The 288,358-nt window shown below is 43.9% G+C and overlaps 2 protein-coding genes, 1 long non-coding RNA gene and 1 pseudogene across 3 annotated transcripts; all 4 read right to left on the bottom strand.

Annotated features, from left to right (window-relative positions):
- Positions 1-79,602: 79,602 nt before the first annotated feature.
- On the bottom strand, positions 79,603-81,558 carry LOC123482412. Its single transcript, XR_006657699.1, has 2 exons — positions 80,399-81,558; positions 79,603-80,257 (listed from the first exon to the last, which is right to left on the bottom strand). It is a non-coding gene; the product is annotated as an uncharacterized LOC123482412 (long non-coding RNA).
- Positions 81,559-84,742: 3,184 nt separating this feature from the next.
- On the bottom strand, positions 84,743-103,248 carry LOC123482404 (annotated as a pseudogene).
- A 1,320-nt stretch (positions 103,249-104,568) lies between these two features.
- On the bottom strand, positions 104,569-212,688 carry chd9 (chromodomain helicase DNA binding protein 9). The gene is given in 41 exon segments (XM_045209977.1): positions 104,569-105,992; positions 107,063-107,167; positions 107,263-107,412; positions 107,703-107,942; positions 108,245-108,393; positions 108,807-108,993; positions 109,906-110,175; positions 110,376-110,545; positions 110,717-111,625; positions 111,929-112,134; positions 112,324-112,582; positions 113,771-113,819; positions 114,002-114,030; positions 114,033-114,058; positions 114,418-114,535; positions 114,966-115,069; positions 116,178-116,267; positions 125,588-125,747; positions 125,925-126,124; positions 126,727-126,923; positions 127,061-127,171; positions 127,431-127,616; positions 129,354-129,527; positions 129,879-130,074; positions 131,490-131,700; positions 133,674-133,830; positions 133,947-134,045; positions 137,184-137,327; positions 137,658-137,834; positions 139,735-139,978; positions 147,339-147,460; positions 147,587-147,721; positions 149,137-149,223; positions 149,478-149,595; positions 150,055-150,110; positions 150,989-151,057; positions 151,530-151,679; positions 153,127-153,238; positions 174,492-174,943; positions 199,913-201,704; positions 212,597-212,688. Coding segments are annotated over 40 exon segments (9,300 nt in total). The 5' UTR covers positions 201,581-201,704; positions 212,597-212,688; the 3' UTR covers positions 104,569-104,978.
- Positions 212,689-214,653: 1,965 nt separating this feature from the next.
- On the bottom strand, positions 214,654-222,044 carry LOC121580528 (akt interacting protein). The gene is made up of 10 exons (XM_041895451.2): positions 221,832-222,044; positions 220,878-221,002; positions 218,980-219,200; positions 218,564-218,628; positions 218,365-218,465; positions 218,043-218,131; positions 217,175-217,273; positions 216,328-216,435; positions 216,078-216,138; positions 214,654-215,862 (listed from the first exon to the last, which is right to left on the bottom strand). Exons 2-10 carry the CDS (start codon positions 220,923-220,925, stop codon positions 215,755-215,757), a joined length of 900 nt encoding a protein of 299 aa, XP_041751385.1. The 5' UTR covers positions 220,926-221,002; positions 221,832-222,044; the 3' UTR covers positions 214,654-215,754.
- Between the last annotated feature and the right edge of the window lie 66,314 nt (positions 222,045-288,358).

Below are 288,358 nucleotides of genomic sequence, written 5' to 3'. Positions count from 1 at the left end.
AGAACATTTTATTATTATTCATCTGTAGACAATCTTAGATCCTATAAAGAAGTCTTAATCCTTTAAGGCTGTTCCTGGATCAAATAGAATTTGCAAGTTGGCGAGAGATGAAAATGAGAGATGATTGGCCATAACTTGAAGATGTATTTTGTTGTTGTAGCTTGTTACTGTCTCAAAGCAGCGTGGGCTGTGCAGTGCTGTGGAGATCAGCTAGCCAACATTTCAACTTTAATTACCTCTCCGGTTGCCTCATCAAGTCAGGGGTTCAATGAAGACAGATTGTTCCATCGGAGGAGCTCTCTCTCTCTATCATCCCAGAAAAACCTTTGGAATTATTCAACCCTGCATGCCTGCCGCTATCATGGACTTTTATCATTGAATACCATTTAATCTAAAAACTCAAATACCTCATTGTAATATACAGCTGAGCCAAGGCCTCGAAACTTCAGATAGAGAGGCAGAACAGAACCACAAGGTTGCAATTTGGATTAAACTGGAGAAATAACTGTGTGTTTACCGATGTACTTTCATGGTAATCTTTCAGTTTTATGTTGTAAATGCCAGTTGCTCTCTTGTTTTATTGGGTATTATTTTTGTTTTATGGAGCAATTTCCTCCATCCTGCCCCGGTGATAGTGGCCTGCCTCTCCGATACGATAGCAGGCAGCGGCGTAGAGAGAGAGAGAGAGAGAGAGAGAGAGAGAGAGAGAGAGAGAGAGAGAGAGAGAGAGAGAGAGAGAGAGAGAGAGAGAGAGAGAGAGAGAGAGAGAGAGAGACTCGAGCTAGCTAGCTGCCTTTAGATTTGCGCTTTACACATTGTGGCAGAATAATAAGCATCAGTACACAAAGAGAGAGAGGGAGAGAGGGAGAGAGGGAGAGAGGGAGAGAGGGAGAGGCAAGCTGATGAACACACAGCATGAAGGGGTGATTATGGAGTGTTAACCTAATGATTGGCGATGAGAAGCTGTTCCCGCCACTAGAGCGGATTCATTTCTCTGTCACTACAGCTTAATGACTCCTTTTAAGGAAGATGAAATCTAGTCACCAGGGAACATCTTCCTGGAGGACTGCAGGTAGCTTTCCTAGCCTACTCCATTTTATCTCTAATCCTTGTTATAACAATATCCCAATGCTTATGGAACTAGACATACATTTATATACATAATTGGGATGGCACAGTACAGAGATGGGCAGAATTGATTTATTTATGTTACATATATTTGCAATACGTATTTCTATTACTTTTGAGTATTTTGTCATTTTTATTTCACTGGCCTGAACTACAATCCAATGTACTCTATTTTGTAACAAAATACTTTTCTATACAATTTTTAATAGCAGTTCACAATGTTTTGGCCCTCTATCACCCTACATTTGCTGCATTGGTATCAGAAGTGTGTGGCACTATGGTGTGATAATAGCATTTACTAAATAACCCAAATGTAATTGTAAATGTAAAAGTGAACGCTTGCAAAGCACACTGGGTATTATTCTAATGAGCTCCACCCCCAAACAAGGCCACATTTGATTAAAATACAAATTGTTTGGGGGCGGAGCTCATCTGAATAATACACAGTGTGCTTTTCAAGTGTTCATTTTTTTTATTTACATTTACATTTTGGTTATTTAGCAGACGCTCTTATCCAGAGCGACTTACAGTCAGTGCATTCAACTAAGGTAGATAAACAACCACATCACAGCCATAGCAAGTCAAATGTTTCTGTAACCTCTACTTTTGTGTAGTTAAGGGGTCTACTTGCAAATGTATACCCCTTATGTATTTTGTATTGTAATGTAATGTCATTTTTTTGTTGTTGTTACATTGGTCTTTAAGGTATTTTGTAATTGCAACAAGATACATGTTGATGTATCTTTACCTATCTCTGCACCATGGCCAATGCAGAATCAAATACGCTTTTTAGTTTATTCAACATTAGTCATTAATTGGTCATTGAGGAACAAATCCTCTACTACAATAACAAACTGGTATTGTAAACAGATAGGGGTAGCTTAGCATATCATATCCATCGTTTGTAACTATATAGGGATCTGTTGAACAGGCCAGCCTAAAGTGAGGGTACTATTAGGCATGTCAACAGTGAGTTATCATTGCATGGTCTCTCCTCACGTTAAAACCAGTCAGGGGACAAGATGTCTGTTGCCAGGAACAAAGGTCACGTGCAGCAGCACTGAGCGTTCTAGAAGACGAGTGTTGGCCAAGACATAGAAGTAGAATCTCTAGAACATTCTAGTCATTCTAAATCTATGGACCAACACAGCATCTCTGTGAGACACTGAACCCAAAAAATACCAACTGCATAGTCATCCCAGTCTAACGGCCTTGCGTCAGTGAGAGTGTGTGTGTCCTATAACAATCTGTTTGTGTCCTTACCTTATTAATGCTATAGTGAACTTTGGGTTCATGTTACGGCAGCCCTCTCATCCACTGCACTGATGTTAGGCTCCTAAACAGCAGTGCTGGGGGTAAACATTTATAAATGATGCAGGAGGGTACGTGAATCAGTAAAACACTGCAGACCACTCTACCACTCTGGACTGTGAAACTCTGACTGCTCCAAGGACTCACCTCTTCACTGTTTCATATGGCAACATCTTTGGGAGTTTGTTTTGTTTTGTTGGGTAAACTTCATGCTTGTGTAATGGAGTGTTAACTGTGGAAGGGTGTGTACAGTCTTTCGACAGTGATGTAAAAGGATCCTTTGTATTGTCCATTTGCACTCCGCCTCTATGCATTTTTGATACCCTGTACTGTATATTAGCTGAAATGTCAACATCAGCTGGTTTGATGGATCAAAGATGGCAAAATTCCAGGATCCGGAATCTATTTTTGCCATTTGTCATGTAGACTCAACGTAATATTTCATAGAGAAAAACTAAACATATCCTTACAGTATATCTCTACATCCCTACATCCCTGTCCACTGCCAAGATTCGTTAGTTTCATAGTTGGAATTACACAGGCCTAAAAACCTTTCAACGCCTATGAAGAACACAGTAGTATGGTGAAAACACCTCTACACTGGTAACTGTTTAATAAATCCATCATACTCTCCTTATATGATGCCTTTATAGTCCTGCTACATTATTAATTGCCTCCATACTGCCCTGTGTAGCTACAAAGTGAGGGAATCTGTCCACACTCATCACACAGAATAGCTGCACTCTTTCAAGTCTCGAAGCGGCAATGACACTCAGATCCCAAAACACAGGCAGCACAAGATATGATACATTATTTACAGTAGTTACAAGTATTGATCGCTCTTATTTAATCAATCATATGACGGAAGGAGGACAATAATAGCTGCTGCTGCTGCTCACATGGAAGCATGAAAACCTTGCCCTGATTCGCTAGCTTGGAGTCCTTCTCTCTCTCTGTTTGAAGTGTTGGGCTTTCAGGAGTACATCAGGTGATTAAAGATGGAGCAAAGCCACTGAGATGGAAGGAGGGGGGAAGGTATCTGTGGATGAATGGAGGAATTCCTATAAAGGGGACTGGCCTAAGTTCCTCCAGTATCACAGGGCCAGAGGGGAAGGTATGGGGGGCTCTCTGTACTCCCATGTTACTGTAGTAGTCACCTCCAAGACTACCAAGACAAGAGCCACCTTGATTCCTACATTATACCTTGGACCAAATGGCAAGTTATGGCTCTGATAAATAGATAGACCCTTGATTACAACATTACATATTCTACTACTGGGGGGGGTCATTCTGTCAAGTGCAGATTAATGGACATTGATGGGTTTTACGCACAAAGTGGTAATTCTGTCATATACACACACACAGGCCTCTCATCCTTTTTTAATCTGTTGCGTTATCAGACCTGATTGAAGCCAATCCCTATACTATAGATCCTAGAGATCCTATGGATCCACACTGAATCTGAGAAGATGTGATGTTTTAACCCTTCACCTGCCACAACATGGCAGCAGGTCATCAGCAGGCGATAGCAGATACTACTGTATGAGATTACAAATGAGCCAGTAGGCTGATTGGGCCAGAGCCATGTAGCTAGAGAGTTGGGCCAACTTTAAGAATTCTACACATTCAGTCAGAGCGAGAGAGAGAGAGAGAGAGAGAGAGAGAGAGAGAGAGAGAGAGAGAGAGAGAGAGAGAGAGAGAGAGAGAGAGAGAGAGAGAGAGAGAGAGAGAGAGAGAGAGAGATGTGCGCTTGTGTGTATGTGTGGAATTAGTAAGTATACTGGTTGACACGTGTCAGTTTATCTGACACTCATGGTAACCCGTTTGACAGCTGGTCGACAGGTTACACTGTTTTAGAGCCGCTACCAGTTTCACAGTGTCCTCATCTATGTGCTGCTACTAATCTGGGTTTCAAAGGTTCGGAGGCCATTTGTACCACACAAATCTCAAGCCATGCTCTGTGGCTCTAGTGAGCGATGAGGAACAACATTGTTTTGAGATGAATGACGAAAGCATTATGTGCAGACTTCACCAATCGATAGCAGTAGAAAGATTGCTGAGTCCTTATTCTGAAGAGTTATAAATATGGATGCAGAATCCTTTTGTAATATACTGTAAGAGTTAGCAAGCAATATGGATGTAAGACTGAACTTAATCGATGGTTGCAGGAATAAAATAACAAGGGAAAAATGTTTCTGTTTGGCCCCATATTACTCCATAATAATTAGACGTCTAAATATGACAGATTTTATGTAGCCTATTTCAACTCCAATGTTAACATTTTCTCTAAACATAATAAATGTTTCAGAGGCCAAAAGTGAGGGCCAATTGCACTTGAAATATTGCATACTGTTATATCTCTAATATAATGAAGCAGTCATTTCTATAAGAAACAGCAATAATTTATTTCAGCCTCTAATAGCCTATACATCACTAGCAGGGTATACCTGTATATTTCACATTTCTGAAGGAGGGAGAAGGAAAAAAAATACATCTTAATGATTTGCCCTAGCTAGCATCATTTTAATTATGGATAACCCCCCCTACATGATCGATTTGAAGAAAGCCATAGTAATACAAGTTGTACATTCTACTGTATTAAATATTTGATATCCATTAAATTTTCATGATTAATGTCCTGGAAAGAATCAGTTTCTCTAAGCCCACTGGTTTTATTGCTGTCTAAATTAAGGGTTTTATTCTCTTATACCAAGAGATATAGCCATATATTGCACTAAAGGTTTGCCTGCTCTTAGAAATTGAGCAATTTTAAATTGATTTTGAGAGAATTTAATATGGAGAGAAAACCTTCCTCAAAAGAAAGCTATAGCAGAATACATTATCATGTGACCAAATGGTACAATAACCTCATAACTGTTTAAAGAATAGCTAATTATTAAACAATATTACTCTTGACTGCCTATGAGATTCTGTAATAATCCATTTACCAGTATTTACTGTAATTGTTTCAGTGTTTTTTATGGAGGTCTAGAACATACGGCAGCAGTGAATATCCCTGATCATGACGCTAGTCATAGACAGTGGAGTCTGCATTGTGGCTCACTCATATCTGTCTCTGTATTGCTGTTGGAGTGTATCACACTGCATGGAGAGATATGGAGTGATACTGTAAGAGGAGGTAGCGTAGCGCTGTGAGAATAATGAGTCTGTCACGACTTCCTCCGAAGCTGCCTCCTCTCCTTGTTTGGGCAGGCTTCGGCGGTCGTCGTCACCGGCCTTCTAGCTACTGCTGCTCCTCATCTCATGACCTGGTTCATATCCCCTCATCAGTACATGTATAAGTATTCCCTCTGCCCCCTTGTCTTTGTGTGTGATTGGTTATTGTGGAGAGTAGTGAAGCTTGGTGGAGCTCCTTGTATTTTGTATCGCCGGGATATTTTCCTGTGTCCCTTGTATTTTCCAGTGTGCCTGTTTTGCGTACTGGAGTGTTTTGACGTGTTCCTGCATAACTCTGTGGTTGCGGAATAAAGCCTGTTATTCTGTGAATTACCCTCCTGCGCCTGACTCTTTCAACATCACCTCATCACAGAATCACACACCCAAACATGGAGTCAGCAGGAGAGGAGCACCTGCCTGGAGTCGTGCCATGGGTCCGGGAGCATTCTGATATGCTAGCCAGCTTGGGAGAAGCGATGGATTGAGTTCTCCAGGTAGTCCAATGCCTGGAGAGGAGAGGACCCGATCCTTCAAGAGCAGCTGAGCGACCGGATCCAGCCACCCACACCCCAGCACCCAGAGGGATTCAACTATCCCGACCAAGGGAGTATGACGGGACAGCTGCCCACTGCCAGGGATTCCTCCTGCAGCTGGACCTCTACTGTCCAACCGTCAGCACAGCTCCATCGGAGCGGGAGAAGGTGTCCGCCCTCGTCTCCTGTCCCTCAGGGAAAGCCCTGGAGTGGGCCAACGCGGTTTGGAGTGAAGGAGGCGCCGCGTTGGAGAACTACGGGGAGATCGCTCGCCTCTTCCGGGCAGTCTTCGACCGCCCGCCCGAAGGTAGAGAGGTGGGCGAGCGGCTGGTCCACCTGAGACAGGGGACCGCGCAGGACTTCGCCCTGGAGTTTTGGACTCTAGTGGCTGGGTCCGGGTGGAACGAGCGGGCCATCATCGACCACTTCCGATGCCAGCTACGAGAGGAAGTCCGAAGGGAGCTAGCCTGCCGGGCCACCACGTTGTCCTTCGATCAACTGGTGGACATGGCCATCCGGTTGGACAACCTGCTGGCTTCTAGAGGACATCCTGGAAGGGACCTGCCTATTCTACCCCCCACCCCCAACCCGGATCACGAGATGATGGAGCCATTACACTCCCCATCAGAGCACTTGACAGTTGACCATTAGGGTCCGGGTTCATTGGGGGTTACAGCACCAGTCACTATGGTTACATACGAGACGCATCGAGAGCAAGTCACTTTTTTTTATTATTGAGTCTCCTGATTACCCTGTTGTGTTAGGTCTTCCATGGTTAGCACTACACAACCCCACCTTTTCATGGCCACAGAGGGTTCTCACGGGGTGGTCGTGAGAGTGTCAGAGTAGGTGTCAAGGTGTTTCTGTTGGTGCGACCACAGTGGAATGTCCAGACACTACCTCCACCGTGCGCATTCCCCCCGAATACCTCGATTTGGCGCACGCGTTTTCCAAAACACAGTCGACCAAATTACCACCGCATCGGGCGGAGGATTGCGTGATAAACCTCTGGGAAGACGCTGTGCCTCCCAGGAGTCACGTGTACCCCCTGTCGCAGGCTGAAACGGAGGCTATGGAAACATATGTGTCCGAGTCCCTGCGCCAGGGGTTCATACGTCCCTTTGCATTGATTACCGAGCACTGAATAAGGAAACTACACGTTATAGTTATCCTCTACCCCTCATTCCATCTGTGATCGAGTAAATGCATGGGGCGCGCTTCTTCATAAAATTAGATCTCCGGAGTGCGTACAACCTGGTGCGTGTCCGAGAGGGGTTGAGTGGAAGACAGAATTCAGCACAACCACAGGGCATTACGAATCCCTAGTGTGCCTTACAGTTTGATGAACGCTCCCTCCGTCTTCCAGTCCTTTGTGAACAAGGTGTTTTGGGACATGCTTGGTCACGGTGTAGTGGTCTACATCGATGACATTCTGGTGTATTCCGCTACGCGTGCCGAGCATGTGTCCCTGGTTCGCAAAGTGCTGGCCCGACTTTTGGAACATGACCTTTATGACAAGGCAGAAAAGTGTCTGTTTTTTCCTACAGTCCGTCTCCTTCCTTGGATACCGCATTACCACCTCAGGTGTGGAGATGGAGGGAGATCGCATTTCAGCCAGGCATAATTGGCTGACTCCAACCACGTTTAAGAAGGTGAAGCACTTTATTGGCTTTGCCAACTACTATGAGAGGTTTATCCGGGGCTTTGGCAAGGTTGCAGCTCCCATCACATCCCTGTTGAAGGGTGGGCTGTACCCGGCTCCGCTGGTCTGCTGAGGCTGACAGGGCCTTCAGTAACCTGAGGGTTCTGTTCACCTCAGCCCCAGTACAGGCCCATCCCGATCCATCACTACCGTTCGTAGTGGAGGTGGATGAGTCCGAGGTAGGGATCGGCGCTGTCCTGTCTCAATGCTCGGGCACACCACCCAAGCTCCGCCCCTGTGCCTTCTTCTCCAAGAAGCTCAGCCCGGCGGAGCAGAACTACAACTTTGGTGATCGGGAGCTGTTGGCTGCTGTCCGAGCCCTGACTGTGTGGAGGCACTGGATCGAGGGGGCAAAACACCCTTTCCTCGTCTGGACGGACCACTGTAACCTGAAGTACATCCGGGCAGCAAGGAGGCTGAACCCTCGCCAGGCCAGGTGGGCCCTATTCTTCACCCGGTTTGATTTCACCCTATCTTACATCCCGGGTACGAAGAACGTGAAGGTAGACGCACTGTCACGGCTGTATGACCCAGAGGAGAGGCCCATAGACAAACACCCCCATAATCCCGGCCTCCTGCATTGTGTGCGCCGGTAGTATGGGCGATGGATGCGGACATAGAGCGGGTGTTACGCACAGAGCCATCTCCACGTCAGTGTCCAGCTGGGCCTGCTCAGCTGCCTGCTCTTTTCCGTGACCGTCTGATCTATTGGGTACACACGTCCCCCTTCTCTGGTCACCCAGGTATCGGTCGTACAGTGCGCTGCCTGACCGGAAAGTACTGGTGGTCTACTTTGGCTAAGGACGAATATGCCCAGAACTCTCTCCGCCACTCCTCCACTAACCTAACGCCATTTCAATGTGTTTTAGGTTATCAGCCGGTTCTGGCACCATGGCATCATAGCCAGACCGAGGCTCCTGCGGTGGATGACTGGTTTCGACGAGCGGAGGAGACGTGGAACGCTGCTCACGTCCACCTCCAATGTGCCGTGCGTTGCCAGAAGGCCAACGCTGACTGCCACCGCAGGGAGGCCCCGGTCTTTGTACCGGGTGATCGGGTCTGGCTCTCGACCCGGAATCTGCCCCTCCGCCTGCCCTGCCGGAAGCTGATCCTGCGGTTTGTTGGGCCGTTCAATGTCCTGAGGAGAATGAACAAGGTTGCCTATAGGTTACTACTCCCTCCAGATCACTGTATTAACCCCTCGTTTCATGTGTCTCTCCTCAAGCCAGTGGTGGCTGGTCCGCTCCAGGAGTCTGAGGTGCGGGAGGTCCCTCCGCCCCTCTGGACATCGAGGGGGTCCCGGCACACTCCGTCCGTTCCATACTGTATTCGAGGTGTCGGGTGGAGGGCCTTCAGTACCTCGTGGATTGTCCCTGTGAGGGATATCCTCGATCCCTCCCTGTTGCGGGATTTCCACCGTCCCATCCGGCTCGCCCTGCTCCGCGGCCTCCTGGCCGTCCCCGAGGCCGGTGTCGGCGTGCTGCTGGAGCTGCGCGTCAAGGGGGGGTACTGTCACGACTTCCTCCGATGCTGCCTCCTATCCTTGTTCGGGCAGGCTTCGGCGGTCGTCGTCACCGGCCTTCTAGCCACTGCCGCTCCTCATCTCATGATTCCATTTGTTTTGTCTTGTTTATTACACACACCTGGTGTGTATCCCCTCATCAGTACCTGTATAAGTGTTCCCTCTGCCCCCTTGTCTTTGTGTGTGGTTATTGTGGAGAGTAGTGAAGCTCGGTAGAGCTCCTTGTATTTTGTATCGCCGGGATATTTTCCTGTGTGCCTGTTTTGCGTACTGGAGTGTTTTGACGCGTTCCTGCGTAACTCTGTGGTTGCGGAATAAAGCCTGTTATTCTGTGATTTACCCTCCTGCGCCTGACACTTTCAACATCACCTCATCACAGAGTCACCAAGCCCTAATACTTAACTTGTGCTAAATCCTACTGATTTGAGCTCCTGTTCAACAGAGGAGGCACTTTTGATGCCAACTTTCATTTCCCACAATGCAGCATGGTGCAAATCTCATCTCCCGGTTATTAGAGCAATTTGAATTCAGTTAGTGCTATTCATCCTTGGAACATCCCTACCTTAAAACCTAACTCTAACCTTAACCTTAACCATAACCCTTACCTAACCCTAACGCCAACCCTTACCTTAACCATTTTAATGTTCAACTTCAGGAACGTCCCAAGGATCCCGGATAGCAAGGACCATTAGAAATCCCTCATCCTCATCGTACTCTACAAGATCTGTGCTGTCCTGTCCAATCATAAAAGCATCATGCTACTGTATAGTAGCTCTATCCACGATGATTCTATGAATGACTCAAGGCTTCCTAAGTTATGACCAGTGAATAAGACATTAATATTTTATGCATAAGACATTAGTATTTTGTGATGTATCTGTTTTAATGCTGTGGCTAAAGGTAAAAACACAGTACGTAATTTTATCTAGTCTGCATAACATATTTTAGTTGCTGGTCAACTTTGTGCAGAGACAAACAGAACACAGTGAAAGAGGTTTATCCAATAAACCCTACAACATAATGTGGGCTTTTTCTCCTGCCTCTTCAGTGATGTTGGATCATGTTCTTGTCTAGCTACAGTAAAGCACTTTCCACCACTTTTGTGGCTGTTCCAGAGCCTAAGAACATGAGTGGGCATTACAACAAAAGCCTATATCAATGTACATCAATGATCATAGCATGATCGATGACAGGTCATAATAATAATAATAAGAAGAAGAAGAAGAAGAAGAAGATGATGAAGAAGAAGAAGAAGAAGAAGAAGAAGAAGAATAAATGTGTCTTAATTGACTTACCTGTATAAATAAAGGTGTTTTTTTGTGTGAAAAATATAGAAGTTATCCTAACCTTCAGGCTTATTTCTACCAACAACACACAACTGCGTAGGATGAGGTTTGTTGAGAGAGAAAATGTTGCTTCATCTTTTGGCCTCGGCATCTCAGGTTCTCTGACAAAATATTTATCTCACAAGCAGCGCTGACAAATAAATTGCATTTTCATGTTGTTTTATTGAAAGGGGTGGCGAGGGACGAAAATGCTATTCCAGAAAATCTTACTCTGCTACATTTACTGCTTGCTAGGGATTTCTCTCTAGAATCCTTTTTTATTATGACTCCCGTGACACGATGCAACATTTCCTGAAAGTTCGTTATTATCAATAAATCAAATACACTGAGTTTACCAAACACTCCTTCCTAATATTGAGTTGCAGCTTGAGTTTTACAGCTAATTTCCTGCAATTCTACACATTTTGCCATTAGGTAGAGGCAAATGTTTGCAGTTCTTAATATGATAGCTGATGATCAATGGGCCCCACCCTGGTCGGTAATTCGATCATGCTTACTACAAGTTTAGACAGCAGGCTGCTAGACTAACTTACCAATCCATTTTTTGTTTGCTGACATGGACTAATAGAGTGACTGCAGATGCACAACCAAATATCGAAATCGCACCTTGTGTATTCTATTACTCTAACTCTCAGTAAGTTGAGACCCCGACTGAGTTCCAAGAAAATGTATACAAATATATATAACTGGGCTTCCAGTTGCCCATCCCTGATCTACACTGATTGAAGTGGATGTAACAAGTGACATCAATAAGGGATCATAGCGTTCACCTGGATTCATCTGGTCAGTCTATGACATGGAAAGAGCAGGTGTTCTTAATGTTTTGTACACTCAGTGTATATTCCATCTCTCGCTTTTGCAGATAGTATTAAACAATGCCCTAAGTGTACAGGGCTGTCTGAAAGGGAATGATTTATTACAAAGAGAGAAGTCTTTGCGTCGGTTTGCAGAGCTCTGCAGTGCAAAATAACCTCATTTATAATCCATATTGCTACGACTGGTTCAATTAATATTCCTGCCAGCAGCTCTAACGCTGTGCCTTCTGTTGAGTTCAGTTGCAATAAAGCCAGTGCCTTTGAGAAGTGTACAAACAATTTGAAACACATTTCATCAGATTACCGTAATGCACCAAGAACACCTCTGATACAAAGAAGCAGGTCAAGTGTTGCCACGGAGACTATTGTATGACAGACAGTAGGGCTTTGCATCCTTGAGATGCATGCAGGCTCAATCAGTGTTGAGTTATTATTACAATAGCAACGTGAGAGAATGTTGCCTGCTATTGTGACACCTGTATAAATCATATGCTGAGAAGATTGTAAAGCGCATGTTAAATGGAGAAGGACTGTTAGTCCTGAATGCATGTCTTTAAATGGAATGACTGTTATAGATGAAAACAGTGTATTTGTTATGTTGAAATGAATATGGTGTTTACACTGTGTATCAATGACAGACTGCTTACCTGAAACTTGTGATTATGGTTGGCCTGCGCTGTTCTTTTTTAAGTCCAGCCCCCTTTCAGCATTGAAAGGCAAACAATAATAGCTCTTATAAAATTATTTTAATGGACAATTGATTAAGGGATTTCCATTGTGCAGAAGCTGTTGGAGATGGTATGTCCACAGTGTTATGTGTTATATTATGTACTATGTGCACAGTGGTGTTGGTGACAATCATCTTCTCTCTATGGCACATCCTTGGTGGTAACAGTTTTCAACAGTACACTTACTGAGATGAGCACTATGTAAAAATTGAGCATGTGACACATGGACAGCATATTATCAAGCACTGTAGTGAACAATCATACTGGCTATTTATTGTATGTTGGTATGCAGGGTTGGGTAGGTTACTTTCTAAATGCAATTTGTTACAGTTACTAGTTACCTGTCCAAAATTGTAATCAGTAACGTTTGGATTAACCAAACTCAGTAACGTAATCTGAATACTTTTCGATTACTTTCCCCTTAAGAGGCATTAGAAGAATACAAAAAGTATCCATCAAAGGCATTTGGTGAGTCGTCATAGTGGTTTCTATCTTGTGGTCAGACTCTATCAGGTGGAACGAACTTAAACTTGAGCCTTTTTTCTATGCTGAATTGAATGTCATTGAGAAAACAGAAAGATGTCATCATGCATTTTTTCGTCATCATGCACTTTCTGAATTAAAAAGTAATCCAAGAAGCAATAATTTAGTTTTTCAAAAGTATCTGTAATCCGATTACAATATTTTTGCTTGTAATGTAACCGATTACAGTAAAATAAAAAATCGGATTACATGATCAGTTACTCCCCAACCATGTTGGTATGTTTGCTTTCTGTTGTAAACACAGTAGCTCCACAATACATTAGCAGTAACAAACTGTCTTCAGGCAGTGATCAAAGCCGGTCTACAGCAGCAGGGCATTAGTGTGGGTGGTAATAGTATTGCGGTCAGGCTTCTTACGGTCGTCCACCTTCCCTTTCACTACCGCCACACTTCTCCCTACATAATCTGCTGTTTCTCTCTCTCATCAATCTTCTTCCTTAATTAGCCAAGTCAGATGGGGCTAATTGCTCTTTATGAACTACAAGGTTGTCATTGAGCACCCCCCCCACACACAAACCAGAACATGCTCTCCCACTTCGATACAAATGAGTAATTATGGTTACAGTTGAATGGCTTACAGGGTTGATTTATCTTGGAGATGAGGTCAGAGAAGAAGTGAAATAGTACAACATCTGGATGTTCTCTCTCCTCTAATTTTCTTAGAATTCCCTATGGATAGTCTGACGATCAATAGTATAGAAATACAATGTTTGGGAAGTTTGCAGTCCTCTCCATTTCCAGCCACTGGGATTTTTGCCCATTCTTCAAGGCAAAACTGCTCCAGCTCCTTCAAGTTGGATGGGTTCTGCTGGTGTACAGCAATCTTTAAGTCATACCACAGATTCTCAATTGGATTGAGGTCTGGGCTTTGACTAGGCCATTCCAAGACATTTAAATGTTTCCCCTTAAACCACTCAAGTGTTGCTTTAGCAGTATGCTTAGGGTCATTGTCCTGCTGGAAGGTGAACCTCCGTCCCAGTCTCAAATCTCTGGAAGACTGAAACCGGTTTCCCTCAAGAATTTCCCTGTATTTAGCGCCATCCATCATTCCTTCAATTCTGACCAGTTTCCCGGTCCCTGCCAATTAAAAACATGATGGTGTTCTCGGGGTGATGAGAGGTGTTGGGTTTGCGCCAGACATTTTCCTTGATGGCCAAAAAGCTCAATTTTAGTCTCATCTGACCAGAGTACATTCTTCCATATGTTTGGAGAGTCTCCCACATGCCTTTTGGTGAACAACAAACGCTTTTGTCTGGCCACTCTTCCGTAAAGCCCAGCTTTGTGGAGTGTACGGCTTAAAGTGGACCTATGGACAGATACACCAATCTCCACTGTGGAGCTTTGCAGCAACTTCAGGGTTATCTTTGGTCTCTTTGTTGCCTCTCTGATTAATGCCCTCCTTGCCTGGTCTGTGAGTTTTGGTGGGCGGTCCTCTCTTGGCAGGTTTGTTGTGGTGCCATATTCTTTCAATTTTTTAATAATGGATTTAATGGTACTCCATGGGATGTTCAAAGATTCAGATATTTTTTTACAACCCAGCCCTGCTCTGTACTTCTCCACAACTTTGTCCCTGACCTGTTTGGAGAGCTCCTTGGTCTTCATGGTGCTGCTTGTTTGGTGGTGCCCCTTGCTTAGTGGTGTTGCAGACTCTGGGGCCTTTCAGACCAGGTGTATACAGTGAGGGAAAAAAGTATTTGATCCCCTGCTGATTTTGTAAGTTTGCCCACTGACAAAGAAATGATCAGTCTATCATTTTAATGGTAGGTTTATTTGAACAGTGAGAGACAGAATAACAACAAAAAAATCCAGAAAAACGCATGTCAAAAGTGTTATAAATTGATTTGCATTTTAATGAGGGAAATAAGTATTTGACCCCCGCTCAATCAGAAAGATTTCTGGCTCCCAGGTGTCTTTTATACAGGTAACGAGCTGAGATTAGGAGCACACACTTAAAGGGAGTGCTCCTAATCTCAGCTTGTTACCTGTATAAAAGACACCTGTCCACAGAAGCAATCAATCAATCAGATTCCAAACTCTTCACCATGGCCAAGACCAAAGAGCTCTCCAAGGATGTCAGGGACAATATTGTAGACCTACACAAGGCTGGAATGGGCTACAAGACCATCGCCAAACAGCTTGGTGAGAAGGTGACAACAGCTGGTGCGATTATTCTCAAATGGAAGAAACACAAAATAACTGTCAATCTCCCTCGGCCTGGGGCTACATGCAAGATCTCAACTCGTGGAGTTGCAATGATCATGAGAACGGTGAGGAATCAGCCCAGAACTACACGGGAGGATCTTGTCAATGATCTCAAGGCAGCTGGGACCATTGTCACCAAGAAAACAATTGGTAACACACTACGCCGTGAAGGACTGAAATCCTGCAGCGCCCGCAAGGTCCCCCTGCTCAAGAAAGCACATATACATGCCCGTCTGAAGTTTGCCAATGAACATCTGAAAGTGTTGTGGTCAGATGAGACCAAAATGGAGCTCTTTGGCATCAACTCAACTCGCCGTGTTTGGAGGAGGAGGAATGCTGCCTATGACCCCAAGAACACCATCCCCACCGTCAAACATGGAGGTGGAAACATTATGCTTTGGGGGTGTTTTTCTGCTATGGGGACAGGACAACTTCACCGCATCAAAGGGACGATGGATGGGGCCATGTACTGTCAAATCTTGGGTGAGAACCTCCTTCCCTTAGCCAGGGCATTGAAAATGGGTCGTGGGATGGGTATTCCAGCATGACAATGACCCAAAACACACGGCCAAGGCAACAAAGGAGTGGCTCAAGAAGAAGCACATTAAGGTCCTGGAGTGGCCTAGCCAGTCTCCAGACCTTAATCCCATAGAAAATCTGTGGAGGGAACTGAAGGTTCGAGTTGCAAAACGTCAGCCTCGAAACCTTAATGACTTGGAGAAGATCTGCAAAGAGGAGTGGGACAAAATCCCTCCTGAGATGTGTGCAAACCTGGTGGCCAACTACAAGAAACGTCTGACCTCTTTGATTGTCAACAAGGGTTTTGCCACCAAGTACTAAGTAATGTTTTGCAGAGGGGTCAAATACTTATTTCCCTCATTAAAATGCAAATCAATTTATAACATTTTTGACATGCGTTTTTCTGGATTTTTTTTGTTGTTATTCTGTCTCTCACTGTTTAAAATTATAGACTGATCATGTCTTTGTCAGTGGGCAAATGTACAAAATTAGCAGGGGATCAAATACTTTTTTCCCTCACTGTATATACTGAGATCATGTGACACTTAGATTGCACACAGGTGGACTTTATTTAACTAATTATGTGACTTCTGAAGGTAATTGGTTGCACCAGATCTTATTTAGGGGCTTCATAGCAAAGGGGGTGAATACATATGCACGCACCACTTTTCCATTATTTATTTTTTAGAATATTTTGAAACAAGTTATTTTTTTCATTTCACTTCACCAATTTGGACTATTTTGTGTTTTTCCATTACATGAAATCCAAATAAAAATAAATGTAAATTACAGGTTGTAATGCAACAAAATAGAATAACTTTTGCAAGGCACTGTATAGCAGAGCTGGAGAACATTGACGACATACACTCTTAGAAAAAAGGGTTCCAAAGGGGTTCTTCGGCTGTCGTAGGATAACCCTTTTTGGTTCCAGGTAGAACTCTTTTTGGTTCCAGGTAGAACTCTTTTGGGTTCCATATAGAACCCTCTGGGGAAAGGGTTCTACATGGAACCCAATAGGGTTCTACATGGAACCAAAAGGGTTCTACCTGGAACCAAAAAGAGTTCTTCAAAAGGTTATCCTATGGGGACAGCTGAAGAACCCTTTTAGGTTTTAGATAGCACCTTTTTTCTAAGAGTGAATAGTAGTATATTAGGGCACTTGTCCTAATAGGCAGTTGATGCACTTCTTCTGTGGTGTAATTGTGATGTTTTACTGCTGGACAGAACCACTTATCTAACCCTCCTGGATACTTAAAGAATTTAGCGATATTGCAGACCATTTCAATAGAACAATGGCATGCTAAACATTTCAGTAGAACAATGGCATGCTAAACATTTCCGTAGAACAATGGCATGCCAGACATTTCAGTAGAACAATGGCATGGCAGACATTTCAGTAGAACAATGTCATGGCATCCTTTTTCACATTTGTAGAAATTAAATATAGATTAGAACAGATTCCGTGGGTTGTCATTTCAGTCCTTGGGCTCTTGATTATGCAGTTGCTCTGTAGACAGCTTAGTAGTGATATGGGTACTGTTTGTATTCTGTTTCATGTGTACACCTGTTGATTGAGTTATGGTTTAGTTAAGTTCTCCTGTGCCTCAGTTAACATATATCTGTGGATGAGAATATGTATTTTCCAATTCTGATTAAGCGACTAATGCATAACCATATCTATGATACCCTGATACTGTACTTTGAGCCGTTTTGATTTAGAAAGCGGAGTGCATTTCAGTGCAATTAAACTGATAACATAAAAAGGGATAATATCAATAATTGACTTATTTTTCATAAAAGATTGAACACTGAGCCAAAACATTAAAAGGGGTTGCTATCTCATTGCACCCGAAGTTTCCAATTACAGATGAAAATAGATTAAGTCATTTAAATAGATGAAAACCTTTCAGTTACAAAACAACTGTTATTTGAATGAAATAGACTTCTTCTGTATGTTACATATTGAGATGTTAGCAGCAAACATTTTTCAAGGTGTCTTTGCTGTAAAGAAAAGGCTCTGGGGACGTTTGACATGCCTTGGAAGGATCAAGTCCAGCCCAGTGTAGAGAGAGCGTCCCCTTTGTTAAGGAAATGGAAGGGTCCAGGGTCTCTCACTAATGGTGTGGTGCGTCACTACTAGAACAGCACACCGTGACCCTGGGTGAATACCAATGGGATGCTGCTGGGTCCTTGAAGGAGGCAGAGCAATCGGCAGACAAACACACACACATAAACAAGCATGTGCATGCACACACACACACACATGCACACTCACACAGACACACACACACACACACACACACACACACACAAACACACACACACACACACACACACACACACACACATACACACACACAAACAGCCAATTAGAGGGGCCCCTCTCTCCCAGTCATGCATTCATATCTGATTAGGAGAACAGTGCTACTGCATCAGGGCCCAGCCAAACACAAAACACACTCCTCTGAGACCGCTGTTTTCTTTCCTGATTTCTTTATTTAGTATGTCAATTAAAAGGCTTTATTGTGATGCTAACCATGAGACCATAAAGGAGTGAGGAAGAAGGGGGGCAGCGTAGAGATACATTTTAATACTGTTTAATTCTGTGGGGGGCAGATTGGTTACCTTTATTGTAGGCTTTGTTCAATTCCCTTCACAAATTCTCCCAAGGTCCATAGGACATTTTTCCCTTTCAATTGAGTGATGGCACTAACACAAAAATCATCTGCTTGGTTTTGGACCCTTGAAGACTTTAACAAATTGAAGAGGGCTGCTGCAAACCAAGGAGTTGGAAAACCAAGGTTGCATAGTTTATTTTCATTTTTGCCTGTCTGGAGTGGCGTGCCTTGGATTGTATACTTATGAATTAATTAAACTTCCTTGAGTTGCCCAAGACTGTACCATTGTACCATTGGTGGCACAGCTGCCTCTGAGTCTACTCAACCACATCACCTGGCGGGCAGGTGGTAGGTCTGAAACACACCACTGAACACCACAACCACGACACTGTACCGCTACACACTACGCACATAACCAAGCCTTGTCCCTTGGACAAACTGATACTCTTACTACAGTGCCTTACAAAAGTATTCATCCCCCTTGGCGTTTTTCCTATTTTGTTGCATTACAACCTTTAATTTAAATGGATTTGCTACCGCACGGCAAGCGGTACCGGAGCGCCAAGTCTAGGTCCAAATGGCCTAGCTTCTACCCCCAAGCCATAAGACTCCTGAACAGCTAATCATGGCTACCCGGACTATTTGCACTGCCCCCCCACCCCCACCCCATCTTTTTACGCTGCTGCTACTCTGTTAATTATTTACGCATAGTCACTTTAACTCTACCCACATGTACATATTACCTCAACTACCTCAACTAGCCGGTGCCCCCGCACATTGACTCTGCACCGGTACCCCCCTGTATTATCTTTTACATTTTAGTCATTTAGCAGACGCTCTTATCCAGAGCGACTTACAGTTAGTGAGTGCATACATTTTCATACTGTATATAGCCTCCCTACTGTTATTTTATTTTACTTCTGCTCTTTTTTTCTTAACACTTTTTTGTTGTTGTTGTTTTATTTTACTTTTTTATAAAAAAATAAATGCATTGTTGGTTAAGGGCTGTAAGTAAGCATTTCACTGTAATGTCTACACCTGATGTATTCGGTGGCAAATAACATTTGATTTTATTTTATTAGATTTTTTGGGGATTTCATGTAATGGACATACACAAAATAGTCCAAATTGGTGAAGTGAAATGAAAAAAATTACTTGTTTAAATTTTTTTTTTTAAATAGATAATGGAAAAGTGGTGCGTGCGTATGTATTCACCCCCTTTGCTATGAAGAACCTAAATAAGATCTGGTGCAACCAATTACCTTCAGAAGTCACATAATTCGTTAAATAAAGTCCACCTGTGTACAATCTAAGTGTCACATGTTCTGTCACATGATCTTAGTATATATACACCTGTTCTGAAAGGCCCCAGACTCTGCAACACCACTAAGCAAGAGGCACCACCAAGCAAGCGGCACCATGAAGACCAAGGAGCTCTCCAAACAGGTCAGGGACAAAGTTGTGGAAAAGTACAGATCAGGGTTGGGTTATAAAAAAATATCAGAAACTTTGAACATCCTGCGGAGCACCATTAAATCCATTATTAAAAAATTGAAAAATATGGCACTACAACAAACCTGCCAAGAGAGGGCCGCCCACCAAAACTCACGGACCAGACAAGGAGGGCATTAATCAGAGAGGCAACAAAGAGACCAAAGATAACCCTGAAGGAGCTGCAAAACTCCACAGCGGTGATTGGAGTATCTGTCCATAGGACCACTTTAAGGCGTACACTCCACAGAGCTGGGCTTTACGGAATAGTGGCCAGAAAAAAGCCATTGCTTAAAGAAAAAAATAAGCAAACACGTTTGGTGTTCGCCAAAAGGCATATGGGAGACTCCCCAAACATATGGAAGAAGGTTCTCTGGTCAGATGAGACTAAAATTGAGCTTTTTGGCCATCAAGGAAAACACTATGTCTGGCGCAAACCCAACACCTCTCATCACCCCGAGAACACCATCCCCACAGTGAAGCATGGTGGTGGCAGCATCATGCTGTGGGGATGTTTTTCATCGGCAAGGACTGGGAAACTGGTCAGAATTGAAGGAATGATGGATGGCGCTAAATACAGGGAAATTCTTGAGTGAAACCTGTTTCAGTCTTCCAGAGATTTGAGACTGGGACGGAGGTTCACCTACCAGCAGGACAATGACCCTAAGCATACTGCTAAAGCAACACTCGAGTGGTTTAAGGGGAAACATTTAAATGTCTTGGAATGGCCTAGTCAAAGCCCAGACCTCAATCCAATTAAGAATCTGTGGTATGACTTAACGATTGCTGTACACCAGCGGAACCCATCCAACTTGAAGGAGCTGGAGCAGTTTTGCCTTGAAGAATGGGCAAAAATCCCAGTGGCTAGATGTGCCAAGCTTATAGAGACATACCACAAGAGACTTGCAGCGGTAATTGCTGCAAAAGGTGGCTCTACAAAGTATTGACTTTGGGGGGGGGTGAATAGTTATTCACGCTCAAGTTTTCTGTTTTTTTGTGTTATTTTTTGTTTGTTTCACAATAAAAAAATGTTTTGCATCTTCAAAGTGGTAGGCATGTTGTGTAAATCAAATGATACAAACCCCCAAGAAATCAATTTTAATTCCAGGTTGTAAGGCAACAAAATAGGAAAAATGCCAAGGGGGGTGAATACTTTCGCAAGCCACTGTAAGAGGAGAACTATACTCTTCATTGGAAATAAGGTCAAAGTACTCGTCTGTTCTGCAGTTCTGTCTGCCAACTTTTAGCTCCAAGGAAAACTTTCCAAAAATATTGCATTCACTGTGCTTACCTGCATTTTGTGATTGCTATTGATACATCACTTATCATGGCAGTTTCATGGAAGGTTTCACCTTCAGCTAGTAGATTCATACACAGAATTCAAGGACAACCCAACCCACAACACAGACCCATTCACTCTCTCCACAATAACATTTTACTGCAGAGTAGCCTTCGCCTAGCCTAAATATACTTAACTTAGCTGCTCAGTACCATGATTTAATGCTTTGCATTTCCATTCAGAACTGACAGGGTTCCATAACCTTTGACTTACCATCGGAAATCATCAAGAGACCTCCAATATCCTGAGAGTTTCATTTAATGTTCAAGAATGGACTTCGCTGAAGGATTATCAATCCTTGACCTTAAGATTGCTATTATTAAAATGTATATTTTAGAATTGGAGCTCAGTGTTTTAGCCTCTGCGATAAAGGTCAGTGTTTTAATGAAAATGAAAAGTACAGTAGCTTCTGCATCCACCCACTGTAGAGTAGGCCTAAACCAAGAATAGGCCTAAACCAAGCTCCCAATCCTTTTTACAATCTACAGGATCAATGTTAGTGATGCTGTTTTGTGCACAGGCTTATCCACCTCATTTTCGAGCGTTGCTATGGGCACAGCCAAACAACAGAAGTGATGGATTCGACTTCCGCTTTACTTCCCTAATGCAGTGCGCCGAGTAAATTAATCAAAGGAGTCAATTTATAGAGTATAAAAGTTAAGTAAACAAGTATAAGTGTAGCGATAAACTATAAGTTACATAGCCAAACTATAAAATGTTTGTGAGTATCCACACTAGAGGGAAGTTTATCATTTATGTACAGTCGTGGTCAAAAGTTTTGAGAATGACACAAATATTAATTTTCACAAAGTCTGCTGCCTCAGTTTTTATGAAGGCAATTTGCATATACTCCAGAATGTTATGAAGAGTGATCAGATGAATTGCAATTAATTGCAAAGTCCCTCTTTGCCATGAAAATGAACTTAATTCCAAAAAAACATTTCCACTGCATTTCAGCCCTGCCACAAAAGGACCAGCTGACATCATGTCAGTGATTCTCTCATTAACACAGGTGAGAGTGTTAACGAGGACAAGGCTGGAGATCACTCTGTCATGCCGATTGAGTTAGAATAACAGACTGGAAGCTTTAAAAGGAGGGTGGTGCTTGAAATCATTGTTCTTCCTCTATTAACCATGGTTACCTGCAAGGAAACACGTGCCGTCATCATTGCTTTTGCACAAAAAGGGCTTCACAGGCAAGGACATTGCTGCTAGTAAGATTGCACCTAAATCAACCATTTATCTGATCATCAAGAACTTCAAGGAGAGAGGTTCAATTGTTGTGAAGAAGGCTTCAGGGCGCCCAAGAAAGTCCAGCAAGCGCCAGGACCGTCTCCTAAAGTTGATTCAGCTGCGGGATCGGGGCACCACCAGTGCAGAGCTTGCTCAGGAATGGCAGCAGGCAGGTGTGAGTGCATCCAGGAAAAACATCAGGGACAGACTGATATTCTGCAAAAGGTACAGGGATTGGACTGCTGAGGACTGGGGTAAAGTCATTTTCTCTGATGAATCCCCTTTCTGATTGTTTGGGGAATCCGGAAAAAAGCTTGTCCGGAGAAGACAAGGTGAGCGCTACCATTAGTCTTGTGTCATGGCAACAGTAAAGCATCCTGAGACCATTCATGTGTGGGGTTGCTTCTCAGCCAAGGGAGTGGGCTCACTCACAATTTTCCCTAAGAACACAGCCATGAATAAAGAATGGTACCAAAACATCCTCCGAGAGCAACTTCTCCCAACCATCCAAGAACAGTTTGGTGACGAACAATGCCTTTTCCAGCATGATGGAGCACCTTGCCATTAGGCAAATGTCACGACTTCCGCCGAGGCTGCCTCCCCTCCTTGTTCGGGCAGGTTTTGACGTTCGTCGTCACCGGCTTACTAGCTACTGCCGCTCCCATTCTCATCACTCCACTTGTCTTGTCTTGTCAATCACACACACCTGGTGCTCATCCCCTAATTAGTCTGTGTATAAGTGTTCCCTCTGCCCCCTTGTATTTGTGAGTGATTGTTCTATGTGTGAGGAGAGTAGCTTGGTTGAGATACTCTCTCATTTATTTTGCCAGGGTTGATTTTCCCCTGTGTCATTACATTTATTGTATTTTCTGAGACTGTGTTTGGTCAGGGAGGATTGTTTCGCCTGTACCTGTTTCGATTGCCATTGTAGGCGCATTGTATGTCTGGAAGGAATAAATCTGCATCCGGTTATTTTACTCCTGCGCCTGACTCCGTCCATCATTCACCACAGCAAAAGTGATAAGTAAGTGGTTCGGGGAACAAAACATCGACATTTTGGGTCCATGGCCAGGAAACTCCCCAGACCTTAATCCCATTGAGAACTTGTGGTCGATCCTCAAGAGGCAGGTGGACAAACAAAAACCCACAAATTCTGACAAACTCCAAGCATTGATTATGCAAGAATGGGCTGCCATCAGTCAGGATGTGGCCCAGAAGTTAATTGACAGCATGCCAGGGCGGATTGCAGAGGTCTTGAAAAAGAAGGGTCAACACTGCAAACATTGACTCTTTGCATAAACTTAATGTAATTGTCAATAAAAGCCTTTGACACTTATGGAATGCTTGTAATTATACTTCAGTATACCATAGTAACATCTGACAAAATTATCTAAAAACACTGAAGCAGTAAACTTTGTGAAGACCAATACTTGTGTCATTCTCAAAACTTTTGACCACGACTGTACAGCCCTACACCTGTCAACGCATCCTAGCCTACTGCACTCTGTTTATTAATAAGGTAGTAATACAAGACCATTCATGAGGTCTCTAATGCACAGATACTGGTTCAGAGGAACCATTCAGTGCTTTCATTGTGTGTTCATTGTCATAGTGACAACTGCAAATAATACTTCAATATACATGAAGGCCTAATGAAAAATAATATAGTAACTCCTATTTAAATGTAGCATTTCAACAATAAACATAATTTAGCCTGTGCATCTTTTACAGCATGTCATTGCCTCATTGCTCAAGTGGTTTGCAAGTGATTTCCATTTTTCCAACGGTTGTCAATTCCTTTGGGTCTTCTTTTTCACAGTGCTCATCTCTCTGTCTGTCCTGTTCAACTATTTGCAAATTCAGTGCAACAATGTTATCTTAACCTGCCAAAAGTGATCACACCAACTCACTTTCTCTCCTCATCTTTCCCAGACAGTTAATTTTTGCATATGCTGATGGCCTGTTTCACATTAAGCAATTAGCAAGTGCAAGCCTATTAGACCTAGTATAAAACATTACTTAAATAAATGTCCTATAGCTTTCGGAGCCTATAGCTTTTCCTGGTATTTCAGGAGAAGAGGAATGGCATATTGCGGAGAGGCTTGCTTATAGCCTATAGCCTGTTGCGCACGGGAACAGCTGGTAGTGAGAGGCTAGTGATGTGTAGCCGAAGTAAGAAGCTAAATATTTGCTAAATATTAGGCCATAGATCAGCTAAATATTAGAGTTATAGGCTAAATATTTACCTGTCAAAAGTTAACAGATTATGAAATGGCAGTTCTGTAGTGCGTTCTTCAGGCTGTGGGCTGTGGTCCCCGGGCACGCAAATCTCCACTATTGATAAGGCCTAGGCCTACGTTTTTAGACAATAACATTATTCTACCTGGGCTACAACAACACAGTGCAATGAGGAATGTATTATTGTTATCAAGTGAGTAAACAATTATTGTCTATAGGCCGTAACTGCAGTAATGTAGGCTAATTTGAATAACCGCTCAAACCTCCTTTTTTGTTTCATGCCAAAATAGCTGCATAGCCTACAGCCTAGGCATGATTATGCAACCATTTTGATAAGTTCATTAGGTACGCTAGCAGGCCACTCACATGGTCTATTTTGTCAGGATGTAGTCTGTTTTTAAGATCGGCTTACTATGAAAATATGGTCTTCTTCTATCCAACCCCCCACCTGTTCTTATTGCTGTAGCCTAGTTTACATTCAGCAAGCAAGAGCATGCGTCCATCTCCCCTCCAATAGACTATTAGTAAATAACCTTTTGTAGTCTGGCTTTTCCTGGGACTCCACAAGATTTAAGAGGAATAGCTGAGACAGCCAATAGTGTGCAACTGCAGCCTGCAATCATTCCATAAGTTCTAGACCTCAGCTGAATCTGGTAATGAATGGTGTGGCTGTTGAACAAGTTGAGGTGGCTAAATTACTTGGCCTTACCTTAGATTGTAAACTGTCAAGGTCAAAACATATAGATTCAATGGTTGTAAAGATGGGTAGAGGTCTGTCCGTAATAAAGAGATGCTCTGCTTTCTTGACATCACACTCCAAAAAGCAAGTTCTGAAGGCTCTAGTTTTGTCTTATCTTGATTATTGTCCTGTCGTGTGGTCGAGTGCTGCAAGGAAAGACCTAGTTAAGCTGCAGCTGGCCCAGAACAGAGCGGCACATCTTGCTCTTCATTGTAATCAGAGGGCTGATATAAATACTATGCATGCCAGTCTCTCTTGGCTAAGAGATGAGGAGAGACTGACTGCATCACTTCTCATTTTTATAAGAAACATGAATGTGTTGAAAATCCCAAATTGTTTGCATAGTCAATTTACACACAGCTCTGACACACACACTTACCCCACCATACATGCCACCAGGGGTCTTTTCACAGTCCCCAAATCCAGAACAAATTCAAGAAAGCGTACAGTATTATATAGAGCCATTATTGCATGGAACTCCGTTCCATCTCATATTGCTCAAATGAACAGCAAACCTGGCTTCAAAAAACAGATAAAGCCACACCTCACGGCACAACACCTCTCCCCTGTTTGACCTAGATAGTTTGTGTGTATGTATTGGTATGTAGGCTACGTGTGCCTTTAAAAAAAAAGTATGTTGTTTTGTCCTTGAGCTGTTCTTGTCTATTAATGTTCTGTATTATGTAATGTTTCATGTTTTGTGTGGGAAATAAAAGTATTATCTTTGTTTTTGCACCCCCGCCTACCGGAGTCCTCCTTGCTAGCTAGCAGGAGCAAAACCGGTAGACAGTGTCCTTCGCTCCCGCCTGCCCTGATCGTCATTAACAGAACTTCGGGAAAACAGTGCTTGACAGACTAAGGCGAAGGACAATGTCTACCGGTCACCCCAACCTCCCGCTAGCACAACAGGCGGGAGGCTGGGGTGACACCGTTGTGTGCTAGTTAGGTTAGCCTATAGTTAGCAACACCATGTGCTAACCTGCTAGTTAGCTAGCTAGCACACGGTGTCACCCCGCCTCCCGCCAGCTGTGTACCGGAGAAAACAGTACCGACCCTTCTTCGGTAGGGTTAATCGGAGGCTGGCATCCAACGTTATTGTGCATTAACGCCACCTACTGTACTGGAGCGCCCCCACCTCCCGCCTGTCCTAGCTTAAAAATTACGCCAGGTGCGTAATTGCGCAACAGAACAATGAAGACAGACAGGTTTGAGATGTAGCCTATAGCCTAAGTTAGAAGCGTATGCATATTAGCCCATAATTCATAAACTCAATGTTATGCTTAATACTGGAGTAAATACATCCAGTCAATTTACACAGCGAAAAAAAAAAAGTTATCAGATAATAAAATCATAGGTAGCCTTCACTATGTGCCCTCCCAGTCCACGGGTATGCAGCTCAAAAAGCTCCCTATTGATTCAGTTTATTAGGGACAATAAATGTATTCTACCTAGGCTACAACAAAACAATGTAACAAAGAATGTTATTCTTGTTTTAAGTGAGTAAACAACTCTAGTCTAGGCTGTAAACTGCAGTGAGTAGCCTATGTCATTTCAATAACCGCTCTAAAGCCTGGCGTTTTGAATGCATATTCATTTCGAAATAACTGCATCTAGCCTGCCTGATTGGGCAACCATTTGGATCAGTTATGGGTCTTTTTTCTCAGTTTACCATACAAGGTCCAAGAACATTAGCAGGCCAGTAATATGGTGTATTTTGTCAGGATGTATTGGCTAACAGAAACATGCAAATACAGGGATTTCTAGTGGCGCGCATATGAATTATGATAATGCACAAGCACGGAGGAAGTTGTATACATAGTTTCCCTGTTTGGCTTCCGTGTTTTAAAAGCGTTCGAAAATGAGGGGGATAGGGCTACTCAAAATCGAATAAAATCAAATACATTGGTCACATACACATGGTTAGCAGATATTATTGCGAGTGTAGCGAAATACTTGTGCTTCTAGTTCCGACAGTGCAGCAATATCTAGCAAGTAATATCTAACAGTTCCACAACAAAAACCTATTACACACAAATCTAAGTAATAGATAGTATAGAATACAGTATATACAGTTGAAGTCGGAAGTTTACATACACCTTAGCCAAATACATTTAAACTCAGTTTTTCACAATTCCTGACATTTAATCCTAGTAAAAAATCCCTGTTTTAGGTCAGTTAGGATCACCACTTTATTTTAAGAATGTGAAATTTCAGAATAATAGTAGAGAGAATTATTTCTTTCATCTTTTATTTCTTTCATCACATTCCCAGTGGGTCAGAAGTTTACATACACTCAATTAGTATTTGGTAGCATTGCCTATAAATTGTTTAACTTGGGTCAAACATTTCGGGTAGCCTACCACAAGCTTCCCACAATAAGTTGGGTGAATTTTCCTCCTGACAGAGCTGGTGTAACTGAGTCAGGTTTGTAGGCCTCCTTGCTCGCACACGCTTTTTCAGTTCTGCCCACACAATTTCTATAGGATTGAGGTCAGGGCTTTGTGATGGCCACTCCAATACCTTGACTTTGTTGTCCTTAAGCCATTTTGCCACAACTTTGGAAGTATGCTTGGGGTCATTGTCCATCTGGAAGACCCATTTACGACCAAGCTTTAACTCCCTGACTGATGTGTTGAGATGTTGCTTCAATATATCCACATAATTTTCCTTCCTCATGATGCCATCTATTTTGTGAAGTGCACCAGTCCCTCCTGCAGCAAAGCACCTCCACAGCATGATGCTGCCACCCCCGTGCTTCACGGTTGGGATGGTGTTCTTCGGCTTGCAAGCAACCCCCTTTTTTCCTCCAAACATAACGAAGGTCATTATGGCCAAACAGTTCTATTTTTGTTTCATCAGACCAGAGGACATTTCTCCAAAAGGTACGATCTTTGTCCCCATGTGCAGTTGCAAACAATAGTCTGGCTTTTTTATGGAGGTTTTGGAGCAGTGGCTTCTTCCTTGCTGAGCGGCCTTTCAGGTTTGTCGATATAGGACTCGTTTTACTGTGGATATAGATACTTTTGTACCTGTTTCCTCCAGCATCTTCACAAGGTCCTTTGCTGTTGTTCTGGGATTGATTTGCACTTTTCGCACCAAAGTACGTTCATCTCTAGGAGACAGAACGCGTCTCCTTCCTGAGCGGTATGACGGCTGTGTGGTCCCATGGTGTTTATACTTGCGTACTATTGTTTGTACAGATGAACGTGGTACCTTCAGGCGCTTGGAATTTGCTCCCAAGGATGAACCAGACTTGTTGAGGTCTACAATTTTTTTTCTGAGGTCTTGGCTGATTTCTTTTGATTTTCCCATGATGTCAAGCAAAGAGGCAAAGAGGCACTTGAAGGTAGGCCTTGAAATACATCCACAGGTACACCTCCAATTGACTCAAATGATGTTTATTAGCCTATCAGAAGCTTCTAAAGCCATGACATCATTTTCTGGAATTTTCCAAGCTGTTTAAAGGCACAGTCAATTTAGTGTATGAAATCTTCTGACCCACTGGATTTGTGAAACAGTGAATTATAAGTGAAATAATCTGTCTGTAAACAATTGTTGGAAAAATTACTTGTGTCATGCACAAAGTAGATGTCCTAACCGACTTGCCAAAACTATAGTTTGTTAACAAGACATTTGTGTAGTGGTTGAAAAATGAGTTTTAATGACTCCAACTTCAACTGTACATATGAGATTGGTAATGCAAGATATGTAAACATTATTAAAGTGGCATTATTAAAGTCACTAGTGTTCCATTTATTAAAGTGGCCAGTGATTTTCAAGTCTGTATGTAGGCAGCAGCCTCTCTGCGCTAGTGATAGCTGTTTAACAGTCTGATGGCCTTGAGATAGAAGCTGTTACTCAAATGTCATAGGATGTTTTCACCACATAGGTTATGTTAAGACCAAGCTCTTTGTGTTCCAGACCCTTACCCACCCCTGTATCACTGTGAAACCTTGTTCTATCATACAGTATCTCAACTGTCAACACTGATACTCCTAGCCTGCTTCCAGATCTGTATGTGCTTTAGCCTAGCGGTTAGAGCGTTGGGCCATGCAAAAAACACATTTCAATTTTTCACCATACACTGTACAGGTTACACACTTGTACATGTGTGAAACAGGACAAATATAAGCACCCCCTCTTTGACTTGTATTGCCAACACCATAGGAGTTGGCAAGACGGCACAAACCGATCTGGGACCAGGCTACAGTATGACACCCATACTTGGCTATCAAAGAGGGCTGGTGTATAGGGCATTAGACCATCTTTAAACAGCCCATACTTTCCGTGTTGAATTAATGGGACATCATCTGCCACACCATACCACAGCACCACAAGAGGTATAGGTCCCCCCTGCTTTGGCACGAGATATAGGGGGGTAGTACCCCGTGGACCCTCACCGGCCTATCACAAGCCCTGATCAATCATCTCCCAACACACCACCTGCAGTATGGTGCCCATTGATTGGCCGGCCAGATCTCCTTCTGAAGGTTTGGAAAAGGGACTTGATGTGGGCTTGTGAATGGCGCTGTTATTGACCTGGTCCTGCAGTTCTGAGGTCTCTGAAGAAAATTCTGTTTGTAAATCCATTTAAGGAGGCATGTTAGGTTAATAAAAAACAACGGAGACAGAACAAGGGAAAAGAGCTTTGCTGTGAGAAAATGCCCTCTCTTGTTTCTGCTTCCTCTGGCTTGAAGGCAGACAGAGTTGTTTTGATATACACAGTGTATAAAGAGAGAGAGATAGAGGATAATTATGATCTCTGTGTCAAATAGTTTTTACACCCTGGGATGGGAGCAGTAATGTATGCAGACGGACTCTCTCATCAGCTGCAATCCCACTCAGAGATACGTACATCAGAGACAGAAGAAAGGTGTATAATGAGCGTGCATCACTGTATTTACAGTTAGATCTCAATTCAATGTCTTCTGATAGCACGCTTAATTTTTTCTCTCTCTCTCTCTCTCTCTCTCTCTCTCTCTCTCTCTCTCTCTCTCTCTCTCTCTCTCGATATTTTAATTCCAAACCCAGATGAGATAACCTGGTCCATACAGTTCACTCTCTGTCTCAAAGGAAAAGAAGAGATCTTATATTTAAAACATTATTATACATTATGCACTCAGGTCATACATTATTAAACCTGTGCTGCTGATATACACAGCAATGGTGAGATGCAGCGTTATGTTTTCCATACAGAGAGAGAGAGAGAGAGAGAGAGAGAGAGAGAGAGAGAGAGAGAGAGAGAGAGAGAGAGAGAGAGAGAGACTCGAGCTAGCTAGCTGCCTTTAGATTTGCGCTTTACACATTGTGGCAGAATAATAAGCATCAGTACACAAAGAGAGAGAGAGAGATAAAGGAAAGACAATAAACAATTTGACATCTATGGGGTGCAACCAGGAGCACTTGCCTTGTTGTGTTTGGCTTGCATTGCCTGTTCTATGATGATTGGGCTCAGAGAAGAGCTAGAGCTCGGCTAGCGGTAGGGGGGAGAAAAAAAGTGAAGAAACTCACAGATCCTGGGGGTAGATGTTGATTTGAAGGAAGAAAATAAAGAATAATAGGCTTTGATGTGAAGAAATATAAGCAACTGCTTCTCGGCTTTGATGGTTGAATGTCAGGAAACAGCCGACTAATTGGTGTTGTAATCTCCAAGGAAACGGAGAGGCTGAGGCTTTGTACCCCACATATAGGGGTGATGGGACTGTATATACCCAACACTTTGTACCTCAAATCTACTGGTTAAAGGGATGATGGTGATGTATACTCTGTGGCTGAAGTATGCCCAATACTTAGTACCCCACATTCACTGGTTTTAAGAGGGAATGGGGCTGTATAATCTGCATAAACTCTGTGGCTGAAGATATACCCAATACTTTGAACCCCACATCCACTGGCTATAAGGGATGAGTGTAGATATAGCTGGCATTTATTGACATTGACATGTAAGTCTAATGTTGATACCAGATGATGTTAGGATAGAAACTTGGGAAGGTACAGTATTTAGCTAGAGTTGCGAGTTGCAGCTAATAAAGACTTTAGTATACAAGAGTCATAACATTGTCAAAACAAGCTGAATTTGTCAGGTCAATGCTTTCGACTTGAATAGATTGATTTAAAACACAGGCATTCCACAACAGGCTGCTTGTATTTATTTACTTTTCCCTAGCCGTACCTTTATGATAAAATTAATTATTTACTATTCAGATCGTATTAAAAATGCAACTCGGCAACAACACACTCTCTCTCACTGCATGTTCAAATATTGATTTCAGCTTTTATAAACTTAAATTTAAACGACAGCATCACCTCAACAGACTCAGCACTGAACCTCAACAAGCAAGCAGGGCCAGCGAGAGTTCGTTTTATTTCCTTTCAATGAGAGACAGGAGAGAAGAAAAACCTTATAACATTTTTTCAGCAATGGAGATATTCCTAGTAATTAAGTGTCTCTGTACTATAAAAACATTGATAGTACAATAATGAAATAAACCATGTTACCACTGAGGCCTTGGACTCCAGGACAGGAGCTAGGAGAGTAATTGTAAATGAGGAGCCAGTTGTGTTATCCCAAGCTCCATTAAAATTTCATTTCCCATGAATGGCATTATTCAAATTACGTTAAATCACATCAGTTAGCCTGCTTGGCAATGCAACGTTTCAAGTGACTATGACTGAGGTGAGATTTCCCAAAGTCTAGAATGTGTCGTATGTCATTTATGAGGGTACTTCATATTCAGAGCATAAAATATACTGGTGATTCTTGGCCTTGGGCCTTCATGTATTTGTAACAGCATAGAGAAAATGAATCATAGAAATTCACTAGAAGACCTAAAACCTTTTTTTATATTCTCTCTAAGACAAACCTTTCTTAGTGCTTTAGAAAATTACTAGAAATATGATATAGCGATTCTAGAATTCAATTGACAAGCTAGGTAATGCTGGGTCACAATGCCAGATCAAGTTGATTGTATTTACATACATTTTGCGTCCCTGTTACCTGCACACTGAAAGATTATGGATATTTCTGCTCTCTAGTTCACCCTTTGAGTAACATTATAAATCACCAATACAAGACACCTCAAATCTGATGTTACTGGCCACCGGTATGGTCCTTCAGAATTGTATGAAAATATCAATGTCAGAGAGGTACAAAGACAAAGCCATATTGGATGTAGGGCCAGCCTCAGCATTTGATCCAGCCCTCCTGCCTTGCCCATGCACTGTATACCTTTAAGTCACCCTAGTAACACAGTGTTGCATGTCTTAACCCTGGCCACAGGAACATCATTAGGATTATAGTGAGTGTGATTTCATGATACTTGGTGGTTAATAATCTATGATAAATACCAGTGAGAAGGGAACAAAGCAGTGTGTAATATTAGGTGACACCGTGTTATTAGTGCTGAGAGAAACCATTAGTGAGTTGCCTTAACCTGTTTTAATGAGGTCTCTCTGCTCATGGAGAAAAAAGGGCTGATTCGTGCATATGTTATAAAGGAGCCAGCAAACGCAGCGCGGACAGGCATAATGTAGGTCTAACCACGTACAGAGGTGTTAACAATATGGCCTCTGTCACTGCTGCTTTACTGCCATTTCTACCTCCATCGAGGACATACTTTATCACTCTTTGCCAATGGGCATCTCAGGGTTAATATACAGCAAACCAAACATTGTCTCTAGGCCCTAAATGAATGTGCTAACAACACTACAATACCACAGTATCATCTATTCACACACACACACACACACACACACACACACACACACACACACACACACACACACACACACACACAGTATGTTATGTTCTTCTATCCTCGTGGGGACCTAAAATGTATTTCCATTCAAAATCCTATTTTCCCTAACCCCTAACCCCTAACCCCTAACCTAACCCTTACCATAACCATAGCCCTAACCCTAACCCTAACCTTAACCCATAATCCGTAACCCGTAACCCTAACTCAAACACTAAACCTAACCCTAACCATAACCCCTTACCCTAACCCTAATTCTAACCCTAATTGTAACATCGGAACGTGGGAAATGTCCCCACAAGGGTGAATTATTCTTGTTGTACTATCCTTATGGGGACTTTTGGGGGATTTTAGGTCCCCACAAGGACAGAAGAACAAACACACACACACACACACACACACACACACACACACACACACACACACACACACACACACACACACACACACACTACTACTACTACTACTACTACTACTACTACCTCCACACCACTCTCTATTGGTTTGGACAGAGTTGAATAGATTATGTTTGCTGGTTTAACAGAGCAGTTCATGTCAGCTAAATGATACAGCGCTTTAAATATACAGACTGAAGCCATAAAGCTAATTAAGTGAGCCGAGTTAATTAACAGTGTGGCCCTCCTTCTGGTCCTGTCTAAATGACTGGCAGGAAGGACGGGACTGGGAAGAAATGAATGAGGTAGCAGAGCAATTTGACTGATGGACTAACAGAACCTCCAGAAGTGGGCCAGGTGGCAGGAGTGACAGCAGACAGGAGAGATGTCTCACAGAGTGTGTACTGGATGTATGTGCAGAATGTGCATGTGTGTGCATATGTTTTGTGTGAGTGTGACATGTGACTGTGGATCTCCGTCGGTACATGCACACGTCAGTATTTATGTGCATGTGTGCACATGTATGTGTGTTTAATAACGGACATAGGGGGAGGGGGTTGGAGGTACAGGGTATGAACATAGGTCCTACTTGGAGACACCAGGGCATTGGTCTACAGATGCGTGACGGGGCCTCATTACATACATACATACAGTGAGGGAAAAAAGTATTTGATTCCCTGCTGATTTTGTACGTTTGCCCACTGACAAAGACATGATCAGTCTATAATTTTAAACAGTGAGAGACAGAATAACAACAAAAAAATCCAGAAAAACGCATGTCAAAAATGATATAAATTGATTTGCATTTTAATGAGGGAAATAAGTATTTGACCCCTCTGCACTTCGTGGCAAAACCCTTGTTGGCAATCACAGAGGTCAGACGTTTCTTGTAGTTGGCCACCAGGTTTGCACACATCTCAGGAGGGATTTTGTCCCACTCCTCTTTGCAGATCTTCTCCAAGTCATTAAGGTTTCGAGGCTGACATTTGGCAACTCGAACCTTCAGCTCCCTCCACAGATTTTCTATGGGATTAAGGTCTGGAGACTGGCTAGGCCACTCCAGGACCTTAATGTGCCTCTTCTTGAGCCACTCCTTTGTTGCCTTGGCCATGTGTTTTGGGCCATTACATTTACATTTTAGTCATTTAGCAGACGCTGTTATCCAGAGCGACTTACAGTTAGTGAGTGCATACATTATACACTGCTCAAAAAAATAAAGGGAACACTAAAATAACACGTCCTAGATCTGGATGAATGAAATAATCTTATTAAATACCTTTTTCTTTACATAGTTGAATGTGCTGACAACAAAATCACACAAAAATTATCAATGGAAATCAAATTTATCAACCCATGGAGGTCTGGATTTGGAGTCACCCTCAAAATTAAAGTGGAAAACCACACTACAGGCTGATCCAACTCTGATGTAATGTCCTTAAAACAATTCAAAATGAGGCTCAGTAGTGTGTGTGGCCTCCACGTGCCTGTATGACCTCCCTACAACGCCTGGGCATGCTCCTGATGAGGTGGCGGATGGTCTCCTGAGGGATCTCCTCCCAGACCTGGACTAAAGCATCCGCCAACTCCTGGACAGTCTGTGGTGCAACGTGGCATTGGTGGATGGAGCTAGACATGATGTCCCAGATGTGCTCAATTGGATTCAGGTCTGGGGAACGGGCGGGCCAGTCCATAGCATCAATGCCTTCCTCTTGCAGGAACTGCTGACACACTCCAGCCACATGAGGTCTAGCATGGTCTTGCATTAGGAGGAACCCAGGGCCAACCGCACCAGCATATGGTCTCACAAGGGGTCTGAGGATCTCATCTCGGTACCTAATGGCAGTCAGGCTACCTCTGGCGAGCACATGGACGGCTGTGCGGCCCCCCAAAGAAATGCCACCCCACACCATGACTGACCCACCGCCAAACCGGTCATGCTGGAGGATGTTGCAGGCAGCAGAATGTTCTCCACGGTGTCTCCAGACTCTGTCACGTCTGTCACGTGCTCAGTGTGAACCTGCTTTCATCTGTGAAGAGCACAGGGCGCCAGTGGCGATTTGCCAATCTTGGTGTTCTCTGGCAAATGCCAAACGTCCTGCACGGTGTTGGGCTGTAAGCACAACCCCCACCTGTGGACGTCGGGCCCTCATACCACCCTCATGGAGTCTGTTTCTGACCGTTTGAGCAGACACATGCACATTTGTGGCCTGCTGGAGGTCATTTTGCAGGGCTCTGGCAGTGCTCCTCCTGCTCCTCCTTGCACAAAGGCGGAGGTAGCGGTCCTGCTGCTGGGTTGTTGCCCTCCTACGGCCTCCTCCATGTCTACTGATGTACTGGCCTGTCTCCTGGTAGCACCTCCATGCTCTGGACACTACGCTGACAGACACAGCAAACCTACTTGCCACAGCTCGCATTGATGTTCCATCCTGGATGAGCTGCACTACCTGAGCCACTTGTGTGGGTTGTAGACTCCGTCTCATGCTACCACTAGAGTGAAAGCACCGCCAGCATTCAAAAGTGACCAAAACATCAACCAGGAAGCATAGGAACTGAGAAGTGGTCTGTGGTCACCACATGCAAAACCAGTCCTTTATTGGGGGTGTCTTGCTAATTGCCTATAATTTCCACCTGTTGTCTATTCCATTTGCACAACAGCATGTGAAATTTATTGTCAATCAGTGTTGCTTCCTAAGTGGACAGTTTGATTTCACAGAAGTGTGATTGACTTGGAGTTACATTGTGTTGTTTAAGTGTTCCCTTTATTTTTTTGAGCAGTGTATATATTTTTTATACTGGCCCCCCGTGGGAATCGAACCCACAACCCAGGCGTTGCAAACGCCATGCTCTACCAATATCCCTGCCGGCCATTCCCTCCCTCTACCCTGGACGACGCTGGGCCAATTGTGCGCCACCCCAATGGGTCATTGTCATGCTGGAATACCCATCCACGACCCATTTTCAATGCCCTGGCTGAGGGAAGGAGGTTCTCACCCAAGATTTGACGGTACATGGCCCCATCCATCGTCCCTTTGATGCGGTGAAGTTGTCCTGTCCCCTTAGCAGAAAAACACCACCCCCAAAGCATAATGTTTCCACCTCCATGTTTGACGGTGGGGATGGTGTTCTTGGGGTCATAGGCAGAATTCCTCCTCCTCCAAACACGGCGAGTTGAGTTGATGCCAAAGAGCTCCATTTTGGTCTCATCTGACCACAACACTTTCACCCAGTTCTCCGCTGAATCATTCAGATGTTCATTGGCAAACTTCAGACGGCCCTGTATATGTGCTTTCTTGAGCAGGGGGACCTTGCGGGCGCTGCAGGATTTCAGTCCTTCACGGCGTAGTGTGTTACCAATTGTTTTCTTGGTGACTATGGTCCCAGCTGCCTTGAGATCATTGACAAGATCCTCCCGTGTAGTTCTGGGCTGATTCCTCACCGTTCTCATGATCATTACAACTCCATGAGGTGAGATCTTGCATGGAGCCCCAGGCCGAGGGAGATTGACAGTTCTTTTGTGTTTCTTCCATTTGAGAATAATCGCACCAGCTGTTGTCACCTTCTCACCAAGCTGCTTGGCGATGGTCTTGTAGCCCTTTCCAGCCTTGTGTAGGTCTACAATATTGTCCCTGACATCCTTGGAGAGCTCTTTGGTCTTGGCCATGGTGGAGTGTTTGGAATCTGATTGATTGATTGCTTCTGTGGACGGGTGTCTTTTATACAGGTAACAAACTGAGATTAGGAGCACTCCCTTTAAGAAATCTTTCTGATTGAGAGGGGGTCAAATACTTATTTCCCTCATTAAAATGCAAATCAATTTATAACATTTTTGACATGCGTTTTTTTTTTTTGTTGTTATTCTGTCTCGCACTGTTCAAATAAACCTACCATTAAAATTATAGACTGATCATTTCTTTGTCAGTGGGCAAACGTACAAAATCAGCAGGGGATCAAATACTTTTTTCCCTCACTGTACACACACACACACACACACACACACACACCATCAATAAAACAGAGACTTTCTCAAGAGTGTTTATTACATTGGGCTGAGGGGGAAATCGATATGAAATGACAGCTGCTTAGTCCATTCGTGAAAAGTGAGAGTTGACCTGTACACAGTAGGACTCTAGTCACCCAAATGACAGTCTACATGAAGCCTCCGCAGTGGTCTTATAAAGTCATGGACAGCTAGGGAATGGGCCATCAACACTATTATTATATTCATTCTAAAGTGAGTGGGACACATCCAGTGATATGACAAGCATATGCTCTTTTAATAGTCTGGTGTGACTGTGGTTTTATGACATTGCTTTGTGACCCATCCATCCCTCTATCCCCACACATCACCTATAAAATGAGAACTGTGAAGCTACAGCACTCTCTTCTCTGGGCTATTATGGCTGCTTCTGGTTGTTCTCATCTATCTTTAAGAAGAGAGAGAGGGGGGAGGGAGAGAGAGAAAATGACAGAAAGAGAGAGAGAGAGAGAGAGAGATGATTTCCCTAGTTCATAAGCTGACAGCCAACTACACTCAGGCCTCACTGAAGAGTAGAGGGTATCAAATGGTACCTGATAGCTCTAGTACTGTATATTATCCACTATAGTATTCAAAACATCCATACTGCACATCTATACTGCTATCACTATCAATGATGTCAGTCTCTGGTGAGTGCAGGGCATGGTAGGCTCCAGTTGTTTGCTAGTTTCAGTGCAGCCATTGTCCAGAGCACTCCTATGGCAGCCAAATGTTTATCATTGTTTTGACCCCACATAGTATAAGACAGCATGCTGTATGTAGATACTGTGAGAGGGAGGGATAGAAGACCTCTGTAGCAGAATAACTCACTACTAAAGGACCGTTGTATGTGCTACGGTCTTGTGGATTTAACAAGAACACATGTTTTCACTCTTACATGTAGCTTAGCGATCTCTGATTGCCATTACCACCGCCCTAAAGCCTTTAGCATTGAGTCAGTCTTGAGTCAAACTGGCTGAACATTATCGCCATCATAGGGCAGAAATGAGAGGTGCTATCTATGCTGCAGTAAGCTGATGATAACCTTGATATTGTGTTTCTACCTCTCTATCCCTGCTCTCTCTTTCGCTCTCTCTCTCTTTCTGTCTGTCTTTCTCTAGAGTCTCTCTCTCTCTCTCTCTCTCTCACCCTCTCTCTCTCTCCCCATATATCTCTCTCTGTCTTTCTCTAGAGTCTCTCTCCCTCTCTCCCCTCCCCCTCTCTCTCTCTCTCTCTCTCTCCCCTCTCTCTCTGTCTCTTTTCCCCGTTTAGTCTTTCCTCTCTGGCAGTGTATGCAGCCAGGACAGTTCTGCTTTATTCTAATTGCATCCTTTCGATTAAAGAAGCTTGTTTTCCTTGATTACTTTGATGTTGAAATGGGAGCAGGGGAGCAATTCACATTCATTCGTCAGTATGTTTTCCCCCCTCCGCTCTTTTGTGCTAACAGCAGAATTCCTATTTATATATTGGCACTGGAACTAAATTACTGCAAACATCTCTGTGTGCCAGCCAGGCAGAACGGATCTGGATTGGACTGTAACATGTCAGTGCCCCCTGCTGGTCATCACCAGAACAGCACCATGCCCGGTCATTCCAAACACGTATGGCACGAGGGCCAAAAGGAACACATTGGAATGGGTACCATGAATCTTTGCCGAATGAATTCCTAATGGCTAGATTCTTGACTGTGATCTCAAGACATCACACATTTGTGCTCCCATATTCACAGAGCAGTGGAGTGGTGTGAATGTCAAAGCTCCTACAGAAGAACATACTGACAGGGTATATAGGATTCAACCAATTTAAAGATGAGAAAGCTTTATTCTTCTCCATATGTTTTAAATGCCATGACCACATACAGAAGTCTACATTGAGACCCTCTTGTCTTGTGGTATTGAGAGGACACTTTTTGAGGCCTCTTCTAGAGATGATCTGAAGCACAACGCATCAGATGTCCTTCTTTAATGAGACTTTATCACAGTGGAGAAGAGAAGAGAAGCCGGCTCCATACTGCAGTCTTGTAGCCTCCCGCTGTGCTCCCTACTGGGATCCTCTCCCCAGCCTCTCCCCAGCCTCTCCCCAGAGTCCTATCACAAACGGATAACAACACTGGAACACATCAAGGGGATTTTTTATCTTTACCAGGGTTCACATTCCCCCCCATTCTGATTCTGAGAGCCTGTGTCTGTGTTTTACACAGCCCTATATCAACTGTGTGGAGAGTTATATAAGTGTACACAAAATGCAACAAACACTTTGGCTAATTAGGATTTTAGCAGTCAGATATGGGTCAATTAAGGGTTTGATTCAGCTGCTGAGAGCGCAGCTGGAGCCGAAAGCCCAGAGATAAAAGCAACGATAAAAAGGTTCCTTTTTCCCCTGTATCTAGGGCTTTGGAGGAAAAGAGAGAGTGAAAAAAAACACGATGGGGGAAAATAGAAAATACAGCCCATTGAACTCCACCATCAGTCGCAATAAAGATAAACACGGTGCAATTCAACCCTTGAAACCAACCAGTTATTTTCTTTCGTTCCTCAGAATCAAGCCCTTCTTCTGAGAAAGCTACCTACAGATCCATTGTAATGCTTAGGATATATCATGAGAGCAGATATCACACCCTATATTAACACCTCTTCTATTACACATTAGTAAAGCTGTGGTAGCCTGTTAAAGCATGTGTTGCAATTTACAGTATCTATTCTATATAATAATTGATAGTGCAGAATGCCATTGCATGCCTTAATTGCTTAAGCCAATAATACCATAATGTGTGTCCCAGCACCTGGGGAGAATGAGAATGATTGTCTTCATTAGTGTCCTGTGTTTTCTCTCTCCAGTGTTGTGGTGTTTCTCACAGATGAGATCCCCCACTGTTCTGTTCTGTTCAGCCTAGTGAAAGGCCAGAGACATAACAGTATGTAGGTCATGGTTTAATCGTTTTCGTGGTATCTCTGCCACTCTACGAGGTGTTTGTTTTCTATTAGCCCGGATGAATTTCCCACACTGGGGTGATGGAGGGATGGAGCAGCTGGTACGGCACAAAACCCTGCTGCCAGCCTCGAGGAGGACAGCAGGTTTCCCAGGGGCTCCGTACCCACCTGGATATACGCCTACATAAACAACTGTGACGCTTGTTGTACTGTTCACAAGATAAAGTGAATTCATCAGATACTGTAGATGAAGACCTCCTGGGCTGACAGGGACATCTTCCCTTTAATCTGCTTTCATTGTACATCTAAAGGTCACTCTGCCAACACTATACATGTCAGACCAGATGTTGTTGTTGATACCGCGCCTGCCTCAAACATTGGAGTTCAGGTATATAAACATACATGCACCTCCACACACACACACAAATGTAGACACACACGCAAACACACACGCTCAAATATAGGCCTACACACACACACACACACAAACACACACACACTACACACATACACACACTAACAGATACGCCTGGAGTAATATCAGATGTGGATTAACCTATAATGGCTTCATCCATAAAGCCGATGCAGATATGAGATCTGCATAATCACGTACATGTAGCACAGCCCATCCACCGTATTCAGCCTGCTGCTGAATGGTACTAATGATGTGAAAACGTATACATAACCATTATACAATGTGAACTTTAATTAAACCAAGAAGCAACTTAGAGGAGATGGAATTGTTTAATATAGACTTCATTTACACGTATTACAACTCAGTCATAAAATGGAAAACATCAGGTACTGTCAGCAGTTTTATGAACCTCTCAAACTATTGTTTCAACCAACAACTGTTCTATGGGGCTATCTGTTCTCCCCCCTCCCTCTCATCAAAACGGACTGTAGATGGATAGCTACTGTCCTGCTCTTCACATGGCAGTCAGCGTGATTAGCATTTGGGATTTAAGCTCATTCTTAATTAGCCTTGTTCTTGATTCTCTCTCCCGCTAATTTCCACTGGAGACATTTACATTTACGTCATTTAGCAGACGCTCTTATCCAGAGCGACTTACAGTTAGTGAATACATATTTTTTTTATACTGGCCCCCCGTGGGAATCAAACCCACAACCCTGGCGTTGCAAACGCCATGCTCTATCAACTGAGCTACATCCCTGCCGGCCATTCCCTCCCCTACCCTGGACGACGCTGGGCCAATTGTGCGCCGCCCATGAGTCTCCCAGTCGCAGCCGGCGGCGACAGAGCCTGGATTCGAACCAGGATCTCTAGTGGCACAGTTAGCACTGCGATGCAGTGCCTTAGACCACTGCGCCACTCAGGAGTACAATAGGGATACTGCACTGAAAGCTCATGGGATTGCCCATCCTTACCACTCTCTGGCTGATAGAGAGACAGAGTGTCTTTATTCGCCATATGTCAGTGTAGCACATAGTGGCATCTCTTACTGTCCTGAACAAACTGCCAGCAATCAAGACAAAATCACACTGACGATTCTGTAGCTGTAGGCCTGGGAAAATAAGTTGTCATATTCTAATGCCAACACGTTTACATAATATATCATAATATAATATATGCCATTTAGCAGACACTTTCATCCAGACTTACACGTTTATCCACACTTACATATATTTTAGGTATGGGTGGTCCCGGGAATCGAACCCATGACCCAGGCGGTGCAAGCAGTATGTGCTACCAACTGAGCTGTACAGGACCACCAACTCTACCAACTGAGCCATACAGGACCACCAACTCTACCAACTGAGCCATACAGGACCACCAACTCTACCAACTGAGCCATACAGGACCACCAACTCTACCAACTGAGCCGTACAGGACCACCAACTCTACCAACTGAGCCATACAGGACCACCAACTCTACCAACTGAGCTGTACAGGACCACCAACTCTACCAACTGAGCCATACAGGACCACCAACTCTACCAACTGAGCTGTTCAGGACCACCAACTCTACCAACTGAGCCATACAGGACCACCAACTCTACCAACTGAGCTGTACAGGACCACCAACTCTACCAACTGAGCCATACAGGACCACCAACTCTACCAACTGAGCCATACAGGACCACCAACTCTACCAACTGAGCCATACAGGACCACCAACTCTACCAACTGAGCCATACAGGACCACCAACTCTACCAACTGAGCCATACAGGACCACCAACTCTACCAACTGAGCCGTACAGGACCACCAACTCTACCAACTGAGCCGTACAGGACCACCAACTCTACCAACTGAGCCATACAGGACCACCAACTAGACCAACTGAGCCATACAGGACCACCAACTCTACCAACTGAGCCATTCAGGACCACCAACTCTACCAACTGAGCCATACATCTCTTGAAGATCTGAAAATAAGCTTTCTCCTTACTTCTTACTGTTGACTGATTGTACTAAACATCACTAAATGAATTTGTCAAAACAAAACAAGCTTTATCTTTTACAATTTGAGAAGCCAATAAAACTCTTCCTGCAAAATTGTGTTACTAATTCCATGCTCCCATTTTAGATTTGCAGTGTGTTCATCATTTTACATTACACACTATATAAATATGTCCAATGTAAATTTTTCCTAAGAGTAGTTAACCAATCTCTATTGATTTCCACTGAACCCTGGTTTGTGATCTGTTCTCACATAATTTACATAAACCGCCAGGCTTTTCACTGGACAAACAGTTCTGTTTACCCAGGCAGTTGGTAAGACAGAAGAAAGATGGAGGGAGGCGGGTCCAGATAAATGCCCGGCATGTAATGAGTGGCTACGTCTCAAATGGCACCTATTCCCTATATAGTGCACTGCTTTTAAACAGAACCCTATGGGCCCTGTTCAAAAGTAGTGCTCTATGTGGGAATAGGGTATCATTTGTGACATAGTCATTGAGTGTTAGTTCAGCAGGCTGGCTGGCTGTAGAGCAGAGGCAGAGGCCAAATAATTAGGTCACCCTGTTTACTGAGCTGCAGTGTAGTCATCCATGCCCCCAGAGATCCACTGAGCTAATATTGTTGTTCAGGGAGGGAAACAGACTGAGAGGACCATAGAGAGACCACGGCAACATGTATCAGCTACCACGCAGGAGACCACTACATAGGGCTTCACAATGGATATTGTGACACAATATGGAGAGTCAGTACTGTATGGTTCAGGAAATTCTGCTATGATTATGCAAGAGCTCAAGAATCTAGCTTTTTGCATACATGAATGAGTGTATGCAATTTGTACAGAACTACATTATACAGTATGTGTATATTACTTTGGTAGGAGTGAGAATCAATTCAAAAATGTTGGTATGTTCTTGTTTCTTAGTCTAATCAGGTGAAGATGAACGTACAAATTGTCTGGTGGAAATGAAAGCATACACATGACATATAAAACAATGAAAATAATCAACATCCTAATCACTCACACAATGAAAATAATCACTCATTTCAACAGTAATGAGTTTAAATCATATACACTGAGTGTACAAAATCTTAAGAACACCTTCCTAATATTGAGTTGCACCTTTTTGACCTCAGAACAGCCTCAATTCGTTGGGGCATGGACTCTACAAGGTGTCAAAAGCGTTCCACAGGGATGCTGGCCCATGTTGACTCCAATGCTTCCCACAGTTGTGTAAAGTTGTCTGGATGTCCTTTGGGTGGTAGACCATTCTTGATACACACAGGGAAACTGTTGAGTGTGAAAAACCCAGCAGCGTTGCAGTTCTTGACATAAACCAGTGCGCCCGGCACCTACTACCATACCCTGTTCAAAGGCACTTACATTTTTCACACTCTGAATGGCACATGCACAATGTCTCAATTGTCTCAAGGCTTAAAACCTGTCTCCTCCCCTTCATCTACACTGGATTTAACAAGTGACATCAATAAGGGATCATAGCTTTCACCTGGTCATTCTGTCATAGAAAGAGAACAGGTGTTCATAATGTTTTGTACACTCAGCGTCTTTCCTTCTGTGTGCTCCATTTAAATAAAATAAAATTGTATTTGTCACATGCGCCAAATACAACAGGTGTAGACAGTGAAATGTTTACTTACAAGCCCTTAACCATCAATGCAGTTTTAAGAAAAATAAGTGTTAAGTAAAAAATAGGGTCTAGGGTTTCTGGGATAATGGTGTTGATGTGAGGCTACAGACGTGAGTGCTACGGGTCGGTAGACATTTAGGCAGGTTACCTTAGTGTTCTTGGGCACAGGGACTATGGTGGTCTGCTTGAAACATGTTGGTATTACAGACTCAGTCAGGGACATATTGAAAATGTCAGTGAAGACACTTGCCAGTTGGTCAGCGCATGCTCGGAGTACACGTCCTGGTAATCCGTCAGGTAAATTTACAAATCAATTCATAACAGACACACAATGCTTGACAGACAGTTTGCCTGTAATGATTGCTTAGAAGTAGTGTGTGTGTGTGTGTGTGTGTGTGTGTGTGTGTGGTGTGTGTGTGTGTATGTACGCATGAGCGTGCCTGTCCATGTGTGTGTGCGCATGCATGTTTCTCACTGTAAAGGTGCTGATTATTCATATTAGAAATGTGTTGTGTTTCAGGCACTGTAACAGCACAACAGGCAATGTTATCTGCCAATGTCATTTCACGCTCGGTCGGCTGTGAATCAATTTCATTTCATGGAGCAATTACTCAAAATTGCAATAATTATTTTCAGCCCAATCATAATACTTGAATCAGATCACTGTGCACAGCTTCAACATACAGTATCAGGATGGGAACAGACAGGCCAGGCTCAGTGCTTTGAGAGTGTGACATTGCAGACCATGACAGGTCATTTCCACAGAGCCAGCTAAAGAAATCATCAATCTTCTTATTTTTTGTATTTTAATCTACAACTGAAGTGAAATAGTTCTCTTTTTTTTCCTCTGGCTAAATAAATAAATACCACTCGTGACCCCTGTGAACTCTGATAATCCTACAGTTTACATAGTGGAGGCAGGCTAGTCAAACAGTACACTGGATGGCTGGAAGATAAAGGCTCTCAAACTCTCCCATTACTCACAAGAAGAATGTTATAGGCTGAGAAGAGAAGCAAAAAGCCTGGGGTTGCGTCCCAAATTGCACCCTATTCCCTCTATAGCGCACTACTTTTGACCAGGGCACCAGAAACTCTTATAAGAAATCCCACTACGCCCTCGGACGAACCATCAAACAGGCATAGCGTCAATACAGGACCAAGATCGAATCCTACTACACCGGCTCTGACGCTCGTCGGATGTGGCAGGGCTTGCAAACTATCACAGATTACAAAGGGAAACTCAGCTGTGAGCTTCCCAGTGACTCAAGCCTACCAGACAAGCTATATGCCTTAAAATATCGCTTCGAGGCAAGCAACACTGAACCATGCATGAGAGCACCAGCTGTTCCGGACGACTGTGTGATTATGCTCTCCGTAGACGATGTGAGTGAGACCTTTAAACCGGTTAACATTCACAAGACGGATTACCAGGACACTCAGAGCATGCGCTGACCAGCTAGCAAGTGTCTTCACTGATATTTTCAACCTCTCCCTGACCCAGTCTGTAATACCTACATGTTTCAGGCAGACCACCATAGTCCCTGTGCCCAAGAACGCCAAGGTAACCTGTCTAAATGACTATTGCCCTGTAGCACTCACATCTGTAGCCATGAAATGCTTTGAAAGGCTGGTCATAGCTCACATCAACACCATCATCCCAGACATACTGGACCCACTCCAATTCGCATACCGCCCCAACAGATTCACAGATGATGCAATCTCTATTGCTCTCCACACTGCCCTTTCCCACCTGGACAAAAGGAACACCTATGTGAGAATGCTGTTCATTGACTATAGCTCAGCGTTCAACACCATAGTGCCCATCAGCCTCATCACTAAGCAAAGGACCCTGGGATTAAACACCTCCCTCTGCAACTGCATCCTGGACTTCCTGACGGGCCGCCCACAGGTGGTGAGGGTAGGCAACAACACATCCGCCACGCTGACCCTCAACACGTGGGCCCCTCAGGAGTGCATGCTTACTCCCCTCCTGTACTCCCTGTTCACCCACAACTGCATGGCCACGCACGACTCCAATACCATCATTAAGTTTGCCGATGACACGACGGTGGTAGGCCTGATCACCGACAACGATCAGACAGCCTACAGGGAGGAGGTCAGAGACCTGGCAGTGTGGTGACAGGACAACAACCTCTCCTTCAACGTGATCAAGACAAAGGAGCTGATCGTGGACTACAGGAATCGGCGGGCCGAGCACTCCCCCATTCACATCGACGGGTCTGTAGTGGAGCGGGTCGACAGCTTGAAGTTCCTCGGTGTCCACATCACTAAGGACCTATAATGGTCCAAACACACTAGCACAGTTGAGAAGAGGGCACGACAACACCTCTTCCCCCTCAGGAGGCTGAAAAGATTTGTCATGGGCCCTCAGATCCGCAAAAAGTTCTACAGATTGCTGAACAGTTAATCAAATGGCTACCCGGACTATTTGCACACACACCCACACATACACACTGACACTCCAACACACACACACTCACTCACTCACACATAGACACACTTTCACACTTCTTCACACTCTTCACATACAGTATGCTGCTGCTACTCCGTTTATTGTCTAATCTGACTGCCTAGTCACTTTTATCCATACCTAAATGTACTGTACACATTACCTCCATTACCTCAACTGCCTCTGCCTTGTACCCCTGCACATTGACTCGGTACCGGTACTCCTTGTATATAGCCTCGTTATTATTTTATTGTGTTATTATTTCCATTTTCTTTGTGCAAAATGGTCTTACTTTTTAACTCTGCATTGTTGGGAAAGGGCTCGTAAGTAAGCATTTCACGGCAAAGTCTACACCTGTTGTATTCCACGCATGTGACAAATACATTTTATTTGTTTTTGACCCACCATTTACTGGACCGACTGACAGTTATTTCTGGCCTCAGAATGGGAATGATTTCAAATGATGTTCAAGAACGACGGCAAGAGGAGAACACCATAGTTGAGCAGCTAAAGAGGTTGATTTGTTAGAGGATGAGGATCTATGGTGGTTAGCTGCTAACCTAAAGATGTCAGTCAACAGGAGTACCTTAGAGTGAAGGTCCATCCACGGATCACTCAACACCACCGCCAGGCAGGCTCTCCAATTAGGGCTGTGGTCAATACAGATCTCACACATTTGCTGTCCTGGACATGGACAGAGTAGAGAGATGGTCAGGGGCTACTGTAAATTAAAAGATGGTGAATGAAATCTTGTATTATTTGAATCTGGGCAGTACGTGAAATCCAATGGTCATAGAGCAAGGTTAATGATCATATGGATTGAATCTCGCAATGATTGGCATAGGGATAGCTCACCCAAATAACACAATTACATATTGGTTTCTTTACCCTGTAAGCAGTCTATGGACAAGGTATGACAGCAATACATGCTTTGGTTTAGTTTCCATGGCACTGTTTCCACATGCTAACATTTTAGCATTTGTGGCACAAATCCCATTCAAGTCATAGTACCGATATTAGCATTTTTCATGCATCATGTTCAAATAATTTATTAGTGACTTTGTTGAGCTTCACAATACATTTGAGACACTTTTGGATGATTTGGACATGATGCACGGAAAATGCTAATATCGGTACCATGACTTGAATGGGATTTGTGTTTTAAAAAAAGCTGACATTTAATATCCCTTTGAGCATGGTGAAGTTATTAATTACACTTTGGATGGTGTATCAACACACCCAGTCACTACAAAGATACAGGTGTCCTTCTTAATTCAGTTGCCGGAGAGGAAGGAAACCGCTCAGGGATTTCACCATGAGGCCAATGGTGACTTTAAAACAGTTACAGAGTTTAATGGCTGTGATAGGAGAAAACTAAGGATGGATCAACAACATTGTAATTATTCTACAATACTAACCTAATTGACAGAGTTAAATATTCCAAAACATGCATCCTGTTTGCAGTAATACTGTAAAACATGTGGCAAAGCAATGTGAATACGTCTGTAAATTAGATAATGTAAATGTGCTAATATTTTTCAATAAGTTTGCTAACATTCCTAAAACCATGTTTTCACTTTGTCATTATGGGGTATTGTGTAGATGGGTGATATAGAAACATATATTTAATCAATTTTGAATCCAGGCTGTAACACAACTAAATATGGAAGAAGTCAAGGGGTATGAATACTTTCTGAAGTCACTGTAGGTCACAAGCAGTGGAGACTCCTCAGAGGAGGAAGCGGAGGACCATCCTCCTCAGTGAATTTCATAAAAATAAATGTTTTAAAACATTAAAAAAGTTATCCTTTTTAGATAAAACTACACTAAATATAATCACTTCACCCCCAAAAAAAATTTAACACACTATTTTGCAAAGAAGGTCTACAGTAGCCTCAACAGCTGCCTTCCGTCCTCCTCTGGGTACATTGACTTCAATACAAAACCTAGGAGGCCCACGGTTCTCACCCCCTTCCATAGACTTTCACAGTAATTATGACAACTTCCGGAGGACGTCCTCCAACCTATCAGAGCTCTTGCACCCAATCAAAGGATCAGATAATGAATCTAGTACTGAAAGCATAAGCTACAGCTAGCTAGCACTGCAGTGCATAACATGTGGTGAGTAGTTGACTCAAAGAGAGAGAAAGACAGTAGTTTAACAGTTTTTAACAACAACAAAAATATTCCAAAATGAAGGAGAAGCAAGAGAGAAATAAAGAGAGAGAGATTATCATTTTTTTTCACTTTCTGTTTCACTTACTTAGCTAACAAATGCAGCTAGTTTAGCCTACTGAAACACCCTGCTCAAACAGAGGGATGCTATGTTAGATAGCTGGCTATGACTTTCCAACACAACACTGGAACTCTTCCAAGTCAAGGTAAGCTTTTGGTTTTACAAATGTATTGCCACCGGCGCCCGCCGGTGTAACTGCTTACAGACTGTACAATGTAACGTTACCGCATGATTGTAGCGGGTTTACTAACGCGTTAGTTCTATTAGCTATGCTAATATGGTGACAACAATGTAGGCTATGTCTAGCAGTTTGGCTTGGAAAGGTTTTTTCGCCTGGTCACATAAAGCTGATGTGTTGTGCATTGAAGTCCACAAGCGAAGGGACAAGGTGAGAGGAGGAGAGCGCATAGATGTGAGAAGGAATACAACGTGGCTGCTATGAAAGTGAATTGTTTTTACGTGTGATCAGGGGTGTATTCATTCCGCCGATTCTGTTGAAAAACTGAACAAAATGGGGATAAACATACATGAATTTGTCCAAACTCTCATTTGCAACTGTTGGACTAATGAATATACCCTATATCAGCTAGATGCCATGTGTCACTGTCTGTCACCTCAAATGTGTCTCTCGACCTGTGTGCACCTACGTTGTAAACTGTCTTTCATAGGCTAGGTTGTAGCAACCTCATGATGGGTATAGGGAAAATTTTAACATCATGTAGTAGCCTAAACCTATCGTTGTTACATTGAACTGGGTGAATGAAATATGAATGAGAGTCATCCAACATGCTGTAATAGAAATAAGGCCATGCTCATGAAAAAAAAATCGTCCTCCCTCATCTTAAACGGCACTGACCGCCACTGGTTACTTGCTGAGTGAAAAAAATAATTCCCTTACGTTGATGACTTATTGCAAATCCAAACAGTTTTCCACATAATCAAAGTCATCATATATTATTGAATTTGGTTGAAATGAAGTGGAAATGTTGATTCAACCAGTTTTTGCCCAGTGGGTAGGATTTTAGACCAGAATCAGTTTTGTCATTTCTAACATGAACACAGGAAAGAGGATCACAAATGGGAGTGTGAACATGAATTCAGAATGCTGCTTTATGTGTGCAGCATGGGGGACGGGTGGTGTTTCATTCTCCTTATACCCACACTTTGCAGAGCACAGCTTTGGCAGAGTCTGAAGAAAATACACCCTACTTGTTGCGTGTTGTGTTGCCACAGCAATATTTATATTTATCCTGGAAGACAGCTACACAAATAGATGAAGTACAACAACATGACATTTTCTGTACTTCAATTACTTTGCAGGGCTGGGCCATGTGTGTTAAAAGCCAACAAACCATAACTTTCCCTGACACTTCCTCCCCCCACGGTGACCGTTGATGGATTCTCCCTGACAAAGCATTCATTATCGCACAGAACAGAGGGCACTAAAATCTCTTCTCCTCCTTTCTTCTCTTCCCTCTATCCTCTAGCTCTCTCTCTCTCTGTCCAACTAAAGATGAACACTGTCTGGTTGCAAAATGCAATCTGACGCTATAGTGAAAAACCGCTCTGACGCTATAGTGAAAGTAGTGACTATTCCATGACAATCAGAGAATAATATATTTTATAGCAGTAGCTGGTACCATTATTGTGTTCTGCTGCATGGCCAGAAGTGCAGATCAAATGGAAACAACTGCTGAGTGCCAGTTAGGAATTGATCCTGGTACAATGGGAGCGACTGCTATAGAAATGAGAATGTGGAGGCATGATCCCCTGCTATTGCAGATTAGACTCTTTTATCATTTATCTGGGAGTTCAATGCACTGGGCCTCAATGGTATCCTGACACACACAGTAGATCCAGACCCAGCGGGCTACACCCCATCAAAAGATCAGACACTGACTGAGCCAGTTGGAGGACATTATGAACATTAAGAAATATACAGTACATATTGCTTTTTTGAAATCTTAATCAATTATGTTGGAATCGTTCACATTACTGAAGCACTAGTTTAATTTAATAATTGGTTGAGTGTTTTTTTGACAGAATCTTTTTTTGTCAACATTATAACTATTTGTTAATAGAAACATATATCCACATTAAGAACAATGTCAACATGTGTACAGTATGAGCCAATGAAACACCACAAATATGCTTTTTAATGCATATACAGTACATACACCCAGTATTGTAGGCTTCTCAGAACTGATTGTAGCAGTTGCAGTAGGATTATAATTATTTCCTAGGCCTGACAGAACCAGTGTAGAAATCAAGATTTCTTCAAGAGCTTCACATCGCAGAGAGAAACCTCCTATCCATTCACTCACTGCAGGACAGCAAATAAATAAAAGAGTAACCCTGTGGCAGTAACAAGCCAGTAAAGTTTTACTATGTTTTACAGGTGAGTGAGACAATGGAGCAAAAAGGATGGTTACCTTGCAAAATGTCACTCTGTACTTTACAATGCAGAGAGTGGACGGAGTCTGTCCAGCAGAGCACTCTATGTTATTAAGGGTTAGGATCTGACAGAGAACTGTGGTTCCATCAATAATCCTGTGATGGAGATTATGTGTGATGTTGTGAATGGTTGTGATGATGATGATGATAATGATGATGATGATGATGATGATAATGATGATGATGATGGTGGTGGTGGTGGTGTTGATGATGGTGGTGGTGGTGGTGGTGGTGGTGTTGATGGTGGTGGTGGTGGTGGTGGTGGTGTTGATGGTGGTGATGGTGATGATAATGATGATGGTGGTGGTGGTGGTGGTGGTGGTGGTGGTGGGTATTTCTTAGGTTTAGGTATAATATATAATATACCCTTTGCAAATCAAATATATTATGTGTGCTAAGTAAGAACTAGAAAGCCAAAAATTCAAACATGGATTGAAATATGAATTAATCTAAGCCAACAACAGAAAGCCAAAACAGGGATGATACTGTACGTAGCTACAGATGTAGGATCTTAATTAAAACCAGTTTGCTACAGCAGGAAAATAACCCTGCAGCAACAGGAAATGTGAATTACTATGTGGATTATAATTAATGGGCATTTTTGTAGGGGTTGAAACATTTCTTGTAAAGGAAAATCAAGTCTGAAATTTCAAAGTGAAAATTACAAACTTCAGAAGCCTTTTTAATCCTCAAATACACTACATGTTTTAAATGTCCTGCATTGCAGGAAAGTTCTCCTGCAACAGGGTGTTCAAATTAAGATCCTACATCTGCACCGCTTGTCAAACAGCACTTACTCTACCTCTGCCTACTGTGTCTACAAGGCTTGTTTTACCGAAAGCACAAAACCAGCAATGCAATCATGGTGAACAAACTCATAGCCCTCAATTACCAGGAGCCGCTGAGCAGCCAAAACACTGGCCTCATCATGTCAGCGTTAGCCTTCTCCAGTCCACCGAGACTGCAATCACCAGCGCACAACACAAATATAAACACATTAGACTTAATTAGATCACGGCCAGGGCTTTGACTCAATCAAATCTAATACATATTATGTTGGATTTAATCCAGTTGGTTTCTATGGTGTTGTTGTTCCAGTGTGTGGGGAATGAGGCAATGAGGGAATGCAGTGCTGCTGTGGAGCTGCTGTGGGCTGGAGCTTTGTTTACGTGTCTCTCTGGTCCTGATGCAGCCATTGTTAGGTGGGTGTGTGCGTACGCGCGTGCATGTATGTGTGTGTGTGTGTTCCTGCATACACATGCATGTAGGTCACTGTGAACATATGCTCCTCTCCAGCTATCCTCCTAACTATGTTGAACACTGACCTCTACCACATGGCAGGCCTCTGGGTGTGAGTTGATCCAGGGGGACACCACTGGGGTGGGTCCTGGGGCCATGGGTGATGGGTGGGGGATTCTCGGGGGGCTGGAGGGGGGCTGTCACAGGTTTGTCCATCTCCCTGCTCACACAGCCAGACGGTACTGCTTTACTCAGCCGACACCTCCACACAGAGAAGAGAGAAAAAAGGGGGAGGAGAGAGGAGGAAAGGAGGGGCAGAGGGGGAGGGGGGAAGAGGAGGGGTCAGAGCGGTGGAGGCAAAGCAGGTTAGAGACGATCAGAGTGAAGTGGACAGGGGCACCATCACCATCACTAGTGAAGTCATTGTAGACTGATCGTAGCCCCCCATTCACACCCATCGCTGTCCCTCCTTGTGTCTGCCAATGCCATGCCAGTGTTAACTCTACATGACACCATGGATCACAGAGATCAGTGCTAGTGCTCCTGACAGAGACCAGCGGCCTCCCTCATCTGGTACCATTAGAACAGCAGGCAGCACCAGGCGCCCCACAGACATCTCTGTGTCCACACCCTGGAATCAATTAGACACCTCTGTCTGCCTTGGCACTGGGCAGGTCCATAACACTAACATCAGAATAAATGGCGCCGGAGGAGATGGCTGCAGTTTTACGGCCCCCTGACCAATTGTGCTATTATGTGTGTTTTTTCGCGTTATTTGTAATTTATTCTGTACATAATGTTTCTGCCACCATCTCTTATGACCAAAAAGAGCTTCTGGATATCAGGACAGCGATTACTCACCTCGTATTGGAAAAAGATTTTTTCTTCAACGAGTCGGACGTGAAGGATATTCTACAGACACCCGACAAGGTCCAAATCCCAGTCATTCGCATGAGAAAGAGACAGGGTGCCTTGTAAGGATCGGACGGCGAGTGAGTAATCTGCCTCTATCATCAGTCCTATTAGCCAACGTACAGTCATTGGAAAACAAAATACATGACCTACGATCATGGATATCCTACCAACGGGACATTAAAAACTGTAACATCTTATGTTTCACAGAGTCGTGGCTGAACGACGACATGGATAACATACAGCTGGCGGGATATACGCTACATCAGCAGGATAGAACGGCTGACTCTGGTAAGACAAGGGGTGGCGATCTGTGTATATTTGTAAACAACAGCTGGTGCACAAAATCTAATATTAAGGAAGTCTCGAGGTTTTGCTCGCCTGAGGTAGAGTATCTCATGATAAGCTGTAGACCACACTATTTACCAACAGAGTTTTCATCTATATTTTACATAGCTGTCTATTTACCATCACAAACCGATGCTGGCACTAAGACTGCACTCAATGAGCTGTATAAGGCCATAAGCAAACAGGAAAACGCTAATCCAGAGGCAGCACTCCTAGTGGCCGGGAACTTTAATGCAGGGAAACTTAAATCCATTCTACCTAATTTCTACCAGCATGTTAAATGTGCAACCAGAGGGAAAAAAACTCTAGACCACATTTACTCCACACACAGAGACGCGTACAAAGCTCTCCCTCGCCCTCCATTTGGCAAATCTGACCATAATTATATCCTCCTGATTCCTGCTTATGAGCAAAAAGCTATAGCAGGAAGCACCAGTGACTCGGTTAATAAGGAAGTGGTCAGATGACGCAGATGATAAGCTACAGGACTGTATTGCTAGCACAGACTGGAATATGTTCCGGGATTCTTCTGATGGTATTGAGGAGTACACCACATCAGTCACTGGCTTCATGAATAAGTGCATCGATGACGTCGTCCCCACAGTGACCGTACGTACATACCCCAACCAGAAGCCATGGATTACAGGCAACATCCGCACCGAGCTAAAGGGTAGAGCTGTCGCTTTCAAGGAGCGGGACTCTAACCCGGACGCTTATAAGAAATCCCGCTATGCCCTCCGACGAACCATCAAACAGGCAAAGAGTCAATACAGGACTAAGAGTGAATCGTACTACACCGGCTCCGACACTCATCGGATGTGGCAGGGCTTGCAAACTATTACAGACTACAAAGGGAAGCACAGCCCAGTGACACAAGCCTACCAGACAAGCTAAATCACTTTTATGTTCACTTCGAGGCAAGCAACACTGAAGCATGCATGAGAGCATCAGCTGTTCCGGATGACTATGTGATCACGCTCTCCGTAGCCAATGTGAGTAAGACTTTTAAGCAGGTCAACATTCATAAGGCCGCAGGGCCAGACGGATTACCCGGACACGTACTCCGAGCATGCGCTGACTGACTGGCAAGTGTCTTCACTGACATTTTCAACATGTCCCTGACTGAGTCTGTAATACCAACATGTTTCAAGCAGACTACCATAGTCCCTGTGCCCAAGGACACTAAGATAACCTGCCTAAATGACTACCGACCCGTAGCACTTATGTCTGTAGCCATGAAGTGCTTTGAAAAGCTGGTCATGGCTCACATCAACACCATTATCCCAGAAACCCTAGACCAACTCAATTTGCATACCGCCCCAACAGATCCACAGATGATGCAATCTCTATTGCACTCCACACTGCCCTTTCCCACCTGGACGAGAGGAACACCTACGTGAAAATGCTATTCATTGACTACAGCTCAGCGTTCAACACCATAGTGCCCTCAAAGCTCATCACTAAGCTAAGGACCCTGGGACTAATCACCTCCCTCTGCAACTGGATCCTGGACTTCCTGACGGGCCGCCCCCAGGTGGTAAGGGTAAGTAACAACACATATGCCACGCTGATCCTCAACACGGGGGCCCCTCAGGGGTGCGTGCTCAGTCCCCTCCTGTACTCCCTGTTCACCCATGACTGCATGGCCAAACACGACTCCAACACCATCATTAAGTTTGCCAACGACACAACAGTGGTAGGCCTGATCACCGACAACGATGAGACAGCCTATAGAGAGACCTGGCCGTGTGGTGCCAGGACAACAACCTCGCCCTCAACGTGATCAAGACAAAGGCGATGATTGTGGACTACAGGGGAAAAAAGAGGACTGAGCACGAAACCCATTCTCATCGACGGGCTGTAGTGGAACAGGTTGAGAGCTTCAAGTTCCTTGGTGTCCACATCACCAACAAACTATCATGGTCCAAACACACCAAGACAGTCGTGAAGAGGGCACGACAAAGCCTATTCCCCCTCAGGAGACTGAAAAGGTTTGGCACGGGTCCTCAGATCCTCAAAAAGTTCTACAGCTGCACCATCGAGAGCATCCTGACTGGTTTTATCACTGCCTGATATGGCAACTGCTCAGCTTCCAACCGCAAGGCACTACAGAGGGTAGTGCGTACCGCCCAGTATATCACTGGGGCCAAGCTTCCTGCCATCCAAGACCTCTATATCAGGTGGTGTCAGAGGAAGGCCCTAAAAATTGTCAGACTCCAGCCACCCTAGTCATAGACTGTTCTCTCTGCTACTGCACGGCAAGCAGTACCGGAGCGCCAAGTCTAGGTCCAAAAGGCTTCTTAACAGCTTCTACCCCCAAGCCATAAGACTCCTGAACAGCTATTCATGGCTATCCGGAAAATTTGATTTGATCCTCACCATCAAGTCATTATTAACATCTGGAGCTGGTGCTGGAGGAGAGAGGAGAGAGAGGAGAGGGACTTGCCCTTCACAGTAAAAAGTGGGATGGCGCTATCGTTCATCTGAAGTACTTTTACTCAACCTATTCTATTAAATATGTCTGAAATCAAATAACAAATTTAAGCCATGCCTCCAATTATTCTAAATTGCTTTCAACACATCATGCGCATATGTATTGCATAATGGTGGGGGCTCTGTAGTGGTGACAGCCTATCAGAATAATTGGAGGTGTGGCTTAATGGGGTTGTGGCTTTCAGTTTGTTGTTTTTGGCCACCCGTGAGAGTGAATGTCATTCCAATGAATGTTTTCTGTTCTATTCGTTAGACAAGGCTAATGTTGTACATTGCCAGCACTGAATCCATAATGATACTTGTATAACTGCATGCGATATTAAAGAGTCTGGTAAGGTTTCCATTGTTAAGATAGTCACCATTTGGCTAGAATATAGTGGTCAATAAATTAGAAAGTCTTATGTAAAAATGTGTTTGGAGTCATTATTTCATGTTTTTTAACCAGGGAATTTATTGCATTGCTTGTAACCCAGTTGAAGAAATTAGAATAGGTCATTCCAAAGTAAAATATCTATTTGGAACAGGATTAAAAAATGGGTTGTATTTACATTAAATATTAGTCATCCATCCGGCGTTATCATGGTGGTTTCTCACCTCTCTCACAGTGACCAACAGAGAGAGAGAGAAGTAGGTGTATCTGCTGCTAGTAACCTGACCAGAGCCTGCTGCCTGCCATCCTCCTGCCGGCCTCTTTCCCACACCGTGAAACCACTCAAATGTCACAGCCGCTGCCTCAGCAGCTTCCTGGCCAACGGATACAATGAGTGACGTTAAGAGGCCCATTGCAGTAATGTGCAAACATCACTGTTTGGGCTGTTTGGCTGGCCCCAGCCATTCTTTCCTCCCAGAAGGACTCCCAGAGCAGAGCAGAACCCAAAGCTGTGTGCAGTTAGACATCTCTAATCCTGTAATTACTTGCCCATCACTGCCTAGTAAAACCATAATTGGAAACAGCTGTCTGTTTGTTTTTCCTTTTCCTCTCTCCCCAAGCTGCAGCCATGACCAATCTGACATTTTGCTAACGCATCTCTGGACCTCCAATAGAGGGGTTTGGGTTGGGGTTGAGAGATCCGGTCCAAATTACACTTGGCTGAGTCCCCATGCCAAGGAGGGGTAGAGTGAGCAACCTCAAGTATGGCAGCAGCTCTTACTCAAACATCCCATGGTTCCAAAGGCCAGTGTTGGCTGGAGTGTGATCTCTGAGAGAAATGGATACAGAAACTAAGCTGAAAGAAAGACAGAGAAACAAAAGAGGGACAGACAGACAGACAGTGAGATATCCCAGGGGCACTCATTGCTCAAGACTGAGATCATCAATAGAGACATGTCTAACTTCATTCTGTTCTGTTTTCTCTGTGAAGGTCATTGTTTGCTTTTCTCTCTTTGTACATGTTACATTTCACAGTCTGTTGCTTCATTATCATATAATGACTTGAAGGCTCCTCCATCTCATTTGCAAGAAATGAGAGCAGACATGACAGACCAAATGACTTCAATTCAGCTCCACAGTAAGAAATACATGATGCTCCGCGCAAAGTAGCCTAGAGCAGATAAATATCAAATGGAAAAACAGAGACGAAAACTGTCAAGAAATACAATCAAAAAGCAATAAAGCCAAACAACACAATCAGACTACAGAGAAATGACATGATTAAAGTTGTTTATGATACCAGAATGGAAATTATTTTTCTAAATTGTCTTTCTGCAATATTGCTTCTTCTGTGGTTAGGGAGACAGTGCAGCCTCATATACTGAGTAATTCTGCATACCGGTATACGCACAACATGTTATTAAAATAAAAGAGGTGCAGAAAATACACACCTGATATTATGCATGAAAAAAGTAATACGGCATACGTTAATAAGATCATGACATATAATCTGTATACTTCATAAACTACTGTACACTGTTTTGTGAGATAGGCTACCTTATCCCACATTGCCTCTGAGTTCTGGCAACACAGGATAATTTAATGGGTTTCATTCCTGCCAATCCCCAGGAGTCAGCATCAGACAGAGACAGGAGACAGGCAGGCATTCTAATGTGCTGCCTGGCACTCGGTCTTCACTCTGCTGTAGCAACGCTGATAGAAATGATGGTTTTTATATGTATCTCTCTGAGTGGCAGCAGATGTTTCCCCATTCTACCGGCTCTATTCCAGAGGGAAATCAGGGAAAACTACACACTATAAAATTAAACCACTGACACTTCACCAGCCCTGAAAGCAAATGGGCCTGCAGCATCGGCAGCTAGCAAGCTGGAGCAAATCCATCATTTCTCATTCTAGAGTTGCTGGTCTTCTCTCATCTGCAGCTAATGTTCATCAACAGTGTCGGGATCAACAGTGGACTTTTTAATGGATAAATACAGCCTTTTTTTATACAATGGGTCAATTGTATATGATATCACCTAATAACATACTGTACTGTATATAGGATTAAAAGAATCCCAGATGGGAATCCTGGCAGCCGCAGTACACTGTACACACAAACACTGACTATTTACATTAGCTGGTGCCACAGTTGATTTTCTGCTTCTACGCCTAAATGCAATTGTGTTTAACATCAGCGTGTTCCAGTTCAAATCCGGTCTGTGGGTTTTATAAAACAATTGCTGGGTGAAACTGAAACCAAATGCTGGTGTCTTCTGTCATGTTCTTCTGTCATGTTCTTCTGGTCATGTTCTTCTTCTGGCTGTTTTTCAAGCTCAACAGTTTCCCATGTGTATCAAGCATGGTCCACCACCCAAAGGACATCCAGCCAACTTGACACAACTGTGGGAAGCATTGGAGTCAACATGGGTTATCATCCCTGTGGAACGCTTTCGACACCTTGTAGAGTCCATGCCCCGACAAATTGAGGTTGTTCAGGGCAAACAAGGGTGCAACTCAATATTAATGTTTTGCACACTCAGCGTATATCTTAAGAGAATGAACGCAAAAAACTACTTCTCAGATTGAAAACGACATCGATATTAGTCAGAAACATTTATTCCAGTGACAAAATTGACAAAGAAGTGTTTGGTAGGACAATTTTGGTGATAAAGTCAGTATATTCCAAAACTGACTTTTGTGAGATTTGTGTAACTGAGGTTATCACGATTTACATGATGTTTGGATTACAATCATGCCCACTTGCCCACTAACACGAGATGAACAGCTGCGCTGATTGTGCTCTATCCAATTGTAGCCTCCAGACAGTGAGACAGACCAGTCTATTATGCAGTGCCTTGGACTCTGACTTGTTTACATAAGACAACACCTCGCCAATGTTATGTTGAAAGAACACTCGGCCCTAAGCCTTCTTTTTCTTATTTTTTGTCAACCCACCTCCACATTGGGGGATTAAACCATTTTTATTATTAAAATGTTGATGTATTTTATATATATATATTTTTAAAACATGTATTTATTCCATATTTTCTTAATCGTAGGCATGTACCATTGACAGCCGTTACAAATAACCATCATACAATAGGGAAAGACCCTTATGGAGTGGCCACTTGCTGATGTGTTTGATAGAGATCACTTGAGTCGGCCACTGTTTTGGGCAAAATGAGAATTGAGACGATTCACACTTGCATCCCAACTGCCACTTGTCAATATTACAAAATTCTAAACCCATTCACAAGCATCTTGTGTCCAGCCGCAACCTTTGTAACATGATTCTCTATGAAACACTGCCAGACAGTGCCACTCTGGTAATAGATAGTTAGGAAGTTGTAAAAAACTCAACGGCACCGAAGCACACATAACACCACTTGATAAGCTGATTTATCTAATGTGGCCTGCCTGCTCAAATGTGTCTGCTAGCTACTACTAGCTAGCTTCATTGACAAACACAGAGATGGAACTTATCTAGCTAGCTAGTGATTTTGGGCACTGATAAAGTGTAGTGTGTAGCAGCTTGTGCTTTATTTACCATAGTTGTAGACATGTTTTCAGAAATCAGTCCTGAGCGCAGCCAGCAACAGCTGACTCGCTCTATACTGTCTGCAGTGCACTGACTTTTTAATGTACATTTTTTTTTGAGAAATACTGCACTAAACACCTTAACTAGACGTAAAATTGCACGACCTAGTCAAAGTATCTTAGATTAATTTAGACTATTTTGAGGAAGTGGTAGTCAAGTGGCTATGTTGTTGCTACCGTGCCTCAATAGGGACAAACAACAGTAACTGCCAGGGAACGATATGCAAACATAACACAGCCACATCGAACCACACCCTCAAGACCTAAATCTAATTTTTCTTAATGAGCAGCAGAAAAACACAAGCGGAAATCGGTGCATTCAGTCGCCCTTTAAATTGCTGCATAGAACATCAGATCATATCCCCTTTCATGTTAGTGTCATAATAAGGACACTCGCTTATGTTCTGACAAGAGCACTACAGTAAATAGTACACTATGTACATATATTCTATCTATAGCTCTGGATCCAACAGCATCATACAGCTGAGATGACATCAGATCCTGTTCTATCACCTCTCTGATTATAATGATTCCCCTCCACACTACCACTACCCTGGCTCTGGCTCTCAGTTGAACCTTGAAAAAGGGATTAGTCTGTAGGCACAATGTAAATACTCCAGATCAGAATGAGCACAGTAATGGCCCCGCTGTTCACACAGGTAGAGGAGTGGAACAAAGCATTTTTAATTACCCTTTTAATTGCCCCTTTAACACTATGAATTAGCATTTTAATTATGGTTATGCAATTAGGGGTGGAAATGGCTGTGAGAGCTAGCTTCAGGCTGCTATTACTGCCTCTCGCTCTCTTTCAGCTTCAGACTGCTATTGCTGCCTCTCTCTCTCTCTCTCTCTCTCTCTCTCTCTCTCTCTCTCTCTCTCTCTCTCTCTCTCTCTCTCTCTCTCTCTCTCTCTCTCTCTCTCTCTCTCTCTCTCTCTCTCTCTCTCTCTCTCTCTCTCTATTTCTTTCCCTCTCTCTCATTCTCTCTCTCTGGGAAACGTATGTCTCTCTCTCTCTTTCTGCCCAGAGATCACAGTTAGCACTCAGCAACAGGAGCCTACAGAGAGAGTCTCACAACACACACACACACACACACACACCTACACACTGCCCACTGGGCACAAGCTGGTTGAATCAACGTTGTTTCAACTGAATTTATCAACATATTGTGACGTGGAATTTCTGTGTAAAATACATTGGATTTGAGAAAAGTCATCAACATAAACAATTGTTTTGAGGGTGAAATTTCAACCACAGGACTTTGTCATCATGGTTACCAATTTTCAACATAGACAAAAGTTGTATAAAATATTTTGAATTTGTACCTTTGAAACAACATCAGATCTTCAAAGTTATATCCACTATCAGAAAAAAATAAAATAATCTACAGCTATCCCTTTGGTCTCCCATCCAGAATTTCAACCAAGCCCAGCCCTGCTTAGCTCTGATATTTGTCACTGACTATTACCCTGTCCTATCGTGATCCTCTGTAGCCCAATTGGTAGAGCATGGCGCTTGTAACGCCAGGGTAGTGGGTTCGATCCCCAGGACCACCCATACGTAAAAATGTATGCACACATGACTGTATGTTGCTTTGGATAAAAGTGTCTGCTAAATGGCATATTATAATGTTTGCTGAGAGATCTCCACTTAAAACTAAATAGATTCACTGTTGCTGTCAAGTCATTCTGAAAGGGTAGGTTTACGGAGCAAATGAAATGTACCCATACTTTACCACTCATATATCATCAATGATGCTTTTAGGCCTATATAGCATTTGCGAAGTCATCAACAGCTATTGTTTCAATTCAACCCAGGATTCAACAAAAAATAGACAATTAACAAAATACACAAGGCCTAGATCAAATTTTATCTAGAAGTTAATAATGTACATGTTAGATTCACGTCTCCATCTCAATAAAAAATCTAAGTTAAAGAATAGGACTAAATCAAATAAATGTTATTTAAAGTGGATTTACATTTTATTTTATTTTATTTAGTCCTATTCTTTAACTTAGATTTTTGGTTGAGATGGAGACGTGAATCCAACATATCAATTATGAATTATTATAGACAAACTGGAATTAAAGCCTGACAAAGTCATGGTACAGATGGAACTATCCAAGCAGAAGATACATCTCCTTCAAATGTTGATATTTGGTTGCGTTGGCAACCTACTGTCACGGTTTCGGCCGAGGCTGCTCCTCCTCCTTGTTCGGGCAGGCTTCGGCGGTCGTCGTCGCCGGAGTACTAGCTGCCACCGTTCGATGTTTCATGTTTGTTTGGTTTTGTCTGTTTGTACACCTGTCCCTTGTTAGTGTTTGATTTGGTTGCCTATTTAGTTTTCGTGTGTGGGGGCAGGTGTTATGTGGTATTGTTGATTGTCAAGCTGTTGCTCTTGTTGTATTTACTCTCGTGTGTTGTTTTTCCGAGAGTCCGCACTGTGTGCGCGTTCTTCATTTTACGCACTGTGTGTGTTGTGCGTATTTTGTATTTTGCCTCCCGGTTGGGTTGGCTGTTCGCCTGTTTGGTGCTGCCTTTTGTTCACTAAAGTCTGTTGATGTACGCCCGTGTTTCCTGCGCTTGATTTCCTCACCACATCTACACTCAGCTACTGACAGAATACCACATCCATCATGGAGTCAGCAGGAGCACCCGCGCCGACAGAGGTCATGGAGGACCGTCTTCGTGGACAGGAGGACCGGATTAACCAGATCGGTCACGCCTTGGATCGGGTGATGAACACTCTCCACCGATGGGAAAGCAGCGGGGTACCCACGCCCCCACCTACCGGACCATCCCCATCGGTCAGTCCTCCTGTCCACATTCCGGAACCCAGTGGGATCCGGCTCTCGCTCCCGAGGGCGTACGACGGCTCCGCTGCCGGGTGTCAAGGGTTCCTGCTACAGGTGGAGCTCTACCTCGCCACCGTACACCCGGCGCCCTCGGGACACGAGAGCGTCTCCGCCCTCATCTCCTATCTCACCGGCAAGGCGTTGGAGTGGGCCAACGCCGAATGGAGGAGAATGGACGCCGCTACCATCACTTATGCGGAGTTCTCCCGCCGTTTCCGGGCCGTGTTCGACCATCCACCAGAAGGGAAGGCGGCGGGGGAGCGTCTGTTCTTCCTCCGACAGGGGATGAGGAGCGCACAGGATTTTGCCCTGGAGTTCCGGACTCTAGCGGCAGATGCAGGGGTGGAATGAGCGGGCCCTCATAGACCACTTCCGTTGTAGCCTCCGGGAGGACGTCCAAAGAGAGTTGGCGTGCAGGGATACCATGTTGACGTTTGACCAACTAGTCGACATGGCCATTCGGTTGGACACCCTGCTCGCCACCCATGGACGTCCCCGGATGGGGGTCGCCCATTTCACCCTCCAGCACCTCCGAGCCGAGCCCTATGGAGCTCGGAGGTGCTGGCGCTAGAGAAAGGAGGAGTAGGAACCCGAGGGGGGCCGTCCCCTGCACCAACTGTGGCCGTGGAGGGCACACCGCGGCTAGGTGTTGGGGAAGGTCCCCCGGTGGAGGTGAAGGCAGGCCACGCATTGGGGAGTCCTCCCAGGTGAGTAGGCGCCCTACTTACCCAGAGCTTTCTGTCGTTCACATAACCTTGCCTGTTTGTTTTCCACAGGTAGCACCTCGTTCCCAGCATAAGGCGCTAGTCGATTCAGGCGCAGCTGGGAACTTTGTAGATCGCCAGTTCTGTGCAGAATTAGGGATTCCTCTCCTTCCCGTTGATAAGCCTTTCCCTGTACATGCCCTAGATAGCCGTCCGTTAGGATCTGGGTTGATTAGGGAGGTCACAGCGCCCCTTAAGATGGAGGCGCAGGGGGGTCATGAGGAGACGATTCAGCTCTATCTGATTGACTCTCCTGCGTATCCGGTGGTGCTGGGGGCTTCCCTGGTTGATTACCCATGACCCTACTATTTCGTGGCGAGAGAAAGCTCTTAAAGGGTGGTCTGCTCAGTGTGAGGGGCTGTGTCTGGGTGTTTCCATAGGGGCGACCTCGGTGGAAAGTCCGAATCTAATGCCTGCACTGCACATTCCCCAGTATGAGGATTTGACACTGGTGTTTAGTAAGACTAGGGCGGCGCAGCTGCCGCCTCATAGACAGGGGGGATTGTGCGATAGATCTCCAGTTAGGAGCAGCCCTCCCGCAGAGCCATGTGTATCCCTTGTCTCAAGAGGAGAGGAAGGCGATGGAAACTTACATCGCCGAGTCTCTGAGACAGGGATACATACGGGCCTCCACTTCACCCGCTTCCTCGAGCTTCTTTTTTGTGAAGAAAAAGGATGGAGGTCTGCGCCCGTGTATTGATTACCGCGGTCTCAATCAGATTACGGTGAAGTACAGCTATCCACTTCCTCTGATTGCAACTATGACGGAGTCATTACACGGTGCTCAGTTCTTCACAAAATTGGATCTCAGGAGCGCATATAACTTGGTGCGCATTAGAGAGGGCGATGAATGGAAGACAGCGTTTAGCACGACCTCCGGTCATTACGAGTATCTCGTCATGCCATATGGGTTAATGAATGCTCCCTCAGTCTTCCAATCCTTCGTCGATGAGATTTTCCGGGACATGCAGGGGCAGGGAGTAGTCGTGTACATCGACGATATTCTGGTGTACAGTTCTACCCAAGCAGAGCATGTAGCCCTGGTGTGCCGAGTGTTGAGGAGGCTGTTGGAGCATGACCTATATGTCAAGGCAGAGAAATGTCTGTTCTTTCAGAAGTCGGTCTCCTTTTTGGGTTATCAGTTGTCTGCGTCAGGGGTGAAGATGGAGGGTGACCGGGTGTCAGCTGTGCGTAATTGGCAAACCCCAACCACTGTGAAAGAGGTGCAACAGTTCTTGGGTTTTGCGAATTACTACCGGAGGTTTATCCGGGGTTTTGGACAGGTGGCAGCTCCCATAACGTCTCTGTGGGGCGTGCGCTTGCGGTGGTCAGCTGAGGCGGACAGGGCTTTGGGAGACTGAAGGACCTGTTTACCTCGGCGCCGGTGTTGGCGCATCCGGATCCCGCTTTACCATTCCAGGTAGAGGTAGACGCGTCCCGAGGCCGGTATTGGGGCCGTTCTCTCACAACGGTCTGGCACACCACCTAAACTCTGCCCCTGTGCTTTTATTCTAAGAAACTCAGTCCGGCGGAGCGGAATTATGACGTAGGGGACAGGGAGCTGTTAGCCGTGGTACAGGCCCTAAAGGTGTGGAGGCATTGGCTTGAGGGGGCTCAACACCCTTTCCTCATTTTGACTGACCACCGTAACCTGGAATACATCCGGGCAGCTAGGAGACTGAATCCTCGCCAGGCCCGCTGGACTATGTTTCTAGCCCGGTTTGTGTTTAAAATCACTTACATCCCTGGGTCCCAGAACGGGAAGGCAGATGCCCTGTCTCGGCGGTATGACACGGAGGAGAGGTCCGTTGAGCCCACTCCCATACTACCAAAGTCTTGTCTGGTTGCACCGGTGGTATGGGAGGTCGATGCAGAGATCGAGCGGGCGTTACGCACCGACCCAAGTCCTCCACAGTGTCCAGTGGGTCGGACGTACGTTCCGCTCGAGGTGCGCGATCGCCTCATTTATTGGGCTCATACGTCCCCCCTCCTCTGGACATCCAGGTATCGGCCGGACAGTTCACTGCCTTAGCACTAAGTACTGGTGGCCAACGTTAGCCAGGGATGTGAGGGTTTATGTCTCCTCCTGTTCGGTGTGTGCCCAGTGTAAGGCGCCCAGACATTTGCCCAGGGGTAAGCTACAACCCCTGCCCGTTCCACAACGACCCTGGTCCCACCTCTCGGTGGATTTTGTTACAGACCTTCCCCCCTCACAGGGGAATACTACCATCCTGGTCGTTGTGGATCGGTTCTCGAAGGCCTGTCGTCTCCTTCCCATGCCGGGTCTCCCTACTGCCCTACAGACCGCTGAGGCTCTGTTTACTCACGTCTTCCGGCATTACGGGGTACCCGAGGATATAGTGTCTGATCGAGGCTCCCAGTTCACCTCCAGAGTGTGGAGAGCGTTTATGGAACGGTTGGGGGTTTCGGTGAGCCTTACCTCGGGTTACCACCCGGAGAGTAATTGGCAGGTTGAACGTGTCAACCAGGATGTGGGTAGGTTTCTGAGGTCTTATTGCCAGGGCCGGCCGGAGGAGTGGGCGAGATACGTTCCGTGGGCCGAGATGGCACAGAACTCTCTCCGCCACTCCTCCACCCAACTAACCCCTTTCCAGTGTGTGTTAGGGTACCAGCCGGTTCTGGCACCTTGGCACGAGAGCCAGATCGAGGCCCCTGCGGTGGATGAGTGGGTGCGGCGCTCGGAGGAGACATGGAACGCTGCCCACGTTCATCTGCAGCGGGCCATCCGTCGGCATAAGACGAGCGCCCGATCTCCACCGCAGTGAGGGGCCTGTGTACGCACCTGGAGATCGAGTCTGGCTCTCGACCAGAAACCTGCCCCTCCGCCTGCCCTGCCGGAAGCTGGGTCGGCGGTTTGTGGGGGCCATTCAAAGTCCTGAGGAGGTTGAACGAGGTGTGTTACAGGTTAGAACTGCCTATTGATTACAGGAATATTAACCCCTCGTTCCATGTGTCTCTCCTCAGGCCGGTGGTAGCTGGTCCACTCCAGGACTATGAGATAGAAGAGACTCCTCCGCCCCGTTGGACATCGAGGGGGCTCCGGCGTACACTGTGAGGTCCATCCTTGATTCGAGATGCCGGATGGGGGTCTCCAATATCTCGTGGAGTGGGAGGGGTGCGGCCCGGAGGAGCGGTGCTGGGTGCCGAGGAGGGACATATTAGACCTGTCCCTGCTGACCGAGTTCCATCGGGGTCATCCTACGCGCCCTGCTCCGCGTCGTCCTGGTCGTCCCCGAGGCCGGGATCGGCGCACGGCTGGAGCCGCGCGTCAAGGGGGGGGTACTGTCACGGTTTCGGCCGAGGCTGCTCCTCCTCCTTGTTCGGGCAGGCTTCGGCGGTCGTCGTCCCCGGAGTACTAGCTGCCACCGTTCGATGTTTCATGTTTGTTTGGTTTTGTCTGTTTGTACACCTGTCCCTTGTTAGTGTTTGATTTGGTTGCCTATTTAGTTTTCGTGTGTGGGGGCAGGTGTTATGTGGTATTGTTGATTGTCAAGCTGTTGCTCTTGTTGTATTTACTCTCGTGTGTTGTTTTTCCGAGAGTCCGCACTGTGTGCGCGTTCTTCATTTTACACACTGTGTGTGTTGTGCGTATTTTGTATTTTGCCTCCCGGTTGGGTTGGCTGTTCGCCTGTTTGGTGCTGCCTTTTGTTCACTAAAGTCTGTTGACGTACGCCCGTGTTTCCTGCGCTTGATTTCCTCACCACATCTACACTCAGCTACTGAAACCTACCACAATTCAATATCACTTTTACAATATAGTAAATAGCCTATTAACAAATTATATGTCGGATTCACGTCTCCAACTCAATAATATCATGAATTAAATCAAATGTTATGTGTCACATGCTTTGTAAACAACAGGTGTAGACTAACAGTAAAATGTTTACTTTTCCAACAATGCAGAGGTAAAGATAAAGATTTTAAAAAATTAAAAAAATAGAAATAGTGACACGAGGAATAAATACACAGTGAATAACGAATAACAATAACGAGCAAAAATAACATGGCTACAGTGCCTTCAGAGTATTCACACCCCTTGACTTCTTTCCCCCCAAAATTGTTACAAATGGGGATTTATCTACACAAAAAACTCTGTAATGTTTTTTTTCTTCCATCTACCAATAGGTGCTCTTCTTTGCAAGGCATTGGAAAACCTCCCTGTTCTTTGTGGTTGAAACTGTGCTTGAAATTCACTACTCAACTGTGGGACCTTAAAGATAATTGTATGTGTGGGGTACAGAGATGGGGTAATCATGAGCATGTTATGTGTGTGTGGGCATATGTAGTGTGCCTGTGTGTGTATGTGTGTGTTGGGTTGTCAGTGTAAGTACAGTGGGGAAAAAAAGTATTTAGTCAGCCACCAATTGTGCAAGTTCTCCCACTTAAAAAGATGAGAGAGGCCTGTCATTTTCATCATAGATACACGTCAACTATGACAGACAAAATGAGGGAAAAAAATCCAGAAAATCACATTGTAGGATTTTTTTATGCATTTATTTGAAAATTATGGTGGAAAATAAGTATTTGGTCAATAACAAAAGTTTCTCAATACTTTGTTATATACCCTTTGTTGGCAATGACACAGGTCAAACGTTTTCTGTAAGTCTTCACAAGGTTTTCACACACTGTTGCTGGTATTTTGGCCCATTCCACCATGCAGATCTCCTCTAGAGCAGTGATGTTTTGGGGCTGTCGTTGGGCAACACGGACTTTCAACTCCCTCCAAAGATTTTCTATGGGGTTGAGATCTGGAGACTGGCTAGGCCACTCCAGGACCTTGAAATGCTTCTTACGAAGCCACTCCTTCGTTGCCCGGGCGGTGTGTTTGGGATCATTGTCATGCTGAAAGACCCAGCCACGTTTCATCTTCAATGCCCTTGCTGATGGAAGGAGGTTTTCACTCAAAATCTCACGATACATGGCCCCATTCATTCTTTCCTTTACACGGATCAGTCGTCCTGGTCCCTTTGCAGAAAAACAGCCCCAAAGCATGATGTTTCCACCCCCATGCTTCACAGTAGGTATGGTGTTCTTTGGATGCAACTCAGCATTCTTTGTCCTCCAAACACGACGAGTTGAGTTTTTACCAAAAAGTTCTATTTTGGTTTCATCTGACCATATGACATTCTCCCAATCCTCTTCTGGATCATCCAAATGCACTCTAGCAAACTTCAGACGGGCCTGGACATGTACTGGCTTAAGCAGGGGGACACGTCTGGCACTGCAGGATTTGAGTCCCTGGCGGCGTAGTGTGTTACTGATGGTAGGCTTTGTTACTTTGGTCCCAGCTCTCTGCAGGTCATTCACTAGGTCCCCCCGTGTGGTTCTGGGATTTTTGCTCACCGTTCTTGTGATCATTTTGACCCCACGGGGTGAGATCTTGCGTGGAGCCCCAGATCGAGGGAGATTATCAGTGGTCTTGTATGTCTTACATTTCCTAATAATTGCTCCCACAATTGATTTCTTCAAACCAAGCTGATTAACTATTGCAGATTCAGTCTTCCCAGCCTGGTGCAGGTCTACAATTTTGTTTTTGGTGTCCTTTGACAGCTCTTTGGTCTTGGCCATAGTGGAGTTTGGAGTGTGACTGTTTGAGGTTGTGGACAGGTGTCTTTTATACTGATAACAAGTTCAAACAGGTGCCATTAATACAGGTAACTAGTGGAGGACAGAGGAGCCTCTTAAAGAATAAGTTACAGGTCTGTGAGAGCCAGAAATCTTGCTTGTTTGTAGGTGACCAAATACTTATTTTCCACCATAATTTGCAAATAAATTCATAAAAAATCCTACAATGTGATTTTCTGGATTTTTTTCTTCTCAATTTGTCTGTCATAGTTGACGTGTACCTATGATGAAAATTACAGGCCTCTCTCATCTTTTTAAGTGGGAGAACTTGCACAATTGGTGGCTGACTAAATACTATTTTCCCCCACTGTATGTGTGAGTGTGTGGGTGAGTGTGTGAGTGAGTCCAGTGTTTGTGCATAGAGTCAGTGCAAGAGAGTTAGTGCAAAAAAAGGTCAATGCACATGCCCACAAGAGCGGAAACTGAAAGACAATGCCTATAGCTAATTTTAGGACCTTGCTTCTTAGATCATAGAAATGTTATTTTCATATATGTAGACACTGGTTTGGTCCTGGAGATTATGAATAGGAGGTTGAAAAGTAGTGATTGAAAAGTGGATAATTTGTCAAGTTTCACTTATTTCAGAGCTAGTCTGTATTGAAAAAATATATATACAGTGGGGAAAAAAAGTATTTAGTCAGCCACCAATTGTGCAAGTTCTCCGACTAAAAAGATGAGAGATGCCTGTAATATTCATCATAGGTACACGTCAACTATGACAGACAAAATGAGAAAAAGAAATCCAGAAAATCACGTAGGATTTTTAATGAATTTATTTGCAAATTATGGTGGAAAATAAGTATTTGGTCAATAACAAAAGTTTCTCAATACTTTGTTATATACCCTTTGTTGGCAATGACACAGGTCAAACGTTTTCTGTAAGTCTTCACAAGGTTTTCACACACTGTTGCTGGTATTTTGGCCCATTCCTCCATGCACATCTCCTCTAGAGCAGTGATGTTTTGGGGCTGTCGCTGGGCAACACAGACTTTCAACTCCCTCCAAAGATGTTCTATGGGGTTGAGATCTGGAGACTGGCTAGGCCACTCCAGGACCTTGAAATGCTTCTTACGAAGCCACTCCTTCGTTGCCCGGGCGGTGTGTTTGGGATCTTTGTCATGCTGAAAGACCCAGCTACGTTTCATCTTCAATGCCCTTGCTGATGGAAGGAGGTTTTCACTCAAAATCTCACGATACATGGCCCCATTCATTCTTTCCTTTACACGGATCAGTCGTCCTGGTCCCTTTGCAGAAAAACAGCCCCAAAGCATGATGTTTCCACCCCCATGCTTCACAGTAGGTATGGTGTTCTTTGGATGCAACTCAGCATTCTTTGTCCTCCAAACATGACGAGTTGAGTTTTTACCAAAAAGTTATATTTTGGTTTCATCTGAACATATGACATTCTCTCAATCCTCTTCTGGATCATCCAAATGCACTCTAGCAAACTTCAGACGGGCCTGGACATGTACTGGCTTAAGCAGGGGGACACGTCTGGCACTGCAGGATTTGAGTCCCTGGCGGCGTAGTGTGTTACTGATGGTAGGCTTTGTTACTTTGGTCCCAGCTCTCTGCAGGTCATTCACGAGGTCCCCCTGTGTGGTTCTGGGATTTTTGCTCACCGTTCTTGTGATCATTTTGACCCCACGGGTGAGATCTTGCGTGGAGCCCTAGATCGAGGGAGATTATCAGTGGTCTTGTATGTCTTCCATTTCCTAATAATTGCTCCCACAGTTGATTTCTTCAAACCCAGCTGCTTACCTATTGCAGATTCAGTCTTCCCAGCCTGGTGCAGGTCTACAATTTTGTTTCTGGTGTCCTTTGACAGCTCTTTGGTCTTGGCCATAGTGGAGTTTGGAGTGTGACTGTTTGAGGTTGTGGACAGGTGTCTTTTATACTGATAACAAATTCAAACAGGTGCCATTAATACAGGTAACGAGTGGAGGACAGAGGAGCCTCTTAAAGAAGAAGTTACAGGTCTGTGAGAGCCAGAAATCTTGCTTGTTTGTAGGTGACCAAATACTTATTTTCCACCATAAATTGCAAATAAATTCATTAAAAATCCTACAATGTGATTTTCAGGATTTTTTTTTCTCAATTTGTCTGTCATAGTTGACGTGTACCTATGATGAAAATTACAGGCCTCTCTCATCTTTTTAAGTGGGAGAACTTGCACAATTGGTGGCTGACTAAATACTTTTTTCCCCCACTGTATATACAGTACCAGTCAAAAGTTTGGACACACCTACTCATTCCAGGGTTTTTATTTATTTTTACTATTTTCTACATTGTAGAATAATAATGAATACATCAAAACTATGAAATAACACATATGGAATCATGTAGTAACCAAAAAAGTGTTAAACAAATCAAAATATATCTTATATTTGAGATTCTTCAAATAGCCACCCTTTGCCTTGATGACAGCTTTGCACTCTCTTGGCATTCTCTCAACCAGCTTCATGAGGTAGTCACCTAGAATGCATTTCAATTAACAGGTGTGCCTTGTTAAAAGTTAATGTGTGGAATTTCTTTCCTTCTTAATGCGTTTGAGCCAATCAGTTGTGTTGTGACAAGGTAGGGTAAAGAAGATAGCCCTATATGGTAAAAGACCAAGTCCATATTATGGCAAGAACAGCTCAAATAAGCAAAGAGAAACAACCGTCCATCATTACTTTAAGACATGAAGGTCAGTCAATCCAGAACATTTCAAGAACTTTGAAAGTTTCTTCAAGTGCAGTCGCAAAAACCATCAAGCGCTATGATGAAACTGCCTCATGAGGACCGCCACAGGAAAGGAAGACCCAGAGTTACCTCTGCTGCAGAGGATTAGTTCATTAGAGTTACCAGCCTAATAAATTGCAGCCCAAATAAATGCTTCACAGAGTTCAAGTAACAGACACATCTCAACATCAACTGTTCAGAGGAGACTGCGTGATTCAGGCCTTCATTGTCGAATTGCTGCAAAGAAACCACTACTAAAGGACAACAATAATAAGAAGAGACTTGCTTGGGCCAAGAAACACAAGCAATGGACATTAGACCAGTGGAAATCTGTCCTTTGGTCTGTTGAGACCAAATCTGAAATGTTTGGTTCCAACTGCCGTGTCTTTGTGAGATGCAGAGTAGGTGAACGGATGATCTCTGCATGTGTAGTTCCCACAGTGAAGCATGGAGGAGGAGGTGTGATGGTGTGGGGGTGCTTTGCTGGTGACACTGTCTGTGATTTATTTAGAATTCAAAGCACACTTAACCAGCATGGCTACCACAGCATTCTGCAGTAATAATCCATCCCATCTGGTTTGCACTTAGTGGGACTATAATTTGTTTTTCAACAGGACAATGACCCAGCACACCTCCAGGCTGTGTAAGGGCTATTTGACCAAGAAGGAGAGTGATGGAGTGCTGCATCAGATGACCTGGCCTCCACAATCACCCGAACTCCACCCAATTGAGATGGTTTGGGATGAGTTGGACCTCAGAGTGAAGGAAAAGCAGCCAACATGTGCTCAGCATATGTGGGAACTAATTCAAGACTGTTGGAAAAGCATTCCAGGTGAAGCTGGTTGAGAGAATGCCAAGAGTGTGCAAAGTTGTCATCAAGGCAAAGGATGGCTATTTGAAGAATCTCAAATATAGAATATATTTTGATTTGTTTAACACTTTTTGGGTTACTACATGATTCCATATGTGTTATTTCATAGTTTTGATGTCTTCACTATTATTCTACAATGTAGAAAATAGTAAAAATAAATAAAAACCCTTGAATGAGTAGGTGTGTCCAAACTATTGACTGGTACTGTATATGTATACAGTTGAAGTCGGAAGTTTACATACACTTAGGTTGGAGTCATTAAAACTCGTTTTTCAACAACTCCACAAATTTCTTGTTAACAAACTATAGTTTTGGCAAGTCGGTTAGGACATCTACTTTGTGCATGACACAAGTAATTTTTCCAACTATTGTTTACAGACAGATTATTTCACTTATAATTAACTGTTTCACAATTCCAGTGGGTCAGAAGTTTACATACACTAAGTTGACTGTGCCTTTAAACAGCTTGGAAAATTCCAGAAAATGATGTCATGGCTTTAGAAGCTTCTGATAGGCTAATTGACATCATATGAGTCAATTGGAGGTGTACCTGTGGATGTATTTCAAAGCCCAACTCCCAGCTCCAACCCAAAACACAGAGAAGCCACTGTTCTACAAAACAATAATAATAATAAAAAATGTCAGATGTACATGAATCTATCAGCGCTCACACAGTGACAGTCCCTTTCCCCAGTCTCTGGTTCAGATCCTGTGTGGGGTGATTACCATGAGACACGTTGTGGTATTATTTATGATTGGACACTAATAGCATTCTTCTGCACCGGTTCAGACTTTTATGAGCTGAAAAGAGCTCAAACCCGACATGTACTCTGCTCTACTGTATCAGTGCGTCCCAAATGTCACCCTATTCCCTATATAGTGCATTACTTTTGACAAGAGCCCTTGGGCCCTGGTCAAAAGTAGTGCACTATAAAGGGAATAGGGTGCCAATTGGGACGCAAATCACACGCCCTATGTAACCTACAGCTTGTACAAAATCTATCAGGCCCTTCACATGCGATCAGACCCATGCCCCTCTTATGAATAATCTCACTGTATTTGTAGTTACCGGTTGACGGGCCACGGGCTTGGTTTATATTTAGCGCTCCCATTAATATTATTTTCCTGAAGCGGAGACATAAATATTGAGGGGGACTAATAGTTGTAGAACAGTGGCTTCTCTGTGTTTTGGGTTGGAGCTGGGAGTAGGGCTTTCAGAACACTGCTACACACACACACACACACACACTGACTGGAGCGGCTCTAATTATTTTCACTGAGATGAGGTCAGACCCAGCAGCCAGCGCCCAATCATGAAGAGAGGACCAGGCTTGTTATCTTGAATCTGCAGACAAACAAACAAACATGCACTCTAATATACAGCCAACTCCATTCAGCCTTCCAGCTCTAGTCATAATCCTATCAAACTAAACACAAATCTAAACAAATAAATATACAAGCACAAAGACCTAACCATGAATATGAGTTATACAAACACGATGATGACTTCAATCCTTTGCAGTATTAAGGCATCTTAGTTTATTTTTCTTTCACAGACCATGCTGTGCTGTTTCTATGGCGTGATGACACATGAAGCAGTAAAACTGTTATTAGGTTGTTTCCCTCCTCTTGGATGTCTACAAGGAAACCATTATCTAAATATCTCAATAATGTTCGCTGATGGTTGGCCTTGGCCAGTTGTCATGGTGAAAGCTATGAATGTTAAATCTGTGATATGAATGGTTACATATGAGTAGTTTGTTTTTCAGTGAATATACATTAAAATACATGGAATATTCTAATACAAATAAATGCATGTTGATGTAGATCCTTCAAGGACTGGGCTTCGTAATGTGGTAAAAGGCAATCCAAATCATCATATCACATAATCAAACTCCATCATAAAAAATATTGCCTGGCATACAGTGGGATGACAGCACTCTCTCAAGGCACATCGAACACATCAACACTTTGACATACATAGTAATTTATGATGTAAGGTGATATGCAGTATTCTCCTGTAACAGTAATGTATGCCCTAACACTTTCCTGGACTTTCCAAATGTGTCCGCCTATGAGTTCATAGATACTCACCTTCCATTTCTACATTCTTGTTTATTTGTCCACACTGCTGAATCTGTGTGATTTATGACCACTGGGGGGAGGGGGGGTCATTCGACAAGCCCTTTTCTGCTTTTTTCCGACTCCTGCAAATGTTTTTAACTGTGTACAAACTGTCTTTCTATTTGTTCAAATAAATAAACTAAAACATTCACATGGTCATGACCAGAGAACAGAACAAACTGTACAACCATTGAGAGGCTCCAGAACCAGTACACCATATCAGCCATACACTGCTCACCATCACAATGACTCCTTTCTTATCAAATTTGATATTTTGCAGAATCCACTTGTCCACATTTACAAAAGGGAGAGATTATTCTCTTTAAGGTCACCTCGACACTGGTACTGAATGAATGACATTTAGACTTCATTTTCCTATTTTTCTCCATTTGCTTTGAAAGGACTTTCTCTCTCTCTACCCACACTGCACTGCACCAATCAAAACAAATATGGAAAGATGAATAGCTGCACCTGCCACTGCTTTTATATTGTACTTCACCGGGTCTCCCATAATTACACAGCAGCTGCCTGCCTGCCTCAGCCTCAGCCCCTCACTGACAATCCAACCCTTACCTTAAAAGAACATCAGGCTCAACAACATGCTTCTTAGAAATAGAAACAGCTAGAACACAACACAACGTGATTCACAATGTCCACTCTGTTCTCATAATAGAGTAAACAACTGTGTAAAGGGTGTAAGAAAAGGCCTAGTAAACGTAAACCTCAAATCAACCCACAGACGCCTTGCTATAATCATGCCAATAGTAAAAAAAAATGGATTAGAATTAGTGAGCACAATACTTATTTTCACGTCATGTGCTCATAGAGATGTATGTGTTGTGCTAAAATGGATAGGTAGAATTTCTCCAGCACATACTAGTCTTTACAACAGACAACACTGATTTGATAACAGCGTACCTAGAGTGAACCATCTCAACATGGTACCTTGAAATACTGATTTGCCCTGTAATGAAAACAACATGTCTTCTTGTGTTTCCTATACAGAATAATCAAGTTATCTTAGTCCATATGTCTAAACCTTCCTCCAGCAACCTGACCTTTTTCTAAGGCTAAATCTTATTCGTCTTCAGAATTTTATAAGGATTTCTACTCATTCGTAATCTATTTGCGATGTCCTACAGACGTTTCATTGGCATGACATTTAACGAAAACGTAATGGTAAGATCAGCAATATGATTCATTTTGAGGTTGACTTTGACTGGATACTGTAAGATACAGTAGGTTATACCTCTGAGAATGTACATGTGTCGTGAATAAGTTTACTCACTCAGGGTCTCAGGCCCCATTTCTCTGAAGTCTAAAGAAATGACCTTCTGGACACTAGCTCCATTAAACAGCACTGACTGACTTCTTCTCAAAAAAACATAATATGTTCTGTGCAAATAAACTAAGTCTAGTTCCCATTGTTCATTGTCCACTAAAAGCAGTGTCTAATGGACTGCATTAAAGCTGATGAATCACCAGCTAGCTCTAAGTGTTTTCTCTAACAGGGATTTTCTTTGTCATCTCCATGGTGACCTTTCCTTTTCTACCATTACTTTAGAGCGAGAGAGAGAGAGAGAGAGAGAGAGAGAGAGAGAGAGAGAGAGAGAGAGAGAGAGAGAGAGAGAGAGAGAGTATGACACTACCACTGAGAACATAGCCATTAGCTTCTGTTGACAGTTGTTTACTTATTCGTAGGTAGAGATGCCACGTAAAATGAGTCAGAGTTTGTTCTGAATACCATCCATCCACCATGCAGACCAAATAAAGATCAGACTCAGAAAAACAACAATTTTCTAAAACGTCCCCATTCTGCAAGGCAGAAACCCAAATGCTTGCATCTCAGTTTCCAACTCCTAGATAACACATGACAGCATTTGGGGTGTATACATACACTTCCAGGATCACAATAAAGGGGGAAAACGCTGTATCTGACTTGTCTTCAAATGAAAGTTGACCTCTCTTGGCACACATCATTTTTTATTGCGCTCAATCAACTCGCGATGTGAACAGGCCACTCCAAAGGAACCGCTGTGACACTTCAGAACAGATGGCTTTGACAAGCAATTATGAATATCTGGGTGATTTCATAGTGAAATAAAGTCCCTATAAACATTCAGTAGACATGATCCAAACACACACACACATACACACACACACGTACACGCACACACAAGCTCGCACACACACAATGTGGATGAGATCAGCCCTGCTCCTTGCAGTTACAGGGAGATCAGTGACATTCTTCAAGGCCAGAGAAAGATTAAAGATGCTCTCTGTCTGTCAGGGTTCTGATCATGTATTCACAAACGAGGCCTGTGAAGAACACATCTTTAAAGAGCGGCTTGCAGGAAATAACATGAATACTTATTCTAATGACAGACCATTATACTAATCATATAAATGGCCCATTACTAGAGGAGCAGATTACACCTCAGAGTAGTGTTCAGATGCCCCTTTTCATTTTATACTGCCAGGCTAGCCTTATCTCTGTTTGTAAATGATGTTTGTAAACCTAATATTCACAATATTCCCTTATCAACACCTAGACTTCTGAACCACTATGGTTTAGTGACATTATTATCCTCTCTAATGTTTGTTTTTAGTCATGAAGTATGTATCTCTTTCTAATGTACAACCATAAGTTCAAACATAACAACATCCCCTGCTATCTGAAATGTGGCTCAAAACATAAGGATAAAAAGCTAATGACATTGTGCAATGTGCATAATACAGAACATATGCTGAGGGCCATTTACGCACAAATGCAAAGATATCCAGTCAGACTAGTTTCTATAGGACTTAATATTTCACTGATAATACAATATGCACTTATGGCAGTGGAACATTGAAGATCAGGACATAAATTAAATTTACTTTCACCCAGGTTTTGCTTCAGCGGGTGAGGCCTTGGATTCTCTAATAGCCAATCCCTGGCAGAGTGAGGAATTGAATATCTTATTTCCTTATGTATTTCCATATCGCTCTTCAATACATCTCTTTCTTAGGTATATACAGGGCACCAAATGACTTGATTTGTAAAGCTACAGTACCATAGAATAGCTGCTAACTGAAATACATCACAACAAATAAGAGTCACTATGTTTATAGATAGACCTCCCAGATGGGAATGGTGATGTCATATTGAATATGATGTAAAAAAAAATAGTTTATCCTTTCTCTTTTCTTTTAATTCAATTGTCTCTTACAACAATTAAAGACAATGTCAATCATGTGTCTTATTTCTCCTTAAAGCAACAGAGAGAGAAGTCATCCATTCCAAGGCCAATACAACATCAATGTCTCATTTCTGCCAAATGGCAGAGGAAAGATAAGACATGTGTGCATGCATATTAATTAACTGATAATGAGAAGACAAGAGCCCTTCTCTCTGCAGGTGTGGAACCACTAATCAATTGCCAGTGAAAATGGGGAAGAAATGTGTTTTCTTTTATCCCACATCTGAAATTAAAAAGCTATTTAGCACCACAAGTGCTTTTCATTTATCTTCTCAAACACATTATTCAATCACACTTTCCATTTGTATAATGGTAATATTTTCATGTAATTTCCCTGTTTCCTCTGTAATGGGTATTTGTGATATGGGCTTTGTGAAATGGCTATTCCCTTCCAGCTCTATTCACTCGCTGGTAATAAACTTACAACATATATTTCTGATTAAATGTCTTGAGTAAATGGACCAGGGCTTTGGATAGTCCACCAAATACTGATGGATCACTTCTGCAGCCTGGTGGTGACAGACAGATCTGCAGGTATGTTTACATGTCACCTGGTGGCAAACAAAGGCATTACAGTATATTGTATTTGTATCTATGGGAACCATTTCCTTTATGGGTAATAACAAGTATGCTGCTGTTTATCCAAACACAGAGCTGTAACAGCTTCCTGATGCAGTGTTATGTAGAGTTGGAGCCTAGGCCTGCTGGAGTGATCAGTAATATGCGGTACAGCTGCAACAAAAACTGCCTACAAAGCCGATTGTATTGGCTGCTGTTTGGTTTAGCCTGCGGCAGGGTTGGAAGCGTTTGAAAGAACGGATTGTAACTGTCACCTTGGAACAGAGGTGTGTGTTAGACAGAGATAGAAATGGAGGTAAGAGCAATAAAGGACATTAAAAACAATAAAGGACATTAGTCAGATTTAATCTGTACATTTACTATCATGTCTCATTGTTGTTACAATGACCACACTGGCACATTAACAGGATATAAACATAGCACTGTGGACACTGAAGGTCCAGTTGAGAGGTGGAGAGAGAGAATGTTCTGGTCCAGCAACAGTAGACAGAGTAAGGAGTGGGTGTGGCTGGTAGGCTACATCACAGAGCGGAGCGGGGGGTGTGGCTGGTAGGCTACATCACAGAGTGGAGCAGGGGGTGTGGCTGGTAGGCTACATCACAGAGCGGAGCGGGGGGTGTGGCTGGTAGGCTACATCACAGAGTGGAGCAGGGGGTGTGGCTGGTAGGCTACATCACAGAGTGGAGCAGGGGGTGTGGCTGGTAGGCTACATCACAGAGTGGAGCAGGGGGTGTGGCTGGTAGGCTACATCACAGAGCGGAGCGGGGGGTGTGGCTGGTAGGCTACATCACAGAGCGGAGCGGGGGGTGTGGCTGGTAGGCTACATCACAGAGCGGAGCGGGGGGTGTGGCTGGTAGGCTACATCACAGAGTGGAGTGGGGGGTGTGGCTGGTCTGGTCCCAGATGACACAGGGGTTGATGGACAGTTGAGCAGCATTGCCTATTCCGGCAGACAGGTATTCCTTCACCCGCAGACAGGCTAATCTGTACACACACACGCACGCACACACGCAGCCACGCACACACAGAGAAAGAGAGAGACACCATCTCACTAGCAATACATCACATTTGGTAATGTCAAATAATAGCACAAAAGTGTAACTGGCAAAATGACAGATATCTTACTTTGAGGAGTTTGGGTTGAGAAGAAAGATGGATGTCAGTCGCAGGTTGATATGCCTTCTGTTTCATCTTTGTCTTTCTCTGTAGTTTCTTTAGCCTCCTCAGCAGTGGCCTCACTGGTCGAGCTGGCCGACGCTGGTCTGGTCTCTGGCTTTTTAGAAGGGTTCACCACTAAAGCATCCCTGCTGGTGTTGCACCCCATGGTTCGGCCCAGTGGGAGACTGATTAAAACAAACGTCCTGTTGAGGTTGTTGGTTGTTGATGAAGTCTGAAAAGCGTCTGAAGTTATTACCAGGCTGACCTTAACCTTAAAACCTCCAGGACTGTTGTGGAAGCAGGTCCCCCTGGTTTCCATGACGACCAGGAGACTTCCTGTAGGGCTGAGCCTGCATGGGCACCTGTGTAACCATAGAAATAGAATCCCTAGTACGGACATTCCGATTCAAGTTAATGGGTCTGAGCGCCTTCCCCATTCTATGGATTCTATTTTCTATACTGGCCTCTTAGGGTTTTAGTTTACAGGCCTTTGCTGATTGGTTCTTAGAGGATTATTGTCATTTGCTTGCCAAGCAACATTGGTTGAGAATGAACTTCCCATAGCGAGTCAGGACATGGTTACTGATAAACAGTATGGGTATTGTTACTCAATCACTAGGCTGTCATGGAAACCAATTTTCCCCACTATGAAAAGTGAATCGCCATTTGTTCTGATGTTTTTGAAAATATGCCATTTTGAAACTAACAAAATAACCATTTTACTATATCAACATGAGACTAATAGACCAAGACTGATATGTCACATGGCGTTTATGACCTTGTTGTCTCTGAGTGCCAAAATATCCAACATGGCGCTATGTTTCTTTTCCACAGTGGCTCTCACTATGTTGTGGTAATGTTGACAGAAGGGATGTAAAAACTGAGTTATGTTTATCCAACATCACATTACAAAGAAGTAATGGATTTCTACCATAGATCAGTACAAATTAAATACTGCTAGAGAAAAGCAACATGTGAAACTGAAAGTGTCACTTGAACAGAATATTATCTAACAACTGGTATTAACAGATACATTACGCTGTATAATAATTTAAGTCCCCTGTAGCTCAGTTGGTAGAGCATGGCGCTTGCAACGCCAGGGTTGTTGGTTCGTTTCCCACGGGGGGCCAGTATGAAAATGTATGCACTCACTAACTGTAAGTCGCTCTGGATAAGAGCGTCTGCTAAATGACGTAAATGTAAGAAGGCTCACCTATATGTCATATAAATATATGTGTGTTTAATTTGTTTTTAAATTAGTTCAACTTTTTTGATTTTGAATACTGCTGTGGCGAGTGATTTAGAAGGAGTCAGGCGCAGGAGGGTAAATCTGAGAATAAAAGGTTAATTCTGAAAACACATCGGTACGCAGCAATGCGTCAAACACTCCAGTGTGGAAATCAGGCATACTGGAAAACAACAAGGCACACGGGTGAAATATCCCGGCGATACAAAATACAAAGAGCTCCACCGAGCTAATCTAACCTCCACAATAAACAATCACACACAAAGACATGGGGGGCAGAGGGAACACTTATACAGGTACTGATGAGGGGATATGAACCAGGTGTGTATAATAAACAAGACAAAACAAATGGAATGATGAGATGAGGAGCAGCAGTGGCTAGAAGGCCGGTGACGACGAACGCCGAAGCCTGCCCGAACAAAAAAGGAGGGGAGGCAGCTTCGGAGGAAGTCGTGACAACTGCACTGTTGGATAGGGCTTGCAAGTTAAGCATGTCACTGTACTTGTGCATTTGACAACTTAAACTTGAAAATTGAAATTAATTACAGTGGGGAGAACAAGTATTTGATACACTGCTGATTTTGCAGGTTTTCCTACTTACAAAGCATGTAGAGGTCTGTCATTTTTATCATAGTTACACTTCAACTGTGAGAGACGGAATCTAAAACAAAAATGCAGAAAATCACATTGTATGATTTTTAAGTAATTCATTTGCATTTTATTGCATGACATAAGTATTTGATACATCAGAAAAGCAGAACTTAATATTTGGTACAGAAACCTTTGTTTGCAATTACCGAGATCATACGTTTCCTGTAGGTCTTGACCAGGTTTGCACACACTGCAGCAGGGATTTTGGCCCACTCCTCCATACAGACCTTCTCCAGATCCTTCAGGTTTCGGGGCTGTCGCTGGGCAATACGGACTTTCAGCTCCCTCCAAATATTTTCTATTGGGTTCAGGTCTGGAGACTGGCTAGGCCACTCCAGGACCTTGAGATGCTTCTTACGGAGCCACTCCTTAGTTGCCCTGGCTGTATGTTTCGGGTCGTTGTCAAGCTGGAAGACCCAGCCACGATCCATCTTCAATGCTCTTACTGAGGGAAGGGGGTTGTTGGCCAATATCTCGCGATACATGGCCCCATCCATCCTCCCCTCAATATGGTGCAGTCGTCCTGTCCCCTTTGCAGAAAAGCATCCCCAAAGAATGATGTTTCCACCTCCATGCTTCACGGTTGGGATGGTGTTCTTGGGGTTGTACTCATCCTTCTTCTTCCTCCAAACACGGCGAGTGGAGTTTAGACCAAAAAGCTCTATTTTTGTCTCATCAGACCACATGACCTTCTCCTATTCCTCCTCTGGATCATCCAGATGGTCATTGGCAAACTTCAGACGGGCCTGGACATGCGCTGGCTTGAGCAGGGGGACCTTGCGTGCACTGCAGGATTTTAATCCATGACAGCGTAGTGTGTTACTAATGGTTTTCTTTGAGACTGTGGTCCCAGCTCTCTTCAGGTCATTGACCAGGTCCTGCCGTGTAGTTCTGGGCTGATCCCTCACCTTCCTCATGATCATTGATGCCCCACGAGGTGAGATCTTGCATGGAGCCCCAGACCGAGGGTGATTGACCGTCATCTTGAACTTCTTCCATTTTCTAATAATTGTGCCAACAGTTGTCACCAAGCTGCTTGCCTATTGTCCTGTAGCCCATCCCAGCCTTGTGCAGGTCAACAATTTTTTCCCTGATGTCCTTACACAGCTCTCTGGTCTTGGCCATTGTGGAGAGGTTGGAGTCTGTTTGATTGAGTGTGTGGACAGGTGTCTTTTAACAGGTAACGAGTTCAAACAGGTGCAGTTAATACAGGTAATGAGTGGAGAACAGGAGGGCTTCTTAAAGAAAAACTAACAGGTCTGTGAGAGTCGGAATTCTTACTGGTTGGTAGGTGATCAAATAATTATGTCATGCAATAAAATGCAAATTAATTACTTACAAATAATACAATGTGATTTTCTGGATTTTTGTTTTAGATTCCGTCTCTCACAGTTGAAGTGTACCTATGATAAAAATTACAGACCTCTACATGCTTTGTAAGTAGGAAAACCTGCAAAATCAGCAGTGTATCAAATACTTGTTCTCCCCACTGTACGTACTGTATGTTCCAGAGAGAGACATCTCGTCTCCTCCCTCTCACCAATCACAAACAGTACACAGTGCTCAGTACCCAACACAAATCATTTTCTGCTTCCTTAGGTAAATAGGACATGGTTCACAGAGGACCAAATTGTTGAAATATATACTGTATATGATGTATGATATTGATATTTGATACAGAGCCCTAGTTACCCTCAGATTATTACATTAGCCTCATAATTATTACAAATCAGGTTTTCTAATCATAAACATTGCTTGCTCAGTGAACTTCGCCGAGTGCTAATGATGCCAATTCTTTCTAACATTTTAGATCCATTGCATCTATTCTCCTTGCAGGTCTACACTCATAGGAAGAATATGGACACTGATGATGGAAGTATGAAGCATGACGGTAAGTCAAAGAAAGTGAGATGTAATCAATGTGTCCCATTGTGTGCCGTTGCCTGGTGCTGTGCCTTGGCCATGGTCACTGCCTGGCCGAGGTCCCTGAGCTTTCTCTGCCAGTCGGATGGGCTATCCTGACAGGGTCTCTTCACAAGCGGCCCACCCTCCTCCTCACCATCCTCCTGCAGCTGGGCTGCACAGCGCTTCCTGGTGCGTGACTGAAATGTCCTCATCATGTCATTGATCTCTCTCAGACGCTGTGGGATACAGTTGAGATACAACGATTAGCAACACACATGACTAGATGTATACTGTGTATTTACGATGACCAAGCCTTTTGCTTTTCAAAGTTATTGAAGTTAAAATATGTGTAATGTTGTTTAGGCTTCAGATAGGAAGTATAGAAGAGGGTCAGTTAGAGAACCGTTAGCAGGGTTAGAGAGGTATGTCCGACCTCTGACCTTTGAGAGGCTTCTGCTGACGTAATATACGACCCCCAGTGTGGGGAGAGGGGGATGTGCTGTGCTTGTGGGGGAGATGTAGAGGGAATGGTGGTTGGAGGGGCGGAGTCTGCGCAAGGATCCAATACGCTGGCAGGGGTATGGCGAAAGGGGAGGGGTTTCAACCTGTGCATGGAAAAATAATCAGAATGTCGTCAAAATCTCTGTTGGACAATGATGATAGCACTGGGCCTAGGAACAATGCACTGTATCTGTACAAGGACTGCTCTGACTTCTATTACAGGATCAGATGACCTGTAAGTACCAATGATTTTATACCCCAGTTTAGACATATCTGAGAACACTGGTAAAGTATTTCCTATGTATTGTGTATGACGACTACTGTCACCATTAGGTAGTATGTGAAAATGTCCCCTCACCCCGGCTATGGTCAGAGAGCCGGAGGAGTATCGCAGGGCAAAGTCTTTCATCTGTTTGACGTAGACGGTGTTGTAGAAATAGATGAGGTGTCCTCTCTCCTCCTTGTCCTGTCTATAGGGAGATCTGGGTCCTGTAGGATGGGTTGGAGGGGTCTGGTAGGTAAGCACGCTACTGCTGGGGTCTGCAACTGGGAAACAGTGCAACATCACCATCAAAAATTAGCTGTTTTAATACTTCATACTTTCATTCATTTATGCGTTCATTCATGCATATTATGATGCGAATATATCGATGGGAATGTTTGTGTTTTTCTATTTATCTTACTGTTTTCTCTGTTGGATCCTCCAGGAGAGTTTTGTGAGGGCTTGGTGTTTATCCCTGAGATCAGAACACTTCTGCATACCTGACAGGAGGACAATACAGACTTCATCAACTACACAATTACAAACAAGCTGGATTTAACTCACTTACACACACAAAATCAAACAAAACATTGATCTCCTTACAGAGTTGCTTGCTTGAGGCTGAGTCTTGTAGCACTGCATGATGAGCTTGAAAGACATGTCCTCTTTGGTTACCTGCATGAGAAACACACACCATACACATGGAAATTAAGCTATTATATTACATTATTATCATCAATACACAGCTGAAGAAGTATAGAAGGCTGAATGCCTTGCTGTCGATCCCCAAAGTCATAAAACCATCTGCATTAAGGAAGTATAGCAAAAAGTCTAGAGGCAAAGCAAATGGTGCTACCTTGGCCATGACATAGATGGCACACATGAGTATTTGGTCCAGGTGTCGGTCTAGCATGAGGTCAGTGCAGTGGACCAAGGAGTGTTCAACGCAGGTCCAGATCTTCAGCCGCAGCGCCTCACAGATGTCCAGTTTAACACAGATGTTCCTCAGACGCACGCTCACCAGGTGGTAGACCTGAGACAGAGGGAAGAAGTATGGCCTTTGTCTTGTGGATATTGGAACTAAATATCTAGGCTCATAGCATTCAGGCCAGCTTAGGTATGTAGAAATCTGTGAGTAAAGCCTACCTTGCGGAGGAACAGTGAGATGGAGCCCTCTCTCTGAGGTCTGTGTGTAACTGGGTTCTGGGGCTGCTGGGTAGAGGTGCTGGAGACCTGCTGTGGAGGAATGGGCTGACCCACAACACTGAGACGCACTGGGATAAATGTGATGCCTCCCGGTCATTGGCAATGCCTGGGTGTGGAAGAGGTTTAATTGAACAAATAGCACTGGTTGTTGTGATATGTAAACAAGGTATATAACATGTTTATTACATGTTGTATTACATCATTTCAGTATTCTATTAGGTTTGTAATTTCTATGGCCATATTGGGTTTCATCTGAGGGAAAATCTTTACCTCGAACCGGTATGGTGACTGACTGACCGTTGTTGGTGGTGACAGTGGCTGACGCCATGGTGACTACAGTCTGTCCAGTAACAATGACAGAGGAGGACTGTGATGGCCTGACTGGTGTGGTAGGCTCAGCGTCCATCTTTGAGCCAGCAGGGGGTGAGCTGTAGCGATCATGGTGTGTAATCGGGGAGTTCAGGTGGATTTCATGGATCCCATTCACAAGGCTTGGGGTCAAGTGTGGAGCGGTGGGAGGGATCTTAGTCATCTTGTCTGTGTCCTCTAGGTATTGGGGGGGCATCACCTGGAACACACATATAACCATCTGTTACCTCAAGGTTGGGATCCTTTTGTTTCCTCTTTTTAATGGAACAACAGCAGTCATGCTGCCATATTAGACCAACTTGTTTCGAGTGCGCCAGCTGTGTCGCTCTATATATTTTGAGATGGTGCACTGTATATTAAACAAGCATTTCGCTACATCCGCAATAACATCTGCTAAACATGTGTATGTGACCAATATGATTGTATTTTATTTGATTAGATATTTTGCTCAGTTCACAAACAGGTGAATTTGAACCTTTGCCCGCTGACCTGATGGCATGCAGGCAGCTGTCCCTGTCCCTTGGCAGCTCTGATGTTGTCCCAGAGTGGTGAGTCTCTCCTCCAGGCCAGACTCTCCAGGATCTGCTCCTCTATACGGGTCAGATGTCTGACCACACCCGGCAGCAAGCCCTCCTCAGCCCGCAGCACCAGCTCTATCACCTGGCACACACCACACACAGTAGAGGGTTAAACAGTACCTAAATAGATCACCAAGCTTACAGTATAAGTGTTTGAACCCAGGTTTGAACAAGGTCTGAACCCAGGACCTCTGTATGCCCCAAGACTGTGTAAGCCTTCTAAGCCCAAGCCTAGGCATTAGCTTGGGGAGCTAACACAATGCTTCAGTTTTCAGGTGAAACCACCTCCTTTACACAAAACCTACAATATTACAGTACAGTATTACACGTATTGCAGGTTTTTGTGTAGGTGTTACCTTGTAGAAGTGGTATGGAGCCAGGCTAAAGATGTCAATGACCAGGGGGAAGCTGCCTGGTAGCTGATGGGAGAAGATGACCATCTCCAGACAACAGGCCACTAGAGAGCGCTGGAACAGATCATGCTCCAGAATGCCCTGACAAAGAAACAAGTCATCAAGGACAACCTCTATACTATACAGTTGAAGTCGGAAGTTTACATACACCTTAGCCAAATACGTTTAAACTCTGTTTTTCACAATTCCTGACATTTAATCCTAGTAAAATTTCCCTGTCTTCAGTCAGTTAGGATCACCACTTTATTTTAAGAATGTGAAATGTCAGAATAATAGTAGAGAGAATGATTTATTTCAGCTTTTATTTCTTTCATCACATTCCCAGTGGGTCAGAAGTTTACATACACTCAATTAGCATTTGGTAGCATTGCCTTTAAATTGTTTAACTTGGGTCAAACGTTTCTGGTAGCCTTCCACAAGCTTCCCACAATAAGTTGGGTGAATTTTGGCCCATTCCTCCTGACAGAGCTGGTGTAACTGAGTCAGATTTGTAGGCCTCCTTGCTCGCACACGCTTTTTCAATTCTGCCCACAAATTTTCTATAGGATTGAGGTCAGGGCTTTGTGATGGCAATTCCAATACCTTGACTTTGTTGTCCTTAAGCCATGTTGCCACAACTTTGGAAGTATGCTTGGGGTCATTGTCCATTTGGAAGACCCATTTGCGACCAATCTTTAACTTCCTGACTAATGTCTTGAGATGTTGCTTCAATATATCCACATAATTTTCTTTCCTCATGATGCCATCTATTTTGTGAAGTGCACCAGTCCCTTCTGCAGCAAAGCACCCCCACAGCATGATGCTGCCACCCCCGTGCTTCATGGTTGGGATGGTGTTCTTCGGCTTGCAAGCCACCACCTTTTTCCTCCAAACATAACGATGGTCATTATGGCCAAACAGTTATATTTTTGTTTCATCAGACCAGAGGACATTTCTCAAAAAAGTATGATCTTTGTCCCCATGTGCAGTTGCAAACCGTAGTCTGGCTTTTTTATGGCGGTTTTGGAGCATTGGCTTCTTCCTTGCTGAGCGGCCTTTCAGGTTATGTCGATATAGGACTCGTTTTACTGTGGATATAGATACTTTTGTACCTGTTTCCTCCAGCATCTTCACAAGGTCCTTTGCTGTTGTTCTGGGATTTATTTGCACTTTTCGCACCAAAGTACGTTCATCTCTAGGAGACAGAACGCATCTCTTTCCTGAGCAGTATGACGGCTGCGTGGTTCCATGGTGTTTATACTTGCGTACTATTGTTTGTACAGATGAACGTGGTACCTTCTGGTGTTGGAAATTGCTCCCAAGGATGAACCAGACTTGTGGAGGTTTACAAATTTTTTTCTGAGGTCTTGGCTGATTTCTTTTGATTTTCCCATGATGTCAAGCAAAGAGGCACTGAGTTTGAAGGTAGGCCTTGAAATACATCCACAGGTACACCTCCAATTGACTCAAATTATGTCAATTAGCCTATCAGAAGCTTCTAAAGCCATGACATCATATTCTGGAATTTTCCAAGCTGTTTAAAGGCACAGTCAACTTAGTGTATGTAAAGTTCTGACCCACTGGAATTGTGATACAGTGAATTATAAGTGAAATAATCTGTCTGTAAACAATTGGAAAAATTACTTGTGTCATGCACAAAGCAGATGTCTTAACCGACTTGCCAAAACTATAGTTTGTTAACAAGAAATTTGTGGAGTGGTTGAAAAACAAGTTTTAATGACTCCAACCTAAGTGTATGTAAACTTCCGACTTCAACTGTACATGCCTGGACATGTCTGTACAACAGTGCCCCCAGAGGCACTAAACAGTGCAGTTCCAGTCGTACACAGCAGAGGGCAGAGAACTCACTGAAAGGTCTTTGGCTCCCAGCCTCTTCCTCTCTTGATTGATAACGGCCTCTAGAACCCTGTAGTACATATCCTCTGTCTGGCTGGAGAACTTCACTCTTCTCTCTACAAACAACAGGAAGTTACTGAAAAGTGCACATTAATGTCAATATATTAACACAGACACACACACACACACACACACCTCTGTCTAGGCTGCGGTTCTCTTCCCATGGTTCCTGGTAGTGCTGGATGAAGGTGTGGAGCATATCTCTCAGTCTAGTGGAGATGACCTCACTAGGGTTTCTGGCACAGGACCTAAATAAAATACACCTTAAAGAACCATATAGCCACTTTTCTACCCCCATAGACTACTGATAGATATTGCCCACCCATAGGTACAGATCTAGGATAATCTTCCCCCAAATCATAACCTTCTCCATAATGGGAAGAATGTGTAACATAGTAAAACAACATGTATTTTCTTACTCTTCTACAAACTCAACACTGACCATAGATCACAGTGTGCTCTATCATAGGCTACAGGCTCAAATGCATTCCCCCTGCGGCACATTACAGTCTACTACAGTTACGTATGAGGCCCACAGCAGACACATGCCCACCATAGCTGACCTGAATGTTCTGGCCAGACTGTCACTGGGTACACGTCTCCGCCCACTCAGCAGGCCCTTCAGCTGGGTTGCCATGACGACCTCCACCCGCTCACAGCACCTCCGCTGGTAGAGTACGGCTCAGTGTCAGTCAGTGGAGTAGCAGTGGACACCTGTACATAAAGCACACACCAGGCAGAGGTTTGAACACCCCTTTGGAGCGGTACGTATAAATAGGATCATCATTATATTTCTTTGCATGAGAAACATGTGAAACAATGGTTTAAATTTACAACACGAACCACACAGTAATGATACTAAGTCATCTCAGAGATAATTGGGCCTAAAAGGCTTGTGTACTGTATTTAGAGCTCAATTGTGTGCGTGTGTGTGGGGAGGGGGCTAGCCTTCAGCTATGAGATGACAACAATGATGAACTGCCAAAATACGGATATTTCCTGTTGAAGAATATTCAGATTTAGTGTGTGAATGAATCTGTTTCTCTGTTTGTCTTGCAGTTCTACAGTTCTGCTGTGGAAGGATTCAAAGAGAGAGAGAGAGAGAGAGAGAGAGAGAGAGGGGGAGAGACCCTATCTTATCCTGGAATAGACAAGTTCTGAGGACATTTTACATTTGGTTAGAAATAAATAAGGAATGTCGTCCTGTGTGCTACCTACATTCTTAGAAAAAAAGGTGCTATCTAGAACCTTAAAGGGTTCTTCGGCTGTCCCCATAGGAGAACCCTTTGAGGAACCATTTTTGGTTCCATGTAGGACCCTTTCCACAGAGGGTTCTATGTGGAACCAAAAAGGGTTCTCCTATGGGGACAGCCGAAGAACAGTTTTGGAACCCTTTTTTCTAAGAGTGTACAGTATATCCCCCCACTTGAATCCCCATACTTTAATAAAGACAGCTTCTCCATCCTAGAGGGGGAGATCAATCATTTCCAGACCCAGGGACATGTACTAGTCTGTGGAGACCTAAACGCCAGAACTGGACAAGAACGTGACACACTCAGAACACAGGGGGAGAAAAACCTACCTGGAGTTGGCAGCATTCCCTCCCCAATATCAATAAATCAATCACATGTATTTATAAAGCCCTTTTTACATCAGCAGATGTCACAAAGTGCTATACAGAAACCCAGCCTAAAACCCCAAAGAGCAAGCAATGCAGATGTAGAAGCATGGTGGCTAGGAAAAACTCCCTAGAAAGGCAGAAACCTAGGAAGAAACCTAGAGAGGAACCAGGCTCTGAGGGCTGTGCTGGGTGGAGATTATAACAAGATGTTATCCAAGATGTTCAAAAGTTCATAGATGACCAGCAGGGTCAAATAATAATCACAGTGGTTGTAGAGGTTGCAACAGGTCAGTACATCAGGAGTAAATGTCATTTGGCTTTTCATAGCCGGGCATTTAGAGGTTGAAATAACAGGTGCGGTAGAGAGAGAGAGTTGAAAACAGCAGGTCTGGGACAAGGTAGCACGTCCGGTGAACAGGTCAGGGTTCCATAGCCGCAGGCAGAAGAGTTGAAACTGGAGCAGCAGCACAACCAGGTGGACTGGGGACAGCAAGGAGTCATCAGGCAAGGTAGTCCTGAGGCATGGTCCTAGGGCTCAGGTCCTCCGGGAGGGGAGGGAGAGAGAGAGAATTAGAGGGAGCATACTTAAATTCACACAGGACACCGGATAAGACAGGAGAATAACACCAGATATAACAGACTGTAATAGCCACAGTAATAGGGTCAGAGGCAGAGAATCCCAATGGAGAGACGGGAACCGGCCAGGCAGAGACAACAAGGGCGGTTTGTCGCTCCAGTACCTTTCTATTCACCTTTTCACCCCTGGGCCAGACTACACTCAATCTTACTGAAGAGATGAGTCTTCAGTAAAGACTTAAAGGTGTCTGACCGAGTCTGCGTCTCTCACATGGATAGGCAGATCAATCCATAAAAATGGAGCTCTATAGGAGAAAGCCCTGCCTCCAGCTGTTTGCTTAGAAATTCTAGGGACAATAAGGAGGCCTTGAAATCAGCCCTAGCCTTAACAGGAAGCCAGTGTAGAGAGGCTAGCACTGGAGTAATATGATCAATTTTTTTTAGTTCTAGTCAAGATTCTAGCAGCCGTGCTTAGCACTAATTGAAGTTTATTTAGTGCTTTATCTGGGTAGCCGGAGAGTAGAGCATTGCAGTAATCTAATCCAGAAGTGACAAAAGCATGGATTAGTTTTTCTGCATCATTTTTGGACAAAACATTTCTGATGTTTGCAATGTTACGAAGATGGAAAAAAGCTGTCCTGAAAGATCAGGGTCCAGAGTAACGCCGAGGTCCTTCACAATTTTTTTTTCAGACGACTGTACAAACATCAAGATTAATTGTCAGATCCAACAGAAGATCTCTTTGTTTCTTGAGACCTAGAACTAGCATCTCTGTTTTGTCCTAGTTTAAAGTAAACCATTTGCCACCATCCACTTCCTTATGTCTGAAACACAGGCTTCCAGGGTAGGCAAGTTTGGGGCTTCACCATGTTTCATCGAAATGTACAGCTGTGTGTCGTCCGCATAACAATGAAAGTTAACATTGTGTTTCCAAATGACATCACCAAGAGGTAAAATATATAGTGAAAACAATAGTGGTCCTAAAACGGAACATTGAGGAACACCAAAACGTACAATTGATTTGTCAGAGGACAAACCATCCACAGAGACAAACTGATATCTTTCCGACAGATAAGATCTAAACCAGGCAAGAACTTGTCCATGTAGACCAATTAAGGTTTTCAATCTCTCCAAAAGAATGTGGTGATCGATGGTGTCAAAAGCAGCACTAAGGTCTAGGAGCACGAGGACAGACGCAGAGCCTTGGTCTGACGCCATTAAAAGGTAATTTACCACCTTCACGAGTGCAGTCTCAGTGCTATGATGGGGTCTAAAACCAGACTGAAACGTTTCGTATACATTAGTTGTCACAATAGCTTTTTCAATTTTTTTTTGAGAGGAATGGGAGATTCGATATAGGCCGATAGTTATTTACATTTTCTGGGTCAAGGTTTGGCTTTTACAAGAGAGGCTTTATTACTGCCACTTTTAGTGAGTTTGGTACACATCCAGTGGATAGGGAGACATTTATTATGTCCAACATAGGAAGGCCAAGCACAGGAAGTAGCTCTTTCAGTAGTTTAGTTGGAATAGGGTCCAGTATGCAGCTTGAAGGTTTAGAGGCCATGACTATTTTCATGAATGTGTCAAGAGATATAGGATTAAAAATCTTGAGTGTCTCCATTGATCCTAGGTCCTGGCAGTTTTGTGCAGACTCACAGATTCAAAGAGGAGTCAGTAATTTGCTTTCTAATGATCATGAGTTCATGAATTCATCACTGCTGAATTGAAAGGTATTTTCTCTTGGGGAATGCTGCTTTTTAGTTAGCTTTGCGACAGTATCAAATATACATTTTGGATTGTTCTTATTCTCCTCAATTGGGTTGGAAAAATAGGATGATCGAGCAGCAGTGAGGGCTCTTCGATATTGCACTGTACTTTCTTTCCAAGCTAGTAGGAAGACTTCCAGTTTGGTGGAGCGCCATTTCCGTTCCAATTTTCTGGAAGCTTGCTTCAGGGCTTGGGTATTTTCTGTATACCAGGGAGCTAGTTTCTTGTGACAAATGTTTTTTGTTTTTAGGGTTGCGACTGCATCTACGGTATTACGCAAGGTTAAATTTAGATCCTCAATTAGGTCGTTAACTGATTTTTGTACTCCGACGTCCTTGAGTAGGCGGAGGGAGTCTGGAAGGGCCTCTAGGAATCTTTGGGTTGTCCGAGAATTTATAGCACAGCTTTTGATGGTCCTTGGTTGGGGTCTGAGCAGATTATTTGTTGCGATTGCAAACGTAATAAGATGGTGGTCCTATAGTCCAGGGTTATGAGGAAAAACATTTAGATCCACAATATTTATTCCAAGGGACAAAACTAGATCCAGGGTATGACTGTGGCAATGAGTAGGTCCGGAGACATGTTGGACAAAACCCACTGAGTCGATGATGGCGCCGAAAGCCTTTTGGAGTGGGTCTGTGGATGTTTCCATGTGAATATTAAAGTCACCAAAATGTAGAATATTATCCGATAGGAATTCAGGGAACTCAGTGAGGAACTCTGTATATGGCCCAGGAGGCCTGTAAACAGCAGCTATAAAAAGTGACTGAGTAGGTGTCATGTGAATTTCTATCTCTAATTCGACCTAAGCTTGAATCATTACCAGAGGTTGTAAAGCTCTGGTTTTAATCATCAATGATTCAAGGTCCACAATCCACAAGTAATTATCGGTAAATTTTATTCAAGGAGAGCTCTGCTCAAAAACACAAATATCCTGTTTTTTATACCCCTTGACAAACAAAGACACTATGCTCCTCCCACCTTTAGGTGGCTTTCTTAAACAGTTCCCGCCTTCCCCCTTGAATGGTTAGTAACGCCCCCTCTGTTAGTGGGTTGACACTACATGATAATTCTAACATTTATACTGTGTTTGGGGTGAAATTCTTTAGTCATTATTCTTAAAATCCAAATTAATCTAACAGTAGGCTGCATAGATTTTATGACTAGAAGCTCAAAAGACAAAAATGCAGTCTTTTTTGGGAGGGTAAATTGACATTTGCTATCGAAAATGTTAGCAACACCTCTGCCTTTGCGGGATGTGCGGGGGATATGGTCACTAGTGTAACCAGGAGGAGAGGCCTCATTTAACACAGTAAATTCATCAGGCTTAAGCCATGTTTCAGTCAGGCCAATCACATCAAGATTATGATCAGTGATTAGTTCATTGACCATAACTGCCTTGGAAGTGAGGGATCTAACATTAAGTAGCCCTATTTTGAGATAATAATGACAGGAATGGAGGAGGTCTTTATTCCAGTGAGATTGCTAAGGTGAACACCGCCATGTTTAGTTTTGCTCAACCTAGATCGAGGCACAGACACGGTCTCAATGGGGATAGCTGAGCTGACTACACTGACTGTGCTAGTGGCAGACTCCACTAAGCTGGCATGCTGGCTAACAGCCTGCTGCCTGGCCTGCACCCTATCTCATTGTGGAGCTAGATATGCCCCACAACTACGACAAAACATGCCCCACAACTACGACTATCGCACGCTGGGGCTCTACATAGTCAATGGTAGGCTTCGAGGGGACTCCTACGGTACGTACAACTACAGCTCATGTCTTGGCAGCAGTACTGTAAACGGCTTTATCACTGACCTCAACCCAGAGTCACAGAGCGTTCACAGTCAGCCCACTGACACCTCTATCAGATCACAGCAAAATCACAGCCTACTTGAACAGAGCAATACTCAATCATGAGGCATCAAAGCCAAACAAACTGCATACTATTAAGAAATGCTATAGATGAAAGGAAAGTAGTGTAGAAACCTACCAGAAAACAATTAGCCAAGAACAGATTCAAGTCCAATTTCCTGGACAAAACGTTTCACTGCAATAGTGAAGTTGTAAACTTGGCAGTAGAAAGCATAAACAGTTATTTGACCTCAGCTTCCCTATCAAATCTAAACATTTCAACCAGACAACCAAAGAAAATTAACAACAACGACAAATGGTTTGATGAAGAATGCAAAAAACCTAAGAAAGAAATTGAGGAACCTATCCAACCAAAAACACAAAGACCCAGAAAACCTGAGCCTACGGTTTCACTATGGTGAAATAATAAAACAGTACAGAAATACACTAAGGAAAAAGAAAGAACAGCAAGTCAGAAACCAGCTCAATGTAACTGAATAATCCATAGAATCTAACCACATCTGGGAAAATTGGAACACACTAAACAAACAACAACATGAAGAGCTATCTATCCAACATGGAGATGCTTGGATAAACCACTTCTCCAATCTTTTCTGGCACTATAACAAACAGCACAAATATATACATTATCAATAAAAAATCTTAGAGTCAGCTATTAAAGACTACCAGAACCCACTGGATTCTCCAATTACACTGAATGAACTACAGTACAAAATACAAACCCCTCAACCTGAAAAGGCTTGTGGTGTTGATGGTATCTTAAATGAAATTATAAAATATACAGACCACAAATTCCAATTGGCTATACTTAATCTCCTTTAACATCTGGCATCTTCCCCAATATTTGTAACCAAGGACTGATCACCCCAATCCACAGAAGTGGAGACAAATTCGACCCCAATAACTACATTTCCTCAGTGAAAACAATGTCCTGAGCAAATGTCAAATTGGCTTTTTACCAAATTGCCGTACGACAGACCACATATTCACCCTGCACACCCATTTTGACAAACAAACAAACAAAACAAAACAAAAGCAAAGTCTTCTCATGCTTTGTTGATTTCAAAAATGATTTTGACTCAATTTGGCATGAGGGTCTGCTATACAGATTGATGGAAAGCGGTGTTGGGGGAAAACATAAAATCCACGTACACAAACAATGTGTACAAGTATGCGGTTAAAATTAGCAAAAAAACTTGAGCCCCACCATCTTCAACATGTATACCAACAAATTGGTGAGGGCTCTAGAACAGTCTGAAGCACCCAGCCTACTAGTCTCTGAAGTCAAATGTTTACTGTTTGCAGATGATCTGGTGCTTCTCCCCAACCAAGCAGCACCTAGATCTTCTGCACATTCTGTCAGACCTGGGCCCTGACAGTTAATCTCAGTAAGACAAAAATATTGCTGTTCCAAAAAAGGTCCAGTTTCCAGCACCACAAATACAAATTCCATCTAGACACTGTTGCCCTAGATCACACAAAACAATATAACTACCTCGGCCTAAACATCAGCACCACATGTAACTTCCACAAAGCCCTCTATGGTTGTGAGGTCTGGGGTCCACTCACAAACCAAGAATTCACAAAATGGGACAAACACCAAATTGAGACTGCATGCCAAATTATGCAAAAAACATCCTCTGTGTACAACATAAAACAGCAAATAATGCATGCAGAGCAGAATTAGGACGATTCCCGCTAATTATCAAAATCCAGAAAATACCACCTAAAAGGAAGCGGTTCTCAAACCTTCCATAACAAAGCCCTCACCTACAGAGAGATAAACCTGGAGAAGAGTCCCCTCAGCCAGCTGGTACTGGGACTGTGTTCACAAACACAAACAGACCCCACAGAGCCCCAGGACAGCAACACAATTAGACACAACCAAATCATGAGAAAACAAAAAGATAATTACTTGACACATTAGAAATAATTTTAAAAAACAGAGCCAACTGGAATGTTATTTGGCCCTAAACAGAGAATACACAGTAGCAGAATACCTGACCACTGTGAAGCTTTGAATACCTGACCACTACAAGCTTTGACTATGTACAGACTCAGTGAGCATGGCCTTGCTATCAAGAGAGGTCACCATCAGCAGACTTGGCTCTCAAGAGAAAATAGGCTATGTGCCCACTACCCACAAAATGAGGTGGAAACCGAGCTGACCATATTAGAGATGCATACAGTGCCTTCAGAAAATATTTATACCCCTCGACTTATTCACCATTTTGTTGTGTTACAGCCTGAATTAAAAATGGATTAAATATATTTTTTTCTCACCCATCTACACACAAAACCCCATAATGACAATGTTTGCTAACTTTACAGAAATATCTAATTCACATAAGTATTCAGACCCCTGAGTCAATACATGTTAGCATCACCTTTGGCAGTGATTACAGCTGTGAGTCTTTCTGGGTAAGTCTCTAAGAGCTTTGCACACCTGGATTGTACAATATTTGCACATTATTATTTAAAACATTCTTCAAGCTCTGTCAAGTTGGTTGATCATTGCTAGACAGCCATCTTAAAGTCTTGCCATAGATTTCCAAACCAATTTAAGTCAAAATTGTAACTAGGTCAACCAGGAACATTTAATGTCGTCTTGGTAAGCAACTCCAGTGGATATTTGGCCTTGTGTTTTAGGTTATTTTCCTCCTGAGAGTTGAATTTGTCTCCCAGTGTCTGGTGGAAAGCAGACTGAAACAGCTTTTCCTTTAGGATTTTGCCTGTGCTTAACTCTATTCCGTTTCTTTACCATGTTCAAAGGGATATTCAATATCTGCTTTTTTTATTTTCACCCATCTACCAATAGGTGCCCTTCTTTGCATTGGAAAACCTCCCTGGTCTTTGTAGTTGAATCTGTGTTTGAAATTCACTGCTTGACTGAGGGACCTTACAGATAATTTTATGTGTGGGTTACAGAGATGAGGTAGTCATTCAAAAATCATGTTAAACATTATTATTGCAGACAGACTGAGTTTATAAGTCCTGAACTTATTTAGGCTTGTCATAACAAAGGGGTTGAATACTTATTGACTCAAGACATTTCAGCTTTTCATATTTTAATTAATTTGTAAACATTTCTAAAAACATAATTCCACTTTGACATTATGGGCTATTGTGTGTAGGCCAGTTACACAAAATCTCAATTTAATCCAAATAAAAATTCAGGCTGTAATGCAACAAAATGTGGAAAAAGTCTAGGGGTGTGAATACTTTCTGAAGGCACTGTATTTCCCTCAGATTACAGACCCACAAAGAATTTGAAAACAAATCAAATCTCCCATATCTATTAGGTGAAATACAACAGTGTGCCACCACAGCAGCAAGATTTGTGAAATATTGCCACAAGAAAAGGGCAACCTGTGGAGCACAAACACCATTGTAAATACAACCTATATTTATCTGCTTATTTATTTCCCCTTTCGTACTTCAACTATTTGCATATTGTTACAACACTGTTCATAGCCAATAATATAACATTTGAAATGTCTATATTCTTTTAAAACTTTTGTGAGCGTAATGTTTACTGTTAATTTCTGATTGTTTATTTCCCTTGTTTATTTCCTTTTTGTTAGTTTATTTCGCTTGCTTAGGCAATGTAAACATAAGTTTCCCATGCCAATAATCGCCTTTGAATTGATTTGAAATTGAGAGAGAGAGGAAAAGCGAGGTGACTCAATGGTAACTCAGTTTCCTCTCCACAGCGATAATCATTTGCACGTGTTCTCCATTTCTCTACCATGCCAAGTTAGTGTCACAGACTGCGAGGCACAGACACTGCCCTGGGGTAGAGGATCTCTCTCTCTATGAGTGTGTGAAAAATAAGAAGTTAAACTGTGGTTTTGAATATAAACCCAATACGTTAGTGAGTGGGGAGGTGGATGCTGATTCCGAACATGTTGTGTACTATATCTGAGGACTAATTCAAGTGATAGTAAGTCAGTGAGATAAGCTGGATGTGGTTATTGGGGAGGTATTTGAGGATGATGCTAGCAATGACTGTGTCCTTATGAGTTGCAGGTGATAATCAGTTTTACTTTGTCCACCCTAAGGAGTACCACTTTGGGTAGAGAGACCAACACAGAGAGAGACAGAGAGGGAGTGAGTGAGAGCAATAGAGAGAGGTAGAGAGAGAGAGAAAGAGCAACAGAGAGAGAGAAACAGAGGGCTACAAGCTAAGATGTAAGGTTATACTAGGTGAAGTTCTCGATATTCTGGTGTGACTCATAACTGTACATCTGTAATTTACAGCCAGAGCCAGGCTGAGGCTGGACAGGCCACTGTTGAACCAAATCAATTCCTGTGTTCTGTCAGAGTCAAACCTGTACACTATGTTCCTGGACACTGTCACACAGTAAACCACTGTCATGGAATCAAATAATACCTTCCATTCATTCACTACAAGCTGTTCCAACCACAGACCCTGGCCAACAGGCCTGGGTTCAAATACTATTTGAAATCTTTCAAACACTTTAGCTGGGCTTGATTGAGCTTGCTTGGCGCAACTGAACCCAGGCCTGTTGGGTTCAAGTGAAAACCCTACTCATATGGCATTACAGGCTTGTGCTAAAAGTATTTGAAATATTTCAGATAGCATTTTAATCCAGGTCTGCTGGCGAACCTATCCCTCTCTCACTCTGCAGTATTGGGACGAAGCCTTGGTTGGCTTGGCTCTACTCCATCCACTCCCAGGAAAACTGATTTAGCTCACCTCCAACTGAGTCAGTTCAACCTTCCTATCTGTTCTGTGGAAGTTGATGGTTATAGTAAGGCTTTATCTCTCTGTCACTGTAACATCCCCCCTGAGAGAGCAAGCCACAGTCGTAAGGGAGTGGTAGCTACTATGCGTTATGTACTAACATTACTATGCATATGCTCTCACCCACGTGGGCTACACACCGGATGTGGGCTAGTGGCCCATTAACTGACAACATGTGCATCACCAGCTACCAACTCCTTCAGAATCCGGTTATATCACCTTACCTACCACCACCATGCGTCTCTCTGTTCCCATGTTGGCTCTCTGTGACTCTGCAATCTCTTTAGAACTGACTGACTGCAGTGTCAGTGACACCTCCAGAATACGTTTACTTTCTACAGTCATTTTGGGGCACACACATCGTCCAAAATACATATAAAACTGAAGTGTTTTGCCTCCATTTCAGAGAAATGGAACAGAACAATGTTGCATTTTATCTTGGTAATCTAACAACTCCCACCAGCCACAAATCATACATTATCATCACCCATAATAACGTTCTCTTCACTCAATTAGACACACATCAACCCAGGACAAATAACATCCTGTGACATGTTATTTCCTGCAGTGTTACTAAAAACAGTTCCTTTTACAGAGACAGAGCGAGTCAAAAGAGCTGCAGTGATGCAACAAGCTACTTACAGAGAGGCTCCTGAGAAGGATCTGATTCTGTTTAGTAGAGGCTTGGAGACCTAGCTATACTGGCAACACACTGCCTCTCTGCTTCTCTCTCTCTGCGGGACTAGCCAGGCTGAACAGCTGTGGGTGTGTGGGTGAGCATCGGAGCAGCACAGAGCAGTGAGCACCACTATATGTCTACAGGCAGGCAGTAGACTGCAGTGCTCTGAGACAGAGAGGAAGCTGAAGCTCAGGGTCAGCCCATTGGCTCACAACAGACAAGCCCCAACTTGTCATCTGCAATGGGTTGCTCTGATAAGAGGCCTGAGGGCTGAGACTCACAGAGCAACAAGCGCCCCCTGGGGTAGAGCATGAACATAACAGGGCATAAAGGAAGCAGACGAATAACAGTACATTAATCAGTAATGCTTTACAACAATATATACTATATCAGCTTTGAAAATGACATTTTAACCAGACTATTAACTGAGGCATTATCATCCTATATTTATATTGCCAGTGAACAATAAGATAAACAACATTGTAATTCTGGATACCTTGAAGTGCCTGTAAATGGGTCAATGTGAAATAATAGATAAAGACAGGCTTCATGGATAGTCAGAATATGTTTAATAAAAATAATTAAACTTCAATTTCCTCTATATAACTTCATAGAAAGTAATCCAATAAATTACAAATGACTTTTTAAGACGCTTGTCCTCTCCACTACATAACGCATTATTCGACTACACAGACCACAACTTGCAAATATTGCAACTGTCCAAAAAACAACCAAACAAAAACAAGAACAGACTTGATGACTTTTAGGATATTATCAAGCTTGAAACAAAAAATACAATGCCAATAATCTATTTTCGTCATTTCAGCAACTACTTTACCCAAAATGAAAATTCAAATTCACTTGTAGTACTGTGTGCTTTATTAGTCTCTGTCTGTTGCATATTGGTCATTTCATTGTGCCAGTGAGGTGAGTCTATGACTGCTTCTAATCAGTCAGTCCAGCACTGTAGATGTATGTGACATAGGGAGACCTATAACAAACTACCAGAAATATCTAATCAAAATACATAATAAAAACAAATAAATTGTTCAATCTTTAGTCAAATACAGCTCTCCCCTCAGTACTAACATTTCAACTTAAACAGAGCTATCGGTCTGCCTATAGCAAATTAAGTAGGCTCCTTGTCACACTAGTAGGAATGAATCCATGTCTGCCTGTTGGGTCTGAAAATAAAGCCTGCTAAAACAATCATATTTGGGTGAATATTGTAACCTGGAAGCAGCAAAGAATGGGCTTCTGCCTAAGGGCACTGGTAGTTCTATGGATAGTGTAGGTACGTAGAAGTTGAACAAAATGACAGTTTAAGTTTTTTCTGTTGAATTCACTAGGCTTGTGAGGCCTAGTGGCGGAACCAGCCCAAACTAAAGTGGCAAACTAAATCTATTTAGGTTGACTTTCAGGAAGAGTAACAACCTGGCTGTCTCTGCGTTTACACACAGAAACCACGGTAAAGGACATCATAGGTGAATGGGGAAAACAAAACACCTTTAAAGTAAATGGAGTGTCTTCATCAGTCTTGGTTTAGACAACAGGGCAGGGCTGTCTGTCTGGTGGGCTTGTATACGTTGATAAATGGGTTCAATATAGGCTCAGTGAACAGCTAAATGAAGGCTGAAAGAGACTAAATGAATGTCTCTACCACAGATGTAACCTGTTGTGACGTTTCATTGTCACCACGTAAAATAAAATGTCCCATTCCTCTTCAAGATCATTTCCAAATGTGTGCCTGCCTAGCAGTCCAATGTGTACCGACAGTTCTCCTAAACGGTGCTGTATCTATCAGGAAATCACTGTTCCACTAAACATAATTACAAAAGGTACTTAGGATATAATGAATTCCAGTGTCAGTGTCTCCCTTGATTACCACGAGGATGAGCACAGATGAGCCATGTCATCCGGTCATTAATAAATACTCCGCCATAGAGCCATTGAAAATAAGGAACATAAAACATCTATCTGTTAAATAAGATCAGATACTGACTGGGAAGTTGAGTGAGAAAGTGAGTGTGTGAAATACAAAGAGGTACAGCGAGCGTAAGGACACTTCTACATCTATTGGTCTGTCTGCAGCTCCAGTCATCAGTGAGACATGGAGAAATTAACTAGCCTGGTGAAACCAGACTGAACCATGTGTTTAGTGCTGAAACAGCATATCAGTTTGGATTCCATGCTAGAAATTAACACTTTAAAAGCCTCCAATTCCCATGAAACAAAGATCATAGCCAGCAAAGCAGCTCAGCTGTAAAGGAAGGTCTGGATATTCAGCCTTGCTCAAACCTATCGAAGTATAAACTATGCTTTTAAACAATCAATTATGAAATTAATTTAGATTACTCAGTAATCTACAATTATATCAGAGACAATACAAACCCTTGTGGTCCGCCAATACACATACGGTGTAGCTACTTACATTTTAGTCATTTAGCAGACGCTCTTATCCAGAGCGACTTACAGTTAGTGAGTGCATACATTTTTCATACTGGCCCCCCGTGGGAAACGAACTCACAACCTTGGCGTTGCAAACACCATGCTCTACCAACTGAGCTACAGGGGTCCATTACTAGTTCATGATAGAAAGGTAATTCAACACAACAGGGACACACAGTGTTCAGAATGGAAGACTACAGACATCACCCACAGTCAGAGCTCATCTGAGATTCTTCAGCTCACTCGATAGCAGAAGGCAGCACTCCACACGAACACACACTGGTGGTGTTATGAATGGAACACAGATACTGATGGGCTGAGTATTAAAGATGGCTCAGGGGGTGTTGATTATACCATGTCGACTAGACCAGCAGTTGCTGTTTATGTGACTTCACTATTGGTTGTAGAACACAATGCTCAAGCCTCCCCAATACACACCACCATACACAATGGACCGATTGATGTTGACCGCATGGGACACAATCAGTACAGGGCCTGAAGGACACACTGACTCAGCCAAAACGGAAAGAAACGCCCACGCAAACAAACACACAGCCAGAACACAGTGAGTGGTAGTCCCTCTTGCAGACGCAAGGCGCTGGAAGAGACTAAGCGAGTGGAAGCTCTCAAGAGTATGCCATGAAGAACACACATTCCAGTGGGGACGAGTGAGCCAGCCTTGCTAACACACACACACAACAGGATGTATTTGCAGTGAACTCAATCCCTTCTATACCCCGCTGAGGTAACGATGCAGTCAAAAACCCCAGGGTGGAATTTTCTTCAAAAGTGTACCATGTCCTGAACACCACTTCCTGAAGCTGAACTACAACAGAGAAGTAGTGTATTTTCTGTCCTGGCGAGAGCAGTATTTGGCACAGCGTGCTGTCAGTTTGCTGTCCTTTCAGTCCTTAGGGGAATAGACCCAACTGGTTATGTGCTAGCGAGTGTAATATGGGAAACTAAAGTGCACCTGTGTCAGAAGAACCATCTATGTGTCATTGTGTGAGTGTGTAGGTTGTGCGAGACAGACAGGGGAGAATACATTCCAAAATGAACACTAGCATACTACTTAGAATGAATGTCCAATACATTGCTTCATTCTAATAACTATGTTAGTGTGGACATTGGAACAGAGACTGAACACCCCTCCCTTGTGTGAGAAACATGGCTGATGAAGGATCTACAGCTTCAGTGACATTCATTAGCTGCCCGAGTTATTGCTGACTTTTCCAAACTTATGATCCGCAAAGTATACTGTAAGTGTCAAGAAGAAAACCTATAAAAGTATTTACAAAGGAAAGCTAAATATTCATCAAGTTCTTTCCCCCCCCACTCCAAAATATATTACCAGTACAGCTCAGCAAAGAGCCTGTATTTATTTCCTCTTTTTTAATGAAATTAAATCCCAACATGATAATTACAATAATGCCATTTTGACTTATTTTCTCAGTTTGTTGCAATTGTACATCACCGTGTGTTGGCCTAATACAATTTCACAGAGTTCAGAAATCTACTAAAGTTTGACATGCAAAATGTCTCTCAAAACAAGATTGTACCTTTTTGAACAAACACTGAAATTTAATTTCAGTTTCTCCTAGGTCATGGTTCTTCTTGTTTCAGTTTTGTAGTCTTTATTACACAACATTTTTGTTAGTTTTCGTATTTACATGAAAAGAAATCACAATGTAAGTGCAGGGAAATCCATATATATGTGTAATATATATATATATGTGTGTACATTTCTAACAGATACATAAATATATTTATATATTCATAAGGCTCAGTCTTCATCGCTGGAGTCTGATGACCCATCAGATGATGAAGAAGAGCTCCCAGACTCTGATGAAGATGACTCCGCCTTCCCCGAGCCTTCTGGACCACTGTTCTCCTCCTTCTGTTCCCCTGATTCCTCCTCCTTGTCACCAAGACCCTCCTCTTCCTGACGCTCTGGTGTTCTCCTGGGCGACAGAGGTTTTGAGGGGGAAGTCTTGAGGGACTTAGAGGTCTTAGTGGGCTTGTGGGGTTTGTGGTCACTGTTTGAGTCACTGTGTGGCTGCTGTGTGGTGGACACAGGAAGGTTAAGGCCTGGAGTGAGATGCATCCCTGGGTAAAGCATACTGGAGAGTAACAAGGGGTTAAGAGACAGAGGGTGACTGGAGGCTGCCTGGGCAGCAGAAGCACTTAGTGGGGTGGTGGTGGTGGAGGTGGTGGCAGAGGAACTGGAGGAGGAAGGGACACTGGGGACACGGCCATCCCCGGTCCCGCTTTGACCTTCTGTCCTTTCACCTTTTGTGTCCGAGGTGTGGGAGGGGCCGTGGGAGTGGGAGGAGGAGGTGGCTTTGGAGGAGGCAGACGAGGGCTCCCCTCCTCCTCCTTCTCTGCTTCCCTTCTTCCTCTTCCTCTGCTCCGCTCCCCCCGTGGCATCTTGTGGGGGATTCCCCAGCAGACCCCCCATGCTCAGGAGGTTGGGAAGCCCGGCCATGCCAGAGAGCATCATGGGAAACATGGCGGCCAGGTTGTTAGCATCGGTGGGCAGGCCCATGAGGCCGGCAGTGAGCTGCAGTGACTGGAGACTTTGGAGGTTCTGCTGGAAGGCCTGTAGACTAGACAGATCCATGCCAGAGAGGAGGCCGTTGGCCAGCAGGGGGTTGAGGCCCAGGGATGAGGCCCCCTGGTTGGCTGCAGCTGCAGCCTTGGCCAGGGCGCTCTTTGGCCTCCGTCCACGCCGACTCACCTCCTCTGGTACGATGGGTCCTGTCAGGATCCGGTCAAACATGCTCTCTGGGAGGTAGCCCTAAAGGACAGACAGAGAAACACAGGGTTAGCACTCTAATCAACAACTTCATTAGATAACTACAGTTATAAACTGGGTAGTTCGAGCCCTGAATGCTGATTGGCTGACAGCCTGTGGTATATGAGACAGTATTTGTAATAAAAATAAAAATAAATGATTTAACCTTTATTTAACCAGGTAAGCCAGTTGAGAACAAGTTCTCATTTACAACTGCGACCTGGCCAAGATAAAGCAAAGCAGTGCGGAAAAAACAACAACAACACAGAGTTACATATGGAATAAACAAAACGTACAGTCAATAACACAATAGAAAATCTATATACAGTGTGTGCAAATGTAGTAAGTTATGGAGGTAAGGCAATAAATAAGCCATAGTGCAAAATAATTACAATTATAATTTAGTATTAACACTGGAGTGATAGATGTGCAGAAGATGATGTGCAAATAGAGATACTGGGGTGCAAATGAGCAAAATAAATAATGTAAATAACAATATGGGGATGAGGTAGCTGGGTGGGCTAATTACAGATGGGCTGTGTACAGGTGCAGTGATCGGTAAGCTGCTCTGACAACTGATGCTTAAAGTTAGTGAGGGAGATAAGTGTCTCCAGCTTCAGAGATTTTTGCAGTTCGTTCCAGTCATTTGCAGCAGAGAACTGGAAGGAATGGCGACCAAAGGAGGTGTTGGCTTTGGGGATGACCAGTGAGATATACCTGCTGGAACGCATATACGTATACCACGGGTATGACAAAACATGTAACCAGCTTATAATAGCAATGAGGCTGCTCAGGGTTTGTGGTATATGGCCAATATATCACGGCTAAGGGCTGTATCCAGGCACTCCTCATTGCATCGTGCTTAAGAACAGCCCTTAGCCATGGTATATTGGCTATATACCACACCCCCTCAGGCCTTATTGCTTAACTATACCACAGTTACTGCACTGACAACTAGCCAAGCTAGATACATGTAGTTCTATTATTGGTCTTTCATAGCATACACATAAAGTAGGCTTGTGGGGTGTTCCACAGCATATGAAGGGCTGTGAGGGAGAGGCTATCAGACTCACCGACTGCTTGACCACGTCGGCCCACTCTGGTGGAACCCCGTACTCTGGGTTCTCCTGAAGGAACCGACACAGGTCCTTTAGAGGGGGGGCGAAGGCACCACCAACCTGGGGAGAGGAGAGGAGGACAACATGAGACAAAGTAGAAGTTGTACAACCCACACACACCCACACCCACACACAGTAGACTACTGCTGCCTCACCTTCCGTGCATTTCTCCTGTTGATGATCTGGACCCTCTCCTCTCCTGTCAGACTGTTGACATCAATCTTGTTGGGGTTTCTGCAGCGATGCCTCTTCTGCTTGGGTCTACCGTCCTGCTGGAACTGCTGCAGCTGCATCTTATTCACTCCCTGAGGAGGAGAAGAGAGGGTCAGGGATACAGAGGTTCAACTACAGGACTACATCCAAAACAATATCTACTGTCAATGGAAATCAAGGTTGGGGTCAATTGCATTTCGATTCAAATTGCAAATTGAATTTTTGTTTGCGTCATGAATTGACTGAATTGAAATGGAATTGACCGTAACCCTGACGGATATCTATTGTCGTTGTACAGTATATTCACAGCCGTTAATAAACCTTGGTTAGGGAAAGAGGAATGGTGAATCAGAGGGTGAGGAAGAGGAAGGGAGGGACTCACAGGGATGAAGGCCCCTGTGTCGGCCACAAAGCCTGGGTGTTCTTTCAGCCACAGCTCCAGCTCCCTCCTCCTGGGGGCATCGTCTCCGGCCAGACGGGTCCCATCTTTCAGGTTGATGACAGAGACCCTGCTCTCTGTGTCCATGGGGCCCTGGGGCTGGCCCCCTAGGGGGTTACCCTGACCTGAGGGAATAGACAGCCCAGTGCCAGCCTGACCCATACCACCCCACGCTGGGGGCACCTGGAGAGGCAGGGGCATACGTCAGCCCATCAGTGAATAACAAGTGGCTAGTGTTTGTATATGCATGCTAGCACACCCCACATACGGTCTCCTATACTTCAGCACACACAGTAAATCCCATATATTTTTTTAATTGCTAGGTAAACACATTTAGGCATACTCTTTGAACTTTAAATATCTCTTAAAACCATGTAATATAATGTGGCTTTCCAGTACCCAGTGTTTAAGGACTAAATGTTGAAGGACCTAAGATGGCAATATAGGAGAGAGAGGATTGACAGGGAAGTAAAGTAAGATCTTACGCTTTCGGGCACGGCTGGTATTCTGTTCCTGTTCATAAAGAGCAGGTCCATCCCCTCCACATTCTTCCTCCTTCCTCTCCTCCTCTTCACCACCGGCTGGCCATCCATACCGCCGTTCAGCTTCATCTGACCCGCCAGACCTGTAGAGGCTGGAAAAACACAAACAACGTGTCGCAGATTATAACAGAAGACTAAAGCAGTACACACAATCACAATCATGAATGTACAACATATGGGAAAATGTATCTTTGCTGCCATCTAGTGGTAGCAAATACAAAGCACCCAGTTTAGCTTTGATATTTCTCATGAAGGGTTTTCTTTAATTAATATTAATATGCCATTTAACAGACACTTTTATCCAAAGTGACTTACAGTCATGTGGGCATACATTTTTACGTATGGGTGGTCCCGGGGATCGAACCCACTACCCTGGCATTACAAGCGCCATGCTCTACCAATTGAGCTACAGAGGACCACCAGACGGGTATGAACTATCAATTGTATAAACAAACAATACATTGTTGTAAGAACAACCTTGTGGTCAGCCCTACTTTGTACGTACCGTGTGGGAAGCTGGCAGCCTGGGGCTTGGTGAAGTCAGCCAGACTGGTGTCTGAGGCACTCTGGAGCTCATGGAGCCTTGTAAGGTACTGCTGCTGGCTCAGGGGCCCCTCCTCAGGTTCTAGGGGCCTCTTCAGGGGCTGGCCGGGCCCCTGCTTCTGGAAGGTCAGCTTCAGACCACCCTCCTGCTGCAGAGAGAGAGAGGCTGTCAGTCAATCACACAGAAACACAAGGTCACACTGTCTGATGGCATTGGAGCCCCTTCTACAGAAAGAAAACGAACCAAAACATAACAGAAAAGGTGGAGGGGGTCTAAGTGCTTGTTTTGATTTTCACTGCATTGGCACAATACTTTGTTGGCTTGTCAGGCTTCGCTCTAAGAGCATTCTGTATGCTAGTTTCATTCTGTATGCTAGTTTCTAAGTTGGAAGTTGGGATAGCTATGGGTAGGGACACAGCATAAACTGTAGCAGCTAGAAGCATACAGTGGAGGTTGTCTATGCAATGCAGGGAAGGCAGCAGCTTTCAGCATATTCCTTATTAAGGTCAAGATTCCAGCCAAACTCGTCAGAAAAGCCCCAGCAACCCTGTAGCAGCAGTCAGTGGCCATTTTATAGAATATTTGACAAAAATGCTCCTCCCTCTGTTGCTATGGCAATGTAGGCTCATAGCTAGCTACTGTAGTATTAAAGCAAGCAGGAAGCAGGCCTGCATGGTTAATAGCCCAGCTGCTATCAGCCCCATTAGAGACAGAACACCCACAGTACTACAGCCTCATCACAATCACCCAGAGTAGAAAGCCAGCCCCATCTCAATCATATTAACCCTCTCAAACCCCAGTGTCTCTCCACACTAAGCTTCTTATTAGCTTCCCATCCATGAATGACTGATTTATGTCAAAATGTAATTACAGCCCCGGAGCCCAATCCACATGGAGTGGGTAGAAATTAAAGAGGGTATTACTATTAAACAAATCAGTGCTGTAGGCAGCAGCCAAAACAACAAAATCAAAATCCCCAACAAAACATGCTGAAACACCGCAATTAGGCTTTGGAGTGGTGTGGGGTCCTACGAGAGGGGAGTAACGGAAATCAACATACTTCATTCATTTTCACTGAGAACTCCTTTTCTCCTGCAACATGCTTCTTCACCTTTGAACCCTGAGGGGAGGCAGAGGGGTCCTCTGAGGCCGAGGCGGAAGCTGAGCAGAGGTTGCTGCTGTTGTTGGCCGCGGCTGCATTGTCCAGCAGCTTGGTGGTATAGAAGGAGGCTACGGCCCCTCCTGCCTCGTATGCCCGCCGGGCCCCCGGCCACTTCCCCTTCAGCACTGCCTGGCAGATACTGTCCAGACGGTTGATCATCACACGGTCCTACAGGGGGACAGGGGACATTATAAAATGGGTTGTTTGGATTCCTGGATGCTGATTGGCTTTTGCCCGGACTATATCGTCTGCTGGAAGGATGAAATAAAACTGGATTATCGTGAACAACACCCTCCTAAACTGCTGTTTCAACATGGTTGGGATTCTCAGGACACCCAAACACAAAGAGGTTTGGTGTGTGTGTTTACCTTGGGCCAGTAGGATGCAGCCAGCATGTATCCTCCCTGGAAGGGGTGGTGGTGTGAGTTGTTGCTGACACCGTTCTCTGTCACGTGACTGTCCTGCATCTCATCCTGAGTGGTGCTGAGAGACGCCACGCTGTCTTCGTCAAATCCCTTCACACTGGCCACTGTCGGGACTGGAAGAACATGCAATATAACTGTCATTTAGAAAACCTCAAACTACTTCAGACAGCCTAACAACTTTGGCAAAATCACAACCTTAATTGCCTCAATGGTACTGTAAAAGTATTTCACTGCAAGAGCCAAAAGACACCAGAGAACACCAGAATAATAACAGCAGCACTCACCCTTGGTTTTTCCTTCCTCTCCCTCACTCTCACTGTCATCAGAGGAAGATGAAGATGAGGAAGAGGAAGATGAGGAGCCTGATGAGCAGGATGAAGACGAAGAGGAGCTGGATCCGGAGCGTGAGGAGGAAGAGGACGACGATGACGATGATGAAGAAGATCGTGATGAAGAGCTGGAGGAGGAGCCGTCCGAGTCGGAGTCTGACGCTGCGGAGGCCGCTCGTCTGGCCTCCCTTCGACTTCTTTTATTGGCTCTCTTCTCTTTCCTGGCGGCTGAGTTGGGCGTGAGAGGCTTGGTCCGTGCTGCCACCATGTGGCTCTCATTCTCTCCTTTCACCACCCCCAGGTCAGGCTTCTCCTCTATCCCTGTAGGGGTGAGAGGGGCGGGCTGGGGACTCCACCCTTCCCCCTCCACCTGACCCCCTCTCTCCATGCTTTCCTCCCCCTCTGAGAGAGGTTCTTCTTTGGGCACTGCCCCCGGGATGTCCTCCCTCTCCCTCTGGGCTGGGGCAGGCACTGGGGACCCTGCCAAGGCTGGGTCTCTATTAGCCTGGTACTGGGGGTTCAGGAGCGGAGTAGAGTTCTGGGATGGCTGTTGGACTCCTTTATTCTGGCTGTAGTTGCGCTGGGCAGCCATGAAGCAGAGCTCTGGGTCTCGGAGGATGTGGTAGTCTGTGCGGCTGACGCCGTGCTTAGCGGCCCCGATTAGGAGGTCTCGGTCGTGGGTACCGGTCTCCCACCACACGGGCAGGTCCGAGCCCAGCTGGCACAGGGGCAGGCGCTCGTAGAGCAAGGGGTGGTGCAGGACCTGTTCCCTGACCTGGCGTAGCAGCTCTACTCTGTAGAGCGTACGAGATGCACGCTCCTCTGTGATGGGCTGAATGGACAGAGAGGGGTCCACCGCTGTGTCTAGAGAGGGGGAGAGAGGGAATAAGGCTGTCCTGCATAATTCATACATCTGTGTTTGCATTTTGTGTGAACTTATTCCACTCGCTGTTTAACTTTCCATAGATCGTTAACTTTATCACTTGCTTGTTTCCCCAGCATTTCCTTAAATCATTAATCTTGACATACTGTAGTACATTATCAGCAGGTACTGTATTAGTAAGCACACAACTCCTCTAATAAACGACAGTATACAGCTTATAAGTATATTGACTTCCACGCCTTTTCTACAGGTGGCACAGCATGGATGAACAGTATCTCTCTCACCTCCTTCTCTGGGTGGCAGGCGACACACTCTCCTGCACATGGCGGTGAAGGCCCACAGGTACTTCTGCAGACTCTCGTCTGTCTTCTTGTGCAGCCGAGCCATGGCTCTGAACTTGGTCCAGTCGAAACGGCCCAGGTCTGGGTCAAACACCACACCAAATGTTGACACCACACGGTAGAAATCAGCTTCCTCTCGCCTTGTCCATCTGGGGAGAGCGGGAGGGAGAGAGAAACAGAGAGAAAGAGAAATAGGGGGAGAGATAGAGATATAGACAGAGAGAGGGAGGAGAGAAAGAGAACAGGAGACAGTGATAAGCACTTCACCCATCTAAGTGGTATAAGGTATAGACCGTGGTTAGGGTACGTTTCTGTCCAGGCCTTGCAGCTTCACTCACCTCTGCTGGCGTTCTATCTTGGCGGCCATCTTGGGGTTGATCGTGTCGTTGAGGGTGGGTGGCAGGGGGCACAGTGAGGGCGTGACCTGAGTGGTGTGCTGTGTCTGGGCCTGGTGGATGTGGAGGATCTGTCTGGACTTGGTGTAGCGCTGAGAGGCCGTGATCAGACGTCTCAGTCTGGCTGTTAGTACTGAGGACGAGGGCCAGTAGGCTGTATCTCCTCCTCCACCTAACCCCTCCATCATCACTGGAACACCCTCTGGAGAGCACACACACACAATGTTAAACCAGGGAGAACGCTTTTTAAGTTGTTTTATAGTAGTGGAAGAAGTTGTGGTAGTTTCAGCAGTAGTAGCACTAGTCGTAGTGACTGTTTGTAGTAGTAGTGACTGGTAGTAGTAGTAGTAGTGACTGGTAGTAGTAGTAGTAGTAGTGACTGTTTGTAGTAGCAGTGACTGGTAGTAGTAGTAGTAGTAGTAGTAGTAGTAGTAGCAGCAGCAGCAGCAGTAGTAGTGACTGGTAGTAGTAGTAGTAGTAGTAACTGGTAGTAGTAGTAGTAGTAGTAGTAGTAGTAGTAGTAGTAGTAGTAGTAACTGGTAGTAGTAGTAGTAGTAGTAGCAGTAGTAGTAGTAGTAGTAGTAGTAGTAGTAGTAGTAGTAGTAGTAGTGACAGGTAGTAGTAGTAGTGACTGGTAGTAGTAGAGACTGGTAGTAGTAGTAGTAGAAGTAGTAGTAGTAGTAGTAGTTAGTGGTGGCATTAGTAGTAGTGACTAGTAGTAGTAGTAGTAGTAGTAGTAGTAGTAGTAGTAGTAGTAGTAGTTAGTGGTGGCATTAGTAGTAGTGACTAGAAATAGTAGTAGTAGTAGTAGTAGTAGTAGTAGTAGTAGTAGTAGTAGTAGTAGTAGTGGTGACTGGTAGTAGTAGTAGTAGTAGTAGTAGTAGTAGTGACTGTTGTAGTAGTGACTGGTAGTAATAGTAGTAGTGACTGGTAGTAGTAGTAGTAGTGACTGGTAGTAGTAGTAGTAGTAGTAGTAGTAGTAGTAGTAGTAGTAGTAGTAGTGACTGGTAGTGACTTGTAGTAGTGACTGGTAGTAGTAGTAGTAGTAGTGACTGGTAGTAGTAGTAGTAGTAGTAGTAGTAGTAGTAGTAGTAGTGACTGGTAGTAGTAGTAGTAGTATAGTAGTAGTGACTTGTAGTAGTGACTGGTAGTAGTAGCAGTGACTGGTAGTAGTAGCAGTAGTAGTAGTAGTAGTAGTAGTAGTAGTAGTAGTAGTAGTAGTAGTAGTAGTAGTAGTAGTAGTAGTAGTGACTTGTAGTAGTGACTGGTAGTAGTAGCAGTGACTGGTAGTAGTAGTAGTGACTGCAGTAGATATACTAATATGATGTGTATTGGTTTTGATAGTACAAAAGCTGAGTAGAAAGAGACAGGATAGAAAGATATAACTGACCTCCAGGATTATCTGTGACAACCAGGTCTCCAGGAGAGGAGGCGTCATCCTATGGAGGAGAGAAGTGTATGTTCAAACACTGGACACAGAACTGGACACAATAACATTCAAAACAACTTGTATTCTCTAGTCTCTAAAAGGGCAGAGAATACACATGCCAGTCAGTGTGTACAGCAGCCTTATCTGTTGGCTGTGCTGGCTCTGCTCTGCCCCCCTGCGCTGTGGCCTCACCTCCATATCGTCCTTCAGCAAGGCTGGGGCGGCTTGTATTCTGGGTCATCCACGTCCCTGCAAACACAGATAACAACAGTCAGCCAGCCAGTAAGTCAGCCAGCCAGTTAGTCAGTCAGTCAGCAAGGGCCACACAAGGTGAGACAGGGGAACTTGCAGGCAGCTCCTAACAACTCTGAACTAAACACAGACTCAGATTCATGTCAGAAAATGTTTTTTATTTGTCAAAACGTTTCTGGTTTCTTCCTTTTCTAGCATAGCTTTATGACTGGTTATAAAAAGTGTTACAACAACTCAAACTTTTTAATTGTGTCATTGTGTGTCTAGACCCTGTCTGACTCAGTGGAGGAGACCAACAAGCTAGCTAGCTGACTTAGTCAGTCAGACTGTCTGCCATGATGTGTAATGTTACCTACCCATCCATGAAGTCATTGGCTCTCTGTTCAGCAGCGATGGCCTTCTCGTCTGGTCGGCCCACCCGCTCTAGGAAGCAGAGGGCAGGGTCTGCACGCACCGTGTTGTACTTCTCATAACCTGTATGAGTGGACGACAGCGGAGAGATAAGCAAACAGAGGTTAGCTAAATACGCTCATGGACACAAAGATATATATATATATTTAAACATACAGCTGGCCACTTTCCCCCAAAGGCGAGTGTGACAGCTGTCATCCAACGTAAACTAGATCCCAACGGAAAAACATGAAAACACCTATAGTACATTTTCCACATGACACTACTATCTCAGAATTGTACATACTATACTGTATCTGACCCTTTTTGCCTGTCTTCATTTGTCTAGGCTCTGTTCTAATATCCATTCTAGTAAACCCACTTAGAATACATGCCCAAAACATGACTTTATGCTAAGTGTTATGCTAGTATAGTAGCCCTAGTATCACACATTCCTAGTTGTCTCAGGCCTGTGCGTCAGTTAGCACATCCCTGGTCCCTGTTGTCGACTCACCGTGCTTGTAGACCCCCAACAGCAGACACTTGTCAGAGATGTTGTCCCACCACAGGGCTGGTAGCTCAGAGCTGTCGGGCTCAGGAACCCAGATCTTGATCTCACTGAGGAGGAGGGGGGTGTGAACAGAACACACACAATATGAGAGGAGGAACATGCCGATACATGTATAGCATGGGGAACTCATGGGTACTATGACAGCTGGGTTTCCATTCCAACATAGATTCTCAGATAAGCAACGGTGTGGAACAACCAAAACCCTGAGCTCCGATAAGACTTTAAGGTCAGCATCAAGGCTGAAAATGTGTTTGGGTACTAAAAATACTAAACGATTTTCCTCACCCACTTCTGTATATCCTCATCAATATTATTGGTTCTGAGAAGCTGCTGATCCATCTTTGAACAGCAGGTGGTGACTACTGACTTTCCTTCCCTGAGTCTGACTAGCTGTGCCCTCCTTCAGACATGGACTTTCCTTCCCTGAGTCTGACTAGCTGTGCCCTCCTTCAGACATGGACTTTCCTTCCCTGAGTCTGACTAGCTGTGCCCTCCTTCAGACATGGACTTTCCTTCCCTGAGTCTGACTAGCTGTGCCCTCCTTCAGACATGGACTTTCCTTCCCTGAGTCTGACTAGCTGTGCCCTCCTTCAGACATGGACTTTCCTTCCCTGAGTCTGACTAGCTGTGCCCTCCTTCAGACATGGACTTTCCTTCCCTGAGTCTGACTAGCTGTGCCCTCCTTCAGACATGGACTTTCCTTCCCTGAGTCTGACTAGCTGTGCCCCCTCATGGTGATAGATAGAGACAGCAACAGTATGTATGGGAACAACCTGTCATGTTTGGTCTATTCCTTACCATGGAAAACATGAACAACATAGGCCTATGAATTAACAGGTTTTTATTTGAAAAGTGAATGTAAACTGAACCTTTTAAAACGATGTGTCTGCTGAATTTGTGTGCCAGCAGCTTACCAGAAATCCCAAACTTAAACAAATACTGGCATAGTGCTGGCAGCCTGGCTGAACTGGTTGGCATAACATTCAATCTAGCCTGAATAGCCACCGATCAATCCGACCATCTCAAAATAATGGAGTAAATAGTGTAATCCTCTTCAAATAATCTAATAACTGAAATTAACAAAAGTAGAGGACAGACAGAGAGAGCAGCTGTTTAGAGGTGTTTGGTTGTAAAAGAGGTGAAAGTTCAGCTCACCTGGAGTCCACGCCGTCTAGTATCTTCTGGGACTGGCTTCCCATCACCTCTTGTTTCAGGTAGTAGAGCATTCTAACCCGCAGCAACACCCTGCACACAGACACAGCCCCGCCCGCGGTCACAACAAAGCCTCAGCACGCACAAACGCTGAGAGAGCAGAACGGCATTCACTTTCACACGCACTCACGTCCGTAAATACATACACACACACACACACACACACACACACACCCTCACACATTCACGGACGGACAAACTCACGCATACACACACACACAATCGAAATCTCACACAATCACACTCTCTCTCACACACATTCTCACTTTTCTCCTGGATGACTGAAATACTGTGCCTAGCTCATCACGGTAGATCAACTGTCCATGCAAAGGGAAAACATTTTGTATTGCTGTATATACTGTATAAATGTTGTCTTCAATGATGCACTCATGCTCAAAATGGAGTGGAATAGAAAATATGCAGTCATTGCATTGTCACTGTGTAGTCAGTCACTGATGCAGTTTCTGTGTCATAGAGTGAGACAGTCTGTGCCATAGAGAGTGGGACAGTGTCTGTGCCATAGAGAGTGGGACAGTGTCTGTGCCATAGAGAGTGGGACAGTGTCTGTGCCATAGAGAGTGGGACAGTGTCTGTGCCATAGAGCGGAGTGGTGTGATATGATGTGATCTCTGGGCTGGCAGGGAGAGGAGAGAAGAGAGAGGCAGGCTGAGTCAGAGGAGAGATGCTGTTTCCATGACGCACCTGCCAGGCCTCAGTCAGAGATGTAGGTGGAGGGTGGGGTATGGTATGCCTGATCTGTGATGGACTGGCATACATTCTAGTCTCCGTTCCTCTCTTAAACTAGGGTCTGAGAAAATCTAGCCTTTTGATCTGTCTAGCAGTGTGGCAGGTTAAAAAGTGCAGTGTAGATTTCTTCAGATCGTGTGTGTGGCCCTAGCTTTACACATCCAGTATGCCACTAGCGGAGAGGGAGCGACATGAGCACACCCCCTCTGCAGGCAGAGCTGTGAGCTCCAGTGCTTGCCTCTCTCTCTCCCTCCCTCCCTCCCACCCTGGAGTGTGGGAGGTATCTTATGGAGAAGGGAACCTCACAGCACCAGACATAGAGCTCATACACGCACATGACCGCGAGCACTCACACACACACAACTGTACACACACTTGTAAAATACCCACACACTTATGTACATACTGTACTTACTATACAAGCACAGGATACAAACAGTCAGATACATGAAGGTAAACACACACCCACAATCACATGCAGATCATATACAAGTCATACCGAGAATGTTACACATATCCCAACAGAACACAGGCCTCGTAAATCTAGGCCAGTACTAGTAGCTACACACACTATTGAACACATATCTTCTAAATGTCATTATCATAGGATAGGGTTATGGATCTCTGTGTGGGACAGGGACAGTAGGGTGCCATTCCTGTGCATGCCCCAACCCAACGTCAGTCCACATTCCACCCTGAGGGGAAAACGCGGAGGTCAGCAAAGCCACAGAGTGTGTCCCCGTTTGGCCAGCGTGCCACCCATCGGACGATCCATGGCTTAAGCACTACTGCTCTGGGAACAATGGAGAACTTTCTATGGAAGCCCTGCATGGCTCTGTGTCTAAAGCCGGACGGCAGAAGACAAACCCTCCAACCAACCCCATTTAGAAAGACAGCACAGCAGCCTAAATCTATTTACTGTAGCTTTATATCAATAGAGAGGTATACTTTCTGGGTGATTTACATATTGACTGGCTTTCATCAGGCCGCCCACTCAAGAGAAAGATTCAAACTGTAACCAGTGCCTGCAACCTGGTTCAGGTTATCAGTCAACCTACCAGGGTAGTTACAAACAGTACAGGAGTTAAATCATCAACATGTATTGATCATATCTTTACTAATGCCGCAGAGATTTGTTTGAAAGCAGTATCCAAATCCATTGGATGTAGTGATCACAATATAGTAGCCATAGCTAGGAAAACCAAAGTTCCAAAGGCTGGGCATAATAGACACTGCACTTGACACATTTATGAAATTGCTTATTCCAGTTACTAATAAGCATGCACCCATTAAGAAAATGACTGTAAAAACGGTTCAATCCCCGTGGATTGATGAGGAATTGAAAAATGGTATTGTTGAGAGGGATGAGGCAAAAGAAATGGCAAATAAGTCTGGCCGATTGGCAAACATATTGCAAACTGAGAAATCATGTGACTAAACTGAATAAAAAGAAGAAGAAACTACACTATGAAACAAAGATAAATGACATAAAGAATGATAGTAAAAAGCTTTGGAGCACCTTAAATTAATTTTTGGGAAAAAAGGCAAACTCAGCTCCATCATTCATTGAATCAGATGGCTCATACATCACAAAACCAACTGATATTGCCAACTACTTTAATGATTTTTTAATTGGCAAGATTTGCAAACTTAGGCATGACATGCCAGCAACAATTGCTGACACTACACATCCAAGTATATCTGACCAAATTATGAAAGACAAGCATTGTAATTTTGAATTCCGTAAAGTGAGTGTGGAAGAGGTGAAAACATTATTGTTGTCTATCAACAATGACAAGCCACCGGGGTCTGACAACTTGGATAGAAAATTACTGAGGATAATAGCGGACGATATTGCCACTCCTATTTGCCATATTTTCAATTTAAGCCTACTAGAATGTGTGTGCCCCCAGGCTTGGAGAGAAGCAACATTCATTCCGATACCTAAAAACAGCAAAGCCCCCTTTACTGGCTCAAACAGCCGACCAATTAGCCTGTTACCAACCCTTAGTAAACTATTGGAAAAAATTGTGTTTGACCAGATACAATGCTATTTTACAGTAAACAAATTGAAAACAAACTTTCAGCGTGCTTATAGAGAAGGACACTCAACAAAAACAGCACTTACACAAATGACTGATGATTGGCTGAGAGAAATTGATGATAAAAAGATTGTGCGGGCTGTTTTGTTAGACTTCAGTGTGGCTTTTGACATTATCGATCATAGTCTAATGATGGAAAAACGTATGTGTTAGGGCTTTACTCCACCTGCTATATTGTGGATACAGAGTTACCTGTCTAACAGAACACAGAGGGTGTTCTTTAATGGAAGCTTCTCCAACATAATCCAGGTAGAATCAGGAATTCCCCAGGGCAGCTCTCTAGGCCCATTACTTTTTTCAATCTTTACTAATGACATGCCACTGGCTTTGAGTAAAGCCAGAGTGTCTATGTATGCGGATGACTCAACACTATACATGTCAGCTACTACAGCGACTGAAATTACTGCAACACTTAACAAAGAGTTGCAGTTAGTTTCAGAATGGGTGGCAAGGAATAAGTTAGTCCTAAATATTTCTAAAACTAAAAGCATTGTATTTGGGACAAATCATTCACTAACCCAACTCAAGTAAATCTTTTAATAAATCATGTGGAAATTGAGCAAGTTGAGGTGACTAAACTGCTTGGAGTAACCATGTCATGGTCAAAACATATCGATACAACAGTAGCTAAGATGGGGAGAAGTATGTCCATAATAAAGATCTGCTCTACCTTCTTAACAGCACTATCAACAAGGAAGGTCCTACAGGCCCTAGTTTTGTCACACCTGGACTACTGTTCAGTCATGTGGTCAGGTGCCACAAAAAGGACTTAGGAAAATTGCAGTTGGCTCAGAACAGGGCAGCACCTTGGATGTACATAGAGAGCTAATATTAATAACATGCATGTCGATCTCTCCTGGCTCAAAGTGGAGGAGAGATTGACTTCATCACTACTTGTGTTTATGAGAGGTGTTGACATGTTGGGTGCACTGAGCTGTCTGATCTACTGGTGCACAGCTCAGACACCCATGCATGCCCCACAAGACATGCCACCAGAGGTCTCTTCACCGTCCCCAAGTCCAGAACAGACTGTGGGAGGCGCACAGTACTATATAGAGCCATGACTACATGGAACTCTATTCCACATCAAGTAACTGATGCAAGTAGTAAAATTAGATTTAAAAAACAGATAAAAAAATACCTTATGGAACAGCGGGGACTGTGAAGCAACAAACATAGGTGCAGACACATGCTTATTATAGGTTAGTATTGTTGTTATTGTAGGTTTCCGTAGGTAATTGTAGGTTAGTATCGAAGCACGAGGCTAGCTAGCTAGCGGGTAGCTACTGGTAACGATTAGCTGTTTCCAATGTTAAATGTGCTGCTAGCCAACGTTTAATTTTTGCTGCGTTATGCGTTATGAAAGGAACTAGACACGGACATGAATTATCTGTTTAGTGTGCTAACACACTCTTGGCAGTTTGTTGTAACCAAGCATTGGTGCTAAATTGTGTGTTAATGGATGCTAGCTTGCTAGTTAGCTACGGCGTCATAGCTAGGTATCGTGGGTAGTTACTGTGTCTTGGCAGTGTCTTCCGCCGTGCGGCTGTAGCACGAAGCTTGAGCTAACTAGCCGCTTTTTTTCGAACAGAGTCAGAGTCAACACAGTAGCCATTGTGTGCCGGGTGTAGCACGAAGCTAGCTACCTAGCCGTTCTTCAAACAAAGTCAACACAGTGGCCATTGCTAGCTACCCAACACGACCAGCGAACTGTACGGTAGTAGCTAATTACAATATACTTGTCCTAGCTAGCCAACGTTGAATCATTGCTGCGTCATGAAAGGAACTTGACACAGACACGAATGATCTGTTTAGTGTGTTATCACACTATTGGTGGTTTGCTGTGACCAAGTGTTTGTGCTAAACTGTGTGTTACTGGATGCTAGCATGCTAGTTAGCTAGTTAACACACTATTGGTGGTTTGTTGTGACCATGTATTTGTGCTTAACTGTGTGTTAAACTGTGTGTTATTGGATGCTAGCATGCTAGTCAGCTATGGTGTCATAGTTAGCTAGCTGAATAAAGTGGGTTGAGTCTATTCCTTTAAACATTGAACAACTGTGGTTCACAACAATTTCTGATTTCTAAAGGTGGAAGTTGGGAGAGTTTTTGTTCGGGTGGTTCAGTGAAACAATTTTAGTTTCTGAGGTAGAAGTTTTTGGTGAGGAGGCCCCCCTCTCTCCTCTCCCAGATGCTTAGCTCATTTCATTCCGATCTCCTCTGCATTTTTGTAGCCATTTGCTACAGCCTGTCAACTATGCCTCTGCCTATCCCTGTTCTCTCCTCTCTGCACAGGCTACACAAACAACGCACCACACCGCGCGGCTGCTGCCTCTCTAACCTGGTGGTCCCTGCACGCACCCCTCACCTGGAGTTCCAGGTCGCAGGCAGCCTCTGGAACTGCCGTTCTGCTGCCAACAAAGCTGACTTCATCCCAGCCTATGCCAACCTCCAGTCCCTCGACTTCCTGGCGCTGACGGAAACATGGATCACCACTGAAAACACGGCTACTCCTACTGCTCTCTCCTCGTCTGACCATGTGTTCTCGCATACCCCGAGAGCATCTGGTCAGAGGGGTGGTGGTACAGGAATCCTCATCTCTCCCAAGTGGACATTCTCAATTTTTCCCCTAACCCATCTGTCTATCTCCTCATTTGAATTCCATGCTGTCACAGTCACTAGCCCATTTAAGCTTAATATCCTTGTCATCTATCGCCCTCCAGGTTCCCTTGGAGAGTTCATCAACGAGCTTGACGCCTTGATAAGTTCCTTTCCTGAGGATGGCTCACCCCTCACAGTTTTGGGGGATTTCAACCTCCCTATGTCCACATATGACTCATTTCTCTCTGCCTCCTTCTTTCCACTCCTCTCCTCTTTTGACCTCACCCTCTCACCGTCCCCCCCTACTCACAAGGCAGGCAATACGCTTGACCTCATCTTCACTAGATGCTGCTCCTCTACTAATCTCACTGCAACTCCCCTCCAAGTATCCGACCACTACTTTGTTTCCTTTTCTCTCTCGCTCTCCTCCCACACTACTCACTCTGCCCCTACACAGATGGTAATGCGCCGCCGCAACCTTCGCTCTCTCTCTCCCACTACTCTCTCCTCTTCCATCCTATCATCTCTTCCCTCTGCTCAATCCTTCTCCCTCCAATCTCCTGATTCTGCCTCCTCAACCCTCCTCTCCTCCCTTTCTGCATCCTTTGACTCTCTGTGTCCCCTATCCTCCCGGCCGGCTCGGTCCTCCCCTCCAGCTCCGTGGCTTGATGACTCACTGCGAGCTCACAGAACAGAGCTCCGGGCAGCGGAGCGGAAATGGAAGAAAACTAAACTCCCTACCGACCTGGCATCTTTTCACTCCCTCCTCTCTACATTTTCTTCATCTGTTTCTGCTGCTAAGGCCACCTTCTACCACTCTAAATTCCAAGCATCTGCCTCTAACCCTAGGAAGCTCTTTGCCACATTTTCCTCCCTCCTGAATCCCCCCTCCTCTCTCTCTGTGGATGACTTCGTCAACCACTTTGAAAAAGAAGGTTGACGACATCCGATCCTCGTTTGTTAAGTCTAATGACACTGCTGGTCCTGCTCACACTGCCCTACCCTATGCTTTGACTTCTTTCTCCCCTCTCTCTCCAGATAAAATCCTGCGACTTGTGACTGCAGGCCGCCCAACAACCTGCCCGCTTGACCCCATCCCCTCCTCCCTTCTCCAGACCATCTCCGGTGACCTTCTCCCCTACCTCACCTCGCTGATCAACTCATCCTTGACCGCCGGCCATGTCCCTTCCGTCTTCAAGAGAGCGAGAGTTGCTCCCCTTCTCAAAAAACCAACACTCGACCCCACTGATGTCAACAACTACAGACCAGTATCCCTTCTCTCTTTTCTTTCCAAAACTATTGAGCGTGCCGTCTTTAGCCAACTCTCTTGCTATCTCTCTCAGAATGACCTTCTTGATCCAAACCAATCAGGTTTCAGGACTGGTCATTCAACTGGAGACTGCTCTCCTCTGTGTCACGGAGACTCTCCGCACTGCTAAAGCTAACTCTCTCTCCTCTGCTCTTGTCCTTCTAGACCTGTCTGCTGCCTTTGATACTGTGAACCATCAGATCCTCCTCTCCACCCTCTCCGAGCTGGGCATCTCCGGCGCGGCTCACTCCTGGATTGCGTCCTACCTGACCGGTCGCTCCTACCAAGTGGCGTGGCGAGAAGCTGTCTCCGCACCACGTGCTCTCACCACTGGTGTCCCCCAAGGCTCAGTTCTAGGCCCTCTCCTTTTCTCCCTATACACCAAGTCACTTGGCTCTGTCATATCCTCACATGGTCTCTCCTATCATTGCTACGCTGACGATACACAACTAATCTTCTCCTTTCCCCCTTCTGATAACCAGGTGGCGAATCGCATCTCTGCATGTCTGGCAGACATATCAGTATGGATGACGGATCACCACCTCAAGCTGAACCCTGGCAAGACGGAGCTGCTCTTCCTCCCGGGGAAGGACTGCCCGTTCCATGATCTCGCCATCACGGTTGACAACTCCGCTGTGTCCTCCTCCCAGAGTGCGAAGAGCCTAGGCGTGACCCTGGACAACACCCTGTCGTTCTCCGCCAACATCAAGGCGGTGACCCGCTCCTGCAGGTTCATGCTCTACAACATTCGGAGAGTACGACCCTGCCTTACACAGGAAGCGGCACAGGTCCTAATCCAGGCACTTGTCATCTCCCGTCTGGACTACTGCAACTCGCTGTTGGCTGGCCTCCCTGCCTGTGCCATTAAACCCCTACAACTCATCCAGAATGCCGCAGCCCGTCTGGTGTTCAACCTTCCCAAGTTCTCTCACGTCACCCCCTCCTCCGCACACTCCACTGGCTTCCAGTTGAAGCTCGCATCCGCTACAAGACCATGGTGCTTGCCTATGGAGCAGTGAGGGGAACGGCACCTCTGTACCTTCAGGCTCTGATCAGTCCCTACACCCAAACGAGGGCATTGCGCTCATCCACCTCTGGCCTGCTGGCTCCCCTTCCTCTGCGGAAGCATAGTTCCCGCTCAGCCCAGTCAAAACTGTTCGCTGCTCTGGCACCCCAATGGTGGAACAAGCTCCCTCACGACGCCAGGACAGCGGAGTCACTCACCACCTTCCGGAGACATTTGAAACCCCACCTCTTTAAGGAATACCTGGGATAGGATAAAGGAATCCTTCTACCCCCCCCAATTGTAAAGTGGTTATCCCACTGGCTATAGGGTGAACGCACCAATTTGTGAGTCGCTCTGGCTAAGAGCGTCTGCTAAATGACGTTAATGTGCCCTTGAGCAAGGCACTTAACCCTAATTGCTCCTGTAAGTCGCTCTGGATAAGAGCGTCTGCTAAATGACTAAAATGTAAAATGTAAATGTACACACACACGATAACATACACACTATACACACACAACACATGGATTTTTGTACTGTAGATATGTGGTAGTGGTGGAGTAGGGGCCTGAGGGCACACAGTGTGTTATGAAATCTGGAAATGTATTGTAATGTTTTAAAAATTGTATGAACTGCCTTAATTTTGCTGGACCCCAGGAAGAGTAGCTGCTGCCTTGGCAGCAGCTAATGGGGATCCATAATAAATACAAATACAAATCTCAACAACCATCATCTACATGGCTATGTTTTATATCTCAACAACCATTATCTACATGGCTATGTTTTATATCTCAACAACCATCATCTACATGGCTATGTTTTATATCTTAACAACCATTATCTTTATGGCTATGTTTTATATCTCAACAACCATTATCTATATGGCTATGTTTTATATCTCAACAACCATTATCTATTTGGCTATGTTTTATATCTTAACAACCATTATCTTTTATGGCTATGTTTTATATCTCAACAACCATTATCTACTAACTTATAGGTTCATGTCAAACCATTTCATAGGATGTAAGATTCGTTTTCTTCTTCTTCTCATCATCGATGTAGCTTTATATAAAAAATACAAAATCGCTGTCTGTAGTGTAGTGTAATCAGTTTTTTTCTATCTGTCAATAAAATATCAATGACAGCTATTCGTTTTGGTTAAAATCCCATTAAGATGATTATCATTCAGCAGTGTAATGTGTAATCTGATTCATGGTCATTAATAGAAGAAAGCAACAAATGGAGAAGATGGCTGCTTCAATTTGTCTTAATTACAGACAGTGGTGTTGATGTGCAGGAGTCAAATCTCTGCTACAGACAAAAACATACAATTATGTTTTCACACAGGCTAGTGTCAATACACTGAAACAAACAGAGGAAAACTCAAAATATGAGACGTTTCATAAATTCTACCTCAACTCTATATAAGACAGAGACAAGAACCTATGTTTATTTCCAACATCAATAAAAACCAAGCTAAGACACATTTACAAAGACAAGTTGTTTGTTCCAATGTAACTATTAGACATCAATACCATCAATATATTTAATACTATAGGCCTATATAGTACCAACACTATCTTCTTACTTGTTGCAGTGGTGTTTGAGGTGCTTCTTGTATCCCTCGTCCTGCAGCATGTGTTCTGGGTTGTGTTTCCTGATCCACTCAGCCTTCTGGATGTCAAACGTGCTGGACTGAATCTTCATCTTCTTGCCCTTCCTGCCTCTGGGGACCGGGGTTGACAGACCTGAGGGAGGGACACAGATACCATTTTTGGTTACGGACACATTAAAAACATTAACAGTAAACCAATAGCACAGTGGTAAGGGGAAATGCCCTTTAAAGGAAGAATTCCTTGAGAGGAACCAGATTCTAATCTGTAGTTGGACCACTGAGGTTTGGTCATTGTGAGGTTGTAACGTACCCAGGTGGTTCTGTAGTTCCTTGGTCTGTCCGTCCTCGGCGGGGGCGATCAGGTCCCACATGAAGCTCTTGATCTTGTCGTCACCGCGGTAGTGAACCAGACAGTAGGCCAGAAGGGCTCTGCAGATAGACTCTACATCACGCTCCGTCAGCTGCTTCTTAAAACGACCATGGAGCAGGATGTCCTTCCAACGACCCCACCTGGACCACACAGGAGAGGAGAGGGTCAATCCTGGAGACAAATACTGTACAATATAGATGGACAACACAGGAGAGCCTCAGTACAGACACAACACTGTACAATATAGATGGACAACACAGGAGCGCCTCAGTACAGACACAACACTGTACAATATAGATGGACAACACAGGAGCGCCTCAGTACAGACACAACACTGTACAATATAGATGGACAACACAGGAGCGCCTCAGTACAGACACAACACTGTACAATATAGTTGGACAACACAGGAGAGCCTCAGTACAGACACAACACTGTACAATATAGATGGACAACACAGGAGTGCCTCAGTACAGACACAATACTATACAGCAGTTACACTAAGAACAAGATGTGTTTGGTCTGGGCTGAAACTCAAGTCTGCACATCCTGTGGGTCCCCAAGACATTTGCATTTACATTTTAGTCATTTAGCAGACGCTCTTATCCAGAGCGACTTACAGTTAGTGAGTGCATACATGTTCATGCCACTGGCTAAGACCAGTATTAAATAACATTGTTATTTAGTATCAATGTTGGTTTGTATATTATCTAGCAGAAGTGGTCCAGTCACTGACACTGACCCGTATACTAGTAGGTTCTTCTCCACTCTGAAGCACTCTGTCCTGCCGTAGCTGTTGAGGCGGTCGTGGGGCCGGCGGAGCTTGGGCTTGTCCTCGTTGTCACTCTCCCCCTCTGACAGCTCTGCCAGCTCGTCCTTGGTGGCACTGAAGGGTCGGGTCTGCTTCCTCACCCTCGGAGTGTCAATTACCAGGCTGTTCTGTTGTGGAATAGGAGAGGAACACACACAGATAGTCAGATACTATTGTAGCAAATTCACTCATCGCATTGATCTCATATATAACATACCATGGCCAAAAAGAGCAGATTTAGTGTTTAAACTAAAGCATTACTTACTCTGTCATTGGCAGTGTCCATGTCAATCTCAGCTTTTTTGGCCCACTTGTCCCAGAAGTTGGGGTCGTCCAGAGAGATGTCTGTGCGGTTTCCGGACGCCACAAAACTGGCCTGAGAGAGAGAGAGAGAGGAAGTCAGTATATCACATTAAACCTTGATAATCTGATTCACTGTTCTTCCTGAGTCTCCTTCAATGAATAGTCCAAGTCTCCTAACAGAGCTGAGAGTATGTGATGAAGAGTGACATGAGAGTAGACAGGAGACACTGGTTACTACTGCTAGTCATGCAGAAAGGATAGCAACATCTAAACAATGACCACAACTAGGCATATCATGTTCAATGTGCTGTGCTCCTTCAGTCACTGGATACCTTAGCAAAGGTAGATCCCCGTCCCTCAGACTCAATGGTGATGGTCTTGGTCCTACGTTGGAGGATCTGGTCAATGTCCTCCTCACAGAACTTGGCCCCCTCATCCTCATCGTCCATCAGAGCTCCATACGCCCCTTTCCTCAGCAGGTCCTCGATCTCTTTCTTAGACAGCTGCTGCTGGGTCGGCTGGAGAGAGGGGAGGGGAGGGGGAAACAGAGAGAGGGGAGGGGAGAAGGAGAAGGAGAGGGGGAAAGAGGAAAGGGAGGAAAGGGAGGGGAAGAAGGAGAGGGGGAAACAGAGAGAGGGGAGGGGATAAGGAGAGGGGGAAAAGAGAGAGGGGAGGGGAGAGGGGGAAACAGAGAGAGGGGAGGGGGATAAGGAGAAAGAGAGAGGGGAGGGGGGGAAGAGAGAGGGGAGGGGAGAGGGGCAAAGAGAGAGAGGGGAGGGGGATAAGGAGAGGGGGAAACAGAGAGAGGTGAGGGGGAGAAGGAGAAAGAGAGAGGGGAGGGGAGAGGGGGAACAGAGAGAGGGGAGGGGGATAAGGAGAAAGAGAGAGGGGAGGGGAGAGGGAGAAGGAGAGGGGGAAACAGAGAGAGGGGGAGGGGGATAAGGAGAGGGGGGAAACAGAGAGAGGGGAGGGGGATAAGGAGAGGGGGAAACAGAGAGAGGGGAGCGGGATAAGGAGAGGGAGAAACAGAGAGAGGGGAGGGGGATAAGGAGAGGGGGAAACAGAGAGAGGGGAGGGGGATAAGGAGAGGGAGAAACAGAGAGAGGGGAGGGGGATAAGGAGAGGGAGAAACAGAGAGAGGGGAGGGGGATAAGGAGAGGGGGGAAACAGAGAGAGGGGAGCGGGATAAGGAGAGGGGGAAACAGAGAGAGGGAGGGGGGATAAGGAGAGGGGGAAACAGAGAGAGATGAGGGGGATAAGGAGAGGGGGAAACAGAGAGAGGGGGAGGGGGATAAGGAGAGGGGGAAACAGAGAGAGGGGAGGGGATAAGGAGAGGGGGAAACAGAGAGAGGGGAGGGGGATAAGAGAGGGGGAAACAGAGAGAGGGGACGGGGAGCGGGATAAGGAGAGGGGGAAACAGAGAGAGGGGAGGGGGATAAGGAGAGGGGGAAACAGAGAGAGGGGAGGGGGATAAGGAGAGGGGGAAACAGAGAGAGGGGAGGGGGATAAGGAGAGGGGGAAACAGAGAGAGGGGAGGGGAATAAGGAGAGGGGGAAACAGAGAGAGTGGAGGGGGATAAGGAGAGGGGGAAACAGAGAGAGTGTTAGGGGAACTGATGATGGACTACAGTAGATCACAGACTGGACTATTTACACATTACATCATTGTACACACATACATGTATATAACACATGCACACACATTAATACCACTCAACAACAGACAGACGGACAGACGTACAGATAGACACTCTAGTGTGAGAAATGCAGAGGAGAGAGACAGTTAGTTGAACTGAAGCTGAACTGGATCACGTGCTAGATCTTTTTAAATGTTAAAGATAGCAGCAACCCCCAGCTGACCCACGGTGTGTTAGTATGCAGCTGGTGGCGCTAACGTCTGCTCAGAGACTCTTCTGTTCACAGGCAACACTTTCTTCCTGATAGTTCAGCTAATCCAGAGAGAGGAACAGCTAAGCTCCTCCTACACACTGATGATGCACTAAGAGGATATCTCAAAGCTGTGTTTATTATACTGACTAGTCCCTTTCCTACACTCTCATTTGGTAGAATGGACTTACCGTAATATAGAAGACACAGCCATGGCATGGTCATACTTCTGGACTTCATCATATTGTCCCCTTGGGAGCATAGAGCATCCACCGGGCTGATACAGGTGCTACAGAGTGTGTGTGTGTGTGTGTGTGTGTGTGTGTGTGTGTGTGTGTGTGTTGTGTATGACGGACACGGCAGACTCACCCCTCCTCCCGGCACGCTGTTCTCCCTGCCACTCATGCTCTGCAGCACAGCCTTGTCCAGGCCCAGTTTGAGGCTGGCCCGGTCAAACATCTCCCGCTCGTAAGAGTTCCTGGTGATCAGACGGTACACCTTCACCGCCTTGTTCTGACCAATCCTATGGCAGCGAGCCTGGGCCTGAGAATAACAGAAAAAAACTTGGTTATGATCAGCCCAATACATTTAATATCTAAATTGTCCAACAAAAATCACTCCAGGATCAAGATCATTGCTGCTATAATAATATAATATATGCCATTTAGCAGACGCTTTTATCCAAAGCGACTTACAGTCATGCATGCATACATTTTACTATCCAAGCTGTGTGTAAATTAAAAAGTGAAACAATTATAATAGGATATAAAGACACTTCTCAATTCAAGGTCTTCCTGAATTGACTAAATTAAAATAGGAAGTGACCACACCTTTTTTGCTCATTCTATTTCAGTGGAGGCTGGTGTCACTTTAAATGTCTGTGTGTGTCTTTACCTGCAGGTCGTTCTGTGGGTTCCAGTCCGAGTCAAAGATAATACAGGTGTCAGCAGCAGTCAAGTTGATGCCCAGACCTCCAGCCCGGGTACACAGCAGGAACACAAAGCGGTCCGAGTCTGGTTTGCTGAAGCGGTCTATAGCTGCCTGACGCAGGTTACCTCTCACTCTGCCATCGATCCGCTCATACAGGTACCTGAGGAACACAGGACCATGCAGGGTTGGAGAAGGATCTTCTAGTACACATCCAAGTATCACGTATGTCAACATTTACATACAGCACGACACAGAGAGTTAGAGTAGCTGATACAACATCAACCATCACACATTAAGGGGCCTCCAATTGCTACACAATATTTCCAGGAATTTGTTTTTGTCATCCACTTTCAAACAACATTCACTAGTTCTCTTCCTCTTTCCTCCATTCCTGTCTCTCTTTTCCCCTCTCGCTCTATTCTTCTCTCTCTTCCTCCTTTCATCCTTCCTCCCCCTCTCTCTGGCAGAGAACAAGGTAGTTTAGCTCGTTGATCACAGGCAGCCTCTTTCCCAGGAGACCTGGCCTCGCCCCTGCCTTACCCCACCTCCTACGCCTACCCCTCATCTTCTTCCCCTCACACACCTCACCTCTCAGTGATCCACCTCCCTCCACCCGCCCAGACTCCTCTCTCCCTCTGTCTGATGTGGGAGCGCCCCAAGGGGGTCTGTGACCTGCCGCTGAACCCCGGCTAAGCCTTGCCTAGCCACAGAGACGAGCGGAGCACCTCGCCTTGTGTGTTTACACTGTTTGAGTGCCAGAGAGAAGCAGAGAGGGGAGAAGAACACAGGGCCAGGCCCGGGGTAGTGAGACAGAGACAAGAGGAGAGGATAGAGAGGGAGAAGAAGAGAGATGACAGAGATATCAAGAGGGAGAGGGAGAAAGAGATAGAGAGACCACACAGACCAGGCCAGTCGCCTTCTTTCCACAGCTCAGACGGGCTGCTGGGATAATATCCTTTTCATTTAGCGCCGCAAACAGGAAGCTCATTAAGCCAGGAGATTAAGACCTTGAATGAGAGGGTCTTGGTACATTCTTCTGCTTCTGTTACACAGTCTTTATCATCTCCCTGCTCTGGGTAGCATTATGGAGCAATGAGCACGGGGGGGCTTTAAAAGGCTCTTTCTCAGACAGTCACTGGAGAGAGAGAAGCTAATGCTTAGAGATTCAGCATTTCTCTTAAACTAAATTCAATTTAATAAGGGAAGTACTGGAGTGATTCAGCTTTTGCTGCACTGCAGACTGCTAGCGAGCTAACACCAGATAATAAGACATAAATATGTCACTTTGAAAATGGAGATGAAAAATGGAAATTACACAACGTCTACTACCCTCTCAAGCATGATTCCTGTCTTCTTCCTCATCAGCCTAGCTATACCCTGCAGATGAAACTGCAGAGGGCGTTTCAAATTCTACATGCACTAACACAAAGTAATAAACGTTATATATCTCACAAGCCTTTATCTCACCTCAAACTACCTCATCTTACAATATGAAATATCTGAGGAGAGAGAACCTCTATTCGTGTGGAGTACTTGGGAGCATAGTAACGCAAGAAGAGGCGCAGGCAGCAGTACCTTCTCTGGATGAGGTAGTCCTCCAGGATATCCAGACAGCGGACCATCTGGGAGAAGATGAGGACCTTGTGTCCCCCGGCTTTCATCTTGGGCAGCAGCTTGTCTATGAGGACCAGTTTACCAGCCGACTGCACCATGGCCTGCAGGTGGAAATCAAAGGCAACAGGGCTGTACACCTCCCGGAAGTCCTCCAAGATCTTCTCTTCAGCACCTGGGAAGATGGACAGACAAATTAAGTCAGTGATGGCCTCAGTGTTTCCGCTTCAATTGTACAAGCAGGACGAGCCCCCTGTCTAACCCTGTTGCCACCAGAGTTTGGCTTCTATTGGGAAAAGACTGGATGACACTTAATCTAGTACCATGCTACCATTTTGACCTAATCTGTATGCAGTTCATATACAGTACCTACTTTAAGACAGACAGGAATAGCAACTCAGTCATGGAATAGATTTTGTACAATATGGTACTGGAAAAGAGAGCCATCCACTGATGGGTGGACCTGAGAGAGGTGACGGTAAAAGGAACTCTCTCTCTGGTCACTGGCTAGAGGGATAATGACCAAGGAGACAGCTCACACACGCAGCTCACTGCCTCCAACTCACAAACCAGCATTGATGAAGAAAGTGTGACAGGTACCATAATTACACGAATCTGTATGCAGGTCAAAGACAATATGAGAGTTGGGACTTCTATAATGTTTACCAAGTCTAACAACCCCCTGCCATTTTTTTTTTAAATACTAAAAACTACTGGATATTAGAAAACCTTAATATTTCAGTTTGGCAGTTTATCAACTCTAGAGCTGATCCTTTAGTTGTCCTAGCCCTCATTAAAACGGATACACAGTCACACACACACACACGCACACGCACACACTCAAGTACACACACAGAAACAGCTGTCAAACCACAGGCCAAAGGTCCACTAGGCTGGCCTTGTACGAGAGCAATGTGCCAAACCAGATGAACCAGAGCAGAAGTACAGCGGTGACATAAAGATATTACAGCTATGGTAAGGAGGGCAGGGAGGAAGGAGAGGAAGAGCAATGGGCCAACACAGCAGCTTTTGGCAGGGGGGGATGTGAAAATAGATAGAGGGATGAACAGAGGGATGGAGGGAAAGGGACATGGAGAGGTGAAGTTAGTCCGGCATCTGTTTCAGAGCCTCAACCTCCTGGCCTGCTTTCTCTGTTCTAGGAGTTCTGACACAGCTAGGAGAAACAGGGGAGTATGATGAAGAGATGGAGGGAGGAGGAGAGCAGGTGGGTGGGTGAGACAAACAGACAGAGTGTCACGGATTCTGCCGAGGCTGCTCCTCCTCCTTGCTCGGGCAGGCTTCGGCGTTCGTCGTCCCCGGAGTACTAGCTGCTGCCGTTCGATGTTATCGGTGTCTGTCTAGTTTTGTCTGTATTGTTTACACCTGTTCGTCATTATGTTTGATTGTTGCCCTATAATTACCCCTGTCTCTCATCGGGATCTTGTGTGTGATTGTTTCCCTTCACGTATGTCATTTGTGAGCGGGTTATTTCCTCCCTGCGTGGAGTTATTCTGTGTTCATCTTTTCAGTATCGGATTAAAGTACGTGTCCGAGAGTTCTGTGTCCTGCGCCTGACTTCTTCAACCGCATCTCACTGACAGCCGTGACACAGAGACAGAGGGAAAGATAGTGAGGAATGAGGATATCTCTGACTCAGTGGTTTTCATTCTGCCCCGAGGCTGTTATAAAGCTCTTTACTACCTGTATGGGTGGGAATTACCCAAATCAGCCTTCCCCATATGGCATACACTGTCCATCCATATAACATGAGGCTACATTCAGCGTTCCACAACCTGGATTGTAGCAATATTACTGTTAATACATCTGATGAGGTAAGGCTGGTTACAGCACCTTCTCAGCTCCATCATGGTGTTGACCAGGTTGAGTTACAGTCAGGCTTGGGGCAATTCCATAAAAATTCCAGTCAATTAAGGAAGTACACTGACATTCCAATTCCAATTCTCTTCAATGCTTTTCAATGGGGAAAATGGGGAATTTGGTTTACTTTCTGAATTGATTGGAATTTAAATGGTATTGACCCCAACCCTGGGTACAGTAAGGGTTAGGTAGGGGTCAGGGTCAGGTAGTGGTCAGGGTTAGGGTTAGGTAGGGGTCAGAGTCAGGGTCAGGTAGTGGTGTGTTCAGTACCTTTGATGAGGTAGGGGTGGTTGCAACACTTCCTCAGCTCCATCATGGTGTTGACCAGGTTGGGGACGTTGGCCTGGCCGACTCCTTTAGACAGGAAGGAGAAGTTCTTCTCTAGGATGGCTCTGTAGTACTTCTTCTGGATGTTGGTCAGCTCCACCTGACCACATTATATAGAAACATTCAAACAACAGTCAGCAAAACTAAGACAAAAAAAACCGCAAACACACTCATCAATCTAATGCATACACATACACACACAACACACATACACACCTCAATGATGGTTTCCTCCTTAGGAGCCAGCTTCTTCTCCACGTCCTCCTTAAGACGACGCAGCATCATGGGCTTCAGGATGGCCTGCAACTTCTGGACCTGAGAGAGACAGAGATATACAGGTTCATATATGGAGACATGCATACGCACGCACACACACATACATACAGATACAGTAATATGTTAAGCTTTTTGACCTGACACACAGAGAGACCGATACAGAGAGATGGAAGATACAGATTAACATGGAGAGTCGAACTGAACGCACACTTTCATGCACACACACGATTTTAAACAGAGGTGCTGAAGGATTAGCATGATTAAGAGGGGTTGACAATGGGGCGTTCAGTGGTACTATGATTGTCAAACCAGTACAACACACTGAGTGTACCAAACATTAGGAACACCTGCTTTTTCCATGACATAGACTGACCAGGTGAATCCAGGTGAAACCTACGATCCCTTATTGATGTCACCTTTTAAATCCAATTCAATCAATAAGCGCCTTCATAAAGTATTCAGACCCCTGGACTTTTTCCACATTTTGTTACGTTACAGCCTTATTCTAAAATTGATTAAATACTTATTTCCTTCAGCAATCTACACACAATACCCCATAATGAAAAAGCGAAAACAGGTTTTCTGAATTTTTTGCAAATGTATAAAGACAACGAAAAAACAAATACCTTATTTACATAAGTATTCAGACCCTTTGCTATGAGACTCGAAATTGAGCTCAGGTACATCCTGTTTCCATTGATCATCCTTGAGATGTTTCTACAACTTGATTGGAGTCAACCTGTGGTAAATTAATTGATTGGACATGATTTGGAAAGGCATACACCTGTCTATATAAGGTCCCACAGTTGACAGTGCATGTTAGAGCAAAACCCAAGCCATGAGGTCGAAGGAATTGTCTGTAGAGCGCCGAGACATGATTCTGTCGAGGCACAGATCTGGGGAAGGGTACCAAACAATGTCTTCAGCATTGAAGGTCCCAAAGAACACAGTGGCCTCCATCATTCTTAAATGGAAGAAGTTTGAAACCACCAAGACTCTTCCTAGAGCTGGCCGCTCGGCCAAACTGAGCAATCAGAGGAGAAGGGCCTTGGTCAGGGAGGTGACCAAGAACCCGATGGTCACTGACAGAGCTCTATAGTTCCTCTGTGAAGATGGGAGAACCTTCCAGAAGGACAATCATCTCTGCAGCACTCCACCAATCAGGCCTTTATGGTAGAGTGGCCAGACAGAAGCCACTCCTCAGTAAAAGGCACATGACAGCCCGCTTGGAGTTTGCCAAAAGGCACCTAAAGACTCTCAGATTATGAGAAACAAGATTCTCTGGTCTGATGAAACCAAGATTGAACTATTTGGCCTGAATGCCAAGCGTCACGTCTGGAGGAAACCAGGCACCATCCCTACGATGAAGCATGGTGGTGGCAGCATCATGCTGTGGGGATGTTTTTCAGCGGCAGGGACTGGGAGACTAGTCAGGATTGACGCAAACATGAACGGAGCAAAGTACAGAGAGATCCTTGATGAAAACCTGCTCCAGAGCGCTCAGGACCTCAGATTGGGGCGAAGCAACAAGACAACGACCCTAAGCACACAGCCAAGACAACGCAGGAGTGGCTTCGGGACAAGTCAGCCAGAGCCCGAACATCTCTGGAGAGACCTGAAAATAGCTGTGCAGCAACGCTCCTCATCCAACCTGACAGAGCTTGAGAGGATCTGCAGAGAGGAATGGGAGAAACTCCCCAAATACAGGTGTGCCAAGCTTGTAGCGTCATACCCAAGAAGACTCGAGGCTGTAATCGCTGCCAAATGTGCTACAACAAAGTACTGAGTAAAGGGTCTGAATACTTATGTAAATGTGTTATTTCAGTTTTTCTTTTTTTATACATTTGCTAAAATATCTAAAAACCTGTTTTTGCTTTGTCATTATGGGGTATTGTGTGTAGATTGATGAGGGGAAAAAACAATTTAATCAATTTTAGAATAAGGCTGTAACGTAACAAAATGTGGAAAAAGTCAAGGGGTCTGAATACTTTCCGAATGCACTGTAGATGAAGGGGAGACAGGTTTAAGGATTTTTAAGCTAGAGACAATTGAGGCATGGATTATGTGCCATTCATAGGGCAAGACAAAAGATTGAAGTGCCTTTAAACCGGGGTATGGTAGTAGGTGCCAGGTGCACCGGTTTGAGTGTGTCAAGAACTGCAACGCTGCTGGGTTTTTCACGCTTAACAGTTTCCTGTGTGTATCAAAGATTGTCCACCACCCAAAGGACATCCAGCCAACTTGACACAACTGTGGGAAGCATTGGAGTCAACATGGGCCAGCATACCGGTGGAATGCTTTCGACACCTTGTAGTCCATGCCTAGACAAATTGAGGCTGTTCTGAGGGGAAAGGGGGGGTGCAACTCAATATTAGGAAGGTGTTCTTAATGTTTTGTACACTCAGTGTATAGCTCCATAGGAAGATATGATGACTGATTAAAATAATAGGCTAATGAAGTCCATGGGGTTGATAATAGGGGTACTCAAATAACTGTAATTACAGAAGAATAATGCTACAGGGTATTTGACATAATATCAACCATATGTAGGTCTTTCAAAAATCAAAATCAAATCAAATTTTATTTGTCACATCCGCCAAATACAACAGGTGTGAAATGCTTACTTACAAGCCCTTAACCAACAATGTAGTTTTAAGAAAATAGAGTTAAGAAAATATTTACTAAATAAACTAAAAGTAAAAAAAGTAACACAATAAAATAACAATAACGAGGCTATATACAGGGGGTCCATGTAGGTAGGGGTAAAGTGACTATGCGTAGATAATAAACAGTGAGTAGCAGAAGTGTGTGTGTGTGTGTGTGTAGTTGGAGAGCTCTATTCTCCTTCAGAGTTCTATCTGTACCAACGGGACCTTTAGCTCCACACACACTGACACACTGTTCAAACACCAGGAGGGGTGATGGGGAAACACACTTATCCCCTGATACCATATGAAAACACATTAGCTTCTGTATTAATAATCATATTCATTATGATCAGTGAGGGTAAAGGACACACTCACACACAGGCAAACAGGCAGAGACAAAAATATAACACACTGTATTTCTCACATACACACTTTGTTGATAGGAACCCAACAACATAACACTCACACACTGACACCGACACACTTGATAGGAACCAAACAACCACATGATAGAATCACACAGCCTCACCTGCTCCTCAGTCTTGAGGTCTCCAAACTCCAGCATGAAGGTGTTCTCTGAGGGGAAGTGTTGAGGCTCCAGGAAGTGCAGCAGACTGAACAGCTCCTCTACCGTGTTCTGGAGGGGGGTCCCTGTCAGAAGGACTTTGTGTTCCTGGAGATAGAGGAGAGGGAAGAGAGAGATGTGAGTTAGAAACAATACAAGACACACAGCATAGGAACTCCAACATACAAGCTGTGCCTCAACTGAACACAACTACAGAGAGAGGGGAGACCTCAATCACAAACAATCTTAAGAGACAACCAGATTGGTGTACAGTATTAGTTACCAAATGGGCACTTTTCACAGCTTCTCTCCACACACAAACAAGATACTGATTTGAGACACACTAGGTCTAGGATCTCAAACATTCAAGCTGTAATGGCTGCATTTCTGCCCTTTGTTCAGTTCTGCCCTACAGTATGCTCAGTGACTTGGACATACCAGATTCATGAGCTTGAAGCCCTCTAGCAGCTTGCAGTTCTTGTTCTTGAGGCGATGGGCCTCGTCGATGATGACGCAGCGCCACTCGATGGCGTTGAGCTCGGGACAGCCACCCAGGATCATCTCAAAGGTGGTGATGAGGGCGTGGAACTTGTAGGCTCCCCGCACCACACGACCCTGGAGGGAAACCAGGAAGAAACACACAGGAAGTCAATACAACTCTTCTATTCATTCAGCTTTTCTCATTCTCAATGGTTGACTGTATAATGACTTCTAAAGAAATATCAGTGATTTAAATAATTTGAGAAGACAGAATATAAAGATGGTCCTTGAAAATATTCCATTCTCATATCTAGTGAGACATCCTGTGCAGTGTGTGTGATTCCCTGTGTGTTAAGGTGATTCCCTGTGTTTTTAAAGGGGTGAGCCGTGCTGTCAGTATGAACCCAGTGACATCACAGTGTTCCAGTGAGACATCCTGGTGGCAGCTCCTCTTCCCCCTCCTCCTTCATCTTTCTTTCCACTCCTCCCTCAACTGTTCTTTCCACTCCTCCTTCATCTGTTCTTTCCACTCCTCCTTCATCTGTTCTTTCCACTCCTCCCTCAACTGTTCTTTCCACTCCTCCTTCATCTGTTCTTTCCCCTCCTCCTTCATCTGTTCTTTCCACTCCTCCCTCAACTGTTCTTTCCACTCCTCCTTCATCTGTTCTTTCAACTCCTCCTTCATCTGTTCTTTCCACTCCTCCTTCATCTGTTCTTTCCCCTCCTCCTTCATCTGTTCTTTCAACTCCTCCTTCATCTGTTCTTTCCACTCCTCCTTCATCTGTTCTTTCCCCTCCTCCTTCATCTGTTCTTTCCACTCCTCCCTCATCTGTTCTTTCCACTCCTCCTTCATCTGTTCTTTCCACTCCACCTTCATCAGTTCTTTCCCCTCCTCCCTCATCTGTTCTTTCCACTCCTCCTTCATCTGTTCTTTCCACTCCTCCCTCATCTGTTCTTTCCACTCCTCCCTCATCTGTTCTTTCCCGTCCTCCTTGTTACATTTGCATACTAAGATCTCCTAACTGCTGTCTGTCATTCCACATTACTCTGCCAACCACCGCAGCAAAAACCTTTGCCCAGGGCTACCACCTGACATGTGCCACTCTTCAAAACCTTCTCATGTGCTGTTAAATTGAGTCCTGCTTTCAAGTTTTAATGTCACATGCACAAGTACAGTGACATGTCTTTCTTGCAAGCTCTAACCCCAACAATGCAGTAATCAATAACAATGTATTACTTAAAATAACAAGGTAGAACAAAGACACACAAGATATAAAAATAAGAAATTAGAAGAACATGACTAAGTAAGCATGTTCCTGGAGAGCTATCCTCCTGTAGGTTTTCGCTCCAACCCCAGGTGTTACTAACCTGATTCATCTTATCAACCTGCTAATAATTAGAATCAGTTGTGCTAGATTAGGGTTGGAGCAAAAACCTACAGGACGGTAGCTCTCCAGGAACAATCTTGGGCAGTCCTGATATACAGGGTCAGTTCCAGTAGCATATTTACAATGTGAAGGGATACTGGATCATTATAGGTACATATGTATAGGGGTAAGGTGACTAGGCACGCTGGAACATCACAGTCATGCTACTCAATCTCAGTATCTCTCTCTCATTATGTGGTCTGCAAGCTCTTCCTTGGACAAATCTCATTGTCCTACTGAGTATCTCTGATATCATGTCACTATTCCCTGATACACAATAGAACAAATACTGTCATTACTTTAATGGACAAGAGAGACACCTGAGTTTCACTTCACCATTCACAGCTAATGATAAGTGCATCACATTATCTCCTGTTCTCCCGTTTCTATTGTGTTAGTAAGCATTATGCGATGCTGGCTGCCAGCGGGTTTCAAGGCCCTTTTGCTGTTGTTTTTGACAACCACCACCTCCCCTCCCCTCATCAGAAGACAACTTTTTTAAACTTCAAGGACCCGTCTGTTGTTGTTGTTGTTGTTTATCTGTGGGTCCCTGACTGTACATCTCATACGGCTAGCCTGTGTTGTTTATTTATGTTGTTGTTGTTTACCTGTGTGTCCCTGGAGTACATCTCGTACTGCTGCAGCATCTGCCTGCTGACCATGGAGCCGTGGTAGACAATGACGTTGAGGTGGGTCCACGTTCTGAACTCCCTCTCCCAGTTGGCGATGGTGGAGAGGGGGGCGATGATGAGGAAGGGGCCCCTGATGCCCACACGCCAGATCTCCTCCAGAAACGTGATGGACTGGATGGTCTTCCCCAGACCCATCTCATCTGCCAGGATACAGTTCCGTCTACCAGGGAGGAAGAGAGGGAGGGAGGAAGAAAGGAGTGAGAGGAAGCAAGAGGTGGTTGGAGGAAGAAAGAGAGAGAGAGTTGTGGTCCTGTCTGATATTGATTCTAAGTGATGAGACTGGGCTGAACAGAATCCTTACTCTAGTATTCAGGCAGAACATTAATCTGGTTGTCCAGAAGGTGGGGTGTTACAGTAAATCTGGACATTAATTGCAAAGAGCAGATACTCCCACTTGCCTCCTAGACTTGAATCCTTAATCTTAAAGGCCCAGTGCAGTCAAAAGCAGGATTTTCCTGTGTTTGATATACATTTCCACAAAATGAGGATGGAATAATAATCTGAAATTGTGATAATGCCCTTTTAGTGTAAGAGCTGAAAATACCGGCTGAAATTTCAGCCTGTTTTGGTGGGATGTTGTTTTGGTTGTAAATTAGTTGATAGACCAATAACAAAGAGAGTTTCAAACCTCTCTGCCAATGACAGCTAGTTTTCCCCTCCCCACTCAGACCACTGCCAGGCAGTCCTAGCAAAATTGTTGCTTGAGAAATTGCTCTTTGCTAAGAAGCAATTTTTTGTTTCTTTTTGACAATTTTAACCTCTTAAATGTAATGGCAAAATGTAGATTTCCGCCTAAATAGACATACCCAAAAGTAACTGCTATTCATGTGTGATTACATGTTTCTGGCATGCAAAGCTTGGTATATTTGGAAAGAAGACATCTGGGAGATGATGAGGAAATGATCAGACGATAGATAGGAGTTACATAGTTCAAAATACACAAGATCAAGCATATACATAATAACCGTTGTTTTTTATTATTTTTTGAAAGTATCTTTCATTGACAAGCTATAAGTGAATTATTGATGACTAGAGCTGGAAACACATCAAATGGCTTCCACAACATGTGAACAATATTATTAAAAAAATGGGATTGATAGACCTAACAACTAGAAATGGGCAGATGTTTTAGTAAGTGGTGTCAGGTGTGGTCACGGGACGTTTCCAAGTGTCCCGAAACCTCTCCAAAGTGGCATATGTCTGTAAATTAGATAATTCCAGCGCTATTACATATTTGCAATCCCTAAATGCTATTTATTCAGTATAAAAACACAATTTCTACCATATCAACCTCACTCAAACATTGTGGTTGTGTTATGGGGTATCCAGGGTACATTCAAGTGTCTTTTCAACCTCTCCAAAGTGTCCGAATGTGGTAATTTGCACACTGGATGTGCCTAAAAGTTATTGTTCACTATAAAAACTAAATTTCTACAACACCAACCCCGCTCAAACATTGTGGTGGTGTCGGGGGACATACAGGGGATATGGATGCCTACAGCGCATAAGCAGGCGACATCATATTTTTGATGTGCAAAGATATAGTCACTCGGTGGACATTCGATGTTGCCATTAAGTCATACATCATCAGATAACACTGGCAATATGCTAGATTGGTTCCTACCAACCTAAGGATTCATTTGATACCCTCCATGTAGCTATAGCTCAAACACAGACCAAGCTTACCTTTTAAGATGTTTTTAAATGTAAATGTAATGTTTGCTGTTTGGTGAACATGTTGTGTAAAATAAACATTTTCACTCTCGGGGCTGGTGATCAATAACGGTAGGTCACAGGCAGACAAATAAGATATCCTCATGATCTGTGGAGTCCCGGCTTTCAATGTGTATCAATGTATTCCGTGTTAATTTCATTTATACTTTACAACGCTAACCGGAATGTAGGTAGCAGCCATCATGAAATGAGGTCATCGGCTCGGCCTGCCCTTATATAAATTAGTATGCCAATACAGTTGAAGTCGGACGCTTACATAATAATAATAATAATAATATGCCATTTAGCAGACGCTTTTATCCAAAGCGACTTACAGTCATGCGTGCATACATACACCTTAGCCAGATACATTTAAACTCAGTTTTTCACAATTCCTGAAATTTTATCCTAGTAAAAATTCCCTGTCTTAGGTCAGTTAGGATCACCACTTTATTTTAAGAATGTGAAATGTCAGAATAATAGTAGAGAGAATGATTTATTTCAGCTTTTATTTCTTTCATCACATTCCCAGTGGGTCAGAAGTTTACATACACTCAATTAGTATTTGGTGGCATTGCCTTTAAATTGTTTAACTTGGGTCAAACGTTTCGGGTAGACTTCCACAAGCTTCCCACAATAAGTTGGGTGAATTTTGGCCCATTCCTCCTGACAGAGCTGGAGTAACTGAGTCAGGTTTGTAGGCCTCCTTGCTCGCACACGCCTTTTCAGTTCTGCCCACACATTTTCTATAGGCTTGAGGTCAGGGCTTTGTGATGGCCACTCCAATACCTTTACTATGTTGTCCTTCAGCCATTTTGCAACAACTTTGGAAGTATGCTTGGGGTCATTGTCCATTTGGAAGACCCATTTGCGACCAAGCTTTAACTTACTGACTGATGTCTTGAGATGTTGCTTCAATATATCCACATAACTTTCCTTCCTCATGATGCCATCTATTTTGTGAAGTGCACCAGTCCCTCCTGCAGCAAAGCACCCCAACAACATGATGCTGCCACCCCTGTGCTTCACGGTTGGGATGGTGTTCTTCGGCTTGCAAGCATCCCCCTTTTTCCTCCAAACATAACGATGGTCATTATGGCCAAACAGTTCTATTTTTGTTTCATCAGACCAGAGGACATTTCTCCAAAAAGTACAATCTTTGTCCCAATGTGCAGTTGCAAACCGTAGTCTGGCTTTTTTATGGCGGTTTTGGAGCAGTGGCTTCTTCCATGCTGAGCGGCCTTTCAGGTTATATCGATATAGGACTCGTTTTCCTGTGGATATAGATACTTTTGTACCTGTTTCCTCCAGCATCTTCACAAGGTCCTTTGCTGTTGTTCTGGGATTGATTTGCACTTTTTGCACCAAAGTATGTTTATCTCTAGGAGACAGAACACATCTCCTTCCTGAGTGGTATGACGGCTGCGTGGTCCCATGGTGTTTATACTTGCGTACTATTGTTTGTACAGATGAACGTGGTACCTTCCGGCGTTTGGAAATTGCTCCCAAGGATGAACCAGACTGGCGGAGGTCTACAATCTATTTTTCGGAGGTCTTGGCCGATTTCTTTTGATTTTCCCATGATGTCAAGCAAAGAGGCACTGAGTTTGAAGGTAGGCATTGAAATACATCCACAGGTACACCTCCAATTGACTCAAATGATGTCAATTAGCCTATCAGAAGCTTCTAAAGCCAACTTAGTGTATGTAAACTTCTGACCCACTGGAATTGTGATACAGTGAATTATAAGTGAAATAATCTGTCTGTAAACAATTGTTAGAAAGATTACTTGTGTCATGCACAAAGTAGATGTCCTAACCGACTTGCCAAAACTATAGTTTGTTAACAAGAAATTTGTGGAGTGGTTGAAAAACGAGCTTTAATGACTCCAACCTAAGTGTATGTAAACTTCCGACTTCAACTGTATATGGTAGTAAGTCATACCAAAGATTTGAAGGTAGCCTGACTGCCATTAGGTACCGAGATGAGATCCTCAGACCCCTTGTGAGACCATATGCTGGTGCGGTTGGCCCTGGGTTCCTCCTAATGCAAGACAATGCTAGATCTCATGTGACTGGAGTGTGTCAGCAGTTCCTGCAAGAGGAAGGCATTGATGCTATGGACTGGCCCGCCCGTTCCCCAGACCTGAATCCAATTGAGCACATCTGGGACATCATGTCTCGCTCCATCTACCAACGCCACGTTGCACCACAGACTGTCCAGGAGTTGGCGGATGCTTTAGTCCAGGTCTGGGAGGAGATCCCTCAGGAGACCATCCGCCACCTCATCAGGAGCATGCCCAGGCGTTGTAGGGAGGTCATACAGGCACGTGGAGGCCACACACACTACTGAGCCTCATTTTGACTTGTTTTAAGGACATTACATCAAAGTTGGATCAGCCTGTAGTGTGGTTTTCCACTTTAATTTTGAGTGTGACTCCAAATCCAGACCTCCATGGGTTGATAAATGTAATTTCCATTGATAATTTTTGTGTGATTTTGTTGTCAGCACATTCAACTATGTAAAGAAAAAAGTATTTAATAAGATTATTTCATTCATTCAGATCTAGGATGTGTTATTTTAGTGTTCCCTTAATTTTTTTGAGCAGTGTAGAACAGTGAACAGCTCTGTGGGCCAATCCACAAGCCTCAGAGGCACACAGGCTAATAATGTTAACTCAGCAAAATCACTGCACGCTCTAAACACAACACAGGAAAACCTCAACACTACCTCTGTGCAGTGACAATGTCTCTAAACCAAACAAGCTATACTGAAAGATAAGTCAATGAAAACGTTCTCAGTAAAACCGTTTTTAAGACTAAGACACAAATCAAGACAGACAACCAAGAAAACCTTCAGTCAATGAAAGCATCCTCTCTGAGAACCGTTTTCAAAGATACTGTACAAAGCAAGACAGACAACCTTGCAATCTTTTCATATAGCCTATGTGGCGTAGTGCAGTGTTTTTGTCACGCCCTGGCTCTGGGGACTATGTTAGGTTGAGCCAGGGTGTGTAAGTCTATGTTTTGTATATCTATGTTGGCCTGAGTGACTCCCAATCAGAGGCAACGAGTGTCAGCTGGTTGTCTCTGATTGGGAGCCATATTTAACTATGGGTCTTTTCACTTTGTGTTGTGGTTTCTTGTTCCGTGTTTGTTGGTTTATGTAACCAGGGACGTCACGTTTAGTTTTTTGTTGTTTTGATCGTGTGATCATCTTGATAAAATAAAATGTTCGCATTCAACACTGCGCCTTGGTCCTCCTCATTGGTAGACGATCGTGACAGAAGAAACCACCAAGACAGGACCAAGCAGCGTGAAGAGGAGAGTGGATGGACCTGGGATCAGTGGAGTAGGAGTCTCAACTGGGCCCAGCCAAGCGAGGAGCAGAAAGGTTGGACTTTGAAGCAGTGGAGTGAGAGTCTGGCGAGAACTAGGGAGGCCTGGTCCACGGGGAGGAGAGAACCCCAGAAAATTTTTAGGGGGGGGCTCACGACGTGGACGACGGGGCAGCCGGAGGCCGCGATGGAGCGGTCCAGCGGGTGTGCAGAGGAGGCCGCCAGGTTAAGGGGGCCACTGGTCACAGAGGAGAGAGAAAGTGTGGAGGCACGGCGAGAGGTACTGGGGTGTATTACCAGTCCGGTCCGGCCCGTTCCTGATCCCTGCATAGGGCCAGTGGCGTGTGTCCCCAGTACGGTTCGGCCTGTTCCTGCCTCTCGCACCGAGCCTGTGGTGCGCGTCGTCAGCCCTGTCCGGCCCGTTCCTGCTCTCCGTACCAAGTCGGTGGTGCGCGTCGCCAGCCCGGTCCGGCCCATTCCTGCTCTCCGCACCAAGTCTGTGGTGCGCGTCGCCAGCCCAGTCCGGCCCATCCAAGCTTCCCGCACCGAGCCTGTGGTGCGCGTCGTCAGCCCTGTCCGGCCCGTTCCTGCTCTCCGTACCAAGTCGGTGGTGCGCGTCGCCAGCCCGGTCCGGCCCATTCCTGCTCTCCGCACCAAGTCTGTGGTGCGCGTCGCCAGCCCAGTCCGGCCCATCCAAGCTTCCCGCACCAAGCCAGTGGTGTGCGTCGTCAGTCCGGCACGGCCCGTGCCTGCTCTCCGCACCAAGTCTATGGTGCGTTTCGTCAGCCCTGTCCGGCCCGTTCCTGCTCTCCGCACCAAGTCTGTGGTGCGCGTCGCCAGCCCAGTCCGGCCCATCCAAGCTCCCCGCACCAGGTCAGTGGTGCGCGTCGTCAGCCCGGTCCGGCTCATTCCTGCTCCCCGCACCAAGTCAGGGGTGCGCTTCGTCAGCCCGGTCCGGCCCGTTCCTCCTCCACGCATCAAGCCAGGGGTGTGCGTCGTCAGTCCAGCACAACCCGTGCCTGGGTCATGTCCGGGCCGGATCCGCCGCCGAGGCGGAGTGCCCACCCGGTCCCTCCCCTGTTGTGGTTGTTTGCGCGGCCGGAGTCCGCGCCTTTGGGGAGTACTGTCACGCCCTGGCTCTGGGGACTATGTTATGTTGAGCCAGGGTGTGTAAGTCTATGTTTTGTATATCTATGTTGGCCTGAGTGACTCCCAATCAGAGGCAACGAGTGTCAGCTGGTTGTCTCTGATTGGGAGCCATATTTAACTATCGGTCTTTTCACTTTGTGTTGTGGTTTCTTGTTCCGTGTTTGTTGGTTTATGTAACCAGGGACGTCACGTTTCGTTTTTTGTTGTTTTGATCGTGTGATCATCTTGATAAAATAAAATGTTCGCATTCAACGCTGCGCCTTGGTCCTCCTCATTGGTAGACGATCGTGACAGTTTTTCCAGTACTGTTTTGCATGTTTATGCTGTTATTAACCACTAGGGTTGGGCAGTATTTTCATACCTTCATACCGTTCCTGTACCATACCAAGGTATATGGTATTACTGGCAGTGCACAAAAGGGGCACTATTTATTTCCAAACGTAGAATATATACATACACACACACATACATACACACACGGTGCCACGTTGACGGTGCCACATTGAAAGTCACTGAGCTCTTCAGTACGGGCCATTTTACTGCCAATGTTTGTCTCTGGAGATTGCATGGCGGTGTGCTACATTTTATACACCTGTCAGCAACGGCAAAAAATTAAGCAGTAGGGATCTTGATTGTCTCTGCTGTAACCAAGAAGTGTGATCTTGCAAGCTAGCCACTTAGCTAGCAAGTTAGCAAACCAAATGCATAGCTGGCGCCCTGAGCAGGAGATAATTTATTTGGTACATCTTAGATCGTTAACTTATAGTTATAAGTAGTGGCGTAGCACTCACCCCTCTGAGCTTTAGGGCGCCCCAAACCCCCCCAAAAACAAAACAAAACAAAAATCATACCGTTGGTATTTCTAAATACCCCGGTATACAGTATATACCATATATACGGCATACCGTCCAAACCTATTAACCACATTCTCCACAGGTTTTGAATACTAAACCAAGCTAGAAATCAGCAGGCTCTGAGCAAGCGTCTCCCTGTCTCTGTGCTCCGGTACAGACATGCTGTCAGCTCGCTGCTTCACTAGCTTCTCTTCTGCACTACTTAGCAATCTGACAGTCCAGCCCTTGTCTCTCTGGCTGGGATACAGTATGCTACAACCAGAGGATCTGAAGTCTGGAATAACCCTGTGTTTCTGACTCGTCAGAATCTGCTCAGGGCAGTAGAACACTGTGTGTGTCTGTGTTTGTGTTTGCACATGCATACAGCTACAGTGTGTGTGTGTGTGTATGTGTGTGTGTATCTGTGCACGTGCGTAGAAACGTGTGTGTGTGTGTGTGTGCGCGCAGCCTTGGGGGGCCCTACTGACCTGTTGTACCAGTTGAAGAGGAGCCAGTTGACTCCCTCCAGCTGGTAGTCCCTGAGGACGTTACTGTTCATGTACTCCCTCGACTGATCCCTCTTCTTCCACAGGCTGGCTGGGGGACGCTCCTGGGGGGGTAGAGAATGTTAGAGGAGGAGAAGGAAAGAGAGATGAGAAAAGAGAACAGAAAAGGAGAGAAAAGAAGAGAAGAGAGAGGAAGAGAAGAGAAAGGAGGTTGAATAAAGGTGGCTTACCGTCCTCCGGGAGTCTGGCCTTGCTGCCTGCAGCTGCTCAAACTCCTCTATTTTACTCTGGTCCACATCCCCCTTCAGTTCCCACGTACTGTCTTCATAGGGCAGAGAGCACCACTTAACCAGGTAGTACACCACCTGTTGGGGGAAGAGGGATGGAGAGAGGGGGTAGGAGGAAGGGGGAGGGAGGGAGAAAGAAAGAGAGAGAGAGATATGATGTGAGTTAAAACAACACACACTTCTACTCAATACAACACATATCACATTTAACTTCACACTGTTCACTGTATGTATGTCATTGTGTCAGTAAGGGGAAAACACTGCATGAAACCTTCTTTAATCGTCAGTTAACACAGACACACACACACTCTATCTCCCTCCCTCTCATAAACACACACCACTCTCTCTCTCCCACAAACACACATACTGCTCCTAACTTTTAAAACGTTAGGCACCAAACTGAATTTAAGGAGCACCAGAAATAAATAGATTTTTTAACCGTTTAGGCTAGGGACAAGCCATTTTCTTTGCCGTAAAGCTGCAAGCATGCCTGTCGCGAAGCGGTGCTCCATTATCCCTCTCTGACACTCAGAGGCTGCATGACAGTGAACTTGCAAAGTCTGATCAGACTGGCCTGTGCTCTTGGTTATAACAGGAGATTAAATTACACAATGTACCAAATTTGCTCGCTCTGCGCGCTGCTCCAATGTAACAAATGTACAAATCTAAAACAGAAGTCTCATCACAGTCTCCATCCCCGCTCGCCATCACGGCTAAATTCTATTCCAAAACCTGATGGAGGAATAGATGCGTATGGCCAGGCTCTGTCGTAGCCGGCCGCGACCGGGAGACCCATGGGGCGGCGCACAATTGGCCCAGCGTCGTCCAGGGTAGGGGAGGGAATGACCGGCAGTGATGTAGTTCAGTTGGTAGAGCATGGCGTTTGCAACGCCAGGGTTGTGGGTTTCGATTCCCACGGGGGGCCAGTATGAAAAAAATTAAATAAAAAATATAATGTAAGTCGCTCTGGATAAGAGCGTCTGCTAAATGACTAAAAATGTAAAATGTAAATGTATGAAGATGGGACGGAGAGAAGCAGGTGAGTGGGGGCTGGTAGGGGATGAGGCTGATTACAGCTGCCACATGATCTGTGCATGAAAGTGAAGCGGATATTATTGGACCTGCGCATACAAGAGACTAGTGGCAGATGCTTAAATTCAACTGGCGCCAGCAGGTTCTTTAGATCGGTAGGGCTGAACAATTTGGTAGTATCATATGAAACGGTACTACGGTATTCTAAAATGTTGGTATTACCGTGGTACCGGTACACCAAGCAACACTAGTAGCTACACCATCAGCTAAAGTAAGAGAGACAACAACCATAATATACATGTATGGAACGACCCCATGCTTTACAATAGTATCTTCTACAAATGGGGAGATGAGACACACTCAAGGACATACACACACACACAATCTCTCTCTCTCTTTCCAACAAAAGGCAGGCTAATCATCTCTCATTTGTTGTGAATGAGAGCCCCCCCCCCTCTTACCTCTCCTGTGTCCTTGTCTTCACAATAGGACACCTCCAGTACTCTGTCTACCTCCACATAGTCAGGGTTAAAGGGATCCTCCTCCATCTGAAAACACACAGGAAGTCATAGTCAGACAAACTAAACCACCTTCATGCCATCTGGAGTCTGGGGGGAAAGAAACACACTGTATGACTGTATGGGTGGGTAGCATGAACATATCAAGGCCTAAAGCACACTACATAGATGCATGCAAACACGCCTGCGCAAAACAGGCAAACACACACACACACACACACACCGGCATGCGTGCACACACACAAACGCACACGAACACACAAACTGCTGTGAAAGGGTCTTACATCTGCAAAGAAGTGGGCCCTCTGTGCCTGTTTAATCTTGAAACGTTTGATCTTCTGCTGAATCCTCTTGTCTTTCTCCAGCTGCTGCTCTGTGGCCCACTCACAGTGGAGGTAGGAGCTGAGAGAGACAGAGAGGGGGACAACACACAGAGTCAGGAACGCACAAGAACACACACACACACACACTAATACAAACTTCAAATAAACCTTGGATGTCTTTTATGACATTCTTAGAGCATGTCGTACATCTTTCAAATGGATATATGTTTGCTTTATGTTTACATGTTCCATGTGTGCCATTTTGTACATTTTACATTTGTATAGGATTTACAATCTACTGCACATCAAATGAGTCTTCACTTCAGACTGACCTGGATTTGGTTCTACTGAAACTACAATGAGGTCACATGTGAGCTCAGTCAAAGGCATCTCAAAGTGGTAGTACAAGGACTAGTAATGACAAGCTGCGTCTTACATCGCTCTGTTTAACATGCTGTATTTGGCTTTTTCGGTTGAATACAAACATTTTAAAATGTGCATGCAATTATCTTAATTGGAATGAAAAATAATGCCTTACTAGTTTTTGTATTTTACAAAGAACTCCTCCACTTCTACGATAACTCCTGGAGCGACCTAGAAGAGGAACCAATATTATAGACTGAAAGCGCTTCATACACTGAGTGTACAAAACATTAAGAACAGAATATCAGGTGCCACCAACCTTTGTTTGAGACTGGTTATGATTTCAGTTCAAATCACCAAAACATGCTTGTCCAATCATTATGTATCTGTACTGTACTGTATGTGTTAGAGAATGCATACTGTACTGTATCTATACTGAGTGTACAAAACATTAGGAACATCTGCTCTTTCCAGGACATAGACTGACCAGGTGAATCCAGGTGAAAGCTACGATCCCTTATTGATGTTACTTGTTAAATCCACTTCAATCAGTATAGATGAAGGGGAGGAGACAGGTTAAAGGAGGATTTTTAAGCCTTGAGACACTTGAGACATGGATTGTGTATGTGTGCCATTCAGAGGGAGAAAGGGAAAGACAAAATATTGAAGTGCCTTTGAACGGGGTATGGTAGTAGGTGCCAGGCGCTCCAGTTTGTGTCAAGAACTGCAACGCTGCTGGGTTTTTCACGCTCAACAGTTTCCCGTGTGTCAAGAATGGTCCACCACCCAAAGGACATCCAGCCAACTTGACACAACTGTGGGAAGCATTGGAGTCAACATGGGCCAGCATCCCTGTGGAACGCTTTCGACACCTTGTAGAGTCCATGCCTCTACGAATTGAGACTGTTCTGAGGGCAAAAAAGGGGGGGTGCAATATAAAGAAGGTGTTCTTAATGTTTTGTACACTCAGAGTATAGTAGGAATTGAATTCAATCCAACCCGCATTGCAGAAGGTAAGTAGATGTACTACTGCAAACTAAGATACTATAGTACTACAAAGAGAGGTTCGACTGAATGTGCCATTAAAGATGATATGATTGTAATCCTACCTCGTTCTTGATTATTCGAGATGACATGATCTTGTCAACAACAGCAGCATCCTCCTCACTGGGGTTTTCCTGCAGCAATGACAAGGTGCAAACAAAACACTTTAACAGCTCCATGTACAACCTTCACACACCACACACCAGTTTCATGTATTTTCAATGTAAAACCAGAATACAGTATGGCCTTTAGATGCATTGTCCTGCTATAACACACACATTAGACTAGATAGAGCAATGATAGAGCAATGAAGAATGTAGCCTTGAGATGTATTGATACTGTAGAACCTATCAGTCTTACAGTGTTTCCCAACTCCAGTCCTCCAGTACCCCAAACAGTACACATTGCTGTTGTAGCCCAAGACACCTGATTCTACTCATTGAGGGATTGACGATTAGCTGACAAGTTGAATCAGGTGTGTTTGTCCGGGGCTACAACAAAAATGTGTACTGTTGGGGGGTACTGGAGGACTGGAGTTGGGGACCTCTGGTCTAGAACATCTGAATGTTATTGATTGATGCCTAGGCCAGGCCAGTATCTCCTCACCACAAACAGCTGCTGTGCGCGCTCTTTGCGTGCTGCAGCAGTGCTGGTCTTCTTGGCTTTAGCCATGACCTTCACCTCCTCATCAGACACCCTGGCCTCTCCCTCCTCTGCATACTTCTTCCTCTTCACCTGGCGGTTCGACCGACGAGTCTACAGGGGGGTGAGGGAAAGAGGTTTAGCATTACGGAGGTTCTGTATTATACAAATCAGAACAGCCAAAATATCAGTTCAACTCATTTCCTATGTTTTATTGGGTTAATATGCAGGCAGCCATCGAAGGCATTCCTGTCTATTCTCAATAGTGTGTGTGCATGTGTCTCTGTGTTGTATGCACTCCGCAGCAATATGTATGACATTCAAGCGTGCTTAGTGTTTATTATTAGGCAAACACATCAGAGAAACCCTGTTAATGACAGCCACAGTTTAATGAGATACTAAATACCATTCAGTTGAAACTAATAACGTGTCTGTGGATGAGAATTACCCAGGCTGACCATAAAAGACTTGGGCCTGCCAGGCTGTGGTCCCTCCTTCCCTGCCTGTCAGGCTGCCTCCCAGGCTGAGTGGTCCCTCCTTCCCTGCCTGTCAGGCTACCTCCCAGGCTGAGTGGTCCCTCCTTCCCTGCCTGTCAGGCTACCTCCCAGGCTGAGTGGTCCCTCCTTCCCTGCCTGTCAGGCTACCTCCCAGGCTGAGTGGTCCCTCCTTCCCTGCCTGTCAGGCTACCTCCCAGGCTGAGGGGTCCCCTGTGGTGATGATGCTGTAGCTGATCTCAGAGCTGTCTGTCTACTAACGCCACCACTTATAGTGCCACAGACAGGACAGGGCCATCATTCTAAATGACATCTTCAGACAGCTCTAATTAAGACTGGGGGGGGGGAGGGGTAATGAGGATAATTATACCCACACATGGGCAGGGAAGGGGGGGGATAATCCCTTATGACACAGGCAGGGGGAGAGAGGGGAGTTAGGGGAGAGAGTCTTTCATCCCCACTCACAGAATACTCTGTCAACTGGAACAGAGCAGATCATCCACCTCAACACCAGTGTCTATGGATAAGGACTGTCCTCATGGTATAGAATAGGCCTACCCCTAGATAATCCTCAACTCTACCAATGACACCAGTAAAATGACACTGGAGCTATTAGTTCTTGAGTTGGTCAGGCCCTGAACTCACTCTGAACCATCCGGTGTACTTTGACCCCATATCACAGCTGTGACACCTGCATTCCACTCAGCAATAGCAGCAGCAGCATGGCCAACGAGAGAGCCCAAGGACTCTCCATGGCTTTAACTATCACAACAACACTGTCATAAGAACCAGTCTATATGACATGAGTCTCTCAACATAAGGGCCTGCGTTCTGCAGACGGAGGAAATGGCCTCTCCAAAACAATAATAAAATAAATAAATAAATATAGTTACCTACCCCTGCCTTAAACCTCACAAAAACACTATCATAAGAGTTCTGCAGCCTTAAAGAGCCTGCATACTGTAGCCTTGGAGACAGGGGGAAGGACTCCACGCCTTTAACAATCACAATACCACAGTCATAAGGCTTTTGCGTGCTGCAGCTTGGAGCCTGGGGGAGGGACTCACCGAGTCATCGTCTTTCGAGGATCTTCGAGGCGGAGGTTCTTCATCAGACCCCTCCTCTGATGACTCTGTCTTCCTCTTCTTCTTTATCCCTCCAAATTTAATGACGATTTTCCTGAAATAAAGGATAATAGGACAAACATTAAGTATCAACGTCCGTTAAACGAGAGGAAAAATAGGAAAACCAGGACTTCATTTTCTCCTCTTTCCTTCTGCTTTGTCTCATTGAAACTGTCTCTGAATAATTAATTAACGATAATATAAAGATTGTCCTTGTTGTGCTAAATAAATGACCTCAGGAGTGTGTGTGATGCCGTGCGGTGCAGTCCAGTACAGTACATGCTGTGTTATTCACTGCATCTTTTAAAGGCAAAAAATAATGATTACCTCACAATATTGTGAGTGGTCCTCTGTAGCTCAGCTGGTAGAGCACGGCGCTTGTAACGCCAAGGTAGTGGGTTCGATCCCCGGGACCACCCATACACAAAAAATGTATGCACGCATGACTGTAAGTCGCTTTGGATAAAATCGTCTGCTAAATGGCATAAATAAATAAATAAATAAAATAATACCCAAAGAATTATAATTAAGTAGGCCTAGTTACTCTATTTCACTGTTATTACCAGTCCAGCTCTGTTTATTTTGTCTCACTTAAAATGAATGATTTAGTTGTTTCCATGGTTGCTTAATGCCTTATTAAATGCACTTTCATAACCTTGAAACAAATAGTGACCGATTCTAGTAGGCTGCTCTACATTTAAATGATAGCACATCAAAACACACATTTTCATGGGAAGCAACCATGCAGTTAGCTGTTAGCACATATAGGCCATTAGCACAATATTCTAAATAAATACCTTAGCATATTGAATGACCTAATGACCTCAGTAAGGGATTATTACATTACAAATATCCAATAATATAATCATGTCCCTCTTGGTTATTGTGTGAGAATAAGCTTCTAATATGTCCATGACTGTGGTGAGTCAATATCTCATCATGTGCAGAATGCAGAGACATTTTTCAGGGAGAAAAATATGTAGTGTGTGTGTAGTCTGTGTGTTTGTGTGTGTGTGTCCGTGTGTCTGCAGACAGGGAAGATATGAACCAGTAAACTGATACAATAGATCTCTGCTATGTACAGTTTGAGAGAAAGACACAAATACTCTCTCTCTCTCTCCCCCTCTCCCTCCTGTGTGCGTCTGCCTGCCTGCTTGTCTGTCTGTCTGTCTGTCCGCCCCAGCCTGATGTCTTCTTATCAACATATAAGACTGGACTTCCACTGCTCCATTTGCCAAGCTCTTTATTGGATCAAAACAGAGATATAGATAGTGACTGAGCCTCCTCCCTTCTCCGTCTCTAGCTCTCTGTCTTGCCACAGATTATCCATTATACTGACCAGATCCTCAAGTGGCCACTCTAACACTGAAAATAAATGTCTTCAAAAATGGAAGGCAGTCAGGAGGAGGCAAGATCAGGTGGGACCATTCTAGCCAATGAGAGGGCAGATACGCGTGTGAACAACAGGCAAAACTCTGATAGTGTTTTTTCTCAAAGATGCCGCGATGTCCTTCTAATATCATTAGACTCGTAAAAACCTAAGCATTAATAAACTTCTATTAGATCAAATAAGCCACATGTAGCAAATAAGCCATTACATTTTTTGTGAACTAAATTCGACACTCTCATTGACCTCCATACAAAAATTCCTCTCTTGTTGATCGTTTTATTTGTTTTATGCCACCTGCTGGAAAATACCGATTTTAGGCTCAGTTATCCCTCTCGCTTCTTCCGTTCTGGTCTCACTCTCTTTCTCTCTCTCTCACCCCCTCTCTCAGTCTCCGCCTCTTCCCGCCTACCTCTCTCTTGCTCTTGTCCCTCCTCCCTCGCTCTCTCTTCCAATCCCTCCCTCCATCCCTCTCCACTTTTATGATTCAACTAGCTACACAAAGAGCCAGTCCAGATTCCAAATCCCCATGCAGACAGACAGAGACTAGCATGGCTGGATCGAACAGGCTAATACTGTAGATGCGGTAAAGAGGTCAATTGAACTCAATTGCCATGGAAACGAGTGGGGGAAAGGGCCGTGGGGGAAAGATCCCGAGTCTCCTCATTAAATGTATGAAAAATTAGCATAGATTTAGGCTATTGTTTATAAGTGTATTGCACACTATATTGAGGTAAAAATCAGAGTACAACGCTTATATGGATGTCAACCCCAACACATGTTCATGTCATCGTCACCAATCAACTGCATTACAGTTAAAACATTACTTTGACTACCACCACTGATTTCTGTATGCCAGCTATGCTAACCAGCTTATACGAGCGGGAGTTAGCATTTAACAGTCACTTCTTTTAAACCTGAAAAGGGACAATTTATAAATGTTGTGCAGCAGAAACAGCGAAATATATCAAAATCGGACTTAAGTAACCACATTGTGGGCCTGTTACAATACATAACTCATGACGGATTTGAGAAATATCCACTTTGTTAGATAGGATTTGTTGAATGTGCGCCAATCTGGTCAATGGAATGGAGCTAATGAAGCGTGAGGGAGAGGAGGTAAAGAGAGGTGACGCTCTAGCAGGGGCTGTGCTGTGTGTGTAGGCTACTGAGAGTGTGAGCGAGTGACACGGGAACAGGGAGGTAGGAGGAAGAGACGAGAGACAGCAACCAACCAAGCAGACTCACACTATAGTAGACTAATAGCTGCCATAGCTAGGTTATTTATCATCCAATATGATTATGTAGTACCTGTCTTGACTGCATAAACTAGTTAAGCTAGCTAGCTAGGCTAATTGAGAATGCATGCGCTTTCTCGTCCTGCACAGTTAAACAACAACAACTCCATTCAGAATATAAAGTAGCAGCTTACCTGTTGGCTCTTGGTCATTGTAGCCTATCCTTCTCCTTCTCCTTTTAATTCCATCATTTTAATTACATCTTCCATTGATTAAATATCTCCTAACACGGAGGCTCTATGGCTGTAGCCTATTGCAGCTTTGATGACTTATGATTGGCCAACAACAACAGCAAGCTACACATGCCACTCTCGTGAAAAGCAAAGAGCAGCAGCATAAATTATACAATTGCTCTCTCCCTACTGCAGCAGTTGCGTTCGGATATGTATGGGTCCTTCCGTATAAGTCAGTTAAAATTATACATATACGAGACCCGTGACAATCATATCAGAATTCTGGTTCCCGACCCTTTTAGGTCCCGGATCGGGTCTCAGGTATTCGGGTACAAGTGGATCCGTGAAGACCTCTACTGTGAAATCCTCAGCCTAGACATGTACTGTATACGTCTGTATATGTCAGTATTGTACAGGCCTATGTCTGTTCTCTTGTATCTGAAGATGGAGAGAGAGGAGACAGAGGAATCCTCCATTCAGATCAGGTTCAGAGAGGTTTGGTGTAAAGTGCTCTAAACGCCCTACATAGCCTGAGATCAGACACACAGAGATATTACAACAGCTCCCTCCCTCCCTCCCTCCCGGGGCCGTACTCCTGTCTTCTCTCTGTGTGTGCTCCTGATCATTCCTCCCTCATTCCCTCTGTCATGCACATTATCTCTCACCTTGTCTTCCTCCTCCCTTCTCCCCTCTCTGTTCTCTCTCACACAGCAACCGGAACAGAAGCTCTCTAGCTCTGTCTGATATGCTCCAAAACACGGCAACGCTCACACGAGCAGACACGGAGTAAGTAGATTCCTTCTCACACAACACCAACCACTCTGAAACAGGCACTCACGCATACACACGTACACAGAGCTAACTACAGTGACCTCCGTAATTATTGGGACAGTGAAGCATTTTTTCTTATTTTGGTTCTATACACCAACAGCTTGGATTTGTAATCAAACAATGACTATGAGGTTAAAGTGCAGACTGTCAGCTTTAATTTGAGGGTATTTTCATCCATATCGGGCGAACCGTTTAGAAATTACAGCATTTTTGTACGTAGTCCCCCCATTTTAGGGGACCAAAAGTATTGGGACAAATTCACTTATGTGTATTAAAGTAGTAAAAAGTTAAGTATTTGGTCCCATATTCATAGCAGGCAATGACTACATCAAGCTTATCACTCTAGAAACTTGTTGGATGCATTTGCTGTTTGTTTTGGTTGTGTTTCAGATTATTTTGTGCCCAATAGATATGAATAGTAAATAATGTATTGTGTCATTTTGGAGTCACTTTTATTCTAAATAAGAATATAATATGTTTCTAAACACTTCTACATTAATGTAGATGCTACCATGATTACGGATAATCCTAATGAATCCTGAATAATGATGAGTGGGAAAGTTACAGATGCACAAATATCACCCCCCCCCAAAACAACGCTAACCTCCCCTGGTATTGTAATGGTGAGAGGTTCACATGTCTTGGGGATATGATATTTGTACGTCTAACTTTCTCACTTTCTACTACTTTAATACACAAAGTGAATTTGTCCCAGTACCTTTGGTCCCCTAAAATGGGGGGACTATGTACAAAAAGTGCTGTAATTTCTAAAACGGTTCACCCGATATGGATGAAAATACCCTCAAATTAAAGCTGACAGTCTACACTTCAACCTCGCTGTCATTGTTCGATATCAAATCCAAACTTTGAGTATAGAGCCAAAAGAAGAAGAAATGCTTCACTGTCCCAATAATTACGCAGGGCGATGTATGTGCTGTGACAGTGCTAGCCTGTCTCTAGTTAAGTACAGTGGAGCTGAAGCTGTGATTCTCACACAGACACAGAAACACTGAAGGGGCGAATGAAGGTGCCACACCAACAGCCAGCCAGGAAAACCAGCCAGCCAGTCAGCCAGCCAAACACAGCCAGCCAGTCATTCAACCAGCCAGTCATTCATCCTCCCTAGTGCTTACAGCCATTACCACAGCCAGAGTCTAGCCTGTCTCAGTCACACTAAGCTGGCCTCGGCCTCACACACTGGTCCTCGACCACACGCTAGGCTAGGTCTAGGATACACTATCCCCTCTGAACATTTTCCACTAAATCAGGACTGATATTGGCTCTGGTGGTTTAGATGGAGCCAAAGCGAGAGAGAGCGTGCTAGAGAGAAGGCACAAAACATACACACAGTTATTATACAAATAACCAGGCATTTATGTGCACACACACACACTGTGGTCTGTAGGAGGCTGAGCGTTTCTCCCACAGTCTGTCAATACTGGAGCTCTCACGGTCTCCTTGAACATGTTGTGTTGTTGTTGGGACTTAGGCTATCTTTCTCACATTACTCCTCCTCCTCCAGATTATATTACACTTCCATAATCCTATCCACAATGACACTTTGGGGTTGCCTGGCAACAAGCCCCAGGGAGTATAGTTGGCAACGTGGGCGGTGGATGTGACATCACTTCCTGTGAGTGGCAAAGGAGCGAATGCTCTACTCTGCTACGCAATGAGCAGCTGCGGAGAATGTCATACGACAACAAGACTGCTCTAATATCAACCAGCAGCTAGAGTCCAGTCCAGGAAATATGGACAGAACAGAATGTTCTCCCACACACAGGCAGGACTGAAATACTGAAATAGAGAAATATAGCAGTTTCACATCTTATCATTAGACAGTAGGCCATACTATATTCTCTCCTATAGACGTGTTGGTTGTTTAGCAACAAAACCGACGCATGCACAACTATGGGGCAAAACAGACAGGGTTGGCTTAGATTGCTGACAAAATGTAAACTAAATTTAATTTCCAATGTTTATTGAAAACATAAATACATTGGTACGAAGAGCACTCGGGCTCCCGAGTGGAGCAGCGTTCTAAGGCACTGCATCTCAGTGCTAGAGGCATCACTACAGACCCTGGTTCGATCCCGGGCTGTATCACATCCGGCCATGATTGGGAGTCCGGGTTTGGCCGGTGTAGGCCGTCATTGTAAATAAGAATTTGTTCTTAACTGACTTGCCTAGTTAAATACAAATTATTTAACTTGTTGTCTCTCAAATACATCGTTACAGATGTTGGTTAGCTAGCTAGGTAATTTTAGACATGTTTCCATTGTAATGAAATCAGTCAAAACGCCTCAAAACAAGACATGGTATCAAGAACAAGATTAAACTAGCTGAAACGAGTCACCTCCGATTCCCCACATGGCAGTTTCTTGTCATTGTTGCTAGCTATCTGGCCATCCAGAATCCCAACAGCTCACAGACGTCTGTCCCATTGAAGCGTGCACATGGTTTTGGTGACGTTGTGAGCTAACCCATCTATAGCAAGACACACTTGCTTTATCTATACCTAACGAGGCCATTACAAGGCTATCAAACCATGCTGCTGACTGTCAATGGTGTAATGGACTATAGTAAAACATCCCCCTTCAAACCACCATATCTGACATGTAAGCCAACAGGATTACTAAACTGTGAAATTAGTGACACTTCTTCAGTTTATTTTACTGTGAAATCATACTTGAGAGAGAGGGAGGAAGCATCCTATGTGTTGGCAGCTGTGATGTGTGTCAGTGTTGTTGGAATGTGTACGGAGGTTCAGCAAGCCCTCAGAGAGCAAGACAGAGAGCATGATGGGATGGGAGGATGAGGAGGAAAGGAGGAGGAGGGAAGAGGAGGCGTGACGCAGACACACACGTAGAACTCATCCCACATCACACAGGCTTTACAGCCTCAGAACCCAACTGAGACCACAGACTGGCTTTATACAGGCCCACCCACAGTTTACTACTAATACCACCACTACTGATGTTTCATAGGTATTATAGTTGATACATACACAGAGACGCACCAACACACGCACATAGAGCAAATAACAGACCAATAGCACTATCCCTGTAAACCGCACAGATCAGGCACAACATACTTAAGTTAACTACAGGGGTGGTGCAAGCTCTCTTGTCTTTCATCTCTACATGTCCTTCTCCTCTCAAGTCCACATGTCCCCCGTGTGGTAGGTGAGTTAGGCCTACACTCCTGCAGACAGGCTAGATAGTCTGATGGAGTGTTACAGTGATTCACAGAGAGAGCTGTAATTCTAGTTCTGGCAGTGGCCCCGTTTGGCTCCCATGAGCAGATCCTCATCCTGCCTGGTGCCTAACAACCCAGCATTCTCCTCTCCTCTCCATGCTCAGCCCCCCAGCACTGCCCTGCCCTAGTTGGCACACCACCCACCATTCTCTGTGTGTGTGGAGGGAGAACAGAGTGTGGCAGCATTTTGTAGGCCGAGGGCACACTGACATGTTCCAGGGTCCCGTGAGGAGTGGGGATTGAGAACTTGGGACAGACCAGCCTACACAAGGTGCCAGTGATACCCCCAAGTTCACTGTAGCCAGGGCCGTAACTACATATGAGGACACCGAGGTCCTCAACATGTAAAGTGTTGGTCCCATGTTTCATGAGCTGAAATAAAAGATCCCAGAAATATTCCATAAGCACAAAAAGGGTTTAATTCCCTGTTAGTGAGCATTTCTCCTATGCCAAGATAATCCATCCACCAGACAGGTGTGGCATATCAAGAAGCTGATTAAACAGCATGATCATTACACAGGTGCACCTTGTGCTTGGGACAATAAAATGCCACAGATGTCTGAAGTTGAGTGAGTGTGCAATTGGCATGCTGACTGCAGGAATGTCCACCAGAGCTGTTGCCAGAGAACTTAATGTTAATTTCTCCACCATAAGACGCCACCAACGTTGTTTTAGAGAATTTGGCAGTACGTCCAACCAGCCTCACAACAGCAGAACACGTGTAACCACACCACCCCAGGACCTCCACATCCTGCTTCTTCACCTGCGGGATCGTCTGAGACCAGCCACCTGGACAGCTGATGAAACTATGGGTTTGCACAACCAAATCATTTCTGCACAAACTGTTATTAACCGTCTCAGGGAAGCTCATCTGCGTGCTCGTCGTCATCATCAGGGTCTTGACCTGACTGCAGTTTGGCGTTGTAACCGACTTCAGTGGGCAAATGCTCACCTTCAATGGCCACTGGCACGCTGGAGAAGTGTGCTCTTCATGGATGAATCCCGGTTTCAACTGTACCAGGCAGATGACAGACACCGTGTTGGCGACGTGTGGGCGATGTCAATGTTGTGGGCGATGTCAACGTTGTGAACAGAGTGCCCATTGTGGTGGTAGGGTTATGGTTTGGGCAGGCATAAGCTACGACAACCCAATTGCTTATGGCATTTGATCACAAATAAGATCCTGAGTCCCATTGTTGTGCCATTCATCTGCTGCCTCCCTCTTTTCAGCATTATTGCACGGCCCCATGTCATCTGTACACAATTCCTGGTAGCTTCCCATTCTCATCCTTCACCATTGAGCATGTTTGGGATGCTCTGGATCGTCGACAGCGTTTCTGTTCCCAATATCCACCACCACATTTCACACCCTCACATCAATTCCCCAGAACTACTGGTTTTCTGATCCACGCCCCTACGTTTTTTTTATGGTATCTGTGATCTCCACATGGCCTATCTTCCCTATAGGCCTACATTAAAACACAATCATAATGCAAACAATACAGTTCTAAAAATGTCATATGTTTTCGTTTATAAAGATGGTTGATCGTCTTATCTCGATCGCCCACTGGAGTTTATAGTTTAACCATTACCCAGCTTTATTTTTACCACTACATCACTGATATTAATACAGAATCGTAAGTAATATTCTAATAATTCATCTGAACGTGATAATACGATAATCTGTGCGCTCCATTGATGTCTGTTTGTACTGCGCTTGATTAGTAATGCCTAGGAATAGAAATGTCAACGCTACGTCATTTGAGAAAAGAGATGTATGTAAAGGGTTGATGATTTTATGCAATTCATCATTACAACTGACTGAACAGTCGCTGATGCTACATGTCAGTGTGAATCATTTCTCATATTTCCCCCCTTTCAGGGGTATAATATTACAATTGTATAGCTAAAAGGCTACATGTTTGTAGATCGACTGAGGTAAATGAACCTACAGCAGCGGCTGGAGCGTGTAGAACGTGTGTTGTGTGTGTGTTGCGTGTGTGTGTGTAACACAGTGGAACCTATCCTGAGGGGATTACACTGACAGTGGTGTGGTGCTGCTGGCCCTGAGCGGCCTGGGCTCCGTGAGAAAATCCCCCTCCTTATGAATGGGTCTGTAAACTGCACCCCCCCCCCCCAGGGATCTGCACAAGGGATTTATGCTTCAGTCTGCAGGCTGTCGACTTATGAGCTCACACACACACTAACATATTGACAAAACACACACACGCACAAACAAAAGCAATCACACACCAATATTCGCACACACAGACAGAAAGAAGCAAAAACACTGGCACGGTATCTGCGCTCACACACCCGCAAACACAAACACAACCCCCCCCACACACACACACACACACACACACACAAAGGATTACAAAAATACTTAATTAAGAAAACAGCTTTGGGATTTTCTAATCAGAGTGTGAGTGAATAGGATTAGATAGGAAGACTATGCTGTGTGGCAGGCAGGCATGGAGATATGAACCCAAACCTCTTTACACTGACTCTACTGTAGTCTATAGGCCTACCCTAAACCCCCATTTTATATTGTGTAATTGATCTCGCTTGCACCATTTTGTTAGATCTTTCACAGTAGACAACAGTGTAGTATCAGCACATTCAGATCACGCCTGCTGCTCTGCACACACACACAGGGAGGAAGCTTTCTGCTAACAGCCCCCAGCATGTTAGGAAGAAACCAAAATATTTAGGAGAATGTCCTAGTGAGAGAGGGAGGAGGAGGAGGATAGGAATAAAGAGGCAGGGTGCTTTACTGTAATGTTTTCATCTCCTGATGAGGTTGTTTTTCAGCAGGTAGGTAGCTATAAAAACACTATGCAATTTCAGAAAGCAGTGTGTGATCAGCCAACCCTGACTTCTAGCTGTAACCCCCTCGGGAGCATTTGATTTGAGGCTTTCCCCTCCATATCCTCCATCCCCCTATCCTCCATCCCCTCCCTCCCCTCCATCCCTCCATCCCCTCCCTACCCTCCCTCTCCTCCCTCCCCTCCCTCCCCTCCATCCCCTCCCTACCCTCCCTCCCTTCTCCCCTCCCTACCCTCCATCCCCTCCCTACCCTCCATCCCCTCCCTACCCTCCATCCCCTCCCTACCCTCCATCCCCTCCATCCCCTCCCTACCCTCCCTCCCCTCCCTCCCTCCCTCCATCCCCTCCTCCCCTCCCTCCCTCCCTCCCCTCCCTCCTCCATCCCCTCCCTACCCTCCCTCCCCTCCATCCCTCCTCCCCTACCTCCCTCCCCCTCCCTCCCCCTCCCTCCCCTCCCTACCCTCCATCCCCTCCCTCCCCTCCATCCCCCTCCCTACCCTCCATCCCCCTCCCTCCCCTCCCCTCCCTACCCTCCCCTCCCTCCCCTCCATCCCCCTCCCTACCCTCCCTCCTCCCTCCCTACCCTCCATCCCCCTCCCTCCCCTCCCTACCCTCCATCCCTCCCTCCCTCCACCCTCCATCCCCCCTCCCTCCCCTCCCTACCCTCCATCCCCTCCCTACCCTCCATCCCCTCCATCCCCCCTCCCATCCATCCCCTCCCTCCCCTCCCTACCCTCCATCCCCCCTCCCTCCATCCCCTCCCTACCCTCCATCCCCCTCCCTACCCTCCCTCCCCTCCCTACCCTCCATCCCCCCCTCCCATCCATCCCCCCCTACCCTCCATCCCCTCCCTCCCCTCCCTCCCTCCATCCCCTCCCTCCCATCCCTCCCCTCCCTACCCTCCATCCCCCCTCCCCTCCATCCCCTCCCTCCCTCCCTACCCTCCATCCCCCCTCCCATCCATCCCCTCCCTCCCTCCCTCCCCCTCCCTACCCTCCATCCCCCCTCCCATCCATCCCCTCCCTACTATCCATCTCCTCATTTACATGCAAAAAATATATACTTGAGAAATACTGCACCAAACATCTTAGTTAGATGTCAAATTATGCCACTAAGATCTCCTCTGCAAAAACGTCTAAATTAATGACCGATTTTTTGAGTTATCTTAGATTCATTCTAACTATTTGAGGAAGTGTATACGGCGTCTCAAAATGGACAAACATTACTATTGCAGTTTTTTCTTGTTTTTCAAGCAAAGGTCTTTTAAGGGAGTATGTGAGCACACTCGTTCATTTCGCCTAGTTTGCCGAGTTCAGCTAGACGCCAGCCGAACCGAAGCATGCTGACACCTTAACAATCATTGTGCTGGGGTGGTCTTACAGACACAGGCTGCTCCCCCCACTGTAGGCTCCTACAGCCAGCCTGATAATACTATTAGCTCAGTCCCAACCCCCCACTCAGACAGGCATGCTGGTCACGTGGCAGAGAAACATGCAGGCACATATGCATGCACACACACACACACACACACACACACACACACACACACACACACACACACACACGGTCCCACACAATCACGTACATACACCCTTATATTATCCTGTATAACTACCATAGCAGAGGCAGGGGTAATGACTGCTGCGGAAGGTTAGCGCCTCTGCAGCGGTGCGGGTGCTGACAGGGAGAAGGCTGAGCGTTAATATTATATGAGAAGACCCTGGGAGGGCGGCACACACACACACGCACACACTTTGGTTCCTCCGCCTGCATGAAACCTCCCCAGAGCACCATGTACTCCTGCTGTCTTCAATACCCTACACAACCATTATCCCTCACATTGTACTGCACCGCACCTCACACACAGACTGCACTGGCACACACATGTACACTGGCCACATTGGCACACAGCGACAACAGAAAGCACAAACACAAACTCAACACATTAAATATAGGCATACAGGTACGTAGCCACGACGACAGAACAGAGGACACAAACATACAAACACATGCTATGCTACTGTACCAGCCCACTCAAAGCAAGGAAAACATCCTTCCATATAGACACACTGTAGAACAACAGTCTCCAACACACACACATAAACAAAAGGTGTAGGTCTTTGCGAGAGGGCTAGGTCATAGGAAAACATCCTCTTCTCCCTCTGCATTGAGACAATATCCCTACAGTGACCATCCCTCCCTATAGCGGACAGAGTCCATGCCTGGTTTTCTAGTGTATGGCCTGGCCCTGGGGTGCCAGACCCTCTCTGCACTTCCTGCTCTGGACAGATCTCCACAGGCACCACTGTAAATCAGACACCAGGAGAGGAAGGCTTTGTGACTGGCTCATAGGATCACTAGCACAATCCTACAAGTCAGAGTGGAGACTGAGGAACTCTGGGATGGATAAACCTGTACTGAAGGAACCTCAACCTGAGTTCATTCTTTAGATGCAGACATGTCTAAACGTGTTTTCTATTTAGCAACATTATGTACAGGCCAAAGCACTTAACTATAATGAATTTAGGCTAAGGTATGTAAGAGAAGACCCTGGATGTTAAAAGAAAGAGTAAGGAGCCGTTCATTCCATTCGTTCTCAGATTCCATTAGTTCATTGGTCCGTTTGGTTCAGTGAATTGTACTGTGAAAGGTAAAACAGTTTTCCTCAACATGAATTAGGCCTACTTTGATCTTTCAAAATGGCTGGAATGTATGAAGCAATCTTCATGAAAGAAGCATTGAAACAATAGTGGAAAGACTAGGTTTAATTTTGTGTTTAGCCTAGTTTCAGAAATCAGACCTTTGCTTTACAAATTCTACATCGTGTAAAAATAGGTTAGGTTCCATACAATAGCACATCATATAAAGTAAGGCTAGGGCATACTACTAACTTAGTGATGTTAGTAATAATCTCAGACATGACATAGAAATAACACCTTTCATAATGAGAATGGGGAAAAGTACAAATAAATAGGCCTAAGTCAACTTCCAGAGGTACAACAAAGACTGTGGGTTTAAATGCTAATACTGTAGCTTGACTGCTTTGGTACATTTTGGAGAAAATGTACAGTGACTTGCAAAAGTATTCATCCCCTTGGCGTTTTTCCTATTTTGTTGCATTACAACCTGTAATTTAAATTGATTTTTATTTGGATTTCATGTAATGGACAAATTGGTGAAGTGAAATAAAAAGAATAACTTTCTAAAAAAAACAGCACGGAAAAGTGGTGCGTGCATTGGTATTCACCCCCTTTGCTATGAAGCCCTTAAATAAGATCTGGTGCAATCAATTACCTTCAGAAGTCACACAATTAGTTAAATAAAGTCCACCTGTGTGCAATCTAAGTGTCACATGATCTCAGTATATATATACACTTGTTCTGAAAGGCCCCAGAGTCTGCAACATCACTAAGCAAGGGGCACCACCAAGCAAGCGGCACCAGGAAGACCAAGAAGCTCTCCAAACAGGTCAGGGACAAAGTTGTGGAGAAGTACAGATCAGGGTTATAAAAAAATATCCAAAACTTTGAACATCCCACGGAGCACCATTAAATCCATTATAAAAAAATTGATAGAATATGGCACCACAACAAACCTGCCAAGAGAGGGCCGCCCACCAAAACTCACGGACCAGGCAAGGAGAGTATTAATCAGAGAGGCAACAAAGACACCAAAGATAACCCTGAAGGAGCTGCAAAGCTCCACAGCTTTACAAATTCTATCAAGTGGCCTACCTTATTTCTCAGAATGAGAAAGAGTTGACAATTCCTTATATAATTGTATTTTATGCTTATTGCACATTTGATAAAACACAGACTAGACAGCTAGTATACAGTGGGGGAAAAAAGTATTTAGTCAGCCACCAATTGTGCAAGTTCTCCCACTTAAAAAGATGAGAGAGGCCTGTAATTTTCATCATAGGTACACGTCAACTATGACAGACAAAATGAGAATTTTTTTCTCCAGAAAATCACATTGTAGGATTTTTTATGAATTTATTTGCAAATTATGGTGGAAAATAAGTATTTGGTCAATAACAAAAGTTTCTCAATACTTTGTTATATACCCTTTGTTGGCAAAGACACAGGTCAAACGTTTTCTGTAAGTCTTCACAAGGTTTTCACTCACTGTTGCTGGTATTTTGGCCCATTCCTCCATGCAGATCTCCTCTAGAGCAGTGATGTTTTGGGGCTGTCGCTGGGCAACACGGACTTTCAACTCCCTCCAAAGATTTTCTATGGGGTTGAGATCTGGAGACTGGCTAGGCCACTCCAGGACCTTGAAATGCTTCTTACGAAGCCACTCCTTCGTTGCCCGGGCAGTGTGTTTGGGATCATTGTCATGCTGAAAGACCCAGCCACGTTTCATCTTCAATGCCCTTGCTGATGGAAGGAGGTTTTCACTCAAAATCTCACGATACATGGCCCCATTCATTCTTTCCTTTACACGGATCAGTCGTCCTGGTCCCTTTGCAGAAAAACAGCCCCAAAGCATGATGTTTCCACCCCCATGCTTCACAGTAGGTATGGTGTTCTTTGGATGCAACTCAGCATTCTTTGTCCTCCAAACACAACGAGTTGAGTTTTTACCAAAAAGTTCTATTTTGGTTTCATCTGACCATATGACATTCTCCCAATCCTCTTCTGGATCATCCAAATGCACTCTAGCAATCTTCAGACGGGCCTGGACATGTACTGGCTTAAGCAGGGGGGACACGTCTGGCACTGCAGGATTTGAGTCCCTGGCGGCGTAGTGTGTTACTGATGGTAGGCTTTGTTACTTTGGTCCCAGCTCTCTGCAGGTCATTCACTAGGTCCCCCCGTGTGGTTCTGGGATTTTTGCTCACCGTTCTTGTGATCATTTTGACCCCACGGGGTGAGATCTTGCGTGGAGCCCCAGATCGAGGGAGATTATCAGTGGTCTTGTATGTCTTCCATTTCCTAATAATTGCTCCCACAGTAGATTTCTTCAAACCATGCTGCTTACCTATTGCAGATTCAGTCTTCCCAGCCTGGTGCAGGTCTACAATTTTGTTTCTGGTGTCCTTTGACAGCTCTTTGGTCTTGGCCATAGTGGAGTTTGGAGTGTGACTGTTTGAGGTTGTGTACAGGTGTCTTTTATACTGATAACAAGTTCAAACAGGTGCCATTAATACAGGTAACGAGTGGAGGACAGAGGAGCCTCTTAAAGAAGAAGTTACAGGTCTGTGAGAGCCAGAAATCTTGCTTGTTTGTAGGTGACCAAATACTTATTTTCCACCATAATTTGCAAATAAATTCATTAAAAATCCTACAATGTGATTTTCTGGAGAAAGAAAATCTCAATTTGTCTGTCATAGTTGACGTGTACCTATGATGAAAATTACAGGCCTCTCTCATCTTTTTAAGTGGGAGAACTTGCACAATTGGTGGCTGACTAAATACTTTTTTTCCCCACTGTATACTAGCTGTCTAGTCTGTGTTTTATCAAATGTGCAATAAGCATAAAATACAATTATATAAGGAATTGTCAACTCGTTCTCATTCTGAGAAATAAGGTAGGCCACTTGATTTCAACATCTGAAAAAAGTGGACAGGCTAACATGCTTTTCAAAAAGTTGGAGACAGACAGAAGGGTGTGTTCATAACAATTCATAACAATTCACTAACACGTGGACTTGAGAGATTGTTGATGAGACTCGTGAAACGCCCATAAGCTTGAATAGAAATGGAGATATGATTTTTAGGCCATATCGCCCAGCCCTAAACTAAGGTCCCTGGGACTGAACACCTCCCTCTGCACCTGGATCCTGGACTTCCTGACGGGCTGCCCCCATGTGATGAGGGTAGGCAACAACACATCCGCCATGCTGACCCTCAACACGGGTCCCCTCAGGGAGTGCGTGCTTTGTCCCCTCCTGTACTCCCTGTTCACCCACAACTGCATGACCGCGCACGACTCCAACAACATCATTAAGTTTGCAGATGACACGACTACTGGCCTGATCACCGATGACGATGAGACAGCTTATAAGGAGGAGATCAGAGACCTGGCAGTGTGGTACCAGGACAACAACCTCTTCCCCAACGTGGGCAAGACAAAGGAGCTTATCGTGGACTACAGGAAACTTAGGGCCGAACACGCCCCCATTCACATCGACAGGGCTGTAGTGGAGTGGGTCGAGAGCTTCAAGTTCCTCTATGTCCACATCTCTAAGGACCTATCATGGTCCAAACACACCAACACTGTTGTGAAGAGGGCACGACAATGCCTCTTCCCCCTCAGGAGGCTGAAAAAAGTTGGCATGGGACCTCAGATCCTCAAAAAGTTCTACAGCTGCACCACTGAGAGTATCTTGACTGGCTGCATCACCTCTAGGTATGGCAACTGCTTGGCATCAGACCGCAAGGCGCTACAGAGGGTAGTGCGTACAGCCTAGTACATCACTGGGGCCGTACGTGTCAGAGGAAGAACCTAAAAATTGTCAAAGACCCAGCCACCGAAGTTCTGTTCTCTCTGCTACAGCACGGCAAACGGTAGTGGAGCGCTAAGTCTGGGACCAAAACGTTCTTGAACAGCTTCTACCCCCAAGCCATAAGACTGCTAAATAGTTCACCTAATAGCTACCCGGACTATCTGCATTAACCCTTTTTGCACTAACTCTTTTTGACTCTATGCACACACACTGGAATCTACCCACACACTCACACTGACACTCCAACACATACAGTACACATGAACAGCACATTGTCGCCACACAAACAATTACACACTCATCACAGTCGCTGCTGCTACTGTCTATTATCTATGCTGTTGCCTAGTCCCTTTACCCCTACCTATATGTACCCTTGCACAGACTCTGTACTGGTACCCCATGTATATAGCCAAGCTATAATTGCTCATAGTGTATTTATTCATTATTATATATGTATTTTTATTCTGCATTGTTGGGAAGGGCCAGTATGTAAGCATTTCACTGTTAGTCTACACCTCTTGTTTAAAATTTGATTACATTTTGATTTGATTTGTTGTTTATGTTGATCAATCAAAGCCGCAAATAGGCTCAATGTGTAGCAAGTGGAGTGAGTTCACTAATGCAATGCAAGATGGAATAAAAATGACAGAATTAAAAGTTAGCAAAATGGGAAGTAGTAGGCTACAACGAGCAACCAACAGGTATGTAGGCTGTTGTTTTATCTGAATGGGGTTGAGGAGAAAGCGCAGCATGTGGCCTCAACTAGCCCAGCTAGCTAGTTTCTCTAGACTACTCCAGTCAAGACAGGCACTGTTATTGGGATGATAAATGACATTGTGCCTGCTACAAGTTAGCTAGTCTTGGCTGTAACCAAGTTGGCGCCTTGACGTCTCTTTTTTTCCCTCCGTCTGCTAACTCCCATCTCACACACACCGCCCCCTCCGCAGCTGCAGCAATAGAGCGCCAGCCTCTCTCCCTCGCGCAGCAGTGCTCAGGTTAAAAACTTAAGTAAAATAAAATACAGTACCAGTCAAAAGTTTGGACACACCTACTCATTCAAGGGTTTTCTTTATTTTTACTCTTGGCATTCTCTCAACCAGCTTCATGAGGTAGTCACCTGGAATGCATTTCAATTAACAGGTGTGCCTTGTTAAAAGTTAACTTGTGGAATTTATTTCCTTCTTAATGCGTTTGAGCCAATCACTTGTGTTGTGACAAGGTAGGGGTGGTATACAGAAGATAGCCCTATTTGGTAAAAGACCAAGTCCATATATATTACAGCTAAAATAAGCAAAGAGAAATGACATTACTTTAAGACATGAAGGTCAATCCATCTGGAAAATGTCTAGAACTTTTAAAGTTTCTTCAAGTGCAGTCACAAAAACCATCAAGCGCTATGATGAAACTGGCTCTCATCAGGACCGCCACAGGAAAGGAAGACCCAGAGTTACCTCTGCTGCAGAGGATAAGTTCATTAGAGTAAACTGCACCTCAGATAGCAGCCCAAATAAATGCTTCACAGAGTTCAAGTAGCAGACACATCTCAACATCAACTGTTCAGAGGAGACTGCGTGAATCAGGCCTTCATGGTCGAATTGCTGCAAAGAAAGCACTACTAAAGGACACCAATAAGTGACTTGCTTGGGCCAAGAAACACGAGCAATGGACATTAGACCGGTGGAAATCTGTCCTTTGGTCTGATGAATCCAAATTGGAGATTTTGGGTTCCAACCGCTGTGTCTTTGTAAGACGCAGAGTAGGATGATCTCTGCATGTGTGGTTCCTACCGTGAAGCATGGAGGAGGAGGTGTGATGGTGTGGGGGTGCTTTGCTGGTGACACTGTCAGTGATTTATTTAGAATTCAAGGCACACTTAACCAGCATGGCTACCACAGCATTCTGCAGCGATACGCCATCCCATCTGGTTTGCGCTTAGTGGGACTATCATTTTTTTTTCAACAGGACAATGACCCAACACACCTCCAGGCTGTGTAAGGGCTATTTGACCAAGAAGGAGAGTGATGATGCTGCATCAGATGACCTGGCCTCCACAATCACCAGACCTCAACCCAATTGAGATGGTTTGGGATGAGTTGGATGGCAGAGTGAAGGAAAAGGAGCCAACAAGTGCTCTGCATATGTGGGAACTCCTTCAAGACTGTTGGAAAAGCATTCCAGGTGAAGCTGGTTGAGAGAATGCCAAGAGTGTACAAAGCTGTCATTAAGGCAAAGGGTCGCTACTTTGAAGAATCTAAAATATATTTTGATTTATTTAACAGTTTTTTGTTTACTACATGATTCCATATGTGTTATTTAATAGTTTTGATGTCTTCACTATTTTTCTACAATGTAGAAAATAGTAAAAATAAAGAAAAACCCTTGAATGAATAGGTGTTTCCAAGCTTTTGACTAGTACTGTATATAATTTCAATATCCGACAAAAATTCATGATACTATTCGAGTAGTGAAATTAATTCAAAACCCCATCTCTAGTGTTCAACATCAGGCCCATTGGGTTTCCTGAGTATGAACCATACAGACCCGGTTCAGCCCAACCCTTCTCTAACCTGACAGATGTATATTCTCCCTCATTAACATCTGCACCACTGCAACACACACTCTCTCTCTCTTACTATCTCTCACAGAGCAAAATCCATTATCTGTTACAGCCATTTCCACATGCAGCCGCCGAGCTCATATAATCTTTAATCATGAAGCAGGGAAGCAGGCAGGGAGACAATATAGTCAGCCATTGTGCTGTTCTCAGCCCTGCTCGCTTAATGAGAATATGAAAAAAGAGCGTCTCTCTCTATCCCTGATTGGTTCATTTCACAGCTTCCATAACCACCCTGGTGATGACCTGAGTGACAATATACACATTCCTCCTCCCTGCCTCCCAGCTTGCCTGCATGTCTTCCTGCCTCCCAGCTTGCATGCCTGTCTTTCTGCCTGCCTGCCAGTCTTTCTGCCTCCCAGCCAGTCAGCATGTCTGCCTGCCGGTCTTCCTGCCTTCCAGCCTGCCTGCCTTCTTCCTGCCTCCAAGCCTGGCTGCCTGTCTTTCCCCGCCTCAGGCCAGATATTACATGAGCTCACACTGGGTGTGGCTTACAGTTCAACAACACAGTTTCACTGTACAGGGGGAAGGGAACCGGATAGAGTATACACTAAATCCCTATATCCACTAGTCCCTGTCATAACCTAGTTGTCCTACCTGCAGCAAGCTAGCCTAAATGCTAACAGCAGCCGTTGTTGCTCCATCCTGTCTGTCTGTGTCATGAATGTGGCTGTTGGTTTACAGTTCTAGCATGCCGTAAATTAAAATGAACTTTGAGCTGCCATCTTGGCAGCTACTATTTTACGAGCAGCTACACTACCGTTCAAAAGTTTGGGGTCACTTAGAAATGTCCTTGTTTTCGAAAGAAAAGCAATTTTTTTGTCCATTAAAATAACATCAAATTGATCAGAAATACAGTGTAGACATTGTTAATGTTGTAAATGGCTATTGTAGCTGGAAAGAGCTGATTTTTTATGGAATATCTACATAGGCGTACAGAGGCCCATTATCAGCCACCATCAGTCCTGTGTTCCAATGGCAGGTTGTGTTTGCTAATCCAAGTTGATCATTTTAAAAGGCTAATTGATCATTAGAAAACCCCTTTGCAATTATGTTAGCACAGCTGAAACTGTTGTGCTGATTAAAGAAGCAATAAAACTGGCCTTCTTGAGACTAGTTGAGTATCTGGAGCATCAGCAATTGTGGGTTTGATTACAGGCTCAAAATGGCCAGAAACAAATAACTTTCTTCTGAAACTCGTCAGTCTATTCTTGTTCTGAGAAATGAAGGCTATTCCCGGTGTACAACTGAGCAAGAGGACAAATACTTTAGAGTGTATAGTTTGAGAAACAGATGCCTCACAGGTCCTCAACTGGCAGCTTCATTAAATAGTACCCGCAAAACACCAGTCATAACGTAAACAGTGAAGAGGCGACTCCGGGATCTTGACCTTCTAGGCAGAGTTGCAAAGAAAAAGCCTTATCTCAGACTGGCCAATAAAAAAAAAAGATTAAGATGGGCAGTCTGAGATATGGCTTTTTCTTTGCAACTCTGCCTAGAAGGTCAGCATCCCGGAGTCGCCTCTTCACTGTTGACGTTGAGACTGGTGTTTTGCGGGTACTATTTAATGAAGCTGCACCGGGGCCTCCCACTCCTCTTTCTATTCTGGTTAGAGCCAGTTTGCGCTGTTCTGTGAAGGGAGTAGTACACAGCGTTGTACGAGATCTTCAGTTTCTTGGCAATTTCTCGCATGGGATAGCCTTCATTTCTCAGAACAAGAATAGACTGACGAGTTTCAGAAGAAAGTTATTTGTTTCTGGCCATTTTGAGCCTGTAATCGAACCCACAATTGCTGATGCTCCAGATACTCAACTAGTCTCAAGAAAGCCAGTGTTATTGCTTCTTTAATCAGCACAACAGTTTTCAGCTGTGCTAACATAATTGCAAAAGGGTTTTCTAATGATCAATTAGCCTTTTAAAATGATAAACTTGGATTAGCAAACACAACGTGCCATTGGAACACAGGATTGATGGTTCCTGATAATGGGCCTCTGTACACCTATGTAGATATTCCATTAAAAATCAGCTGTTTCCAGCTACAATAGCCATTTACAATATTAACAATGTCTACACTGTATTTCTGATCAATTTGATGTTATTTTAATGGACATTCAAATTGATTTTCTTTTGAAAACAAGGACATTTCTAAGTGACCCCAAACTTTTGAACGGTAGTGTATGTCTGTCAAGCTAGCAGCTGCTAGCAGCTAGTCAACCAGCTATTTTATTGTGCCCAGAAATGAATGGGTACAAAGGAAGCCAAGCCATTAAAGGAGAATTGACAGTGTGACACAACTTGCTTTAGACAGAGTGCAGAGCAAAAATGAAATGGTAGATTTAAAGTGGAAGGCCACTGAAATTACTTTTCAAAACAAATAGACACCGTGGTCCTGTATCAGCCATACAGCTGTGGTGTTCTAAGGGCATAGTGAGGCGTATGAGAACAAGGTCAGTTAGACACCTACCCGATCTTGGCCTTCTGTTTGGGCTTGGACGAGGGCACAATGCGGGCCTTCTTGGAGGTCTTGGGCCTGGTCTTGTTGCCTCGGTCCCTCTCCCTGTCTCTGTTTCTGTCCCTCTCCCTCTCTCTCCTGTGGGCCGAGGAGCTGCCAGAGGGGAAGCTCTCTGGACTCATGACCCTGGGGATGTTCTTCTCTCCTCTCTCCCGGGCCTTAGCGATGGCCTCATGGATGATCCTGTTAGCCTTCTGTTGCTTGTCCTCCCCAGCCTCCTCCATCAGCTGCTGCTGCTGTTCCCTCTGCTCCTTCACAAGCCTCCGCTGGGCCCGCTTCTCCAACGACGAGCTGTAGGAGGACGAAGACGAGGAAGAGGAGGATGAGCTGCTCTTCATCGGGGGGCTGAGGACCCGCGCTGCTGCGTGGCTGTTGGGACCATTAGCATTCTTGTTCTTGGGAGGCTGGAGAGAAGAGGAGGGAGAGGAGGTGGGGGATATTAATCAGACTGAGGGAACACAGGATACCAACAGGATGATGTCATTGTAACATATACAGTGGGGAGAACAAGTATTTGATACACTGCTGATTTTGCAGGTTTTCCTACTTACAAAGCATGTAGAGGTCTGTAATTTTTATCATAGGTACACTTCAACTGTGAGAGACGGAATCTAAAACAAAAATCCAGAAAATCACATTGTATGATTTTTAAGTAATTAATTTGCATTTTATTGCATGACATAAGTATTTGATCACCTACCAACCAGTAAGAATTCCGGCTCTCACAGACCTGTTAGTTTTTCTTTAAGAAGCCCTCCTGTTCTCCACTCATTACCTGTATTAACTGCACCTGTTTGAACTCGTTACCTGTATAAAAGACACCTGTCCACACACTCAATCAAACAGACTCCAACCTCTCCACAATGGCCAAGACCAGAGAGCTGTGTAAGGACATCAGGGATAAAATTGTAGACCTGCACAAGGCTGGGATGGGCTACAGGACAATAGGCAAGCAGCTTGGTGAGAAGGCAACAACTGTTGGCGCAATTATTAGAAAATGGAAGAAGTTCAAGATGACGGTCAATCATCCTCGGTCTGGGGCTCCATGCAAGATCTTACCTCGTGGGGCATCAATGATCATGAGGAAGGTGAGGGATCAGCCCAGAACTACACGGCAGGACCTGGTCAATGACCTGAAGAGAGCTGGGACCACAGTCTCAAAGAAAACCATTAGTAACACACTACGCCGTCATGGATTAAAATCCTGCAGCGCACGCAAGGTCTCCCTGCTCAAGCCAGCGCATGTCCAGGCCCATCTGAAGTTTGCCAATGACCATCTGGATGATCCAGAGGAGGAATGGGGAGAAGGTCATGTGGTCTGATGAGACAAAAATAGAGCTTTTTGGTCTAAACTCCACTCGCCGTGTTTGGAGGAAGAAGAAGGATGAGTACAACCCCAAGAACACCATCCCAACCGTGAAGCATGGAGGTGGAAACATCATTCTTTGGGGATGCTTTTCTGTAAAGGGGACAGGACGACTGCACCGTATTGAAGGGAGGAAGGATGGGGCCATGTATCGTGAGATCTTGGCCAACAACCTCCTTCCCTCAGTAAGAGCATTGAAGATGGGTCGTGGCTGGGTCTTCCAGCATGACAACGACCCGAAACACACAGCCAGGGCAACTAAGGAGTGGCTCTGTAAGAAGCATCTCAAGGTCCTGGAGTGGCCTAGACAGTCTCCAGACCTGAACCCAATAGAACATCTTTGGAGGGAGCTGAAAGTCTGTATTGCCCAGCGACAGCCCCGAAACCTGAAGGATCTGGAGAAGGTCTGTATGGAGGAGTGGGCTAAAATCCCTGCTGCAGTGTGTGCAAACCTGGTCAAGACCTACAGGAAACATATGATCTCTGTAATTGCAAACAAAGGTTTCTGTACCAAATATTAAGTTCTGCTTTTCTGATGTATCAAATACTTATGTCATGCAATAAAATGTAAATTAATTACTTAAAAATCATACAATGTGATTTTCTGGATTTTTGTTCTAGATTCCGTCTCTCACAGTTGAAGTGTACCTATGATAAAAAATTACAGACCTCTACATGCTTTGTAAGTAGGAAAACCTGCAAAATCGGCAGTGTATCAAATACTTGTTCTCCCCACTGTATACATCTGCATTAATAGCAAGACTGGAAAGAGCTGTGCATTACAAAGGTCTCTTGGCCTGATCTTAATGTAATTTCCTGCGAAGTGGATGATCTTGTGGTCGTTAACACACACACACCCTAATCCCCCCCCACTATGCTCATGTTCTCATGTAGCCAAACCAAAGCTACATTCCTGAATCCCAGACTGAATAGTTAAATAATTAACTCCTAGTTCTCACATTCCCCTTCAGTTAACCCTCCACAGCCTCTCTCACACATCATCTTCCTCCTCAGGAACAGAAGTGTGAAATGTACCATATCAGCTTTGCTGCCTGGAATGAGAGTCAAGTCACTCAGGCAGGCTCAATAAGGAAATGTTGTAAACCCAAAAGAATGGGATTACACAGTGAATAAGTGAAGCTCTGAAAAACCCCATGTGCATAACAATCAAGTTGTATAACTTACACTGCTGCTTAGTGACGTGGGGAGAGAGAGAGAGAGAGAGACAGACAAGAAATGACGAAGCAACATGCTATGAGCTATGAGTAGTTTGTAGTCATAGCCTTTAGCAGTAGCTAACAGAGGAGAGACATACTCAGAAATCAGCCTTCTCAGGAAGCTTAACTCATCATTTCCAAGAAATGGCAGATGAGGAAAATTACTAGTTTTTATTGCACTCTAAGGCCGTATGATATGAATGTGATTGTCAAAAGGGAAGTTACACTGATCGATCTAGAAAACAGAACACTGAAAACAACAGCCAGCTTGTCTAGAAAACACACACAGCAGAAGTCACAACAACACGGTTGGCTAGTTGGCTGTACCTCTCCTATTAGGCCCTCGAAGCCTTGATAATGATATAGCCTTGACATAGCCTTGACATAGCCTTGACATAGCCTTGACATAGCCTTGACATAGCCTTGGCATTGCCTTGACATAGCCTTGGCATTGCCTTGACATAGCCTTGGCATTGCCTTGACATAGCCTTGGCATTGCCTTGACATAGCCTTGGCATTGCCTTGACATAGCCTTGGCATAGCCTTGACATAGCCTTGGCATTGCCTTGACATAGCCTTGGCATTGCCTTGACAGCCTTTTAAAGACCTAAACAGTCAGTCAGCAGAATATCCCATGTTGCTGCTGTGTCTCTACCCCACTACCTCACAGACATGCTGAAAGTGTTGCTCTCTCAACTTTCTGCTGGCCACTCACTTTTCCCCCCTAGTCATATAGATTGCAGCAGCACAAACTTTCATTAAGACAGGCAGAAAGAAACACAGACAGGCAGGACCGGCACACTGACATTCAGCCAAACTAGCATAAATAATATAGACAAGGCCGATACATGATAAAATGTGAATAATACATGGGCTGAGATTTATTCCCAAACAAGTCCCTTCGGGTGGGCCCAGAGCCTATACATGGGTGAGCTAATCTAAAGGTGTTGCAGTCAGAGTGGATGGCTACATGACCCGAGGCCGAGCCACAGCACAGCACAGCCGGTTGCTTTCCTGACTGCTAAATAAAGAGAATTATCTCGAACTGCCACAAACAAAGCGGGGGGAGGGGAGAAATAAATAGCAGTTCATTTGGAAGATAAACAAGAGCTGTAGCTACAGAATTATAGGTTTAAGGTGTGCTGTGATGCCCAGGCTATTAGTGGAAATCATTGCTCATAACTGAAATAGGAAAGAGAAAGAGAAAGTCATGGTAAAGAACTGGGAAGAGAGGGAAGGAGCAAAGTGGAGAGAGCGGGAATGAGAGCAGGAATGAGAGTTTGTATGAAAAGTGAGTGAGAAAGCGAGGGAGAGAAGAAAAATGCACCAAAACCAAGTGCTCTGCAGCTGTGTAATATGTCTATAAATAACTGAAATTACAGGCTGCCAGCACTGCAGTGATTTCAATCTCTCTCTCTGCCACCACACGCTCCCATGAAAACGCTTTGCACTATTACAGTAAGGAAAGGTACAGAGAGATCGAGAGATAGCCAGGACATTTGGGCCAGTTAGTCTGCTCACTCACTCACTTCCTCCCTCAGTCCCTCATGCAGTGAACGCTGTGTGACTGATGTACTCAGCTTATGTGACACACACACACACACACACACACACACACATCGCCTTCTGCATCGAACCAGAGGTGGGGAGAGGAATCCATGGAGGGAGGGAGTGAGCGAAAACGAGGGATAAACTGAAAGGAGGGGGGTAGTGAAGGGAAAGCATGTGAGAGAGCATAGCTAGCACAGCTAAGCAAATTAGTATGGGAAAAAGCAGCAACAACGAGTTCAAGATGGCGACAGTGGAGCTGCATCAGGCAGGCAGCATGAGCCAGTAGCAGAGGAGGTTGTTCAGTTCCTGTCGTCCGGCCCCTCCTCCCTCCCTCCCCTCTCTCTCCGTGCAGCTTACTTACCCTTCCTCTTGGCCTCTTCACTGTAGACATGTTTTTTTCTATCTTTTTTTCTTCCTCCCCCTCTCTCTCCAACCACCTAACAAAAGCCTTGCCCTTTCGCCGGGTTTTTTCTCTCTCTCTCGCGCTCGCTCACTCCCTCTCTCTCACTATCTCGCTCTCGTTCGACGATCTGTCTTGCTTGAGCTGCGTGTCCACCCCCTCCCCCCTCCACAAGCAGTGTACAGGCGGGCGGTGGAGCCTCCTCTCCCAGCGGGCAGGGCTCAGGCTCAGTAGGAGTGCATGGGGCTGGGCTGTTAGATCAGTGGGAGAGCTGGGAGCAGGGCTGGTTGAGCCAGAAGAGGTGCGAGGCAGTGGCAGTCCAGGAAGCTCGTCTCATTCTGCTGCTACTGCGTGCTTCAGCTCCGTCCGGCTCAGGCAGGCGGTTCGTGGTGTGGTTGTCAGCGTCGCTCTCTCGCTCTACCCTCCTCTCTTCCCTCCCTTCTCATTGATTCCCCTCCGGCAGCAATCGCATGCTCACTCCGTCCGCTCGCTCTACTTGTTCCTTTTTCTTTCTCTCTTCGTTCGTGCCTCTTTCTCTTACATCCCAGGGTAAGGTAGGCTACTCCTTTGTACACAAAAGGGTTTTGTGCTAGCTTGCTTGGTTGTTTTCCTTTTTCCACTAGTTTTTTCTCTCCCCTGCCCTCTCCCGTGCTGGGGTGTGTATGGTGAGGAGCTGGAGTCTCCAGCAGCAGAGCGGTGGAAAATGAAAGCAGCACAAAGCAGCAAAATGCATCAGCATGAATATTAGAGATGTCGTTAAAATCCGGACTCGTTTTCTCTCTCTCTCTCTCGCTCTCTCACTCACTCCCTCTCTCTTTGTGAGGAAGTAGGCCAGCAGATGGTGCTAGCAGTTATTACATTAACTTTCACAACTTAACCCCAAAAGTACTGGATTTCTACACAAGCACAGAGATGAACATGAATGGAATGCAGGCTCGCCTGTGTTGCACATTGCTCTATACATAAAACAGTATACATAAGAAACTGAATGACACAATTTTATGTTGTATAGAATCATAACATGAAAATCCACTATGAGAAAAAACAAAACAATTCACTATTAAACAACCAAACAGCAAACTTGAGCAAACCCATGAAACCATGAGGCTAAAAAGCCATAGCACTGTCCCTAATACAGCACACTAACACACTGAGAGCTGACTCGCAGAGACTATCAGCAAAGCAGTGATCTCAGACACACTCTGGTGGGGAAAGAGAGACACAGACAGATGCTGGCCACCCAGCCACACAGCCGTGTTCACTTCCACCAGGAAGAGGTGACAGGATAGCCCCCCTACACACACAAGCGCGTGCGAGATGTGAAAGGACAGGCCATGACGAGCCTTCTCTCCCTTCCCTGACTGACAGTCTGACTGGAGGGGTGAGGGAAGAGAGGGAGGGGGCTCCTCTGAACGTGACACAGGGGCCATGTGCTCCAGCGGGCACATGGTGCTGGGAGGGGAACACACAGACATGCCTGGCTGGCCTGGAGCCTGCCTGGCACAGGGTTAGGTTCCAGAGTGGAGACACACACCTCACCAGACACGCACGCATTGCACGCGCTCACACACACACACAAACTTAAAGAGCCATACATCCTGCTCTAAAGCACATGAGTGTGTTTTCAGTGACCTCTCGTTTGAAACCTTGTGCACAACATATAAGCCCCTTCAAGTCTTCTCAGGTTCCACAAAGGGCTATATAGCCTGGGGGTTGACCGTTAGCTCCCTGCTAGTCAGAAGTAACCGGGAACAGGTTGGTAAGCTACAGGCTATGGCTAGCCTAGATGGCTATGTGGCTAAGGGGAGTCCAAGTACCTGGAGATGGATAGTTAGCTCCCTGCTAGTTAGAAATAACAGTAACAGGTCTGAAGCTACAGACTAGTAAGCTACAGGCTAAAGGCTACATGGCTATGTGGCTAAGAGAAGGACATGTGCAGCAGAGCAGCAGTTCTCTCCCTGTCTGAAATGTAACACTGGTTAATGATATCAGAGCATAACTATCTCACATGGATTTAGCTGAAAGGGGTACTGAGCTCTTAAAGACATAGGCCTAGTTCACTTAGCTGATCTGCGTTGCTTTATCGGTTTAATAAGTAGGCTAGTATGATTAGTAGGCTATAAGTAAGTCATAATCTCTGTCAATATTCATCGTTTTCCATTAGGCATTGGGGAAACTAGAGAGAAAGAGAAGGGGAGAGAGAGGTAGGAAATAAAGAGAGACTGACTGATTGATGTATTTAACTGGCCCTCTCATCATTTCAGTAGTGGCAAACAAAGGTGAAAGCTAAAAGGAAAGCCCTCCTTCCTGACTGGCTAAATAAACAACAGCTTAGCTGCAATATAATGTGGCTATGCTATCTCCAGCCTACAGTACCAGTCAAAAGTTTGGACACACCTACTCACTCAAGAGTTTTCTTTATTTTTACTATTTTCTACAATGTATAATAATGAAATAACACATATGGAATCATGTAGTAACCAAAAAAGTGTTAAACAAATCAACATATATTTTATATTTGAGATTCTTCAAAGTAGCCACCCTTTGCCTTGATGACAGCTTTGCACACTCTTGGCATTCTCTCAACCAGCTTCATGAGGTAGTCACCTGGAATGCATTTCAATTAGGTGTACATTGTTAAAAGTTAATTTGTGGAATTTCTTTCCTTCTTAATGCGTTTGAGCCAATCACTTGTGTTGTGACAAGGTAGGGGTGGTATACAGAAGATAGCCCTATTTGGTAAAATACCAAGTCCATATTATGGCAAGAACAGTCCATCATTACTTTAAGAGATGAAGGTCAGTCGATACAGAACATTTCAAGAACTTTTAAAGTTTCTTCAAGTGCAGTCGCAAAAACCATCATGCGCTATGATGAAACTGGCTCTCATGAGGACCGCCACATGAAAGGAAGACCCAGAGTTACCTCTGCTGCAGAGGATAAGTTCATTAGAGTTACCAGCTTCAGAAATTGCAGCCCAAAAATAAATGCTTCACAGAGTTCAAGTAACAGACACATCTCAACATCAACTGTTCAGAGGAAACTGCGTGAATCAGGCCTTCATTGTCGAATTGCTGCAAAGAAACCACTACTAAAGGACACCAATAAGAAGAAGAGACTTGCTTGGGCAAGAAACACGAGCAATGGACATTAGACCGGTGGAAATCTGTCCTTTGGCATGATGAGTCCAAATTTGAGATTTTTGGTTCCAACCACCGTGTCTTTGTGAGACGCAGAGTAGGTGAACGGATGATCTCCGCATATGCTCAGCAAATGTGGGAACTCCTTCAAGACTGTTGGAAAAGCATTCCAGGTGAAGCTGGTTGAGAGAATGCCAAGAGTGTGCAAAGTGTAGCTACTTTGAAGAATCTCAAATATAAAATATATTTTGATTTGTTTAACACTTTTTTGGTTAATAAATTATTCCATATGTGTTATTTCATAGTTTTGATGTCTTCACTATTATTCTACAATGTAGAAAATAGTAAAAAATAAATTAAACCCTTGAATGAGTAGGTGTGTCCAAACTTTTGACTGGTACTGTATGTCTGAGCACAATTCTCTTAAAAACCTGCCAGACATCTAACTCTGTGGAAGAACATTGGAACTACAAACATGACAAAACATTGAACTGTACAACTGTAGGAATAACATGACTGGTTAAAGTCCAACGTAGAGTACGTGTGGGAGGTCACAATGTTCACAGTAGCTTGTGTTAACTCCAATCTAGTGCTCATGTGTTTCCCCCATAGCCATCTTTAGATAAATAAGCCTGTGCTGTGCTGTGCTGTGCTGTGTGTGTGTGTGTGTGTGTGTGTGTGTGTGTGTGTGTGTTTGTGTGTATACAAAATACTGTATGTAGTATAGTGCACTGTGGTATTGTGCAGTGAGGGGCAAAATACCTTGGGACGGACAGACAGCAATGCAATGTCCATCCTTTTAGTCTTGGACCGACGTCATAATGCAAAAAAGGCTACATAACAGGCTGTTCAATGAGAGAGAGAGAAAGAGAGAGAGAGAGAGAGAGAGAGAGAGAGAGAGAGAGAGAGAGAGAGAGAGAGAGAGAGAGAGAGAGAGAGAGAGAGAGAGAGAGAGAGAGAGAGAGAGAGAGAGAGAGAGAGAGAGAGAGAGAGAGAGAGAGAGAGAGAGAGAGAGAGAGAGAGAGAGAGAGAGAGAGAGAGAGAGAGAGAGAGAGAGAGAGAGAGAGAGAGAGAGAGACTGATAGACTAGGTAAGAGCAACAGACCGAGGTAGACAGAGAAAGCTAGGGAGAGATTTAATAACACCCATGTATACGTAGATTCATACACAGGAAGGCTTTTAGCTGCGACTGGCTCTGCACAGGGTGTATTGTCTCTCTAGGCTGAGGATGTGTTGGTGAAAACAATGGAGAAACAGGAACAGTGAACGCAGGCAGGCAGCCAGTCGCACATGCTTAACTGGTCACATGGCTTGGTGGATCTGCGGTGCCTTGGCAACCCAACGGTTAACATGCAAATAGGCCTGAGAAATGAGTGTGCTGGGGGGGCTAAAGTGAGTGAGAAAGAGAGAGAGAAAGAGAAAGAGAGAGGAGGAATAAAGGGAGGGAAAGAAGAAAACAAGAGAGAGAGAGAGATAAAGAGGGAGCCAGAGGCACAGGTGTGAGTCTCTAAACAGTCCATAATAACCTCATCACAGACTCAGAGCTTGTATTAGTGTGCCTGCCACTCTTACTTCTGCCTCCCTCTGCGGGCCTTTGAGTAGGCCTCCACTAACTCACCATTAGGGAAATTGACATTTATCATCCTAGGACAGGATGGAACTCGACACTATAGCCAATCATAGAGCCCACAAGACCCACCATCTCAAACTGGCAGCCTATATTTTCACCCACTAGGTAGTGCTGTAATGCTGGTTGTATAGGCTAGTAGGAGAGTGCATCTGTTATAACAGAGAGAGCTGAACAAGTGAATATAGTGTACCTTCAGAGCAAATATAGGAGACAGTGTGGGGTACTGGTCCCTAAAACTTTAATGAATGACAGCCTACTTTTCTTTTGACGACTAATATAGGGCATAATATAGGAATAATAGGGATGATCCACTGCTTCTCTCTCACTTCAGCCTCTGCCTAAACGTTTCCCTTTTTTAAATATCTGAAGTGTACCTAGAAGTCGACCTTTGACGTCGACTCTTCCTTAAAAATACTCCTCACAGCAAAGTGTGGCGTGTCTTTGTGCGTAAGGTCCCTAAGAATAGTTATTGGCCTTGTGCTGTGAGAGGGATAATACCAGCAGTATACAACACTACTCACCTTCCCAGTTCCCAACCTTAGCCTAACCAGAGACCAAACCTACTGCCTGGTTAATGGAATATAGATTACTCTGTCAGGAGGTGGGGAAGAGATTAGGCCTGCTAATTAGACCCATGGCTGTGGGCCAATTTCAAGTAATGCATGGAGAGTGAGGAAAGAGGGAGAGAGAGAGAGAGAGAGAGAGAGCGAGGGAGAGGAGAGAGAGAGGGAGTGAGAGCGAGAGGGAGAGAGAGAGGGAGTGAGAGCGAGAGAGAGAGAGGAGAGAGATGGAGTGTGTGTGAGAGAGAGAGAGAGAGAGAGAGGGGGGGGGAGGTAGAGAGGTGTAGTTGATAAATGAAAGTGGGCACACTGCACGGCGATGCTTCCTGAACCAATTAAAAAGAGCATCAGGCCTTAATGATCCTTCACAGGGTAAGAGAGTGAAGGTAAGGTGTGCTGGTGCCAACCTCCTCTTGTCCCGGGAAGAGGCTAATAACAGAAGTGACACTCAGTGGGCTAACAGGGCTTACAGGTCCTCCGTCCTCACTCTCTGACCTGGTCCACTTTGACCTGTGCTGTCACAGCCTGGCTGGCACACAGCTCTAGGAGGCCAAATGACAGTAGGGCCTTATCATAGGCAGAGCTGCAGTAGTACAATATATGGCATTTAACTGGGCTGTACATAGGGTTGACCCAAACCATACTGTCTGGCTCTGATACCACTATTTTCTTCTATAATGGTGGATGTGTAACCAGGCAAATGGCCAGCCCAGTACAGCTCGGATTAGTTTGGCTCAGAGTGAAAAGGGTACTAGTTGCCTGTATCTGGATGGAGGAGAGGATGTTGAGAAATGTGGGTGGCAGAAGGACGGACATGTTACAGAGTTAAGTCTAATACCGTAGCCTAATTAGGCTAATGTTCTGCAGACCATGTATAGTAGGCCTAGGCCTACAGATTAGGAAGGGGGAGACTACAGGGAATTATCCATTCTGTATAGAAACAGTATCAATAAAGTTGTACTGAATTGAAAAATCTAGTGTTCTCATTCCTTATGTGAGGGATAATCAACGAGGGGCTACGCGTTCTACGGAAAAAAATGAACAACATGGAAGGTGTGTTCCACGATGCGCTAGCGGAGTGGAACTGACCTTCAACAGAGTTGCATTATCTTCCTGAGAACGCATAGAGCCCCGAGTTCATTATCCCTTTTATACCATGGCTATAATTTAACACATTTGCCGCTAGAAATGTGTTCATTTTCTGGTAGAAATGTGTTCAACATCTATTGAAGTAGCTAGCAAGTTTATTAGATATATATAGTAGTTGCCGTGGTAACCAAACAAACACATTTGCTAGTTTAGCTAACCAAACCATCAGTCCTATCTTGCCATTATGAAAATCTGACTCAACAATGCCAATAATATTTCCAATTCAACTTTTGCTTTAAAAAGCAGCTCAAAAATAGAATATGTAAGAATGAACTATAGCCATTGAGTTCTACCGTGCTAATATAGGGAATTACACAATGGGTCGGTCTAATCCTGAATGCTGATTGGTTAAAACCGCATTCCAGCCAGTGTCTATTCCACAAGTTACCACCGGCTAAATCTATGACGTTAAAATGCCTATTTAGTCTGTTCCATCTGACTGCGCAATCCACTGTCTCATCAACCCTGCCAGGCAATTTATAAACTTAGTCTCCACTATAAAAAGCATCTAGACATTATCTCACATTTCTTTTAGACTAACATTTAGTTTTCAACAGTGGAGATTTGTATAAACCTTGCTGTCCGTCTCTCCGACATTTGCAACATTGTTTCGATATTCAAATTCGATCTCCAGCTGTCCCATAGTAATGAACGTGTCGGGAGTCGGGACCAGACAGACAGACAGGCAGCGTTTCACAGCCAGTCGAAATAATGAATCAGCTGGCATTTTTATGGATATATACAAAGACATGTCAATTGAAAAAGGTCAAACGAAACGAAGTGAAGCTAGTTTGCAGTCTTTCCAGCTTCAGTTTGAAGTGATTGTGTTAGCTGTGTTGTTGGCTTGCTCCTCTGAACAACAGTTTCCTGACGAGTGAGCACATTTTCTATGCCAGGCGAAATCGCTCCTCATTAGCTAATTGTTATGGATGTGTCCAAATAAATGTCACTAGAAAACAGCTTAAACAAATGCAAATGCAGCTACTTTGCTGTTATTCTGGCTGCACTTTTTGACGTGACCGTAAGTTAGCCGTAATTGGCTAGCTAGCAAGCAAGGGATAAGAACGTTGCCAGCCAGTATGGCAATGAAACATTTAGAACGAACGACTGGGTCGCGTCAATAGATACAGAACAAAAAGACTGAACGACTGGGTCGCGTCTCTGGCAACCGAACCGATAGAACGAACGACCAGCCGGCTTGGATAGCAACGCTAGATTTGTGTTGGGACTATATCTTGTGGAAGGATGAAATAGTATGAAAATGTAATACAAATAAAGTTGTTTATGAAAATGTGCCAATCATTATTTGTCTCTTACGGGGGGCCAGTATGAAAAAAATAAAATAATAATAATAATAATGTATGCACTCACTAACTGTAAGTCGCTCTGGATAAGAGCGTCTGCTAAATGACTAAAATGTAAATGTAAATGTAAATTTGAATATGTTGTTAACCTGTTGTATAAAAGTGATAATGCCCTCGAAGCCGGTGTTTGGAGGATATATTGGCTTCGTCTTGGGCCTAACAACACCGGTGCCAATATATCCTCCAAACACCGACTTCTCGGGCATGATCACTCTAGAATGCCCTTCAAGCCAATCAGAAACAAGTATTCAACAATGCCATGGTATAAACATGGTTCCCAGTCCAATGTGACATAATATACTGTATAAGCCAAGGCCTAATTTCCTAAGCAATGCAGTTCCACTACTAGGTGGTATAATGGTATTAAACCCTGTAGATCTATACACAGGAGAGCTATAGCTTCTACAAAGTACACACTTCTAGTACGCTAGGCTGTGTGTGGGTCTGTTGGAGATATTTATAGTTATCACCCAGAAAGCTCTAAGGCCCGGGCCAAGACACACACACACACACACACACACACACACTCGTAGGCACACACACACACACACAGCTTGGTATGTTAATTCCTTGCAAATGCAGCCATTAGCAATTCATGTAGGTTATGATATCATTAGCCGTACCTGCCATGGCAGAGAGAGAGGGCTACAGCATCACACCCATAACGCATCCTCAAATAGCTCCCAATGAAGAAGCTTTACTAAAAGCGGCCTATTAGCTTGCCATCAGTAATTCAGTTAACTGACTCCTTCATTTCATTAAGAGAGGCATGGCCATTTGCATCTGTGAGAGGGATGGTGATAGGAGTGGTTTATGGATGGACTGGGACTGGGGAGGGTAAGGTAGTTTGGGCCTGGTCGTTAGGGATTCTATAGGATAGCAGAGGGGTGAGTGAGAGGGGAGACGGCAGTCTGGGTCATTGAAGAGAATGCTGTATCTGTCATTAGCACAGTATGGGGAAGGTCTGAGAGAACCTCTATGATACACCAGAAGTCAGGAGCTAAGCACCCAATGATACAGGCACACTAATGTTCCTCTTTTTGTGCAGTGACCCACCCAAAACCTTTCAAGGTTTTTAGGCCTCTCCAGAGAAATAAGCTGGATGCTCATTACACTATCCTAACAAGCATTACAATGAGCAGACATTCAAGGTCATTGCAGAATAACAGTGTAACCACAGCCCCATCATTTGTCAGCCTGACCGGCAGGTTCATTTCAGCACGGCTCCCAGCAGACTGCATGGCCCTCTATGATGGACTGAGCTGATTCAGGAGAACATAAGAATGAAAACGGTATCAAATCTACAGTATCAATGGGTGTTCCCCCAAAATTGTCAAATATATCATAATCGGCACCCCCAGGAGACGTTGGGCACCCCAAAGAGTCAATGTATAATTGGAACTATGAGCATCAGAGTGCAGAGCCAGGGTGGAGGTCCCTATAGGTCTGCAGAGTTATAAACAGGTGGTTGGTGCCACCATAATTGGGGACTACGGGCTCATGGTTCCATAGGGAGACATTATTATGAGCCGTCCTCCCCTCAGCAGCCTCCACTGGCGTTAGGCTATGATGGAGTAGAGTGGAGGTGTAGGTGGGGAAACAGCAGGGGGCTCACATCACTGACAGACCTTTACAGCTCCTTCATTACTGACACTCTGGAAAGAGAGCGTATAGCTGCTGGCTGGGACACACACACACGCACGCACACACACAAGTGCATATTGAGACAGTTGTGCATGCATACACATGAGCGTTGTGCACACACACACACAAAACATAAGCAAATTTACACACGAAAGCCCTAACACAGACGTCACAAACAGTGAGAGAGAGAAAGTGCAGCGCAGGCTGGGTTTCACTTCCTCCTCTAGAGCAGGACAGAGCAGAGAGGGAGACAGGTGCCTGTGTGAAGGGATGGCTGTGGGGGGCGAGGAGGAGAGAGAGGGAGGATGAAAACCATTACAGACACACAGGCAGGTGCACGAGAGGGAAAGGATTTTCATATTGCCTCCATCACATAATTTAGACAAAAAGGATTTTCACTGATTTCTAAACCTAGGCCTATTTCTTGCTTGAGAACTGAGAAATGAACCAGCATTACCTTGAGGCAACACACAAAATAGTATATGATTTATGCATTCAAATGAGCAATTGGTTAAAAGTGGGTGGGTTCATCGCCAGGCTTCTCCACGCTATAGATCTCAATAATAAGATGTTAAATCAGGAGAAGCCAGGTTGTTAGCAGCAACAAAGCAGACCTCAGTGCTGCAACTGGGCGATTGCACGCCAGCGTAGGCAGAAAATATTTTTGCTATCTCAGATTGTTCTGGCAATTCTCACGTAGAAACTTCATTGGGAGGAAAGATGTTTGATATGCTTTTTACATTTGTATCACAAACTATTTTTGAGAAAATCATGATGCAAGTGGCCATTTTAAGAGCCCTTTTTATACCTATCCATGCGTTCTGTAAGACCTTATGATCCGTGAACCGTACATGATACAGACAACATATTGGTTCATTATACTCCTTATTGTGGGCTCTAACAAATGGAGAATGTCTAGATTCTGAAATACACATTTTCACATTAATTTATTCAACATAAACAATATGAATATCTCAAAAGTACCTTTACAAGTACATCACATTTCCACAGTGGGCTCTCTGCTAGTTATGAAGTTATGATCAATTTCATGAGCTCCACCAACACAGTGAATGGGAAAATGGATTGCAAGGGAATGTGAATGTGCAATCCTAGAGGGCTGTGATTGGTTAATGACCTATAATGTACATTTCTGTCACACCCTGATCGGTTTCACCTGTCTTTGTTATCCCCTGTGTATTTATACCTGTGTTCTCTGTCTGTTGCCAGTTCTTCTTGTCAAGCCTACCAGCGTTTTTTCCCGTACTCCTGGTTTGCTCTAGCCGGTTTTCTAGTTTTTCCCGGTTTTGACCATTCCGCCTGTCCTGAGCCTGCCTGCTGGCCATTCTGTACCTTGTGACACTGTTCTGGATTACCGACCTCTGCCTGCCCCGACCCTGAGCCTGCCTGCCGTTTCTGTACCTTTTGGACTCCGCTTTGGATTACTGACCTCTGCCTGCCCTTGACCTGTCATTTGCCTGCTTCCTGTTTTTGTAAATAAACTTTTGCTATTTTGAACTGTCTGCATCTGGGTCTTATCCTGAGTACCAGAGAGCCCACTCTGGAAATTTGACGTATTTGACGAGTATATTGTTCTAAACAATCTGTTTTTAAAAAAGACAAAAAAGGGTACTTTTGAGATGTTTATATTAATATTTTTATGTTGAATAAATGAATGTAAACATTTTTATTTCAGAATCTAGACTTACTCCATATTTGAGATAACACTATAAGGAGTATAATGACACCAAGAGGTTGTCTGTATCATGTACAGTTCAAGGATCATAGGGTCTTACAGGACACATGGATAGGTCTAAAAAGGGCCTAAAATGGTTCCGCCTATGCTGGTGTGGAATCGCCCAACTATGGACTAATCCAGAACTATGATGGTGGTGAGACCAAATGATAGGATCACAAGAGGGCAGGGCCAAGGGGACAGCCACACACATTCAACTGAGGACAACAGACAGACTTCTGAGCAGGAATGTCAACAAAGTATTTATAAATCAAATGAATGATCCACACCACAATACTAAGCATTTCATACTGACAACTCAGCAGACAGGACAGTCTTGAGGTGATGGCAGACAGAATAACAGCAGCTTTGTGGCAGTATAGTGAAAGCAACCATGTGATTCAACATTCCACAGAGATTGATTTAATTTATATGAAGGCCAAATGCCACAGACCAATAGGCCAGTGAAAACATTGAAACCTGTAGCCTAGTAGTTGCACTGAGCAGCAGAGGATTGAGTTATATAGGAAGGAATTCACCTGATTCTTCCAACATATTCACCTCAGTCATCCAAGCAGGACGTATGCCTACAACATTCTGAGAGTAAAGAGCAACCCTCCATTTTGTACTTTGACATGTTAAAACATTAACTTAATGGCAGCAGTAGTCTCTGTAAACATGAGTCATAGTGTGCATGGTTAGTGACAGTAGGCCAACTGCATGTGTTGTAGACTAGAGGTATAAAACTGAGCTTTATCCAAGGCAGACAGAAGACAATGTTAGCCTACATTTTGTCCCTTTCCACAGAGTCAGTGTAATGTTGTGAAATAAAGTGTTTCTCTGTGTAAACAAACCCTTGACTCAGCGCCATGGAAACCAGTGAACCTTCCCGGCTAGGAACCTGCAGCTACCTGCCAAACCTGTCTGATCGCTTTGGGACTCCTCTGTGAAAAATCACTAACTGACTATTTTTATTTATTTAACTTATTTACAATGACAGCCTACCCGGACGACGCTGAGCCAATTGTGCGCCGCCCTATGGGACTCCCAATCACGGCCGGATTGTGACACAGCCTGGAATCAAACCAGGGTCTGTAGTGACGCCTCTAGCACTGACATGCAGTGCCTTAGACCGCTGTGCCTCACACACACACACACAGTAACAAACACACCAACCAACTGTCATCTTTTCCGGAAAGCTGCCCTTTTCGTCCTCATGCTAGGTAGCAGAAGCGACGTGCGTTGAACAACAAGGGATAGTCAGCCTACGTCGTCGCGCTGTGGAAATGTCAAAATAAAAGTCACATGTGGGGCTGTTAGTCTGAAGTACAATAATTAATTAGTAATCCATTGTAATAATTAATTGGTAATAATTAATTGATAATTGGTAATGTCAATGTTCATTAACAAAGGTACAAAAAAATTGTAACAAATAAATAAACTATTGAAAGACAAAAACAACAACCTTCTAGTGCGTGGCTGTTTATTGCCTTTGTTAATGCACCGTTGACAACAATGACAATGGATTACCAATTAATTATTGTACTTCAGACAAGCATCCATAGTTTTGGTAGAGTTTGATCTATGGTCCTTTCAAGACAACTTGGAATTCTGAAAAAAACTAGGTCAAATCACGATGTCAGTGATCTTCAGGCCGGAGCTCTAGAACGATGCCTGATTTCTGACTTGGAATTCCGAGTTGGATGACCATTCAAAACGATTTTTCATATTCAGTTCCCATTTTTTTCAGAGTTCCCAGTTGTCTTGAACGCACTGAAGTCGAACATTTCAGAGTTTCCAGTGTTTTTGAATGCAGCAAAATATACGAAGCCATTTCCACAGCGTGACGACATAGTCCGCACGGAGCCTGATTGGCTGACTATCCTTTGATGTTCAACTTACATTCTAGTGCCATTTCAAAATGGCTGATGTGGCTTCTGCTACCTAGCATGGGGACGAAAAGGGTAGCTTTCCAGAAAAACTAGCAGTCGTTCAATCTTCCCGGTGTAACAGTTGGGATAATGGGTCAATTTGGAGTGCAATGCATTTCTCATCCCTATATTGAGGTAGGTTTTCCGAGCCATATCGCACTAGCTCCATGGTGTCTTGATCTACACAGTCATGCTGTCCGACCCTAGTGCAGCTATAAGCAAGTGGGTCGGATCTGCTGGCTAAAAGTCCAAATGCCTTTCCCCGATTCCCCTATTTAGTGCTAGGTTCCCTATTTAGTGCTAAGCTAAGTCTAACTGAATGAGAGCCACTGAAAGTGTCATTAGATTCCCTGTTCTCCGCTCTCTCCCCAGAGACAGACTAGGCTTAGCAGGCTAGCGTTCAGCAGGCTGCCTGGTGGTTGAGCCGAGTTCAGTCCTGTCAGCCAGTGAAAGGTTAACCTGACAGCTGCTCAAGGAGGAGGTCACGTTGGGTTGTGTCACCACCGACCAAAGCCCTCACATTCCTCTCACACAAAACCCCATGTTAGCACTGAACCCGCTGGCTATCGCACGCTCCTCTCCAAACCCCTAGCCAGCCAACAAAGTCAAAGCTATTTAATCCCCAGTGAACGGAGGGAGAGAGAAAAAAAGCAGAATAAAAGAGAATGGGTTTTTATTCAGACCTACTGTGCAGTTTGGGTCTGGCAGGGTTCCCACATGCTCCTCACATTCTAGGCTAAATCCAAGTACAACTCTCTCAACCCTCCCTCTACTAACTATCCACCCATTTCCTCCTCTAGTGTCCCCCCACAGCCCGCCCCTTCCGTCCACAGCCAAGACCGCCCCTGCTTTATATAGAGCTGACTTCCTGTTCACCTTTGACCCCCACTAGATCCCGCCCACTCCTGGCAGGCCTCCACTACCAGCAGGCAGATAAGGCCGGATGACTGGTAGAACAGAGAGAGGCAGTCATAAAGAGAGAGAGAGAGAGAGAGAGAGAGAGAGAGAGAGAGAGAGAGATGAAAGAGAGACTGATAGACCTACAGACCAGAGAGAGAGAGAGCCAACCGCAGCCAGAGAAACAGCCAATCCTCTCTCAGACCCATGGAGGGCAGGTTTCCCAGCGGCAGGGGCCCCTCCCCCTCCAGAGAGCAGAGCAGTGACATGGTGTCAGGTTTCAGGGCTGGCTGGCTGCAGCACTTGCTGCCTGGCTGGGAGTTACATAAACCTCACCCAGGAAGGTCAGGAAGCAACAAAGACAGCAATTCAGTGGGGGCCCACAGCCACAGACACCCTCGGCCGTGGGCCTCACATACATGGTCCCCCTGACCCCCCTCACTTTAGTCTCAACGCCCCCAGAGGCCAGAGGAGGGGGTGAGGGGAGAGAGAGGAGGGGGTGTCAAAGAATAAACCTAAACCACTGATGCACTGAGTCAGACAGGAGGCACCTGCTGTACAGCACAGCAGCACATCATAAGCTATTCAACCACCAGGGTGTGCCTACTGCCTAGACCACCACACCATAAGGCTATTTGTTTGTAATGGGGCTGTCATGCAGTAAGTTAGAGTCGTGGACTGAATCATGTGTGAGGACAGATAAGGGAATGCACAACCCATGGTGAGATGGTTCTCTGCCAACTACATCTAGTAGCCTAGTTGTTGTCTATAAAAGGGTTTCCCAAACTCGGTCCTGGGGCCCCCCCTGGGTGCACGGTTTAGTTTTTGCCCTAGCACTACACAGCTGATTCAAATAGTCAAAGCTTGATGAGGAGTTGGTTATTTGAATCAGCTGTGTAGTGCTAGGGCAAAAACCAAAACCCTGGTCTATAAAATGGAAGATTAGTTTTTCACGATTGTCTCTATTTAGAAAAATAAAACATCACCTGTTTTCATTTATTTGACTGAATCAGGTTATTACTACCCTAAATGGTACTGTGCCTGTCCCATTGATAACCATAAAAAAAATCAGAAATACCTTATTTACATAAGTATTCAGACCCTTTGCTATGAGACTCGAAATTGAGCTTAGGTGCATCCTGTTTCGATTGATCATCCTTGAGATGTTTCTACAACTTGATTGGAGTCCACTTGTGGTAAATTAAATTGATTGGACATGATTTGGAAAGGCACACACCTGTCTATATAAGGTCCCACAGTTGACAGTGCATGTCAGAGCAAAAACCAAGCCATGAGGTCGATGGAATTGTCCGTAGACCTCCGACACAGGATTGTGTCGAGGCACAGATCTGGGGAAGGGTACCAAAAAATGTCTGCTGCATTGAAGGTCCACAAGAACACAGTGGCCTCCATCATTCTTAAATGGAAGAAGTTTGGAACCACCAAGACTCTTCCTAGAGCTGGTCGCCCGGCCAAACTGAGCAATCGGGGGAGAAGGGCCAGGTCAGGGAGGTGACCAAGAACCCGATGGTCACTCTGACAGAGCTCCAGAAACAAGATTCTCTGGTCTGATGAAACCCAGATTGAATTCTTGGCCTGAATGCCTGGAGGAAACCAGGCATGGTGGTGGCAGCATCATGCTGTGGGGATGTTTTTCAGCAGCAGGGACTGGGAGACTAGTCAGGATCGAGGGAAAGATGAACGGAGCAAAGTACAGAGAGATCCTTAATGAAAACCTGATCCAAAGCGCTCAGGACCTCAGACTGGGGCGAAGGTTCACCTTCCAACTGGACAACGATCCTAAGCACACAGCCAAGAAAACGCAAGAGTGGCTTCGGGACAAGTCTCTGAATGTCCTTGAGTGGCCCAGCCAGAGCCTGGACTTGCATCTCTGGAGAGACCTGAAAATAGCTGTGCAGCGACGCTCCCTATCCAACCTGACAGAGCTTGGGAGGATCTGCAGAGAAGAATGGGAGAAATTCCCCAAATACAGGTGCGCCAAGCTTGTAACGTCATACCCAAGAAGGCTCAAGGCTGTAATCGCTGCCAAAGGTGCTTCAACAAAGTACTGAGTAAATAGTCTAAATACTTATGTAAATGTGATATTTCCGGGGTTTTTTTTTATACATTTGAAAAAATCTCGACCTGTTTTTGCTTTGTCATTATGGGGTATTGTGTGTAGATTGACGAGGGGGAAAACTATTTAATCCGTTTTAGAATAAGGCTGTAACGTAACAAAATGTGGAAAAAGTCAAGGGGTCTGAGTACTTTCCGATTGCACTTAGGCCCACTGAGGACTTCTTCGAACAGACCAAGTGAAGTCTAATTCAAATTGCCTTGGTATGACCCTATCCAACCAGGCCCTTTCATAATCTGCTCCTTCACCCTTTATCATACTGCTGTCTTCACAATGACTGGGAACAAAGGCCCTCTGTCTAGAAGTCAGTCTGTGTGACACTAACAGTGAACAGAACCAGCACATGTCACAGCCAAGCACTAGCTCCTGAGGACTAGGCCTACAACTGGCTGGAGACTAGGGCTGGGTGGTATAGCATATTTTACTATATACCGGTATTGCTGCACGGACCGGTTTGGGTTTTTACTTTACCTTGTAAAGCGATATTTTCAATGTTTGGTTTGTTAAATGTGTTACGCCACTCCGCCGCGTGTAATGTCATTTTTTATAGTTTACTTCGTTTGCTACTTGAGTCGTCTCTCTCCCTCTCTCCTTCCACACACACCAAGCCCCGCCCACTGTCACTCAAGGAGAACAGTTTTTGCGCTACCACGAGTCACAACAACCACTCGCAAAAACAGTCTGCATCTATCTTACTGTCTGCAAACAGCTAGTTTGTCTTTTCTTAGCAAGTTGTGGTTAAAATAATTTGTGTTAGCCACTAATGCTAATTGCTAGATAGTTGGCTAGCTAGCCAGCTAAATGTACTTAGTCAGAGCAAAGGTAGCTAGCTAGCTAGCTAATACAGCCTGATACCAGTGCTGGTGTAGGCCTATATCAGCAGGTTGTTTGTGCAACGGTATATTCTAAATCATAGAGAAATTGGTGAAGCATGAATATTTTAGCTACATCAAAGCTACAGTTAGAGAAAACATTTTATGTAACATTAATTAGGGTCCACTAGGAAACATTTGACCAACACTTTGGTTCCTACCCTGTCACAATAACCCCTCCCTGGCTTTTTCATTTGTTGTCATGTCAAACAACACTGTATTCAAAGTGCCCACTATATGCCAACTTTTGGTTGAAATTTCATTGAACAGTATAAAACAATCAGGACAATGGACAAAGCCCCATTAAAAACACTTAGAATGTATGTTTTTCCACCCTAGGGTCATGCACTACTCATAAAGCATATTTAGAACTTTTAATATTATTCAAAAACCTCAAATACCGTCAAAAATGAGAAAAATATTGGGATATGATATTTTTGCCATATCGCCCAGCCCTACTTTATAGTACTGGGGTCAAAAAAATATGATCCATTAGTAGTGATAATGTGCATGGCAAAACATTTGCTTGCTATCTCGGCAAGAGGACCAACCGAACAGGACAGAATCCATCCTACTCTCCATTGTTAAAGACAGACGGAAATCCTAATCAGCCACATGCAGTGCAGACTAGGGACAGACACAGTGCTTCATTTGTAAATCGGGAGGTGCCGGAGCAAAATGTGACCTAGGGAGCTAAAAAAACAAACAAAAAAAACATATGTATAGTGAAGCATTGCATGCATTTGCGTAGTGGCATAGAGAAGTAGAGTAGAGGCACTTACAGAAGATGTTGCATACATGGAGAACATTCTTAGGGGCCTAGGGTCTGGGAAGAATGTGGCCTTTTATAAACACATTTCATGCAATTCTACATCATTTTACATGACTGGAGACTTTAGCATAATCTTTTTTAATGCCGTGGTCAAAACATGGGAACTCGGAACTGGGAAATCTCCAACTTCCGACTTCAGTGCGATCAAGACAACTGGGAACTCGGGGAAAAAACTAGCTCAGACTGGGAACATTTGTTCTGAACGGTCAACCAACTCTGAATTCCAAGTCGGGAACTCAGGCCTCTTTTTAGAGCTCCGACTTTCCGAACTGAAGATCACTGACGTCATGATTCGACCTCGTTTTTTTCCTGAGTTCCCAGTTGTCACGAAAGCACCAAAATACAGCACAAATGATTGAAATGACAGGCTACTTTGACACTGACAAACTGAGATCAATAAAAACGACCTTGTCTCGAATCCATCAATAGCCTAGGCCTAGGTGTGTGGAGACACATATTGTAGGGGGGGTTAGGATAACTAACGAAGAGACAACTCAAATTAACTTTGATCGCTTATATTCAAATGTTTACATTGCAAAAAGTGAACATTATTTTTCATGCCATGAGAGGTACCGGATCCGGCCAAATAGCACAAATGAAGCACTGGACAGACACAGGGCCATGGGGTGAGACAGGGCCAGACACTGGACCAGGGAGTGAGACAGGGCCAGAGACAGGGAGTGAGACTAGGACAGTGGGGTGGGCACCGCTCTATCCCCTGATGCCCTGCCTGTTCAGCAAACACACTATCTGTTGGCTCTTCACACACCAGTGGACATGAATAGAGCAGTCTGCCCATAAGCATCAACATAAGGGTGGATGTTGACACAGACTGAAGAGAGGCTGGGCCCGTTCGCTGAGGTTCCATGTCCCATTTCAATTAGGAACGTCTGCGGAGGGACAAATTGGCTACTGGGTCAAAACACCCGTCTGTGCTTGAGTATTTCAGCCTACCTGTTAGTCTAAGTGGTAGAGTTGAGAGAGACATAGCTATCATGTCACCACTCACCAGAGAGTACCTGTGTGTGTGTGTGTGTGTGTGTGTGTGTGTGTGTGTGTGTTCTACAGAGCCAGTCAGAGATAGTACTGATGAATGCTGAGCTGCATGTGCCAGCACTAGAGCCATGGATGGGAACAGACACACTGTGCTGCTGCTGATCAGATGTGGGTTCAAACACTATTTGAAATCTTTCAAATACTTTGAGCCTTCGCTCTAGCCTGCCTGGAGTTCCAGATGTGTGGGGTTAATAGTTTTGGGACAATTCTATTGGTTCCATTAATCAAGCACAGCTTAAGTATTTTATATAATATCAAATAGTATTTGAACCCAGGTCTGACAGTACAGGCTGCTGCTGATGCTCCTCTTTGCATGGCTGTCTGCGTCACTGAGGGGCCAGGCTCAGAGAGACGTGTGGATGAATGCCGCTATGCTACTGGCCAGCTCTGCTCCAGGATCCGCCTTGTGCCTGTCAGAGCCAGAGCAGCACACTAATGCACTCTCTACCTCTCTCTCTCAGTGTCTGTCTCTAGCCTCCCTCCCTCCTTCTCTCCCTCTCTCCCTCCTTCACAAGCTCTCCCTCACTCACTCACTCCCTCTGTCCGTCTCTATCCTCTCTCGCTCTCACCCTCCCCCTCCACTCTCTCTCTCTCAAAGACAAACACACACAGAGAAAACCACAACAGCAACCACCCCCACACTCTACACTCTATCTAGCCATGTAGTGAGTGCAGTGTGCAGCAGCAAGACAGACAGTCAGGCAGTGTCTCTAGCCTCCCTCCTGCCCTGACCCACATCTATAGCCTTGAGTACGCTTAGTTACTGTAAGTCCTGGCGACACTGCTGCCACTCTTAATGAGGCCCTGGGATACAGCTAGGCTACTGTAGTTACCTGCTGTCTGTATGTGTCCCAAATTGCACCCTATTCTCTATTTAGTGCACTACTTTTGACCAGGGCTCTGGTCAAATATAGGGAAAAGGGTGCCATTTGGGACACAATATTGGGAGGATAGCTACACTAGGCTGTATTATTATCATTTAAAGGAGGGCTGAGCCTCCTTCCCCTCCCTCACTCCCTCCCTCCCTCCCTTCCTCCACCTCCCCCTGATTGCAGGTGCACCAAATATGCTCATGCGCTTCCAGGGCTAGTTAAATATTACATGGGTGGGTGGCTGGCTGGCGTCTGGCTGCTGAGAGGAGTGAAAGCATGGCAAGTCTCTATGTCAGTGCAAGAGATTTATCCATTAACGTAGCTGACACAAATACATGTCTCACTGTCAATTCCTTCAATTAATTTCCAACAAATCAACCAAACTGAATAGATAAAACAACCTGGATAAGATGCAGATATAGATTTAAATGGGAATGAAATTCGCTTCACCAATCCCAGTGGAAGGGCAACTATTAGAGCCAACAACCACGACAATTCTATACATACGCAATGTGTATTTCTTCCCCTGTAGTAATACATTAAAGCTGCAATATATAACTTTTTGAACGACCCGACCAAATGCACATAGAAATGTGACATAGATCTGTCATTCTCATTGAAAGCAAGTCTAAGAAGTGGTAAATCTGTTCTATGTGGGCTATTTCTATGCTTCCTGTTCTAAAATTTAATTTTTGCGTCTTTTACTTTCGGTTTTGTACACCAGCTTCCAACAGGTGAAAATACAATATTTTGGGTGGTTTAGATGGTACAATGACTCTCTACACTATACTTGCTTGTTTTGTCACATAAACTGAAATTAGGCGAACTATTAGAATTGTAGCAACCAGGAAATGGCAGAGCTATTTCTGCATACTGCATCTTTAAATAGATGAATGAAGGGGAACTCTGCGGAATCTGGATAACTAGGTACTTCATCCAAATCATCCTTTCTGAGTCTGTCAGCATATGTCAGCCTAGCCAGACTCCGACTGAAAGCAAGTGTTAATGGCCCAGTGGGCTTACCTTTATCTCGTAGTCCATGGATATGTAGTTCCTGTCTTCCTCCTTCATCTCTTCTTCTTCCTCTCCTTTTCCATTCCTCTCTCCATCCCCACCATTGGTCCAGGAACAGTTGGAGTCATGGTGGTTGTGCTGACTGAGGGCAGCCTCCAGCTGGGGAAGCAGCTCATCAGCCAGCAGGTCCGGAGCCTCCAGGCCCTCAAAGCCCCCTCCTTGGGCCTCCACCTCCCCTTGCAACCCTGCCAGGCTATCCTCTAGAGACGCGTAGCCGTTAGTGGTAGTGGTGCTGGCCGGAGGTCTAGTAACTTCCAGGTTAGACCCACAGTTCTGGGGCTGGTGCTGGTCTGGGACAAGCTGGCTGGCTGCACTGGGGTAGCAGCTCATGGCCTGCCCAAACATCTCAGACGAGTCGTAGTTCCCCTGGGTCTGCCTGGAGCAGCGCAGAGCCCGGAAGGGACATTCGTCCTCAGCCTGGCTGACTGGGACCTGCTCGGGCTGCTGGTTATGCTGAGTCATCCCTGGAGCAGACGTAAATGCACATCCAGCTCCTGAGAGAGAGAGTTCAGGCACTGAGGAGGGCAGGGGAGTGGTGGTGGGGGTCATGGACAATGGGGCTGAAGAGAGAGGCTGGCTCAGGCTGGAGATGTCAGGCTGTCCCTGGCCAGGGAAGGAGTACTGGGAGGGAGGGTAGGTGGTGGTGGAGTTCACTGAGCAGGAGGACAGGGTGTGAGCTATGGGGGAGGAGGTCTGCATGGAGAAGGACATGCTAGAGTTCTCTGGCCCTACCCCAGGGAATGCCCCCTGAGCCCCCTGCACCAGCTGGTAGCCACCCTGCTGTGGTGGAGCTCCAGCCAGCGAGGCATTGGGGGTTTCCACATAAGATTTGGCCAGAACCCCTGAGTTAGGCACAGCCCTGGAGTGGAATTGGGTCCCCCCGATGGTAAGCTGCTGGATGTGGGGAGCTGGCTGTTGGTTGGCCTGGTGGAAGGGGAAGCTGTGGTGCTGCTGGGGCAGAGACTGAGGGTTCACTACCTGTTGATGAGGGTGCTGCTGCTGCCGCTGGTTCAATAGCTGGTGTTGCTGCTGTAACTGCTGCACTTGTTGTTGCTGAAGTTGTTGTTGACAGGGGTGGAGCTGCTGCTGCTGTGGCTGTTGCTGTCGGAGGTGATGCTGTTGGTTGTGGAGTTGCTGCTGTTGTTGATGTAGTTGTTGTTGTTGCTGGGGCACTGAGTGGTAGAGGTTCCCGTTCTGGTCCTGGTTGCCCCACATGGGGCTGCTGATGGAAAACAACCCATTGGTTTGGGGTGCCTGACCCATTGAGCATCCATGGAACTGGGCATGCTGTGCTGCTACTATCCCTCCACCTCCTCCACCCACGCCCTCAGACCCAGCGAAGGGCTGTCCCATGGAGTTCTGAGCCTTCATGCCCGGAAAGTGCCCCATCTGCTGCCCATAACCCATGCTCTGTTGGGTGGAGGAGGGCATGGAGGTGGGTATCATCCCGGGGTGTTTCCCTGCCACCATCGGCTCCACCTGTAGGGGCTCGAAGCCTGCGCTGAGGTTGAGCTCATCCACCAGCGAGGGTCCAGGAGGGAAGCCCTCAGCCAGCCCGTCCAGCCCTTCCACAAACAGGTTGGGGTCGTCAAAGAAGTCCATGATGGGATCTGTCATGGCCCAGGGGCCAGGGTCAATCTTCTGGAGACCAGTCCCACACGTTGGACCTCTGCTGGGTTCAAGCTGGTGCTGAGGAGCGTCACGTGTTACTGAGCTACAGTATGTCCATCACAGACAGGCTCTGTAGAGAAAAACCAAGACAAAACCTCAAGTCAGATTTAACAGAGAGAAGAAAAACATGCATCTTTAAAACATGTCTCGTTTATACTGAGCTGTGTGTGGGCTGCACAATAAAGAGATTTTCAGTTGTCAAATAGATTTTAAGCAATTTAGCCTGCCTCTTTTTGAAGTTCATCCTGTGTTTTTCAAATCAATACACTTCTAGTTGTTTTCAAGATCTCCATACACCTCTACCTCATATACACTACAATAAGCAATTTATTACCATAATAGATGCTCTCAGCCACGTAAACAACATCAGTGAAAACAGCGGCTGCCAAATAGCCAGGTAATGGCTAGGTCAGACAGGCCTGGGATAAATTTGGCACCGTCAATTCTCTCTGGTTGGCAGGGGGTAGTTGTGTGGTAACACATCTGATCTGATCTAAACTGAACCAACTGCCAGACAGACCAGCAGCCAGGTGCCTCTAGTCTTCCTCGGTTCAAAGCCCTCTGATCTGCTCAGCCTCAGCCCTGTGGCTGTGCTGTGCCTGCTATCTACTGAGCCGTCTGTCTGCTAGTAGCTCCTGAATGTGTGGGAGGAAGGTGCAGACAGACAGATAGACATCTGATGCTGTTTGTGTCAACAGCCAGGGAGGTTGGCTCAGGATGCATCTAACCACAGACCAATGACCAATAGAAGATGACGGAACACTCGTGTCAGTCAAGACCTGCTGACTCATACTCACTACACACACTCACCTCACAACAAACACTTTGACATGCCTTCCTGGATGTACAGTCATGGCTCTCACAAGTCTTCTGATACAGAGGGGGGGCATACAACTGAGATCCACTGCTTCAACCACAACTCGTGAACCTCTGCTAAGGTGAAGTGGGGTAATGGGTAGGCTTGGGCGGTATACCGTATATACTGTATACCGGGGTATTTGGAAATAGCCACAGGATGGTATTTCAATACCGTCAATACCGTTAACTATTTCTTTGAAGTTTTTCTATATATTCTAATATTTGTAGCTACTTGCGTTCTTTATTTTACATTATGAAGCTTACCGTAGTTCCCCAGAACAGTTGAGCCAGTCGCGTGTTGGTTTGTAAATGGCACAAAGCGGGAGCAGGTGAGTCCAGCTGTGTATTGACAGGGGTCGTGTTTTATATTGAAAGTCATGTGTTTTTCTGCTTCAATAGAGTGATCAGGGGCGTGCAACTATAGTTTACCTTCACAGAAAATACATTACTGCAACACGTTCCGCAGAAAATAGCGTAATTTTCATCAGATGACAACAGAAGTGCAACGCAATTTGGCTGCCAGCCACACAAGTAGGCTAAATGAGCTTACGATGAAAAAGCAAGGTATCTTTTGCAAAAACAATGCATGGCCATCATATTTCTGTTTATCATAGAAAGAATGTAGCCAGCTACATTTCCTAATGTTTTTCTCATAGTTCATCTGGAGAAAAGTAGGCTGGCTACATCGAGAAAAGTACCTACATCAGAACACTGTCTGCTGATAGAACGCCCTTAGTGAATTCTCATCCGAGTGGAGAAGTGCACCTGAAGCACAAAATTTGTCTGATGCCGAGCAGAAATTACGGAGCATTTTAGATTTGCGTTTACAAAATGCAGCAATATATTTCTTATGCGTTTTACCTTATTTTCCTGCTTGGAAAGGTGACAAATTCTGCGTTAACGTGACCCCTTAAGTTAAACTTGCTAGTTTTCTAAGTTAGTGGCTGAATTAATAAGGTGACGGGGCATCCATCATATTGTGTTGGCTTTCTGCCGTGTTTGAGAAGTAAAAGCCCTTTCGATGCGTTATCTGTACAGCTGCCACTGATTTCCTTGTGTTTTTTTCTCCTCTCCATTCTTGGCCTGTCTTCTTCTCTAAGCAGAGCAGGCAGGTCTGTTGCCCCGGAGACTCCAGACTCCACACAGACACAGCGTGTACACATGCTGCTCCAGAGCCAGTACTGTTTATTGCACAATGTCTCTCGTTCAAATCCGCTTGTAAATGTCCAAACTCCCATGGCGTTTTTCTATTTTGTTGCATTACAACCTGTAATTTCAATGGGTTTTTATTTGGATTTCATGTAATGGACATACACAAAATAGTCCAAATTGGTGAAGTGAAATAAAAAAAATAACTTGTTTCAAGAAATTCAAAAAATTAAATAACGGAAAAGTGGTGCGTACATATGTATTCACCCCCTTTGCTATGAAGCCCCTAAATAAGATCTGGTGCAACCAATTACCTTCAGAAGTCACATAATTAGTTAAATAAAGTCCACCTGTGTGCAATCTAAGTGTCACATGATCTGTCACATGATCTCAGTATATATACACCTGTTCTGAAAGGCCCCAGAGTCTGCAACACCACTAAGCAAGGGGCACCACCAAGCAAGCGGCACCACGAAGACCAAGGAGCTCTCCAAACAGGTCAGGGACAAAGTTGTGGAGAAGTACAGATCAAGGTTGGGTTGTAAAAAAAGATCTGACACTTTGAACATCCCACGGAGCACCATTCAATCCATTATTTAAAAATTGAAAGAATATGGCACCACACCACAACAAACCTGCCAAGAGAGGGCCGCCCACCAAAACTTACGGACCAGGCAAGGAGGGCATTAATCAGAGAGGAAACAAAGAGACCAAAGTTAAGCCTGAAGGAGCTGCAAAGCTCCACAGCAGAGATTGGAGAATCTGTCCATAGGACCACTTTAAGCCGTACACTCCACAGAGCTGGGCTTTACGGAAGAGTGGCCAGAAAAAAGCCATTGCTTAAAGAAAAAAATAAGCAAACATGTTTGGTGTTCGCCAAAAGGCATGTGGGAGACTCCCCAAACATATGTAAGAAGGTACTTTGGTCAGATGAGACTAAAATTTAGCTTTTTGGCCATCAAAGAAAACGCTATGTCTGGCACAAACCTCATCACCACAACAACAACATCCCCACAGTGAAGCATGGTGGTGGCAGCATCATGCTGTGGGGATGTTTTTCATCGGCAGGGACTGAGAAACTGGTCAGAATTGAAGGAATGATGGATGGCGCTAAATACAGGGAAATTCTTGAGGGAAACCTGTTTCAGTCTTCCAGAGATTTGAGACTGGGACGGAGGTTCACCTTCCAGCAGGACAATGACCCTAAGCATACTGCTAAAGCAACACTCGAGTGGTTTAAGGGGAAACATTTAAATGTCTTGGAATGCCCACAAGCCAATTGAGAATCTGTGGTATGACTTAAAGATTGCTATATACCAGCAGAACCCATCCAACTTGAAGGAGCTGGAGCAGTTTTGCCTTGAATAATGGGCAAAAATCCCAGTGGCTAGATGTGCCAAGCTTATAGAGACATACCTCAAGAGACTTGCAGCTGTAATTGCTGCAAAAGGTGGCTCTACAAAGTATTGACTTTGGGGGGGTGAATAGTTTTGCACGCTCAAATTTTATGTTTTTTTGTCTTATTTCTTGTTTGTTTCACAAGAAAAAATATTTTGCATCTTCAAAGTGGTAGGCATGTTGTGTAAATCTAATGATACAACCCCCCCAAAAATACATTTTAATTCCAGGTTGTAAGGCAACAAAATAGGAAAAATGCCAAGGGGGGTGAATACTTTCGCAAGCCACTGTATAACTTTATAGCTGGACTGCCTGTCTTTTCAAATATTTTTTTTCCATGTGTGCTTGTTAGCATATTTAGCTAGCAGCCTCCATGGTAAAACCGTAAATCCCGGGATGAGAGAAGGACGGTATGATGATATGAAAATCTGGATACCACCCAACCCGAGTAGTGGGGCTGTCCCTGGCTATGATGAAACCTCCATTTTTACTCATTGTTACAAAGGCCCAGTATGCAATATGACACAATCACACAACCAAGACAATACACAAGATTCATACAGGAAGCATCGAGACTTAACCCTAACCTGGTTACTGTGAATCATTCATGTAGCCTTACTCATCTTCATAAATGATAGATGTGCTGGACCTCCATTCCATAACAACAGTTGGAACTATGTTTAACAGGAGCACCAGATAGCAGGGGCCAGATCATATCCCATGCCCAGCTCCTGGCTATACTAGAGCTCTGTTCTCGTGTGACTAGCAGCCAGCCCAGGAGTAGGAGAGTATTATCTTCTCTTGCAACACTGACCTACAGCTGAGGGCAGGCTAGGCGTGATAAGAGAGCTCCCATTGCTCTCAGCCACTTAGCAGGGCTCCATGGTAACTGACAATGAGCAGAATGGCCAGGCCTAATTCTCCCAAACAGACAGGAAAATCTGATCACTCAATTAGAGGTAACATCTGACCAGAATCCTACCCGGGCCGCTGAACGGTCTGAATGAGTAATAAGAGGTAGGCTAGGTAGCTTATCTGAGCCGCATAGAGTTTTTCCTCCTGCTGTTTCTTCGTCTTGTATTAGTTGGGACCAATGATGAACTGTAGAACCTAAGCTATATGATGTACAATACAACCGGTTACAAGTTGTCTATGGTTGAGACTAGGGCTGTCCCCGACTAAATAATAGCTTGGTCGATCGAAAGTCTTCTGTTCTTTCGACCAATCGATTGGTTGAAATTTTAAAATGTGTATGTTTCCACATCTAGCCAATGTGTTTTAATAAAATCAACTATATATGCATTGAGCTTGTCTGATGCGTTAAGCGCAATTTTGATTAAATAAGACACAAATGACTCAAGAGGGAGTCAGATATCAATATAATCAGAAGAAGAAAAACTTAACCTGACCATCCTCCTCCCGCTCCTACTGGCTTTCGCAGATTCTGCCGTTACTCTCCTGAAGTTGTCGGTAATAGGTTACACGTGGAGTCGGTAACCTTTCTGATGTGAAATGCCATTTTATCTTACAATTTCTACCAATATGCATGCCAGTTATGGTTTTCATATGAACATTTTCATGTAACAGTTAAATTTCATTTATAATAACGTCTTCGTATGTCAAAATCATTGTCATGTGGTTAATCAAAATTCTATCCAGATCTTAATGAAAATGATACAAACCTAAAAAGTAACTTCTATTGCCATTGCCAACTATGTAAAAATAGCTTATAAACATTTTTACATTTAAGTCATTTAGCAGACGCTCTTATCCAGAGCGACTTACAGTTAGTGAGTGCATACATATTTTTATTATATTTTTCATACTGGCCCCCCGCGGGAATCGAACCCACAACCCTGGCGTTGCAAACGCTCTACCAACATGCTCTACCAACATCCCTGCCGGCCATTCCCTCCCCTACCCTGGACGACGCTGGGCCAATTGTGCGCCGCCCCATGGGTCTCCCGGTCACGGCCGGCTACGACAGAGCCTGGATTCGAACCAGGATCTCTAGTGGCACAGCTAGCACTGCGATGCAGTGCCTTAGACCACTGCGCCACTCGGGAGGGTTGTGGGTTCGATTCCCGCGGGGGGCCAGTATGAAAAATAAAATAAAAATATGTATGCACTCACTAACTGTAAGTCGCTCTGGATAAGAGCGTCTGCTAAATGACTAAAATGTAAATGTAAAAATGTTTATAAGCTATTTTTACATAGTTGGCAATGGCAATAGAAGTTACTTTTTAGGTTTGTATCATTTTCATTAAGATCTGGATAGAATTTTGATTAACCACATGACAATGTTTTTGACATACGAAGACGTTATTATAAATGAAATGTAACTGTTACATGAAAATGTTCATATGAAAACCATAACTGGCATGCATATCGGTAGAAATTGTAAGATAAAATGGCATTTCACATCAGAAAGGTTACCGACTCCACGTGTAACCTATAAACCAACAAATAAAAACATTGCAGCCTGCAGGTAGAAAATATCCTGATCAAAATAAATATCCTATAAATCACATTGGCTATCCATGTCTGCAACAAACCTGAAACATTGTATCAACTATTAACTTGGGTCCAGCCAGAAGCTCACGCTAGCAAACTTGCAATATTGTATGAAATATTCTGGGCCCTCAGAGTTTCCTGCCAGTGAGCTCCTAAAAGACACAGCTTTAGGCTATTTGTGCAAGGGATAAGAAGTAATCAGGTAGGCCTATTTTATGACATTTCCATTGGATCAGATCATGACATTTTTCTCTTTCACGCTGAGTGGTTTTCGAAAGGGAGAGAGCTGGAAAGATTTTTCAAATACATTGAGGAACTATTGTCAATCTCAATGGATTGCGAAAGTATTCATCCCCCTTGGCATTTTTCCTATTTTGTTGCGTTACAACCTATAATTAAATTTGATTTTTAGGTGGGGTTTGTATCATTTGATTTACACAACATGCCTACCACTTTGAAGATGCAAAATAACTTTTTGGGTGAAACAAATAACAAATAAGACAAAAAAAAAAAAGAAAACGAGCGTGCATAACTATTCACCCCCCCCCAAAGTCAATACTTTGTAGAGCCACCTTTTGCAGCAATTACAGTTGCAAGTCTCTTGGGGTATGTCTCTATAAGATTGGCACATCTAGCCACAGGGATTTTTGCCCATTCTTCAAGGCAAAACTGCTCCAGCTCCTTCAAGTTGGATGGGTTCCGCTGGTATACAGCAATCTTTAAGTCATACAATAATAACAATAATATAATAATATGCCATTTAGCAGACGCTTTTATCCAAAGCGACTTACAGTCATGTGTGCATACATTTTTACGTATGTGTGGTCCCGGGGATCGAACCCACTACCCTGGCGTTACAAGCGCCATGCTCTACCAATTGAGCTACAGAGGACCTCAGATTCTCAACTGGATTGAGGTCTGGGCTTTGACAAGGCCATTCCAAGACATTTAAATGTTTCCCCTTAAACCACTCAAGTGTTGCTTTAGCAGTATGCTTAGGGTCATTGTCCTGCTGGAAGGTGAACCTCTGTCCCAGTCTTAAATCTCTGGAAGACTGAAACAGGTTTCCTTCAAGAATTTCCCTGTATTTAGCGCCATCCATCATTCCTTCAATTCTGACCAGTTTCCCAGTCCCTGCCGATGAAAAACATCCCCAAAGCATGATGCTGCCACCACCATGCTTCACTGTGGGGGTGGTGTTCTTGGGGTGATGAGAGGTGTTGGGTTTGCGCCAGACATATGGTTTTCCTTAATGGCCAAAAAATTCAATTTTAGTCTCATCTGACCAGAGTACCTTCTTCCATATGTTTGGGGAGTCTCCCACATGCCTTTTGGTGAACACCAAACATGTTTGCTTATTTTTTTCTTTAAGCAATGGCTTTTTTCTGGCCACTCTTCCGTAAAGCCCAGCTCTGTGGAGTGTACGGCTTTAAGTGGTCCTATGGACAGATACTCCAATCTCTGCTGTGGAGCTTTGCAGCTCCTTCAGGGTTATCTTTGGTCTCTTTGTTGCCTCTCTGATTAATGCCCTCCTTGCCTGGTCCGTAAGTTTTGGTGGGCGGCCCTCTCTTGGCAGGTTTGTTGTGGTGCCATATTCTTTCAATTTTTTAATAATGGATTTAATGGTGCTCCGTGGGATGTTCAAAGTTTCTGATATTTTTTTATAACCCAACCCTGATCTGTACTTCTCCAAAACTTTGTCCCTTACCTGTTTGGAGAGCTCCTTGGTCTTCGTGGTGCCGCTTGCTTGGTGGTGCCCCTTGCTTAGTGGTGTTGCAGACTCTTTGGCCTTTCAGAACAGGTGTATATATACTGAGATCATGTGACAGATCATGTGACACTTAGATTGCACACAGGTGGACTTTATTTAACTAATTGTGTGACTTCTGAAGGTAATTGGTTGCACCAGATCTTATTTTGGGGCTTCATAGCAAAGGGGGTGAATACATATGCACGCACCACTTTTCTTTTTTTTTGGGGGGGGGAATTTTTTTTACAAGTAATTTTTTTCATTTCACTTCACAAATTTGGACTATTTTGTGTATGTCCATTACATGAAATCCAAATAAAAATCCATTGAAATGACAGATTGTTATGCAACAAAATAGAAAAAACGCCAAGGGGGATGAATACTTTTGCGAGGCACTGTAAAAACATACTTTGTTTGCTTGCTGTTTGAGGTGCTCTATAGCTTATTAGTGGTGGTGTGTTAAGCCAATCACAAATACTATCAGATCTCTAAATGGACACATTAATATGCCTACATTTGCGCGCAGGACAGGTAGCCTATAGGCCTACTTATTTGAGTAATCAGGTACGCGTCCTTACTCAACAATGACAGGAGCGCTCCAAACAAAAGACAATGTCAAAACATTGTATTTTGAGAGAAAGCCAAGAGTGTGCAAAGCTGTCATCAAGGCAAAGGGTGGCTATTTGAAGAATCTCAAATATAAAATATATTTTGATTTGTTTAACACTTTTTGGTTACTACATGATTCCATTTGTGTTATTTCATAGTTTTGATGTCTTCACTATTATTCTACAATGTTGTCCCATGATGGTAGTGACTGCCCATTACTGCTTATCACTTATTAACCATCATTTATTCACATTGCTTTACAAATTTCAGTTGTTGTGTATATTACATTTGTTTTATTTGATGACTTCATTATTTTATTCCAAGTCATCATCTCATCTCTATAGAGCTGCTGCCTATGCTGTCTGACAAAATCACTATTTTGTAGTTCTTCAAAGTAAATAAGACATATTTTCAGGTAGAGATAACGCACGAAGCAACAGCTTCTCTCTATATCACCTCATGATCGCGCATTCTTCTGTCTCTTCTGTAGCAGGCGTGAAAGAAACACAGACTGGACTAGTAGATGTGCAATGGATTATGGACATTGTAGTTAATTACCACATTTGATGTGCTAAACTATGTAGAATATTGGCCTGTTGGAAACTACAACTCCCTACTACATTGCACAGTTCAGGCTGGATCGGATTTATCTCTATATACGAAATGTTATTCAAATAATTTAACCAACGTCTATCAATCAGTTGTTTGGTTAATGTTCAGCATTACCCTTGGAGACTTGATGCATTCTAGAACGTCTTTATAAGTTGATGTTGCACCCAGATCTGCAGTGAAACAAGCTCTAGTTAGACTCTGGAGTTCATTTTTTAGCTACAGTGAAACCCACCTTAAAATGTAAACCATAATTCACAGCCAAATCGAATGTAGACTATTTGTTTGGCTGGTTTATATGTAGGCTCTACCCTTAAAAGTATTGTGTAATAACAGGCCCACCAATAACGAAAGACACCCACCTGAATCAACTCTTTCTTTGTTAAAAAAGCATTATTTGAGAATGGAGATGAATTTCACTCCAAGAAAACGGATCAAGGGCAATTCCAGAGCACATTCAACAGGTCCCATCATAGTCAGTGCAATATAAATGCATTCGTGTTTGTGCTGCGCTTCCTGCTTACATTTAGATTCCCACTGGTCACACACTGGTTGAATCAACGTTGTTTACACGTCATTGCAATGAAATTACGTTGAACCAACGTGGAATAGACGTTGAATTTAAGTATGTGCCCAGTGGGCTAGCTACCTCTGCAAAACGCTTGCTTCTTTCTTTGTTTATCAGGAGTCTATGCCTTTTTGCCTCAAGTAGCATGATATCGCCAACCCACACCTGCTACTTCAACCCCCTATACACAACAAATAAATAGGCGTCGTCAATTTCAGAGTCCCGGTGACTTATCTAATCACCCTCAACAACAAAAATACTGATAACAAGTGCTGCCACAGAGAAATAGAGACAGAAACAATGTAGCATTAAACTGTCCAAACTCACAACCCCATCGTCTGTCGAAGATCCAACTCCATCATGGATTCAGGTATCAAAATATAATTTGCGCAAACTATCTACATCTACGTGCAACGGACATCCATGATAATCATCAATCGGCTTTAATCAGCTGGGTGCTGATTATACTAGTTTGTAGAGTCGCTAAATAGGAATAATCCCAGGAATAGCGGTATTATTACGAAGTAAGAAAGGTTAACAAGTATCGTTTTGCATTGTGGAATTTTACTTCAGAATAGCTTCTAGAATCCCTCAATTATCCACACCCGGTTTATGTGGCACAGCGATAATCTAACAACAATGAACCCATGATAGAAAGAAGCCTGTCTGTAATGGCCACTAACCTCAGCATCCTCTGAGTGCAGCTATGGCTCGTGGCTATCTGAGCATCGAATCTTCACAATGGCCTTGCTGCACCTCTTAGTAAAAGGCTGCTTGACACTCGATGTGTTCCCCTGTGCCAACAGGTAGCTAGCTACCTAGTTAGAGAAATTAGCTGAATCTTAACTTTCTGAATCTGAAAGACAGGTGCAAAGCCTTAGGGATTTTTTACATCATTTGTTCTTCTCGAGACTCGAATCGCACACGTGTCCCCACTTGTCTTTCCTTCCAAGCACCTCTCCTCTCGACTTCAGTGGTGTCGTGACGCCTCTGCTGAGTAGGAGAGGAGGGAGGAGGTGGATGGGGGTCGACAGTCATTCATTAAGAACAATGCAATAGATTGACCACAGACAGTTAAACCAGTTGTTGATGGACCCGACCGAGTTTAGTTTTCGTTGAGACTCCCGACTGATATCACTTTATCCTCTGCATTCACATTCATGGTAACGATTCTGAGCTGGCTCGAGGCTCTTACCATCACAGCGGGTCGCTGTCAGTTCAGGACCTCCATAACGAAACGCCGTCAAGAACTTTAGCAACAAGAGTGTAATATTTCGAACTCTGAAAAACGATTATGGAAATGGGATAACTCACAATGTTCCGCGAGCCATTTCATTGATATTGTAGCTAGTTGGGTGATTTTCAGACCGGGATTCCCACTGCTAGTGACCACAGCTGAGTTTCACTGTCTCTCAGTCATTAGAATGACAGTTTGCTACCAGAGTTCAAAGCTCTGTGTGGAGCAAATACTTTCTATTTATGACGATACAATTATTGCATTACTTACCGAAGTGAAGCAAAATCCGTTGACTGAAAATTATAAGAGCGAAGTTATTAACTAGTTGACCATTGCGGTTCTACTGCTGCTGACGTGACGAATCGATGATGACACCAATTTGCATATCAGTTACTTGCTCTCTGATTGGACAGTTGAGGATTCGTTCAATTTTTATAATCTCAGATTACATTTGGAGCCGATTCCACATGGACAAAATGTAATATTCAATTTTGTGCCATAACTCCTCAAATGTAAAATAAAATGACAAATATTAGACAAAAATTGTTATAAAGGCATGACACACAAGATGGCCGCGGTAGGGCTGAAGCCAATCCGCGGAGGTTTTACTTTTACTACTCAAACCTGTAGTCTCCCGGATAATAATGTTGACTCTGACAGGCGAGATAGTGGGAAAATAACTTGGCAACCTGTCGTCAGTGTGTGGCGACCCCCGGTGGCTCGTGACGGTACTGCTAAACCAAGTCACTATGGTCTTGATGTGGAACCATAGAAGTCTATGCATGACAGCATGAGCCCAGAAATAGTGAAATGGTTTTCTAAACTCTGTGATCCAACCAGATTTTTCACACATACACCCAACTTCAAAGCGCTCCTTTTGATTAATCTGAAAGTTAAATCAAAGCACATGCCTTCATTTCTGAAAGTATTACTGGGGAAAGTTAATCATCAACCTTTTTGGCCTCTGCATGCCTCTGGAGGGCCCTCAATTGCTTCACACCCTACATTCGGACCTTCCGACCACATTTACATTTACGTCATTTAGCAGAGGCTCTCATCCAGAGAGATTTACAAGTTGGTGCATTCAATTTATGATAGCCAGTGGGACAACCACTTTTTTTTTATGGGGGGGTGGGGGAGGGGGGTAGAAGGATTACTTTCCAGGTATTCCTTAAAGTGGTAGGGTTTCAAGTGTCTCCGGGAGGTGGTCAGTGACTCCGCTGTCCTGGCGTCGTGGGGGAGCTTGTTCCACCATTGGGGTGCCAGAGCAGCGAATAGTTTTGACTGGGCTGAGCGGGAACCGTGCTTCCGTAGATTTACAGATCAAGCATAAATTGTCTGTCTTTGCGAACGTGTTAATTCATTTTTCAACACTAACGTCATTAGTGTTCAACTTGTTGGTCCTTGTTCTGTTCACCCCTGGTTATCAACTAATCTAGCTAGATAATTTACTAAGAGCAAAGATATGATCTGAAATTATGGTTGGAGGCACGGTATGGATGGTGTGAGGCATTTGCGGAGCCACGTAGAGGCAGGTGTTGCCAACTCCTCAGTAAGGAAAGTAGCTATTGGCTGTCCTAAAAGCCGCTAAATGACGTCATCACCTAATTTGTGTATTTGGCCATGTGCACGTAATTGTGATGGACGCTGTAGGAGAGGAATAGCGTCGTGGGAGAGACAAAAAGTGAGTAAAAAGCTGCGCGAGGACTGGGCCGCCTGTGAGTGCTTTGGGACAGGGGTGGGACGGCAGCACCCGCTGCTCGTTGAGAAGAGTAAGAACGATACGTGCTTTCACGTCAGTCTCCAATAACACCAGAAAAAGCCGCTAGATTTGTCGCTAGTCGCTTTTTTGAAAACGTGTCGCTAGAGGGGTCTGAATACTCGCTAAATATAGCGGCAAAGTTGGCAACACCAAATTGATCTCTGTAACAATGTGGAGGCCTCAATACTGCTCCACATTGGCTTGATTGGTTGACGGTAGGTGGGGGCGGGAGGTCCTGTATAAACAAAACTCACTTCCTTGACTACAGCTCTGCCCCACGAAGCACAAGAATGAATGAATGCCCTCCCTGACTTCTGCAGAGGCGTATCACTATAAATGCTACATGACCAATGCAGATGACGGATTGACCATGTAGCATCTTTAAGAGTTGAATACCCCTGGTATATACAGCCAACATAAGTAACCCATCCACCATTTAAAGCACATGACCCACACACCCTTATGTGATGAATAAAGGCTAATTATATCTCCACAGCTAGTCCATGGCAAACAGTGCTAACTAAATCACAACATGCATGTAAATTACATCACAAATATACAGTCATTGGTATGCATGGTTTAGTTTACTTCCTTTCAAAGAAAAGCTTTCAAAACTCATTGCCTATACAGCACAAACTGATGACTGAGGTTTTGGTTCCACATAGGAAAGGTAAAATGAGAAACACACACACATTGTTTCGCCAAATTCGACAGTCCAGACCGCAGCATGTGTTTACTTCATTTCACAGCAATATAAATAGTGCCAAGTACCCAACAATGTCTGTTGAGGGCAGCCATTCCCACAGCAGCCATTTTTTATATTTACACATCAAACCTTTAATCAGCTCATTAAGAGTAAATAGAACATTCAAAAGGAATTAAAAGCAATGTAAAGATACAGAAGTGATTATTGAACTTACCATATTCATTAAAACCATACTTGCCTGCTGTGCAGTCTGCAATATATATTACCCATCTGACCTCTATAGTTTACACAGTAAAGAGAAATAATAAAGATACTAAACTGCAATCCAAAATATTGTAAATTGCCCCCACCCCACCCCACCCAACCCCACCCAACCCAAAGTGTAGTGTTGCTCTAATTTGACAGTAAAATAGGTTTAGAAAAAAATCACATAAAAGAATACTCAAGGTTCGAGTCCATCCTCAGTCTGAAGTCATTCAAAACATTCCAAGTCCCAATAATTAACAATAACTGTCCTGAGCCCACCTTAACAAGCAGTCATGAATCCATAGCCCACCCATACAGTATACCTATAATTAATGCAGATTTTTATTCTCGCCTTTCAACCAGCTTTGAGTGGTTATCTGTCTAGACCAAACCCAAGCATGTGCAAAGAGCAGAGAAAATAAAGGGAAAAAGCTCTGATTGCATTGAAGCCTGTGTTACTAAGACAACCAGTTGTCATTGTTGATTTACTTACATAAGATACACATTTTTAGTTCTATAGCTGTTTGAGCACAAGATGCCTATAATGCGTTTAAAGCTGAGCGCAAGTGTTGCAACGTAAAATGAAGTCCATTCAACTGGGTCAGTTCCTATTCACACGACTGAACGGCTGCTGAAGCTAGTCTGTGGCGTGGCATTCTGCTCTGCATCTTTCTCTAGTGGCTGCTGACCAGGACTGCAGGCTACAGGTTCAGCTCAGCTCAGTGGGGGATTGTCGTCTTTGCTGAAGGGCTGTGTGGATCCGGGCTTCACCCAAGACAGTCCTGACACCTGCAGGCCCTTGTGGTGATCCTCAGGCCGTCTCTAGAATAAAAGAGACACATTACCACACTGGTCAGCTAGCACCATGGAAACAAATGCCAGCTCAGACAGCTTGACCAATCATAGCCCTGCTGGCTCTCATTCAGGTAAAACAAGCCCCTTTTGGGAGAGTGAGCTCAGCAGGAACCCAACTCAGAGCTTTGTGTCCTTTTACATAACTCTGAAAAGCACACTTCTGGGGTTTAGGAAAAACTAACTTTATGTGTGAACATCCGTTCCTTCGCCTCGTCGTGGACCGCTGGGTTCCATGAAGAGAAACTGGAAAAAGCAGCAAAAAAAACACAAGAGAAACCAAGTTCACAACAACCATTTATTGCATCTCCTTTCATATGCTGCATAAGGTTTCTTATTGACATCAATTTTTAAAAAGACAATGTACAGACTGTTCGTGAGCTATGAGAATGATAAATGGAATTCCAGGAATGAGGAGCATTTCCTACTACCAACCTTATTGCATAAGGATCGTCCATCTTGGGCTGGTCGAAGAGGTGACTGTTGCATAGTTTGACGCTTTCTACCACCTTGCTTTTGAACAACTGAACATCCTTGTCGTACCTTAAACAGTGTGATTATACAAGCAATTTGCCAGTCACTACAGTGTGGAGTGATAATTACCCCCACCTGGCCACAATCTAAGTCATAAACTCAGGGAATTAAAATAAACTGACTTATAACAGAATACCGTAACACTTCAATTAAACAGAGAGTCTCAAATAGCCGCCTGTCCCTTTTAATAGCCGGGCATCGCCACACATTTCAGCAAATTAACATGGGTCTAAATGAATTCTTTACGAGGTTACCATGGACACAACTGATATTCCCACAGTTGTGCATTAAAAACATTGCTCGCCATGGCACCACCAAACATAAAACGTCAAATTCAAGCGCTCCATGGTGCCGAAGCGCAAAATCAGTGGTGTATGATCGACAGCCTGGTCTTTGCAAGTCTGATCTGCGATGGATTTGTTGTGTTTATACTGGTCACAATTAACAGTGTGGTAGTCTTTTCAACATTTTATTGAGCATAAGCTGTGTGCATTAAGGAAATACACACCTGGCTCAAATAGAAGCCCGTCTCGAATAAGCACCAGTTATGTTCAGTGATTGAAGCAAATAAACATCTGCGCTATTAATTGAAGTTTTACGGTACACAATAGGAGCACGCTTGTTCACCTATATAAACTGACCCAGACCACATGCGTACGCGTGACCCTGTACAGGAGGGTGCCCCAGTGACCCTGGAGGAAGAGAAGGAAGAAGGGTGTGAGGAGAAAGGGAACTAGTTGAGACTTACAGAACAGCAGCTTCTGGGTTGAGTGGTTCCATGGTGTTGATCTTGTAGAACACTGTGCGTGCGTACATCAAGACCTGCCATATGTGGTTGTGATTACGCCTTCATGTCCACAGGGAGAGGGGAGACATTATGATTCTCTCAACATAATGGCAAACCAAATACAACTACAGTTACAGTAAATCCAGAAATATCACAAAGGCAATCCATGGGGCATAGGTTCATCTCAGACTAGTGAAATGCCCAACAGTAACACTGTTCAAACACCAGTAATGCACAACCAGTGAGCCATGTACACCATAATGACAGACAGGTTTCCAGTGAGAATGTCATGGACAACTATCCCCATTCATTAAAAGGTACAGTGCTGAGCGGAGGCCCTATAAATCCACCTCCAGCTGATAGAGACTGAGGTTTAAGAGAAGAGTAAACCGCTCAAGGCTGTGTCACTGTCCAGCTGAACAAACAGGCCATGAGGAACGGAGCTGGAACAGCAGTCACAGTAAACACTGGGCCTTCATGTGACGCATGCCAGTTATAACTAAGGCACACTACAGAGAGCCCCACACAGTACACCTCTCAGGGACAGCACTGAATCACTATTTACCACCAGGACATCACACTACAACATCCTGAGTGAACAGATATGAATCACAACATGATACAGTAACATTATCATAGATCAAAAGGTAGTAACTGCATTTAGCCCATCATGGGGATGTGTAGGTTGTATGGTAGTGGCTAGTACATGGTGGAGCAGACATTACACTAATGGAAAAATATCAAGCCACATGTACCTGACAAACACCACTTCCAAATCTTCCTCATTCATTTGGATTGAATGATCTAGGCATAGAAGCCATGTACTGACCTCCACTTGGTGAAGGCTCGCCTGACATCAAGCTCTCCTGAAACAGGGTCCACTAGCGGGTGGAAGACTGGGATATCAAACACCACTCTCTAAATGGTGGTACAGGAGAGAACATAGTACTGGTTAGAATACTGCATAAATACCTAAACACATCATTTCAATGTACCACCATATGATAGTCACTAAACCAATCAGTCTCAGCCTTTGGCACAAAAGCAGGAGATGCTGAACAAATTAAGTTTTGTAATGTACCAAATAAATGGCTTTATTTTGTGTAAACAGCTGTGTCGTAGTGTTACAGCAGGTCCACTAAAGTACTCACAGGACATTCGCCATCAGGATAGTTATCTGGAATATACACAGTGAACTTGAAGACTCCATCCTGGTACAAGCCATGTCTTATGAAAATGACCCCGAACCACACTGGAAAAAATATTGAATCTCAGGATCCCTTTGTTTTCATTTTGTATAGGTTATGTATAGATTATGTAGACAAACAGGAGAACAGATTAGGCTCTTACTCAATGCTGATTTGTAGGATGGCTGCACATAGATTCCAGGCAGTTTTTGCTTGATCACTAGCGTGCTGTGGGTCAAAGAGTAACATGGAATTAAATCAATGCAGCAGAAAATTGATATGGAAATTAACAGTGTGTTTTAGTCAACAGCTTCTCTAAATGCACTACATAACATAATGGCCTCTGTTCAAATACATTGAAGATGCAGCCTTCTTGCTTCCTTCCAGGTAGGCTGATCAATGATCTGACATGTTTGGATTGATGAAAACAAATCTTACCTTTACTTATCCAGTCGCATACAGATAAGTGATTACCTCTATAAAAGGAGGGAGGGTGCATTTTAAAGGTATTCAAACAGAGCCAGTGTATGTAATACATCCACTACCCAAAATAAAGTCTGATCTGTGGCCAGTACTTACAACTCAGCCAGCAGCGAGTACTCCAGGTAGAATGGACCGTAGGAGGCGTGTGTGCCATTGGCCAACTGGGCCGTGGCGGCAGGAGAGGCAGGCTTGGTGATGGGGACTGCATTCTTAGGGATGGAGGGAAGCTGCTTCTTCCCAAAGCTAGGCCGGGCTGGACTGGCTCTTTGCTGCTGCTCTCCACTCTGCTGTCCAGTCTGTTCCTCACCGTCAGATCTCTGCTCACCAGAAGAGAGTGAAACAAAGGAATTTAACAACTCATGTCTAGGAAGTACAAACTGGTAGCATTGATTATTCCGAGGGGGGGAGTATGCCTAGATTAAAAACACTGAGTCAAACATCTATTCACCATATGTTGTGGAATCACAAGACACAGGTAGACAATGCAGACAATGCAATTTCAAACAAGTCTATGTTAGTTACATCTATGTGCCTAGACAGAGGCTAGCTCTGTTGTCGAACTACAAGGCAACACAGACAGCAGTGGGAGCACGTAGAGCCCTGGGCGATAGGCATAAGGTGACGACCTCAGGTTTCAGAGATCGTCTCGTCTGGCATCAGTTTCCTCATTCCACGGGAGGTGAGAGAGCACCCAGAGAGCATCCCTAAATACAGGCCTCATCATATCCTGCCAATGCCAGATTTGTGGGAAGCACAGGGGAGGAGGATGGGCTAGTTCACAGCAGGAGGGATGCCAGTAAGTTAAGGAACGCATCAGCAACAAACCCTCAAGGCCTGTCCCTCTGCGACTAACGCAACTATGGAATGAATTCAGGTAGCGCACAGCGAGTGCCATGAAGCAAAACACATTGTAGAATTATTATTGTTTTTAGGAGGCACAGAGCAATGAGTGAACCGGTCATCTGACAAGGCAGAGAGTATTCACACCTATTTACTATGGGCAGAGCTACTTTTCCAATGTGACGCCTGAATGCTAAACTGGAAGTCGGTGCCTCCCTTTCTCGCAGTAGTCGTTGAGGTAGGTAACAGACAATGGCAATAACAAACAGCAGATGCACGGCACAAGAGCTTTTCAACCAACCAGATCCTAGCAATTAGCAAATCTAAAACAAATGCACTGCACATTTGAGAAGTTCACCATTGCTCTCATCAAACTACAGTTTAACACCTACATTCAAGTGGATTTCCCAGGAGCAACAGGCTCCTCCTGCAACAACCATGCATGTGTTGTGACAAGTCACATGTCTGACTATAGCTGCAACTTCCAGAGCACTAGGTGTGGAACGATACCAGTATCGCGATACTCATTAGTATAGTGGCAAGGAAACAAAACACGAAGCGGATTTAACTTCTTTAGGAAAACAGCCATAATGTTGGAAACAATCATTATGTTGTCATCTAGTCAAATAATTTTCCCCAAGCTATAGCACACAATATTTTACATACAGCAGGTTATTTAAGGACCAAAGTGTTAGCTTCGTGTTTTCATTTTGCAATGCTGGTATCGTCACAGCCCTACAGAGCACCAGGCAGTAAAAGGCGACACTGAAACAGCCCTCTTTCAGGAATTGATTGAAAAGACGTGTCACCGGCAAATAGTTATCGAAAAGACATGAGTAGACCTAATGTGTTAGAGGACACCACACACCTCAAGTTAGACATTCCAATGCCACAATTCCAGTCCTCCAAGATTTCTCTCAAACTAAAGACAGGTGGTAACAGGAGTAAAATGACAAAGCTTCAAGGAAGTCATGCCATCTTCGCAGGAAAATGTTAGGGAGACATTTAGACCACACTAGGCTTACTTTCAGTGTGTGGGGGTCTCTTTGGGAACTTTTGAAGATCCTGTTTTTTTGTCTCCCTTCTCGGTTGTGTGTTGGGTGAACTTGAGAGAACTTGGCTTTCGGTGCAGAAGAGGAAGAGCGCTCCCTTACCTTACGACCAGTATTGGTAGACATGCTCCAGAATGGGTTCAGGTTCATTACTCATGGAGGTTCAACTTGTTGTCCGTCTATATCGGTCCCACGACAAGTGTTGCCTGTGCCATCCGCTGGCGTCACTGGGGATAGAATTGACAACAAATGGCTGATGAGGCCCTCTGTTCAGCGTGCGCACACACACACACACACACACAATGGGGCAACCTGACCTCAATGACAGCTGCTGGCTCTCTGATCTGCTGACCATGCTGCTGCTGCTGCTCAGAGAGATGTGCCTCATTCATGTCATGGTGATGTCAAACAGGCCTAATTTACAGTCTGCCAGGCCAAGCACTTTAAACCCACCAGGAAATAATCCTGACATTACAAACTTGAACTGGTGATAATGGTTGTTATACATGGAGGTTGAGTGTTACCCTAGCTAGATTCATTATTTTATTCGTATATTACCAAAGGGCATTTGGCTACAGCAGTTGTTGACAGCTTAATTAACTAACGTTTGCTGGCTAAGATCTCTACATAGCAAACTACTATGCCAACTAGCTTGAAAACTAGCAAGGTTGACATTGCATTCGTGTTGGTTCACGTGTTTCTATACTAACAACAACCAATTCTGCTAAATGACTTTCAACTCATAGTTAGCTATATATAGCTAGCTAGTTACTGTAGACTGTTACCAAGATACGTTCAGACAGTCAGGAGTTTGTTAGCTATAACTAATGCATCTGGACGCCAGGTTTGCAATAACAAATCCAGCACACATAGTGATAGGCGATGTAATCTAGCATTGCATATTACCCATAATGAAATAGTTACACTTTACGACTCGATAAACTAATGACAATATTACTGACAACACAAATGTATCAAACCAACCAGTTCTGCTAACTTGTAAGCTAACTAGCTAGCTAACATTAGCTGCAAGATACTATCCAGTTGCCAGCTTACCTTCCCTGGAGGGGAATTCCGAAAATTCAGACAAGTACCAGTTCAAAAATCGCCCATTTATGTGAACAATTTCAAACTGTGCGTTTTAACGACGTTGTTACAATCACACTTGGTCAAAACAAAAAAGGTCCACCGCAATTGTTTGGGTAGCTGGCTAGCTAAGTAATCTCTCAGACACCGGAAATCAATCAAAATGCTATTGATGGGCGTTTCCTATTCACCGCGGGATATTTCTATTGGCTTTTAACAAAGCGTGGTAAAGTATCTGAAATTTGATTCGCTGACGTTCTTTCACTTTGTAGGTCATAATGTTATGTCGCGTTCAAGTGCAGGTAGAAACTAGGAAACTCGGAGATGTCCGATTGCTGTCTGGTTGAATGCGGCTGGTGTAGATGGGTTGGTTAGTTTAGCAACAAAACCGACGCGTGCGCAACTATGGGGCAAAACAGACGGGGTTGGCTTTGTTTGTTGACAACATGTAAACTCGATCTTGTCCCCAATGCTTATTTAAAACATAAATAAAGCTGCACAATGAGCACTTGTTGTCTCTCAAATACATTGTTACAGTTGTTGGTTAACATTAGTTAGCTAGCGAATTTTTGCCATATTAGCATAGACGTGACATCAGTCAAAACACTCAAAACAAGACATGGTATCAAGAACCAGATCAAACTAGCTGAAATATATTCCCAGTGAAACCCTTTGGCTATCATCACAAAGAAAAACCCAGGTAAAGGTATCCAGAAACACTTTAATTCTGAGGTATAATGCTTGTTCAAAACAACTGGGAACTTGGAAATCTTCGACTTCTGACTTAAGTTCGTTCAAAACAACTGGGAACTCGGAAAAAAACGAGCTCCAGATTGGAAAAAATCGTTTTGAATGGTCATCTGACTAGGAATTCCAACTCGGGAACTCGGCCCTGATTCTAGAGCTCCGACATTCCACCTGAAGATCACTGACTTCATGATTTGACCTCGTATTATTCCGAGTTCACAGTTGTTTTGAACGCGGCACAACCATAGACATTAAAACCAGTAGATAGTGATAGTGCTGACGTCATCCACAATTCCTATGGAAAACTCCCGATTGCGCCATATTGCTGAATGGCACCAAAGATGATGGATAAACATATACATGTACGATACATGTCTCTCCGCCCTAACCACAAAGCAGAACGGCGGGCTGTCTCGCTCCCGCCTATCCTTTCTTTGGATTGGTGGATGCATCTCATTATTGTAATCTATTTTTAAATATTTGATGAGGGTTGTTGACCTCAACCGCCTGTATTCAATGCAGAGAGAGATGATGTGCTACTAGCCTCATTCTTGAATATGCATAGCCATCTCAAGACAACTCCGATATAAAGTGTTTTTCTAAAAGTAGCCTGGATATAACGTGTCTTACTTATATCAGTACACTGTAGCTCAGTTGGTGCTTGCAATGCCTGGGTTGTGTGTTCGATTACCAAGGGGGAGCAGTATGAAAATATATGGACTCAATACTATAAATCGCTCTGGATAAGAGCGTCTGCTAAATTTAAAAATCTACACTAGTAACAACTTAAGCATTACGAAACTTATATTAGATCAAATAAAGCTCACATAGCAAATAAGCCATTCGTTTTTTGTTGTTGACCAAATTCAATACTCTCTCATTGACCTCCATACAAAAAGTCCTTGCTTGGTGGCAAAAAAAACGCCACCTGCTGGAGGGAGACATATTTTCCGCCGAGTTGGGCCTCTCTCTTCCTCTTCCTCTCAGACCGCACCAAAACAACGCCACGGATCATAGTGAAAGTGGCCGTAACTAGCAAAGGTTCATGGTCAATGTAGTCGTTTTCATCCTGCCCGAGCGAGTCAACAGGGAGCCTGCTTGTAGCCTGCCGACCCGTGATTGGTCTGTGTCAGCACGTGGTCCTGTGTGACGAGAAATGCTGTAGTCAGAATGGATCATTATTTAATTCAATATCTGGATTTGTAGAATTAACTTTAAAATAATGGGGATCGAACTTGATCATAATAAACGCATTTTAGAGCCCAAAATGGCCGTATTTTTTACCTTTCAGGCGATCTTACTTTACATAAGCTCTCTATGACAGACCAGGGCTTTTGGAACTGCTAGGTTGCTACCAGTGACATATAAACTCAACAAAAAAATAAACATCCTCTCACTGTCAACTGCATTTATTTTCAGCAAACTTAACATGTGTAAATATGTGTATGAACATAACAAGATTGAACAACTGAGACATAAACTGAACAAGTTCCACAGACATGTGACTAACAGAAATTGAATAATGTGTCCCTGAACAAAGAGTAACAGTCATTATCTGGTGTGGCCACCAGCTGCATTAAGTACTGCAGTGCATCTCCTCCTCATGGACTGCACCAGATTTGCCAGATTATTTTGGTGTTTTTCAGAGTCAGTAGAAAGGCCTCTTTAGTGTCCTAAGTTTTCATATCTGTGACCATAATTACCTACCGTCTGTAAGCTGTTACGTTCCACAGGTGCATGTTCATTAATTATTTATGGTTCATTGAACAAGCATGGGAAACAGTGTTTAAACCCTTTACAATGAAGATCTGTGAAGTTATTTGGATTTTTACAAATTGTTTTTGAAAGACAGGGTCCTGAAAAAGGGATGTTTCATTTTTTGCTGAGTTTATAAACCCTGGATTGCAGATGCTATGTTTTGGCCATGGAGAGGCTTTGAAGCCACCGGTCGGCCATAAATTGTATGTATTAAAAAATATATGTTGTAGTGGGGACAGTAACATTAGTACTTTCTAAAAATTGTACTTTAAGGAGAACAATTTAATGTTGTTTTTTCATTTATTTTATTTATGTTTAGCTCACATAATACAATTTAAAAGTATGCATTAAGGTGTCTGTAATAGAATAAATGTGGCTAAAACATTATAGATAGTACATGCATTTCTATAGCTTCCAAAATAAGTTTTACAACAGTGGGGGAGTGGCGGCGCGGTGGCTTTAAAATAGCACCCCCATCAATTTGAATAATGACTTCATTGTGATATTTGTTATGAATAAAGTATGCTTTTTTGGACCAAATTTACTTGCATCTCTCTTGACCTTTTGAATAAACATATTGTATGTTTGATTTTTTCCAAAGTGTCCACCAGAAGGAAGATTATAAGATATTTGTCTTTTACATTATAAGGTATTTTGGTATAACAATTTATGCGTCCTATGACACAGTGCTATATTTGAACCGTATAGTGTCCAGACATTGATTTTGTTAGTCACTCTCACTCAGATATTTACATTTTACATTTACGTCATTTAGCAGACACTCTTTTCCAGAGCGACTTACAAATTGGTGCATTCACCTTATAGATACAGTGGGGGGACCAATTGTGCAAGTTCTCCCACTTAAAAAGATGAGAGAGGCCTGTAATTTTCATCATAGGTACACGACAACTATGACAGACAAAATGAGATTTTTTTCTCTCCAGAAAATCACATTGTAGGATTTTTAATGAATTTATTTGCAAATTATGGTGGAAAATAAGTATTTGGTCAAAAACAAACGTTTCTCAATACTTTGTTATATACCCTTTGTTGGCAATGACACAGGTCAAACGTTTTCTGTAAGTCTTCACAAGGTTTTCACACACTGTTGCTGGTATTTTGGCCCATTCCTCCATGCAGATCTCCTCTAGAGCAGTGATGTTTTGGGGCTGTCGCTGGGCAACATGGACTTTCAACTCCCTCCAAAGATTTTCTATGGGGTTGAGATCTGGAGACTGGCTAGGCCACTCCAGGACCTTGAAATGCTTCTTACGAAGACACTCCTTTGTTGTGTTTGGGATCATTGTCATGCTGAAAGACCCAGCCACGTTTCATCTTCAATGCCCTTGCTGATGGAAGGAGGTTTTCACTCAAAATCTCACGATACATGGCCCCATTCATTCTTTCCTTTACACGGATCAGTCGTCCTGGTCCCTTTGCAGAAAAACAGCCCCAAAGCATGATGTTTCCACCCCCATGCTTCACAGTAGGTATGGTGTTCTTTGGATGCAACTCAGCATTCTTTGTCCTCCAAACATGACGAGTTGAGTTTTTACCAAAAAGTTCTATTTTGGTTTCATCTGACCATATGACATTCTCCCAATCCTCTTCTGGATCATCCAAATGCACTCTAGCAAACTTCAGATGGGCCTGGACATGTACTGGCTTAAGCAGGGGGACACGTCTGCACTGCAGGATTTGAGTCCCTGGCGGCGTAGTGTGTTACTGATGGTAGGCTTTGTTACTTTGGTCCCAGCTCTCTGCAGGTCATTCACTAGGTCCCCCCGTGTGGTTCTGGGATTTTTGCTCACCGTTCTTGTGATCATTTTGACCCCATGGGGTGAGATCTTGCATGGCGCCCCAGATCGAGGGAGATTATCAGTGGTCTTGTATGTCTTCCATTTCCTAATAATTGCTCCCACAGTTGATTTCTTCAAACCAAGCTGCTTACCTATTGCAGATTCAGTCTTCCCAGCCTGGTGCAGGTCTACAATTTTGTTTCTGGTGTCCTTTGACAGCTCTTTGGTCTTGGCCATAGTGGAGTTTGGAGTGTGACTGTTTGAGGTTGTGGACAGGTGTCTTTTATACTGATAACAAGTTCAAACAGGTGCCATTAATACAGGTAACGAGTGGAGGACAGAGGAGCCTCTTAAAGAAGAAGTTACAGGTCTGTGAGAGCCAGAAATCTTGCTTGTAGGGAGGTGACCAAATACTTAGTTTCCACCATGATTTGCAAATCAATTCATTAAAAATCCTACAATGTGAATATCTGGAGAAAAAAAATCTCAATTTGTCTGTCATAGTTGACGTGTACCTATGATGAAAATTACAGGCCTCTCTCATCTTTTTAAGTGGGAGAACTTGCACAATTGGTGGCTGACTAAATACTTTTTCCCCCCACTGTATCATATGAACATGGCATAAATCATGGCAAAATGTGTTGAATTGCAGGAAATGTGTTTTAAAACTGCAATCTTTTCTAGATCTAGGAGAGATCTAGGATGGGCGTCCCCCCAATCCTTACCTTTACCATCATTGGGGAAAATGCAAAAATGACCTCAGGTCAGCGTCTAGGAGCATCTTCACCATGCCTGCACTGATGGTGATCCCCAGGGTCCAGTTTTTCAAAACTTCTGATCCAGATTCTGTAATCCTCTTTTTTGCAATCCAGGATCAGATCCATCTGGCTGTTTTTGAGACGATTTTTCATAAAATAATCTGATAGAATCATTCTGATATAGATACCACAATATGAAGGTCACAGAATCCAGATTTTCAGTGCTTTGAACAGGCCTACACCTTGCCATCTATTGGACAGGTTATGGTACTACTTCTACACTGTCAGGGAAACAGAGATGAGTAAACTACATGAATAAAGGTAACTATATTACAAATAATAGCGTGCATATCATGTATAAGTAAGCATGTGCATTTATTTGACACTTCTCAATATAACATTTTGAAAAACTGGTTCCTGAGGATCACGTGATCCAACTTTCCAAAATAATGGCGGACAACAGCGTGGCGGCAGTTAGGAAGTGTAAGCAAAGTATTATTGTAGTACTTCACTAGCTCAATAAAAAACAGATTTTTAGAAACAACAAAGGAATTGAACATGTATTGATGTCAACCAGTTTGTTTAGCCAAAGAGTATAGATAATATATGGTTTAGCTGAGTGTGAGAAGCTAGCTAACTAGCTAGCTAACGTTAGTTAGCGAACATTTTGGCGAGGCATAGCTAGCTAAATTATAAACAATGTCATCCAAAAAAGATAAATGTGGCCAGTGTAATCTCAAATTAATCTGTTGATAAGTGAGAGTACTCTGCACAGATAACATGAGAATAGCTAATTTTGCATTTTGATTTGTTTGACAAAGCAAAGGAGCAGACATTGTTCTTTAGCTAGCTAGCTAGTTTATGTTCATAAGGCAAAGTCTCCTGTGATGAGGAAACTAGACTGTAGGCCTACTATCTTTGCCTGCATGACCAATAGTCCATTGCCCCTCAGAATGGATCTTAGTGTATCATTGACCTTTTGATGGACTACAGGATAATTTAATGTGTTGTTTTACAGGTCAGCCATAGTAGTATGGCAGCCCTGGAGCAAATTAGGGTTAAGTGCCTTGCTCAAGAGCCCATCGACAGATTTTTCACCTTGTCGGCTCAGGTATTCGAACCCAAGACCTTTCAGTTACTGTCCCAACATTCTAACCACTAGGCTATCTGCTGCCCACATTTCACTTAATTTCATTTCACATTTAACATTTCGAGCACATTTCACCACATTTCACTGCACCTATTTATGTGACTTCTTATCCTGTTAAATCCTTTAATGGAGTCACAGTGATTGCCAACTAACATTGAGTGCGGAGTCGGACAGGTACAAATGTATGTTTTCAGAAATGAAACAAAAAAATGAAATGAAAGTCCATAGGAGAAAGTATTTTGTCCTGGTGTGATGCACAGACTTGGTCCAGAGAGGTTGACACATCCAAGCCTCTTGTTTGTAATCACATTGTTTAATTTTTGGTCCACGCTTCAGTAGCCATTGCTGCATGATGATGATTGATTGATTTCCTGACAATTAAGCTTAATTATGATTCAGAAGAAAAAAACTAATTTAATGCATCACCGATTGAATTAATTAGAATAAATTACATTGTCCAAGTTTGAAACTAAAAACGAATTATTGACTTCATTATTGTTATATTATCTGATTCTATTTTGTCCTCAAGTTCACTTCAGTGCCGAAGGCAATTAGCGTCCAGTTTCTTTGTTGGGGCAGTCAACAACACAAGGTCACTGACTCCTTTGACATACAAATCAAAGACCAGAGCAAGTACACAAATAACTTGATGTCTGTTTTGCCTTCCCCCAACACTGAGATAATCTCTCAGACATTGAGAATGTCACACAACATCTACCCCATTGATTTCCTAATGACTTTTTTGTCTTTGGCATTGATTCTTTTTTTATAATCAACTATTGTGACCTTTGCATGGTTAGACAAACACATTAATACAATCAGAGAAGAAAGATTGAGCTTAATCATTTCCTGAAATTTCCCTTAAAAGTATGATGACATCTCCCCGACTGATAATAGTGTGTATCATAATAATCATTGGGTAATTATCTCAAACCGACCCTCACTACCAGGTCGATGGTTATTCGCTAGAACTGTTGCCCTTCATTAGTAAAGACATGAAAGACTGGAGAGTGCTGCTATGGTCAGTGTTATTGAGATGACATTTGATAGGTTGAAAATGGTAACACCATGATTACTCCTTTGACCTATGTCTACTACTTTGATATCAAATGAATCTTGACTACAGATACAGATTTCAACATCACTTTAACACATTATTTGCCTTTCAGTCTTATATAAGACAATTAGAGCAACAAAACAATTAATCTGAACTTAGTCTGTAGAGCTAATGTTACCCTTTCACATTAGTGAATCATTAATCAAGTACCATGAAATCCTCCTGTCTATTGTGGCAACCATGAGTAGTCTATTCTGATCCTCTTTTCACAGTGGGTTAAAGTGCAGCTGTGAGTTAGGCTACAGACACACACTGAGAAGACATGCATCTGATCTGACGACCCAACATCACAGAACCAGTTAAATCGGACCATTCGATACAGCTGTTTGAGACAGGTCCATTGGCAAGTGTCAGTAACTATTTGTCAAATTTTACAAACATATTTGTTTCTATTTAGGAACCTATTAATTGTGTTTTTATATAACATTTAGTGTTAACATGGTGGTCAGTCTATATACATAAACTTCCAACAAGAGGAGGAACAGTATAAATAGGCCCCTGAATTTGAACTGAGGTGAAATATGTCCTGTAGTTATGCCTCCTGTCAGTCCATTCCTTCAGAGTTTGAGGCCCACCGATTCAGATCTTCAATTTGGTTTAAATGACAGTTAAAAATTGCAATTGGCAGCCCCTGGTGAAATTTGCCTTGACAGCACAGACATAAAAAAGTGAGAACGGATGACTCCACGTCCAGATAATAAGTAATAACAATGTTAGTTTAAATAAGAAAAGCCAGAGCTGGATTCAAATGCAATATTCATTTTAGGAAGATGAGCAGAAAAGGCACACACACACAAAAAAATCGACCAAATCCTTCATATAGCAATAGTCTTGTCTTATCCCTCAGGCTAGGGCCAGGCTAACATCTCAATGCAGCAATTATTTGCTGTAATGACTGCAGTTCAAATAAGCCTGGAGATTTTATTAAACCAAATGAGAGAATCATCTGTGTATTATCACCTTGTGATTGACAGTGACAAGTGTTGGGCAGACACGGATGTGAGCATGATGAAGAAGCTCCCGGCAAAGCTCTCGATAATGTTACCCCTGATAAAGTTGCCCAGGCGGCGAGAGCCTCAGCCAGCAAATGAAGGAGAAGGATCTCCATGCATATTAATTCCAATTGTCAGATCCTGCCGTGGCAGTGGGGGAGAGCAGGGGGGAGACGGGGGAAGGGGGTTAGGGTAATCTGCTGGGCCAATCCCTGATACCTAACACTCACTGACTGGCATTTTACACAACTAATGAAAAAGAAATCCATTGTGCTGATCATGTGCATAGATTTCACTATATAATAATGAAATAGAAATATTAATAATAAAGGTAAAGGTCACTTTGTGAAACGGCTAAGCTTCCTAAGCTGCAACCTTTACATGAGCAGTTGTCTGATTCCTCCAGTAAAATGGGAGCGGGAGAGGCATGTCAATGCTTTAACCCTGAAGGGGCAAAGAGGGGAAGCAACATTCTACAGTCCTGCTTTCTTTGCTCCGAGGGGGGTAGATGTCTCACTTTGGCAAGCAGTAGGTCTACTAATGTTCAGTTGATGTCACTCAGTACAGAGCAGAGGCACATAGTGCCATTTGTATTGTCCTGAAATGAATTACCCCACTCAGTGTTGTTTTTCCAAATGCCAATACAAAAGGTCTCAAAGGTCAATAGACATATATTGAAAAGGAGAGGGTCAAAGCCACTGTCCTCTCTCTGGGTGTAAAAACCATGACCAGAGCCATATCCAGCCAAATCAATATGGGAAATAGACTCTACTTCTGTGTAGACACCTGCTTTTCCTGTTCAGGTCACCTGGGCTTCCTCAGACGTATAGGAGAGGGGGACGGAGGGGTAGAGGGGTGGAGGGAGACATCAGCCCAGTACGATCACTCTGAAGGACACCCTGAGTATTATTGCCTGCTGTGACTCAAGAGAGTGAGACCCTTCTGCATATGCATCACAGCTAGGCTGGCATTTATTAGTGCCATGCACTAAGTACAGGCCGTGTTATTGGATTTGAATATCAGCTCCCAGCCACATTCCTCAGCCCTGGAAATGTATTAAGATGAAGCAATCTCATTTAATAACACCCAAACTAATAAAAGGAGAGCGGATTGGAAATTAAATTTATGAATATTGCTCGGCAGCAGGAGTCATCCAAAAAGCCTGGCTTCGGTGGTCTGTCATCTCCAATGCAGACAGTTCTTGTGCTGTCATAAGCCCAGGCACTAAAAATATTTGAACATTTCACTATAGGTCAAGTCACAAGAATATGCATCCAAAGAAAATGTGCAATACTGGCATGTTCTAATACAGTTGTCAATGTAGAATAATGGTCTATAGGCCTACATCACTGCTGTTTTTACTGTCGTTAGGCTATGGTCTTTCCATATCCAATCCTGGAAGACAGCTGGGTGTACAGGAGATGAACATGACCTTTCCATAATACTATTTATCAATTAGATCACACCTTTGACCTGTAATTATCAGTCTATTCCAGTGGCACGAACCCTCGCTGTGTTGTCGATGGACATACTGTCAATGTATTTCCTTGCTTGTGTGTCATGGGGAAATTGAGTGACATGTTTGTGATGTTACGCACGCTATGCGTTCGACTGCCAAGAAGTCTGCTAGTCTGTGTGCATATCTGTTGGGTCCCGGTGGAGCCGTGACTGTCACTCATTATACGGGCAGTCACACTGCCAGGCATCGATATACACGTATATCTTACTCTGCACTTCCACAAACTTTCATCAACAGATGCAGCCACTACGATTGATTAGTTAGCAGCAGCAGGCAAGTCGTTGAGCAAGTCTCTTTGGAAACATTTATTTATGTATGTATGTCAATAACTTAGAAGTCCATTACTGTGATTACCTTTGAGGGTTGGCTGAACAACAGATGTTCAAGGACAACTCATTCAATTTTACTCAGTTAAGAGTGAGTAGTGACTGGTGGAGAGAGAGAGAGAGAGAGAGAGAGAGAGAGAGAGAGAGAGAGAGAGAGAGAGAGAGAGAGAGAGAGAGAGAGAGAGAGAGAGAGAGAGAGAGGATACAATAAAATATGTTAAAATAACACACAGATTATCAAGATACAATTTGGTAAATCAACCTGTGCCTAGTGGTGGACAGTTTCTATTTTGATAATCAAGCCGTTTTATGAAATGCAGCAATATCCAATATCACTGGAGGGCGCCCTAAGACAAGAATATGCAAAGCTGCAGTTATGATGGGATCTTCGTTTCCATAAATACCCCATTGTACAATCAGCTATAGTGAACAGAGGATAGTAGAGGGTGGACCGATGGCCTCTAAATGAGTCAGAAATAAATTAAGTAGGCCTGTATTCTTGCATCTCTGTTTATAGGCCTAATTTACAAATTGCCATGTTTTACAATGTAATTTACTAAAATGAAAATACTACAAACTGGCCTTTTTAATTGGGCTATTTAATTCGAAATTAAATGTGTTTCTTTCATAGTTGTTTTGCCATTGTTATATGCATGCACTTGTCTAAATCGATGTTAAGAGAATGATGAGTGTGGGCAATACATTTTATGTGAGAGAAAATTCATGTGTATAGAAAATATATTATTGAATTCTACAAGCATCCATGTTTAATTCAAATGAATGTTTGATAAGGCTATTTCTATTGTTGAAATAATATAAATTCAGCAAAAACTGTATTATTATTTTACTGAGGAGATCATAACACTTTTCTTTCTTTTTTAATTACCTAATTTTCTCTCTTGAATCAATATATATCACAAGTAAATGTCTGTTGCAGATACAGACAGTCTGCCCATTAACTTCACGCCTTATGCTTCTTATCTAAAAATGCTTTTATTCAAATTAAGTCAGAACACAAAATGGTATTTAAAAAGTTTAAGTGAAACAATTTGCATTGGGAGTGGGTGAAATGCTAATTCATTCTCTCACTAAGCCCCACAATCATTCTCATCCATTTTGGTGGCTGATTGTTTTCCACATGGTTGCCTTCATTCATTAAAGCAAAATTATAAACATAAAGAATATCTCAGCATTAATATTTCAGCTTTTTGTAAAAGCTCAATCAACCATAATGTCCTAATTTTTTCTATGTGAACCTCATTTCACATGATCTCACTACTCAAGAAATGAGTGTCCCATAAGGGATTTATTTCATTTAGGCCTATCGGGATTATTGAATTAAATTAAACCAGACACTTACCGCAGGCGGAACAGGACTACACTATCCACTTAAAGGTAGGCCTACTCTTGAGTATGATTTAGGCAAACACATTAGGCAGCAAATGCTTTTCATTTGTAGAGCCAACTCCATAATTCATGCATTAAGAAAGAGCATCAAAGTGCCTATAGGTAAACAGAAAGGTCACGTGTTGAAGGAATCTTTAGTAATGACCTTACAACCATGTTTACATGGCAGACGACATGGCCAATGTGTTGTTTGTGTATGAGGCTACATAGCATTGATAAATAGAAAATGAGGCAAATGCCGTATAAAGAAAAATAACATAACAATGTAATTACACTGCCCCAGAGAGGTAACAGTGGTTGACTGAATTAAACAACATAACATAGAAATTGGGATTTTAGAATACAATACTGTCAGAGCAAAGTCATTTCTTTCAAAAAGAATAGGAAATAACATTTACTTTCAGTGGGTACATCAACATTATCCTATAGCATACAATAACTGTTTTACATAGGTCTACACTAGACTAGTAGACAATACTTGTCTTTGCCATGCAACAGATACACAATATTATAATAACTATAATGAACTATAATTTAACATTGAACTGAAATGTGCTGATGGTGATAATTATTAAGTCAACAAATCCCTCTCCTGATAATCCTCTCGATCACCAGTAGGTGGAAGGCTTTCTCCACGGTTGGAGGCTCCTTCAGTCTGAGCTGAACTCCTGTGCCCCAGTGGTGCTGTGATGTTGGTTTCCTGAAACCTTGCTGCTCTCGCCTGTGAAATGCATTCCCATTAAAAGGCCTTTTAAAAGCCAACACCAGTGCTATAACGATCATCTCCCTGTTGCCAGGCCCTGGCCCCCACGCCTGGGAATGCAGGCAGGCAGTACAGTGCCACACAGGCAGACATGTGGTGACTGCCACAAACAAAGGCATGGCACTCTCCTCCTCCCCTATCCCCACGTTACGGGCCTGCCAGAGGCAATTACACCCACAGCCCAGTGTGAGGTCTGAGCGACCCCAATCACCACTAACAAGATCAAGGGTAACACCTCCTTTTCTCTCCAACTCTTCTCTCTCTCTCTCTCTCTCTCTCTCTCTCTCTCTCTCTCTCTCTCTCTCTCTCTCTCTCTCTCTCTCTCTCTCTCTCTCTCTCATGGGCACACTCTGAAATGATGACACCTTTTGAGTGGCTGTGAAAAATATACCGCTTGGTTCAAGTCACTGTGTGCTGCAGAAATAACGTCACAGGCAGGTTGACAATTATGCTTCTCTAAAAATGGCATCTGATCTCACCATTTTGTCACTCGATTAAGTTATGAGCAATAATTGCTACAACGACACCAGAAATTGACTAAAAGGATGTGTTATAAATGTCCCTATTATTACTAGTCAACAACACCCAAGGTATTGGTCTGTCTTACTCCACCTGATTAGAAACACCAGTTCACCCAGTAGTGACCTAATGAACCTAATGGAAAACACCTACATGCAGCTTTTCCACCTCTTAAAAGTAACGGGTAACCAGTAAAAGTCACACGACTATCTGAACTCAGTGGCAAAGGCTATAAGGTCAGCATCCCTCACAGAGCAGGTCTTTCAAGGTCTCAGCTTCAGTTGCATCTGGATTTTGGTTTCTAAAAACACTCATTTAGCCACTGTTGCTAACAAACAAGAAGTTCAATTATACCCTCCTCATCTCATCTAATTTGGTGTGTGTGTCTGCGTGTGTGTTTGGACATCGGCCAGGGAGGGAAACCGTACCCTTGTACCCTGATCTGATCCTGTCCATGAATACACACAAGGTCCTCTCTTTGTCATGCAGCAGCTCACTGTGTGTGTGTATGTGTCTGCGTGCCTGTGTGTGTCTGCCTTAAGCAGGGCTCACATGCCTCCTCTGATACCTCAGTCAGTGGGAACGGATGCTTCATGCCCTCACACCAAACGCCGATCTGGCAGCTCGCTAAATAATTTGTGCTTCTTTACTGGGGTCATTGGATAGAAAAGCCAAGGCCGTGAATAATTAATCCACAGACACAATCTGAGCAGCCTACTCCTGTTTCCTTTCCTCCAGGTTTTAGCAGGATTGTCTGGCTGCACTGTTCTGTTCTGTTCCCTTCATTCATACGCCTTGTGTCTAATTCATTTGGATGGGAATAATCCCAATAAAAAGACAAGGAAGGCTGCTGGTGGTGGTGGTGGTGGTGGTGGTGGTGCTGGTGGTGGTGGTGGTGGTGGTGGTGGTGCTGGTGGTGGTGGTGGTGGTGGTGGTGGTGGTGGTGGTGGTGGTGGTGCTGGTGGTGATGCTGATGGTGGTGGTGCTGGTGGTGGTGGTGGTGGTGGTGGTGGTATGCTGGTGGTGGTGGTGGTGGTGGTGGTGGTGGTGCTGGTGGTGATGCTGGTGGTGGTGGTGGTGGTGGTGGTGGTGGTGCTGGTGGTGGTGGTGGTGGTGGTGGTGGTGGTGTGTCCTGAGCATGACCCACAGAGGATCCAGAAAAAGAACACAGACAGACACGCTGCTCAGCCACAAAATGTATTTTAATTTCAAGTTACAAAAATAAAACAAAGGCCCATTACCGTGGGGCTTTGTATAGCTACATAATTGCCTTTCATTATTCAGTGCACAGTTGATACCCACCACAGTGTAGGTTGAAAGAAGTACAGTTGTTCGTGTTAAGTTTGAAATTTGATATTTTATTGATATTGCTGTGTCGTCTCAGATCTGATGTTTACAAACACTGAGTGCTGGAACCGAACCTGATGGTCTGTCTGTCTCAAAGAATACTAATGTCATTTTGTATGCTGCTGGAGAGGGAGTTGTAAACAGTCTTACACAGAGCAGGGTAAATGGTTAGATGGCTGGGACACAAGTAGAACCATGCCCTGCAGGGTTAACTACATTGTTTTGGCAGCCCAGAGCTAAGACTCTGATTCTTATGTGTGCATTCTTATAATGCTTTCCCATCATCATAAAACCCCAACTCACATTTGGCTGTCCACTAGCTCACGGATATGATTCCACATGTACTTAATGTGTCACATTGACTTATATTCTTATTTTGTCATTCCACAGTTGTGACTAGGAGCAGTGGTATTTAACAGGGGTCAGGACCTGATAAGCCCCTAGCATGGCTGTCACAACATCCAGGAAATAAGTGGAGAAAACCACACAACCCTGAGCCCACTGGAGGAAGTTTGTGGACGACCTATGCGCCCCAAAGAGCAAGTGTAGTAAGCCATGGCTGTCAGAGTGTATGACCCTTTAGGATAGAGAGCAGTAGGGGCTGGGTATAAAGGATAGTAAGATAATATTGAGACATGTATAGCAATAGGCCTATGACTGCAAAGCACGAGGGATGCCATTTAGCCCTTAATTATCTTCATGTCAACTGGGAGTTCTGACACTTTTGTATACTGCAGATAATGGTATTTTCCCCATGGTATATCTATGAAGTAAAGCTCTGTAGCGAATGTATCATTATGTGACATTATGTTGCTAGATCGTGGTGTCACGGCGCATCATATACTGACAGCTATCATGGCTTCTACTTGATATGGATAGTGAACTTTATGTTCAAATGCTCTCACTGATAGTTGGGGTATAGGACATCTTGGGCATTATCACCATGCAATACAGTCTACTAAGTAAGACAGTCTGAGAGGAGACGTAGGCGTTTGTGGACATCATGGACCATATGGAAATGGATCTTGAACCATAGTCTGTATGACATTTGTTAATAAGCTTTGATGGCCTCAAGATTATGAGCACCTCATTCATTGCCTCCATAACACTCCATCTACACATGGCAGCAGTAATATACCAAATGTTAGTTTGCTCACTGCTATTAAACCAGCAAAAACAAGTCCATGATTCATGTTTCAGAAGAGGAACCAGAGGCAAAGAACTACAGGTATCAAAATGTTTCTGTGGGATATGTCTTTGACTGGTTAGGATCTCTGGCAGGCTGTCCAAGGCAGTTGCATAGTACAATCAGAGAGAGAGAGAAACAGAGTGAGAGAGAGAGAGAGAAAATATCTCTCCCGACCGTCAGATAACCACACCAGCTTGGATCTGTCCAATCCCATCAGCCGTTACCCATTATCCTCCCTGAGGAGACCTGGCCCTCGTCATGTCCTCCACTGGTTTAGGGGACTTCCTGTTTGCTGGAAAACAGCACAGACAAATTACATAATTACAAATGGCGGCCCCAGAACAACGTGAGAGTGTGCTGTCCCTGCAGCTCCCCGGACCTCAAAACTCTGATGCTGCTAATTTTGTTTCAACCCAAAACAAGCTGAACAACATGACAATGACCAGGCTTTGTCTGTCTCAACACGAAATGGTCTCAGGGGTTTGGCTCACTCTGAGAGACTGCAGATTTATACTTATCCACTTTATGTTCCGTTATTGTCGAGCAGATATGAGAATAAACTCAATGCAATATAAGAATGCAGTTACAAGAATAAACTCAATGCAATATAAGAATGCAGTTACAAGAATAAACTCAATGCAATATAAGAATGCAGTTATGAGAATAAACTCAATGCAATATAAGAATGCAGTTATGAGAATAAACTCAATGCAATATAAGAATGCAGTTATGAGAATAAACTCAATGCAATATAAGAATGCAGTTACGAGAATAAACTCAATGCAATATTAGAATGCAGTTACGAGAATAAACTCAATGCAAAATAAAAATGCAGTTACGAGAATAAACTCAATGCAATATAAGAATGCAGTTACGAGAATAAACTCAATGCAATATAAGAATGCAGTTACGAGAATAAACTCAATGCAATATAAGAATGCAGTTACGAGAATAAACTCAATCATGTAAGAATGCAGTTATGAGAATAAACTCAATGCAATATAAGAATGCAGTTATGAGAATAAACTCAATGCAATATAAGAATGCAGTTACGAGAATAAACTCAATGCAATATAAGAATGCAGTTACGAGAATAAACTCAATGCAATATAAGAATGCAGTTATGAGAATAAACTCAATGCAATATAAAAATGCAGTTACGAGAATAAACTCAATGCAATATAAGAATGCAGTTACGAGAATAAACTCAATGCAATATAAGAATGCAGTTACGAGAATAAACTCAATGCAATATAAGAATGCAGTTACGAGAATAAACTCAATGCAATGTAAGAATGCAGTTATGAGAATAAACTCAATGCAATATAAGAATGCAGTTATGAGAATAAACTCAATGCAATATAAGAATGCAGTTACGAGAATAAACTCAATGCAATATAAGAATGCAGTTACGAGAATAAACTCAATGCAATATAAGAATGCAGTTATGAGAATAAACTCAATGCAATATAAGAATGCAGTTACGAGAATAAACTCAATGCAATAGAAGAATGCAGTTATGAGAATAAACTCAATGCAATATAAGAATGCAGTTATGAGAATAAACTCAATGCAATATAAGAATGCAGTTACGAGAATAAACTCAATGCAATATAAGAATGCAGTTACGAGAATAAACTCAATGCAATGTAAGAATGCAGTTATGAGAATAAACTCAATGCAATATAAGAATGCAGTTATGAGAATAAACTCAATGCAATATAAGAATGCAGTTACGAGAATAAACTCAATGCAATATAAGAATGCAGTTACGAGAATAAACTCAATGCAATATAAGAATGCAGTTACGAGAATAAACTCAATGCAATATAAGAATGCAGTTATGAGAATAAACTCAATGCAATATAAGAATGCAGTTATGAGAATAAACTCAATGCAATATAAGAATGCAGTTACGAGAATAAACTCAATGCAATATAAGAATGCAGTTATGAGAATAAACTCAATGCAATATAAGAATGCAGTTACGAGAATAAACTCAATGCAATATAAGAATGCAGTTACGAGAATAAACTCAATGCAATATAAGAATGCAGTTACGAGAATAAACTCAATGCAATATAAGAATGCAGTTACGAGAATAAACTCAATGCAATATAAGAATGCAGTTACGAGAATAATCTCAATGCAATATAAGAATGCAATATAAGAAAGCAGTTACAAGAATAAACTCAATGCAATATAAGAATGCAGTTATGAGAATAAACTCAATGCAATATAAGAATACAGTTATGAGAATAAACTCAATGCAATATAAGAATGCAGTTACGAGAATAATCTCAATGCAATATAAGAATGCAGTTATGAGAATAAACTCAATGCAATATAAGAATACAGTTATGAGAATAAACTCAATGCAATATAAGAATGCAGTTACAAGAATAAACTCAATGCAATATAAGAATGCAGTTATGAGAATAAACTCAATGCAATATAAGAATACAGTTATGAGAATAAACTCAATGCAATATAAGAATGCAGTTACAAGAATAAACTCAATGCAATATAAGAATGCAGTTACGAGAATAATCTCAATGCAATATAAGAATGCAGTTATGAGAATGAACTCAATGCAATATAAGAATGCAGTTACAAGAATAAACTCAATGCAATATAAGAATGCAGTTATGAGAATAAACTCAATGCAATATAAGAATACAGTTATGAGAATAAACTCAATGCAATATAAGAATGCAGTTACGAGAATAAACTCAATGCAATATAAGAATGCAGTTATGAGAATAAACTCAGTGCAATATAAGAATACAGTTATGAGAATAAACTCAATGCAATATAAAAATGCAGTTACGAGAATAAACTCAATGCAATATAAGAATGCAGTTACGAGAATAAACTCAATGCAATATAAGAATGCGGTTACGAGAATAAACTCAATGCAATATAAGAATGCAGTTACGAGAATAAACTCAATGCAATATAAGAATGCAGTTACGAGAATAAACTCAATGCAATATAAGAATGCAGTTACGAGAATAAACTCAATGCAATATAAGAATGCAGTTACGAGAATAATCTCAATGCAATATAAGAATGCAAAATAAGAAGGCAGTTACAAGAATAAACTCAATGCAATATAAGAATGCAGTTACGAGAATAAACTCAATGCAATATAAGAATGCAGTTATGAGAATAAACTCAATGCAATGTAAGAATACAGTTATGAGAATAAACTCAATGCAATATAAGAATGCAGTTACGAGAATAATCTCAATGCAAAATAAGAATGCAAAATAAGAAGGCAGTTACAAGAATAAACTCAATGCAATATAAGAATGCAGTTATGAGAATAAACTCAATGCAATATAAGAATGCAGTTACGAGAATAAACTCAATGCAATATAAGAATGCAGTTATGAGAATAAACTCAATGCAATATAAGAATGCAGTTACGAGAATAAACTCAATGCAATATAAGAATGCAGTTACGAGAATAAACTCAATGCAATATAAGAATGCAGTTACGAGAATAAACTCAACGCAATATAAGAATGCAGTTACGAGAATAAACTCAATGCAATATAAGAATGCAAAATAAGAATGCAGTTATGAGAATAAACTCAATGCAATATAAGAATGCAGTTATGAGAATAAACTCAATGCAATATAAGAATGCAGTTACGAGAATAAACTCAATGCAATATAAGAATGCAGTTACGAGAATAAACTCAATGCAATATAAGAATGCAATTTAAGAATACAGTTATGAGAATAAACTCAATGCAATATAAGAATGCAGTTATGAGAATAAACTCAATGCAATATAAGAATACAGTTATGAGAATAAACTCAATGCAATATAAGAATGCAGTTACGAGAATAAACTCAATGCAATATAAGAATGCAGTTATGAGAATAAACTCAATGCAATATAAGAATGCAGTTATGAGAATAAATTCAATGCAATATAAGAATGCAGTTACGAGAATAATCTCAATGCAATATAAGAATGCAAAATAAGAATGCAGTTACAAGAGTAAACTCTATGCAATATAAGAATCCAGTTACAAGAATAAACTCGATGCAATATGTCCATGAATGTGCATTTATTTGGAGCAACTTTGTCCTTTTTTGTGACCTTACATGGTGGGGTGCAGGCAGCAGGACAGCACTAGGTTAGGTTTTAGACAGCCTTCTTCCTGACTGGATTTCAATGGCACCTTGGCCTCCTCAGTCCAGGGACAGCTTAAGGACATCTAATGAAGAGAAAGTGAGTCAGCTAGAGAAAGCTGGGCTTGGCCACACTATAGAGGGCTGGGATGGGATATGCCAGTTCTATCCAACTGTATCAAACAATATATTGTTCACTGGATTTACCATGGACAAGGTCGCCAGTGTACTGATGCAACATTTGGGTTGCCATTGTCTTGGGCTGCTGTGGTAGTAGGATTGTCATATCATTTACCATGGACAAGGTTGCCAGTGTACTGATGCTGCAACAGGGTTGTTGGTGTGAATCTAGAGCTTCAGTGGTAGTAGGATTGTCATAGCACTACATTGATGTGATTCTGTAGGTACACCTAGTGCATACCTAGTTTAAAACAGCCCCTCATATGTGTGGAGGCTGTTACACAGATGACTCTGACCATGCACACATATTTGAGTGCTCAGTTTTGCCAGTGAACTGTAATGAATTGTCTGGTGATCTATTCCATCTCCCGACCATTAGCAGCCTGTGACCACTCACTAATACGAGGCGCAGGCCTCATTTTCCAGGCCTCTGATCTCACAAAGCAGTGGCCGCCTAATTCGTTACAATGAAATGGGCCATGATTACTGAGGCAAAGATTTAATATATCATGGAAAATTAGGTCGATTTTAATAAATTACCCATCCCGTTGAATAGCCCACATATGCTTACCATTGAGGAGGGGATGTTGTGCCAATGGGGAGGACAGGCTATTTTAACATGCGTGTTAGAAGATGGGGTTGAGGAGGGGATAGGGGGACAACAGTCAGCAAACCCCCCAATAAACAACCTGATAGAAGTCAGCACTTCCTGATGTGCTTCTGTTTGGTGCCGGGTGTGTCTTCATAAGCAATGGAGGGACAATTTAAGCAATGGGGTTTGCTTCAGTCGTCTCAGTGGCTTGTATGGACTATTACTTTTAAGAGTTTATCTGGTTGAAATTCCATATATATCCTCCTGCCCTCCCAAACCCACCATACCCACCCACCCCCCTCTAAATTGGCACAGAGTGGAACACTCATGTCAAAATAGCACACAGTAAATAAAAAATGGTTTGGTGCGGTTTCAACATGTAATGCAAAGTATATTTTACTTTTATGGCAATGTATTTTGCTTATGATGGAGGGCGATGTAGAGAGAAGTAGAAATGCCTTCGTAAATCATTCTTCATGTTCCAACTCAAAATAGTGCTCACATGATAAATGCTCCCAGTTTACTGGAACCTAGTTGAACTGTGAACAATGAGCCTGTGTGTGTGTGTGTGTGTGCATGTGTTTGTGTGTGTGTGTACTGTGTGTGTGTGTGTGTACTGTGTGTGTGTGTGTGTGTACTGTGTGTGTGTGTGTGCATGTGTTTGTGTGTGTGTGTACTGTGTGTGTGTGTGTGTACTGTGTGTGTGTGTGTACTGTGTGTGTGTGTGTGTGTGTGTACTGTGTGTGTGTGTGTGCATGTGTGTGTGTGTGTGTTTACTGTGTGTGTGTGTGTGTACTGTGTGTGTGTGTGTGTACTGTGTGTGTGTGTGTGTACTGTGTTTGTGTGTGTGTGTGTACTGTGTGTGTGTGACAAATCTGGAAGCAGTTTATGGCTAGCCACACCGCACTCTGTGATTTGACAAACCGTGTCAACCCTGGTCTTTAAAGGGTTGCACAACATGGAGGGCATCCGAGAGTCATGGTTCCGACGTTCTATTGTTCCATCTGTGAGTTCCATTGTTCCATCTGTGGGACGGTAACATTCCACAGCATCCACCACACCATTCATTTCTCTCCAAATACTTATTCTTTCTCTCCCTGCTGCCTGCTACAGAGTCAGACACATGAAAGGTTAATTTGTGACTGTGGCGGTATACATGATCAATATCTGTGACTTACTGTACTGGCGCTAACCACAGACAAACACAATCATCTGGAAATTGATTATTTAAATGATAGAAATATATCTCTAAATCACATATTCCTCTTTAATGTGTGTCTGGCAATGTAACTCTGTGGTGCATTATAACATGTGAACTATGTCAAGAATTGTTATTTTCTTGAGAAATTTCTTTGAGAAATAGAATCAAAGAATAAAGTGAATTTGATATTGTGATGTTGATATTATATACAGTATATTTATTTTCTTCATAACAGCTCTGCTGCAGAACTTTAGTCAAATGTGTTAGCTGTGATATTGTGTAGCACTGTGCATAAATGAAAGACAAATCCAGTGTTTGTAAAACCATAAAACTGAATTGAAATCCATTTGTCAAATACATGACATTTAAAATGAAACCTGGTGGTATACCGCTGTAGTCAAGATCAAAATTAATTTACAAACATACAGTACAGTTCTCACATACAAAGAGGAAGTTGATCAATCATATAAAACAGTCTTCTGTACATTTTGTATTATATTTACTGATTATTTTCAGTGTTTGTCTTTCAACTGAGCAAAGCATAAATCCGAAAACAGAGTCTGTAATAAAATCACAGCATTACTCAGTCATATTCCACAAGACCCATTCTAAACCCCCCCTTCCCTATACTTCCATTCCAGATAAATATGAAACCATCCAAACTGAGAAATTCATGCTTGAAGCAAGGGAACTAATCTCCCTTCTGCCTGTTTCACTCCTCTGTATTTAATTGATAGAAATTGCACGCATCAAAGAAAACGCACACTGAGATTTAATGGGCATAAAATGGACATTAGCATTTTAAAGAGTTGGATTAACACATTAATCCAGGCAATTTTCATCCAGCTCCTTCCAATGAGATCGTCACAGCCACACAGGCCCCTAATGGGGTTTAACTGGCGTTCTCATTTAGCTCCGCTTACAGGGATAACGCCAAACTTTTAGTTTTTAGGAAGGGGAACGAAGGGCTTAATTCCTCCTCTGACTCTTTGAAAAGCAAGGTTTTATTAGAAATTAACAGACGTTCACATGACACATTACACAATCGGTACAGGAGTGGAGTGATGTGGGACATGCTGAAGTTTAGTAGCTGTAGCTTAGACATGTGAAGGCACAAGATTCAGATGGTCTGTCTGCTGCTTTTAAAGGGAAACTGAGATGTGTGGTCGGTGTCCCAGAAGAACACCATGGAGTAGGTTTGCCATACTGTACATGCTGATAACATCTGTGGTTGGTGTGTTGTGCTTGTGGAAAGACTCAGTGCATTGTTGAGTACAGAAGTGAGTACATGAAGACTGGTAGGCCTACATGAATTACAGTAGGGCTGTCCAAGAGCATCAATGTATTCTTACTCTGCTCACCACGAGACACACAGATGAGTCTCATTTTCAGCGATTTGCTGTGGATGTCGTTGTAAAGATCCTCAATGAATGGAACTGCATCAGTAGATCAATGCTCTTCAATGCTGTACCAGTGAGACGTTCATGTGTTTGTGGTGTTGTGGAGAGAAGCGAGCAGAAAGTGACTGCCGGGAGGTCCCGGAGGAGTGCGGGATGTGTTTCATGTGCGAGGGACAGAGCCGTCACTATCATGCATGCAGCGGCAGCACACCACCCACGCTACGATCCAACATCAACGACATGAACTCGCTCCATGGTGGTGTTTAGACTACACACAGCGTCTCGTGATGCAACATGTACCCCACAATGGTACACGCTTTCATTTCCCTCCCCAACGCAGTTGCTCTTCCCCTTTGTTCTAGTCATTTACACCACATTTTATGCACACATATCATGTAAGCCTGGTGTACCTCCATGCTAAGAGAATGTAATATATAGGTCATCAAACAGAGAGAGTCGACTGGGAAGAGGAGGGAGATGTTGTTTGTGAGAAGGGAGGAAGGGAGGAAGCCTCAGGAGAGAAGGACTGACTTGGGGGGGGGGGACAAGAGAACGAACAAACAAAAGCTCCTTCCTTCGACAAACTGTTAAAACGTACTTAGAGTGGGTCTGTTTGGGCTGTTGTCACCAGGTAGAAGTACAGAAATACAGAAATACCTCCCATCTCCCTCTCTGGTGAATACATTATATTATACTTCCCATTCACCTCCTCCATCCTCCCTGTGCCATTATCGCTCCTACATGAGATTGCACTCAAGACAATGTCAGGAATTTTTTATTACATGGATTGTGAAAATTAAACACGGTTACTGAATTAATAAACAACACAGTCTGGAGCTTTTTAGAGTGAATCTCCCCTTTTTGGGGCTCACATTATTAGCACAGTATTATTACTATTTAATCTTGAGGCGTCGTCACTGACATCCCTGATCACACAAAGAATATAGACCAGCACTAGGGACAGAGAGCTCTCAACTCCTCCTGACTGGTCCTGGGCTGAGTGGTTCTACAAACACGTTCTAGAAGGATGTTGTGACTTAAGTGACCTTTGGAAGTGCAACACGAATGACATGTGAACAGACAGGGAACACGTCCTGAGTGATTTTAAACATTACCTCTGCATAACTCTGTCTGAAAGTGTCCAATTCAGCACTTTTCCCTCGAGGGATGGGATCACGACAGCACGCCATTGAGGTGTATTCATATCTTACATATCTTCAAGTATTTTATTAGGATGGTCATGAAAATAGACCCAGTGGCTGGACATTTATTTCTCATTTGTGCTAGGACCAGTTTTGACTTTTAAACCATAATGAATAAGAGACGCTTTGTGAATACAGGCCCTGATCAACATGGTGGCCGTCATGTCCCTATATGCTCCCACTCTACTGACAGTGACAAACATCTCTGTCGTCTATCTACAGTACATACCATTCACACACATGTTAAACAGACAATGGGCTTGAGAGGAACAGGAACAGGAACAGGAGAGACCCTAGACCTCCACCATGAGGGATGAGTGTTCACATTCCAATGGTAATCTCTCTGTCACGGTCAGCACTTTGACTGCAGCAAGAAAAAAACCTTAGCTTGGCTCGAACCCCCATCCAAAACGTCAAAAACAAATCGACAACACCACCCACCCCTGCCATTCCATGCTCAATGGATAAATCACAAACGCTTCACCATGATCCAATCTTGATTTTTTTCATCCCCTCTCTCCCTTGTTAAAACCTACAACTTAAATAAAAAATCTGTTACAAATTTACTAAAAGAAGAAAAATACTGATAAAGGAAAATGATCACCCAGGGGGCAAACAATGGGCTGGATATTTGAAACAATATCCAAGCTCTGTTTTCCTTTCCACCGTTTTGTGTATAATTACAGCTATCTACTCTGTCTGATGTGCATTAGCGGCTTGAGCAATAGCCAAGGCACTTGGACAGACTAAAGGACCAAAAATGTATTTGAGAAGTACTCTTCTTTTGACATGCCTTGGCCGGGGTTCCGACAGCATTGAAACGCGGGTAAGCTCCGACGCTTTGAACCTCCAGATAAGGATCAACTTAAGTATGTCAGACGGTAGGCTAAGTGGAATCGAATTTTACATAACAGCCCTCAAAGAACTCACTCTACCAGTAATTGAATATAGAGTACTACAATACAAATATTAAAGCCCTGTGCTTGTAAAATTAATGGAAATAAATCAAACGAAAATCATATTTGTTATTAGTACTGACAAAAAACATCTCAAGTGATGCTGTTACACTGTTATATAGCATTGAGATGTGTCTTTTTAATCAGGATCATATTTAAGATAGATAGAGTAGAAATCACAAGGCTGTGATTGGTGGAAACATATTAGTAATAGCCTGTTTAATATAGCTAAACATGGTGAGTGTGTGTGTGTGTGTGTGTGTGTGTGTGTGTGTGTGTGTGTGTGTGTGTGTGTGTGTGTGTGTGTGTGTGTGTGTGTGTGTGTGTGTGTGTGTGTGTGTGTGTGTGTGTGTGTGTGTGTGTGTGTGTGTGCGTGTGCGTGCGTGGAATAGATCCATCCAGCCAGCCCAGTCCTGATGTGGCTCGCCGGCAGCAGTTGACTCGACAGCCCTGCCAACCGTTGTCATTTCCTGGCAGCTAGATTACTCTTGGGGTGGCATTTTCACAGTTGTCAAGTGAGGATTTAATGGCCAATTATCCTCAGATAAATATATCTCTGCAGAGATGAGGGAACCATCAGACGATTGGGAGAATGTGGGTTCTTCTAATTGTTGGGCTAAATAAAGAGGAGAAAAGAAGGACAACATGTCTGGTCAGAGCCCCAGGAGACTGGCTCCCCTTCCTACTACCCATCAACCACCACTTCATCAGACCCGAGACCGAGACGGCTGTGGAACTAGCCTGTAATAAACATCATTGTCTGTACTGTAAATCATGTGTTACACTCCTACAGTACAAAATTACATGGCTTCATTAAAAAGGGAGTCACCACCGTTCTCAGAGAGAGAAAGAGACGCCACTGGTCTTTTATTTCCACTGGCAGCATCTGTGACAGGGAGGGAAAGAAACTGCTCACTCAGAGGGTGACACAGAGGTGACAGAGGTGACATCCAGGCCAGTATGACTGTACCGCAGGAGCCATTTAGAAAGACACTGAGTTGACGTGCAGGCCAGTGTAGGGTTACGGAAATGACATACAACAAAAGCCCCAACAATTCCCCTCTCGATGCCGAACTTCACCACCTTACCTCGCCCCCTCTCAAACCCTAACTCTCTGAGCCTGGTAGTATGGCCAGGGAAAGACTAAGGGTAGCTAGCCTAGCGGTGACAGAAAAAGGCTGGTTTAAGATCCAGGCGTCATGTAGGTGGACGTCTATGTCGCTAGTAGGTTTGCAGTGTATTGCTGTCTGTCAGTGGGGATCTGGGATGGCGGGCTGAGTGGCCTGCAGAAATGTCAGCTCAGGTTAATGACAGTGGCAGTCTCAATTGTTGGGGGGGGGGTGTATGTGTATGTGCAGGGCGGTGAAGTGGATTTAATGCCTTTGGCACCAGGAGGCTCTGATAATGATGCTGTGTGGCAGGGAGCACGTTCCCTCTGACTGCGGTGATGATTTAACCCCCTGCTTCACACACAAACACACACAAACTCCTGCCACAGTGAGCCACTGTACCACTGACGTGTTACACATGATGAGCCAGCATGGGCAGTGAGGCTTCTCTGTGTCACTGTGTCATCTCCTCCAAGCCATGAGTACAAGTATAGCTGATATGACTGAGCTTACTGTAACTCTGAACCTTATGCCCTGGGGTTGAGCATCACTGACCATGGCTATGTCTGTCCCTCCACAGTTTTAAACTTAATAAGGCACCTCACTGTCCCTCTGCAGGATTCATAAGTGGGATGTTAGTGCTGTGTGTTATGAAGAACACAAATGCGATGTTACATACCCAACACTACTGATGCAGGTAATGACAAATTACATCAACAGAGAAAGAGAGCAGTCATCATCATCTCTGTGACTTATTCATTGATTTGATCAGAGCTGACATATGCAAATAGGACCCTCCAAAAAACCCATACTTATTTTGTTGCAGAGTTTCAGCTGAGACATGACAATAAGACATGATGAAGTTCTCCCTCTCATCGGCTCTATCATTATCTTTGTTGTGTACAGTCACGGCTCAACCCTACCACTCTAGTAATTATACCGCAGGCCGCCGTTCTGGTAAATCTCATTTTTATTAAAGATAATATTCTGCTGTTCAACCTGCGGTTCAATCACACCACCAAGACATGTCTGATTATACCCTCCTGACACGCAGAAGAAGCCACCGAGAGAGAGAGAGAGAGAGAGAGAGAGAGAGAGAGAGAGAGAGAGAGAGAGAGAGAGAGAGAGAGAGAGAGAGAGAGAGAGAGAAATATACATTTTGATAAACCCCAGGGTGGATTGATTTCCATCAGCCAAATAACAGCAGCCGTTCATTTACATTTACATTTACGTCATTTAGCAGACGCTCCCTTATGACATTAGCCCAGGCTGGTGGACTGAGACTTGCTTACAGATACTCTGGGATAAATGGACCGGAAATCTGTTTGTCTGACAGTGGGCATATGTGTCCACATTTGTCCAACTTGTCTCAGGAAGTCTTAATGTATTGTAATCACAATCATGTACAGTATCTAGATCACCATTATACTCCATGTCGTCATCATCATCATCATCATCATCATCATCATCATCATCATCATCATCATCATCATCATCATCACCACCATTATCTCCTAACTCTTCCTACCACCCCTCCCCCTCCCCTCCTCTCTCCTCCCCTCCCAAAGTAGTGGTGTGGGGGTAAAATCACTGGGGAAGCCAAGCCAGGAAAAAATAGCCATATTACAACCTATGTGTTGTGATAATTGCGTTGTTTGCTATATAACCTGTTAGTTCATATGCCTTGCCACCGTAATACATAGACCTAAGGCCAAGACAATAAGAAGACACAGTGGCAGAATAAATTCCAAAACACATTTATTCCATCACAAAACCGGAGGGCAACATCTGTCCTGTGAAGTCCATAAAGCATATTGTATGTAACAAACGGTTCCAAGACCTACAGCATGGTCAAGCAAGTTAATGTTGCTGAAATGTTCAGACTACTCAACAACTATTGGTTTAGAACCACGGAGAGTTAGGCTACCACAAGTTGCAAAGAAAACAGAAGATGCCTCCACTATTCCAGCACAATTTCAAATGTAACATTTCAACATCATCAAATCACCTATGCTTAGTCTAATACTGTGACTACTAAAAGATACCAAAAACAATTTAGTCCAATCAACGTAAGCTAAATATGATGTGGCTGTCCATGATACTGATTTCTGTGTTTGTGTGTGTGTGCATGCAAGTAGAAAAAACATGTTGTTGATTCCAGTGGTGTAAAGTACTTAAGTAAAAATACTTTAAAGTATTACTTAAGTATCTGTACTTTACTATTATTTTTGGGGGGGTTTGTATCATTTGATTTACACAACATGCCTACCTGTCACGGTTTCGGCCGAGGCTGCTCCTTCTCCTTGTTCGGGCAGGCTTCGGCGGTCGTCGTCTCCGGAGTACTAGCTGCCACCGTTCTATGTTTCATGTTCGTTTGGTTTTGTCTCTTTGTAACACCTGTCCCTTGTTTGTGTTTGATTGTGTTCCCTATTTAGTTTCGTGTGTTTGGGTCAGGTGTTATGCGTGATTGTTGATTGTCAGCCTGTCTCCGAGGAGTTTGTATATCTCGTTGTTGTTTTTCGAGAGTTCGCACTGCGTGCGCTTTTCTTGTTTTTTCCGCACTGTGTTTGTGCGTAATTGTTCGCGCCGCCTGGTTGGGTTGGCGACTCATTGTTCATGTGTTGGACCTTACTAAAGTCTGTTGAAGTCATCCTGGTTCCTGCGCTTGATTCCTTTCACTCATCCACACACAGCACTCTGACACTACCACTTTGAAGATGCAAAATATTTTTTATTGTGAAACAAACAAGAAATAAGACAAAAAAACAGAAAACTTGAGCGTGCATAACTATTCACCCCCCCCAAAGTCAATACTTTGTAGAACCACCTTTTGTAGCAATTACAGCTGCAAGTCTCTCGGGGTATGTCTCTATAAGCTTGGCACATCTAGCCACTGGGATTTTTGCCCATTCTTCAAGGCAAAACTGCTCCAGCTCCTTCAAGTTGAATGGGTTCCGCTGGTGTACAGCAATCTTTAAGTCATACCACAGATTCTCAATTGGATTGAGGTCTGGGCTTTGACTAGGCCATTCCAAGACATTTAAATGTTTCCCCTTAAACTACTCGAGTGTTGCTTTAGCAGTATGCTTAGGGTCATTGTCCTGCTGGAAGATGAACCTCCGTCCCAGTCTCAAATCTCTGGAAGACTGAAAGGTTTCCCTCAAGAATGTCCCTGTATTTAGTGCCATCCATCATTCCTTCAATTCTGACCAGTTTCCCAGTCCCTGCCGATGGAAAACATCCCCACAGCATGACGCTGCCACCACCATGCTTCACTGTGGGGATGGTGTTCTCGGGGTGATGAGAGGTGTTGGGTTTGCGCCAGACATAGCGTTTTCCTTGATGGCCAAAAAGCTCAATTTTAATCTCATCTGATCAGAGTACCTTCTTCCATATGTTTGGGGAGTCTCCCACATGCCTTTTGGCGAACACCAAATGTGTTTGCTTATTTTTTTCTTTAAGCAATGTTTTTTTTTCTGGCCACTCTTCCGTAAAGCCCAGCTCTGTGGAGTGTACGGCTTAAAGTGGTCCTATGGACAGATACTCCAATCTCCGCTGTGGAGCTTTGCAGCTCCTTCAGGGTTATCTTTGGTCTCTTTGTTGCCTCTCTGATTAATGCCCTCCTTGCCTGGTCTGTGAGTTTTGGTGGGCGGCCCTCTCTTGGCAGGTTTGTTGTGGTGCCATATTCTTTCAATTTTTTTATAATGGATTTAATGGTGCTCCGTGGGATGTAAAACATTTCGGATCTTTTTTTATAACCCAACCCTGATCTGTATTTCTCCACAACTTTGTCCCTGACCTGTTTGGAGAGCTCCTTGGTCTTCATGGTGCCTCTTGCTTGGTGGTGCCCCTTGCTTAGTGATGTTGCAGACTCTGGGGCCTTTCAAAACAGGTGTATATATACTGAGATCATGTGACAGATCATGTGACACTTAGATTGCACACAGGTGGACTTTATTTAACTAATTATGTGACTTCTGAAGGTAATTGGTTGCACCAGATCTTATTTAGGGGCTTCATAGCAAAGGGGATGAATACATATGCATGCACCACTTTTCCGTTATTTATTTTTTAGAATTTTTAGGAACAAGTAATTTTTTTCATTTCACTTCACCAATTTGGACTATTTTGTGTATGTCCATTACATTAAATCAAAATCAAAATCCATTTAAATTACAGGTTGTAACGCAACAAAATAGGAAAAACGCTGAGGGGGATGAATACTTTTGCAAAGCACTGTATCCGTAAATAAATAAAAACAAGAAAATGATACCGTCTGTTTTGCATAATATAAGGATTTTGAAATTATTTATACTTTTACTTTTACTTTTGATACTTAAGCACATTTTAGCAATTCCATTTACTTTTGATACTTAAGTATATTTTAAATCAAATACTTTTAGACTTTTACTCAAGTAGTATTTTACTGGGTGACTTTCACTTTTACTTGAGTCATTTTCTATTACGGTATCTTTACTTTTACTCAAGTATGACAATTGAGTACTTTTTCCACCACTGCTTGATTCACCCTACTTGTACAGAAATGCCAATGCCATCCTCCTCTCTTTCATGTTGCCTAAATGGTCTATGACTCTGTCATACAGTACAAGCTTTTAGTTTTTGTTGTCCTAGGCTACCTGGCTAAAATGCTAGCTCGCTAGCCTAACTTCCTTTCATGGGCAACGATGAGCCAGCTACTTAACATTAGCCTACTACATCTAGCTACGTATTGAACTTCCATCCCCTCAGGCAAGAGGTATGAATTTATGGTTGGATCAGAATCGCCGTTATAATCATGGGCCAGTAGGCATATGGAGAATTAAGTAAAACCACACGTCCAAATCCCTATCTCCATCCATGGCTAATTTAGGAAAGGGCCAATTTGTTGCTAGCTAGCCACTGGAGGACAACAACACAACGATATGCAACAATTACATTTTTTTCTGTCAATGACGTTTGGCTTTTGATGTGATGTGATTAGTGTGAAGCCAAATCCAAACTGTCTTCCCTTGACACATTTTTTGGGTCACCAGCACCACTCACAATTGAGCTCGCTCAGTTTAGCTCAACGCTGATTGAATAATTTTTTTATCAAGGGAGGCCAAATACTCGCTGGCTTCAATGCTGCGGGTGGCAACAATATCATACTCTATTTGACCAGACATCATCAGATAGATGGGCTTCACATACAGAGGGGCGCTGTTTCGCGTGCTTGGATGCTTTCTCCGTTGAGATACATTCAGCCTCTTGCGAATTGAAGGAAAATTATGAAACACAGAGACGAAAGATACATTATTTTATGTTTTTTTCTTGGTTTCTTGGCTTCCCTTGGCATCCATGAATACACGCCACTGTCCTCCCCAGTCCCCACCGTCACACTTGTCCTATTTACATGATCACCATTGACATTGTAATGATTTGTCCCATTATGCATGCAGAGTTGGACTGAACAGGTCTGAACAGCCAACAGCCGTGTTGACACAATCCTGACAGCCTGGCACGCTCGGTCACGTCCCTCCCCAGCCTGTCTCAGGTGGGATCTCTGGTTCCCTGGTTCTGCATAGCCCTTCATTTACATTGGATTACAGTAATGTGCAGCCTTATGGGTGTCACTTCCTCTCCTCTTCACAATTTGGGGAGCGGGTACAGCCGAGTCAGGGTGTATAGGCCTAATTGTGGTGCTGCTGCTACCTGGGCTCGGTGCTCACTGAGCCCTGCTGGCAAATCAAGTGGGGCAGGCAGAGGCTACATCCCAAATTGCACCCTATTCCCTATATAGTGTAATTTTGATCAGAGCCCTATGTGCCCTGGGTCAAAAGTAGTGCAATATCTAGGGAATAGGGTGCCATTTGGAATGCAGGCAGAGGGTGGTACTGAGCGTGGCTGGCGGTTGGTGTCTGGTGGCTGCCTCCCATCCTGTCTCTCTTCCTTCCCCAGGCTCATTTGTTTGCCTCCAGTTGTCAAGCGTGAATATCACTGTGTGCAAATGACCTGCCTGCGCCTTCAAGGAGGCCCCTCCTCCCCACCCACCCCGCTCAACTGACGCCTGTTATGTCCAATTAGACTCCCAGCAGCTCTGATCAGCTTCCTCCAACTAGGCCTGCCTGCACAATGACTCCTCTCTTTCTCTCTCTCTCTCGCTCGCTCTCTCGCTCACTTTCTCTGTCTCTCTCTCTCTCTTTCTCTCTCTGTATCTCTGTCTCTCTGTCTCTTTCTCTCTCAATTTCAATTCAATTCAATTTAATGGCTTTATTGGCATGGGAAACGTATGTTAACATTGCCAAAGCAAGTGAAGTAGATAGTAAACAAAAGTGAAATAAACAATAAATATTAACAGTAAACATTACACTCAGAAGTTCCAAAAGAATACATAAATTTCAAATGTCATATTATGTATATATACAGTGTTGTAACAATGTGCAAATAGTTAAAGTACAAATGGGAAAATAAATAAACATAAATATGGGTTGTATTTACAATGGTGTTTGTTCTTCACTGGTTGCCCTTTTCTTGTGGCAACAGGTCACAAACCTTGCAGCTGTGATGGCACACTGTGGTTTTTCACCCAGTAGATAAGGGAGTTTATCAAAATTGGGTTTGTTTTTTAATTCTTTGTGGATCGCTGTAATCTGAGGGAAATATGTGTCTCTAATATGGTCATACATTTGGCAGGAGGTTAGGAAGTGCAGCTCAGTTTCCACCTCATTTTGTGGGCAGTGTGCACCTTTCTTCTCTTGAGAGCCAGGTCTGCCTACGGCGGCCTTTCTCAATAGCAAGGCTATGCTCACAGTCTGTACATAGTCAAAGCTTTCCTTAAGTTTGGGTCAGTCACAGTGGTCAGGTATTCTGCCACTGTGTACTCTCTGTTTAGGGCCAAATAGCATTCTAGTTTGCTCTGTTTTTTTGTTTGTTCTTTCCAATGTGTCAAGTAATTCTCTTTTTGTTTTCTCATGATTTGGTTGGGTCTAATTGTGTTGTTGTTGTTGTTGTTGTTGTTGTTGTTGTCCTGGGGCTCTCTGGGGTCTGTTTGTGTTTGTGAACATAGCCCCAGGACCAGCTTACTTAGGGGACTCTTCTCCAAGTTCATCTCTCTGTAGGTGATGGCTTTGTTATGGAAGGTTTGGGAATCACTTCCTTTTAAGTGGTTATATAATTTAATGGCTCTTTTCTGGATTTTGATAATTAGCGGGTATTGGCCTAATTCTGCTCTGCATGCATTATTTGGTGTTTTACGTTGTACACTGAGGATGTTTTTGCAGAATTCTGCATGCAGAGTCTCAATTTGGGGTTTGTCCCATTTTTTGAATTCTTGGTTGTTGAGTGGACCCCAGACCTCACAACCATAAAGGGCAATGGGTTCTATAACTGATTCAAGTATTTTTAGCCAGATCCTAATTGGTATGTCAAATTTTAGGTTCCTTTTGATGGCATAGAAGGCCCTTCTTGCCTTGTCTCTCAGATCGTTCACAGCTTTGTGGAAGTTACCTGTGGCGCTGATATTTAGGCCGAGGTATGTATAGTTTTTTGTGTGCTCTAGGGCAACGGTGTCTAGATGGAATTTGTATTTGTGGTCCTGGCAACTGGACCTTTTTTGGAACACCATTATTTTTGTCTTACTGAGATTCACTGTCAGGGCCCAGGTCTGACAGAATCTGTGCAGAAGATCTAGGTGCTGCTGTAGGCCCACCTTCGTTGGTGACAGAAGCACCATATCATCAGCAAACAGTAGACATTTTAACTTCAGATTCTAGAAGGGTGAGGCCGGGTGCTAGTGCCCTCGCCAATTCGTTGAAGAGGGTGGGGCTTAATCTGCATCCCTGTCTCACCCCACGGCCCTGTGGAAAGAAATGTGTGTGTTTTTTGCCAATTTTAACTGCACACTTGTTGTTTGTGTACATGTATTTTATAATGTTGTATGTTTTTCCCCCAACCCCACTTTCCATCAATTTGCATAGCAGACCCTCATGCCAAATTGAGTCAAAAGCTTTTTTGAAATCAACAAAGCATGAGAAGACTTTGCCTTTGTTTTGGTTTGTTTGTTTGTCAATTAGGGTGTGCAGGGTGAATACGTGGTCTGTCGTACGGTAATTTGGTAAAAAGCCAATTTGACATTTGCTCAGTACATTGTTTTCACTGAGGAAATGAACTAGTCTGCTGTTAATGATAATGCAGAGGATTTTCCCAAGGTTGCTGTTGACGCATATCCCACGGTAGTTATTGGGGTCAAATTTGTCTCCACTTTTGTGGATTGGGGTGATCAGTCCTTTTTTCCAAATATTGGGGAAGATGCCAGAGCTAAGGATGATGTTAAAGAGTTTAAGTATAGCTAATTGAAATTTGTGGTCTGTATATTTTTTCATTTAATTGAGGATACCATCTCTCTCTCTCTCTCTCTCTCTCTCTCTCTCTCTCTCTCTCTCTCTCTCTCTCTCTCTCTCTCTCTCTCTCTCTCTCTCTCTCTCTGCTGATGATAGGGCCCTCTTGCCTAGACTCTCTGCTGTGTTTCTGCCGTTTCCTACACACAGCTTCTAGGGATGAGTTACTCAGTGATAGGATCTCTAGAAGAGAGAGGGACAGACACTGTTTTAAAGCCAGTGCATCCCTAAGCACACACTGTACATTATCTTTTTGATCCTGACTCTGAGTGCATACGTTTGTGATCATACACACTGATATGACAAGTGGCACTGTGATACAGTATATCCACTATTTTCAGAGTAAAGAGTAGGAGAAGGAATTGGTATATCCTAGTGGCTCTCTGGAGGGTACTGTACAGTCAAGACACGCTCTATCACTGGTTTAACAATGCCTCTGGTATTTACTGTATCATGTTAATAGCCTGGTGCATTGCATAAAGACTATGCTGGTGCATTATGAGGAACTGAGTACACTGGCTGGATTGGGTTGGTTAGCTCTAAATGGAAGATCTCCAGCCGTTTACTGCTTTACAGTTGTTGTTGTTTCAGTTTTTGGATAGTTGTGGTCCGGTTCTTGACATAGTCCAATTGTAGAGGCAGCATTACTCAGACTGTGGCCACGTGTGAGACCCACATTACGATGAGTAGCAGCGCTCGGCTCTGACCACCCCTGGCCTTTAACTGTACCAAACAAAGGGAGGCAGAGAGAGTTCAAAGATGGTTTTGTTATGTGTGCTGTCATGGTGGCCCAGGCTGGATGCTTTCATCATATCTCTCAACGATGCCTCTCTGCCCAGAGGGATGATGTCACAGTGGGGTCAAGCATGGATATGAAAGAGAAGGCAAGATGGCTGCCAAGAGGCTTGTGAGAAGAAACACATTTACCCGAGCTATGCCCTGAGAGTGCAAGCAGCTAGACACCATGTGGCACACACACGCTTACACGCCCACAGAGCCTGTACTTAGGCCTTGTGTAGGCCCTGTGGAGTGGCCATAGGCTTGAGTACCCAGATCTGTCTCTCATCAATAACAAGTGTTAAAATTCTAGTTATAATTCAGTTTGTGAATAGAATGGATGCAGTCAAGGAACATGAGAACATTATCAATTTATTTTTTATTTTTTACATACAATCATACCGGTATTGGTAGTACAGAATTCTTAAGGAAAAAGGAAAAAGACAGGCGTCCTCAGTATGGTGTTAGTAGGGTGTCTAGTTGTTGGATGCCAAACATGGCCGTAAATGTCAGTGTTGAGATGAGTGTTGTGTCGAGAACAGGATAAAACTGCTGAAACTAGATTCCCATTTCTTTTGATTTCTTAAGGGGCGGCAGGTAGCTTAGTGGGTAAGAGCGTTGTGCCAGTAACCGAAAGGTCGCTGGTTCTAATCCCCGAGCCGACTAGGTGAAAAATCTGTCGATGTGCCCTTAAGCAAGGCACTTAACCCTAATTGCTCCTGTAAGTCGCTCTGGATAAGAGCGTCTGCTAAATGACTAAAATGTAAAATGTAAAATGTTAAGCCACTTGTGTCACAATGTTTTATACATGTGTGTCTTTCATCGCTTGTACTTTTGTCTCCACATTGCATAAAAACACAACACATGCCATCACGCAAACTAGCTACTCCTTGTGAGGCATTCGTTCTGCCTGGGTAGCACTCCCTTTGTTTTAAAGAATCCCCAATGTTTTCTACCCACACCCACTTTAGAGGAAAGGAGCACAGAGGAAAACACAGGTACTCAGACTGGCGTTAGGCTCCATGTGTGAGTGTGTTGTGATTGCTGTCTCCACTGTCTCCTTGTTCTTTTCTTATGGAAACTGTACATGTACGTAAATCTCATGTTTTAAAGATTATTTTAATGGGAATCAAAGTCTAAATATTTCAATAAGGCTGTTGTATTATTCAGTAGATTCACAGGCATTTTACCCATCCGACAGAGGGAGAAATCCATGCGCCTCACTCCGCTGCCATGCAGGTACATGGCTTCAGCCGGCAATATTACAAGGATTAGCATGGCATATGAAATATTTAGTGGATTCCTCTCCCTTCTAAAAACCTAATAAATCAAATGGCTGCCAAATGTCATTAAAGTGATGGTCCTTTGACTGCATAAGAAAAGAAGGCTTTTCATATTCAAATTTGGAGAGGAAGAAATGAAAAGGAGGAAAGGTTAGTTGGTTCAGCTGACAACCCCCAGTGCCCTACACTGGCTGGTGAGGGGTAGAGGAGCGAAAGGAGGAGAGGGGGGTGGTGACGGAGAAGGTATTGTCTGACGTGCCACTCGCTGGCGTCTTGCTGGCACGTCGTCCCCCCTCTCTCCCGGCGTGGTGCAGGGAGGGCGTCTGGCTTGTTGTTTTGATTAGTCAAGCACTCCTTTAGCGAGGTGTCACCGCCCGGAGCGCCTGGCGGATCACATGTGGGACTAGTGGGACGGCCAGCTGTCTCTCTTGTTGTGTCCCAAATGGAAGCCTATTCCTTATATAGTGCACTACTTTTGACCAGGGCCCATAGAGCTCTGTTCAAAAGTAGTGCACTGTGTAGGTAATGGGAAGCAGCCTCTGTCAACCCCTGTCACCGCCATTGTCTCCTCTCCTCCGCTGGATGAACAGATGAATGGCATGTCCCTTTCTTTCTCTCCGCCTGCTCTCTCGCTCCGCCAATACAGAGGATTCATCGATATTCAGCCCGTCACCCACTCCACCCGCCCCCCAACCTTCCCTTATGTGTTCTCTGTCATTATGATTCATTCATATGTAAACACAGAGATAAAACATATGGGACTCATTTGCAACAAATCAACGGTGACCCAGGCAAACTTCACTCAACGATATCCATTGTGAAGGATGCAAGACACTTGGCATCTGTCTGCGCTTCAAGTATTATTGCCTTATTCATTACAAAGTGTGTCATAGAACAATAACCAACAAATGAAAATGGATGTTTCTTTGTAATCCTAGTGTCATAATACTCATCAAGGAAAGTAAGTGATTTCCTCTATGAAGATGAGGTTATGATTATGCCACTGGTCCAGGTCTCTTGAGACAATGGGGGGAAATGATCTGATTACAGGAACATTAGACAGTGTTTGTTGTAGGAGGTCTACAGGGAAAGAGGCTTCACCATTCACTACATCTGAGCACCTTGACTGACACCTGTCCTAGGTAAGAACATCATCAACAATGACATGAATTTAAAAAGAATGCACTGAACCAACACAAACGTATATACTGTACCTTTGCATACACATGATAAGACTCCCTCATAAGGCCAAGGTATGGAAATCAAAGTGAGAAACAGAATAAAACACACATCTGGATGGAGGAGAAAAGAAAGCCTAGCTAGCTCCAGGACAAAACAAATGTCCATTTTTGTTGTCGTCAAACAGGAACAAGGGGGGCTCTTTCTTAATCAATGCATTATAAATCAAATTGATAATGTTAACTCTAGATAACTTGAATATGTAAAATATTAATGCGGAGCTGTCCAAAGTTTTCTTTCTTCTTCCCTTCTCTTCTTCACATTAACGTGACTTTTTTTCTCCATTAATTATCATGCCCAGGAGGTTTTCAGGGAGAGCAGGGAGAGGAGAGGAGCAGCCATCAGCCTGAATCATCTTGACAAGGCGGCATGGCCCAATTACACGAGAGCTCCATCGAGCTTTGATGTGGCGGAAAGGTAGAGAGATAGGGGCAAATCGCACAGCCATATTATGGTAATGATGCGATTTAATCCTGCCACTAAACTTTATGTAGCTTGTTTAAAGAATTACAGAGACTGGGAGAGAGAGGGGTTAGGTGGGAATGGGTCGTTCTAATGGGGGGGGGGGGGTGTTTCGCCTCTAAAAAGTGCAGCTCATAAATGTTGTAAATGACAATGAGACAAAGTGAACTTATCTCAGTTTAATTATACACCCAACATCGGTGAAAGGGTGGGGGGAGTGTACGTACGCAGACTCAGAACCTATTGGGTGATCATCTTTAATTAACTCATCATTACAGGAAGAGAGAGAGTGGCAAAAGAGAGAGAAAGAGATACAAAGAGAAAGGGAAAGAGGGATCCAGAGAGAGAGAGAGAGGGGGGGAATGAGAGAGAGAGAGATAGAGAAGGGGGGAACGAGAGAGAGAGAGAGAGAGAGAGAGAGAGAGAGAGAGAGAGAGAGAGAGAGAACGAGAGAGAGAGAGAGAGAGAGAGAGAGAGAGAGAGAGAGAGAGAGAGAGAGAGAGAGAGAGAGGGGAACGAGAGAGAGAGAGAGAGAGAGAGAAAGAGGGTAACGAGAGAGAGAGAAAGAGGGGAATGAGAGAGAGCGAGTGTGGGGAAAAGAGAAAGGGAAGAGTGGGTAAAGGAGGGGGAGATCCAGAGAGATATGAGAGAGTGGGAAAAGAGAGGGAAAGGGGGAGAAGGGGAGCTACAAGGAAAGCATGATAATAATCAGGCTGTAATTAACTTGTCACTTCAATTACAGCTCTTCAGATTGGAATTGTCTTGGGTTGCGGCACCGAGCCCTGTCTATACGCCTGGTTAATTAGTCCAGCGAGTGGCCGTGCCCGCTGCCGCTGCATCTCTCCCCACGCCGCCGTCACACCTGCAGCACATTTGTTTATTGTTACAGGTGAATGGTCATTGGCTAGCATGGAGCCGCTATACACACACATCAAATACATTATGAAGCTGTGTGCTGATCGCTCATCAGAGAAAAGCCATCAGAATCACCTAGACATCCTCCAACAGAAACTAACTGAGACGTCAGTCTTCATAGGTTAGAATATAGAGACTAAAGATGATGACTGAAATCTACTGATTTATGAATAAATACATCAGAGAATATCCACACAGCTACAAGTACAAGAGGAGGAGTTGAGGAATCAACCCTGACTGGCTAACCTAGCTATGAACTCACCTGGCTGGCACATCTGATATTTATTCTGGCCATCGTAGGTCAACACTGAGAAGTGCAATGAGAACCCTGAACCTCAGACCATCTCTAAAGGTATCTGTACATAGCAGTGGGGTGGCCACCATTACAGCTAAAGTTACAGAGAGCAAATGACCTGAATATGGAAACCATGTTATATCAAACTGACACCAAACACAGGTGTCTTTAATCTCAAAACATTGACCAAATTTGAACATATCATTTACTTTGGTAATAATGTTCCCTTGTTCTTTATCCCAGGGCTTTATGTCCTCATTTATCAACATTCCATTGGTTGGTCAATCAATCTCCAAAGCAGCAGGCCTCAATCCATATGTTGAAGAGTAGAAAAGATACAACACATGGAATCCCAGACGGTGCCAGCATGCAGACTCTCTTATCTAAAGTAGAAACAGTGGGAGTTAGGGTTTAAAAGCCCATAAGAATATCACTAAAAACAATACTAACACACTGCAGAACAGACACATATCTGTATGCTTTCTAGGGATACAAGTTTGCCTTTGATAGTATCTGCTGTATATTCATGTGTTACCATGGTAAACATCAACTGGTATCAAGAGGTACAAAAGGTAACATTAGTAACTGTTTTGCATCTTTCTTAGAAGTACAACAAAGAGATTAAGCATTCTAAGAAATACTTAACTACGTGAAAGTGCAGTGATAAAAATACACTATTTAGACAAATAGTACAATCTCTAGAACATTCTGTCCTCTGTGTTACCTCTCTCTCTCTCTCTCGTTGTGGAGAGACGTTTCTCCAGGGACTGATGAATTCTCAGCACTTTGTTAAGATTAATCTCCAACAGTACATATTGTTACGACTGCATGTATAATCACAGCTCTCAGTGTAACTCTTTGAATGTGCATACACAGGTAGGCTATGCAGAACTTCCACTACTATTATAGATGATTTATAGTGTTGAGCATTTTGGGCAAGGTAACATACGCAATGGGGCTCATTATACTTTGTCCATGTATCTGTCTACATTCAGGCACAAACACAAACAAGTCGATATGTGCTTCCACTTAACCCCAAAATACCTTTACACTTTATGCACAGCAAGGTTCTTATCTTGTCTGAAGCAATATGCTCTTAAAAACCACTGCTGTAACCCACCTGGCATGGGGCAGCCCAATGTGAATGGGCCAGGGTTGGCAGATGGAGAGTATTAATTTATCCAGCGCAGTTGTTGCCAGAGCATCTTCACCATCAGAGGAAGAATCCTGAACCAGCCTGCTATTTCCTGTCTTCTTTATTTCTTGATCCATTAGCTGCTGCCTGAGAACACTGTTGCAGGCAGGCACATGAGAGATGTGTGTTACAGCCGAGCTTGAAAGCAGACAGCTTGTATGAGGCTGGCCAATGTAAGCTCTGGTGATTGTTGTTGTCCTGAGCTAAACAGTCGATTTCAGAAACGGTCAGTAAGAATTTACAGTGGGAAAGTTATGGAGGCAGGGGATTTCTAACACCAGGGGTCATGCAATAAAGTGCATAGAGGACTGGAGAGGACATGGCAGAACTTTGTAAAAATCCAGCTGAACAATAGATTTTATCAACATAGTAATGTATTATTACAGTCAGTATTGATCAAGCTGATGTCAGAGTAAAGGTTAGCTTCATAAACACGATGATTGATGGTTTAGAGGGTGTCCTAAGGGAATAGTTAGACGCTACACCCTTGTACGAAAACATTGGTCCTCTGTGAATGTCTGCCATTAGAAATGTCATCCACTTGAGGTCATGCTATCTTGGTCACTGGAGAGGACTGGAGAGGACTTGGCTATGAGCTGCTGGTTGGGGGTTTGAGAGGAACTTGATGACACAACCAAATGGCTGCTGGACTCTCTGAAGTTGTGTTCCAAACGGCATCCTATTCTCTATATAGTGCACTACTTTTGACCAGAGCCCTATGGACCCTGGTCAAAAGTAGTGCACTGCATATGAAATAGGGTGCCATTTGGGACACAGCCTGTGAGTGGAGCCTATTCTCATTCACAGTGGACATCTGTTCGACGGCGGCCGAGCTCGGACCTCAAGCCTAGCTAGGCTTCTGAAGTGGTATTGTCTGACATTGTCATTACTGGACAACATGCAAATGTGGTGGTGGTTTTACGATACGTTTATGAGGTAGAAATTCATGTTTTTTCTTTTACTCATTTCCATTGACAACATTGTGCAAATATAAAATAAAACAAATGGTAAGATATGGGATGGATGATACAAACGCCACTCCTGTATTACACAATAACCCACAATAAGACAATCCAAAACCTACAGAAGACTGAACTCTAAATGTTATCCCCACACCACCCCTTCATGATCCGTCCGGATTATTGTTAGCGGTTTAAAGTCTTGAGTCTTCGCCCAAAACAGCACACCTTCCCCCTTCTTTAGTGGGCCTCTGGTGCGTTTCAGATACTGGGAGAGGCAAGTGATAATTGCTAGATCAATCTGTTTTTGATATTGTTATAATCATCCATGTGAAAGACACCTCACACCAGGGATGACAACAGAGAAGGGAAAGGCAGACCTCATGTATAAAGTGGCATGAAGAACCTGATGGGAGTCGAGAAGAGAGAGAAGATTCAAACTAGCCCTCTTATCATATCATTTGCCAAATTGTAACCCTACTTACAAGTCATTATGTTCCAAGGAGGATCCACCTAGCTAACTCTTCATAGCTGTCAGCCTGTGTCATCATTGACAGGGGCTCTTTTGGCCTACTAGCTACACGGGGGACATCACATCAACGAGGAAAACTTTGGAAATCAGTCATTTGCCGGGGGTTGGTTTTGGGTTAAAAGACACAATAATAAAGTCTGACAATAACTTGGTGATAGCAGCTGTTATGTCAAAACAAAAAACGAAATGTGGCCATTGAGCCATGTCGTATCAAAGCATTCCATGTGTTTTTTTCTGGGAGGGTAAGACATGGAAGAAGCACAGCCAACATGTTTTAAAATTGCCATAAAAACAAGACTCTCTCCTCACACGGTCATTATGTGGGAGGGAGAGAGTTCCAAACCCTCACAGAAACACATTGTTAAAAGCTGGAGCAGTAAACGCTGAAAACTGCAAACAACAACAGAATACACTGCCATGTTGGAGAGGAGAGGAGAGATGCAGGAATGTGAGATGTGACTGTTTCCAGATTGATTTGTGAGATAATGCAGCTGATCTCCCAATCTATCTCCCTGTCACGATCGTTTACGGACGAGAAGAACCAAGGCGCAGCGTGATATGCATTCATATTTATTTCACGACTAAACACACGACAAAACAACAAACGAAACGTGACGTCCAAGGTAGACAAATAACATACCTCACACGGAACAAGATCCCACACCCCACTAGTGCCAACAGGCTACTTAAGTATGGTCCCCAATCAGAGACAACGAGCTACAGCTGCCTCTGATTGGGAACCACCCTGGCCAACATAGATCTAAACGATCTAGAAACTAACATAGACAAACCCAACACAGAAAATACACACCCTGACTCAACAAATACAAGTCCCTAGAGTCGCTTAACACATTTGTCCATGTACCCAAACACATACACACGTGCAGGCACACGCATGCACACACACACACACACACAACAAGAAACACTCACACAAACACACAAGTAGTATTTCCACAGAATCAGCATCACAATCAAACTACATTGAATTCATAGAGCACATCTCAAACCAGGCCTAAAAATGACATGAGAGACAGATCATGTAGAGGGACCACTCCCTATCTACCTCACCAAGTACATTCCACATGAGAGTTGATGCATCTGAGCTTGTCTTGTGTGAATTGTGGTCTGGCACATAGCAAGTATGGCAAGGAAGTGCTGCAATCATGGATACAGATGTTCTCATACCTAGCTTGGAAATAAGGCCTCAGTTAGATCAGATACACCGATTCACAGCTACACTGAACATAATGGTTAAGCAAGAAATGTCCACGTTCAGCATCCTTCAATCTGTCATTGCAGTAGTTTGTTAAAGTCAAAAAGTGATGTTAAAAAAAGTAAAATACAACCATAAAGTTATCACAGTCCTCAGATGGCGTTGAGTTGAGTTTACGAGAATTACGCCACACAAATACCAGATCTGTGTGTTATTAGAAGTGACATTGTCATTATGCACTGACACAGCATCCCTGCTCCAGCGAGGCATAAAAATGTCCTACTAAAACGGCAACATAAACACGCGGATAAATTACATTTATATGCCATCAAGCTGCGACATTGGCTGACACCAGAATGTTTCTCTCTGGGCTCTGAGCTCTGCCGAGGAGAGGAGGCCATGGTACTCATTATCTACTCCGGGAGAATGAGCGCTGCAGAGATGCTAATGAAATATACACAGACACTGACCTTTGTAAAGTCATACAGCAAATTAGAGAATTAACCAACTCTATTCAGGAAGAGGCTAGAGAAGAGGGGAAGTGATGAGAGCAAGCTAGCGATATAGCTATAGCGGTATATACCTCGCTGATGTTTCACTGTAAAGAGAAGGGATGGTAGAGGGTCAGTTGTGTTTTTTCCCTTAACCTGTCTGATATCGACATTTTCAAATAAAAATACTGTGATCAAAAAAAAAAAAAAGAATTCACTGAAAGAACTCAACCTGTTATCAAGGTGATATGGACTGGGGGTCAAGCGCTGTCTAACATGCTAGCTAGCCATTTGTATTGGAAGCAGTTCACAAAGGTCACTCACTCCTCCCTCTCTTCCAGAGATCTCAGAAAGAAACCGGTCTGTAATATAATGGAACAAACCCTTGGGGCCTGAGCAGTGAGCACAGATGCACCGACCGGGGAGTTGGAACAACACAAAAGACAAGGGCTTGAATCCACTGGGAGTGTCGGAGGAATTTCTATAATGGCTAACGTCTTAATTAGGCCATGAGAAATAATAAAACACAGAGCATGAACACAGGTCGCCAAAATATGAGAAAATGGCTAAATAACTGTTTCACTCTGGATTCCTGAAAAATATGCAACTCATTAACTATTGGGGTAATAGGCTAATTTCCTATTTTGCAGACTTAGGTTTATGGGACGAAACCAAACGTACGTTTTTATTAAAAATAGGTGTGTCCAGCAGACATCGTCATAAAAATGATATTTGGTTTCCTTTTATGTATCACCAGATATGCAAGCTTGTATTCTTGCGGTATTATTCTACAACTGTAAAGGCACATTTAACAACAATTATAGAAATGGTCCAGATTCATTGCCAAGCACCAAATTAAATTGTGTTTGACCTCCGGGTTCACTCAAGCAGTCATTTTCGTAGATCCAAGCTTGGACTGATTTATTGAAAAACCATAAGGACAGTTCACCAGACGATCTGTGAATTTGCTGACTGAGTTGGTGATGGCTCTATGTGTTTTAGAACATAGTATATTATGGCCCTTTGAAGCTTAACTGATCATTGGTAATGGAAGGGTCAACAGAACATAAAACTCTGACAGTTATGACTTTCACAAGGGCCTGTAGCCCTTAATAGTAGTATGATTATAATAGCCTCTAGTCTACAGTCATCTAAAATCAGTCAGAAAATAAAATATCCAGAGGTGGTAATGGGAAAGTTGCCTCAAAGTCTTTGAGAAATAATTTCGGTACTTTGTTCAGTGTCTTTTTGCCTATGGCAGGTGCCCTTTCTCACGCTCTCACTGTGAGCATATGGGCCTGTCCAGGAGAGGCCCTAGTTGAAGCCAGAACCAACCGCAAGCTGCCAAAGCACTGTCACACCTGAGTACAGAAGATCAAAGAGACTAACAGTGCCTACAACCGCGCAGCTGCTGCATGTGCCAAGCTTTCATCACTACTGCTGCTCCCTGCACCTTCACACATGTGTTTCCAAGGTCGGCCACTGACACTGCTGTTTACCTGTTATAGTTGGGTCTGGGAAACCAGTGACTGAGGGATGGAAGGATGGACAAACGGACAAACTGACCGATTGTCTGACTGACTGACGGACAGTCATGGGAACTTTCACCCATGTCTCCCTGCTGTTATATGAGGTTTCAGATTTCAGACCTCTGGTTTGTGTAAGTTTTTGTTTGTTTGTTTTCTTGTTTAATCGTGGAAAGCCACAAGCGGAGGGGAGAATGCCAGGAGAGAGCTTCTGCCATCTTGCTCAGCCAAACCAAACCAGTGGGGCTTAATTGCAGTGGGGTTTCCACTTGTAAAACAACAGCTTTGGCTGGCAATAGAGAGAGAGAGAGAGAGAGAGAGCAGCTTTTCCTAGCAGCAAGCGGAGGAGCAAGGCGGAGGAGGAGTAGAGTGTTGTCGGCTCGGCACCGAGCTCGGCGGTGCTCCACATTGGGACCGTTGTTAAGAGAATTCCGCAGGGACTTCTGGGGGATTAAATACTGAGTCAAACCAGGCAGTAACCTCTCTCCATGCCACAAAACAACCCAGAAAAAACACTCTGCACTGTAAATTCATCCGAGCAACAACTAACGAACAAACAAACAAATAAATAAACAAAGAAGTTGACAGATATTGATAATTGTTTTGGCGAGAAGAGTGTTTTGGAAATGTGTGTGTCATTATGGTTCTGTAAGAGATTTGGGGTGATGTAGGTTGGAGGGAGAAGGACACAGTGGTTTGTATAGGTCTGCTGCAACGCAACCCCCATTTAACAAACAGTCTGTAAGTCATGTTATTGACTTCTGCTTACGCACTCAATCTAACTAAACCTTTTTAGCCTGGATTGATAAAAAATAAAATAAATAAAAAAACACCAAGGGTTCTCCTAATGCTATAAGCCCATTCGTTTCCTGAGGGGAATTGATCTTAGTTCCTCTACAGAGAACAGACAGTGAAATGTGGGGCTCTGCTCTTTACAGTGTGTACTTTTCTTTTGCTTTAATCAAACCCACCTCTTAGAGAGAAAGAACATTTTGAAAGACACACAGAGGCCTACAAAATAAAGAAAAAACTATTATTAACCGTTCTTCACAGTCTTTTTTTGTGACTGTCAACTTGTAACAGTGCTTTGGCCATTTAGCCATATTGTTTGAATGTTACTGTGGCCATTTGGCCATGTTGCTTGAATGTTGCTGTGGCTATTTGGCCATGTTGCTTGAATGTTGCTATGGCCATTTTGCCATGTTGCTTGAATGTTGCTATGGCCATTTGGCCATGTTGCTTGAATGTTGCTATGGCCATTTGGCCATGTTGCTTGAATGTTGCTATGGCCATTTGGCCATGTTGCTTTGGCCAAAATTGAGTTCGGCCTTCAGATCAATACCATGAGGTAACTGTCACATATGAGACAAGAATCCAACTTGCTCAATACAAATATGGGTCTGAAGACAATAACAATTAGGGACATTAGATTATTACAATGATATTACTAATCAGTACATAATACAACATGGAAACCGTGAATGAGCTCACCCAATACATCACACTACAGTACAATATGCTTTAGATCATCTCTCTCATATTCCTCAGACAAATGGCTTGGTTGCATTACTGATATTCAATGTACCATTACTGAGAAGAGAGGGGAGCAAGGCCACTCTTTTATGATGCAGATGTTTATCAAAAATGAGTCACTCTACTTAAGTTAGATCTCAAAGAGAAGCAGCCATGATGTAACTGCATCTCTGTTGAAGAACTGTGACTGCCAGATGCAACAGTTTCAACTGAATGCTTTTATGACAGCAATAAAACTTCAGTACAGGCCCAAAGGATTAGTGTTTGCCCCTGGTCATATATAGCCATTGTCTTTTAATGGAAATATTGATTCCAAGAAGATTACAATATCTAAAACGGTGTTAAGGTTATGACTTGTGACTGTAAATGTCCATTATATCTATATGCCTACAGTACTAGATTTGAGACATCCTGCAAATGCCAACATCACTATTACCCATTAGGTCTATTGACCAGAACCATGGACTAAAATTCTGCCCCAAAAATGGGGGCTACAGCTAAAACGGCCCTGGTGGAAATTCTCTCTGGTGTGAATTTCATACCTTGTCTGCAGGTACCATTTGTCTTCCTACAGCCATTTAGCCTTTTAAAATAATAAACTCATGGAAAAGTTCATGGTCTCAACAAAAAAGTGAAAGTGTTCGATAGCAGGAGCCAGGGTTTATGAGGGATTATACTTTTATATAAACAGTCTGTCCCCCATACATGGCAATGTTCAGGACCACAAACTGTTCTGGAAGGACTGGGTACAGTTTTCTGTGGTAAGGGAGGTAATTAATACTCAGTCTGCATCTCAAATGGCCCCCTATTCCCTATATAGTGCACTACTTTTGACCAGAGCCTGATTAAAAGTAGTGCATTATATAGGGAATAGGGGGAATGCCGTTTCCCCAGAAAGACCTAGAACATGTAAATATTAACAATACAACTTCTGCAAGGTAAGGACAATGGCAAACAAATAACCCAGGAACAGGAACAGGCCTGTGGGAGTATTAGGACAATACTTGATGAGATGTTGTTCTTTTCATCTAATATACTGTAACATTAGGGAATGTAGATTCAATGTATATATGGCGACCCATAGAGATATGCAGTATAATACTGTTCTATTTAATTCTATGGGGTAGCCACTCTATGTGATACCTCTAAGTCTTTATACGGGTCAGTTGGGAAGTAGCGACAACATGCCACTCACTAAGTCACCTCAAGTCTGTGTGCTGTAAAAATGAACAGTTCCCTTTATCCCGACCACAGCGGATTTGAGAGTGGCTGTGCAACATGGTCATGCGATGTCTCTTTCATAATTCAATAAGGATCCATTTCGCTCCAGAGAGTTCAACTGGCGTCTAGGAAGAGATTTCTTTTTTCCGGTGAGAAGAAATAAGAAATGAAGTGCAAATGTTGAACCTCTCCAAAAGGTTTCGATTTTGGGTTGTTATGCGCTCCATGTTAGACAAGGGTTGAAAGAAAGCGTTTGGTCTAACGCCTAATGTGTTCGTGTTGGCGCGCGCCCGTTTCTATGGGAATGGGCGCCAGATGTCTTTTGTGGGCCGAGGACACAAGCAGAAAGCGGTGGGTGACTTGCAGGGCCCTCACACCATTCCAAAACCACTGCAGTGTATACGCAAACGGGCACCATTTAATGAGTCACACACAGTTTCTTCAAAGCCAAATTACACCCATTTAAACCTGTCTTACACGTCACCCAAAAGTAGAGGAAAAAAGTGTCTACCTTCAATTTATAGCTGAATGAAAACCACAAAGACAAAAGCAAGACATGTGCTAGTTATTATGGATATGGTCTTTTTCATTGATGAGAGCAGCATGTATAAAACTAGAGGGGTACATAATCTCTCCCTTTGTCTATTTATGATACCAGACTTCCAAATGGGAAAATCAAAGGACAGCCTTTTCTAACAAAATGTTCAGCTTTCTCGCTGTCCTTTGTTTCTCATTTCTTACTTCATGTTCTGGCTCTTAGAACATAATGACCTTTTCAACTGGTGGTGATTTGGCCCATCAAAGACTCCTTTGCATTATTACATTACTATAGATGATCATAAAAGTGCCATGAGCTTTGTTGGAGTGAGAAGAACCAGCAGGTAGTGACTGGGAGAGAGAGTTAGGTAGTGACTGGGAGAGCGAGTTAGGTAGTGACTGGGAGAGAGAGTTAGGTAATGACTGGGAGAGAGAGTTGGGAAGTGACTGGGTGAGAGAGTTAGGTAGTGACTGGGTGAGCTAACGACAGGGGAACAGAGAGGGCAGAACGTTTTGGCACGTTCAGCCCTTATTCACAGATATGTGAATTGGGCTATAAAGCCTTTATATTACAGAGCTGAAGGGATATGGAAAAGGTAGGAGCGTGACCTTGAATGTAAGGCAGAACATGCATCCATACAGATGTCCCAGATCCAGTCTGTGCTGTGGGTGGGTGATATGGGTGGCATGGTGGCTGCATCACTCTCACCCCACCGCATGGATGCCAGGATGATGTTGTTTTGTTTGATTTATTTCTAACATGTTGCTAGGAGCCAAAACACAATACTTCACAAGAAGCAGTGGGACAACAGTAAACTGAATACCAAACATGGCTGTGTGTTGTGTTGTGTGCTGGGCCTTGTAACCAGTAACCAGTGTCAGAGATACTTCCCAGAAGCATACAACAACACAATGCGTGCATTTTATTATTAGTTGCAGAAGAGCTAGCATGTGAGAAATGGCTGGCACAAGGGATCTAATTAAACCATATATAAAACCATACAGCCAAGGAAAGTGACAGGAAACAACTATAGAGGTGACAAAAATGGAACAGTACCATTACTATCCATAACCATCAACGTTTTTTGGTACTTATGGATTTGAATACTCAGACTTCTAAATAAACAACGGCTTTCATGTTCTCAACAGGGCCGACTATTTCAGTTTAAATTGAGTGTGGTTTCTTTTTTTTGTGTGAAGGGGAATAGCCGTAATAAATGTGTTGCTATACTTTTGATATACCTTCCAGTTCCTGAGTCTTACCGCGCTGCGCTCTCATGTCCACCAGCTGGGCGAATCGGTCAAGTTTCAGCCGGCACCCCGGCCTTAATGTGTGTGTGTGTGTGCAGCCTCAATGCCTTCCATCCCCTGGGCCAGCAGCTTCCACCTCCATCCTGATGGAGAGAAGAAGAAAGACAGAGGAAAAGGAGAAGAAAGAGGTAGTAACACCTTGTTCCCCTGAGCCACATAGACCCCAGCAGTCCAGCCAGGCAGGATATCCTGTACAGGAGGACTGTACTGTATGAAGGTGTTTAAACAGCCCAGCCAGCTGAGGAGGGCAGTGTTAGCCAGACCCTATTGAGGATCTTACAGAGTTTCAGAGTCACAGCAATGATATCAGCAGCAGTTAAAATGCCTCTACTGGTGAGGGGTGTGTGTGTGTGTGTGTGTGTGTGTGTGTGTGTAAAGGCAGGGTGAAATCAGGTAATATGTCAACCACAAATCATTACAATCCTTCCCACATGTTCCACAGACATCCTCACTATGTCCCCATCCTCATATGGCTGTCCCCATAAACATATCATCATCCACACGACACACACACATACACACACACTTTGGTCAACATATGCTCTGCAACACATAGGACACAACGCAGGCCAAGTGTTTGATCATGACGCGTTGTGATTATGAGATGGCATGACCCTCTGTAGCTGGACCTGTTGGAGTGACTTCACAGGCGGCCAGCGTCCCCTCTTTCTCTCTCTCTCTCTCTCTCTCTCTCTCTCTCTCTCTCTCTCTCTCTCTCTCTCTCTCTCTCTCTCTCTCTCTCTCTCTCTCTCCCTATCCCTCTCCCTCTCATCCTGTCATCTCCCTCTCCTCCTCTCCTCTCCCTCTCCTCTCCCTAGTCCCTCCCTCTCCCACTGTGATTAAAGCAGAACCGCGTAGGGCCGTGGCCCCATCTTCACGTCACATCTGGACCAAAGCGGTGAGAGAGAGAGTCATGGCGCTGGCTGCAGCAAAGGGCCACAGTTGTTCCTCAGCCTTCTCCTCCCTCTCTTCCACCAGCCCATTATAAATCCCATTTAGCTGTCCATGAATATACTGTAATTATTCCACTCTTATGGGCTAACGCAACAGTGCAGTAGCCAAGCCAAATGACAAACAGACCAGAACCATAAATTAAGAGTTTCGTTTTAATGGTTTTCACTCTCATAATGTTTGCCACTTATTTTTCTGCTGCAAACTCTGATGCTTTTTCTTTTCTTTTCTCTCCTCACCCTACCTCTCACACTCAGTCTCTTTTTAACAATAAGTATCCAAGCAACAAAACAAATATGGCATAGGGTGAGATGGCGTTGTGAAACACATTTGTTTTTCCTGCTTATAACATTGAATGTAATGGGACTAAATGCTGCAGTGATTTTTAAACGTGTTTAAAATATGTAAGTTCCATCTGATGTAGTAATTAGATCTGTAAGGCTTTCATTCATATGCGTCTAGATTAACTGAGAGGAACAGCTCAATCAAGACCATTGTTTTAGTAGACTTCACATTCGTGAACTTTGCCCAAAATCATATTCATTATCATGCTTTGAGTCACATTAATGTCCCTACAGTATACTGTGCTTCAGGTATTTTTTTTGTTGATATCCTCAATCTTTTTAGTTTTGTAATGAATGGAGATATTTATCATTATAGATGTGTAGATATTCTCAATTTCTCTATATCTAGGCTTTCACATCAAAACAGAGACCAATGACTGGATCAGGGACTAAAAAGGCTCTGCTGCCCCTTCAGAAGATGTAACCACCTGCTTCCAATCTGTCCTGGTTTACCTCTTTCAACTGGCATACATGGGCCTGACATCCTAGAGAGCCCACTGAACACCAGTGTGAGAGAGAGAGAGAGAGAGAGAGAGAGAGAGAGAGAGAGAGAGAGAGAGAGAGAGAGAGAGAGAGAGAGAGAGAGAGAGAGAGAGAGAGAGAGAGCTATTCACTTCTCTTCCCATCCCAGCAGCCCAGGGCTTGTCAGTCAGTGAGCCGTACCCAACACTCACTTAATCAAGCAGGCATGTGGCACGGTGTGGCAACTGCCTGGGCGCATAAGTACATGTCTTGTGGTCTAAGCTGGTTTAAGACAGGACGGATGTGGCACCAGTGGCAGATTCTCTCAAGTTGTTCTTGGTATGTTTGTTTTGACAGTCGGCTAAGACCCCGAAGGAGCACTAGCATCGGGCTGATCCAATAACAAAATACATTTGGTTTACAGAAACTACAAATAGAAGCCACATTATCCCTTAAATATGGAAAACTCTTGCCCAAATACATTTTAGAAGACGAAAAAACACAACTTTAATTTAATTTCTTTGCCTTCGTTTTTGCCTTCTGGCTTATGAAAATAAAACAGAGATAGTCAACAGTTTAGAACAACGCAGACTGGTTGGATTCAGTCTAGCCAGATGTAGAAGGCGAAGCGAGCGTTCATCAAACGTTCCCGGGCCTACCCTTTAGTCCCCAATTCACAACATAACAAATGTTACTCTGAGCGAGAAGGCAGCACATCGGCGGAGAGTGCCAATAAAACACTTTGAAATGTACACCAACGACAACATTCTGTAACACAAGAAAAAAGTCTTTTGAAACCGCCCCCATCAGATCACCGTGCTGAAAAGACGCCTGACCGGCAGGGTATTCAAAGGATGTCCGTCCGTTCATTCTAATTTCCCTGAGTTTAGTTTTGCATATGTAAATCCAGTCTCCCTCAGGGTTCCATTCAAAGAGAGGTATCTATATATGGCCCTAGTTTATAAACGGACAAATCCTCTTTAATGTTCTTGTCTGTAAAGTAACAGCTGGAGAGAGGATAAAATGACGAACCAATCTGCTCCAGCTGTTGAAGTATTAATACAGAAATTAACTACTGTGTGTTAGTTAATTGCTTTCTGCTTAATGTGCTTTCAAAAGAGCTTGATTCCTATTTTCTGTTACACAATCTCCAGTGCAGTGGGATATCTGTGAAAGAGAGCTCTGTGAAATGAAAGATTCCATTAAAAAAACGCTTTCCCCGTCTCTCACGGCTCAGCGAGTATAATGGACTCTAGTGTTGAATAACCAGAATGATGACATTAGCCACCTGCTACTGGGTGTTATGCTGAGCTCGCTGCTAGAATGAAACACTAATATGATAGGAGGATATGAAACTCTGATTATAGTCATTATAACTATAACAATATGGTCAATGCCAGTGTCACCCAGTCAGTCAAATGCTCTTTGTGTGTACAGTCACAGTGCTACAAATGGGACTGCTGTACAGTAAGCTCACCATGCTACCCCTGTCTGTCTCTCTCCAGCCTCATACACACGACTGCCTCCACGCTGACTGAGTGATGACTGTAGATTTTAAACAGTACGGTGGGTATGTTTTCCCTAACTGCCATGCGTTTCATTTGTGTTATTATCTGTTGCCACCTCGCTCGCACCACAGATCCATACTGAACAATGACACATGGAAGCCGTTATAGGACTATGTGAATGACATGTCCCTTAAGAAAGCGAGAATGTTCCCATGAGGAGCTACAGCGCTCTCTCTAGCCCTATACATGCATGGTTAGCTTCTCCAGCACATTTCATTCAATGCCATAAAACATTAATCAGAGCCAGATGAAGTGGGGAGAATTCTATGGCATCCCGTTTTTATGGATAGTTTGAGGTTATTTACACAGGAGAAATGAGGCCTTAACAAGGGCCAGTTAGCTCTGCTGAGGAGTGAGGACACTGGGTACAGGACAAACACTCCACTCTATGTACCCTACTCCCTATTGAGACTGTCAACTTGACAAGTCAGAACTCAGCACACTGTATTGTACTATTGTCTGTGGTCAGATTGGAAAAAATTATATTGGGGAAATTTAGCCAAATGTCACTGAACTAACCACATCATTATTCTTAGATAAAAGCAAGCTGACACCTGGTAGACAGAAACACACATGCCCTCATATCTCTGGAGCTTCTGGGAGAGTATTGGTGAATTATTCCAGAACTTGTTCTATTGTTGTCCATTAGATGGCTTACTTGCACAACAAACACTGCTTTCTCCAATGGGTTTGGGCTTAAGTTCAAGATGAGGCCTTAGCCTACATATTCCAGGAAAACACTGCTGCTGGACTGGGAGCAATATGTGACATATGAGAGGTCAGAGAGAGGGCTGCCACCACAGAGACAGAGCTACAGACAATAGGGGGCAAGCCAACATCGCACAGATCGCACGCAAACGCACACACGCACGCACACACAGAGACACAGAAACTGCACTGTGTGCACACACGGAACCACTGTGACCTCTACAAATAATCATAACATGTGCTCTTCCAATATTTTATTCTGTGAAGAGCACAGCTTAAGACAATAACCTGAGAAGAGCAGTTTCTGAGGGCCTCAATTCCAATTCCTTATACACATATATTTCCCCATGATATGTCCGCTATTTACCTCGTGATCAGAGATGTATAAATACTAGTACAAGTTAGCAGTACCCTCTCGTCTGAAGTCGGATTTGATTTCATGACAATCGGCTGACATTTGGAGGGTATGTCAGCCACCTTAGGCCACTCCTGTCTGATTCAAAAGGCATACATGTCTTAGGTCAGGTTATGATCGAGGGAGACCAGACTGCTTGAATTGCTATATTACAGCAGAACTTTCTGGAGAGAGAGAAGCCTCCTCCCCTTCCTTCCATACTTTGATATCACACGTGTTATAAGGGTGTACACTCTTAGAAAAAAAGGTGCTATCTAGAACCTAAAAGGGTTCTTCGGCTGTCCTCATAGGAGAGCCCTTTGAAGAACCCTTTTTGGTTCCAGGTAGAACCCTTGTGGGTTTTTACACAGAGGGCTCTACATGGAACCCAAAAGGGTTGTACCTACAGTAGAACCAAAAAGGGTTTTCCTATAGAGACAGCCGAAGAACCCTTTTGGAAACCTTTTTTTGTAGGTTATGGGTTTAACAGCGTTATAGCAGCGCCACCTCCAACTGTCATTACAGACCCTGTTCTCAGGTGGAGAAATGAATTCTGGGACTGAGAGAGACGAGAGAGGTTCTTCACTGATAACATGGATTTGCTTTAAAACACACTGCTGCTTTTCTCAGAACATCATGAATAAGTCATCGTTGTACGAAACCTTTAGCATTTTCAGTATCTTTCCTAATGCTTTTGCTTTTAAGATGCATATTGCTGCATGCATAAAAACATTTTTACTCTCTAGCCGCTGCAATGAATGATTGAAGAAACAGAGAAATTCGTACACACAAAAACCTCATCCCTCTGTGAAAAAAATAAAACAAATGAACAAATAAACAAGTAACTCTAGATGTGTCCTCAGTGTAACACCAAGCCAAGGCCTATGATTAAATGTCTCTCGTCTTCTTCCATTTTGTGCCGAGCATCATCACATCGCATGACTCACATTGGCATTGCTGTAGATTACTTTGGTTGAATGAACTCCATGTGATCTTTTAATCCATCCGATTGTCACTGTTGCTCCGGAAAACAGGGCTGTAATTTTTTACATCAGCATTGACAAGTTTTTCACTTAGCTTCTGAGAGGATTAAATCAATTATGTTGATTCTGTATTTACTGCTTGTGTGCCCACAGTCATTTGTAATTAGCTTATTGCTTTTGATCTGATGTAATGTGATGAAGAGCCCTGAGCGGTCCAGGACTCCGGGAGCCTGCTTGGCTAGGTTGGGTGGAAGGCGGGAGTGCGATAGCCAACCGGGGCAGGCGCCACTCCTAGGCTCCACTTGAGCCCATCCAATTGTCCCTGGATGGAGGAGAGGGAGGGGACGTGGACGCAAGGCGTTTCGCGTGAGCACACGCAGACAGAGAGACAGAGAGGCAGAGGGATCAGTGTCAGAGAGAAGGGGAGGACCACCCGCAGAGATGGCGACATCCTCCAAACCTCATTACCCTCAGAGCCTCCCCTCACATGCATGCGTCATTACCCTCCTACCCCCCAGGCCTGCCCAGCCTCCAGCCCCCAACCTACAGACCCCCACTCACACAACACCTGATACCCACAGGTAGAGCAGCCCAATGGGGACACTCCACTGACCAGACCCCTTGGCCCCTGGCCCTTTGGCCCCTTTTAGACTGACCGGCCGCTTTTCAACTCTGGCCACCCACACACTGTAAAAAGTAACTACTCAAACATCTCCAATGGTCAGTAGAACTCAAATCATAAAAGTGGCACTAATTCAGATGTCAATAAGATTTCTTATCACTTAATGTTTTTGAGTACTGTTAACAAATATTAGGTTATTGAGTAAATGTATTTATTTGTGTTCTGCTAATCTAAAGTTATTGAGTTTTTGCAAGTTATGATGATTTAGTATTTAAAAGTAAATCTTTAATAAATAAGTTGTTCTTACTTGATTTTATTGTGTTTCACGTCTTTACTTAAATAATAAAGTAGTAGTCAGACATTGCTATTTGAGTAAAAAACACTTGATTTATCTGTGTTGTGCTGATATAGAATTATTCGATTTTTGCAAGTTATGAATACTTAATGGTACCACGGGGCTCCCGAGTGGCACAGTGTTCTAAGGCACTGCATCTCCGTGCTAGAGGTGTCACTACAGACCCTGGTTCGATTCCAGGCTGTATCACAATCCGGCTGTGATTGGGAGTCCCATAGGGCGGTGCACAATTGTGGGTAATTCAACATTTTAGGACTTTATTCTTATTTTACACGATGTTGTATGCATGTTTGAAGAAAGAAAAGTATATTTCTAAAATAAGCAGTTTGTTGTGCTATAAGGTGTAATGGATCATGATGAATGGATATCAAAACCTGTAAAGTGACATTCAATAATGAGACAAGCCATTCCCACCATCAACAAGGTTGTGCACTCCACTCTTAGTGACAGAGGCTAATGCAGCATCCTGCAATGCGTACAGCTCTACCTCCATTTACTGCTAGGGGAATGAGCACTGTGCTCAACAATGCCTGCCAAGGTGGGTTAAAATGACAAATCGTCAAATACATAAAACAATGTTAAACATTAAGACATGACCACTGAAAATTGCTAATCAGAAATACTTACACTTGAAAAAAATTGTAATGAAGGTTAATAATTGAAGTAGAAGGGACCCTAAATGTTTATGTTCCCTAGAACAAATATTAATGTTCAAGTAACTTCAATTGTTATAGTTCAGAATACACAATGGAATTTAGTGTCAAAACACAAAACAGTTAAGTATTAACAACTTTTAAAAAATAACTAAATGGGTGTTGATGTCTCTTTGCAATACTTTTATTTGGGTTATTCGAAAAGTTCTAGGCAACGGGTTTCCAATTTTTATATATTATTTTAATTATTATTACTTTTTACAGTGCATGAATGAAGGACTCACCTGACAAAGGAGAGGCATCTCAAATTAATTTTGTGGGCCATTTAATAAAACAATTTAATCATACAAAACCTAATGTTAGTTAAACACTGTTATAGTCTTTGTCCTGACACGAGAGGTTATGAGAATGAAAGATTGAAATTGCAACAGTCATATGTTTAGTTTTGGATGATGCCTGGTGGTTTGATGGACGGGAAAAGCCTTTTAAAGTTAATTCTAGCAAGGATGAGGTCTCTGGCTCCTCTGATAAAAATGAGTCTCTGGGTCTCAATCAAAATGCAGCAAGAGTTTCAACTCAAGTGCTGCCCACCTCTCCACAAAGGGAAAGTGCTACAGCATGACACACACACACACACACACACACGCACACACACACGCACACACACAAACCCCCACCCCTCCTGTCAGATCGGTAAAGTGGACCCATCTTGCGCAGGCCGCAGCAGACAGACAGTTGTGTTTATGGAAGGGGTCAGTGTGCCACATATGGCTAGCGCGTTAAAATACACACGGCTCCTGCCACAGCTTCTAAAAATGTATTGCGGCTGTCTGTACATCCAGGAATAAAATAAACTCTGAATGTTTCAGCAAGCAGCACTGAGGATTTAATCATTGAGTATTTGAAACTATGGTCAGATTTAAGATGAAAAAGCAAGAAAAAACACGCTTTTAAAAGTCCAAAGATATTGGGTTGGACGTTAGCAATATACAGAGGGCTGTTTGAGTTGGCAGAGCGGGACTAGCAGATTTGCCTTGGATAAGTGTGTGTCACACGCCATCTCAGAGACTAGCAGGGGTGCATATAAGCCATAGGAACTGGTGGTGAAACTAAACACATGCAATGACAGCCACAGGCAGTCGACGCCAGCCAAAGAGTCTTAACTCCGAAAGACCAGCCCGAAGGGGGAGAGCGCACAGGGCTTCTGATAAGCGGAATAAAGCAGCAGAAAATATATGAATGCCTTCCCCTTCAAAGCAAACCATTATGTGCCACTAAATTCAGATTATTTTCTATGTACTCTGTTGCTTATTTCTCTTGGCTGAATAGTATCTCTACTCTGACTCCACCAAGCTTACTGACTGAGTCGTTCTGCCTAGCTAGCTAATAGATAGGTTGCCGACTGACTGACCCTGGGGTTTATATTAGATGGCTCACTAGATTGTGGACACACAATGAACAACGTCGACCAGAGAAGACTACTTAACTCTGGCTGCTGTGATCTTCACACTATCATTGGAATGCCCACACCAGCCAAAGACAAAGGTTGCATCCCAAATGGCACCCTATTCACTATATGGTGCTTCCCAATATGGTGCACTACTTTTGCCCAGAGCCCTATGAGCACTGGTCAAAAGTAGTGCACTATAATGGGAATAGGGTGCCATTTGGGATGCAGTCAAAGCCTTTACCAGGATACTGTACAGTCTTGTAGGAAGCGGTAGTCAAGTGTGAACTAGAGGTCATGTACTGTAGGCATCATGGCGTGATGTTTTGGGCGAGGTTCCTCTGATTGACACCCTGTCTGTACCATCAGGGGTGGTTATGGGTAATATAGCGGGACCTGTGGCAGGAAGGCAAACCGTGTCCACCTCTCAGCAGACTGAGCCTGTCCAGCACCCTGCAGTGGCCTGTGGGTAATATCCAACCATAATTCTATCTCCCATTGGCCAATGAAAAGCCTCCCCCACTGGGATCTGGTTTTTCCACTCCCCTGGTCCCGGGTCATGGGGCTAAGCATTGTGGGTATGTTGAGGGAGGGTGGGGGATGTGGGGGTGTGGGGTAAGAGTGGGGTCGGCATATAAAAACATATATAATGAGAAAACATGTGGCGTCGAGTGACTATTGGAAGTAATCAACAACAGAAAATAATAATTAAAGAGTAAAAAAAAAAAAGGACCACTGTCATCATGTCTCAGGAATTAGGCAAACATATGCTGGTCTGCTGCTGTTGAAACCGAGGCGCCTCGCTCAGGCTGTGGTTTGGGAACATGAAAGGGTTTGTGGGATGAGCAGGAGGTCTGGCCCTAATTCAGGGCCTTTTTGCCAGGAAATCTGGCAGCACACTCCAATTGTGGGACCGGGAGAAGGAATTTGGTTACATATTCCAGCGGGGACCGCAAGCTCCAAACAAACCTAAGCAACAGGCTGCTGACAAAACCATTCTGTCCGCATAGAAAAAACTCCTCCCTCTAGGGCCGGGGAGGGGATGCTTCCCCACCTGACCCACCCCCTGGGGAGGCTGTGGGACGGGGGGACATGGAGAGGGGTGGAGGGGAGCTGGATGGGGGAGACAGGGGGTGGAGAAGAGAAGAGGAGGAAGGCTCCCAGAGCTGAACTGGAGCCCAGAGTCACAGCAAGCACAGAGCCCATGATGCTGGCTGGTCTGGCAGCATTCTCCCTTATTTGGCCAGGGTGTCTGAAAAATAAAGCAGGACTTTGTTTTGTTTTATTGCAGCCAATTAAACTGTTACATTTGATATCTATCATCAAGATGTTACACAGAGGTCAGATCCATGATGTGCTGGGAGGAAAAAGGAGTAGGGGAGGACAATTAACAGGTCACTATAATCCCCTGAATAGAGCTTTACAGGGGTTAAACAGAGCATGGCTTCATTGAAACTTGAGCAACTCTGCAAATTAGATGAAACCGGTCTGTGCTTCTATACATAATTGGGCAGTTAGCTAGTGCAATGTATATCTAGATTCCACATAGACACAAACCCATCTTGATCACTTTCCAAAACATAGGCATTTATCACTTTCCAAAACACAGGCATTTCTTGTGTTTTCTGGCAGGGGGATTTCCATTAATCGTGTCTCAGTTTAGGCTACATATGATTATGGTCTGCTGTTTACAAGAGATGTCTCCGATGTAGTGTTTGTCTGCGTCCCAAATGGCACCCTATTCCCTGATCAAAAGTAGTGCACTATATAGGGAATAGGGTGCCATTTGGGATGCAGCCTCTCATAGCTGGAGATGGTGGCGGTGGTGGTGGAGCCCATAACTGAACACTCACTTATTGAAAGGTTTGTCATCGCCTGTGGGACACATCGACCAGAGCCGATGAGTGAAAAATTATTCACATACAAATTCCTTGTAATTGTATATCTTATAGGTTTCTATGTATTGAGTGTCAAGGGAGTCTCCGTTCTTGTTAAAGAGAATCCAAGGAAAGTATTCCCAAAACCCTGGCCAAGATGTTCCACTGTGTTGTCAGTTTGTGTTGTCAGTTTTAGAACCCAATACACACATGGCTAGTAATATCACACCCAACCAGTGGGAGGCAGCATAGACTGCCAGATAATGTGGTTTGAAAAAGGGCACACACACACACACACACACACACGCCCTTCCTTTCTTCCTCCCTTCCTCCCAAACACATGTCCATAAAAACATGCACACACATACACCAACACACACACTTCCACACGCAGGCCCAGCTAAGCAGTGGTTGAGGAGGGTGACTAAAGAGAAGTACAGGACACATCTGGAGTCCAGATTAAAGCAGATCAGATGGCCAGTGGCAGAGAGGAGGAGGAGCAGGCAGGCTGAGACCAGTGGATCCGTGACCAGGCAGAGAGCAGTGACATGTGGCAGGCAGAGACAGAGGTTGTGTCCCAAATGGCACCCTATTCCCTATATAGTGCACTAATTCTGACCAGGGCCCATAGGGAATCGGGTGCCATTTTGGACGCATACAATGACAGGGCAGGCAGAGGGGGAATGCACAGAGACCACATTCCCATTCTGATATATGTAATCCTCAGAGTGCCTCAGTACAGAGAAACAGTTTGGTTCTGGTTAGAGCCCATCACCCCTGGCCCTGTGTTCTCATCCCATTATAATTACAACATAGCTGAGGCTCAGCGACCAGCAGGCAGGCAGGCAGCACTACTTCTGTTGTTGTTGTTGTTGTTTGTTGACATTACGTAGCCCGTCCCCACAACAGGGCTGGTTAGTTGTCACACACACCCTCTATACCACACACACATACAGCTGTCCACAGAATCATCAGCACAGGCCCTGGAGCCACCACCAGGCCAGCAGGAACAGAAATCCTGTAGTCTGTTTGGTGCCACTGAATGATGAGCACGACCACCATAACGTTCAAACAAACAAACAAATCACCATGATTTACAAACAGGGAAGAAAAACTCATGCAGAGAGTCATTTTGGATAGGAGTTGAGTGATAAAATGTTACCCTCCATGATTATGAAAGAGACTTTGGGCCAGTTATGCAGAGAAGCAATCGAATGACAAATAAATTGATAAAAATTGGAATTGATACAGCTATTTGTCAGATATTGTTTAAACATATCAACTGACCTTCGGTGATCCCATTTAGCATAGGAAAAATATTAATTTGACAAAAGGATTTGATTGGAAATTATAAGCAGGGTCTTATTTCACGTCTGTCAGTGAGGCCTTTGACTAAACAGGATAAATCAAACGTTCTCATGGGTGTTGTGCTGAAGAAACCTGTTAGCTGAATCATTGTTTCACTGAATGGAAATAGAGAGTCAGCAATTTCACAAGGTTTCTGTACTAACGTGAAGCAATAAGAAATATTACTGAACAACTGATTGGCAAGAACTCTTCAGTGATCAGCTAAAAATTAATCAATCAAAATTATTTATAAAGCCCTTTTTAAATCAGCAGCTGTCACATAGTGCTTTTCTAGTAATCCGGTCTTGACCCCAAAGAGCAAGAAAAGCCCAGAGTAGAGACCTCGATAATAGCAGCACGTGTAGCTATATCAGAACCAAAAATACAACTGAGAGCGTCTGTCTCTGCCTAAATACATATGGCCCACAAATTTAACTCTGTCATTTCATGTTAGCAATTAAAAACTCCTGTGCTGTCTTTCTCAGAGAGGTAATTTACTGAAACAACGCCTTAACTCAAGTGTCTCCTTCCCTGACAGACTCCTGTCTCCCTGAGGAATCTGTGATTCAAAACCACAGTCTGCAATCTATGCGTTATTTTCTCATCCCAATCACATTTTATGTTCTATCTGTGACTAATTACTAGCAGCTAAAGGCGTTGGGATTCCCCTCAAATCACTGTCTGATGCTTTTGTGGTTCTACGTTTGGAAAAATTGCTTCTCTTGCTCTTTTAATGACTTGTTGATTTACAACAGAGAATGTACAAACTGGGGTCAGATGCCAGAAAAGGGTCACGGTGGGTGTGCTCTTTTTAAAACTGCAGATCTATAATAAACATAACCATACGTTTACTATAGAATGTTGGTCAGGAGATTATTATGTCTACAGTTGTAATGTATAGAAAGCAAATTAAAGATATGACTCCATACCATGACATACATGACATACTGTACCAAGATACACTCAGTGGGCAGTTTATTAGGTACACCCATCTAGTACCGGGTCGGACACCCCTTTGCCTCCAGAACAGCCTGAATTATTCGGGGCATAGATTCTACAATGTATGGCATTCAAACGTTGTTCAACTGGTATCAAGGGACCTAACATGTGCCTGGAAAACATACCCCACACCACTAGCCTGTACAATTGACACCAGGCAGGATGGGGCCATGGACTCATGCTGCTTACACCAAATCCTGACTCTGCCATCAGCATGACGCAACAGGAACCGGGATTCATTGGACCAGGCAATGTTTTTCCACTCCTCAATTGTCTAATGTTGGTGATCGCGTGGCCACTGGAGCTCCTTCTTCTTGTTTTTAGCAGATAGGAGTGGAACCCAGTGTGGTCGTCTGCTGCAATAGCCCATCCGTGACAAGGACCGATGAGTTGTGCTTTCCGAGGTGTCGATCTGCACGCCACTGTTGTACTGCAACGTTATTTGCCTGTTTGTCGCCCGCCTGTTAGCTTGCATGATTCTTGCCATTCTCCTTCGAACTCTCATCAACGAGCTGTTTTCGCCCAAAGGGCTGCCGCTGACTGAATGTTTTTTGTTTGTCTCACCATTCTCTGGAAACCCTAGACACTGTCGTGCGTGAAAAGCCCAGAAGGCCGTCCATTTCTGAGATACTGGAATCAGCGCGCCTGGCATCGACGATCATACCACTCTCAAAGTTTCTTAGGTCACTCGTTTTTCCCATTCTAACGTTCAATCAAACAGTAACTGAATGCCTCAATGCCTGTCTGCCTGCTTTATATAGCAAGCCACAACCACATGACTCAGTGTCTGTAGGAGCGAACCATTTTAATGAACTGTCCACTGAGAGTATATACATAGCCTATAATGTATTGGACCACCAAAAGTACAGTTGAAGTCGGAAGTTTACATACACTTAGGTTGGAGTCATTAAACCTTGTTTTTCAACCACTCCACACATTTCTTGTTAACAAACTATAGTTTTGGCAAGTCGGTTAGGACATCTACTTTGTGCATGACCCAAGTAATTTTTCCAACAATTGTTTACGGACAGATTATTTCACTTATAATTGTCACGCCCTGGCTCTGGGGACTCTTTAATGTTGAGCCAGGGTGTGTAGTGTCTATGTTGTATTTTCTATGTTTCGTTCTAGTTCGTGTTTTCTATGTTGACCAGGGTGGTTCCCAATCAGAGGCAGCTGATTCTCGTTGTCTCTGATTGGGAACCATACTTAGGCAGCCTGTTTGGCACAGTTAATGGTGGGATCTTCTGTCACGATCGTCATAAGAACCGGACCAAGGCGCAGCGTGATAGGCGTACATCTTTTAATGAGTACTTTACATCAACAACAAAACAACAAAACGATACGTGAAGTCTAAAGGTTCACCAACACAAACCTATACAGAACAAGATCCCACAATAAACTAGTGCCAACCGGCTGCCTAAGTATGGTTCCCAATCAGAGACAACGAGAATCAGCTGCCTCTGATTGGGAACCACCCTGGCCAACATAGAAAACACGAACTAGAACGAAACATAGAAAATACAACATAGACACTACACACCCTGGCTCAACATTAAAGAGTCCCCAGAGCCAGGGCGTGACAATAATTCACTGTATCACAATTCCAGTGGTTCAGAAGTTTACATACACTAAGTTGACTGTGCCTTTAAACAGCTTGGAAAATTCCAGAAAATTATGTCATGGCTTTAGAAGCTTCGGATAGGCTAATTTACATCATTTGAGTCAATTGGAGGTGTACCTGGGGATGTATTTTAAGGCATACCTTCAAACTCAGTGCCTCTTTGCTTGACATCATGGGTAAATCCAAAGAAATCAGCCAAGACCTCAGAAAAAAGATTGTAGACCTCCACAAGTCTGGTTCATCCTTGGGAGCAATTTCCAAACGCCTGAAGGTACCACATTCATCTGTACAAACAATAGTACGCAAGTATAAACACCATGGGACCACGTAGCCGTCATACCGCTCAGGAAGGAGACGCGTTCTGTCTCCTAGAGATGAACGTACTTTGGTGCAAAAAGTGCAAATCAATCCCAGAACAACAGCAAAGGACCTTGTGAAGATGCTGGAGGAAACAGGTACAAAAGTATCTATATCCACAGTAAAACGAGTCCTATATCAACATAACCTGAAAGGCCGCTCAGCAAGGAAGAAGCCACTGCTCCAAAACCGCCATAAAAAAGCCAGACTACGGTTTGCAACTGCACATGGGGACTTTTTGGAGAAATGTCCTCTGGTCTGATGAAACAAAAATAGAACTGTTTGCCCATAATGACCATCGTTATGTTTGGAGGAAAAAGGGGAAGGCTTGCAAGCCGAAAACACCATCCCAACCGTGAAGCACGGGGGTGGCAGCATCATGCTGTGGGCGTGCTTTGCTGCAGGAGGGACTGGTGCACTTCACAAAATAGATGGCATCATGAGGAAGGAGAATTATGTGGATATGTTGAAGCAACATCTCAAGGCATCTGTAAGGAAGTTAAAGCTTGGTCACAAATGGCTCTTCCAAATGGACAATGACCCCAAGCATACTTCCAAAGTTGTGGCAAAATGGCTTAAGGATATCAAAGTCAAGGTATTGTAGTGGCCATCACAAAGCCCTGACCTCAAACCTATAGAAAATTTGTGGGCAGAACTGAAAAAGTGTGTGCGAGTAAGGAGGCCTACAAACCTGACTCAGTTACACCAGCTCTGTCAGGAGGAATGGGTCAAAATTCACCCAACTTATTGTGGGAAGCTTGTGGAAGGCTACCCGAAACGTTTGACCCAAGTTAAACAATTTTAAGGCAATGCTATCAAATACAAATTGAGTGTATGTACACTTCTGACACACTGGGAATGTGATGAAAGAAATAAAAGCTAAAATAAATAATTCTCTCTACTATTATTCTGACATTTCACATTTTTAAAATAAAGTGGTGATCCTAACTGACCTAAGACATGGAATTTTTACTAGGATTAAATGTCAGGAATTGTGAAAAACAGAGTTTAAATGTATTTGGCTAAGGTGTATGTAAACTTCCGACTTCAACTGTATATATTCTAGAGCAGGGGTTCCCAAACCTTTTTACTCAGGCCCTCCTCCCTTCCATCATTGGGGAAAATCCAACGCCCACGTGCACGTGCGCCACATCTATTTCTATTTCCTGCAATTCTACACATTTTGTCATGGGGTGCAGAGAACATTTAGCAGTTTTGAAGCTAATTTTCTTGCAATTATATACATTTTGCCATGTCTAATGTGTCTTCATGTGATATTTGAGTGACTCAAACATTAAAACAAAATCTATAGGCTAAAGAACCTAGCTAAAAAAAACGTTAGCTGACATGGGCTAGTTGATCTGGACATTTCTGACAAGTTATAAATAGGTCTCTAAGGTATGCAATGACTAACATGACAAGATGAAAACTGATGATGCACTACCCAATTTCGAAATTGCACCTTGTGCATTCTACTATTGTAACTTTCAAGAGTAAGTTGAAAGCCCCCCCGTTGGTGTGCCCCATAGTTTGGGAACCACTGTTCTAGAGTACAGTATGTTCCCATTTTATAATGTTTCATAATGTTTCCAAGTCCTTGTTGATGTTGGGTGTGAAACACCTGAGGAGACTGATGCACGTAACCGTATTGTCTGGTGAGACTTGTCTGATGACTAATACCTCTGTTCACAGTGAAGCAGTGAATTATTAAGACAGGGCGTGCCATCTTATTGGCTGGTCCTTTCATCATGGCTTTTCC

This window comes from Coregonus clupeaformis, chromosome 32 (assembly GCF_020615455.1).
Source record: "Coregonus clupeaformis isolate EN_2021a chromosome 32, ASM2061545v1, whole genome shotgun sequence".
Classification (NCBI taxonomy): Eukaryota; Metazoa; Chordata; class Actinopteri; order Salmoniformes; family Salmonidae; genus Coregonus; species Coregonus clupeaformis.
The sequence above is the reverse complement of the archived record's forward strand: the minus strand, read 5'-3'. Positions and strand labels throughout refer to the sequence as shown.

Bases quoted from the DNA above. Each gene is read 5' to 3' on its own strand.
- LOC121580528 (XM_041895451.2), bottom strand. From the start codon at position 220,925: ATGAACCTGAACCCATTCTGGAGCATGTCTACCAATACTGGTCGTAAG. The intron at 218,132-218,364 runs GTGAGTACTTTA...ACCACCATTTAG, and splicing joins ATCCTGATGGCGAATGTCCT to AGAGTGGTGTTTGATATCCC. The intron at 215,863-216,077 runs GTTAGTTTTTCC...CTTTTATTCTAG, and splicing joins AACGGATGTTCACACATAAA to AGACGGCCTGAGGATCACCA.